The sequence below is a fragment of the Gopherus flavomarginatus genome, chromosome 3, assembly GCF_025201925.1.
Source record: "Gopherus flavomarginatus isolate rGopFla2 chromosome 3, rGopFla2.mat.asm, whole genome shotgun sequence".
NCBI classification, from domain to species: Eukaryota; Metazoa; Chordata; order Testudines; family Testudinidae; genus Gopherus; species Gopherus flavomarginatus.
The window spans coordinates 23865410-24153767 of NC_066619.1; the positions used below are offsets into that span (position 1 = coordinate 23865410).

The following is a 288358-nucleotide window of genomic DNA, read 5'->3' on the forward strand; positions in this document are numbered from 1 at the left end:
ACTTTCCACTGACCCCCTAGGCCAGATAAAGACGTGCACTTTGGGACCTACTGTTATACAGATACAGGACAGATTACTCAGCCCTACTGACGTATTGAGGTACAGCCCCCTAACTCATTAGGCTGCTGTCTCCTTCTTTGGTCATGTTGTTTCAAACAAACAGATCTATCCATCATGCTGTCCTTTTGATCCTGTCTTTAAGATGCACGTGCTTGTTCCTTGTTATCTCTGTGGAGTGTTCTGATGCCATCTTGGCACAAGTTCCTCTTATTAGCACTTATGTGTGGATGCACCTGCTTCTAGCAACCCCCTTTTCACCAACTTCTGTGAATGGGGCCTGCCTCTGGCTCACAGCCCAGCTTTTGCTTAGCAATTCCTGGAAGTACTTTGGTTCAGGCCTCAGACTGGGCCTCTGACAGAAACGTTTATGTTTCAGGGCCTCATCTTGCTACAGGGTTTTTGGGTTTAACCTTGGGGTGTTTCTGCATGCTCATTTTTTATTGAAACACACATGTAAAGTGTTAAATGGAGGAATGTTTTTGCAGATAGGCTTGTGTCATAAACAGATAGCTAAGGGTTAATGTCTCTTTCACCTGAAGCACCTGACCAGAGGACCAATCAGGAAACCGGATTTTTTCAACTTTGGGTGGAGGGATTTGAGTGTCTAAGGTCTTTGTTTTCTGGCTGCCTGCTTTCTCTGAGCTTTGGAGAAGTAGTTCTACTTTCTAGTCTTCTGTTTCCAAGTGTAAGGACAAAGAGATCAGATAGTAAGTTATATGGTTTCTTTTCTTTGGGATTTGCATGAATATAAGTGCTGAAGTGCTTTGATTTGTATTCTTTTGGAATAAGGCTGTTTATTCAATATTCTTTTAAGCAATTAACCCTGTGTTGTATCATCTTAATACAAAGAGAACATTTGTACTTATTTTTCTTTCTTTTTATATAAAGCTTTCTTTTAAGACCTGTTGGAGTTTTTCTTTACTTCAGGGAAATTGAGTCTGTACTCACCAGGGAATTGGTGGGAGGAAGGAATCGGGGAGATTTGTGTGTTGGATTGCTAGCCTGACTTTGCATTCCCTCTGGGGGAATAGGAAAGTACTTTTTGTTTCCAGAATTGGGAACAGAGAGGGAGATTCACTCTGTTTGGATTCACAGAGCTTGTGTCTGTGTATCTCTCCAGGAGCACCTGGAGGGGGGAAGGGAAAAAGGATTATTTCCCTTTGTTGTGAGACTCAAGGGATTTGGGTCTTGGGGTCCCCAGGGAAGGTTTTTCAGGGGGACCAGAGTGCCCCAAAACACTCTAATTTTTTGGGTGGTGGCAGCAGGTACCAGGTCCAAGCTGGTAGCTAAGCTTGGAGGTTTTCATGCTAACCCCCATATTTTGGACGCTAAGGTCCAAATCTGGGACTAAGGTTATTACATGAGTGGCAGCTGGTGGGAGATAGACAGAACCCAGAAGCCAGTAGAAATATTATATTTTTCTTTTCTCTGCTAAGGGCTTTTTAGCAGAGAGAAACAGTTGGTTTTAAAAGGGAACCAGAGAGAATTTTTTTTTCTGCTCTCTCTCGCGGTTTGTGGCTTGCATGTTAAGGGTCTTTTGTCATGCAATAGCCCTCCCATTAGGAGGCAAGTACCGGCACTTATATGCATGCAAATAAAGTGGTTTTTCTGGTTTCCCTTCATTGAACATTAGCTAGAGAGAGAAAAGGAAAATTAACTAAAGGCACTGTTGCTAGGCAGACTTCAGGAGGCAACAGAGCCTGCAGTTCAGAAGATAAACACCAGAGGGCACCCCAACACAAGAAAACAGGAACCATGACTTCTAAGGCGAAAATTGAGGCCGAAGAACAAATCAAAGAAGCTGAACACAGGCGACAACTGGAAATAAAACAAAAAGAGATGGAGATGAAAGAAAGAGAAGAACAGATCAAACAGGCAGCCTACCAAAGAGAACAGGCAGCCAAAGAGGCAGCCAAGGAGGCAGCACACAAAAGAAAACTAGAAGAAGAAGAGGTGGCCTACCGAAGGAAACAAGCAGAAGAAGAGTTGGCCCACAGAAGGAAGCAAGAAGAAGAAGAGGTGGCCCACCACCGAGAAATGGAAAAACAACAAAAAGAGAATGAAGAGAAGGAAAAACAGAGAAAACATGAACTGGAGTTGGCAAAAGCTGGGCTGCATGTGCCAGCCAACCCTAACAACCCGGCGCCAAATATTGCTCCACAGCACAGGAAATTTCCCACCTACAAGGCAGGTGATGACACCGAGGCCTTCTTGGAAAATTTTGAAAGAGCCTGTCTTGGGTACAGCATTCCCGAAGACCAGTACATGGTAGAATTAAGGTCACAGCTCAGTGGACCTTTAGCAGAGGTGGCAGCTGAAATGCCTAAGCACCAAATAAATGACTATAAACTTTTTCTAACCAAGGCCAGATACAGGATGGGGATAACCCCAGATCATGCCCGTCGGCGCTTCAGAACCCAAAAGTGGAAACCAGAGGTGTCATTTCCCAAACACGCCTACTACATTGCAAAAAACTATGAGGCCTGGCTAACAGGAAACAACATTCAAACCTTGGAAGAACTGAACCTCCTCATACAAATGGAGCAGTTCTTGGATGGTGTTCCTGAAGACATCACACGGTACATACAAGATGGAAACCCCAAGAATATCGCTGAGGCGGGGGAGATTGGAGCCAAATGGATGGAACTGGCAGAAAGCAAGAAAGCTACTGTCAAGGGGAACGATTACCCCAGGGGGCACACAGACCATAAACCCTACAACCGAGGACAGCCAAAGACCCCACATACCACCCAAGTAAAGCCACAGATACCCTACCCTTCAACCTCACCAGTCTCCAGTAACTCACCTCGGCCCAGTGACCCATCAGATGGAAGATGCTTTAAGTGTAATGAACTGGGACATATCAAGGCCAAGTGTCCCAAGAACACCATGCGAGTGCAATTCATTACACCACCATCACACCAAAGATCCCCTGGCCCGGATGCCTCTCAAATACCCTTGGAGCGAAGGGAAAATTTGAGAGTGGGCGGAAAGAAGGTTACTGCGTGGAGAGACACGGGGGCACAAGTGTCAGCTATCCACCAATCCTTCGTTGACCCCAAATTCATCAACCCAAAGGCCAAAGTTACAATTTACCCCTTCATGTCACAAGCTGTAGACTTGCCTACAGCTCAACTGCCTGTCCAGTACAAAGGCTGGTCAGGAATGTGGACTTTTGCAGTCTATGACAATTATCCTATCCCCATGCTACTGGGGGAAGACTTGGCCAACCAGGTGAGGCGGGCCAAGAGAGTGGGAATGGTTACACGTAGCCAAACCAGGCAAGCTTCCAGACCCATTCCTGTTCCTGAACCGTCCACAGAGGCCCCGTCTGTGTTACCAGAGACCCAGACAGAGGTAGTGGACCCGGATTCCATGCCTACCACTGAAACAGCCACAGCATCTCCAGTCCCAGGCCCGGAACTGGAACAACAACCAGCACCAGCAAGTGCAACTACATCTTCAAACTCAACGCCAGAGGGCGCCAGCGAGCCACAACTGGCAGAAGCAACAGACAGCCATACCCAAAAGGCTCAGCCAGAGCCTGAAATACCCTCAGGTGCACCAGCGAAGAGCGGTTCACCAGCAACAAAAACAACCCCATCACCTACATCGCTTCCAGAGGGACCAAGCCCAAGTCCACAGTCTGAGGAAGAACTGGTGACCCCAGCCTCAAGGGAACAGTTCCAGACTGAGCAGGAAGCAGATGACAGCCTTCAGAAAGCTTGGGCGGCGGCACGGAGCACCCCACCGCCTCTCAGCTCTTCTAATCGATCCCGGTTTGTTATAGACCAAGGACTTTTGTACAAGGAAATTCTTTCTGGTGGACACCGGGAAGAATGGCAGCCGCAAAAACAGTTGGTGGTTCCAACTAAGTACCGGGGGAAGCTCTTAAGCTTAGCCCATGATCATCCCAGTGGTTTAACCTTGGGGTGTTTCTGCATGCTCATTTTTTATTGAAACACACATGTAAAGTGTTAAATGGAGGAATGTTTTTGCAGATAGGCTTGTCTTTCGAAGTGGTCTTTTCTAATCCACTAATGTAGAAAGGCTGCTTCAAATTGTCCTCACTAAAAATAACCTATGTTAGCAAAAGCATAGGGAGAAACTTTTTCTGTTACTATAAATTACTTTGATAAAGTGGTTGTCTGTGGTTTTAACCCTGGGGTGTTTCTGCATGCTCATTTTTCATTAAAACACCTATAAAGGGCACTTTCTTCAAATAGGCTTGTCTTTTCAAATGATTATAAAACAGAGGTTTATTCCTTTACAAAACTTAATTTTTACTTGCTTTTCTTCAAAAGTTTGAAAAGAAACAAACTGCTTATCTCTATGTTCTGGACATGTAAAGCCTTCTTTATCTCTAATTCACTGGCTAACAAAGCTGCTTTTGCTGCAGCTTCAAATTGTCCTCACTAAAAGCATAGGGAAAGAACTTTTTAAAACTGGTTGTTACTAAGGGCTTATGGTTTTAACCTTTATTAAAGCACCAATGTAAAAGTGCTACATGGTGGGAAAGCTGTTTGGGGTCTCTTTTTTTAGATAGAGTAAGGCAGTTAAAGGGGAAGAGGGTGGTAGTGAGAGAAGGGGAGGGAGATGGCTCTTGTTTAAAAATCTTGGGACTATAGGATTGGTTCAGGAAAATGTATTCTATGATGCAGCTATAGAACAGCATCTGATTGGTCGGACCCAAAGGCAGAGATAACTAGCCTGAGGGGTTGAGAGCCTTGGGAGCTTTTTCCTCAAGAAATCTCACAAGGGAAAGATCTCTCTCTGACTCAACCATGTGCTGCCTACCTTTGCCTTTTGCAAAGGGCTCTCTTTTCCCTTTTTCTGCCAAGTTCTCTCTTTTAACCTATTTTATATTTTTCAATGTTCTTTTCTTAACCTACCTTTATGTTTAACATTTTAAATGTTTCTTTATTAACCTACCTTTATATTTTTTACCATGTGCTTACTAAACTGTCTCCACTTCATAAAATTCCTTTTTTCTGCCATGTGTTCTTTATATTTAATAAATTTTTTACATTTTTCATTTTTTCTTTAATAACATGCCAAACTAGTCCTTTAAAATCATCTCTCCTACTAAACCTAACTAAACATTTTCTGTTTAATAACCTTTCCTTTTGTCCTCTAAACCTAATCAAAGCTTTCTTTTTTTAATCTTTAAGCTGTCTCACTCTATTCTTTCAACCTTTTTTCTCTCTAATCAACCAAATGTATATAAGCACAAGCAAGCAACATCCCCCCTATTCAAACAAAAAATAATTTTAAAAAAATTTCAAAATGGCCAACTGCACCAAACCTCGGCACCAACGGAAACGGAGGATGGGATATAAGCCCTAAACATGGCATGGAACCTGTCCAAAAATACATGTTGATAAATGCTATTGAACTGTATACTACTATTGCGTGTTTAGTATCTGAAAGAGAAAATGTTCAGAACAAAGGTGTTTTTATCAGTTTAAAAATGGAATGTGTATTAACTTTAACAATCAATATCCCTTTCCTACAATGTAGTTACCTTGATGTATAGAACATGTATATGCAGGATTAGTACCTGCTGCCAGACTGTGTTTTGTGGCTATCGTAATTACATTTAAGCCCATTTCAAGAATCCATTATTAGCTGCAGAACTCCAAGGGGCTTATCTATACACAGGGCCTCTGCCCAATACTTGAACATTTAAATGTTTCTCTAACAGTGGATTTAATTTACCTCAATAGTCCCTGATATTCCTGTTTATGGCAGGTGATAGTCAATTGCAAGTTGAGTCACAAGTAAGGTCGCCATCTTAGAAAACACTAAGTTGCTCATAAATCTCTCTCAGAAAGTCAGGGGCTGGAATTAGTCACTCAACAAACCATCCAGATCCCAAGTCTGCTGTTTAATGGCTGTGAATGCCTTTTATAGGTAAATTTTCCCAATGGACTTTAAGTACAAGCAGTTATTGCTGTTTACATTTATTTACAATAAAATTTGAATTAATTTGCACATTAGGTGTGGTGGCCCTTGCGTCTTAGGCCATGGCTACACTAGAGAGTTGCAGCGCTGCTGAGGGGGTTACAGCGCTGCAACTTAGGACGTGGCCACACTTGCAAAGCACGGCCAGCACTGCAACTCCCTGGTTGCAGCGCTGGCTGTACACCCCGTCGAGCCTCGGGTGTAGCGATTCCAGCGCTGGTGATCCAGCGCTGGTCAGCAAGTGTGGACGCCCACCAGCGCTTTTATTGACCTCCGGGGTATAAGGAGGTATCCCAGAATTCCTGTCCACAACAAACCAGAAGAAAGGGAGAGCTTGGAGTTCAGCCAAACTGCTTATTTAAAAAATAAACACAGCTCCTGTTTGCTGAGCGAGCGAAGGCAGGCAGGGGAATTACTTTGGAATGTTCACAGCTGTTTGCTTGAAGAGAGAAACAGCACTCTCACACGGCAGATGGGGAGGGGGAAGTCCGTGTTGAGCAGTTGCTTATCTGGTCTGACGGGTATTTAGAAGTACATAATTTGCATTTAGTGAATGAGAGAGGAGTGGGGGAAGGGAGTTAGAACTTTTAAAATGATTGAAGGTAGGCACTCTGTGTCTTCCAGTCCTTAGAACTTGCAAGGCAGGGAGCTGAGAACAGTGTCAACTCCAAAAATCCATTCTGTCTGTCTCCTCCACGCTCTCTGTCACATTCCACCCCACCCCCCTCTTTTGAAAAGCACGTTGCAGCCACTTGAATGCTGGGATAGCTGCCCACAATGCACCACTCCCAACAGCGCTGCAAGTGCTGCAAATGTGGCCACACTGCAGCGCTGGCCCTACACAGCTGTACGAACACAGCTGTAAGTACCAGTGCTGCAAAACTGTAAGTGTAGACATGGCCTTAGTAAATTCCCAAGGTGGCTCTTGCCATAACCAGAATATGTGGTTCTGATGAGGCAGAATAGATCCTCTCTCACTCTTTTGCATGACAGCTGCAGTTACTCTTCACTACAGAGCAAAAGTACTGAAAGATGTATGGAGAGGATCTGCTGATCATTCTTATCATGACCATATTTTACAGTTACAGCATTTTCCATTCACATCATTGCCAAGTATTTGTTCAGTACAATTTTCTGTTCTTATTTTAAGTATTACAGCACAGAGATCAGAGCTAGGGGGTTCCATTCTGCAGTAAGCAGTGGGAGACTGTACTTTAATCCATTCAGCTGTCTTAGTTACCATAGCCTGACTATCTACAACACGATAGCTATATTCTATTGGGAGGATGGGCCACCTCCTTAGGAAGAAGAGGCAAGGGGGAAATAAACCAGTGAGGATGGAGGATCACCTGGAAAAAATGGTCTTTCAAAGTTAAATAGCTCCCAGAAAAGCATACTAGGAAGGATTCTCCTAGGAGAGCAAACCCACCTGGAAAGTTCAGTGGGGAGCAGGCAAACATAGAGGAAGCAGTCAGTAGCAAAGAGGCTGGATTTTTATATAAAAGGAGCAAAGGATCCAGGTGGCAGACGTGCTCTTTTGTTTTGTGACCCTGGATCATACGCAAACAGATAAATCATCAAAACATAGGGAAATGGATGTAATAAAGATGTACATTTTTGAGCAGCTATTATACTTTGCTTAAAGTATACTACTACTTGCGCATCACATTCCTGCATAAATAAGATAACAGTATGATAATGCCTGCTAGAAACACAAAAACAGAAAAGGAAAATGGCTTGTTTCCAGTAAAGTTAGTTGGAGAGTACAGGAATCACTTTAATGTGTAATGAAGTATTTATTGAACACTTTGTGATTTTATTTTTTTCAAAAATTACAATGAACAAGACTATAGATTACTGCTGACTTTGAGTTCGCTGCATGTTAATTAGAATTTTCATAATGACTTCAGAATCAATAAGTAGAATTCAGATAGGAATTTCCAAGTATTAAAAAAGACAACTCATATTTTTACAAGTCTGAGTGGTTTCCATTAAGTTTGAAAGAAAGTGGCTATGAAAGAATGATGATTTGTGCCGTATAGAGGTAACGAAAAGCACATAGGGAGTGTATGTATATTATAAACCAAAATAAAAGACAATCTTGGTTTTCCCTTTACATTGCAGACATGTTTGGCTGATTCTAAATAGCTTTTTTTTCTGTTCCAAGATAGCAGAAAGATTTTTCAAGAGCACCTATGGGATTTAGGAACACAAATTCCATTTGAAAGCTAAGTGCTTTTGAAAGCTCCCCCCAGCCATCTTCAATAAGAAGAAAGGCTATCTGGAATTAGCCAAACATGTCTGGTTTTCACTTCACATTGCTCTTTAACCTGAAGACCATGAGCAGTAGACACTTGAGTGCAAGCACTGAAGTTGGTACAAATTATTGTAATGCTACTTGGCCGCCTGTTCTTGCAATCCATGTAACTAACTGGGTAAAATGTTATAGAAAATATCTAGTTTATTTTATTGGAAGGATAAAATGTGCATGTTGAGAATTAAAAAAAAAAAAAAAAGTAAAATTTTAGAATCTTTGCTATAGAACTGGATTAGTGCACCTCAACTGAGTGATTGTTCAATGCCAGTATGATGTTACAGCATTTGTACTCATATTCCAGTCACTTTTATGAGCCAATGTGAACTGTGTGAAGTGCACTGTCTATTCATTTTTTGAGCATCTTGGAGGAAGAGTTTCCAAAAGAGCTCAGCTCCCATTTAGACACTAAAGTAAGTGGGTACTGAGCTCTTTTTAAAAACCTAGCTAATATGTTGAGCTATTTTGAAAGTCTGGCTAGAATGGGAAAAGGAGAGTTGCTTGATGCGGAGCACTTCTGAAAATCTGGCTCCGTTCCTTGATATTTTGTACAGGAGCAACTAGTGTTAATGGAAGGGACTGAAGCAATCAATTATTCTACAAATGCCCAGTAATGCTAGAGAATGTGAGTATATACTAGACAAAATATATTTCCAGAGAATAAAAGCAGCAATAAGACAAGACCAAAAGGCAGACGGGCACGTGTTAGGCTGGTGAGGCCCTCAGGCGGAGATGTGTTTTTGTCAAACAGCAAATCAATTGAGGGAAAGGAGTTGTCGTCTCAGATTTTTGCATATGGATTATTTCCCTCCAAGACTCAGCAATATTCAATTTGCTAATGCTTTTGAAAGGTAATATGAGCTGGCAAGAAAGACAAATAATTGTGAACTTTGATAACTTAACATCCTTTTTTCTATAAAAGCTGTTCCAAGACGGGATTCCTCCTCTCTTTATGAAGGTATCAGGGGAGAAGAGAGAACACTGTTCCTTAGTGAAAGGAATGCTGTCTGAGAAACCCTGACTTAAAGCATGGGTTTAAGTAAATCATTTTTATAATCAGCTAAACTGACCTGTGTTATCCATGGTATCTGCTGGGCCTATTGAAGTCTGCTTTCTGTCTTAAGAATAGACCTCAGATCTGGTTTCCGGCAGGAAACAGCTCTCCTGGACCATGCAGCTGTTTTCTTTCAGCAATGTTTCCTGGCTGCAGTGCTGCAGGTTGTGTTTACTCCTCGCCCTCTTCCGCCCACTAAAGAAATAACACTCTCCATGGTCTAGTGTGGGGATCTAGACTGATCTAGCTATACTGGTACTTTTAGTCCAGCACAAAGAAATTTACAACGTTCTTGACAGATGCCTGCAAGTGTCTATTCATGCAGAAAATATTAAATGTGACATGGGAAGCCTCCCGAGCCACACTCAGTCAGCTTGAGTAACTAGAGAAAATTAAAAAAAAAAAAAGTAGATGCCATCATGAGACACCTAATGCTAAAAGCATCTTACTTCTTTCTAAAATACTCAATTTCTTATTACATGCTTGGGTTTTCAATGTGAATGCAAAAAGAGCTTCTAATTCAGGCTTCAGCAGTTTGGCGCTATGTAGAAAGAACTGCCTGCAATCAACGTTACTAAAATCTTTTGATAGCCCTGCGTTTCACCCCCTAAAGAGCACTTACCTTACACAGACTGCTGTTCCTGGTTGTGTTCATGGAATTGTTACAAAGTCATAAATGGACGAAGTTTACTGAACCTTATAACTTGTGGGATGAGGAAGAGGGCACTGCTCTGACTAAGATCTGATGTAGTCATGAAATGCTAAAGCAGTTAACATGCAGCTCTAGTGAAAGCTGACAGTAGACACTGGACTCTCAGAGTCTGATGAGGTTTGGGGCACAAAACTGCATCATATCTAAGAGAAAATACATCCTAGGCAGGTAATTTAAAGGAATACACAGAAGATTTTTTAAATTTGTGGGTTTTTTTTTTTAAAACACTTGTTTATTTTTTGCTTATGAAAAAAATCAATAGTTTCAAGTTTGGTCTTCCAGCTTTCTTGGGTCCCATCTTGAGAGCTCACAATAGATTTGCTTTGCGAGATCTCATGCCTGAGAAATCATGGTATCAATTATTTGAAATAATGTATGTGTTTCATTAAACAGGTGTTCTAAAGCAGCAGCTAAAAATAAAATTTCCCCTCACAATTACTCCACTTTCACACGGACTCTTCAGATCAATTTCACAAGTGATTTAGTCAAAGCCTTCTAGGGTAGACAAGCCCTAAGTTGAGTTTCCAATATAAAAAGCCATCTCTGTACATCATAAAGCAGCACAACACAGGAACCTAATGTTTCCTTTTGCAGAAGGGACGTTTTTCCCTTTTAAGACATACTCCTATGCTATTCTGATGTCACTCATTTTGCAGCTCCTTGTTCCCCCAAAATTTAAATTGACAAATCACGTACACTATGGGCAAAGCAGAAATAAGAATCACAAGCATTGTTCTACACTAGCTTCATTCTTTCATTTTTAGCAAACATACAAAGCATTTAAAAGCACAGGCAGCTTAACCACTACAATCATCTCTCGTGTCAATACAGAAAAACTCGTGTGTGTGCGCTTTAAATAATTTCTTGGTGTGTATTTAGCACAAAAAAGTATATATTTAAACTTTTATTTAAAGAGAAGTCTGTACATTTTATTGACATACAGACTCTCTAAACAGTCTATTTAAGAGAAATAGGAAGATTTAAAAAATACAAACTGTTAAAGTTTTTGTAACTTGCATTCAGTGTAAAAACTCTGAGGTATAAACAGAAAACCAAAAGTCTGTAAAGTTAAGTACATTTCCAATCCCACAGTGCAGAAAACAAAAAACTCATAACAATGGTATTCACTCTACATTTACAACAGAGAAGTGTTCCCATGTCTCATCCTGCACATACATATCTCCTCCATATAAATCCATTTGAGAATTTTTTATACAAAGATATTTGACATCCATTTTCCTACATAAATACATAGTTTTCATGACTGAACACATAACAGTTGAATAATCTGACTGTCAAAAGCACAAATATAATCTTTCTATAAAACAAAAATTAAAGTTTCCAATGGCAGTGTTTTAAAAATCTGAAATCCTAATAATGATAATCTTATATTCTAAGATAACTGCTGCCCATAAAATGCATGGGTTGTACTACTTCGTAGAGGGATTATTGCATACATATTTGAGACTCTTGATTTTCGATTACAGTAATTTAATCCATAGTTTGAAAGACGTGAGTGCAAGACAGCCAGTTCTGGCAAGTGCTAGTTTTAAGAAGGCTCATATGCACTATGAAAATAAGTGTAGTGCTAGTGTATTTAAAAAAAATATTGCAAGCTTGAATTACTTAATAGTCTTCACTATTAAGACTTAAGGCAACCATGACTTGAAAAGCTTCAGTTTGGCATCCAGCTCCATCATCTTTCCCCTGATCAGTGTATTTCATTTTAGCAGACCAATCTTGGTTCATAACAGTTAGAGAAGCAAGAAAAGGGAGAGGATCTGCTGTCCATAAGGAATATAAATCAGTGCAAAAGTTTAAGACTCCTCTTTAGCAATCCAGTTAAACATTCCTGATTACTATGAGCTGATCAATCAGATGCAAGTTTCCTAACACACAGTATTATTAACCCTTTCACCAAAGTAAAGGCTTTTATGACTGACTTCCATCTTGTGGATTATTTTCGGCATTAAAGGGTGCAAAATGATCGTAGATATGATATTTCATAAAGAGTAAAAACTTGGATTTTACTAAGTGCACTTATCTGTATTAAAAAAATGAGAATATACACAATAGAGCAAGAAGTTTATGACAGGCATTTCTTATATGGCTTTTTCACTGAGGTACTGTTATGCCAAAATCCAGCAACTGGATTCTAATACTCAGCTTTCACATGAAGGCCACATTCATAATTAATGTATGCCACAAGTTTATAAAACAAGTCCAGCTTTACTGTAGGGGTATAAAACTATTTTTTCCTATTAGCAGAGAACGTATAAGCTACAAAAAGCCTCGAAAGGCAAATGGCATCAAGCTGGGAGATGAGCATGAAGTCCTACTACATTTGAGAGGAGATTCTTCTGGTAAATTTGAGACTTTCAATCTGACCATTATCTATTATTAGCAGCAAACATCTAGGATTTAATACATCATGGCAGCAGGACTCTATTGCATGATGGGTATGAGAAGTAAGACTAGTGATGTGAAGTGCCCTTGTGACTGACTGGTCTTTAAGCTAAGCACAAGCCATGGCTGAAAACAGCCGAACTGCCCATTACAATACCACATGGAAAATAAAATTCTGTAGGCCAAGAAGGAATAATTGATCAGAACAGAAGCGGATGACCAACTCACAATTCCAACTTATGACGTAATAGGTATAGAGGAATAAGCCCTGGGTACTATGGATGGTCTTTTCTCAGCTTCAAAGAATGAAGGATTAGACTTGTTTGCATATGAGTATTTACAATTCTCCACCTTTCCCCAGTTTACCACTTGTGGAGAAAGATTATGCAAAGTCAGTTTAACTAACTACTTCCAATAAAGTTGTAATCACCTTAGTGGTTATGCAGAAGTTTGTATCAAGGACATAAGTTAGAGAGAAATAGCTTAATTCCTTATGACAGATAGCCATTTTATATTTCATTTTTTTCTTGACATATATTACAGAACAGCCATTTCACAACAAAGCAGTGTCTCTCTCGAACCCATGTAAAATCTTCTGCAGTAAACACTGCTAGATTGAAATGGAAGTATATCGATGTCTTTCCACGGACTATATAAAATATTAATTATGATAGCTGGTTCTTTCTGTGCTAAAGATCTAGGTTAAGATTTTAGCATATTGGCTGAAGTCAGATGCAGACACTTGAAGGGAAGAATTTCATCATTAGGATACAGCATAACATTTAAACCTAAAGTTTAACATGTACAACTCTCACTGAAATTTGTGCCAATACTTTAATTTCTCAGTTTGAGTCATGTCAAATCACTTCACTTAAATCAACGAATTCATCATCTCTCTTGGCCAAGTCATCCTCATCTTCCAAGTCTTTCCAGGTACTGGTGGGCAGAACTGGCTTGAGAGAATGTCTCTGAAGCAAAGCAAATGGAAACAAGGATGACAAACGGGCAGAATTTCTCAGCATTGGAAGAGCTTCCCTGCCTTGAGGGACTGTCAGACTATGTTTTTCATCCATTTTCTTCTGTAAGCTCTGAACTTCCTCTATCATGTCCAAGATTTTAGTTGCAGTGGCTACTGTACCACCGCCAAGCAGCTGTGCTTCGGGAATCCATCGTAAATATCGCTGTGTCCAAACTTTGATTCCTGGCCCATCAATGTGAGGCAGCAGAAGTCCATGAAAGTCAACAGGTTTACAGTGCCAGCTATCGTAGAATTCTGTAAAGTTATTATGAAGCTCATCTGAAGAATTTATCAGTTTGCTAATTCTTTTGCCCAGGATGTTTTTAATAAAGTGATCAGTTTCCTCCCTGAAAAATCCTCTTTTTGGCGAAGATTTTGTTTGTGTCAGTGGCAAAGAAAGCTGTCGTTGATGCTTAAAAAAAAGTAAAGAAATAAATTAATAAATGCACTGAGGTAAACTGCTCTAGAACTATATTCTAAATTGAAGCCAACATCTGAAATGAGCCACGTTATACAAGTTATATTCAAATAATGCTAAATTACTAAGACACCTACTGGCAAACAAAGCCCTGCTGGTTTATTATTTAACTTCTCATTGTTTAACCCATACATTTGTCTGCTGTGTATATGGTCGATGTTATAATATACCAACTACTGAGGCAGCCAATGCACCAAGTCAGAGGAAAAAAAGTCCCTGTTTGTGTCAGCCTGGTTTCATAAGACTTAGTACTATACTAGTTTTGTTGCCTTGTACTGAAATTCAATCTTATTTGATCTCCAATTATAGCAACTCAGTATCACTGGGGCATGGTCTTTTTTTCAGCAAAATAAGAAGCAGATTTTAAAAGCACTTTTAGGGAGCTGCAGAGATTAAAAGTGATAAAACAACTCCAGTAAAGCACTGATTTCAAGCAGCCCATGCACACTAAAGAAAATTTATATTTTCACACTGTTCAGCCTCCAAATTGAAGTTTCTCAGTATAATGATGTAGCTGTCCAGATACACATCATAGTTATTTGTTGAGCAGTCAGTGGTCTTAGTACAGAACAGAACGTTTAGCTTCAGCCCCAGACCGAGGAAATTTACCATGAAAAACTCCTAGCTAGACACCATGCCATGCCATGAGAGAAACCAAGTATATATTATATGAATTTTTACTACCCTATAATAAAAAGAACAACCTGGGTGCCATGACAATCTTTAAAAATACTCTAACAGACCCATTAGTTACCAGATCAAACTCAGATTAAGGTAATCAATCAGATTTAAAATTAGCTATGCATTTAGATTAGATGTTTCATGAACCACAGCAAAGCAAGTCTAACAGTGTCTATTAAATAGACTGGCAATAAATGCTTTGGCACTACAATAAGCAATATATTGAAGTTATCACTACACTTACCCTTTTGCCAATTAATGATCCATACATAGTAGCCCAGGTTAGGTCTTCCATCTAAGTGTTTCTGCATTCATTTGCAGTGGTAGGAGGCAGATCAAATAGAACTGCTTCTTGCTAGTGCAAGAAGAGGTCTCAGAAACCTTAAGATTCTATTGTGGGCTTATAAATCTCACTAAATACAGTGTAAGTTTTGGCTCCAAGTATATTTGTCTCAAATATAAATGACTTGCACAAATGTATTTTTATGGTTTCTGAATGAAGTTGATCAAACATCTTACTTTGAATCGTGTAGTTTTCCGCTGACTTTTGTCTAGTTTTGGCTTCTCCACATAAAGAGGGTTGTTGAGCAAAACCTGCGCTTTAGATTCAAACTGCACAGACCAATCCCAAACTGTGAGAAACCTGAAATGGCTGCTTTGTGCCCTGTGGCCTTCTCCAGACTGCCAAAACAAATAGATCAATTAGTTAGAGGTGGCCAAGAACACAATTCCACAAGACGCTTAAGGTGAAATCAGAATCTTAGACAAAGCTCTATATACTCTGCAGCAAGCTGGACAATTCTGCAGCTAAATCCCTGGATTCTGCAGTAAACGCAGATAAAATTAAAAAAAAAACACAAAGGTTTTTAAATATAGAAATTAATGCAGTCTATATAGTAACCTCTGTTTATTCTGGTATTAACCATTTTATTTTCAACTGTCTCACTATTGAGTTTTTAGCATGCCAGGTTATTGCAGTGAAAATCCTTAATTGCATCCTGAAGGTTGTCAAAAGGGAAACTGGAGGTTTAAAAGCTAAGTAGGAGACTGACAGAGCTTGTGCCACCTGGGAGACAGTTTAGGATTGTGAGACAAGCATATTAAAAGGTGTGTCTGCTAAAATGATAATGTTGCCAACTGAATTATATTTTAAACATCACAGTTAACTCTCCAGATAGATGAATGGGATACTGCATATCAGCTATTTTTTCAGGCTGTTTGTAGACTTAAAGAGACATGCATTGATTCACAGTTGGTTCATGTTTTCAAGGTTTTCTACTATCAAGGGAGCTACACGAAATGTTCAAGAAGTGAAGTGTGCATTCTTGAGCACAATTCTACAGCAAGTAAATTCTGTGGCCGTGGAATACGGAGCAGCCAGTCCACAGCCGTAACAGCCCTAGACATTTTTTAAAGATACTTTAGTTATTCTTAAAATCTTGAACTTCCCATAAATAAATACCTATTTTGATAGAACAGTAGCAACAAAAAGATCTATAGCACTGTGTTTGAAACTTTATAGATATTAATCTTAACACTCCTGCTCAAGTATCTGACTTTTACAGTTTGATGACACCAAAGAGATGAAATGACTTACCCAAAGCCACGAGTCAATGGCAGAATCAGGATCAGAACTCAACACCTCCAAATCCCCCACCCTGTGTTCATTCATCTAGATCACACTGCCCTCAAATTTTTTTTGGAAACATAATTTTGTAGCTAATTCTAATGCCACTCAATTTTTATTAAATATTATCCAAACTGTTGGCAAAAGGGTTGTCTAGCACACCATGTCTCCAAAAGTACACCCTTACCATGTTAGTGTCCTTTTGATGCTGTGAATTGAAGAAGAAGGTGCTAAAAATAGGTATATAGAGACTGTCTGATAAGACAGTTAAGTAAGTCTCAGTGAACTCAAATGCCGGAGGATACTGTTGTACCAACTGCCAAACACAATCTAAGAAGAGCAGAAAAACAGGAGCCTAAATAAAAAGAAATGGTAAATCAATTTCAGGGGAAAAAAATAGACACCACATATTGGCCTATCATGCAGATGGTATACTTCTAAATAATTTGAATGTCTCCAAATACAAACCTATCTAAAAACAGCAATCTGGATTTATAGTGAATTGTGTTGAACTGTTTAACCCACTTATTTTGTCTAAGATAGTGGTCTCCAACCTTTTTACGCACAGCCCTTTTTGAATTTAAGTGAAACCCAGGATCTACTCAGCCCCTTCCCCGATGCCCCCTTCATTCCATTCCCCCCCCCGTCACTTGCTCTCCCCCACCCTCACTCATTTTCACTGGGCTGGGACGGGGGTTGGGATCCGGAAGGGGGTGTGGGCTCTGGGCTGAGGGGTTCAGAGTGTGAGGGGACTCCAGGCTGAGCCTGGGGGGCTGGGGTGCAGGAGCAGGTGACGGGTGCAAACTCTGGGAGGGAGTTTGGGTGTAGGAGGGGGCTCCATGCTGGGGCAGTGTTGGGGTACAGGAAGGGGTGCAGGCTCTGGGAGGGGAGCCAGGGATGGGGGAGGGGCACAGGAGTGGGTACGGTGTGCTGGCTCCAGGAGGGGTCTCAGGGCTGGGGTGTGGGCTCCCTCTGGGCAGCACTTACCTTGGGCGGCTCCTGATCAGCCCACCCTGCTCCCAGGGGTGGGGGTGGGGGGGGGTACGCGGCTCCCCTCTCTGCAGGCACTGCCCCTGCAGCTCCCATTGGCCCCAATGCCCTGTTCCCAACCAATGGGAGCTGAGGGGGTGGTGCTTGCACGTAGGAGCAGTGCACAGAGGGAGACCCCTGCCCTCCCCCAGGGCACTGCTGGCCGCTAATGGGAGTGGTGTGGGGCTGGCCGCCAGGGAGCCTGCCTTAGAGGCTGCCCTGTTACACCACCGGACTTTTAGCGGCCAGAGATTGTGATCGACTGGTTCGTGACCACTGGTCTAAGACAAAGCATAGTTTGCTCTTTGCCGACACATACAGTTTAAAATTTTCTTATGCCAATTGCTAATCTTAGATTAACAATTTGTCTTTTTGCACCAGACATGAAATGCATTAGCTTGTGAAGGAAAATGTAGGTCTGCCAGCACCACTGGATTAGCAGTGAAAGCTAGAGATTAGTTTGGATCAAGAGTCACTGGAAGCTATGCTAAAAAGTTTCAAAAGCTATAGATTCCCTTCTCCTGATAAAAAACAACACCATTAGCTTATTCCTAGAACTCAGACTACATGGGGAAACTAAATGGTAGTCAATTCAGAGATCTAATTAAATCCATATTAAAAGTCAATATTGCATGGAATCCTAAAACTGTGGATGTTTCAAATCACTCCCCTGCTTGATTAGTTAACTCTATGCTCTCTACTATTTCAGAAAAACAACACTGGAGTGTTTTGCTACACCTCCTTCAAAAACAGGAACTCCATTCTAAAGCGTGCAATCAGACAGGCATATTTACGGTGGAATTGTCACCTCTGGAGCATGCTGTACTGCAAGTTTATGAATGATGAAATACTTACCTAAAAAAAAAAAAAAAATCATCACACTAATCTGTTTAAGATGTGTATTGTAACCCAGTGAATAGCGATATTCTAAGATAACACGTCATCAAGGTAAACTTTTTAGAAGTTATTTCCCAGTGGAATAAAGACTAGACAATGAAGGATCTGCAATCCATAAGGCAAGATTTACAATTAAGATATCTTCCAAGCAGACACCATAAGCCCAAACACCCAACATCAACCCTCACAGTGAACAAACTTAGTGAAGCTGCACATAACCAAGAGTCAAAAAACATACCTCCTCTTTGTCGTTTTGACGTAAATGGTTGCAGCGATCCAAAAAACAATGTCCTCCCATTACCCACTCTTTCTGAATAAGGCTCTGAAAGCCAAACTTTGTTCTGTAGTGTGAATCCATCATCACTTGAACTAGACTGGAGATCACACAGCACAGGTCAGAGGCATTCTCCTCTAGAAAATAATATTGAAAAGACAAAAACTGGTCACATTGGTAATGCATATTGCTCCCTTCACCATTCAAATGCTTGTTCACATTAGTTTGGCGTGACTGATGCTTATGGAAATATAATTTTGATGAAAAAATTTGCTAAGATTTGTTTAGACTTGGATGCCTAAGGAAGAGACTTTTTAGAGGTGCTCAATACCCACTGCACTGGTAGTGTCCTTACAAAAAGGGATGTTAATAGGTAACTTTAGGTAAGTACTGTTCTATTTCATGGTCTGATTCCATGGTCTTCTGTTGCACACTGAAAATCATCCTGGTATCTAAGCATCTAAAACTTGCTCTTGCATTTTCTAAGAAAAATTAGCCATGTTTAAATAAATTGGTACTCTCTCTCCTTCAAAAATGGCTCTATTGTATTTAACAATTTGTTAATTCAAGGAAATTTAGTGTGACGCCTAAAAAGCTCATGTCAGGCCAAGCTACAATTGCCCTAGAAAAATACATTTACTAGTCAGCTTATGAAAAAAACCCAATTCATACATTTCGTATTTTACACAGAACTAGACACACTGATGATCCACGCTGGTTCACAGCTCTAGCTCACTTACTGAAGCCTTAATATCAAACATGATCTTCAAAAGAGTATTCAAAGTTTGTATGTATCAATTCTGGCTTCTGCTGCTTTCCAGCAGGGAGAGAGACACTAAACACTAGATGCTTGAGGGACTCTCCCAAGTAGTTACTCTGCTTTGCCCCCACGTGCTTTAACCCCTACACTCAATCCAAACGTTCATGATGTAAAAAGATGACAGAGGCGGTAATGATGGAGGGCTGGATGAGGAGGGGACAGATGGCAAAAGGGAACAACTAAAGGGAAGAGACATGGGAGGAAGGAGAGAGTCATGGAACAAGGTGTATACCAAATTGTGCCTCATTCATTTCACTTTGTAATATCCCCTTGCCTGCCATACTGTCTTGTCTACTAGATTGCAGGCTTTTTGTGGCAAATACCTGTCTATGCCTTTGAGACATGCAGCATGTTTGCTAGCACTCAATACATTTGTATACTTTGAACTGTTGTATTCTCTCTAATACCTTCTCTCAATTATTTAACACAAATAACTCCCTCATTTAATATTTTCAATATAAAAGACAGAGCTCCCAGTCTCAGTTTATGTTATTTTAAGAGTTGACCCACAATTCGAGGAACCTAACATGTCTGGGAAAGTCTACTTTGCCATTAAATACACAGATATTTAATGGACTAAGCTTTAGATTATAGACAGTACAGTTAGGGCTTGATCCTGTACATCATATACTGCTCACTGGTGACTACATGTGCATGTAAATGCAACAACTATTCTCAGAATGGCCATGTACCAGATAAACGTACTCGGTCCTTTCTGCATAGGCCGAATTAAGCCACTATCCCTTGTACAACATTCACAATGACAATAAAATAAACATGTTGTTATTTGAGCAAACTCTGGTACACACACAGTGAATAGATTCGACTTTCCAACTTTTATTCAGAAGTCTGTATAACTATATTAGGGAGTTAAAGTTAAACAAAGTTGTTAGACCAAAAAGCATTAATGAAAAAAAATCTCTTGATTCAAATGTAACAGTCCTTTAATAATTCCTCTTCACCCCCTTCAAGTGATTCCCTCACAGGCTGAGACTACACATGCCAAATCTCAAATAAAGGACACACCAGTTGCAGTACAGATGGAAGTTTTGTATATGAAGTGCCACAACATTAAATATAGCAGATGGGTATGAATTTTAAACTCTGCTTACCATTATTTCCCCTTCCTTATATATATTATATAATATTTAAGGGTGTATCTTAAATTCAGTACATTTCTCAAGGTGGTAGGTGGGTGAGAGGAATAAAGAGAAGATTTATCTGATATGATCATCTCTTGATGAAAGATTCTTACCTACAAGGAGAACGTTTGTGTTCTGTCCTTCCAGATATTCAGCCACCTCTATTGCTTTTTTCAGACATCGCCTAATGTGGTATGGAGAAATAAGACAAAACTAATATTCTCAAATGTGGTTTTTAACTAGCTAAGTTTAAGCAGCATTATGACAGTTCATATATATTTTCAGTGATCTGTTACATTAGTTTCCCCTGAAAAAACTACCATGCCAATCAGAAGCAAGTTTGGGTAGAGCAGATTCCTTAAATCGAGTTTGTGTTTTAGATGGTCTCTCTCAAATTTTATCCAATTACAATTCATGTTTTAAATTTAATCTTTGGGATCAGAAGTTTTCTTGTTTTCTGATTTCACAAAAAACTTTCGATTTCCAATGTGCACATTTTTGAAGAGTAGTTTTATATTTCCAGTTTATAATTATCTTTCTGTTGTAGGCATTCATAGCACATTAATATATCTAGCCTTCAAGTAGAGTTTACTTCCTTCTGGCCTTTTTCTAACTGCGCGTTATAAAGAATTATTATTGTGGAGTACCAGAACTCTATACATGCTTTACATTGAGAGCAATATAGGAATCCTCAACAAGCTTGAAAGGTAGAAAAATATTTTCTGTAAGAGTTTGGGGATGGTGATTAACCAAAGCCTCTGAATACGCAAATAAAAATCAAACTTTTCCACATTAGGGACAGTATTTTCTTCCAAGGAAGAACAAGTGGGATTTTTTAAAAAGGGAAAGGAAATACAAAAACATTTTGGAGACGTTTTGGGTAAGTTCAAACCTATCTTTAAAGTTAGTGACTTATTACACTGGCACACAGAGGTGAGATTCTTGCAAATGAGCCAGCATAAATTAGTACTTTCATCTTCAGTGTCTATTTTGTCATATTGCTTTATTCAAAAGTCTGGATCCCAGAATGAAGAGACTGCTTGCTGAAGTGCCAAGAATCTGCAGAGCAAACTGGGCCAAGTAAGGGAAATTGCTTCTTTTCAAGAGTGAGGATGTGAATTTGGCTAGAAGTTTGCATTTGGTTTGACTGTGTTTATCACTAGAAGTTATGCTCACACATTAATGCATGCAGGTTGAAAAATTTTTGTATAACTCCTCACAGGCAACCCAGAAAGGGGAAATGCAATCCAGCAAAGAGGAGAAGAGAGTGCAAACAATGTATCATACTACTCCTTCGGTTGTGGGGTGAGATCAGGGGGTGGGGAAGGAGGAGGAACAGGATTTTAGTATCCTTAGAGGTAATGTCTCCAACCACTGTCACTGTTTTCCAAGTTTTTGGTCCATCTCCAATAAAGAAAAATGTGTTATATATCTGATCGTACTTACTTCTCAACTTTAGACAAAGGAATTCTATAAACACAGATGGATACTACAGAGGAGATTTCAAGAGATCAGGACAGGTTTTCCATATTCTGGAGTTCAGGATCAGAGATGTTTGGAAACCCAAGAAGTTGGATATTTCAAATTCTCACATGGTTTTCCCCACTGTTTCAGACCTTCCTTTTAATAGAAAATTGCTTTTAAGTTAGAAATGTTGCCAATTTGCGTATTTCGCCAGTTGTTGCTTTGCAGTCTTAACCTCAGTTTCCACAATTTTACTGGTGCTGAGCAGCAGCAACTCATGTCAAAAACTTAAATTTTCTGAGACAGATTCCATTAGCATCTTCTACTGAAGACAGACTTTTGCAGGACACCCAGCTTCACATGCAGTAGAATTTCTTTTGTTTAAGGCCTTGTCTACATATAAAGCTTACAAAAAATTACCTACAGTTTTAATCACTGGTTCAGGTGATCTGGAGTTGATGCTATAGCTACCAGTAGTGCGGATGACCACTTGGGTCAGTTGGGTTTGCTTTGCAACAAGTACTGCTACACCACTGAAAAAAAATGAATTTAGTCACCAGACTCATCTGCACTATGGTTCCTACCAGTTCACCTGAATTAGCATGAGCACAAGTGGGAATTTAAGTGTCCCCATTACACATGCAGTCCACAGTACCACAAGTCTCTTCTCCAGATACCCTGTCTACAGGATGTGATGGCATGCACTCTATTATAGCCCAGAAGTCTGAGGCCTTGAGAAGTCTTTCCTGTTAGGTTTCTGTTTATTCTTCCATTCTTGATGAAGATTATGAAACAGTTGGTGATCTGAAGTCCCTTTCCGCCAATAGAGGAAGTTTAGTGACTAGAGTTTGGGAGGTTTCTGTCCTCCAAACAGCTGTTTTACAGTGCATCTGCTCTGGCTGTCACATGTACATTTTCTATTGATATTGGATCATAAAGAAAAGAAATTTTGATTATCTATGTATTCTATGCATCTCAGACTCCTGAATCAAAGTGTTTTGATAAAGATCCTCAAAAATTCATTTAATATAAAAGCATTATTGATTTAAAACTAGTTTTCCAATAACCATAGCTAGAAAAATCACCAGAGATTCATTTAATAAAGACTGAACTCAAATAACATATATTAACAAACCTAACGATTTCTAGCCAGTTTGTGCTCTCCAGTAATGAAAACCATTTTACATCAGTATCCCAGAAGTCTGTACTGTTATCTGTAAAAACAGAAAATTGGAATGTGAGTGCAAGCATCATGCTAATTAACAGTGGTCAAATAAAAACAACCACCTCGTCAACCAGAGTGAACATCAGGCATCCAACAGACTAAGTTTTCCTTTAAAATTGTGAATAGAATTTTCGGTTAGATTTAATCAAACCTGTTCATTGTTTAAAAGTGAACACCTAGTTTGGGCCAAAAATATAAAGCTATGTAAAAAGCAGTTTTACAATCCTTTATAAAGCTTCATGAAAATATTTTTAAAACCATCTGAAGAAAGTTTGGATTCCAGTACTCCCTACTGTATGTCCATTCCTAGGGAAACCAAATAAGGAAGCTTGTGGAGTGTTATGTGGAGATAAGAGGAGATTAAACTGGAGATGTTAGTTCTCAGCAAACTTCTATATACCAATTTCTGTATTTTTAGAGCACATTTTATGCTGAACAACATAATGAGGGCTACCTGCTTATTTAGAACTCTAAATAAAGTTGTCCCAGCAATGAGGAGAGCAACACTGGAAATAAGAAAATAAGAAAATAGTAAAACCACAGAATTGGCAGTGGGATTCAGGCAAGTGCAGTACATTAAGCTACTTTAAACCTTTTTTGTTTAAACTTTTCTGAAGCTGATTAAGTATCAAATTGACTGCTTCCTTTTACATCAAATAGGTACTAAAATCCCAGGGACCCAACAGATACATAACCAAAGCAGACACTAGTTTGCAGAAGGGTTTAAGATTTTTGTAAATTTCATATAACTAAAAGTGAAACAAAACACCTGATCATCTTCTCTATACACACTGCAAGAGCACTAGACTCCAGGGCCTTGCTCCAGGACTCAAGGCTACCTCATCCCACAAACAAACAAAAAAAAAGCTTCTCCCACACAAGTGTTTCTGCTGCCACTCATTCTGAGTTTGAGATCTGCTGCATATCCCTTGTTTTGTTCTTCCTCAAGAACTCTTCAATCTTCTTTACTTTCCTAACAGTTCTTTTTTTAAAATTGGGAACTTTGCTTCCTTGACACCTTCCCTGCCCTTTCAAGTCTCTCTCTTCATTCACTTCCTAGTTTTCTGTCCCCATGACATCTTACTCGTTCCTGCCCTTACCTCTCTCCCATAGCTCTCATGTATGATACTCAGACCCAGTTCTTTCCTTTTGTGTTCTAGTATCTGTTCCCTGTTCTCTTTTCGGTTCAATCCATACCTTTTAAAAAAAATTTCTCTGGTTGTTTTTCTACTCCCATCCCTCCAATTCTCTTCCTTTTTTCCTACAGCATGCAGAATCCATCAGTTCATCCTCTACTCCAAGCCATTCCTAGTTCACTCTCAAACCTGACTGACCAGGTCTGCCCACACAAGCCACCCTCTCCCCCTTCTCAATGAGCCATCCCTGAAGTCTCTGCTCCCCCAGGGCAAGATGACTGCAGCCTCCCCCACTCCTTGCATCCTGGCGTCTTAGGCCCATTGGCCATACAGGGAGCCCTGTCAGCCCCACTGTCAGCACTGCCCTAACCCTAATCTTAGCCCGCACAACCGTAAAAACAAAATAGAAAAATAAAACTAGAAAAAAAAATCTTAAATGAAATAAGTAATCAAAACTAGAAAAAAAATTGAATTCTGCCAAACCTATATATATTCCCAATATTTCTAAAAGAAGAAGGGGCAGAATGTTTATAAAAATCCAAGCTTTTATATGTCAGAGGGGGGAAAGGCAGACATCACATTTTTCTGAATTTTCTTTATAAGACTCCTTTAAAAGAAATACTTTGCCTGTATGACTGTTATTATCTTAAAACAATTCATTAAGTGGAAGAGCATTTTCAGATCTAGATGTTTTAGTTTGGAGCTGAATTATAAAAGAGTCTTAACTGATTCAACTGTATATTTAAAATAATCTAGATGAACTTTCATACACTGTTTAATAGCCATGAACAAAAAGCCACAATAAGAAGTTAAAAGAATTTTGTTTGAGTATCACTGCTGTGACTCCTTACATTAGTGGTTCAGGAGCCAAATTAGCAATTAACATTACCCAAAAGAACCACACTAGCGTGAATTCATTATTTCATTTAATATGAATATGTATTACTTTTATATACACACACACACACACACACACACACACACACTTCTCACAGCAATATGACTGACCAAGTATTCTACAATTGGTTAATAACATAGCAAAAACATCCTGATTGGTTAATAATGAAATCAGTGTTTTAATATTATGTGATGCAAAGAGCCTGTGGGGAACACATTAAAGAGCCACCTGCAGCTTCTGAGCCTGAGTATCACTGAGTTAGGGAGTCAAACAGGTTCACTGTTTAGGACTATTTTGACACCTCTGCAAGAAATCACTGAACAAGCAGAAACCACAAAATGGTTGTTCAGTGTGATCATGTATTCAGTAAACTACAGCTGACTAAATAAGAAGTTCATTAAAAAGCTGTAATTTTTTTTAACATATACCCCATATTTTAAAATACATTAAATCTTCCTTTTTAAATAGAACTGTAATAGTAACAAGTTACAGTATATGTTTAAATAAAGGGTGGCTAAGCCACTTAAAGATCTTTTTTCAAATTACAAGGGCTTCACTCAAGCTTGGAAGCTACCTTAACTTTTGCCATTTCTCCTGACTATACAGGGGGGAAATTAATGGCAACTGTAGAGGAGAGGAGGTTTCTGAGCAACAGAAGGCAATTGGATTAGGTGCCTAATAGCAGCTGCAAAGGGGAAAAACTGCCAGGAGGCAGACTGATCCTGTGTGGCAGCTGACCATCACATGTTTAGTAGCTACACACTAGCTAGTTGAAGTTAATGGGTAAACTAGAGGGCCTACTGGAAAGAAGGGGCAGTGGGACTAGTGGAAGACTGCAGAACCAACTCACAAGGACATGCTTTCAGTGCATAAAAGGTTACAGAATTTCAGACTTTTATTCAGATACTTTTCCTACCAAGAGGTTTTCACATTTAAAATGTTCATCTAAATTGAAAAAAAAAAAAAAAAAAAGTCTAGGATCTCACTAACATCTTTATTCTGATTACATCACCAACAGCTGATAAATAAATAGTGCATGCTATATTTGTCACCACCACCTTCTGATATACTGAACTTCCCTAAGTCAAGAAAACAAATGGTTATATGCCATCAGGGTTTGCAGTTTTAAGTCAGTAGGACTTGAGCTCCTATCACTTAGGGTTATGTATTCACTGCAGAGTTAGCCCACATGATCTGCACCCAGGTTAACCTAGCCTATACATAGGCAGCCACACTGCAAAGCCTACCCGCATTCCTGTGTCCACACTGGTGCTGTAAGCCCCATGGGCTTCGGGGGCATATCCCATGGTTCTTGGTGTTGCTTTCCCAGTAAATTACAGGACAACTTATCTGTCCTTCGCACATGTGAAGAACTGTGGGAAGGCAATGGAGGACTATCAGCATTGAAGTAATTTATCTTGTGTCTTTTCCTCACTATGAAATGGGCTGGTTACCAGCCTGAGTGAAAGCAGAACCTGGTCTCTAATTCACATCCCCAGTCAGGCCAGCTAATCTGAGTTAAAAATTTAACCCTGGTGAGAGGTGTGTGCGAACAGGAGAGCTGTTAGGGGCAGCACCTGAGTAAGAGTCCAAGGATAACTCTGCAGTAAAGACACACCAAGTGCTTTTGAAAATCTCACCCTTAGGAGTCAAATTTTGGCCTGTGTGTATAAAAGAGTTCACAGTAGCTTAGTCAATGGATTGAAAGCCTAATTTTTTTTTAATTGTTCAAGTAATTTTGTTTTGAAGTGATAAAGATTTTATACCATTTTTAATAAAAATACAGTTTTAGACTCTGATGCTGAAAACATTTACGTGTATGCTTAACGAAAGCCCAAGATGTCCTACAGGCTTCAATGATATTACCTCACAAGTATAGTTACATATCTGCTGAAGTGCTCACAGGATCAGGGCCTAAGTTTCAATATTTTGTTTCTGCCTATGGCTGTCTTATAAAATTCAAATGAGACCCAATCTATCAGTGGCATTTGAAAAATTTATCTCAAAATATTAACCTAAAATTGCAATAGCAAAAAAAATTCATATTAGTTCCATTGATTTAGATCAGATTGCGGATTTGTAGGTTTTGTTAAAAAACAAGTGACTTAAATTAATGATTTAATCCTTCCCCCTAATTGGAGCAAAGTGACTACACAATTTAACAGCTTTTCTCTAGCCTGTTTAAAAACTGTTTTCTCTGCAGTTAACACAAATGTCTCTATCTTTAGGCCTGTCCACACACAAAACCCCTGAATCTGAGTGTCAGGAGGTATAGCTACACCACAACTTATCAGCTGCTCATAAAATCACTCCTGTTATTTTGCAGTGTCACCTCTCTCACCTGAGCTAGGTTAACAAAAGAGTAGTTGACTGGAGTGTAGATAACTCCAGTTAACCCTGCAGTGAAGACAGCCTCAAACAGCACTTCAGAATTTAAAAAGGTGCACCAAAAATGGTGAAAGTTCATTTAGTCGTCGTGTTTGGAATATACATTGTTAATCATGATGAAGTCAAACTAAATTGCCTTTGCAGAGAATGTAGTTTCTTATCACCTCAATTATACTGGTGTTCTCCAATATTCTGAAATCCCGTCAAATACTGCCACTGCTTATTTGCAAGTATTTTAAGGTTAAAAACATTGATTTAACCTCATTTTAATTAGGTATGGGAGGTCTGAGACATCTGCTTAACAGTGTTCTATTTTAACCATTATATTTTAATGAGAGACTTAAGTCAGTTTCCAATTGCTTTGTGTTCTAAGGGCTTGGCTACACTGGCGCTTTACAGCGCTGCAATTTTTGCGCTCAGGGGTGTGAAAAAACACCCCCGAGCGCTGCAAGATACAGCGCTGTAAAGCCTCAGTGTAATCAGTGCCGCAGCGCTGGGAGTGCAGCTCCCAGCGCTGCAAGCTACACCCGTAGAGGATGTGGTTTACGTCCAGTGTTGGGAGAGCTCTCTCCCAGCGCTGGCGCTCCGACCACACTCACACTTCAAAGCGCTGCCACGGCAGCGCTTTGAAATTTCAAGTGTAGCCATACCCTAAGTTTTTGTAACTCATTTTCTAATATCAGAGGTGTAGCCATGTTAGTCTGGATCTGTAAAAGCAGCAAAAAGAGTCCTGTGGCATCCTATAGACTAACAGACATATTGGAGCATGAGCTTTTGTGGTTGAACACCCATGCATTCAACGAAGTGGGTATTCACCCATGAACGCTCATGCTCCAATACGTCTGTTAATCTATAAGGTGACACAGGACTCTTTGCTTCATTTTCTAATGGATACTGTGAGACTTGTTAGTGTGGGCTAACAATTTTGACAACAGCAGGCTTTCAGTTTAATACACCAATCAAACATGCACAAATCTCACTTGATCTGCAAAGACAATCAGCAGATAACTATTCAGAAAGAGCTCCTTTCACTATACAATAAGAAATGGACCACCAATTTCTTAAATCAAGAACTGTATTCAAGATCTGTTAGAGATGTAATTGAGTATCTTGAGGCAAAATTAGCAAGTCTCTAAAGGAATGTGTGTCACACCTTGGTTCTTCCCACCTCATTTGACTCTAATTTTAACTTACCTATCAGAAACAGCTGTTTAAATCTAACGTATGCAGCTTGAATGTCTTGAAGAGATGGAAGGCTGCTTGAAAGGTCATCTGTTTTCAAGACTTCATAAGGAGGTTTGTTAATTGTCTTGTAAATGCTGAATAATCAAAGAGAAAAACCTTTCAGTTTAGAGAAACCTAGACACTAGTAGTGGTCACTGAAGATAGCAATGTTAATGTCCCACCCCATATATACTACACATATAGCAAAAGTAGAGCATTTAGCCACAAAAAGGTGTGCATTAGTGGGGTAATGGACCCATGTGCATTTTAGAATACTCAGCAACAATCTTGCTATGGGTTTGTCTGCACTACAAGAGTTTTGCTGCTTTACATATGCCAGCAATCCTAACCCAGCAAAATTGTCCTGGTGTAGATGTAACTATACGGTATAAATCCTTATACCGTCAGCTAATCTGTAATAATTTATTAATACTGTATCTTGAACAGATAGTGATTACTGTAAGCATACATTAAATTAATTCACTAGCAGGTTTGTCAGGATAGGTACCAGGGAAGGGGCAGGGTGGGATGTGGGGGACTGATAGTCACACCTCCTAGCAAACATTTCAAGTGATAAGAGACAACGCAGAGCCAACTGGCTAAAGAGAGAACAGAGGGCTTAGGCTGGTTTTCAGCATACACTCCCTGAATGGGGGACACAGGTAAGATAGTCATGAATGACTTGTGTTAAAAAGAATTTTCTCTGGTTTTAAAAAGCTATTTTGGATCACTGTATTCATCACTGTCACAGCTCTGGAAGGGAGGACTTGCAGACACTGAAGCCAGTTGGATTAAATAATCATAGTTGCCATACATATGCTGTAGTTTGGGGAGCTGGTTTAAGAGTGGGCGAATCACAAGATTCCACCTGTCAAGAGTGTCTGGAGTGACTCATAGCCAAGAATGCCCAAATTCAAGACAGACTGCTAGAAAACCGGGCTGATACCCCTAAGCTGGTGATCTATTCTAGCATTAGATTCACCAAGCCAGTAATAAAAAGAGTACTCCTGGAATACCATGGAATACAGAATGTTGTCAAGTATCAGGAGGTAGCCGTGTTAGTCTGTAACCACAAAAACAACAAGGAGTCCAGTGGCACCTTAAAGATGAACAGATTTAGGCCATGGCTACACTGGCACTTTACAGCGCAGGAACTTTCACGCTCAGGGGTGTGAAAAAAACATCCCCCCGAGCGCTGCAAGATACAGCGCTGTAAAGCCTCAGTGTAAACAGTGCAGCAGCGCTGGGAGCGTGGCTCCTAGCGCCACAAACTACACCGTAGAGGATGTGGAGTACGTGCAGCACTGGGAGAGCTCTCTCCCAGTGCTGGCGCTGCAACCACACTCGAAACTTCAAAGCGCTGCCGTGGCAGCGCTTTGAAGTGCAAGTATAGCCATACCCTCATTTGGGCATAAGCTTTCGTGGGTAAAAAACTTCACTTCTTCAGATGCATGGAGATGGCCCTGTCAACACTGGTTCTCCACTTGTGAGGTACTCGCTTCTCTTCTTTTTTACCCACGAAAGCTTATGCCCAAACAGATCTGTTCGTCTTTAAGGTGCTACCGAACTCCTTGTTGTTTTTATGGAATACAGACAATCCCCTTGGCATTCCAGCTCCTATTTACTATGCAGGCAAACTGGACTTTATGGTGTAAGGTTATTAAAACCAAAAAACACCACACAATAGGTTCTTCCAACCTCAAGGGTTTGGTCACTCACCACATGTTACTGGATACTTCAGGATCTCACCAAAAACAATACTGTGTTAGCCAATCCTTTGTATACTAACTGAAGATTTTATTAAGAAAAAAGAAATGAGTTATTAAAAAGATTAAAGGCAGATTACATACATTACAGTTGAATCAGAATATGAGTCTAGTTGTTATACCTCTAACATCTTCTAATCCTCCGTAAGTCTCTCAGAGTTCTTCCATGAATCTTTCACAGTGTCCTAAAATGTGTTTTTGTTTTTTTGTATTTTTTTTGGGTGGGGGGGGAGAGAATCTCAGTCCAACAGCTCAAACTCCCCGATTCAGTGTTCAGTGGCTCAGAGATGGCAAGATTATGCCCAAGATCCAGTATTTATAACTGGAAATAACCGGGCAAGTGATTTTAGCACAGCATGTGTGTTCCTCTGACAGAAGAATAGATACTTGAGTCCGTGAAAAGTACTAATGGCACTTGGTCGGAAGATCTAATGCTTCACCTCTAAGGTTTCTGTCTTGTGAACACAATGTGGTAGCCAAACAATTCTTCATTAAGTAAACTCACATCTAAATGTGAAATACAAGCCTTTTGAGAGATATATATTAGTTGCATAATATACCTCTACCCTGCTATAACGCAACCTGATATAACACGGGTTTGAGTATAGCGCGGTAGCAGCGGGGCTCTGGTGGTGCTTTAAAGGGTCCAGGGCTCCAGCTGCTGCGTGGAGCCCCAGGCCCTTTAACTCCTGCCAGAGCCCTGCCGCCACTACCCTGACATAACAGGGTTTCAGCTATACACAGTAGGGAGTTTTGGCTCCCAATGACCAAGTTATAGCAGGGTAGAGGTGTATAAAGTAATTATAAAGGTAATATAAAGTTATAAGACATTAAAAGGATTTAGCAACTACAGGTTATTTTGGTTATGCTGGTATAAGGCTAATAGGGTGAAAGTAAATACAATTATCATCTATTCTTGATTTTTATCAACACAAGTGAATGCGCTTGTCTACTATTTAACATTCCTTTGTTACCCAAATACAGTGAATTAACACCTCTTTGAGGTCATGCCCTGACCTGGCTAGCTGCCAGCACCACATTCCCCACAAAAGGTAAGAGCATGATGCTTAACACCTGAGGAACTGCACTGAGACAAGAAAAGGAGACAGAAGTACAAGTAACCTTGTAACCATGATAAGCTTATTTTTGTTCAGGAATCTAAGGGTATGGCTACATTTGGAATTTCAAAGCGCTGCCGTGGCAGCGCTTTGAAGTGTTAGTGTAGTCAGAGCGGCAGCGCTGGGAGAGAGCTCTCCCAGCGCTGCATGTAAACCACATCCCTTACGGGTGTAGCGTGCAGCGCTGGGAGCCGTGCTCCCAGCGCTGCTGCCCTGATTACACTGACGCTTTACAGCGCTGTATCTTGCAGCGCTCAGGGGTGTGTTTTTTCACACCCCAGTTGCAGCGCTGTAAAGTGTGAGTGTAGCCAAGGCCTCAAATAGTTATACCAGTTTAAGGCACTTCTATACCTTTATAACTGCATTTATATAAAGGCTTTTACCAGCATAAACATCAACAAAGAGTCACACCACTTACCAATGCAACTATGCCAGCAAAATTAAGTGTAGACCAGCTGTATACTTGGAAAAAACCACAATGTTAAGCATATGTCTTAACATTGGAGTGCCACCAGACTCACTGTTGATGTTAAGCATAGTTTTACATTCAGCATACACAATGACAATCATGTTTAAAAACTTGATAGTGGTAGTAGTTAGTCACTAGGCACCTCCTAGTGCAGACAAGGCAGAGTTCTCACGTAGTTGAAGACAATGGTCCAATATAGCAACTCACATCTTGTTGTGGCTATCTGCTATTTGCATATGGTTCTTTCCCTTTTGAAATAAAATGTTTTTCAAACAATTCTGAAAGGTTATTCAACATACCCTCCCATTATGAAATTTGGAAGCATAAGAGAATATAGGGAAACCTTCTCTACTGTTTTAAGCATATTAAGTTAATTTTAGCCCCTCCTAGAAATATTCTTTTGTTTATCTTCTTCACCCAAATTAGGTATCATTCAGCAGCTGTTTGTGGCTCAAAGAGTCTTCTCCTTTATAATGCACAGGGTGGTAACCGTTCATAGAGCCAAGAAACTACTTCTGAAAGGACAGCTGGGCTTATGGAGGATGGCAATTTAAAACTCACTTTCCACTTTTCTTAGTCTAACAACCTTTAGTCCTATTTTAGATGAATTGGGACTGCCAGTTCACCTCAACATCAAATGTTAAATGAATTTAACTGCCTCTGTTGGTGCTGCAGCTCATTTGGATCAGAAATTGGTAACTACTAATGCTTTAAGGCAGTGGTTCTCAAACTTTTTTTACTGGTGGCTCCTTTCACATAGCAAGCTTCTGAGTGCGACCCCCCTTATAAACTAAAAACGTTTTTCTATATTTAATACCATTATAAATGCTGGTGACAAAGCAGGGCTTGGAGTGGAGGCTGACAGCTTGTGACCCCCCCGCCCCTCCATTTAAGAGCCTCATGACGACCCCCAGTTTGAGAAACCCTGCTTTAAGGAAACAGCTGAATCTCCTCCATAGCCTAAATCAATGCTAGAGAAGCAAGGTTTTTAAGATTACATAACCTCTGGAGGCCTGAAACAGCTCTAAGTAGAGCTTTTAAAAGGAAAGGTGTTTGAAGTTCATTTGCCTGCAAAGGATTCAACTAGACTAAATCTGTGGAAATGATAAGCTTTGCTGCACTGCAGCTAAAGCCTGCAGTTAGCTTTTTTGCCTTTTCTTGGGGGGTAACAGAGGAAACCTCTCCCCACCTATCCCCAGTTTCCATAGAGATTTATTCTAGTGAGTATATACACAGTTGTGAGATCACCCCCCCTCCAAAAGTTATTTGACCAATGACATCACTATTACAATGTGCATTTAAAGCTAACCCCCTAATAAAACTGCTTTTCATACACTGGATAGAAAACAAAACTTTATAAAAAAAACAATTGTCTCTTGTTGCTACAGAGACTAAGACACAGAATATAGAAGACATAAGCAAGGTCCATAAGAATCACTTTTTAAAAATGTCATGGACAGAAGAGCTATAACTGACCCATCCAAAAAAATTTTGTGCATTTGTGAAGTGTTGTCCTCTTGTTCTTTGGGAAAAGCAGACATTTTGAGAAGAGAGGCACCATTATGGCAAGACCAACACCAAATCTACAGAAAAAACACATTTACCTGATTAGTTAGTTGTCACGTACATATAGACTCATAGACTCTAGGACTGGAAGGGACCTCGAGAGGTCATCGAGTCCAGTCCCCTGCCCTCATGGCAGGACCAAATACTGTCTAGACCATCCCTAATAGACATTTATCTAACCTACTCTTAAATATCTCCAGAGATGGAGATTCCACAACTTCCCTAGGCAATCTATTCCAGTGTTTAACTACCCTGACAGTTAGGAACTTTTTCCTAATGTCCAACCTAAATCTCCCTTGCTGCAGTTTAAGCCCATTGCTTCTTGTTCTATCATTGGAGGCTAAGGTGAACAAGTTTTCTCCCTCCTCCTGATGACACCCTTTTAGATACCTGAAAACTGCTATCATGTCCCCTCTCAGTCTTCTCTTTTCCAAACTAAACAAACCCAATTCCTTCAGCCTTCCTTCATAGGTCATGTTCTCAAGACCTTTAATCATTCTTGTTGCTCTTCTCTGGACCCTCTCCAATTTCTCCACATCTTTCTTGAAATGCGGTGCCCAGAACTGGACACAATACTCCAGTTGAGGCCTAACCAGCGCAGAGTAAAGCGGAAGAATGACTTCTCGTGTCTTGTTTACAACACACCTGTTAATGCATCCCAGAATCACGTTTGCTTTTTTTGCAACAGTATCACACTGTTGACTCATATTAAGCTTGTGGGGGGTCTACTATGACCCCTAGATCTCTTTCTGCCATACTCCTTCCTAGACAGTCTCTTCCCATTCTGTATGTGTGAAACTGATTGTTCCTTCCTAAGTGGAGCACTTTGCATTTATCTTTATTGAACTTCATCCTGTTTACCTCAGACCATTTCTCCAATTTTTCCAGATCATTTTGAATTTTGACCCTGTCCTCCAAAGCAGTTGCAATCCCTCCCAGTTTGGTATCGTCCGCAAACTTAATAAGCGTACTTTCTATGCCAGCTACATGTTTCTATTTGAGTGAAACTTCGACCATAAGAAATCCTTTCCTGCTGCTTTATCACAAGTAGTTTTGGGGCATCCAATGAATCATTCAGCAGCAATCTTGTACTTTAGAACCAACGGCAAATGCTCCAGACACGACATTTCATAGTATTACCCTCAAGAATTTTAATCATTAGGTACTGGCAATGGACAAGGTAGGTGTAATATGTTTAAGTTACAGTTGAGACTTTGCTCTTCCCTTACGGCTTGCATACATTGACTAGAATTGGCAATAGCTATTCCATGCAGTTTCCTTGCACAGGCAAACCTTAACACTGATTTGTCTTGTCCAACAGATAGTGGCTGGACTACTAACATAGGAGCTGAGAAACTCCTATGGAATGCATGTTCCTAAAACTAGCTCACAAATAGTTCTGTTTTACAGGGCAGTATTATACCATGTCTCATTGGAAGACAGATTTTGATACCCAGGTTTAAATTGTGATCCGAGATTTTCTTCAAGCAAGACTGACAGTAGAACAAACGACAAGCCATAAAGAAAGAATGAATCTACACTGAAATAAAGTAGAAATTGCAGAGAGCTTTACTTTATGAAAACATTCCTTTGTCCCTGCAATGGTCTACAGTTACTTTTGGAGTGCTTACATGGAGGTATATCCAATCACAGTTGTTCCTAAACTGGTCTCTAAACTCACTTTTGACTCTGAAAGCCCAGTTGTTTCTTTTTCTCATACATCAGGAGAAATACGCTGGCCAAATTATGACTCAGTTACTCCTATGCAATACCATTATATGCCAACAATTGCACAAGTGCAACCAAGTCATAATTTGGTCTAGAATATCTGCTAGTGGGGGAGAAGGAAAGCCCCAGCTTGGCTTCCACATCCAACAGAGAATTTGCAGGGCTGGCAGTGTGGAAAACAGCTTTATTTGTAAACTAAAATTTGAACTGGAAGTAATTAAGTCCAAAGGTACCATTTCACAAAGACTAAGAGCTTTACTTTAAGAGGAAAGGGACTGATTGCTTGCATCAAGAAAACAAAGTTTGCTATATTACCCTGTAATCTTAACCAGAACTAATTCGGTCACAAAAGTTATTTTTAAAACTTAGTTTTTCACTTGGTCTTTGTAAACAGAAATTAACTTAAGTGCTTCAAAAATTTCTTGCTTTCACTAGAAGAAGCCATCATGGTAACAGCAGGCTACTGTAAAACAATACCCTTTGCTGTACTCTGTCCTGTGGCATATTTGAAGATCAGAGCACTGAACTAGGTTTAATGAGGGTAATAAAGGCAGCCAACATTTTCTTCTAGACAGTGTCTAGTTTAGAAACTAAAGGTGTGAAAGGACTTGTTTTTCATAGGTGAAGTCAATGGGAGGTCCCTCTCGAGGTCCCTTCCAGTCCTAGAGTCTATGAATCTATGGAGCTGTGGGTGCTCTGCACCTAAGACAGAGGTCTCCAAACAGAAGAATGTTCAGGGGGGTAAGGAGGGAGCAGCACCCAGCCCCACCCTACCACCAGCTCTGCTCAGGTCTGACCTGCAACTGTGTCCCCAACTCCTGGCCCCAGGCCTGACCCCGACCCCATCGCCATCCCCAGCATGGCTCCATTCCTGGCCTCGCCCTCAGCCTTGGCCACTGGCCGCAGCCCCATTCCCGGCCCAGGGCCAAGGCTAGAGGTGGGGCCGGGAGCAGAGCTGCACCTGGCTGCCAGCCCCCACCGCAGCCCTGTTCCTGCCCCCGCCCCCACCCCCACCCCCAGGCCCTGGTCCCACCCCAGACCACCCCCACCCTTGGACCCCCAGGGGGTGACCTTAAAAAGTTTGGGGACCACTGACCTAAAATGATCAGCGATCTCTATATAAAAAGTTGCCTTGCTTTCTCCTCTCCACCATACTTTATCTGTTCTTATGACAGGACCATCACATTCAGTGCCTTAACACTCACTGCTGAAGTACTGTCATTAGCACAGCAACCAGCACAAAGCAGACTCCTACAGATGCCAAGACACAAGTGCCTCTGGAGAACCTCAATCACAAGGAAGAAGGACTAGTCAGAGAATGCCATGAGCATACGTGGGGTCCATTAATACTCACACATCTCTTCCTAGGCTTATTCAGATATGTAAGGAGATATTGCTCTATATGTTCTTAAGGGGAAGCTTTATGTATAACCTCTATTTTCAGCTGCTGCTTCCTCTTTTACAGATGGGTTTGCTGTTACAGAAATGACTAATAGTGCAATATGAACTACACTAAGACTAATGTACTTAAATAATGAATAATTTATTTATAGATGTATTCTGTCTGAAATACAAGTTAAAATTTTCCCATCTACATTTTTTCACGCTTCAGCATCGCATGAATACTCACAGGAATGCCTCTTCCTTGGTACTGCAAGATACTCTCTTCAGAGAGTGACATGGGAACAACAAAATACAATGGCAATCTAAAGAAGAGAGAAACATTTCCTATAGCAAAGAATTCCACAGCAGATTTAATGCCCCTTGTATGATGCGGGGAAGTCCTCACCACAGAATCAGGAAATCTGAATAATTAGTAATTCCCAATTTCCTACATCAGCCTGCAATTATATTCTGGAAGGCACACAACAAATTGTCCAACTTTTAAAGACATTTGATACTTAATGTTCAGTACTTGCAATACGCTATCGAGATCGTTTTAGTGGTATCTTGAGAACTCACACCCCACTGTTCTGAGAGGTATCTGCAGTCAAAAGCACAACCAAAACCTGAATGCTGCTGAATCCTAAAAACTAAAGGATTTCCACTTGAAAATAATAAACTTGAAAGGGTTTGCTGATATAGATACACAACTCTCTCCAGAGGGGAGGACAGTTTATATCAGCAAAAGAGGGCCTGGGGGAGGCGGGGGGGGGGGGTGTTTGGCTTGTTTTTTGCTAACTTAACAGCCTAAATCAGTTTCCCAAATAGAGTAAACTATACTGGCAAAGGACCTTTTTACTGAAATAATGGTGTCTAAACTAGGGCTTTTCCTGACCCAATTATGATAGTGGGGGGAGAGGAATCACACCCCTGAACAAAAAAATTTTGCTTGCATAACTATGAAGCATATACCAGGCCTAAGTGTTTCTTACAGTGCATGAAGCTTTGGAGAAATGAGTTGGAAGACAGATTCCACATGGGAGGGTAGAGATTTACCACTGGTGTTTATCACTAACTTTTGAAACATGAACATTGACTTTAATATTAAATTTGCTATATACATACACACACACCACTTTAGAGTTCAAGCTTACTTTTCAGAGACTCTGTAGGCTTCGTTGGCACTCAATACTTTATATTTCATGTTCCCTTTGGTCCGTTCCAACTCCTCACGCCAATCTTTAATAGCATCAAACATCACAGTTTGGTTTTGTATGTCTGCCAACAGAAATCCAATTAGATACTAGTTTTATAGAGACAGTTGTAATTACTTTGCTATTACAAAAGCCTTTTTCATTGTAAAGCAACCACTTTAAACCAAATGCACATACAGAACCCCTCATGTATGAATGCTTTGAGAGCAAAAAGTTAACGTGCCTTTGTACAGAACATTCTATGCTTCTGTCTGATCTTTACTACTTGGTCTTCAGTCAAATGCTGCTTAAACCGAGACAAGCATCCCTAAAGTGAAGATGCACAAGGGGCAGGATTAACTCCTCTGTGGGCCCAGGGCTATTAAATTTTGTGGGGCCCCTGCATACAAGTCGTTTCTAATTAAAAACAAAAAGGATCACAATTATGGCATCAAGGCTATTAATACTATACTAAACTTGCCTTTTAATTAACAAAGCTGTTCCATGGTTACATTTCAGCCTTAAAACATGGAGAATATAGTTAAGTTAATTCAAAATAGCCTACTTCTTACCTTAGAACAACTGTTACAGTCATTTGTTTCTGGGAAGGAGTTTGGGCGCAGGAGGGGGCTCCAGGCAGGGATAGGTTGTTGTGGGGTATTGGGTCTGAGAGGGAATTTGGGTGCAGGAGGGAATTCTGACCTGGGGCAGGGTGTTGGGGTGCAGAAGGAGGTGTGAGCTGTAGATGCCAGCTGGAGGTGCTTACTACAGGCAGCTCCCAGCCGGCAGCGCAGGAGGGCTCAGGCAGGCTGCCTGCCAGCCAGCCATAGCCCCATGCTGCTCCCAGAAGAGGCCGCTGCTGGCACATCTCTGCACGCCCCTGGAGGGAGGTGGATAGCATGTCTCCTCGCACTGCCCATGCCCGCAAGTGCTGCAACTGCAGCTCCCATTGGCCAGAGCTGTGGGGATGGTACTTAGGGTGGAGGCAGCGTGCGGAGCCGTCTCCCCTTGCTAGGGCTGCAGAACATGCCAGCAGCTGGCTACTTCCAGGAGCAGTGTGGGGCACAGCATGCAGGCAGCCTGCCTAAGCCCTAATGCTCCAGTGCCCCCTCTTAGCCCGAGGCTGCAGCCCCTACGTTAATCTGGCCCTGGATGCACAGTAAGATTTTTTTTAATAGTGCTTCCATATGCTTAAAGGCTAGTTAGCAGTCTACAACCAAGACTTACCGTGTATTCTGCAGCACTTGCAACCATCACTGTTTACTCTGCTTATATGTTGCATCTCCTTCTCCCACTTTGTCTAGTCTATTTGGATCATAAACTCTTAAGGGCAGGGCCTGTCACTACAGTGTTCGGTGCCAAGAAAACTGTGACCTCAGTGCTAGCTGGGACCTTTAGACCCTACTGGAATATTTAAAAAAAATTTAATTTCAAGCTAAACACTTGAGGCAACATCATGGTGCATCAAAACCCCTCTTGATAAAAACAAACAGATGTTTTGGGTGCACCAGGAATGAAGAATCAGCAGGAACATCATTAGAATAGCACAATTACATCAGCTAGGTTTCTATTAAAACTGGTAATTTAAGAAATTAAAAGTTATCTACACAACTGTTTTCCTTGTTCAAAATACAAAAGACGGTTACTCACCTTTGTAACTGTTGTTCTTCGAGATATGTTGCTCATATCCATTTCAATTAGATGTGCGCGCGCCGCGTGCACGTTCGTCGGAAGATTTTTACCCTAGCAACACTCGGTGGGTCGGCTGGGTCGCCTCCTGGAGTGGCGCTGCCATGGAACTGGATATATACCCCTGTCGACCCAATGGCCCTTCAGTTCCTTATTGCCGGCTTTTTCGACAGAGGGGAAGGAGGGCGGGTTTGGAATGGATATGAGTAACACATCTCAAAGAACAACAGTTACAAAGGTGAGTAACTGTCTTTTCTTCTTCGAGTGCTTGCTCATATCGATTCCAATTAGGTGATTCCCAAGCCTTACCTAGGCGGTGGGGTCGGAGTGAGATGTTGCAGAATGCAATACTGCTGAGCCAAAGGCTGCATCATCTCTGGACTGCTGAACCAGAGCATAATGAGAGGCAAAAGTATGGACCAGGTAGCTGCGCGACATATCTCCTGGATGGGTACATGGGCCAGGAAGGCAGCAGATGAAGCCTGAGCCCTGGTAGAATGCGCAGTGAGGTGGCTCAAGGGAAGATGAGCCAAGTTATAACAAGTATGGATGCACGCTGTCACCCAAGAGGAGATCTTCTGAGAGGAGACAGGTAGGCTCTTCATTTGGTCTGCCACCGCAACAAAGAGTTGGGGCGATTTACGAAAGGGCTTGTCCGTTCGATATAAAATGCGAGCGCCCTACGGACATCTAGGGAGTGCAACTGTTGCTCCCGTCGTGATGAGCGTGGCTTCGGGAAGAAGACCGGAAGGAAGATATCCTGGTTGACATGAAAGGCCGAAACCACTTTAGGAAGGAACACCGGGTGTGGTCACAACTGCACCTTGTTCTTGTGAAACACAGTATATGGTGGGTCCACCGTGAGAGTCCGAAGCTCTGAGACTCGTCTGGCCGATGTAATGGCTACGATAAAAGCTGTCTTCCAGGACAGGTATAGTAGCGAGCAGGTTGCTAACGGTTCAAATGGGGCGGACATGAGTCTGGTTAGAACCAGGTTGAGGTCCCAGGTTGGGGTGGGCCTTGTACTTGGGGGTATAGGCACTCCAAGCCCTTGAGGAACCTAGACACCATAGGGTGCGAGAACACGGAGCGGCCACACTCCCCTGGGTGGAAGGTAGAGATGGCCGCCAAGTGTACCCTCAATGATGATACTACTAGGCCCTGAGGTTTGAGACCCCAGAGGTAGTCCAAGATAGTGGGGATCGAGACCTCGGTGGGAGTAACATTCTGCGTTTCGCACCAGCAGGAGAAACGCTTCCATTTGGCCAGATACATTGACCGAGTGGAAGGTTTCTTGCTACCCAGTTGTACTGAGGCAGAGCAACGTAACTCTGACTGGATTAAACACGCAGCAGCCATGCCGTGAGGTGAAGGGACTGCAGGTCTGGGTGGTGAAGTCTGCCGTGGTCCTGAGTTATGAGGTCTGGGTGAAGAGACAGGGTAATTGGGTTGTCTATTGACGGGTTGAGCAACATGGTGTACCAGTGCTGCCTGGGCCACGCTGGAGCGATCATGATCAAGCAAGCTCTGTCCCTGCGGAGCTTTAGCAGGACCCTGTGAACCAGCGGAAACGGTGGAAAGGCGTAAAGCAGTTGGTTCGTCCATGGCATCAGGAAAGCATCTGAGATCGAGCCCGGTGAGAGGCCTTGGAAGGAGCAGAACATCTGGCATTTCCTGTTCTCGTGGGATGTGAAGAGGTCTATGCAGGTAAATCCCCACTTCCGGAAAACAGAATGAATCACGTCCAGATGAATCGACCACTCGTGAGACAGGAAGGATCTGCTGAGTCGATCCGCCACAGTGTTCCGAACCCCTGGGAGAAAGGACGCTACCAGGTCTATCGAGTGAGCTATACAAAAGTCCCAGAGTTGGATGGCCTCCTGACAAAGGGGGGAGGACCGTGCCCCTTCCTGCTTGTTTATGTAATACATGGCCCTTGTGTTGTCTGTGAACACTGAGACACAATGGCCTTGCAAGTGCTGTTGAAACGCCCAGCACACCAGGCGGACTGCTCTCAGCTCTGATATTGACGTGCAAGGCCAGCTCCTGAGATGACCAAAGGCCTTGAGTGCGAAGATGTCCGAGGTGAGCACCCCAGCCGAGAGATGACGCGTCCGTCGTCAGGGACATAAAAGGTTGGGGCGGATGGAACGGCATCCCTCCACACACCAGGGAAGGCGTCAGCCACCAGTCGAGGGAGCCTAGGATGCTCGGGGGAATGGTGACTATCATGTCTATGGCATCTCTGCCCAGGTGGTATACCGAGTTGAGCCAAGATTGGAGGAGATGGAGGCGTAGCCTGGCATGTTTGGTCACGAACATGCAGGCAGCCATGTGACCCATGACAGAGACAAGTGCAAGCCAAAGTCGTTGGGAAGTTCTGTAGGCTTTGGATAATTGTTACCATCGCCTGAAACCGAGTCAGTGGTAAGCAGGCTCTGGCAAGATTGGAGTCCAGGATGGCCCCAATGAAGTCTATCCTCTGTGTGGGAACCAGAGTGGATTTCTCTGTATTGATCACCAGGCCTAGACGTATGAATAGGTCCTTGACGATGCCCACATGATGAGTGATGTGTGTCTCGGAGGTTCCTCGGATGAGCCAATCGTCCAGATACGGAAAGACGTGTATCTGGCGGCGGCGGAGGGAGGTGGCGACTACAGCCATGCACTTTGTGAATACTCTTGGTGCTGTAGAAAGGCCAAAATGGTAGGACCGTAAATTGGAAAAGCTGACGGTTGGCTACAAACTGGAGGTCCCGCTTTGTGGAGGATAAATGGCAATGTGAAAATACGCGTCCTTCATGTCGAGGGCGGCATACCAGTCTCCGGGATCCAAGGATGGGATGATGGTCCCCAGGGATACCATGCAGAACTTCAACTTTATCATGAATTTGTTGAGTTCTCGCAGACCTATCCTAGACCTGAGACCTTCCTTTGCCTTGGGGGATTAGGAAATAGCGGGAGTAGAACCCCTTCCCCCTTTCGTCTTCTGGTACTTCCTCTATGGCTCCCATGGCAAGGAGCGTCCGCACCTCTTGTAAGAGGAATTGCTTGTGAGAAGGGTCCTTGAAGAGGGACGAGGGTGAGGGGATGGAAGGGGGGGGCAAAATAAACTGAAGGTGGTACCCAAGTTCCACCGTGCGTAGGACCCAACGATCTGAAGTTAGCTGGGACCACGCAGGGAGGAAAAAGGAGAGGCGGTTGGAAAGAGGAGGAAAAGGATCCTGGAAAGTAACTGGTATGCCATCCTCGGGTGCACCTTCAAAAGTTTGGCTTTGGCCCCGTAGGTAGTTTGGAGGGACCCTGATTTTGGCCCCCTTGGGGTCCAGACTGCTGTCTACGATTGCCTCGGCCGCGCCTTCTGCCGAAGTCCTGCCTTGGTCTAGGTGAGGGATAAGGGTAGTGAGGCTGGGGACGGAAGGACCTGCGCTGAGTCACCAGGATGTGCATCCCGAGGGAGCACATGATGACCCTGTTGTCCTTAAGGCTCTGCAGCCTGGGGTCAGTCTTTTCAGAGAATAGGCCTTGACCGTCAAAGGGCAGGTCCTGTATGGTGGTCTGAAACTCAGGAGGAAGGCCTGACACCTGAAGCCATGATATTCGCCTCATGGCGATACCTGAAGCCAGGATCCTGGCTGTGGAGTCAGCAACGTTCAGGGAGGCCTACAGAGAAGTTCTCGCTACCTTCTTCCCTTCCTCCAAAAGGGCAGAAAACTCTGGGCGGGAGTCTTGGGGAATCAACTCCTTGAATTTCTCAACAGCCGTCCAGGTGTTATAATTGTACCGGCTAAGCAGGGCCTGCTGGTTTGCCACCCTGAGCTGGAGGCCCCCAGTAGAGTATACCTTGCAGCCCAATAAGTCCATGCGCCTAGCCTCCTTTGATTTTGGAGCAGGAGCTTGCTGGCCATGGCGTTCCCTTTCATTGACGGATTGCACGACAAGGGAGCAGGGAGGAGCTTGCATGTACAGGTACTCATACCCCTTAGAGGGTACCATGTACTTCCGCTCAACTCCCCTGGCCATGGGTATAATAGATGCTTACAGACTGCCAGATGGTATCGGCGTTTGCTTGTATCGTATGGATAAACGGCAAGACCACTCTTGTGGGGGTGTCAGCTGACAGGATATCCACCACCGGGTCCTCTATCTCCGGGACCTCCTCCACCTGAAGATTCATATTCAGGGCCACCCGCCTCAGGAGGTCCTGATGTGCCCGCAGGTCAATTGGAGGAGGGCCCAAGAAGGATGTCCCTGCCACTGCTTCATCTGGAGACGAGGAAAAGGAAAGGCCAGGGACAAGACGGTCCTGTGTGGGCTCCTGTTCTTGAGTAACATCAGGCTCAGGAGGAACTTGAGAGACTGCCCACTGAGTGAGAGCCTCCTCTGTACCCGCGGGAGGGGGGTGGCTGACCGCTGCCTCCGGCACGCGATGTTCCGATGGTGCAGAGCAGGATGGCACTGGAGGCGCACCTTGGGCTTGATGGTATGCCCAGGGTGTCCAGAATGACCACTGATAGGGTCCCTGTTCCTGGGCCTGCGTCTCCTGGAAGACACGGCCGGGCACATCTGAGTCACGGTCCTGTGCACAGGAAGCACTGTCCGCACGAGCTGACACAGATGTGTGACAAGATGGCCAAGGAGGAGCTGAAAAACCCTGGGAAGGGTCTCCATCTCTAAACGACCTGTCCCTGTGTGGCACCGGAGAGCAGTACCAGTTGCCACACCAGTACCGGGAAACAGACCGAGACCTGCGACTGGAGCGGTGCCGGGAGGTCGACCAGGATCTGGAGGCTCAACGTCTGGAGCAGCTGCAAGAGGCGCGGTGTTGGGAACAGTACAGGGAGCTGGATCGGTGTCGAGAGTATCAGGCCGGTGAAAGGGACGCTGAGCAGTGCCGTGAGTGCAACCGGTACTGAGATGGACAGCAGTGCTGTGACTGTGAGCGGCGTCGGGACCGGGATCGGCGACGGGACCGAGAGCGTCAGTGGGACCGTGATCGTGATCAGTGCCTCTTGACGGTGCCAACAGAGGGTGGCATCAGCAGGGCAGGTTTGCCTATTGATTGAATGACCCTCACCGGCGGTGCTGGGGGTTGAGGCAGCGCGGACTCCGTCAGCGCGATCAGGTCCCTCGCCGTAGAAAAGGTCTCCGGCATGGAGGGAATTGTGAGCTCAACCACGGTGTGCGCCGGGGAGCTTTCAGGCACCGGACTCAACGGCCCTTGCAGGACCAGAGTCCACAGTGCTGAAGCTGCCAGTGCCGCGGCAGGTGTCGGTGCCGGGCGGTCCGGTTTAGGCGGGTGCTCCAACTGCAGTGCCAGTGGCACGGAAGCCGCAGGAGTCTTATGCTTCTTAACCCACGGAGAGAGGGAACGGTGCCGGTGACAGTCGGTGCCGAGGGGCCTTAGTGGTATCGGCTCGATTCGGTGTTGAAGAGACGCGTCTGCCTCATGTGGACTGTCCAATGCTCAGTGCCAAGGGCGGAGGAGTAAGAGCTGCCTCCATCAGGAGCTGTTTCAGACGGAAGTCCTGCTCCTTCTTTGTCCTGGGCTTAAAGGTCTTACAGATCTGGCACTTATCCGAGAGGTGGGATTCCCTGAGGCACTTAAGGCAAGAGTCGTGGGGATCTCCCGCTGGCATCGGCCTGTGGCAGGTCAAGCACGGTTTGAAGCCCGGCGAACCGGGCATGGGCCCCAGTACCAGGTGCGGGGAAGGGGCTAATCCCCGAACCCCTCTCAACTATATACATTAACTATAACAAAGAATGAATAAAACTAACTATATACACGAGGATTAATAAAAGAACTACGAGTAGCTACGGAAGTGGAGATCAGCCAAGCCGCGCTACACTGTTCCAATGACCGACACGGGCGGTAAGAAGGAACTGAAGGGCCGTTGGGTCAGCAGGGGTATATATTCTGAGCCATGGCGGCACCTCTCTAGGGGGCGACCCAGCTGACCCACCGAGTGTTGCTAGGGTAAAAATCTTCCAATGAACGTGCACGCGGTGCACACACACCTAATTGGAATCGATATGAGCAAGCACTCGAAGAAGAACAAGCCACTCTGTGTGACTTAACCAGATATGGCTAAATAGGAACTTTCAAATTATTTTGCAGGATGTGTTTCACTGATAAATTATACTAATCCAGCAGGTTTACGTTACCATCTGTGCTAGGCTGATCACTGCATCTTTCCTTGATGATTGGGGTGGGGGGGTAGAACCCATCCTGGAATAAGGGTGGGTACGTTTATATGCAAATTCTCTTTTGAAAGATGCAAGAACAATTTCACTCAGTCCATAAAGTAAGAGCAGGAAGTTATGCTCACCCTTCTGACAGTATTTTAGCCAAAAAAGAAAACAGAAGTGCAAAAGGGAAACCTAAATAACAGTATTTTGTTGGTATCAGGGGAAAAAAATTGTATATGCAAAACATTTGCACAAACTGATCATGAATAAGGCTACAATTTAGTCATGGGTATTTTTAGTAAAAGTCACAGACAGGTCATGGACCATGAATTTTAAAATACCAGTTCTTGACCTGCAAGTTGCAGGCTTCGTGCAACCTCTAGTATTAGCTTAACACTATGAATTGATTCCCCTCATATGCTCACTTAATGAGCCTATGAAGACCACCTTCTCTGGGCTAAAAATTGTATTTAAGTTTCATATTAGATACAAAAAAAACCTGACACCAAAAGTCCATTGGGGGCTAGGAGCATGCATCTGGCATGTTTGGAGATTTTAGCAGCAATCTCTAACAAATTCTACTTAGCATGTACAAATGAAAATGTTCAGAGGCTTATAACTGCCAAATTTTGGGGATATTATCATGGGTCTAGCAAACTTCTGGGCACTAAAAATCACACGCAAATATAGCCTAGGAAGTAGGAATGATAGCAAGTGGTAGTTACAACAAACTAAAAAAATAAAGAGCAAAGTTTACCTGTATTGGTTGGCGCAGCTGTTGCATAAGAGAACAGAAACAAGCGTTTAAGTAGTTTAGGAGTCTGGCTATGATGAACTATGCCACTGACGATCTAAAAAAGGATCAACAAATTAACATATGTATATATCAAACTGTAATAAAAGCCAGCTGATGCGAAGAGCAGCTGAACCTCAAAAGCAAAGCCAAGGCGAGGAAGAGATTACACATGTTAAACGGACATTGTCAATAAGATTCAAATCTAGCAAGACATTAAAGACCTGATTTAAAATTCAAAAAGATGGCTTCGCCTAAGCATCTGTGCAGCTACTATGTCTAGCACTATATTTAAAGGGCAATCCTGAAATCATAAAAACATTACTCCACTTAAATTTTTCTGGAGCCCTTTGGTCAAGGTTTATACTTTTTTTTGAAGGAACGTCTTAAGAGTTTAGAAAGATCATTAGGTGAACTTCACCCTAGACTAGGACTCAACCTTAGTATTAGTGGACCCTTTGACACCAAGGTATCTGATATCATTTCACCTGAGCACACTTCTATGATATTTGTGTGAAACTCCTTTAATACCAGCAGTAGTTGCATGTGTGCATTAAGATAACCATGCTGCCTAGTTACTTCCCTTGTTTGTGTAATGTCACCCTTGGACATTCTTCATATACACCTTTTGGTCAGAGCCTTCTCAGTTGAAGGTTTTGGTTATTTTTCCGTGTTAAAGGTCAGAACTGAAATTCTTACAAAGAGAATGTACTTTGATGTGTATAAAGCAGATGTACTGTTGTCAATCAGCCTGTCTCTCTGAACCAAGAAAATTGGAGTTCTATTCCCAGAAGCTACAGTCTCTCTGTGTCTCAGGAAAAATTACCTACCTTTGAACATACTGCATCTCCCTAGATCAATATAAAAAGGTATGTATACCAAACGTGCTAAAGCTTTTAGAAGTACAATTAGGTCTGGAAGCAAACTAGCTACATCAAACTGTAAAACAACTCAAAAGCCAATTATTAATCAGGGTCTTAAAATTTAAGTTCTAATTCTTACTTCTCCTACTTTCATAATTCAAAGAAAGCCAAATAAATCCTTCAGTGTCAGAAGAAATAATTTGCATGCCAAGTTATCAGAGAATTGTTTATGATGGCTGCTGACATGGCAGCAGGAAGTAAAAAGGTTAGCAAGGCAGTACCACAAGTAAATACAAAGCCAGCTTACATTATATTCTTTAGCTAGACAAGCTCCAGAGCAATTTACGCAGTACTTCCAAACTACTAGAACATTTCCATAGTAAAAGCCAGTGCACCCGAAATTTTAAGTTATTAGATGCACACAAAGCAAGATGGTTAAAGAAACAAGTTTAATCAAATCAAGGAGTGACTTTCCCAATAGTGAATGACTCAAAAGCAAGCTTTGTTGTAAGCGTTTCAGTGAACTGTTCTCAAATCAGTCTCCCTATTCGAGAAATTCTACATCGTTTCCCTGTAATTAAAATATCCTGTTAACATCCCACCCCAGATTTTTAATGGGGGGGCGGGGGAGTTAATCAAATATGTAACTTTGCTATACTTACCCTTTTTACCTCCTCTTCCTTTGTGTACCTCAGACAGAAGTGAAACACTCTAAGATCTTTACAGTAGATGATTAATTTTTCTGGGTATTTTTTCAGTTGTCCAGACAGAGATTTCTTTTTCTCATCGTAAACTACAGAAGTAAAAACCCAAGGAAGAACATATCAATATTAAAAATTCTGGCATCTCTTGTTGGGGTCCCAACTAAACTGAGTCAACATAAGAGTTTTACTAAGTACCCTAGAACACTGACTTGCAGTGCAGACAAACATCTGTACTCATATACTTGTCAACAGTATCTTTACAAGTGATACAGTCTCCAGATTTTGCGCTCTGTCCTAGGTCTCCTCTTTTTCACTCATACAGAGAGAAAAGACAGTTACCTTTTTCATAACTGGTGTTCAAGATGTGTTGCTCATGTCTTTTCCACAATAGGTGTGTGCACTCGCCACGCGCACCGGTGTTGGAAGTTTCTTCCCCTAGCAGTACTTGTAGGGAAGCGCCCCTAGCAACTTCTGGAGTGGCACCTCCATGATGTGCTACACGGGGCACTATGTGTCCCCTCCACCCTCAGTTCCTTCTTGCCAGACAACTCCCGCATTCGTTCCCCTCTGTCGGATGTGGAATAGACACCTTATGTATATTCCACAATAGGTGATTCCAAGCTATACCTGTTGGAGGTGGGTAGGAGTTCACACACTCTCAGGATGGAGCACAGCCCTGCCGAACCCAGTGTCTTCCCTGGTCTGGGAGACTACTGCATAACGCGAGGTGAATGTGTGAACTGAAGACTATGTGGCAGCCCTGCAAATGTCCTGAACGGGGACATGGGCTAAAAAGGCAGCCAATGAGGCTTGCGCACTAGTCGAGTGCGCTCTCACAATTGACAGCGGAGGGATTCCCGGCATGTCATAACAGGTACAGATTCATGAGCTGATCCAGTTAGAGAGTCACTGAGTGGAGATCGGCTTATCTCTCGTGTTCAGCTGAGGCGATGAACAGCTACGAAGACTTCCTGAATGGCTTAGTCTGCTCCAGGTAAAAAGCAAAGCCCATCGTATATCCAGCGTGTGGAGGTGGCACTCCTCACTGGACACTTGGGGCAGAGGACTGGTAGGAAAATAGCCTGACCCATGTGGCAGGCGGAGACCACCTTTGGGAGGAATGAAGATGTGGGTGGAGCTGGACCATATCCTTATGGAACGCCACATATGGGCTCAGAGGTCAGGGCCTGGAGTTCTGAGACCTGCCTAGCCGACATGATCAATCCACCCAGTAAGTGGTAGGCCTGTAGGCTTTACAGAAGTCCCACAGCTTGAGGGCTTCCAGACAGAGGGCAGAAGATCTGGCCCTGCCTTGCCTGTTGATGTAAAACATGGAGGCCATGTTGTCCATGAGAACCGTGACCACCCTGCCTTCCAGGTACAAGCAGAAGGCCACTCATGCCAGCCAGACCGCCCAGAGCTCCTTGATGTTTATGGGGAGGGCCAGGTGGTCCTGTGCATACCACAGACCTTCGGTCTGAACGTCTTGCATACAGGCTCCCCACCCCAGGTCCGATGCATCGGACATCAGTTCCATCGATGGGGGCCTGCTTCTGAATGGGACTCCAAGGAGCATGTTCCCCAGGGAGGACCACCATCGAAAGGAGACTATCACTGGTTTGGGCATAGTGAAGACCCTGTCCATCCTGTCTCTGGCCTGGGAGAATACCGAGGTCAACCAGAGCTGGAGGAGTCTCATCCTGAGTCTGGCATGGCGAACCACATATGCGCATGCTGACATGTGACCCAAAAGCTGGAGACATGCTCTGGCTGTTGTCACTGGAAATCTTGTGCCTGTGTCGATAAGCCCTTTCAGGGTCTCAAACCTGTCCGGTGGGAGGGAGGCCTTGGCCAGTGTGGCATCCAGGACTGCCTGAATAAACTCTATGCATTGTATCGGGACTAATGTGGACTTGGTGTCATTTACCAACAGGCCCAGAGTAGCGCATGTGAACAGAACGAGCGCCACGTGATCCTGCACCGGCAACCGGGAGCTGCCCTTGACCAGCTAGTCGTCCAGATAGGGGAAGATCTGGACCCCCCAGCACCTGAGGAAGGCCGCCACCAAAAACATACGCTTTGTGAATACCCTGGGAGCAGTGAACAGGCCAAACAGGAGGACCATAAATTGGTAGAGTTCCTGTCCAATCGTGAAACTGAGGAAGCATCTATGCTCATCAAATATATGGATGTGGAAGATAGAGGGCGGCTTACCAGTCCCCAGGATCCAGGGAGGGAATGGAGGAGGCCAGGGAGACCATGCAAACTTGAGCTTTACCATGCACTGGTTCAGGCTTCACAAGTCCAGGATAGCCCTGAGCTACTCTTTGGCCTTTGGTATAAGAAAGCAGGAGTAGTACCTCTTGCGTTAGAACTCTGCTGGCACCACTTCCACTGCTCCTAGGCCAAGGAGCCACCCCACCACCTGCTTGAGCAGGGCCTCATGAGAGGGGTCCCTCCAGGAGGGACAGGGGCGGAGCGTAGTTGGGTAAGGTAGAGGTAAACTGGAGGGTGTAGCCCTGGGAGATGGTGCTAAGGACCCATCGGTCTGAGGTCAGCCGCAACCACTCCTGGAGAAAAGCATACAACCAGTTGGAGAAGGGAAGCTTTATTGTGGGTGGATCCCTGATGTGAACTGGTAGGTTGCTCCTAGCATACTGTCAAGACTGCCATTTTCCTCGTCTGTTTGCCCTTGGAGAACCAGGCTGGGGGGCAGACCGAGACTGCCTCTGCGGGCGTTGGGGGCCACGGTGCGCACTGGGACCACTGTGCTGGCTATGAAGCCTGGTGCCACTGCACCTGCTGTGGCACCAAAGTAGTAGGCTGTTTGGCCTGACCCATCAATGGACAACTACGAAGGGAGGCCGGGCTGATGTACAACTTGCCACTGTCCCTGGACTGGGAGGAACGATGGCGCCAGGAGCGGTGTCGACCACCAGACCGTGATCCCGACGTGAAGGAACGGTACCGCCGGTAGCAGGTGCACCACGATCGACTCCGGCGGGCAGATCCACGACGGCACAGCACCAGCAATCGACACTCATGTCTGCAGGAGCAGTGCCATGGTGGGGTCCTGTAGCAAGACGACTAACAGGAATGGCGTTGACATTCGTGTTGTGACTGGCTACGACAGGCCCTCTGAGACGAAGATCTTCGGTGGCATCTGCCTCTCCTGTCGGTGTCCGCTCCTCGAGGCGGAGCAGTGCCTGGAGTCTCTGTCAGTCAGAACCCAAATTACACATCCTGGTAGGAGTTGACAGCAACTTGCGGGGACTACACATGGGACGGTGGCTGAGCAGTGAACGGCATCGGGAACATTCCCTCGACTGTGCCCGGTACCGAGTCAGGGGCAACTGTGGAAATCCCAGCAGCGGCTTGCCTCTGGATTGGAGGGCCAACATTGGCAGTGCTCTTGGTACCGGTATGGACAGAATGTCCTGGGCTGCTTGCAGAGCCTCTGGAGTGGAGGGAATCCGGACATCCAGGAAAGCCTGCTCCAAATGGGCCGGGTTATTCCACTTGACCTGAGTCAGAGGCCTAGAGACTGATAGGGACCGAGGACTGCCCAACATGGATCTAGCCTCTCCCCAGCCTTGCTCCGGTGCCATGGCAGAGATGGTGCCGGAAAGGGGTGGGGAGGGGGAGGGTTTGCCGCCCACCGACACCACGGTACCTGGTGCCTACTTGGAGCGGTGCACTGGAGTTGAGGACAACGCCGACTCCATCAAGATGGCCCGGAGCCTAATCTCTCTCTCTCTCGGTCCGAGGCTTGAGCAACTTGCAAATCTTGCAGCAATCACTGAGATGGGTTTCGCCCAAACAGCGTAAACAGTCCGTGTGCGGATCACTCACTGGCATTCATTGCCTACGACTGTTGCACAACTTAAAACCCAGGATGCAGGACATGCCCCAGCCCGCATGCACTAACTAAACTACTACAGCTATTATACACTGAACAAACAAGAGTTCTGGGGAAAGAGCTGCAGCAAAGCTGGAGCAGAGCAGTTCCGAAGCAACTTCACTGGTGGCAAGAAGGAACTGAGGGTAGGTGGAGCACGTAGCACCCCTTATACTGCGCCATGGAAGTGCCACTTCAGGGATCGCTAGGGGCACTCCCCTATGGGTACTGCTAGGGGAAAAAACTTCCACGATAGGTGTGCATGCTCGCCACGTACCCCAGTGTTGGAATACACATGACCAATCACTTGAAGAACTGAGTTTTTGGCTGCAGTTTTTAATTTTGACTACATGGTACCATTCCTTTGGTATGCTGAACAGGGCAGAGGCTTCTCTTACGCTGTTGACTGCTCTATTGGCTGCTTCCCACAAGCAGTTAACCGCTGTTTCAGCTTGGGCATTAAGTTGTGGAAGAGAGGACAGGGAAAGAAGCCCACCAAGTTGCCATGGGAGCAAAGACAACTTTACTTGTCACTTCAAATAAAACCATGATAGCATATAGGCTTTCCTTGAAGATCATCCAGAAATTGGGTGGTTTTATGGGAAACCTATAGGGCCTAGAGGAAACCTCCACTGGTTCAGATAGAATTTAAAATCATCATAGGGTGCTTATCTGAACTAAACTTCGGTGCCCACACAGCCACCAGCCTACCATTTTTCTTAGTTTGCCACATTTAGCATCAAACATCATCAGCTATGCAACACTGCAAAACCAAACATGTAAGTATTGATACATTGTTCCTCTGATATGAGTTGTAACTGATTGTCCAGCAGAGAGCAGATCTTTAACATGACACTAAACACTGAGATGAGGTTCTGATAATTAAAATATGTTTTAAATTAAGTTCACCAGAGTGGTCACAAAGCCCTCCAGATCCTTCCCTCGCTTGAAGGCATATAAGCAAAGCCAACTATACAGTTGCATCAGTGACCAAAAACACAATCTCTTATGCCACCAGGTTCTGTTCTCTCTCAAGGCTATTCCTTTCTCCTCCCCTTCTATCCTAACCCAAACAACGAGTTCATAGGTCCCCTTTCCTACTGTCCTCCAGACTTCATTCCTTCCACTAATGCTTACATCCTACTGCTTACAAGTTCCAAGACTACCCTTTATAGTAGAGTTAAATAAAAATTGAAAACTAAACTTTTGAGACTTTTTAATTTAAGTAAGCTGAACCCAGTATTTGGTACAAATTTCTTATTTTTCCTTCCTCTCCATCCCTTTTTCTAACATTCAGATAATGCTGAAAGGAATGTTTTTTTATTTTGAGATAGTACTTCTCTAGAAATCCACCACAGAAGCAGGAAGTAATCACTTGGCAACTCAATATTTAAATTGCTCTGATGTGACATTACCCAGAACCAATAAAGTGAAGCACTTCTATATCTCCACGCATCAAATATACTATAGTTGCTTAGTAGGTGTGGGGATTGATGTGGTCCAGTTTTAACCCAATATGTTACTGGGAACACATTGCCAAGAATCATGATATCTCCCACTTAATTTAACTTTCAAACTGGCCTAACCAGATATGTAGACAAAATGTAGATTATTTCCAATTTTATCTACCAGGTTAAAGAAGTGGGTAAACTATCAGGATTAGCCTGAATCAAGGAATTTTTAAAGCTATGCAAGACCTCTATCACACCTTGATTTATGTGGCATTTTGGGCTCAATCTGTTCAATCTAACCTTTACTTGAAAAGACAGGACATATGAACGTAAAACAAATAAATCCATCCATGTTTCACGTCATTATTTAATCCAAGTTAAATGATGAAAGTTACATTGCAATGCTAGTTATCCTAAATAGATAAATTTGTAAACCAAGAGCACCAGTTTAAAAAGTAGAGTGTCCAGGTTTTAAAAAAAGGTATTAAGGCATTGCTATAACACCTAACTAATTTAGGAGCCTAAATCTCATTTTCAGTCCCATTGACTATCAATAGCTAAATACTTTGAAAAATCTGGGCCCATGTCTTTAGAGTTATGTGGAATGTGAGGCAGAATGGGGAAGGCGGAGTGGGGGGAAGATGAGGAAGCTAACCTACCTCCATAAATGTGGTCTATACAATGCAGAGTTATGTCATTTTCTCCTATGATCTTATTCTTAAATTCTGGCTCCTATAAAAGACAAGACAAGACATTTCATGTTATACAAAATTCCTGTCAATAAAGCCCATTATAGTCAAACTAAATAATGGCACCTTCTCATTTGAGAACTATATCCTATTTATTCGGTAAAGATACATTTACTTTAGTGACAAGTAAATATCTATTTACTTACTGGCTTTTCAAAGCAAGAGCAGGAGATTGAACTAGTTTGTATTGCTCCAAATTGTTTGGTAGTTTTCAGTTATGTAACATCTGAAAAGGCAGGCAAAATCTGGTCTGCAGAACTCGTTATTGATAGTGATGTGAGTAAGAAAACCCAAAGTGGTTGTCAAATCTCACACAAGTTTGCAGGGTTTATAGTTAAAGAGTTTTGCTTGTCAACCGAGCATATTTATTACAGAAATCAATTATACAAACTTGAAATTAAATCATGCTAGCTTTGCAGTCACTTTTTAGACTAGAACTTAATTTTCAGAATGGGCTTAATCTTAGTCTGATGTATTGCCATGTATATCATGTGTAATATACTACACTACTACAGGAAACACACACTATACACATGAGATTCGAATCTTGTTTCAACGAGTTTAATTCATAAAGTTAACTGTACATAATTTTGGGGGGAGGGTTTGACTGAGTAACAGATCTAAAATAATCTTGGGTTTCTGTTCTCAGACACCAACTCAGTGCTTCAGTTCCTAGATTAACCTCAGACTATTTGGAAAAAAAGTAAGTCATTTTGTTCCAGTGCCACTGAAAAACACTGCTCTGTGAAACCTGCTTAAGTTCAGTATAATTTTTAAGTCACTTTGATAGACGCATTCTGTTGCTTCTATATATTAAGCATAGCAGTAATTAAGTTGATTTTTTTTGGCATTGACTGTTACAAGTGTGAGTCTTCCAAATAAATGTTTTTAACTGTACTAACTTTAAATTAAAATTTGATTCCCCCCCCCCGAACTCAATTGCCTAATATGTCTAATTTAGAAGAGATACTGAACATATGTCATGCAGCTATTCACATTCTAGAGACGCCTAACATTCCTACCAGATTCCAGGTGACAAAAAGTTAACAGTTGAGATTTTCAAAGCCGATACGGGGATTAATTTATTTGTATTGTTGGAGCACTCAAAGGCTCAAAGACTGCGATCTCATTGTACAAACACAAGGCCATCCCCACTTTGAAGAGCTCACAGTCCAAGTTATAGGGAAGTTGTCAATTCTCTAGACTATTTTGAAGCTCTCCTGGGCTGGAGGGGGAAAAGGAGAATAGGAAGAAGGGTGTAAACAGCCAGAATTACCTAGGCTTCTCCACAGCTATGCAAGACCTTTTCAGACAATACCTTGATTTACACATCTTGCAAAGGATGGTGCAGTGGTTGAGGCACTACATTGGGACTTGGGAGACCTTGGTTCAAGTTCCTTGCTCTGCCGCAGACTTCCCACATGACCATAGGCGAGTCACTTAGACCTTGTCTACACTACAAACTTTGTTCGACGCAAGTTACATTGGCCTACAGGTGCCAAAGCCTCTATATCGCTCATGCATTTGCATATTTAGCTGCTTATGGTGATGCAGCAGGTACTCACCAAGAGCACTTAGGCTGATGTAAAGCACTATGGGTAGGTATCCCAGTATGTCATGTGCTGCCATCTGGCATGATGCCTTTGGGACATTTCATAATGTGTTGAGAGAGAGAGAGAGAGAGGACTTGCGCTGGAAGGTCAGACCTCAACATGCAACTTTCTCTATCCCATAATATTATCCATATGCCATAATTTTCACACTTTATATTAGGGCTGTCAAGCAATTAAAAAAACTTAATCATGATTAATCGCACTGTTAAACAATAATAAAATCCTATTTATTTAAATATTTTTGGATGTTTTATACATTTTCAAATATATTGATTTCAATTACAATACAGAATACAAAGTGTACAGTGCTTACTTGATATTTATTTTTGATTGCAAGTATTTGCATTATAAAAAAAACAAACAGTATTTTTCAATTCACCTAATACAAGTATTGTAGTGCAATCGCTATATCATGAAAGTTGAACATACAAATGTAGAATTATGTAAAAGAATGCATTTAAAAATAAAATGTAAAATTTTAGAGCCTACAAGTCCACACAGTCCTACTTCTTGTTAAGACAATAGCTCAGACAAACAAGTTTGTCTACATTTGCAGGACATAATACTGCTCAGTTCTTGTTTACAATGTCACTTGAAAGTGAGAACAGGCATTCTCGTGGCACTGTTGTAGCTGGAACTGCAAGATATTTACGTGCTAGATGCACTAAACATTCATATGTCCCTTCATGCTTCAACCACCATTCCAGGGGACATGCATCCATGCTGATGATGGGTTCTGCTCAATAAGAATCCAAAGCAGTGTGGACCAACGTGTTCATTTTCATTACGAGTCAGATGCCACCAGCACAAGGTTAATTTTCTTTTTTGGTGGTTCAGGTTCTGTAGTTTCCACATTGGAGTGTTGCTCTTTTGAGACTTCTGAAAGCATGCTCTACACCTCATCCCTCTCAGATTTTGGACAGTACTTCAGATTCTTAAACCTTGGGACAAGTGTTGTAGCGATCTTTAGAAATCTCACATTGGTACCTTCTTTGCGTTTTGTGAAATGTGCAGTGAAAGTCGTTCCATTTAAGAACACATGTACTGGGTCACCATCCAAGACAGCTATAACATGAAATATATGGCAGAATGCAGGTAAAACTGAGCATGGGACATACAATTCTCCCCAAGGAGTTCAGTCACAAATTTAAGGCATTTTTTTTTTTTTTTAAAACAAGCGTCATCAGCATGGAAGCACGTCCTCTGGAATGATGGCCAAAGCATGAAGGGGCATACAAATGTTTATCATACCTGGCACATAAATACCTTGCAAAGCTGGCTACAAAAGTGCCATGACAATGCTTGTTCTCACTTTCTGGTGATACTGTAAATAAGAAGAGGGCAGCATTATCTCCTGTAAATGTAAACAAATTTGTTTGTGTCAGCGATAGGCTGAACAAGAATTAGGACTGAGTGGATTTGTAGGCTCTGAAGTTTCAGTTATGTAACAAAAAAAACAAAAACTCTACCTTTGTAAGTTGCACTTTCAGGACAAAGATTGCACTACTGAGGTGATTTGAAAAATACTATTTCTATTGTTTATTGTTTTTATCGTGCAAATATTTGTAATAAAAAATATTTTAATAAAAAAAATATACACTTGGATTTCAATTACAACAGAGAATACAATACATATAGAAAAAACATCCTAACTGTTTGATACATTTCAATTGGTATTCTGTTTAACAGTGCAATTAAAACTGCAATTAAATGCAATTAATGTTTTTTAGTTAATTGCGTGAGTTAACTGCAATTAATTGACAGTCCTACTTTATATTTAAAATTGCCAGTCTTTGGTCTTTCCCATTACTGACAGAAGCATGGAGCCTGCAGAGCTCTGCACTATTCTCATTCTTACAAATAAAGGAGGCATAATTCTCCCGTATTTGCAGACCCACAGGACATGATGATTTATTGGAGGACAGTTTGCTGAGCCACACAGCAAAAAACAAACAAAAAAAAAGACCAAAAAAATCAAGGTTATTGGTAGCATTCATGCAGCAAGTGCAGATGGCGAAGCACCACTTCTAGGCATGAGACACAAGCAGTGACTGGTGGGATTCATCATAACATAGCCTTGGAATGCTGCGCAGTGGCTGTCAAATTTGAAAATCTGAAAGGCCACATTCCTGGATGTGTGCGCCAAGCTTGTTTCACTCCTCCAGGGCAGACACACCAGAATGAGAGCAGCCTTGACTGTGGAGAAGCAAGTGGCAATCCCACTCTAACAACTGGCAATACCACAGAGTACATGAACAAAAAAGGCTATTTTTCTAGGGTTATGCAAGCACTGGTGGATCACTGGGGGCACTTCCCTAACCCACCCATATTGATATCAGTGAAGGCCCACTACACACCTTTACGAACACATATAGCTCATTATTAAAGAGGCATGTCTGCAGCTCAGCACAGACCTCTCATGCTCCCTTGCCTTGTGGCATGTTGCTGCAGCTCCTTCTCTTTCATCCAGCACTGCAGCTGATGCCTGCTGTACCCCTTTGCCTACAACCCCAGGCAATCTGACTGCAGAAGTCTACATTTCTACCGTTGGTCCATAGCTGTGCTTGCATAGCCACTCTCCTCCCACAGGCCCAGGAGATCCAACACCTCCTGTCTACTCCAGGCAGAAGCACAGCTAAGGTATGGGACCAGCATGATTGGTTGGCCAACTGCCCACAAAGGGGAATAATCATGAAAGGCATTTCAAAAAATATATGCTGGGAGTTGGGGAAATGGTGAGGGGTAAGGCTTCCAGTTTCCATGACCTCTGGCAGTGGAGTTCACAACTGTTGCACTGTGGGACAGCTGCTGAACAACTGTCAGAGTTGACACAGGTCATGCAGTGTTTACCTTCATGCTGCATTGACCTCAGTAGGTTGACCAGGGCTCCATGCTATTCAAGGAAGTGGTTACAACACAGTAAAACAAGGTGCTTACATCAACAGGACACGAATTTGCATGCAGGCACATGCACAAACAGGTTGATGCAAGACAACTTATGTCAAGTTAACTTTGTAGTGTAGACCAGGCCCCTCCAAGCCTCAGTCTGCATCTGTACATTGGGGATAATACAGTGGTCTGAAACATGCAGCCCGCGAGGCTCTTCTGTGCAGGCCCACGCCTCCCCGCCCCTGTCTACCTTCAGGCCAGGGGTGGGCAAACTGCGGCCCGTGCGATTGTCCACCGTGGCGCTGCAAGCCCCACACTGCTCCCTTAAGCCCTACCACCCCGGAGCTGCTCTAGGTAAGTGGTGCTGGGCCAGAGCTTGCACGCCACACCCCTCCTGCACCCAACTCCCTGCCCTGAGCCTCCTGTGTTAAGATAAGTTCCTGTCTGCATCCTAAAAGACTTGCCCATACCGGTATTGCCCTGGCCTCTTCCTTTGTCAGTCAGTGTTAAAGGCATTCTGAACTATATGCATTTCCTCACCTTTTGGGGGCGAAGCCAGATTTTCAGGCAACTGCTCCCCTACTTGGTGTAAACTTTGCTTGTACCAATCAGAAACGAACACACACAGTTTTTGGGCCCCATCCCCTATGATACTTCTATGATGTCATAGTGGGTATTTTAGGCTGGTCTGCCATGTGCAGGCAGAAGAGGAGAAAGAAAAACGAATCCTGTGTACCTTGTGCACACCCGTAACCGAGCCTGATCACCTCGAAGCCTCTCTCAGCTCAGTGTTTTAAGCAGAGTTTCTACGTTTGCCGGTCGTTATGAGTTGGTTTGTATTCGTAAGTATTGGTTATTACTAAATGCTGCATCTGTGTTCATAAATATTGTTTACTGCATCTTTGTTTATAAATATTGTTTAATAGTAAATACTTTAGCCATTGTATGTTTTAAGTTCCATTAACCCTATTAGCTAATCATATGCTGCTCCCTTACCCCTTGTAACTATTCCCAATAAAACTTTTAATTAATTAATTTTAGTTGTGTGCATGCCTGCAGTTTGCATCGTGACCCAGACCCTCCTTGCATCCCTTACCTATACAGTCTATTGCCACGTGCAGCCTGGTAAATAACAGCTCTGCATTTTTCTTTCGCCCCTAAAAGTACGTGGCAATCTACATGGCATCACGAACAGGATGCACGGAGGTTGGGCCATGCCCGTGGCACACTGCAGATCGCGCAGATAATGAAACTGAACAGTTCCAACATTTGCAATTTCACCTTCTTACTAGCCAAAATTCGACTAATCCAAAAATAGAATGGATCTGTTCTCTTGGCTCGGGCAAAACTCTAAAAGGTTATACTGTACCATTAACCCTGGCAGATATGGGATGCCTCCTTCGGTGCCACCCGAGCTTTAGGAGTCAGCCAGCCAATTGTTCCCTGCAGCCTCGGTGCACGGAGACTGTGGAAAACCTCGGTGCTGCAGATCCCTCTCAACTTCGGAGAAAATGTAGCCGCATTGTTAGAAAATCTGGAGGCACCGTTTCCAAATTAATTCCCCCACCTCGGGTAATACCTGCTGATCCGGCACATAAATTATTATGCCAAATGATAAAAGAATTAAATTTGATTAAGAAAACCAAAAAATTGCGACCCGATGAATATAAATCTGAGGATGTTTCCACCATCCTGTTTAGCATGATATGCAAGGCCCTCGATCTGTGTTCTGTCCTCCATGGAGGCACAATGTTTGCAGCTAAACAGGCAGCCCCAGGCTCTCCTAAAGGTAATAATGAGAAGACGACAGAAAAGGTAGAGCCCATCACTACCCCCGCCCCAAGTCCCTCTCGGAAAATTTTGCCACTCCCATATGAAGCTCCTAAAACTCCTCTGTATCCAGCTCTGCCAACAGCCCCAGAATTTTGATTTAAAGGATATGTTTTACCAAATCCCACTCCAGGACACACAAGGAATCTTAAACTTTGCTTTTAAGGGCATCCAATATAAATGGAAAGTTTATGGAAATGGTTCTGTAATTCTCCTGCACTTGCATCGTCCCATCTCAATATCACATTACAAAAGGTAAAACCCCTACAGGATGTGTATGTGCTAACCTATGTAGATGACATTGTCATCTGTGGGCCCAATCCACAAGCAGTTCAAAGTACCACCCAAATGATAATTGATGCATTAGAAGCAGATGGGTGGCAAATTAACAAAACAAAGAGCCACCTGCAGGCCAGCCAGCAATTCTCATTCTTGGGACTCCAATTCACTCCCACCACTCACACCCAAGCCCCAGCCAGTGTATTAGACTCTTGGACAGAAGCCCCTCCACAAAATAAACGAGAGCTTCAGCAGCTATTAGGTCTCCTTAATTATCACCGCCAATATATCCCGGCACAGCTAATTTTTAACCTAGAAATCCTACAAAGCTCTCTCTCTTCTAAACGCTCCCGAGAAGTATGGAACGCATCAGCACAACAAAGCTTAGAGAAACTAGCTGGCTGGTTCGCCTCTAACCCTCACCTCGCCTGTTTTAATTCCCAAGAACCCCTCAACATCAATTTGTTTATTACAAAACACCATGTAGGGTTCACTGTACTGCAACATGGTAATGCTATTTACAACTGGGCCCATCGCCTGTCTGGACCCCAGTACAACTATGGTCTAGTGGGAAAAATGCTACTGGCTGCATCCAGTGCATGTCACTGGTCCCAACTCCCTATCCCAGGCACCCTGTCTGGACCATGTGTTCATTTAATCCCATGGCTTACAAGTACCCCTCCACCCGAGTTTCATGGCACTACTCGCACCTGGCAGCTTCTATGTTTCCAGGTTGAGGTAGCTTGGCAGGCATGGACCCTAACTCCCAGCGATAACATCTTGCCCCCCCCCCTCACCAACCGTTATGCATTGAAGTAAAATATGACCCTGGGTTGTGTCTGACGGGGGCACCTCACCATCCCCTAGGGCAGGAGTTCTTTGTTCCACATATAATCACTTTAAAGTGCAGTTGCTGCCCCCCTCCTGCTCCGCACAAGAATGCGAGGTGCAGGGCGTTCTTTTAGCTGCCCAACATGTTGCTAATGCCCACTCTGCCAACAAGCAAGTTGTTTTAGGTATCGATTCTCAATTTTGTTTAGACATTTTAATTGAGCAAGCCTCTCCCTCAGCTTTTGTTAAATTGTGGGACCAAATTTTTGCCCTAATTCGTAAATTCTCTCACCCTTGGTTCGTTACGCACTGTCCCTCCCATTGACCAGACTCTAACCCCCTGCATTCCAGTCTTGATCAAAGAATGAGAGAGGTCTCCCAAGTTCATACGGCAAATCCCGCCGTACAGGCAGACCCGCTGTTGCGCTGGCTCCACGAAGAATGGGGACACTTACCACCCACAAAATTGTACGGCCTGTTATCTAGCTTTTCTAACCAAAAGCCTGACGTTAGCCGCAGTCAGTGCGAGCTCATTGTTCAGTCCTGCTTGCAGTGTGTGCAGGTAAAAACTATGAATCGTCCCCGATATGAGCGCTCTGCATACGCTGCAGAACACTTTGCCCCAGGTAGTACGTGGCAAGTTGACTTAATAGGACCCTTGCCAAGTGCTCGTCGTTTTCCAAAAGCCTTAGTTACTGTCGATCTGGGGTCTCGACAAACCTTTTGTGTTCCTCTTAATAAAACCAATGCTGCTTCTGTCGCTGTGGCTCTTAAGCAAACAGCAGCTGCCTGGGGCACTCCCACTGAAGTCCAAGCAGATGGTGGACCACCCTTTCCCAGCAAAAGCATTGAACAGCTCATTTTCGGATGGGGGGCTTCCCTTCACATCCATACTAAATATCATCCTCAAAGCAATGGTGTGGTAGAGCGAAAAATCGCAGTCCTTAAAACTATGTTGCGAACAGCAAACCCCAACCCTGATTTTAAAAACTGGAGCTCATTCTTACCCCAGGTACTTATCGCACTCAACAAAAGTTACTCTCGCTGGCCTCACCTTTCACCTACACCTAAGCCGCCTTGGTCCCCCACACCCAACTCCCTGCCCTGAGCCACCTGCAGCACCTCACACCCCTCCTGCACCCAACTCCCTGCCCTGAGCCCCCTGTTGCACTCCTCCTGCGCCCAACTCCCTGCCCTGAGCCCCCTGCCACACCCTGCACCCCTCCTGCACCCCCTAGTGACAGGGAAGGGGCAGCGTTGGGGTGGGAAATTTGGGGAAAGGGGTGGAAAGGAGCAGGGAAGGAGTGGGAAGAAGCGGGGCAAGAGCAGGGACTAATGGAAGGGGCGGGGCCAGAGGCAGTGAGGGTGGGGATGTCAGTGATGTGGCCCTTGGGCCAATTCACTAGACCTCATGTGGCCCTTGTGATCATTTGAGTTTGAGACCCCTGGGCTAATAGCTCCGTACCTCACAAGGGTTTGAGGATAAAAAGACTGTGGGGCATTCAAACACTACTGTAATGGGGCCAGATAAATAACTAAGACTAGACTTTACATTACAAGTTGCATGGGTCTAAATAAAGATGTATTTTGTTTTTAACTAAAGAGGTGTTTAAGATTTAATTAAACCAGTAAAAGCCCCTGTGTGGACATGCCTAGATTTAAACCTGACCTATAAAGATTCTTTACCAACTCACAAGGAATGGATATAAACCAGGTTTAAATTTGTTAAAGAGTGCCCACAGGGGCTTGCACTGATCTATTCAAAAGAACGCTTTTAGTCAAACCCATCCCCACTTGTAATAAAAATAGACTCAATCTTTTCCCTAAAACTTAGGGGTATAATAATATAAAATGCATTATTCTCAGGAACAATTTTCAATAGTGTGGTAGTAGTTCTAAAACAGACCACAAGAACTAGAGACTGAGATTTCACCTAGAAACAGGACAGCATTAGTTTTATCATAGCACTCTGTTCTGACTCTTTGGGACATAACCATTGGTACTTTTGAGGAGAAAATTGTGACCTCTCACAGAAGAGATGGACTCAAGAAATAAAAGTTATCTGTCATGACTGCTGTTGCTACTCATTAAGTGCCTCAGAGGGTCCTCTGGGGACAGTGAGCATACAAACTGGGTTTAGTGAGTTTGTGGTGCTCAAGGCTTGCTACAAAGCTTTCCATTTCATTTCTTTATAACATTTTCTCTACCAGAGAGGAAAAAGAGACTGCATAGAAGCAGTGTATATTACTTGCTACTAAGAAGTACATTCACAAGACTTAGCCAAATGAAGTTTGTCTTCCTACATTATCATCCGAAGCAGATTCATCACCAAGAAAAGCAATCTTGAAGTTTGTGCAAATGAGTTTCCCGCAGGCTCCACGATTTGACCCATCTTCTTGTACACACTTTAATACTGTGTTTGCCTCACAGAGCAGCAATTCACCTGATTGAAATAAACAGTCTTAGCTTGCAGTGTAATGGGACATTCTAGATATTAATACACAAAGTCATCTTTCAAACTCCAACTCAGCATTGACTCTGAGTCCAAACTTCCTATGCATTGGTTGGCTGAGTTTACCATGTCACAAAAGTGCCAGAAAAATCAGAGAAAATGGCTCATGGGACTGATGTCTTCTCACCTAGACATTCTATCTTTAGATTACTGGTTCAAGTTTAAACCCCAAACCTGATCAATAGCCTTTGAAATGAACTGCTGATCTTAATATCTAATGGACAAATGTCCATAATACAATTTGTACCCTTGTGGACAGTTACATCTAAGCAATATATTGAGTTAAATGTGAAGGTGGGTCCAATCTAAGCAGCTGCTCCAGGTTCAAAATTGGAGGCATATTGCTGGAGAAGCTTAAAGGAATGCTGCCTCCCTGTGCTATCGACAGGGATTTCACTGAGTGTCTTGGGAGATTAAAGCCAACTCCTTTCATGAAATCAACTCTCAATTATAAATTTTTCTCAGTGTCAAGTTTTTGTAACTTACAGCATTCTAACGCTTTGCATCAATTTCTACCTACACCCTTAATTATCGTAATGCTGTTTTGTTTGGGAATCATGACATGCATTTGATAGGTTACCAAAAGTATACAGATTCTGCAGGTACAGAGGACATTCCAAGGGCTTAATATCACATTTGTCAGTGTCATTATGGATCTGTGATGGCCAGAATTAAGCTCTATACCCCACATGCAAAGGACTAACCTCCAAGCTTAATGCTGACTCCCAACAGTTTATGTTGGCTTTTTATAGGACACAGGAAAGATTTAAAAGTGGACTAAAATTTTTTAAACAGTTGGGCCTGTGCCCTTGCTAACATCTTTATGAAGAATGCTAAGGCTTGAATTTATTTTATTATTGCTACATTCTCCCATTTTTGTTGGAAAACATTTGGAATCTCAGGGATGTTTATTGTGATTCCTAACATTTTAATCAAAGGGGAAAGGGATTATCTTTACCAAAAGCTTTTTATCTAAAAGGTTAGTTTCTGAAGTTGAATTAAAAAAAAAAAAAAAAAAAAAAAAAAAGAGTAATTTTGAACTGTAACTAAAAGTATTTTCAATAGCTCAACTTGTACTCTTTTCTTGAGGTCATTGCACTAGTTCTCCAAACAGCCTTTCAGCCAAAACACGACCTAAATTTCTAATTATACATATATGAATATGAGAGAGAGAGAGAGAGAGAGTTTCCTAAATTCCTTCTAAGTCTTCTTTATAAAATAAAGAAACATAAAACATGGGCACAATTCTTCCCCATGCAGGACACCTATAAACACAGCACTCAAGGTCCAACAGAAATACCAACTTTGCATTTTAGAACAATCCATGCAGATACAAACAGAACATTCAGCCTGTATGGTTACTTACCTCATATCCACTATTTTACTACTCAAGATACCAATGTGTCTTGAGCGTCTACTGCACCAAACAAACGAGAATATTTTTATATAGCCACATCTTCATGAGAAGACATAATTTTGAATTCTAAATTCAAAATACAATGCAACACAGCAGTTACCTGGTAACAGGTGAAGATTTACTTCCTTTTCTATGGGTTCCTTTTTGTGTATTTCCTAAAACAAAAGAAAAGAAGAGTCATTGTTCCTTTGTAAAGAACTTTGATACATTAGTACCATTTACAGAATGATTTTCTTAAACGTAAACACTAGATTACCTCAGGGATCTGCTCAAGAGGCAGGAAAAAAAAAAGTTTTAAACTTTTCAGTTTGTAAGAGAGAAGAGATAGGGATATTTAAAAGGACACCATCCACTTGAAATAAATGTCAGAACAGAGCTAGAAGCTGAGGCCCCAACACCTCACACAATATTTGTAGTTTTACAGTAGTCTTTGCAATATTAGTAATTTTTCAAATTTAAAAAAAGGTGTTACTCGTCTAGTTTGTGAAAGATCTGAATAAGAATGCTGTCAAACACAAAGTAAAACTGAAGAGATATTTTCCATCTGATATTTCAATTATTAATAACTTTAGGTAAAAAAATATTCTAGGTAGAAGTGTGACTTTTTCCCTTTTTAAAACACACAGAGTTTGGCAGTAGTTCTTAAAGGTTATTTGCCCACCAGCAACTCAGATATTTAAGTTGGTGGCTAGCAAACATAATGTGAAACTACATGTTTTTTTAAAATGAAGATTAAATCTCTGTGCTGGGAACCAAACTAGTATCCAGTTCAGGACTGAGTAAAAAAAGATATTAAATAAAAAGCCAGCATCACCGCCATTGGTACCTTTAGCACAAGTAACAGCACAAGAAGGTAGAAATTTCTTGAGTAAAATTTAGTTTCTGTAACTTCCCCACTCCCAAAGTTACACATCCACTACAGTCTCCATACAAAACAAATCTGTCAGAACTATAGCATTAGCATGGAAGTTATGTAGCATCTTTCAACTACCATGAAGCTTTATATTTAGCAACTATAATGTAACAAGCAAACAAGGGAGTAAAATATGTAAGTTACACCTAAAAAGCACTGTCACTTTAAAGAGATCTCGCAGTAAGTGACTCCAGAAGCTCAGACAGAAATCCTTAACACACACCGAACATGGCATATTTCAATTAAGAGTCACACACACAGCATAACCCAGACGAGCTTGCCAGAGAAGGTCTTAATATTAATTACACTAGCCTTAGTGCTACTCAGCCTGATTAGTGCAACTTTACTGTAGCCTCCCAAGATCAAAGAACACAATCCTTCCTGCTCAGGCAGTTCAGAATGTCCCCTCTTCCCGCTGGAGTCACAATGAACAGCTTTACCTAACATGCATTAGGAGCCCTCGTGGAGAACTATTGGTTATCTGGAAAACCCAAGGAACCACAGCTGTTGCAAACTAAGCTTAGTTTGTGCCCAGTATTCTAACAAGAGATTGTGACAACCAAGAAAGCCAGTTGTGACATTTATTAAAGGTCAAAATAAGGGAAGAGTAAACAGTATGCCTGAGTCTTGTCAAGCTAAGCATGAAGGAAGAGAAATACCTCCTGGCACAAAGACAAAATTAAAAACTTACATACATGCATATAAATACAGATACTAGTTATCCAGACCCAAAAGAACCTACATGCAAAATGGTGAAGTTATTTATCAGCCTCTAACAAGGCAAAGGATATGTTTAAACAGCCAAGAAAAACTGCCAGCCAACTGTGGCTTGCGGGGCTCTGGCTGAGGGGCTGTGCAGATTTTCGAGTTTGGGGCTGGAGTCCAAGCTCTGGAACCCTCCCATGCTACAGGATCCCAGAGTTGCCTGGCATGGCCAGCTGCAGGTTTTCCTTTGCTGTGTAGACATACCAAAACGACTTTTTGCAGGTCAGCAGCAAAAAGTATTGAGTGCTGGGACAGAAGACAGAAAAAGTAGTCATCCTTGTAAAAAAGCAAGGTAAGGCAATCATGGAAAAAAATTTGAGCCAGAAGACGACAGCTAACAGAAGAAGGGGAAAAATAACAGATACTTGTGTGCATTTATTATATAATCATGAAAGAAAGTTTAAAACATTTAAATGAAACTGAAGAGTTCAGACATTCAGAAGTGCTTTTAAACCAACAAAGTTGGTCTACAGGCAGCAACTCCAGTACTTAACTAAACCAGACCACATTGCATCAAACCTCCACACACACATGCACGGACATAAGGAAAAAGGAGGACTATTTCTCCCCACTGTTGAAGCTTCACCAGTTGGCAAGACTATTGCTATCACTGATGAAGAACTACAGTTCCCATTTTTCAGAACACACGTATGCACAGCCAACTCTGCAATTCCTGTTTGCTTAGTTCATGTGCACACACCAGCCAGCTTCTCCTTCTGATGGACAAACATGAGCTTATTTTTAAAAGAAACATCAATGTTTTCCTATTAAACTTGGCTTCAGCAGTCTAATATACATAAGAGTTAAGACTATTTAAAAGAACTCTCTCTGTTTCAAAACTGTATGGCTATGAATGTTAGTTTATTCTGTGAAGATTACTTGCAGCTCACTAGCAGGTAGTTGGCAAAATTAGACCAAAAAAATTATTCACCTAAATCAATGGGAACACCAGTGAGTTTTTGAAAATTTATGTTAATCAGTTAACACAAAGTGAAACACTTACAAGAGACTGCCTTTAAAAGGGATCAGCTAGAATCTCTTAAATGTATAGCTGCAGTCCTGTGAACAGAAGCAGGCAAAACAAGATGGCCTTTTTAGTTGAAGGTGATCTACAAAGAAAAAAAAAAAAGTCCTTTTTGATCTTTTATAAGGCAACCTGAAAGGTTTTCCCCAAAGAATGTTTTCTGTATTAGAAATTCAAGTTGCATCTGCTTGAGAAACCTGGTATGAACTGGTAACACACCTGAGTGTGACAACTATTGTTAACAAGTAGTTTAACAGTCTGGTTGATACCTTGATAATTTCAGCTATAAACAGATATAAAATTTGAGAAATTGTTTAGCTGCTAAAGATTTAATCTTCTCACCCTCTCAATTAAGGAATGAGTTCAAAATATATATCTCAGACATCCAGAACAATATCCTGGAAAATAAGGAAGGACCAGACTTTACATGCCTTACTTTATAAGAAAAAACAAGAAAAGACACTTTCAAACAAGTCAGGCCTTCCTTCTACATCAGGTAGAAAGAGGGCACAAGCTCATTTTTAAGAAACATCTCTGAAGGTCAACTTCAGCAGATATGTTGTATACTCAAGGGGTCACAAGGGTCTTTACTATTAGTATGCAGGAATTTTACATTAAGGTGAACGGCATCCCAAGAAGTGACTGACTGTTTCCTTTTCTTTAGCCTTATTCCCTGGACCAGAACACCTCGAGCTTGACCTTTACATTAGACTTTCTTTTACTGAAAAAGCTGGGATAGGAATAGACGCACATTTTTCAGAGTGCAGGTTATCTTCTTCTGAAAAGCCTGGACAGCATGTGACAATTAAAAATAGATTTATAGTTTTTAATATTAGAATGTTTTAATCTAGTACCTTGTGTACAAATCTATTGCTTCCTTCTCATTTATTTTGGAGCAGATTAGGTAACCTTTTCTCTTTGCCTGATGGCCCTGGGGGGGGGGGGGGAAGACATACTCCAACTGTTCCTAGACAAATGGCAACCTCCAACAAGTCATCTTAAGCCTTTAAACTCATATTTATCAGCTAGAAGTTATCTTGTTTCAGTCATAGTTCATAGGAACTGATTGAGAAACTATGGAATTTTCTGTTGGGGCTCTATGGATTTGCTGTTTCATCTCAAGTTCTGGATAGTTCCCAGTACAGAAAGATTGCTTGCAGTCCCTGAACCAAAGCAACCCAAAATTTCTTGAATGAAGAATAGCTACTATAGCTGTTATACCTGCAAAAAAAAACCCAAAACTCCGGCATTCCATACCAAGCAACCAAAAATCAGCCTGTGCTGCAGGATGATATCAAATAAAGACATCTTCCCCTTCATTCCAGCTTTAATAAGAGTTCTCTGTGAAACAGCCTCGGAAGCCTGAACCTCCAGGAACATCAGTTAGACTGGGAATAGCATTAGGGCATGTCTACATTAGAAACATTTTGGGGTGTTTGTGTATCTGTTATCTGCAATAACTGTGATGTAAGCAGTGCACACACGCTGCACTGTTAAGATGATTAAGGTACTTTTGCCTTGTATCAATGCAGCTACACAGTACAGCAATGTTTCAAAATAAGTATTCTGGTGGGACATCTTGTGGTTTATTGCTCCATCACTGTTATGCATTCTGGGATTTTTTGACTGCAGTGGCTAGAATTCAGATGAGCCTGTACACACTCCACTCTCCAAAGGGCAACGAAGTCCAGGACATACTCCTGATGACTGAGCAGTCATAACAGGTATGTGAATCCACACGAGCTGGAACCACAAAGGACAGCACATGGCTGCACGCCAGCTTTTAAATAGGAAAGTGACATCCGTTCAGGATAACCCCGGAGAAGCTGCAGGTATATAAGTAAACAAAACAACAATCCAGGTAATGGGCAAAGCTCTGTATGATAGAAGTGGAAGGACTTGGCAGATATGCAACAGTTGTTCAGGACAGAGATGTATCCACACCTACTTTGTGGTAGGTACTCTCATCCCACTTCCCTGGAAGTGGGTTTTTTAAGTGGGTTCAATAACATACTTTAAAATGCCAGATGACTCGCACTAGAAGATTCTGTATGTGGACACAAGTCACTAAAGAAAAGTAAGTTAACCCGCAATAAACGTCAAATGTAGACAAGCCCTTGTCTTATAGCATATGTATGAGTGCAGTTTCCTCACCTGGAGTACTATGATGCAGAAAAGCATTTATATTTTCCACAAAAAATGACAAATGTTTTGAAGATAAAGCCCATGAAGATCAGATTACCTTATCCTAATACTATAGATGTTTGCACTACCTAGTTGGTTGATTAACTAGAGTTCAGTCAATAAAGCATATCCAAATCAAGTGCTGCCCATGAGGACCAATTCCTGTGAGCTCCACTAAGGAAGGGATATTATTCATAATGTACAGTTTGTGAAAATTAACTAGTTCTACAAACTGCAAATTAGATATTGTCTTTATTACATAACTGTTCAGAAGTAAAATCTGAGATCTTTTTGCAAAGCCTAGATAAATTTAGCTTTCCAGCAACACTTATCTTAGCCAAAGTCAGCAAGTGGTGGCAGCCAAGCTATAGATAGAATCATAGGACTGGAAGGAACTTCAACAGATCATCTAGTCCAGTTCCCTGCAATCATATCATTAAGTATTATCTAGACCATCCCTGACAGGTGTTTGTCTAATTTGCTCTTAAAAGTCTTCAATGATGGAGTTTCCTAGGCAATTTATTCCAGTGCTTAAGTATCCTGACAGTTAGGAATCAAGACATCTACCAATATCCTAAATCCTTTTAATTGGGTTTCAGATTTTTTTGACACACAGCACAAACTACTACTAACCTGCTTACAGGACATAACTGGGATAGATATTACAGCATTATCATGATTGAAATCATTTCTCTCCAAAAGGAACATAAGAACGGCCATACTGGGTCAGACCAAAGGTCCATCCAGCCCAGTATCCTGTCTCCTGACAGTGGCCAATGCCAGGTGCCCCAGAAGGAGTGAACCTAACAAGTAATGATCAAGGAGCATGAATGTAGTGCTGGGCAACTACTCCTCTTCCCCAAAAAACCTCACTTGGACAATCCCATTAATATCTACCATATCACTGTTTGGAGATGTAGTGAGATGTCAACAATATGACAAACATATTTAGCTGCATTATTTTCCACAGGTATAACTAACACCATCACAGGGATGTCACAATGCCTTCCATGACATCTAACACTAAATCCATGCATAACTGAAGAGATATTTGTAGGAAGAGGGAAAACATTCTGAAGAACTAGTCAAGACACCGACTTCCCTCTCAAAGGTGTCTTCCTCCACTAAAAGCAATATGCAGCCTAGGAGTCTTAGTAACAGGGCTGAATAACCAGGTAGCACCAGTGGCAAAGAGTAACTTCTTTCATCTCCAACTTTCTAGGAAGCATAATTTCCTCCTGGCCAGAGCAATCCAAACAGAAGCATTGCAAAGGCTCTAGCTTGTGCAGCGGGGATCTGCCTGCCTCTTCAATAGGTCAGACCACCACAAGTATTTCACTCATGTGTTCCATTCCATTCAGTAGTTCTTAGCCCACAGCTTCTCCTTCAAAGACATCAATAGGGTCAGAAAAAGAAAAAGCTATCACAACTATCATGAATTGTCAAAACAGCTGCCTCAAAGAAGCACAACGAAGCTTACAAAGTACATGAGTAGAGCCCCGTACGAATACAAAATTTGTATCTGCATCTGAGCTGCAAAAATGGTCTGCAGATAGAAAGCCACATCCGTAAATCAGTCTGAGAGGTGGTAGCTAGGTTGACGGAAAATTCTTCAGTTGACCTAGCTGCAGCTATACCAGGGGCTGGATCGATCTAACTACGGCGCTAAGGGCACAAAATTTTCATAGCTCCAAGCAACACAGCAAAGTCGATCTAATTTTTAAGCACAGACTACAAACTGTAATTTGAGAATTAAGAAAGTTTTAAGTCCTTAGGACTGAAAGTTACATCAGTCTGCATTTGGAAAATTAACATAAATTTAGTTTGATACAGCTGAGACCTGTCCCTAGTCATCTCAATGTGCATGTTAACTATTAAACCCAATAAATAACTTTAAAGGACACAACTGTGTCCTCAAACAAAGTGCACAACTGTGTATCTAGTTTGCATTCAACCAGTACAACAGTGTGAATAAATGGAGTAATTGCATGGGTGGAGACTGGATATGTTGCAGAAGCAATGCATTGGGAGGGAGTTGCCCAGATTTCTGCCTTAGCCCTGTTTCCTCCCTGTGGAGGAATGTAGGACAGGGCTAGTAGTGACACCAGGAGCTCTGTACCCTGCTGGGCAGCTTCCCCAACATGGTCCGCATAAGGGGAGGGCAGGAGAGCTGCTCCTGTTGATTCACTGCACAATCCATGTGGGGAAACTGACTAGCAGGCACAGGTTACCTTCAGTTTCTGCTCTCTCCCCTAGCCAGTCCCCTAGGTAGGCACACAGCAATGTTCAGGGGTGGAGGAGAAGTGACGCCAGCCAGGTGTGCTCTGTGTAAGGGGAGGGCAGGACAGCAGAGACCAAGGAGAGACAGGCAGCTGAGCTGCTTCCCAAGTGTCTGTGCAGTCTACAGCCCAGCTGAGTTACTCCTAGGGGAACTGGAATTCAGCCTGGCTCAACTGCTAAGGGGGTGGGGGAAATGGGACTTCCTCTTCCCCTACAGCAGCTGGGGCCAACCCACAGGAAACTCCCTGGTTGGAGGCAGCTCTACCCACACCCCACCCTGCTTCCTGCCCCCATCACTTCAGCCTCAGGGAGGAGGGGTCACTGTAGGGCATCTGCCCAACCCACCTGCATCCAGATCGTCCCCCCTCCCCACACACACACAGTCCCCTGCACCTGAATCCCCATCTCACCAAGCCTCACCCCCTGTATCTGGACCACCCCCGTAGAGCACCCCCCCTGACCTGAAACCCCCACACAGCTCCCCTGCACCTGAATCCCCAAGACCCACCTCCTGCATCCAGAACTCCCCTGCACCCAGATCCTCCTGCCGAGCCCCACCCCTGCACCCAGACCCCCCTGCCAAGTCCCCTCATACCTGAATCCCCACCCAAAGCCACCACATCAAGTCCCATCCCCCACACTCAGATCCCCCTACCAATCCCCACACACTGTCCCAGCAAATATAGAAGTCAAACTATGCCTATGAGTAATTGTTCACAAACAAAAACTAGATAGAATAGTGGTCCTGAAAGTGTGGAATTCCCCAAACAACTACTTTGCTAAGTTTAACTTTAACAATTAGGGTAAGTCTACACTATGGGATTATTCCAATTTTACATAAACCGGTTTTATAAAACAGATTGTATAAAGTCGAGTGCACGCGGCCACACTAAGCACATTAATTCGGCGGTGTGCGTCCATGGTCCGAGGCTAGCGTCGATTTCCGGAGCGTTGCACTGTGGGTAGCTATTCCGTAGCTATCCCATAGTTCCCAGTCTCCCCCGCCCCTTAGAATTCTGGGTTGAGAGCCTGGTGGCTGATGCAAAAAAATCATTGTCGCGGGTGGTTCTAGGTAAATGTCGTCAGTCATTCCTTCCTCTGGGAAAGCAATGGCAGACAATCATTTCAAGCCCTTTTCCCCTGGATTGCCCTGGCAGATGCCATAGCACGGCAATCATGGAGCCCGTTCAGCTTTTTTTTTTTTTTTTTTTTTTTTTAAAACACAGTCACCGTATGTGTAGTGGATGCCGTGGACAGAGGCGATACTCCAGTGCTACACAGCAGCATTCATTTGCTTTTGCATGATAGCAGAGACGGTTATCAGTTGTTCTGTACCGTCTGCTGCCGGTGTAAGTTGGCAATGAGATGATGGTTATCTGTCCTTCTGTACTGTCTGCTGCTATCATGGATGCCCCTGGCTGAGATCAGCCGGGGAGCAAAGGCAAAACTGGGAATGACTCCCCGAGTCAATCCCTCCTTTATGGTTTCTAAAAAAAGAGTCAGTCCTGCCTAGAATATGGGGCAAGTGTACTAGAGAACCAGTGTATCAGAGAGCACAGCTGCTTCGTGTCAGATCCCGCAGAAATGATGAGCTACATGCCATTCATGAGGGGGGCCCCTGCAACAACCCCACCCGTTGCTTCTCTCCTCCCCCAACCTTCCTGGGTTACTGTGGCAGTGTCCCCCCCATTTGTGTCATGAAGTTATAAAGAATGCAGGAATAACAAACAGTGACTTGTTAGTGAGATAAAATGAGGGGGAGGCAGCCTCCAGCTGCTATGACAGTCCAGGCAGGACAGAATCTTTTCTTTACACATGAAAGGGAGGGGACTGATGGAGCTCAGCCCCCAGTTACTATGATGAGGATGGTTACCAGCCGTTCTGTACCATCTACTGGGAATGACCGAGAATCATTCCTATTTTCACCCAGGCATCCCCAGCCAGCCTCACCTGAAACCAGCCAGGAGCACTCACGGGTTGATAACAAGGACTGCTACCAGTCCTACTGCACCGTCTGCCACAGGGCAGGGGAGAGGAGTGGATACTGCTCTTCACTGCTGCAGCATCGCGTCTACCAGCAGCATTCAGTAGACATAGGGTGACACTGAAAGAAGTCAAGAAACAATTTCTTTCCCTCTTCTTTCACGTGGGGTGGGTGGGGGAGTAAATTGACGAGCTATTCCCTGAACCACACCGGACAATGTGTTTGAACCTACAGGCATTGGGAGCTCAGCCAAGAATGCAAATACTTTTCGGAGACTGCTGTGGACTGTGGGATAGCTGGAGTCCTCAGCCCGTCCCCCTCCTCCATGAGCATTCATTTGAGTCTCTGGCTTCCTGTTACACTTGTCACGCAGCACTGTGTAGCCTGGAGATTTTTTTTTCAAATGCTTTGGCATTTCGTATTCTGTAACGGAGCTTTGATAGAACAGATTTGTTTCCCCATACAGTGATCAGATCTAGTATCTCCTGTACGGTCCATGCTGGAGCTCTTTTTGGATTTGGGACTGCATCGCCACCCGTGCTGATCAGATCTCCACGCTGGGCAAACAGGAAATGAAAATCAAAATTTTGCGGGGCTTTTCCTGTTTACCTGGCCACTGCATCCGAGTTCAGATTGCTGCCCAGAGCAGTCACAGTGGTGCACTGTGGGATACCGCCCGGAGGCCAATACCGTCGATTTGCGGCCACACTAACTCTAATCCAATATGGTAATACCAATTTTAGCGCTACTCCTCTTGTCAGGGAGGAGTACAGAAACTGATTTAAAGAGCCCTTTATATCGATATAAAGGGCCTCGTAGTGTGGACGGGTACAGCGTTAAATCGGTTTAACGCTGCTAAAATCGGTTTAAACGTGTAGTGTAGACCAGGCCTTAGTTAGGAAGATCCTGAGGTATAGAGTAATTTTCTTCAGGAGAAGAAATGTTTATTGGAAAGGATCCATTGAAAATGGGGTCTTATAGAAGGGAGAGAATTATGTTCAGACAGGTGTGAATCAGGAAAACATTAAGATTGTTTTGAGGTTAAAAGAAAATGAAAGACCTAGTAGCATGTGTTTTGTCCAGAAGAGGCCCTAGTCAGGTTATACAGGAGACCTGGTACTGAACTTTAAAATTCAAACCATGCAGAGAAAGTGTCTTTGGTTACACTGAACACTCTGAGGACATGTGATCGCACACTGACCTGCCAGAAAGGTTGCTTTGAACTGCAAGAGAAAGGATTTTACTATGAAAAGTAATCAGACTTTATTTTGGCATTATGTTTACAGATTGTGCATTCTATAAATACAAGATCTGGGCAGGGACTGTCTTCACTGTCTCTTGTACAGCACACAATAATACACTGTCTGTGTTTAGTAGTCTAGACATGTTTGCTTCTATTATGATTTTCTTCATGATCAACAGGCTATTCTTTAGTTTAGGGCAACTTGAATTTTGTTCAGAGAACTTTTTGGCTGAACCCAGAAAAAGCAAAACGGAGACGGACAATGATGTCAGGTCATAAGCACAGAAAAAACAGGATCACAGATAGTCTGGAGAGGGTGTTTGTGTGCCCATGCAGAGATAACCTACAAGATATCAGGCACAGTTCCAGATTCTTCATATATTCAAAATCAAGAATTACATGTAAAGGAAGAAAGGAGAGATGGAAGCAGTAAGAAACAAACCAAAAACTGCCTACATAATATCAGCATCTCCAAAATACAAAAGTCCTAAGAACAAAAAGAGGCTCAAGTGAAGTCATCTAAGACAGGGAAATTGAGTCTGGATAGAGTGAGGAGTGGGGAAAAAGAGAAGTCTCAGCACATCTGATGGCAGATTTTATATTTCATGAAGTTTTAGGCACTTCTCACCTCAAAGAGAAGTGGACAAAGATAACTGATCTAACATATGCTTCAATGACTGAACAAGAAGGTGGAAACCAAGGAGTCTAACTAGGTCACTTCATACCCATTTAGTTCTTAAGCATGTGACTGCTTTGAACATGTATGCTAGATAAAAAAAGAGCTGTCAAAACTCCCACAATTTCTTATTTGTACATAGCAGTGGATATTCCAGACTGCAAAAACTACGAAAATGAGTTGTGTTAGGAGTGAATGAGCATTCATCTGTAATTAATGCTATAGTACATGCAAGATCATTAAAGCAATGTAAAGTGTACAACACTTAAGTCAGAACATTCCAAAGCTAAAGTTATTCTGGAAATGTTAATTGTCATAATGCTCATATATAGTATTTTCAATGCCTTCCCTTGTCAAATGCAAGCCTTAAGTCATAGTATATTACTTATCAAGGTATATGGAATGCACCATGAAGAAAAAAAGAAACAGACTATGCAATGTTGCTAATCAAACATGACAGGATGGAACTCTTGCTATCATCTTATTTCAATGCTTAGTTTTTCAACATTACTGTTTTTGCTTTTAGTTTCCTGTGAGTTTAAAAAAAGAATTTGGCACTAGTCTGCTTGCAAAGCTTTTGAACTCTACAATGCATTCAACTTACAGCACACAGGTGCGTATCTATATATAATTCAAACAGACATCACAAATCAAAGCCAATTTCTCAAACCAAGTAAATTCTTACTGAAGACCAATGGCTCATGTGCATGTCATATTAATTTACTAGTTTAACAAACAAAGATCTATTAAAAATGCTTAGCAACCTTAACCATCATTTAAGCTATCAAATATCTGTTATAGATATAACCTGTTGGATTTTTCACAGATTACTACTATTGGTAAATATATTTCAGTCTGGAAAGTGTTAGGTCTCCTGATTTGAATAAGATAATAAAATATGAATTTCAGCTGTACATGTGCATTTCAGAGTCTTCCTTTGCCTTGCAAGGCCTAACCAAAATCTAGACAAACCAAACTTCAGCTTTTCAAGTCATGCTTTGAGAAAAGCAGGACCTAAAAGGAGGTACTGATAAATTACAGCATGTGTGCACTTAATCTTCAATTGTTTTGTGACACTATTAGGCACAAATCTGGATTAAGGACTTCATGTACAATAGAAGCCCAGAGTTATGAACTGACTGGTCAACCACATACTTCATTTGGAACTGGAAATAAGCAAATAGAGAGACACACACAAACACACACTTCGCCAAAAAAAAAAAAAAAAAAAAAAAAAAAAAAAAAAAAAAAAAAAAAAGCGCGCAAATACAGTACATAACTGTGTTAAATGTAAACTACTAAAAAATAAAGGGAAAGTTTAAAAAAAGATTTGACAAGGTAAGAAAACGCTTTTTGTGCTTGTTTCATTTGAATTAAGACGGTTAAAAGGAGCATTTTTCTTCTGCATAATACAGCTTTGAAACTTTACTAAGTCAATGATCAGTTGTAAACCTCTGAATGAACAACCATAATTTTTTGTTCAGAGTTACGAACATTTCAGAGTTACAAACAACTTCTATTCCTGAGGTGTTTGAAACTATGAGGTTCTACTGTAAGTAAAACTGTTAAACACATTTAAACTATGCCATGTTGTTGTAGCCCAGGTAGAGATAAACAACCTAAAAGATATCAGGTCACCTGAAGAAGAGCTCTATGTAAGCTCGAAAGCTTCTCTCTCTCACCAACAGAAGTTGGTCCAATAAAAGATATTACCTCACCCACCTTGTCTCTCTGAACATATCTGAATTGATGCAATAAAAAAGCATAGATTTTAATGAAACTGGATCAAGCAAGCCTAAAATCTGCATAGCTTAAATTTGAAGAACTATTCTCTCTAGTGCTAAGTTATAAATCTCTATTATTGATTTATATATAGTGACAAATTGAAGTGGGGGAGAGTGTGGTGCTAGAGTCTAATGATAGTCTTCAATGCATGTTTACTAAATGCAAGCTATGAGACTTGAGTATTACCTAATATTTCCATGACTTATTCAGACTGTTGCTGAGCAATATAGGAAGTGCTTTAACAAACAAATTGTAAACTACACACATATTCCAATCCAAGAGTAAAGGTGGCCAGGAGGCTACCACTATCGTGAAAATGCAGAATACTTCAGTGCTGCAAAAACTAGGTCTCTGCTGTAAAAAGATCAGTTTAAAGAGAATTGCACTAATATTAGACTTGCTTTGAATTTCAGATTTTCTTCTATACCTATCAATGTAGGGCTGAACTGATAGCTTTCTTAATCACATCCCTTTCCTTAACAACCATACTTTTCATCCCCAAGTGATATTTACAAAATATTTTTGAATTGCCTAAGAAGATTTGATACTTAAAAAAAAATGATGCTGCAGTTTAAATTTTAATTTGGACTCTTTGGATAGAAAATGGGACTTGGTGACAGTATATTTGCAGTTGCTTTTATTATTCACATTTAACATTTGAAGACCATTTCAAGAACACACTTACCCTTGGCTTGATAGCAGTTGGTAACACTTGCAGTTTAGAGGAACAATTTATGGTATTTAGTTATAACATTTTCATGTATCCTGCCTCTAGTGCTTTTGTCCTACCTCTTTTCCCAGTTCACTCCATTATTCACTATCTTATCAGATCATGGTGTATATTTCCCTGTATGGTTTCCTTGCCTGCTCCTTCTTTTTACGCTTTCCTCTTTTCCTGCATCATTATTTAGCTCTTCTTGCTTCTTCAACTCTTCTCTCCAACCACACTAGCCCACATTTCTAACTGTTTCCTCTGTTTCTAACCCTAACCCATTCTCGACCTCCTGCAACAACCTTCATGCCAGTACATATAGTAAGTGCTCCAGCCCATATTTCTTGCCCTCATCCGATCCTGTAAGAACAATGACAGATGTCTCATGTAAGATCTCTCAAAAGCCATCGCTGTAGACATTTGAACACAAAGAAATGTACCCTGCGTAAGAGGGAGCATCATAACTGACCAGGATTATGGATTTGCTGTAATGGGGCCTGACAAAGGTAAGAAAATCATCTATACAGCAGAGAGTCCCAAAGTGGACTCAGAATTGCAGAAGCCAGGGTCATCGTATCTGGAATAAGCATTCCTGCTATACTTCAACTGCCAACAATATTCCATGAGGGACACAAACCTTTTCCTATGGATGAGAACTAGGATTCCTTTCCTTCCCAATACTGCTCAGCAGGATGGATAAAAATTTTATATCAAAAATAAAATTTGAAATGGACAACCTATATTAAGGCCTAACTGTATTATAATCTATTAAAATCATTAAAAGAAAACCAAAAATTAGAACATTACATGTTTGCTGCTAAGTTTTAAAGAGAGTCAAACCACTGAACTGATGGAAGTCACTAGCTAAACACTTGGAACCAGAGTTTGTTCAAATACTAAAATCAAACTTTGATAGCCATAGCTTCTTCCACAGGTGCAGAGAGAATATTTTCCTTTCAGTTTATTCAATTACTTCACTTCAGTGACTAGTTCATTCAAAGTTAAGAAACCGACTGGGAGTTAAAAAAGCAGGAAAGCTTGTTTATACAAAAAGTAAAACCAAATTTAGTGTAAAGGGTAAAATATGTTGCTTGCAACTAAATATAACAGTTGCCAAATAATACAAATGCAAAACATGATTAAAATTGATTTAAATCAATCCACCCCATTGCAGAGGAATTTTCATGGCTCCCAGTTAGATTAGGGATGACACTTGTGCAAAGTCACCAATGTCCTTGATGCTGTTATAAAGAACAAATTTCACAGAGAGAGGACTAATCTAAAAGACAGAATTTATTGGGTGGCCTAGAGAAAAGGGCTAACTTGTAGTTTTTTCCATTTATCACAACCTAAGTGTCCCAAAAGTGAGTGAGGTTTTTAGGAGTGATACGAAAGAGGATGGTGTTTTGGCAAAAATCAGATTTAGAGGACATTTCATGCACAAGGGATAACATGGCAAAAGCATTTTGACTTATGATGAGACCCTGGAGAAGCAGTTTAAACTCATTTTAAAGACCAATATCTTTGGCTTCGAACTGACAGTGGGTTTGTAACTGAAGTTCCACCTGAAGAAAAACAGGATTCGGGTTGTTTGCCAGTAGCGGTTTAACATCTCAAACGCTTGAAACAATGAGAGAAAAATAGACGTACAGCAGAACCTCAGAGTTACAAACACCTATGGAATGGAGGTGTTCGTAACTCTGAAAAGATCATAACTCTAAACAAAATGTTATGGCTGTCCTTTCAAAAGGTTACAACTGAATATTGACTTAATACAGCTTTGAAACTTTAATAAGCAGAAGAAAAATGCTGCTTTTAACCATCTTAATTTAAATGAAACACACAGAAACAGTTTCCTTACCATGTAAAAAAATTTTAGTAGTTTACTTTTAACTTGTACTGTATTTGCCTTTTTTTGGGGGGTGGGGGTGGGGGGGGGGTCTCTGCTGCCTGATTGCAGACTTCTGGTTCCAAATGAGGTGTGTGGTTGACCAATCAGTTTGTAACTGAGGTTCTGCTGTATAGATGTGAAATATATAACTATGAAGAAAAAAAGCTTCAAATTAATCTACATTTACAATAAGAACATAAACCTAAGAACAGCCATACTGGGCCAGATCAGTGGTCCATCTAGAGCATATCCTGTCTTCTGACAGTGGCCAATCCCAGAAGCTTCAGGGGGAAATGAACAGAACAGACAATCATCTAGTGATCCATCCCTTGTCACCCATTTCCAGCTTCTGGAAAACACAGGCTAGGAATGCTCAGAGTATAGAGTTGTATCCCTGATCATTCTGGCCAATAGTCATTGATGGACTAATCTTTCATTAACTTATCTTTTTTTTTTTTAAACCCTGTTATAGTTTTGGCCTTCACAAAATCCCCTGCCAAAATTTACACAAGTTGACTGTGTGTTTGTGAAGCAATACTTCCCTGTGTTTGTTCCCTGCTGCTTCTTAATTTAATTGAGTGATCCATGGTTCTTGTGTTATGTGAGGGAGTAAATAAACACTTCTTTATTCACTTTCTCCATATCAGTCAAGATTTTATAAAATATCATAACCGCTCTTAGTTGTCTCTTTCATGCTGAAAAGTCTCAGGCTTTTTAATCTCTCTTCACACAGAAGCAGTTTCATACTCCTAATAATTGTATTGCCCCTCTCTGTTCCTTTCTCAATTCTAATTATTTTTATTATTTTAAGATGGGTTGACAAGGACTGCATGCAGTATTCAAGGTGTGGGCATACCATGGATTTATATAGAGGCAATCTGATATTTTTGGTCTTATTATCAATCCCTTACCTAATGGGTTCTAATATTGTTTGTTTTTTGGATTGACACTGTACGTTGAGTGATGTTTTCAGAGAACTATTCAGAATGACTCCAAGATCGCTTTCTTGAGTGGTAACAGCTAAATTAGATCCCATAATTTTGTATGTATAGTTTGGATTATGTTTTTCAATATGGATTACATTGCATTTATCAACAATGAATTTCATCTCCCATTGTGTTGCCCAGTAACTCAGTTTTGTAAGGTTAATTTGTAAGTCTTCACAGTCTGCTTTGTACTTAATTATCTTGAGTAATTTTTTATCATCTGCAAATTCTGCCACCTGTTTACCCCTTTTTCCAGATCACTTACAAATATGTTGAACAGCATTGGTCCAAGTACAGATCCCTGGGGCAAACCACTACTTTCCTTTCTCCATTCTGAAAACCACTTATTCCTATGCTTTGTTTTCTGTCTTTTAACCAGTTACTGATCCCTCTTACCGCATGACTGCTTACTTTGTTTAAGAGCCTTTGATGAGGGATCTTCTCAAAGACTTTTTGAAAGGCTAAGTACATTATATCCACTAGATTATCCTTGTCCACATGTTTGTTGACACCCTTCCCCACAAGAATTCTAACAGATTGGTGAGGCATGACTTCCCTTTACAAAAGCCATGTTTACTCTTCAACAAATCATGTTCATCTGTGTGTCTGATCATTCTGTTCTTTATTATAGTTTCAATAGGCAAATATACCTATTCTAGGATTGGAGGTGTCAAGACATTGAATTTTGCACACTTCTATTCATTCATGCTTCCAGAGTTAGCCAATTCTGTTTGGGGCAGAAGTGTGTCATTAAGGACCAGATCTTAGACTGCTGACATTTGATCAACCTTTGCTCCCATCTAGCAAAGGATGACTGGGCTATATTTAGTCAGACTCAAAGCTCAGCTTTTCCAGAGATTCTGGGAAAAGCAGCAGCAGTTGTTATTCTCATCTATTTTAACAAATGGCAACAGGAATAAAATATGACCATGAAAATCCTCAGTTGAAGGGTAACATGAACAAGATTTTATTTTCCCTCTTGTTTTGATATTCCAAAATAATAAGATAACCCTAAATGGCAGTTTAAACGTAAAACAAACAAAAAAATATTAAGTTAAAAACTGACAGTATTCACCAGATATTAACCCAGATTAGCCCATTTGTGGGTCCAAACAAGCTGGGAGCCTGGCCAAAGTCAGCTTTGTACCATCACTGTGGCTGCCGCATTCTTCATAACATCAGGGCTGCTCTAATCAATACAAAGCGGTGCACAATCTTAAGCAGCCATTCTGGCAGCCAGAGAGAGGACATATGTTTCCTAATCATTTCCCTTTCCTCTGGTTGGAAGCTACAAGAATGGTGGTTGTCAGGCAGCAAAACAACTGTATGACACAGGAGGATTATCTTTATGAAAGGAGAACTCCCAGCTGGCCAAATCCACCTGGTTTCCAGGACCTTCACACTAGTGGAGTGATACAAAGAAATTAGAATGAATGATCTGGCTTTGTTTATAAGCAACTTCTGTAACTTCCTTCACTGCCTATTTTTCCCCTCACTTTAGCTATTTTCACCCGTTTCATCAAACGTCCTTCAATGTTGAAAACTGTGTCATAATGCCTTGTCATGCAAGTGAAACTCCTACCCGCACCTCAATCAAATCCTCAGGGGAGACGCCTTCTCTTCTTGTATATTTGAAAAAGCACCTAGCATACCCTGAATACTACCACAGACAAGTAATTACTAGAACAACATATTCAGGTCAGGAAGTCTAACTTCATGTATGGATTTAGTCTAAATCAGTGTTTCTCAATGACCGGTCCATGGACCAGCTCTGGTCCCGGAGAGCTCCCTGACACAGTTTAGGAAGGCAGCAAGCTAGATTCTGGTATCAAAAAGGTTGAGAAACACTGGTCTAGATGATCCAGGAAGTATATTAATCATCCATACAGGTCTTCAACAGGAAAGACAATAATGAAATATCTATCTTACAGGCAGTGTCAAACAAATTGTAGCAGGTCATTAGGACTAAACAATAGTCATGTAACAAGTAGCTTACAAATGAAGTGATTGAGTTGCTAGCAAAAACAGGTAATTGGTAAGGTCAGCTAGACACTGTGCCTCTTAAAATACCAGAGGAATTACAGACTACTCTGTTTTACTTCCAAATCTGTCAGATTAGCTGACAAAATACAAGAAACACCGTAAAACAGATCAAGATATTATATGCTGAGATTGGCGAGGCTTCTTTAAAAAAATGCGTATCTTCCTATCACTTTGAGTTGACAAGACAGTGGATAAAAGAATTATTTGTCCTTTGAAGAGGATACTAAGGAAACTAGGTATTGATGAAGTGAAAAAAAGAAAAGCCAAAATTCTGTCATGATTTAGACATTGATTAGGCAGACAAAACTTAAAGCAAGGGAGGCTAATTTTAGTAAACCTCTACCTCGATATAACGTTGTCCTCAGGAGCCAAAATATCTTACTGCGTTATAGGTGAAACTGCGTTATATCGAACTTGCTTTGATCCACTGGAGTGCGCAGCCCTGCCTGCCCGCGGAGCGCTACTTTACCACACTATATCCGAATTCATGTTATATCTGGTTGCTTTATATCGGGGTAGAGCTGTATAATAATGAGGTTAAATAGTGGTATAGCCAAGGGTCTGTGCTAGGCCCAGTGATGATATATTTGTTAATTATCCAGAAAAGGAATAAACAGTGAGGTGACAAAATATGATACTGACAATACTATTTAGGTTAATCAAATTCAAAGTGATTTAAAGCTGGACAACTGAGCAAAACAGTAACAGATTAAACTTAGTGTAGATAGGTGAAGGGTAAAGTACATTGGAAGAAACAACTTGAAGCATTTGCACACATACAATTTGTAAAGTAACTAACTGCTCAGGAGAAAAACCCAGGCCTCATTGTGGACAGCTCAAAGAAAACGTTTGTTCAATACAGAAAAGCAATTAAAAGCAGAAGAAAAAATGTCATTTTACAAGTTGATTGTATACTTTTACCTTAAGCATGACATTTGGTTTATATTACCTGATCAATTACACCACAGAAAAGTTTAAAAATGTAGCTTAAAAAGTTTGAATTAACACACTAAAGTATCAGACACTGAAGGCTACACACGTTTGTTGGTCAGGTTATCTTATTTAGCAGCATTAATTTCCGTAAAATGCTTCCCCTTGTTCTGAAAGTAGAACTTATCTTTACGGAACCAGATTTGTACATTAAACCACAATTCTCCAATACTAGTTGGAAGTATTTGGTCTGCTATGACAGTGGATTTTGTTTATACGAGCTATAGTTTTGATCTTCAGAACTCTAACAATTTCTATTTCAAACTTTGTTTTAAACATACGATTAGTATTAGAGCTGAATGAAACTAAAAAACAAGAATAACCAGTACAGTGCTGACCTCAACGGCAAGTTCAAGTATCTATCAACTTTAATTCCTTTCAGAGTAGCAGCCGTGTTAGTCTGTATCAGCAAAAGAAACAGGAGTACATGTGGCACCTTAGAGACTAACAAATTTATTTGAGCATAAGCTTTCGTGGGCTACAACCCACTTCATCGGATGCACAGAATGGAACATACAGTAAGAAGATATGCATGTATAAATATCTTCTTACTGCATGTCTCATTCTATGCAACCGATGAAGTGGGCTGTAGCCCACGAAAGCTCATGCTCAAATAAATTTGTTAGTCTCTAAGGTGCCACATGTACTCCTGTTCTTTTTAATTCCTTTTGCAGTTTGGCTTGAAAAAATAGAACAATATCATCATCCTCTCCAAACAGCCTAGTGGACAAACTAGTTGCCTGTCTTGTTTAGTTTACAGAAGACATGCTGATGTTATAGTACCTAACTGCAGATGTTACAGTATCTAACAACCACTTGAGTGTGCGAGTTGCATGCTGATGACCCTTTACACTCTGGTTTTGGGAGACAGGAATATAGCTCTCTGGCTGTTTTCACATCTGTTGGCAGATGTGGGAGTGCAGTAGTTTGGGCAAAGTTCAGATTGGTCCTGAGACCCTGTGCCTGTGCGTGGGCCAGCTTTGGTATGGCTACAGTGCCTGTCACAATACAGATAAAGGCACATCTCCCAGTACCCGATTCCACTTGGCACAGCTCCACCACCACTAAGCACCTAACCAGGGTGACCAGATGTCCCAATTTTATAGGGACAGTCCCGATTTTTGGGTCTTTTTCTTATATAGGCTCCTATTACCCCCTACCCCGACTTTTCACATTTGCTCTCTGGTCACCCTACACCTCACTGCCCCAAGACTCAGCACCAAAAGGTCCGCCGCGCCTGAGCTAATCACAAGTATGTCTACTCTGCAGCCAGGAGCGAGCCTCCTGCCCGGCTAACACGCTAAAAGCAGCAGCTGCCACCCTCGGACTCTCAAGCCCACCGGCCCTCCTGGGTCTGGGTCTGGGTCTGGGTCTGGGTCGGGTGTCCGGCCTGGGGCGCTGAAGCAGCAACAGCCACATTGGTATTTTTAGCAAGCTAGCTCGAGCCCAGCCAGCCCCACACCCAGCTCCCGGGCCTCTGCTCCGCCCCAGCCCGTGCCCTGCGCTACGCCCGACTCCCCCACCCCACCGACCCCCTCACCTCCGGGCTGACGTAGGACACGAAGGAAGGCTTGGCGGGCTTGGCCCCGCTGCCGCCGGCTCCTTTCCCCAACATGGCTCCGGGCGCTTCCCGCCGGCCCCAGCTCCAAGCGGCGCTGCCTGCCAGCGGGCACGACGGCGGCAGCGGCACCAGCTCTTCCCAAGACTCCTCGTCAGACTCCTCAGGCTGCAGCGCCGCCCGCCTGCGGCTCACGTAGTTAACCCCTCCCATGGCGGCTCCCGCCTCACCCCGACATCACCCCTCGCGCTGTGCACACCGGCCCTTTTTTGGAAACCGCCTCACAGCGTCCCGCTTCTCTGTTGGACCCTGATCGCTGTCAATCAAAGTCAGCCCCGCCTTAACAGCCAAATCCCCTGCTCGAATTGGCTAACATGGGGAGAGATCGGAGCTCACTACTGGGTCCTAGTGCCGGCCATGTTTGAACAGCAAGACGGATACAGCTTCTGCCGACAAATCATTGGAGCTTCCTTGAGCGCTCCACTGATTGGCCGATGGAGCTGCCTGCTCTGGGCTAGTAGCGCAGCTGCTGGAGGTGGAGTTGGGCGTCGCTCCTGGAAGTGGTCGGTCAGTGTGTTGCTGTGACTAATGGTTATTGTTTAGTTTGCACCTCACTGACCCTTCTTTTCTAGTGAGGAGATTCGCCGCAGCCTCCGCCGCTCGCAAGAGACGTGCCAGGCTCGGGACAGTGGAGGTTTGGTGCAGGTTTTGTTTGTATCATGAAATAAAACATCCAAAATGCAAATCTGCTGTAGCCTGGAGGGCAGAGAGTGTTCACCACGGTTGTCTACACGACCAGAAAAGACCGGTTGCGGGGCTGTAAAATTGCAGCATGTTCGGGATTCTGCAGCTCCAACGCAAGCGCTAATGTTCACAATGCAATTTTATAGCCCCACAGCCTGTCAGCTGACCCTGGTCAGCCACAGGTCTTTTACTGCAGTGTAGACGTGAGAGCAGCAAGCCCACAAGAGCTGAGCTCTTCCAGCACTTTGCTAAGCAGCAAGCCAGTTCTTCAACAAATGCCAGGTCTGTCGTTTAGAATAATCCTGCCTGCATCAGACGGCTCAGACCTTGCTTAGGGCACAAATTAGGCTCTGTCATCCCTGTCGATCTTAGGCTGCATTTTGAATGTCCTCTGTTAGCAAATCCCATAAGGTTTCCCTTTCCCTCTCCAAGTATTGTTTGATGGAAGGATTCTTTCAGTCAGCTCCTTTTTCATGTTCCTACCATTGCACCTGGCAGATGCTCTGGCTTCATTCTTAACATATCCCAGATATTTTCATCTTTTCTAGATAACTTTGGAGAGAGGTTAACTCTGACAATCTCAAAATTTGTTGGCCGAACTTGCAAGGCTTGTCAACTCAATGGTGTTTCTCTGTATGTATATATGTTCCATGGTAACCTTTGAACTCTGCATCTGATCAATTCCAACATTTCAGGGAATGTTCTAAGCTTCAGTGAACAGAAGTTTTGGGGACAACTGGAATACCCTAAATAGAAACATGGGGGACACACGGACTCACAGTCATCTGTTGATCACACTCATCTCCTTAACACCTTGCAGCATAACAATAACTCTGCTCATCCTCCCAACGGAGTTTAACATGTTAACGCCCTGAATGACAGAAGAGAAGTAATTGCTTTCTGTGCTGAAAGTCATGAGTCAGATAAGGGAGAGGAGACAGAAGACTTCATTCCTTCCTTCCTAAGGTTCTGTCTCCTCAGAGCCTGCTCCAGTCAGGAAAGAGAGGGCACCATCTGCCTGTCTCTTCCTTCCAATCTAGGGGAAAGGAAGATACAAAGGGGTCAGAGGAGAGATACATAGAGTCCCTGGCATGATGCAGAGAATGGTGACTCTGATGTGGGGTTGTGGGGAATGAAGGAGAGCAAAGCCCCTGGAGGGAATGGGAGATCTGCTGTGGAGAAGAGGAGTTATGACAGGCTGGACTAAGCCCTGAGGCCCCCTGTTGGAGGCCTCCTAACCCTCCTACTTGCTGTCCCAGAAAAGGGCAGCGGAGAGGGTTCTCCAAGCTGCCTAGAGAAGCGGCGTGGGATGCAGTAAGTCAGGGTGCAGCAGGCTCATATAAAAGAAGTGTCAGGGATAGAAGGAGTTCAGTCTGCTGGCAGGAATTGGGGAAGTAAGAGGTGTTTCTGGCTGACAGCAGGGGCTAAAAGGGCTGGACAGATCAGTTACTGGTAGGGATCAGGGGAGTGAAGAAAGAGCTTCTGACTGGCTGCTGGGATTCAATTAAGACAGACTATGGGGAAATGGCCCAAAGAAACATAGAGCAGCAATTAGTAAAGGGATGCAGCAGGAGACTGCTATAGTTAAAGGGTCCCTGGGCTGGGATCCGGAGCACTGGGTGGGACTCGGTCTCCCCCTTACCAGCCACTGGGGGTGAAGCGGCTACACCCTAAGTCAGGGAATTAGAACTGTGGTACCCCAGGGAAGTGGGCTGGACTGGGACTGACTTAGCGGGAAGCTGTGGTCAGCAAAATGAGTCCAGGAGGGGTGGCTCAACAGGAAGGCTGGGGTCATTGAGGACTCGAGTCCCCAAGGAAGAAGCCCTCGCGGTGCTGCTCAATTCCAGAGTAGGAACCTAGCCGAACCAAGCAAGGGTCCTGTTGGATTGGTTAAAGACCGAACCTAGGGAGGGCTGCAGAAAAGGACACACCAACCAAGGATATGGTGGCTGGCCCTGATGGATTGTTGTAGAAGACTGAGCCTAGAAAGGGCTGCAGGACATTGGGGACATTTTGGACTGTGTAACCCAAAAGGGGTTTGTTTGTTTTGCACAGGAACAGAGTGTGACTTGGCTGGAGGGCTGAGTCACCAAAGACCTGCCTGAAACACACAGTGGCAGATGGGGGGGCACTGTGAGCAGAGAAAAAATTAGAGGCATGCAGACACTCGACTGGGGGCACTCACATGAGATGACTGCACTTCCTTACAGAAGCACACAGAACCTCTGGTATGCAACAACTGGAGGACTCTGGTATGGGAGAAAGGGGTTGGTGGATACACAGAAACCCTAATCAGGATCACTGAGGAACCCTGATATGGTGGGGTGAATGGGGGCACACAGAACCCTATGTGGGTGTGTGTGTGTGTGGGCGGGAGATTGGAGGATTCTGAGAAGTGGGGAAGGAGGAGACACAGAGCCCCTGGCACAGGGAAAGGGGTGGCAACCAGAGTTGCTGGTATGGAGGAAAGAAGGGGGAAACGAGAGGGGTCACAGAACCCCTGCCAGTGGGGAGAATGCAGGAAGTCCCTGAAGATGGAAATGGGAGAGTGGTACACAAGGAGCTTGTGGGGGCATTGAAAGGATGCATGAAGCCCCTGGTATTGCAAGCCAAAACCTGCAGAAGCTATGAAGTGTGTATCCCCCATTTATAAATTAATTCTATTTAATGCCTAGAATTTTCCTGAGGCAGCTGCTTTCAAAGACAGTTAGCCATCTGTCTGTACCCTCAGTGGATTTCCAGTTTTCATATCCATATGTTAAGGTCTATCTCTTGTTTGTTTTCTGTGAGGGTTGTATAGCTGGGATGTAGGCCCCTAACTCGGACAGGTGAGAAAGATCTATGTGTTTTGGCGTAGGCCTTGTGACTAAGATTCTTGGGTCTTTCACATGCCAGATGTTTGAAGTCTCTGAGTAGTTAATCTTTCCCTGTTAGTAAGGAGATAGTGCTGGACAGCAGGTCTTGGTATTTGTCATTTTCAAGGCAAACTTCTGAGCAGGCAAACAGTGGAATTTCAGAGGGGAATGTGAGAGCCTTGCTTGCCAGGTACAGTTCTATGCTCAGTACTATGATGGCCAGTGATGGAACAGTGGTTGCGATCTGCAATGGATGTGGGATTTTTTTTTCTTCCTGGGTCTGATGTGTAAATTAATGGCTGTGCTAAAAGAAGATTCTTGGTTTGGAAGGGCAAGTACAGACACTATGGGGCATCACAGAGAGGCTGAGGAGTTCTTGAACCAACCAGAGTTGGGAACCATTACCACCTCAGATTTAAGGAAGAAAGGAACTGTCTGCCAAGGAAACACAGGAAATCAGAGAGGAGGCTTGGCAGTTCTAACCACCAGTGGTAAGAGGACAAGACAGCACTCTATACAGTTGGAGGCACACAAGGGTGGGCAGGCTGTGACTCCTCCTGGTCCTCTTCTCTCTGGTAATTCCACACACCTAGAAATTTCCAATAGTTACCAGGTCCTCAGCACTGAAACAGCTGATTTAATAGAACAAAGAGGACTTTGGGACCCATCTGTGTGGGGCTGCTCAGCTCAACCCAGGAGAAAATCAATTGTGCTCATAAAGAGATCTCCAGTCCTCCAAGACTATCCTTTTTTGGGACTTCTATACTAAGAAAAATGGAAAGAACATTCTGCAATGGACAGGCAGACAACAGGATGGTGTGCTGCCTTCTCAGAGCCAAGACACAAGATGTGTCACTAAGATTGGACAGGCTTCTGAAGTTCAGGATCCACTGGTAATGGTGCATGTCAGCACTAACAACATTGCTTTGCGGGATACCTCACTGATTGTAGATGACTTCAGGAAACTCAGAGTGCAGAAGGACGACATCCAAGTGATCTTGGAGCTCATTCTTCTGTCATGAGCAAAGGAAGACAGAAGGCAGAAGATTCTGGAAGTGAATCACTGGCTAGGTAAGTAGTGTAAGTAGAGTGTGTTTTCATTATGTGGAACATTGTTCCACCTTCAATGGGGAGAGGAGACGCCACAATTTGGATGGCCTCTATCTCAGTAGAAGGGGAACCAATCTTCTTGGAGACAGGGTGGCTAGACTAGCAACAAAAAGAAAGGGTGAAAAGAGGGAACAAATAAGTACTTATTTAGCATAAAATTGAGGTGATGAGAGCAAAATTAATCAAGACACAAAAGGATTTAAAGAGAAGAAATTCTTTAATTGTCTATGTACCAGTGCTAGGAGCCTGGGTAATAAAGAAGAGGAATTGGAATTGCTCATTTCTGAGCATAAGTCTACCCAGTTGGTATTGCTGAACCCTGGTGGGAAGATCTGCATGACTGGAATGTTAAAATCACTGCTTATAACCTATTTAGGAAGGATTGAGTGGGCAAAAAAAAAAAAAAGGAGAGGGTTTTGGCACTCTCTCTCAACAATGGCATTACCTGTTTCCAAATCACTGACACCTTGGAAACAGATGATCTTGAATTCTTATCTATTTAGGACATGGATACATAAAGCACAAGATGGGGTAGATGGTGTTGTGATGGGCTGGATTACAGAAGCCCCCCTGGGAGCTGCCAGCTGATGTGCCAAGGCTACCTCTGCTCCTGTTTTCCCTGCCAGCTCAGGACTCCAGCACCCTGTCTTGCTGAGCCAGACACTCCCATCTGCTCCAACGAAGACCCAGGGTCCAAATTACTTGCCCCAAAACTGCAGGTTTACTTGAAAGCAGCTAACAGAAATCTGCTTGTCTTTAACACCCAGATGCCCAACTCCCAATGAGGTCTAAACCCAAATAAATCTGTTTTACACCGTATAAAGATTACAAAGGGTAAACTCATAAATTATTCGCCCTCTATAACACTGATAGAGAGATATGCACAGTTATTTGCTCCCCCAGGTATTAATACATACTCTGAGTTAATTAATAAGTAAAAAGTGATTTTATTAAATACAAACAGTAGGATTTAAATGGTTTTAAGTAATAACAGAGAGAACAAAGTAAGTCACCAAGCAAAATAAAATAAAATGAGCAAATCTATGCCTAATCAAACTGAATACAGAGATGCTTCAGTAAGTTTTTTCCTCAAACTGGAACATTCTAGGCCTGGACACAATTCTTTCCCCTGGTACAGCTCTTGTTCCATCTCAGGTGGTAGCTAGGGGACTCTTCATGATGGCACCTCTCCTCGCTTTGTTCTGTTCCATCCCTTTCTATATCTTTTGCATAAGGCGGGAATCCTTTTGTCCCGCTCTGGGTACCCGCCCCTTTCTTCTTAATGGAAAGACACCAGGTTAAAAATGGATTCCAGTTCAGGTGACATGATCACATGTCACTGCAAGACTTTAAGCCTTCATTCCTCCCAGCCTGACTCACAGGAAGCCCTGCCTGCAAACAGAGCCATCCAATCAATTGCCCTGGTTAATGGGAGTCATCAAGATTCCAAACCACCATTAATGGCCCACACTTTGCATAATTACAATAGGCCCTCAGAGTTATATTTCATATTTCTAGTTTCAGATACAAGAGTGTTACATTTATACAGTTAGGATGATCACACTCAGAAGATTATAAGCTTTGTAATGATACCTTACAAGAGACCTTTTGCATGAAGCATATTCCAGTTACATTATATTCACTCATTAGCATAGTTTTATAAAATCATATAGGCTGTAACATCACAGGTGTCTGCTACAGACCACCACATCACACTAGAGAGCAGGACGATCAGCTTCTTCAGCACCTTTCTATAATGAGTAGGAAAAGAGCTGTATTATCATGTGGGAGTTCAATCTGAGTGACACATGCCGCAAGGCTCCTGTGGACTACTAATATATCATTGGACTTTCTAATTATTATAGATGACAATTAATGGATTCAAGAAATGTTGCATCAAACTTGGTGTGTGTTCGTAGGGTAGATTTTATATAAGCTTTTCTTGACAGATAAAGAAAAAATCGATCACAGAACTAAAACTTAATGGTAGCTTAGGTACAAGTGATCATGACTTGATCACAAAGCTGAAAACAATTATGAACCAAGTCATTTGGGAGAAAGAATTTCAACATAAAACTGTGAATGATAATTGAGCACTATTTAATAACATTTTACTAGATGCCAAAAAATCCACTATCCCACAAGTGAGAGAGAAAGTCACACTGGTTTATAAAATGGCTTAGAGAGGAAGTGAAAACAGCTTAGAGGGGAAGTGAAATAGAAAGACAGATATGTAAATAAATGGGAAAAAGGTGAAATAGGTAGAAATGAATATAAATCAGAAGCTAGGAATTGTAGAAAATTGATAAGGGAAATCACCAAAGGGCACAAGGAGAAATCTATAGCCAGCAGAGTAAAGGCAATAAAATTTTTTTATATGTGGAACAAAGGAATCTTAATCATGCTATGAGTCCATTACTAGATGGAAATAGTAGAATTATCAATAACACAGAAAAGACAGAAGTGTTCAATAAATATTTTTGTTTATTTGGGGGAAAAAGCCAGATGATGGAGTCATATGATGATTTAATACTTTCCATTCCAACTATTAGAAGGATGTTACTAAACCTAGAGATTTTTAAATCAGCAGATCCATATAACTTGCATCAAAGAGTTTTAAAAGAGATGGCTAAGGAGCTCTCTGGACAGCTAGTGATGATTTTCTATAAGTCTTGGAGCACTGAGGAAGTTCCAAAGGACTGAAAGAAAGCTAATGTTATGCTAATATTTAAAAAGGGCTAACAGGACTACCCATGTAATTACGATTACCTACCTTTTTGTAACTGTTGTTCTTCGAGACGTATTTCTTATGTCCATTCCATTCTAGGTGCGTGTGTGCCCACGTGCACGGTTGTTGGAGATTTTTGCCTTAGCAGTATCTGTAGGGTCGGCAGTAGTGCCCCCTGGAGTGCCACGACTATGTACAATATATCAGTATACTAAGCATCAGTCTATCAGCTGCTGCCAGCCTTATGCCCTCTCAGTTCCTTCTTGCTGGCAACTTCGACAGAGGGGCAGGAGGTCAGGTAATGGAATAGACATGAGTAACACATCTCAAAGAACAACTATGAAAACATAGGTGTGACGTTCCCCTCTTGTGTTGTCTGGACCGGTGATCTGCTAGGTCACGCCAATCCTTGACTCTGGGAGCCAGCCTTACCCTGATCTACTCTGAGAACCCCCACTCCTGGGCTGTTCACGCACAACCTCTAGCATGTAAGCTGCTCCCAGCTACTTGCAGCCGAATGACACTAGCCAATATCTAGCCAACAACCCTAGGAACCTCTGTCTTGCAGTGTCCAGTTAAGCCCACTGGATGCTGCAAGCTTATATGAGTTCATCAGTTTAACAAAGAAATCGATATGTACAAGGCGTGTTATCCCAAGAGGAGTCTCTGACACATTTCAAACCAAACACACTGCTTCAGCTCGAATAAACAAACAGATTTATTAACTATAAAGCTAGATATTAAGTGATTATAAGTCAAAACATAACAAGTCAGATTTGGTCAAATTAAATAAAAGCAAAACACATTCTAAGTTGATCTTAAGACTTTTGGTGTCCTTACAAACTTAGATGCTTCTCACCACTGTCTGGCTGGTTGCTCTTCAGTCAGGCTCCCCCTTTGATCAGCACTTCAGTCACTTGATGTGGTGTCTGTAAATGTAGGTGGAAGAGAAAGGAAGAGCATGGCAAACATCTCTTCCTTTTATCATGTCCTTTACTCCCCTTGGCTTTGCCCCCCCTCACCCCATTCAGAATCAGGTGAGCATTACTGAGTCTTTCTATCTATTCTAACTATACTATTTTTTTAAACTACAGGTACTACCTAACTACGAACTAAACAAAGTCCAAACAGGGAAAGCTATAACAGAGAGCTGGAGCAGAGCATTTCCGAAGCAGTTCACTGGCGGCAAGAGGGAACTGAGGGTTGGGGGAGCGCGCAGCACCGCTTATATGGGTGCTGCTAGGGAGAAAACTTCCAGCATTGGTGCATGTTGTGAGCATGCATACCTATTGTGGAATGCACATGAGCAATCACTCTAAGAACTGTACCTGGCATACTCCAATGGAGGGACTCACCCTAAACTGAATGGCATTCGCTAGGCAGGGGACATGGGTTCCAAAGCCCAATGAATTCAGAGAGGGGGGTGGCAGGTACTTGTACCTGCTGGTGTGGGCCCTGTTTAAGGGCCCTAGACACCATGTGACCCTTCCTCTCTCCATGGTATAATAAAAGAACTAATTTAGATTCAGCTGAGAGTCTTGTTACATGCTGCAGAGCTGAAATCACTGATACCTAGGTCTATGTATTAGACCTACCTTCAGACAGTGTCTCTATTGCAAGAGACCACACAGTGTGCACTAGCAGTGAGGCTCCCCCACTAACAGCTGAAATTACTGAGAGCTGTATTATGTGTGTGTGGGGCGGGGGGGCGGCTGAAGACATCTTGGTGAGTGGCCAGCCGGACAGCTGGTGGAGAGATGTGGCCAGCAGGGTGGCTGATGGAGAGGGCCAAGGCAGAGCCCTGCAGAGGCACGGCAATTGGCCGTTGGGGCAGTGAGCGAGTGCCCAAGCAGTGGAGCGTGTAAGGTGCCTCCTTACCACCCCCTCCACACAGGTTATGAGGTGAACTCTGTGGTTGCCCTGGCCAAGGACAGCAACTATGAGTGGGGTACAGTGAAAGGATGGGCACATCAAATGGACATTTGGGTTGCTAGACTCAAGAACCTGAGGGGAAAAGGACACATGGGGGTGCGTCTTTTGCTCGTGCTATGTCTTTATGAACCATAGTTGCAGTGTTTTCCCGAATTAATGCTGAGTTACTTCCCTCCTTTTATTAAAAGTGTTTGGTACACTCAGACTCTTTGCTTGTGAGAGGGGAAGTATTGCTTCTTGGAGGTGCACAGAAGGTGGTGTGTAATTGTCCCATGTCACTGGGTGGGGGCTCAAGCCGGTTCTTTGTTGTATTGTTGAAAAGGAACCCCTAGATACTGAACCCGGCTCTTGTTGTTGCTGGCTCCACCTGGCAGAAGGGTTACATGTTCAGTGTTCTCACAAATACACTTCTTGTGCACAGTGTTTTTGTAGCTATGTGGGTCCCAGGATATTAGAGACACGGTGGGTGAGGTTATATCTTTCCATTGACCCAACTTCTGTTGGTGAAAAAGACGAGCTTACATAGAGCTCTCTTCAGGTCCGGGAAACCAAACATGCTTAGTATTCAGGGACTCATTCCTGGCCTCACAAAATGTAGAACTAACATTTTTGACTGAGCTACGGGTTCAAGCAATGAAAATGAGTTTTGCATCCAAAAGACATTGTACTAAAAAATGTCAGTGTGGATTATGCAGCGGCAACCCACCCACCCCTTCTTCAACAGCAGCTGACTGAAGAGCCTTCTTGCATATGTGAAGATCTTTGAAACATTTAATAGATGTCCATCAAGTATGACAAGGCTTACTCAGCATGAATGAAATTGAGTGCTGCACTAAATGACTCTGAAAAATGGTGGCTGGTGCTTTTTTTGAAAAACTGGACAATGCTTTCCATTTGACGTGATGAGAAAGCTGTCAGATTTCCAACATCACCAATGAAAAGCCACATGGTATGGGCAGCTCATCCATAACACAAAGTATGGATGCTCATTTATCAACAAAGCCCAAGCAGCTTTTGTACTGGCTGCACTGTTGGTCACAATCAAACTAATCTTCCATAGACCCGATTCATTTATTGTATTTTTAGACTAGTTACCAATACATTGGGTTGTGTGGTGATGCTCAGTTTTGCACTGGAATGAGTAAAATACTGGTTATGGAGTTGTTACCATAAAGTTGATGGCACTCTTTGCACGCCTATTGCTCCATCCATCAGACACTAGAGACATGTGAAGCGTTTGCACAGTAAGAACATCTACACTCATTTTCACATCATCTACTTAGACACCCTGCAAGCCATATCCTACCTGGTACTTTGTAAACTGGATGTAACTAGAGAAAAAAAATTCTAGCATATAAGGATTTTCAATATACAAGATGGTATATATAGTTGGCATAAATACCTGTGGCAAACGTGCTGTCAAATTTGTTTTTCTGGTCATGGGATATTCTATCCAAAAATCTTTTTAATACCAATTTAATGAACGGCTGAAGTAGTTATTCCAGGAGTAGTCATTTTCAATGCTGATGCAGATGGACTAGCAAAATTCTTATTAGAAGCTAATGAAAATGAAGCTAACTCCATTTCTTCATCACCCATATCACTGCCTTAATCAAAAGAGTCTGTGCTTTGTGCTGATCCTGCCAAAGACTAAAAAGGAGAATGCACAGACGAAAACACATTTTGATACAGACCAGCTTTCCCTTTCTTGCTGTTCGACAACCTATCTTTGACAGCAGTTGGACACATATCACGAAAATTCAGTGTGTCACAATGGCAGAAGAACAGAACTTCCACATAGCCATGTTCATGTCTAGTGAAACATTTTCACACAAATGGTTTTGACTTTCCCCGACTCTGCTTAATGCCTTATGTCACTGCTTTTAATGTTTCACTACTTCTGGAATGCTCTCTAGATTGAAATATAAGATATTTCACAATCAAGCAGTAGGTATTCAATTCAATTTCTAACTGCTGCTGTTCCAAAAGATTCCAGCCAATCAACATGTTTTCATACATCCCGCCCAGTCCCTCCCAGGACCCTTACAGACTCTGAGATCATATGGAGGGAGAGGAGTCTGGTGACCTCTCCTCCTTGCCGAAAACACAATGGACTCATAAGTAAGAGCAGAAGGCAGTGCAGGAAAGGAGGGGCTTCTACAGCATTAGCATAGACCTTTTCATAATATCTGCAAGGTTTGGCTGGAGAGATGTGTGCCTACACGAGCATGATGGTGGTGGTGGGTGTTATGAAGGGAATTTTTGTCGAAAGGGCCAAGTGAGGTTCATTTATACGGTCAGTTAATGTGGCTTGCTTGCCTTGTTATGGGCAGAAGAGATGTTGGGGGGTGTGGTTAAGAGCTGTGATACTTTTTTCTTAAAGGAGATGTTTAATCATTGTGCATCTTTTCTCTTTGTGTTGGGAGTTTAATGACTGTGAATCCTCCTCCTCCCTTCTGAGTTAATTGTTGTAGTCATTTTAGATTGTAAACTATTTGTCTTTGGCCTTGTTTAATGTGCTTTGTAAATCACCATGTACATCGATACCCTGGTATACAAATAGTGATATATGTACATATGATGTTTGTTTTAGAAGATTCTAGCCAATCAAAATATTCCACTTTCAATTAGTTCACCTTTTCCCCAACAGGTGCTGTTAGCACATAGTAAAGTGAGTGATTGACATTTAGGTCATGTCTACATTACTACTTATGTCGGCAAAACTATGTTGCTCAGAGTATCCAAGCACGAGGGCTCCATTGCTGCTACCCCCAATGACACAACTTTTATTGTGTCTTTTGACCTTCTGTGGGCACATTTGGTACCCCAGAACCTGCCCCCGATGATATTATCCCCCTAATGAATTCTATACCAGCCAATGAGATTATGAGGTGTTTGACACTTAGCAAATAGTTTATTCATCAACATGAAACAGAAGCTGAATGACATGATTTCCTTGAACAATATAGCAGTTAATAGATCACAAGAATTGCTTTATTCAGGCAAAGCAAAGCATCATCACACAAACCACGCTATACACACCATGGAATTTGATCTTTGGACATAGAATAATTAGAGCTGGTAACTGATGCTTAGTTTTCCCAAGTGTCTAGGTTACCCTGAAATCCTTTAGCCTGCTACTGAAGAAAACAAATATTATAAACCTCCTTGTGTTATACAACTAGCCTACCCAGCAGCCTAAATGTTGTTTGGTGATGAGTTTGACATTTTGCATGTAGTCCTGTCTCTGTGAAATTATTTCTACCACAAAAAAAAGTGCTTTACATACAATACCCCCACAAACAGAATAAAGAACAAGAAAATAAACAGCTCCATCCAATATCTATCATTAGTGATAAGCAATTTTTATGCATTTTCCTCCTCCTTGTATGATACTGCACTTTGTTACCCCAGTCCAACTCCAGCCACAGAAAAGACAAAAGAATATGAGACAGCCAAGTAAACTTATAAAAAGAAGTTACCATGTTTATTCAAATGTATTTTTTTACTGCTGCCTTCCTAAACTGTCAGAGAGATCTCAGGGCACAGTACTGGTCCTTCAGAACTGGTATAGGTTGTTAGAACTTTGGTTTTGAGACAAAAGTGATGTTTATCAGAATAAATTGGCTCTTCACCAGCCACTTAATGATTAACATTTTAATCACCCTATTAAAATGTCAGTTATTAAGCAATTAAAGTTATTTAAGTATTAAGTGTTTAGCTGCAGTCCAGAAGTAGCAAGACTCTGGAGACAGACCTTGGTGCATCACAGAAAGAACTGAAGCCCAGGGTTAATTTGGAGAAGTTGGCAAGCAGGGAGAATAAAGCTCTGAACTTTCATGTGTAAGTATCTTTGGCAGCTTGCAGATCTACCACAGTCCAGTGAAGGGGTGCTGCCCTGCACCTGTAGTAGAGGCAGGAGAACGGGCTTGGGGGCAGGAAGCACAGAAGGAGCCAGAGAGGGTATGTCTATACTGCATAGTCAACACAGGGTCAGACTAAGGTTTAAGCCCAAGCCCCACTACTGTCCACACACAAATCAGTCTGATTTGGGCCAGAAAGCTCAGGATCATGGCTCCAGCATGGTACAAGGCTGAACCCAAGTCCCTGCTATCATGCAGGTCCAAGCCCAGACATTTTGCATTGTGGATGCTCTTGAAGTCCAGGTTGCCAGATGCGGGTCTGGAAAGTCTGCCCATCACCTGCTACAACTCCTGTGTTTCCCAGCCCTCCCATCCCAACATTTCCAGCTCAATTTCCAGGAACCAGAATCAACGTCTCAATTCTACCAGGGGAGGGAGGCACCCTCCAACTCGCTCTCCTCAGGCATACAGTGTCCTTGTCCCCCTCTCCCCCCTCCCGGAAAAGGCAGATCATAGTGGGCTCCTTGTGCAGGGGGCCATGAAAAACAAGCGGTTGAAATGATTGAAAATGGCCATGGGACTAGTCATAAGTGCAGACCTCACCCACCTGACAGTGGCCACCGCTGCCCTCAAACAGACTGCCAAATTGGCTCTTCACATGCAAAATACCTTGCAGGGACTGATTAAAACTATAACTGAGGCCGACAACCGACACTGGATTTGGTGTGCTCCCAGCTCCAACACTATGTAACCCAACAACTCTGTATCATAGGCATGCTATATTTCTGTGTATGTAAAAGGCCAATAGTAGTAACCCTAGCCACCGTGTCAGAGGGAGGGTGTGTCAAGGTTTTTCCCCCACTTTGAACTTTAGCGTCCAAAAAGTGGGGACCTGCATGGACCCTTCTATGCTTAATTCCTAGCTTAGATCTGATAACGCTGCCACCAGCCAAAATATAGTGTTTGGCACACTTTCTGTCCCCCCAAAAACCTTCCCTGGGGAACCCAAGACCCAAACCCCTTGGGTCTTAAAACAAGGAGAAATAAACCATCCCCCCTCCTTTCCCCTCCCTGGGTTACCCTGAGAGGCTACACTGATCCAAACTCCTCGGATCTTAAAACAAAGAGGAATTAACCTTTCCCCCTGTCCTTTTCCCCCACCAATCCCTGGTGAGTTCAGACCCAATCCCCTTGGGTCTTAAAACAAGGAAAAAATCAATCAGGTTCTTAAAAAAGAAAGCTTTTAATTAAAGAAAGAAAAGGTAAAAATTATCTCTGTAAAATCAGGATGGTAAATGCTTACAGGGTATTCAGATTCATATAGACTAGAGGGACTTTCCCACCCTCCCATCAGCCTGAGATTCAAAGTTACAGCAAACAGAGGTAAAAATCCTTCCTGCAAAATACACATTTACAAGTTAAGAAAACAAACATAAGACTAATCCGCCTTTCCTGGCTATACTTACTATTTTGAAACATGAGAGACTGATTCAGAAAGATTGGAGAAAACCTGGGTATACGTCTGGTTCCTCTTAGCCCCAAGAGCGAACAACGAACAAAACAAACAGCACAAACAAAGACTTTCCTCTACCAAGGTTTGAAAATATCTTGTCCCCCGATTGGTCCTCTGGTCAGGTGTCAGCCAGGTTCACTGAGCTTCTTAACCCTTTACAGATAAAAGAGACATTAACCCTTAACCATCTGTTTATGACAGGGTGAAAACCGAAATGGTGACCTCCTCATAACAAAATATTGATTCGGGGTCAAGGGGGAGGACTGTCACAGGCCCAAGGACTCCCTCCCTCAGGGGGGTCCCCTGGGAAGGCAGATCAGCATTATATATTGCTAACGCTGTTGCAAGCATCACAGGGCATTTTGGGAAGGGTCAAAGGTGTGAGTGAGTGTCGAATGGGAGATTCCTTTGCAGGCCGCGAGAAGCCAGAGGGGGAAGAAGGAAGAGAGCAGAGAACAGGTTAACTCAACCTTGCAGCTAGCTAGCTCAGTCTGATAATAAGACGCTATGCTGGCCCTAGTCCAAGGTCATGGAAATCGGCAGCAGTGTTTCTCTCTCACTCAGCCACCAACAGCCATGAAAAAAGAAAAAGTACACAGAAACAGGGTTGCAGAGATGAAAAACACAGGCAAGATGATGGGGGTGGGAGAGGGAAGCAGAGCTATGCATCCCTGGAGCTGGTGTGTTTTGGGGAAAGCTGAGAAGGCCATAGAAAGCCAGTTTGGACTGGTACAAAGAGCACCAGGAACAAAGGGCCCTGAACAAAAACCCTCCCAAGAGTCAAAGCAAGTTGGAGATTACTGCAGACCTCAGATGATCTGGGCCCAGGACAGAACTCCTGTCCACCCTTCCCCCTCTTCTTCTTACATTACCCCAGGCTTGGCCAGCCTCAGGCAGAACATATGGAAGTATGAAAGCGGGTTAGGGCTTGAGGCACTAATGCTTTCTTCCTTCCTCTGACTGATGTGGGGAGCGCCCATCACTCTCCACTGTTATTTTATTAATAAGGCTTTAAAACTTAGACCCTTGGTGTGTTTCGTCATCTCTTCCCCAAAAGATCATGTGGCCTCAGCCTGATCATCTGACACCTCAGGGAGATTGGTAACAGAAATCTGTCACAGGGCAACAAGAGCTTTCAGTGCCACTCCAAAGGACGTCTGTGCTGGCCAGTGTTTTTTGTGTGAATAAAATAAAGCCCACTGATAGAAAGTGTCATCTTTGGACCTTGAATGGAAGCAGCCCCTTTGAAAGAGTAGAAAATGTAATTTTGTATCATGGTCAGACAATCTGCTCTTTCATTTTCCTTTCAAAGCCCTTCCAGTTCTGCCTGGAGGACCTCCAACAACAGTCAAGGAAAAGAGAGTCTGAGATGAGATTCTTGATAAAGTCAATCAGCAGATTGTGCACCAGAAAGATAAAGATTCAAGAAAGGTAATGAGAGTGAGAGAGGCTGCACAGCGTGAGGATAAACGGGCAGCACAGTTTTTGGAGCATGACTACGGGTACAGGGAGGAAGACAGAGTGCAGCAGAAGTAGCTGTTTGAGTGGTTGCTTGCACTCACGGCCACCAGCCTGCAGGCTCCAGTGCCAGCTCCACTGCTGTCTTCAATTCCTGCTCCGGCCTCACAGCTGAGTTCCCTCCACATGACCACATCCTACAGACTGTGCAGTTTGGACAATTCAGGGGGTGCCTGGACCATGTCATAGGCAATAAACACTAGCACATGGAATGGTCAAATGTGCCTTGTGCAACCCTTGACTCCAGTCCAGTTGCAACTCACATGTGCATATCACCCTAGAAAGACCAGAGATAATAGGAATGGGGGACACCTAGCAACAACTGTCCATTTCATTTGCTAACATGCACTGTTCACCGGTTTTGTGCTCTTTGATTATTGTGTCATATGTTTGGATGGTAGCTGGTCCACTACTGTGGTTTTTACATTGCCATTTCGTATTTAAATACATTTAAGTGTTGAATTTGCACCTAGGGCTTCTTTAGTTTTATTTTATGTAATGAAGTTGAACTTCATCACAATAAACTTCATACATTAATTCAGTGAATGTCATCACAGTAATCCATAAGCTGTGGGTCAAAGTACATGGCCAATTTCTATGAACTGCATAAAAAAATCTCTATGCATGTAAGCATAGTGATCAGTACCCTGTGTCTAGAGGTACATTAAATGTATTTACAAAGTTCATAATACATAAATGTCCCAGAGCTGCCTCACACCCAGAAACAGCACAATTACAAATACCATTGCATTCCCTCATGCTTGGGACTGTGCAAAACACCCATGTGGGTGCACAGAGCATCCCTGATTTCTGTTGTGTATGTGGCTCCTGACCCAGTAATGACAGGTGTATTTTCTAGCTGTGTGTAACAGCTCAGCAATGTCTTGAGTCATTCATAGCAAAAGGGTTCTCCAAAACACTGCAAGCCACAATAATGCAGACGACACCGACATTCAAATGATTCTGAAGACAGCACCAATAGGATTTCAATCTGCCAAATGCACATTCCATCATCACCCTACAGCTACTGAGCGTACAGTTGAACCATCTTTTGTCAGGGCCTCTGAAATCAGCATTCAGTTTCTTAAGTCGCGGCACAACGGGGTAAGCAGGGGCTTCTAGAATTACAGTGGAGATAGTAACTACATTTATAACAATATCATTCATTGGGAATAATGTCCCAGCTTGTCCATGAAGGGAAAGTGCCAATCTCTGGCATCAGATACCTTGCCAGTGAATCCCATTAGTACGTATGGACTATGAAAAGAGTGGCAAAGAACCCACCCCCCCCAACTGATCTTTCACCTAAGCTGACAAAGGACATGAGCACTTTGGACATTGCAGAAAATCCTGACCAGAGAGGTTCAAAGATTCATAGACTCTAGGACTGGAAGGGACCTCGAGAGGTCATCGAGTCCAGTCCCCTGCCCTCATGGCAGGACCAAATACTGTCTAGACCATCCCTGATAGACATTTATCTAATCTACTCTTAAATATCTCCAAAAACGGAGATTCCACAATCTCCCTAGGCAATTTATTCCAGTGTTTAACTACCCTGACAGTTATGAACTTTTTCCTAATGTCCAACCTAAATCTCCCTTGCTGCAGTTTAAGCCCATTGCTTTTTGTTCTATCATTAGAGGCTAAGGTGAACAAGTTTTCTCCCTCCTCCTGATGACACCCTTTTAGATACCTGAAAACTGCTATTATGTCCCCTCTCAGTCTTCTCTTTTCCAAACTAAATAAACCCAATTCTTTCAGCCTTCCTTCATAAGTCATGTTCTCAAGACCTTTAATCATTCTTGTTGCTCTTCTCTGGACCCTCTCCAATTTCTCCACATCTTCTGGTCAGGTCTGTTAGTGGGGCAGCAATTTGGCTGTAGTGTGGTACAAATCGCCTGTAATATCCGGCCAAGCCTAAGAAGGATTGGACCTGTTTCTTTGACGTTGGGACAGGCCAATTTTGGATAGCATCCACCTTAGCCTATAGGGGATTTATTGTTCCTTGACCCACCTGGTGTCCAAGGTAAGTCACTCTGTTTTGGCCTATTTGACACTTTTTAGCCTTAACATTTAGTCCGGCCTGCCTGATGCGCTCGAAGACTTCTTCCAGGTGTTAGCCCCCTTCTGTTTCTGGCCTTGGTTTAAAAAAGTTTATAATCGTTCATGCGTTCCTTAGGAATTTCAGCCACCATCTCTGCTAAGGGTCCACTGAGCTGTGGTCTCAGCTCTATCATGTACTGGTCTGTAGAGATGATGTACCCAAGGCAGGCCCTTTTGAAATTTTTCTAAGCAGGCCTCAGTATCATCACCTGCCTTGCAGGTGGGGAATTTTCTGGGATGGGAAGTAGTACCTGGAGAAGGGTTGTTAGGGTTGGCTGGTACATCTTGCTTAGCCCTTGTTAACTCCTGTGCATGCTTCTGGGCCTCCCTCTGGATCTCCAAAGCCCTATGGTGGTCAGCCTCTTTGGTTTTTTTCTTCTTTTTCCCTCTCCATAGCTCTTTTGTGCGCAGCCTCAGCCCTGGCCATCTCTGTGTCATGTTCCTTTTGGCTCTCCTCAGCCTGGAGTTCGGCTAATTCTAGCTGCTGCTGTTTTTTTTTTTCTTTGCCTGACAGTTCCCCACGGTCTACCTTAGCTATCTGAGACGGGAGGGGGAAACAGTTTGGGATCTTTGGTTACTGTAATGTGACTTTTTAGGGGAAAAAAACAAGTAAAACCAGTTTTTGTGACTTGCCTTGGCAATATGTTAATAACCCTCCAGTAATCACAGCTAGAGCTTCCCTTCTAACAAAAAGCCCTCTGTTAGAATCTCTTATCTGTTTGCCTTCAGGGTCTCTCTCCTTCACTGCTTCCCCAGCATCTCAAAGAAGGAAAAAAAAATCTAGTTTTGGTTCCTAAGAAATCCCTCACCGCTGCTCACCATGTCAAGGTTCCTTCCTCACTCTGAACTTTAGGGTACAGATGTGGGGGACCTGCATAAGAAGCTCTAAGCTCAATTACCAGCTTAGATCTGGTCTGGCTGCCACCATTCACAAGCACTCCCTTCCTTGGGTAGCCTTGAGAAACTTCACCAATTTCCTGGTGAACACAGATCCAAACCCCTTGGATCTTAAAACAAGGAAAAAAATCACTCAGGTATTAAGAAAAAAGGCTTTTAATTAAAGAAAAGAAAGGTAAAAGAAAATGCTCTGGGAGAGATTAGCATACCAGCTACTCTCACAGACAACAGATTCAAAACACAGAGGATGTTCCCCTGGGCAAAAACTTAGTACACCAATGAAAATACCCAAATACCCAATTTTATTCTACCTCTAATTGCACAAGACAGGTTACAAAGAAATATACATAAACCTATTTATTCCTTTCTAAAACTTATTACGCTGATAAGAGGCTGGTTCCTTGATCTTTTTCACTCCGGCTGAAATTGAAAACTAACAAAGGAAAAAAAACCTTCCTTCCTTTTGAAACATCTTGTTCCCCCATTGGTTCCTCTGGTCAGGTGTCAGCTAGGCTAGGTGAATTTCTTAACCCGTTACAGGTAAAAGAGGCATTAACCCTTAACTATCTGTTTATGACTAGTGTGTTGCAGGCAGGCTGCTGGGGTCTGAGCATTGAACCAGGGATTAAACACAGACATTCAGCGCATGCCTATATGCGTCTGGAAGCGTCCAGTCGAGAGCTACAGCAGCAGAGGATGTTGAGGCACCCATCAGGGAGTGACAACCCCCCACTGATCTGGATTGAATCCTAGAATGGACGAACCCGCCAAAGAAAGGTCAGCCTTCATCACCCATGCAGGGGTGTACTAATTTAATGTGCTTCCTTTTGGGCTGCGAAATGCACCCGCCACCTTCCAAAGACTTGTAGATGGTCTCCTAGCAGGATTGGGAGAATCTGCAGTTGCCTACCTCGATGATGTGGCCATTTTTTCTGATTCATGGGCAGAACACTTCACAAAGCTTCACCGAAACCCTCCTCCCCCCACCAGTTGACTTGCCAATGCCAAAGTGGTGAGCTACACGGATGTAGGAGCCAGGTATAGCCAGCTTCCGATGGCTATTGGGACCTGCTTCATGATCGGCTTGTGTCCTTGTACTAGAGGGCCAGGGCAAGCTGATCGCTAACTTCTAGAAACATCTGCTGCTTCATGTGAAAATTCTGACACCCCTGCATGTCCACATGAAGATGTGATCCCACCACTTTGTGCTTATGGTTTGCTCCAGAAGAACTGATCTATATCTAGGGATGGGCACTCATGACAAGGCATGAGCAGCATCAGGTGTGGGTGTGGCTGCGGCTGCCATGTCAGTACCCTCCTCCAAAAGGTGCCTTTTGCAAGTTCTAGCCTGATGCTGAAATGTCCACCAGCATGACACAGATGCTCTACTTGATTCCTAAAACAGAAGTCAAAAGTATGAGCTGGAGAAGTTCTGCTTGCAGACTGGGATCCATGTTGACAACTTCAGCTGCTGGGAGTGTTTGGACCCCAAAATATGGCTGGGCTCTAACCAATTCTCATTAAGTCCTGGAGCTAGTTAAGTCCCCCCCAGTATCCTATGAACCAAGCCCTAGAGTGACTACAGAGGGCAACAGCATTAGGAACCCAGGGAAACACCCCCACGCAGGAGGTCTGACTCAGGTCTGTGTAGTGCAGCATGGACATGTCAGCATAGTTGCAAGGCCTGGCTTTGAAATGCAGTGTGGATGTGCAAGTGTAGGCTTGAAAAAACAGGCTACAGGCATGGGTGCCACAGACCCAGGTTTACTATGCAGTGTAGACATAGCCAGAAAAGGGCTAGTTAGAGCCAGCACTAGCTGAGGTCAAAAGCAGGTGCCTAGAAGGCTGACAAGACAAGACTACATCAAAGGAAAAAAACAGGCAATATTTACTATATATAGCCAAAGGAATCAAGGCTGGATATGAGTCTGGAAAACTGGGCTGTGAACAGAGATGGTTAAAATAGTCATACCTATAGTTCAGATTGCTAAGACAAATTCAAGGGAAGCATATCACACATTTGGGGGAAATTCTTAACATTAATCTATGGAAATCACAGGCCAAAATTAACACCAATCATAAACACAGCCAGGTCACCAGCTGATGGAAATCACTCTAGCTGCTTTGAAATTGCTTTACATCAACTGAGGATCTGGCCCCAATTCACAAACAAAAACACACACACACACACACACACACACTTATGTAGCAAAATTCTCAGTGGCCACTCACCAAATTTTAATACTCCTGAACAAATATGGCAACTAGAGCAGGAACATTTAAAAAGCTGATTCCCGCTGTAGTTATTACTGGATACAATGGTATTCTCCATTTTAAGTATAGGAAACAGTCTCTGAACCCTGTAACACACTTCTGAAACTGGAGTGAGCTTTTTGAACGCACTCAATGTATTTTTTCTATAGGATCAAGCTTGATGGTTTGTTATAACATTAACAGTTCTTGTTTTCTTACATAATGACTATTTACACAATCTGATATAAGAGTTGTTTGATCTGTTTGTCAAGTACACCTTTGTTTCTAGTGATTGGGATACAGTAGGGATACATGCAATTATTTTGCTTAGTAAGAGATTACAATTTAGAGATGCTTACACAAGTGGTCTTGAATTGTTAAAGATTTTTGTTTGTGGAGCTTGTACATGGCTTGTGTGGAAGGTCAAACTTTTTACAAGTTTTGGATGATTAATTCAAGTATTAAAATTTGTATAATACACAATTCTGAGAAAAAAGATACGAGTTGGTTCATTTACGATAGGTCTACTCTTATGGGAGCACATGGAGTACATATTCTGCATACTCAGGTATAAATAGCAGTGTAGAGTGAGACCTTCCCTAGGTGCGTAGAGTGCCTAACACACCTGAATCATAGGGTATATACACCTTACATGTCTCTCTATACACTCAAGCAGTGCCTCCCATATCATCTATACTACTATTTTAGTATTTAGCAGTATAGTGGCCTGCTGCCTCCTTGCTGCTAGAACCTTTCCCTGCTGCAATGAAAGACTAGCAGGAAGAGGCTCCAGCAGCTCCCCAGAGACTTTCTCTGCTACCTCCCCATTGCCAGAGCCTTTCACTGCTGTGTACAGCTACACACTGCACCGAGCATAGTAACAGTCTGTCTTTTATGGGAGGGTGTAGCTACACATACCCTACGCATTGCTGCAAGTGTAGGCAAAGGGTGCAGACATCGTAATTAGAGTATTTTGTTACAGAGGCAGAGTTAAGGGTGCTTGAATTCAGCGCAAAATTTAGAAATGTTTAATGGAGTAAGTGCACAAACTGTGTTAAAGTTGAATTGTTTATGTAACCATAGTGTGTGATTTCCAGAGTTTAATGTTTAGGGTTTTTTGGGGGTAGGGTGCGGGGGGGATATAAATGTGTTCAATAGAATATAGTCTCATGTGCTTAAGTGAAATTTACATTTTTTGTTCTGAATTACACTAATTCTATTCAGAGATATGCAGTCCAATTATTTCACTGTTTCAGTTAAATTCCTAATGCATACATGTCCACATCACATCACTGTAAACCACAACTGGCACCTTGGATATCAGTGATGAAACAGATCACAGACTGAATACTAAGTCTTGAGACTTGCTCAGGTATGACTGCCATAATCTTTGAAAATACCCTTGGGGCCAAGGATAGGCTGAAGGTGAGTACCTGCTGCTACTGGTAGTGGTTCATGATTGAACACGAATCAAAGAAACGTTTTATGAGAAGGGTGAACTGCCACATGAAAATATGAGACGAAGGACAAGAGTTGCAAAGCAATCTCTGGAGTCTAGAGAGGGAATTATGGCTGCAAGGGTCACCATCTTGAACTTCTGTTGTTTCGCATATTTGTTCAGATGTCTGAGGACTAGTGTTGGCCTCCACCCTTTCTGGGAACCAGAAAGTACTTGGGAGTAAAATCCCTTTATCCTGTGCTGCACCTAAATGTAGAATAGAGTAAAATCTCATATCAGGAATTGATCATGACATAGGCCCCTGAAGGTGAAAAAAACAGTTACTAATTTTTTTTAACTGTTGCTCTTCGAGATGTGTTGCTCATGTCCATTCCACATTAAGTGTGCCTATGCCGTGTGCACTACTGCCTGAGATTTCCCCCTCATAAGCGTGTGCACTATTGCCTGAGATTTCCCCCTCATTAGTATCAGTTGTGCCAGCTCTAGTGTCTCTGGTGCCATGTGCTTATGCGCCCATACAAGGGGCACTACTGGCTCCACACGCTCAGTTCCTTCTTGCCGTCTAACTCCCAACAGAGGGATAGAAGGTGGCTTGTGAAATGAACATGAGCAATGCTTCTCAAAGAACATGTTACAGAAATATTAGTAACCGTTTTTTCCTTCAAGTGCTTGATCATGGCCATTCCACGATAGGTGACTCACAAGCCGTACCCAAGGAGATGAGTTTGGACTTCATGGACATGTCAGGTTTGGGAGAGCTGCGTTGCAGACCACATCATCTCAAGTCTGTTGGGTGATGGCATAGCGAGAGAAGTATGTACTTATGACCAGGTTGCAGCCCTGCAGATTGGAGCGGGACCTGGGCAAGAAACATTGCCGAAGAAGCCTGGGCTCTTGTGGAATGAGTAGTCAAGATGGCCAGAGGTGGAATGTTCACCTCTTCGTAGGATGCCCAAATGCAGGTGGTTATCCAGGATGAGATTCTCTAGGCTGAAACCAGGAGGCCTTTCATCCTCACTGCTATTGCCATAAAGAGGTGCATGGATCTACGCAACGGTTAAGATTTCTGATGCAGAAGGTGAGGGCGCACTTAACATCCAAACAGTGAAGCCGCTGCTCTTCCAAATTCATGTTTGGCTTCGGAAAGAAAACTATCAGGAAGATGGCTTGGCTGGTATGGAACAGCAAGACCACCTTTGACAGGAAGGCCAGATGGGGGTGTGGCTGAGCCTTGCCGAACACATTGTATGGTGGTTCTGACATATAAGGGTCAGGAGAGAAACAGCACAGGGCACAATGCTAGCAGCTCAAAGGGAGGGCCTGTGAGTTTCAATAGGACAAGGTTTAAATCCCACAGGGGAATTGGTTTGTGGAACCTGAGGGTAAAGCCTCCCTAACCCTTTAAGAAAGTGGACTGTCAGGTCATGAGAGAAAACTGACCTCCTGCCCACAGGTGGGTGGAAGGTCAAAATTGCTGTTAGGTGCACCTTGATAGAAGCAATGAACAAGCCTTGCTGTTTTAGGTGGAGCAGGTAATCCAAAACAGATTGAAGGGAAGACTGACTTGGAGAGACCATATCGAGAAATGCTTCCATTTTGCAAGATAAGTAGCCCTTGTAAATGGCTTCCTACTTCCCAGCAAAATCTGGTGGACTTGTTCCCAAAATAGGTTTGCTCTTCCGGTTCAGCCATGGAGTTTCCATGCAGTTAGGTAAAAGACGAGGTTCAGGTGGAGAAAATGACTGTGGTCCTGTGAGGTCAGGACCAGGCAGAGTGGGAATGGTGGTGGGAGTGCTACTGATAGGTCTAGCAGGGTGCCAAACCAGTGCTGGTGTAGCCACGCTGAGGATATACCTCTCACATTGTCCCGCTAGATTTTCAGAAGGGCCTTGTAAACCAGAGGTACTGAAGGAAATGCACAGAATAGGAGCTTTGTCCATAAAAGCAGGCAAGCGAAAGGGAGCCTGGGCTGTACCTGTGCAGCGAGCAAAACTGATGCCATTTCCTGTTATGACTGGTGGCAAAAAGAGAGAGAACCCTCCCCCAGCAATCTTTGGAAAATGAAATTGGTGACATCTGGGTGAAGGGACCATTTATCGTCAGAGGAGAAAGTTCTGTTGAGGTTATCTGCCAGAGTGTTCTGAGTTCCTGGAAGATGGAAAGCCTTGAGGTGGATAGAGTTCTTCATGCAGAAATCTCAGATTGATGGCCTCCTGACGCAGGATGGAGAAGTGTGCTCCTCCCTGATTTTTGATGCAACACATGGCCGTGGTGTTGTCCATCAGTACTCACACTACTTTGTGTGTAAACTGGGGGAGAAACACTTGACAAACTAAGTGGACCACTTTTGAGCTCCCCGATGTTTATGTGGAGGGAGAGCTCTTCTGGGGACTGCAGGTCCTGTGTTCTGAAGTAATCAAGGTGGATTTCCCAGCCTAAGTCTGAAGCGTCCGACACCAGGAACATTGACTGCTTGGGAGGAACAAAGGGAATGCCTGCCATTGCTGATAGGAAGGTCCTTCCAACCACGAAGAGTTGCAAGGATTGAGGCTGGAACCATAAGCGCTGAATTCAAGTGGTGTCTATTCAGTGAGCGCACTGAAGCTAACCACATCTGTAGGGGCCTGAGGTGCAGTCTTGCATGAGGTACCACAAACACATGAGGCCATGTATCTCAGGGGATTAAGGCAAACCCAGGCTGTTGTGACTGGGTGGACCATGACCCTGGATATCAGGTCCAACATTGTCTGGAATCGAACCTCTGGAAAGCAGATTCTGATGTGGGTCAAGTCTAGTACCTCAGTGATAAAACTATTCTCTGTACTGGAATGAGAGTCTACTTTTGTTTATCAACAGGCCCAGAGCTCTGAAGGTAGTTTGGACCAGGGTGACGCTGTTTCTTTACTTGAGTGTCTGAGTGGCCCTTAATCAGCCAGTTGTCGAGGTATGGGTAGACTTGGACTCCTCGCCTTCTGGAGGAAGACCACTACCACTGCCATGCATTTTGTAAAGAGCCAGGGGCTGCAGATAGGCCAAAATGGGAGGACAGTGACTTAGTAATGGGTCTGGTTTACTATAAACTTGAGGAATCTTCTGTGGCCTTGAAAGACTGAAATGTGAAAATAAGCGTCCTTCAAGTCAAAAGTGGCGTACCAATCCTGTGGATCCAGGGAGGGAACGATGGAGGCCAGGAAAACTGTGAAACTTATTTCTTGAGATAACTGTTGAGGCGGTGCAAGTCCATGATGGGGCAAAGACCCCTCCTCCCCTTGGCCTTTGAGATTAGGAAACAGAGGGACTAAAACCCCTTCGCTCTCAAGCTTTGAGGCACCTCTTCCACAGACCCCACCCATAGGAGAGTTTGTACCTCCTGACTTAGGAGTTGCTCATGAGAACAGTGTCTGAAGATGGATGTGGATAAGGGGTGAATGGGAAGGGGAGGGATGAAAACTGAAGGCCAAAACCTGCACTGTATTTGGTACCCAGCAGTCCAACGTAATGAGAAACCATGATGAGCTGAAGTGGGAAAGTTGGTCCAAAACCAATGGGGATGTGAATCTCAGGATCCGGAACAGGAACTGGTATAGCGCCCTTGGGTGCACCTTCAAAAGGCCTGCTTGGGTCCTCCGGAGTACCTATGCGACCCCAGCAGGAAAACCGAGTCTTGAAATGTCAACAGGGAGTCCCACAAGTTTTAAATATATCTCCCCAGAAAGGATTGCTGGTTTGAGATATGCAGCTGTAGTCCACCCGTTGAATAATTTTTTCTCCCAAACAGATTCAGTTTCTTTGCATTGTTTTGTTTGGTCCTATCTATCCCTCTCATGGGCTGCCACTAGAAGTAGGGACCCAGGAGGGTGCAAGTACATGTACTTGTACCCTTTGGCTGGTACACAGTATTACTTTTCAGCCCTTTTCCAAGTGGGAAGGAGAGAAGATGGAGTCTGCCACAGGGCACTGACTGGACCCCATTATAGCTTCGTTAATGGGCAGAGCCCACCATAGATGGAGCTGCTGCAGCCAGAATGACCGTGAGGCTGTGGGATGATTCCTGGAGCTCCTCAACCTCTAGACCCAGGTTAATCACAATCCTGTTTAGAAGCTCCTGATGGGCTCTAAAGTCATCTTCCAGCACCAAGTCACTTGGTCCCGAGACAGCACCATATGGGAAAAGGAAGAGGCCTGTACTGGAGGATGAGCCTCCTCCTCTTCTTCAGTCTCAATTCTCACTGTTGGGCCCAAGGCCTGTGTATCAGTACTGGGTTTGGTATCAGAATCAGGTTCCGGTGCCTAGCAAAGTGGTGTGGGGGCCCATCTCTTGGAAGTAACCAAGTATGATTGGTGAGATGACAGACCCAGTACCTGGGGAACCCCTCATGGGTTCCAGATCAGCCACTGCATAGGCCACTGACCACTGGGCCAGGTACTGGCAGAGGGGACCTGCACAGGGGTCTGGTGGTATGTAGGATGGATACTGATGGTGGCCCTTGGGATGAGTGTAGGCCTCCACCTCAGGCTCTGACAAAGAGTCCTCCCATGATGACCACATGGGAGCGGTACTCTTCACTTCTGCCGTTTGATGCCAAGAGTATGGGGACTGGTGCCACAGATGACCTTGCAGAAGAAAGTAGGGTTGGCTTGCCCCGGAAGATACCGAGGACCCAGTGCCGGGAAGGAGTTCAGAGCACCATGCTCTCTCCTGCTCAGGCACACCGGAGCCAGCAGTTGTCCAATCAGAGTCGGTGGTACTGGGAGCGGTAAGTCTCTGGACACTGCAAAGGCCTCCAGGATAGAAGGCATCATGATTTCCGCTGGCGCAGCAATGACATCCTGGCATCAGTAGAGGGTCCCACAAAGGACTCAACTACTCTCTGGGTGAAGTCAATGGTGCTGCCAAGGGACCGGAGGGGGAGGGAAAGAGGGGGCTTGGGAGTGGCCCAATGCAGGTCACACTCCCCTGCCTTCCCCTTGATTGCCTTTCTTTGGCATTGTAGAGTGCAAAGCGTTGCTTTTTATAGTTCTTCAGGCACCAAAGATAGAGAACAGTGCAGGGAAACGCACAGGGCCCTGGGAGCTTTGCACTGATGCGGAAGTATCTGGTGCTGAATCCAAGTGGCTTGGATCCGATGTTGGTCTAAGAGCGGCTTCCGTTAGGATAGCCCTCTGTCTAGCCTCTCTCTCTTTCTTCCTATAAGGCTTAAAGTCCCAACAAATCTGACAGCACCCTCTGATGTGACTCTGCCCCAGATACTTCAGACAACTGGGGTGTGGGTCGCTCCAAAGGCACAAGGTTTGAAGCCTAGGGAATGCCTGGCCCCCTCTGTAATGAAGTAGGGGACTAATACTATTTACAATATTTATACCACAGCTATACTTAGACTAAAACTAAGATACAGAGAAGAAAACCACTGAAAAATACCTTGCCAAAACAAGGGGAGATGTTCCAGCAACTGTCATGGGTGGTAAGAAGGAATTGAGAGGGTGCGGAGCTGGCTGTGCTCCTTATACTGGCGCATAAGCATGCAGAACCAGAGGGTGCTAGAGCCGACCCGACATACCACTGTGGGAAAAATCTCCAGCAGCAATGTGCACACATCTAATGTGGAACAGACATGAGCAAGAACTCGAAGAACCACCAGATGTTATGGCTTCCAACATGTATTTGGCCAATGTTATGCTCTCCCATGCGGCTTGAAATTCAGACAGATGGTATCCAAAAGAGGAATGGCAGGTAGGACAGTCTAGCAGTAAGTCCTGGTCGACTGGATAGTTGAGACTCTGACCAAGCCATCAACACTGGTGCTTGGAAGACACTGATGACTGAGGAAAAAGTAGCTGTGACAGAAGCTGGCAGCTCTTTGTTGGTCGGTGGCTTGGGCGGCCTACAGAAATTAGAAAATGGGCTGGACAAAACCTCTGTGCAGTCTGAGACCTGCTAAATCATCTTATGTTCAGAGGTATATAGATCCTGAGGTATTTGAGCATGGTCCTCAAGTCTTTAGAGAATGTGAAGTGAGACACTGGTAGACTGAACAAACAGTTCATCGTCGTCAAAAGGAAGGTCTTCAACAGTACTTTGTAACTCTCTAGGGAAATCAGAAAGCTGCAGCCAAGATGCTTGTGGCATCACAATTATGGTGGATGTGCATTGTGCTGCAGTACCATTAACATTTAAAGAGATCTGTAACATTGTTTTTGCCAAAAGCTGACCTTCCTGTAAGATAGCCTTGAATTGCTCCCATGCTTCTCTGAAGGTGTTCATTACAAGAATTAAATTTCTTGTAGTTTAAATAATATTTTGACATAAGTACCTGGAGATTCTTCACTCAAAACTGTAGTGGGGCTGAGTAGAACTTATGATCAAAAGAGGTCAAGTTTCTTGTGGTCTTTGGAGTAAGGGATAGACTTAAAATTGTGTTGTCTACCACATTCATTGACAGCTTCTATTACCAAAGAGTTCAGTATAGGGTAAGAAAATAAGAACTTGGAATCCCTGCTGGGACCCAGTACTTTTTATCTGCATGCTTGTAAGTTGGAGTCTGTCAGATGGTTTATAGCAGGCTCCTGCAAAGCTTCATTGGCGGGGATGGCTACCTGTATAGAGGCCGAGGTGTGTAAAATGTCCAGGGGCTTATGGTGGGAATCCTGGACTTCCTGTAATGGAATTTGAAGCACATAGGCAATACATTTCATCAGCTCTTGAAACATCCTAAGCTGATCTGCCATGGAAGGAGGTTAACGCATGACAGCTTCATCTGGTGATGAAATATTAATATCACCTCTCTGTCAGCCCTTGCCTCCTGCACCTCAAAAGTCTCCTTCGCTGGTTAGAAGAATGCCTCTGTCGATGCCGACCTAAATTGTTATCAGTAAATGGGCCAAGGATCCCAACAAGGCCACTAGTGCATAGTAGGAGCAGCCTCTGCTGATCATACCAAGGGGGTGGAAGCTGAGGTCTGGTATCCTTCACAGTATCAGTACATGTAGGTTAATTATGCCTTCTGGAATATACAGAAGAACCCTATACTAAAATTTGTGAGTCAGAGGGGCTCTCCTCAACGTATTCCAGGGGAGGTGTTAACTATTTGCCCAGTATGGTTGAAGTCAGTAAGACTGCCTCAATGACAAATGTGGAGCTGATGACCTAGCAGACTGCAGTACCACATGATGATTGGTACCAGTAAGTAACAGATTTTGGCTCAGTGGAGACCAGGAGGTCTTTAGAGTATTAAACTCCTGCAATACCGATGGTATATTGGTGGAAATTTGATGATTTCCTTTGGAGGCCAGTTTCGGTATTGATGGTACAGACAACCCTGATATGAGAAAGATCAGGGTCAAATGCCACTGGTACTGCTGCAATACATGATGGTGGTACAGGTACCGAAGGATAACTGAGTCTGAGAACACAGCTATTAGCCTAGGTTCGGTTATCTATAGTTGAAGAGGTCCTCAGTACTGAATCCTGTTGCAAGGTATTGCTCTTAGAATATGCTTTAGAAACCTTCATGGTAGCAAAGCCATTCAAAGCCTCAGGGACCCTTTGAGACCTGAGGTCTCCAGGACCTTCTTGCAGATGGAGATCAACATTTTATAGTGGAACACAGGTGCTCTTTTTATTGGTGGTCAAAGGCTTCGATAATACAGCTCTCTAACCTGAAGGTACTGTCACAGAAGCTCCCTCTCCCAAGGCTTTTGGTGAGACATTCCCAGAGGTTGAGGATGACACTTGCATACTTGAATCTCCAGAGATGCTCAGTGAGTGTTGTCTTGAGATAGATGAAGCACTAGTGGTACTGGAAGCTCTGTGTACAGGGAGGTCCTTGGTACATGGGTCAGAAGCTGATCTTAATACTTGCTCCACCATTAAAAGTTTAAATTTGACCTTTCTGGTCTTCTGAGATCTGGCCTTGAAAGATGAGCAAATCTTGCACTTACTAGGGCCGTGATTATCTCTCAAACAAAGGAGCACCAAGGATGCCCATCACTTATTGAGACTGGCTCCAGCCAGAAACATACCTCTTAAAACCCAGGGATGCTGCAATACAGCAGAATAATCAATGGTGGAAGGGTGCATGCACCCCTGAAATGGAGCACCTATAGGGACACTACTCAAAGAAGGTAAATATTACTAAGTAGTTATGCAATATATTATCAATATTATTCAGTTTAACAATGATTATTCCACTGAATAGTCAAATGCTGAGTTTAGGTATTATTTGTGAGTTTGCAAACCAGTTTTAGGTGTTTTTTTGTAAATGCATGCATATAAAAAAGGATTTAGTAGATTAAACAGTTTAATGCAAAAGCTTCTACAAGCTTGTTAAAAATAAAAACCTCAAATTGTCTGATTTTTTCCTTCTCTTAATTCTGCACAAGCCAGTAATTTTTGTCAAGTTAAAATAATCCATAGATAATGGATAGGAAAAACAAAACTGCAAATCTACTCTTTACTACAAAAATCAAGGTCACAGTTTCATGTTTAATGGGGAATCACTTCAAGTATACAATATTTCAAACATCCAGAAACTGTTTAAGAGGTATAAGTTAGTGAAACAAAAATGCAGGAAATCCAAAACTTATCTTTGACCTTTTCATCCTAAAGAATAGGGTCACATGACTAAACTGACAGCATCTCTCATTTGGGTAGGAAACTTTCGCAGAGAGTTAAAATGGCCAAATGAACAGCAACTGAAATATAAGACATGAAGCAACTTCCAAAATAATAAATGGCAATGACTGATTGAACACCATGGCAGCAAAACGTCTTCCTTTTTAAAGGTAGAGGATCTTGGGCAACTACATACTGCTGAACGGAGTGCCAAGGTAGCACAAAGGAAGTTAGTGCAAGGGCAATCCTCTTTTGTTAAAAATAATTTTTGAGCACATGCTAGTTACTCTATTTCCCATATGAAACTATTTTTAAGGAATCTTTTTCTGTATTAGGAAAGCTTTCCATTATTTTGTTTGCTGACCATTAATATCATTGTATTAATTTTTTTAAGTTGCAGTGTTTGATGCTCACAGGATATTGTATATTTAAACTTACACAAGATCCCGCTCCATATAAATATTGTATTTACATTCCACAGGTCCATTGTGTTAAAATGTTTTTGGAATTTCTCCAGTATATTTTGAAGGACAAGCAAAATTATTAATCACTTAAAAGGTCAAAGATAAGTTCGACCTGATGAATTGAAACAAAAGGCTTTGAAGGAATTTTCAATCAAGAAAACCAGTGTTCTTTGCAATATCTGACATTTTCCTACAGTCATTTGTAAAATAGTTAAAGGAATGTTATCATAGTCAATATTAAACCCATGTATTTTTTCAGGTCTTCAGCTAAGCATAGTGCACAGCAAACAAAGAGCAGAACTTCAGTTTCCAGTGTATAATGAATGTTAAAGTCATTTAATAAACTTTAGCTTTTATTTGCGTATTTCACTGTTACGTATCCCACTGTAGTGCTGTGACAACAAATCACATCTGTGTACTGGAGCATACATCAACAGTATGATGTAATTTTACTTATACCATTGCTATAATATTTAGCTTTTTGAAGAAGACATAAGCATACACTATGGCCACACCAAATAATTTTCTGGGTTTTTCTCTTTGATAACCTTCACTTTTGTCAGCAATACTTTATCCACTTTAGTTTTAGTTTTCAAGTTACTGAAAAATCACAGAAAAATAGCTATAAAGGAATAGCTACTAGGAGTTACCTCACAGGCACTGATATGGCAAACATCTATTTTAAGGGTTAATGAAATGGCATTAGTATCACATTGACAAAGCTGTTCGAAAACAACTGCCAACTTTGTCCCAATGGGAAAATGCCCTCTTTTACTAGCATCTTAAGAAAAAAAAATTCAGAAAGTTATTTATTTTGGCCCTGCTATGTCACAAAGTCAGTCATACAAAGACCTATGCATTAAACCTAAAATGATAGTTTTAAAAGCCCTTCTATTAAAACAAAAATGTCATGCATTTTTGATCAATTATGTAGCTGTTTTAAAACTGTTGTAAGACCATACTGTATATATTAGCTTTTATACTGCTAATGCACAACTAACAGCAAACTTGATTAGATTAACACAAATCTGTCTTAATTACACCATTATATCACACTAAAGAGACAAAATGCCACAAGATTGGCAGAAACATTTAATTCTGAGCACTCAAACGGCAGGATAATTGTGTGTTGTAACCCTTCACATTTAGGAAAAAAACCAAAATCCTGCAGTCTCACTTTACAAACAAAAGTTCTGCTGTAAAATATTAAGTGGGAGGGAAACTATATACCATCTATAACACAGAGTAACTTATACAACTAGTATAAGGCAAACAAAGGCAAACAAAACTTCTAAATAAAATATCAAAATACTCATAGCTACTGAAGCACAAATGCTGCATTAAATACAGTCAGGATTTAAGACAATGCACTAGTGACTAGTTAATAAAAAGGACAAAAAAAATAGGAAAGTTACTACAGTTAGTAACCTATGTCTAAAAAAAAACACAACGGGGAAAAAAATAAGCTAATTATTTTTTTAAATCAGAGCACAATTTCCATTTGTGGTATCTTTACATCCATAATTTGTCTGATACTGCACATCCATTAAAGTTTAGAACTTCACAGAAGAAGTAAGTTCTCTTTCTGCAAAATTGATCTTCCATCTGTTTTTTGGATGTTTTAAAACAGACATTATTATGAATAAAAGAGAGTCAGGCAACAAATGGACTCCTATTATCACTTTCTGTCTTAACACTGACATCAGACATTTTTAAAAGTTATCGTAATCCTTTTTGTCTTTTTTCCCTTCTGCTTCAAACCCATCGACCCCATCACTGTCTCTTCTCCTTTTACGATTGTTATGAATGTTGAAACGTTGGTTCATCTGTGGCAATGGATCCATTCCTAGAACTTTGTGTATTTGACGGAATGCAAGGAGTCTCAGTGCAAACTGGTAACAGAGGGGAGAGGGGGGAAAACAAAACAAAAACCTTTTATCAGAAACAAATGTTAAACCTAAATATGACAGTGGAGGCAGTTAACATTTTTCATAAACCACATTTTAAAAAATAAATCAAAGTTTATTAAATGTATCTACAGTAATCCTTTTCAATCCAATATAGTTTTAAGTTTAAACAGATACAGTCATTTAGACAGACAAGAGACAGACAAGCGTGAACACCCTTGCAAGTACAAAAGGCTGAAACTGCAGTAATCCTTTTCCTAATCTTGGCAGTAGCAACAGCTAATCTTAAATCCACATCTTAGTTTATGACAAAGTACCCTTTGTGCCATAAAGCTGACTTAAAACTGCACCAAAATGTACAGTTGGAATACTTTCCCCACAAGGGAATCCTTGTCGGGCATAAAGCCATCATAAAGGCTATCCTTATTTAGGAGCTATTTTGATCCCCAGTGCAAGTGCCTTTAGGATTAGGGAACAGCAAGGCATGTTTATTGCCTGTTTCTAATAGGTGCACTGAGCATTATGTGAGAACACCTGAGTACTCAGCCCTTAAACTGAGCATATATCTGTGCATTTACTCAAACTTTTGTTACATTACTCAATCTCCCCTTCCCCCTCCCCCAAGTTTTACTATTGAAGGAGAAAGGTCTTCAATATTTCAGCATACCACCACCACCACACTTGGCTATGTTCATTACCTGTGCACTCGAAGTAATATCCTCTCGTTGCTGGTCTGTCATTAAAGCAAGTGTATCATAAGGATCTTTTTCACAAGGATCCAAAAGGCCAGGACCACCTACAACAATACGGCTAGTTACCATTACTGGAGTCCACATATACCGATTATATGTAGTAACTATAACATACATTTTAGGTGAGCTTATAAATGCCCTTGTCAAAATCTAAAATTTGTATCAAACAAGCGCAACCTGCCTTTAAGGATTATTCCTGAAGATATACACTCAAACACTCTCCTCAATGCATCCCCAGGGCTTTGTGGTCCAGAAGCACTGCTGATCGCTTTCTCTACTAGTAACTCCATAGCCTAAAATCAAGAATAGAAAAAAAGACTTTTACTAGGCTGCTTTAAAAAAAGAAACCGTCACAATTCAACTCAGACCTTCTGGTTTACAAAGCTTAATAAGATATTACACAAAGAATATTGTGTCCAGTTGAAATGTAAGGAAAAGTTAGACTACCAGATTTTTAGACATCTGAATATTGATACAAAATTAGCCTAAGAGTAATAACCCTATATTTAGGTTGTCTAACACTTCCCATTAAAAGATTCTTATGACCTTTTTTGAGATGCTCTAACACCTCCATTGTTTGCAGTTGGCCTTTGAAATTCAGCAGGGAGAACATCCTAGGATTAGAAAAGTACCTTTTCTTTGACCCATGCAATTTTGTTCAGGCTTAGCTGAGATATAAATGAAAAAATAAATAAATAAATCACGATTTCCCTTCTGTCACATCTGTTAGCAGCATGCCAAAACAGACCCCTGAACACAAACATTCTAATCCAAGCCTGGCCCACATCGCTGCCACAGCAGCAACAGTAATACAGACTGCACTGGGAATCTCAGGAGTGGACACACTCTTCAGGGAGATTGGGTAGGCAATGGGATGGGGGTGGAGAGAGCACAATCTGGGCCTGGTTCCCCCTCCCTTTCCTGTATTAAGATAGGAGGGCGAGAGAAGAGAAATGGAGAACAAGCGTGTGCGCACGGGGCCAGACTTCCCTCGATCAACTTCTGTTATCTTGAGGAATAATTTCCTAAACTCGAATAGTCCTGTGGTTCAAGCTGTGTGGAACAACTGAAGGTTTAGCATTCAAACCCTACACCAGGTGATGCAGGATAGTGGGGATGATACAGCTGCACATAAAATAGTTTATCTTTTTCTTTTAAAAGACTAGAAAAACCCCCTCTCCCCCCCAAAAAACCCCCACCCATAAAAAGAAACCCATTAAAAATGATTATTTTACTAAAGAGAGTCCTGTGGCACCTTCTAGACTAGCAGACGTATTGGAGCATAAGCTTTTATGGGCGAATATTCCCCTTTGTATTCACCCACAAAAGCTCATGCTCCAATATGTCTGTTAGTCTATAGGTGCCACAGGACTCTGTTGCTTTTTACAGATCCAGACTAACACAGCTGCCCCTCTGTTATTTTACAGAGTTGAGCATTAGAATATAAGGCATTTGGGTTGTCTGTGCATCCGTAATTCTGAAGCTTTGTTTACATTCATTCTGATAGTATGTGATCAGGTAGTTAAAGCCTGTTTTCTAGAGAATCATGGCTTCATTCAGTGCACAAGATTCCCTGCTTGCTATGCATGAATCACAGTCAAGTAATGAATTAGTCTGTAAGATCTCTGCTTCATTTGGTCTAGCAGTTGGATAGTGTGTAGAAACCAAGGCAGGGGACTGTAAGAAGAGAAAGATGATCTTATGGTTAAGGCTGGTGAATGACATGCAGGAGAATTCAATTCTATCCCAGCTTCTGCCACAGTCTTTCAATATAATGCTGAACAAATTACTTAAACCAACGTTTTGCTGCTAATTGAGAATTCCTCATTCCTGCTCTGTTCAACTTAAGATACCTGGGGCATGATACACAGAGCACTCACAGCTACAACAGAAGTCAATGGGAGCTGTGAATATTCAGCAGCTCTAGCAATAAGACAGTATGGTCTGAAAGAATGAGGACAGGGTTGGGAATCAGGAATGTGTGTTCAAATCCTAGGTTTGCCACTGATTCACTATATGGCCTCAGGCAAATCTTTGTGTCTCAGTTTCCCTATCTGTAAAATGGATGCCTCCCATCTTGCAATATAGAAAAATTCATTAATGTTTGTGAGGCACTCACATACTAAGGTGGTGAGTGTCCTAGAAAAGACCATGAGGAAATAAATAATTCTGAATTCATTGGAGACTTTGGATGGTATCTGGTAAATAAGGGAGGGAGGGCCACTAACTGAATGGGGAGTACAAAATATCAAACAGCTGCCTCATTCTCTGAGCACTGTCCATCCTATGAACCAAATCAGGTAGAGATAACAAGGGAAAAAAACGAACAGTGTAGGATCATTCAATAAATAACGCATCATAATGCAATGGGGTAGAATTTGCAATACATAAGTAACCTAAATTCTGGCATTTCCTAATTATTGAAAAAAGAATGAGGAGTACTTGTGGCACCTTAGAGACTAACAAACTTATTTGGGTATAAGCTTCCATGGGCTAAAACCCACTTCATCGGATGCATGCACTGGAAAATACAGTAGGAAGACACACACACCCACCCCAAGAAAAAATGGGTGTGGCCATACCAATTCTAACGAGACTAATCAGCTGGAGGGAAAAAAAACTTTTGTAGTGATAATCAAGATGGCCCATTTCAAACAGTTGACAAGAAGGTGTGAGTAACAGTAGGGGGAAAATTAGCATGGGGAAATAGTTTTTACTTTGTGTAATGACCCATCCACCCTCTCTGATTTGTGTCCATTTATTCTGGGCTAGTGTGCAGTTGCTGGTGAGTATTTGCTTCAGGTTGGGGGGCTGTCTGTAAGCAATCCCTCGCTCTCACAGATCTTGGGATACAGGCCAGTCCTTGCTTACACACTAGCCCAGAATAAGTGGACACAAATCAGAGGTCAATAATTATAACATTCAAAAACCAGTTGGAGAACACTTCAACCTCCCTGGTCACTCAAATTACAGACCTAAAAGTCGCAATTCTTCAACAAAAAAAACTTCAAAAAAAGAGATTCCAATGAGGAACTACAGAACTGAATTAATTTGCAAACTGGACACCATGAAATTAGGCTTGAACAAAGACTGGGAGTGGATGGGTCATTACAAAGTAAAAACTATTTCCCCATGCTAATTTTCCCCCTACTGTTACTCACGCCTCCTTGTCAACTGTTTGAAATGGGCCATCCTGATTATCACTACAAAAGTGTTTTTTTCTCCTGCTGACAATAGCCCACCTTAATTGATTAGTCTTGTTAGAGTTGGTATGGCAATATCTTGTTTTTTCCAGTGTGTGTGTCTGCGTGTGTGTGTGTGTGTGTGTGTGTGTGTGTGTCCTACTGTATTTTCCAGTGCCTGCATCTGATGAAGTGAGTTTTAGCCCACAAAAGCTTATGCCCAAATAAATTTGGTAGTCTAAGGTGCCACAAGTACTCCTCATTCTTTTTGCTAATACAGACTAACATGGCTACCACTCTGAAACCTAATTTTTGAGCGTCTGATGTTTTGCAACCTAAAATGTTTTGATGTAGTATTTTTTTCCTGTACGTAATGCATTATATAACTTCTTCTGTAGAAAGAGAAGTTATATCTAAATTTCTCGGGGCCACCAGGAAGTGTGTATTAATGAAGAGCGTAGTAGTAAACTTCCTCCTCTCTCTAGCTCCCCACCACATTTTAAATAGTGAAAGCCTCACTTTTATTTTCCTAGAAGAGGGAGTTCGAACCATAAATAATGAAACTCTAAATAACTTTTCTTTCTGCAGAAATTTGTTACTTTATGTTGAGGACTAAAGAAACTATGAAGCTGACTCTATGCCTGCTCCCATATCTCACACACATGCAGCAGGGGGATAGAGCCAACGCAAGTTCCAAAGTAAGAGGTATGTTTCTGGGGCACAGTCATAGTACCCATCACTATGATGACACTTCAACACAGAGGGCAGTCCGAGGAAGAAGTCAGAGCAGCCTCCAAGGCTCTCAACTTCTACTGGGGACTGTATCAGCCTCTCAGCAGTCTGGAATGCTGGTGGTTTACGGAGGGCATCTTTGCCCTCTCTCCCCTTGAGCTATGCTTTGTGTGCTGGCTCTTTCAAGAGATGCAGCACAGAATCTGGTGCTATGTTTAGTCTGCTCAAATATGATTTTAAAGCCAAATACGCCTTAATGATAACATTTAACTCTTATACACTATTTTCAGTTAAGTAGAAGTGACTTGGTAAATTCTTTTACAGCCCTCCTCCTACCTTAGAACTCACTTCTTGTCCAAACAGAAACTAACAATGAAGTGGTTTGGATAACTTCCAACACTCTCCCTGTCAAAGATGGATCATCATATATCACTACGCTGGTACCATATCTGGCAGCAGCAACAGATATTAAGGAGAGTGGTAACAGAAAGGGTCCTTAACAAGTAACTTTTACACAAAGTTTGCTCTGCAATGGTTATCCAGATACATTTGACAAGCCATTTCAAACAAGTCTCAGGAAAGGCCAAGCAATTCAGAGTAAACCGAGATGAAAAATAATCATTCCTAACTTCTATACAAACTCTAAGAAGAAGAGAAAAAAAGTACTGAATTCTTTGGTGGTATTTTTGTTCTGTAGGAGAAAATAAATTATTTGGTAAAGATCTAACTTCAAAAATCACAGGATACCAGAAGTGGGTTCTTTTCAAAGTTTTAAAAGTAATTGTCTGCTGAAGGAAAAAAACAAACCAAAAAACTGATTCTTGATATATGGATTTAAAAAAAAAAAAAAAAAAAAAAAAAAAAAGAGTTGCACCGTCATTTTCTGACACTGAACTTGTAGTAACATGCTGCTGCCTTAAAGTGCATGCAAAAGAGGATTACTCACCCAGCTTGGGAAGTCAGACCAAGTTGGAACTCTCTGACAGAGGTCACGAAGAATACGTATGATAATCACACAGGACTGCAGACCATTAGCTCTAGCCTTGAGAGCAATACAAAATCAAGTTAATTAATCCCAGCACCTACAGAAAACAGGCCACAGGTTGAAAAGCTAAAACACCACTGTTCAATGGAAGCTCAGATATAGAATAGAAACAAGACACCTCTAAAACTGTGTTCATGAGCTGCCATTTACAGCAGTATTTTGTGCCAGGGTTAGTAAACTTAAGGTGGTAGAAGTCAAAGTGCACAGGTTATACAAGAGTAATATTTCTTGATCCCCTGTACACTTTGACCTATATTCATCTGTAACAATACATATAATATCTTTCTATATTAGAAATAAAAAGAATAAAGATCTAAAGTATGTACAGAGACTGAAAGGTCAAGGGAATCTGTTTGGTTTCTGTGTTGTGCCTTTGCCAGAGTGCAAAGTCACTAAACCAAACAGTTATTTCTCACCTTTCATTCCCTACACTTAATGCACTTCAAGAAATAGGAAAAAAAAAGTCTTAAATCTAAACACAAAGCTTTAAACACATATTCCATTATTTAAAGCAAAGTTACTCTGCAGCCTTATGGAATATATTACAAATACACACAGCATATGATCACCCAAAGCGAATCAAGCTTTCAACATCGCCTTCTCAATGATCAGAAAAAGAGTTTATGTCAGATCAGCAATAACTGCATAAAGCAGTTTTTCCATACTGAGCTTTCTATGATAACATTTTTCTGTTCCTTTAATTTAAAGTATTATTACCATGGGCAACCTTGAGTGTTTTCACAGTTAAACATTTATATTGCAACTGAACTAATCTCTCATAAGGCTACAAGAAGAAAGTAAAATGATGTTCCGAACCTGGAACCACTTAGCGTGGCGTAGAGCAGCCAGAGCGTCAAGGCATTTTTGCCTGTCCAAGACGTCCGGTGGGTCTTTCACCATACCCGAGGTTACATCTAAAATGGATTGAATTGGCAAAATGCAGTGAGGAATGGGTGTTTGACCAGGTGAGCAAGACACTTCCTTAAAGTAGCTTCAATGTCACACGTGCCATTTAGAGTTTTAATCCCATCCAATATATCAATAAAATCCCTTTAATTGCGATTAGAATATAACCCAGTATAAAGATCAAGAGCATAATACAATTTAGCCCTCAATCTAATTTTAATGAACTGCAGATAATGCAGTAGTCTGCAGTTATTCATACAAACTAACTCTGTAAAAATATATTTCCCCTAAAATTAAATATTGAAGGAAGGATGGTTGGACACAGTGCACCAGCACAGAGAACACAGACAGAAGGAACACAAAAATCCACTTTAATGGAGTAGAATTTACAACGAACTGAGTTTGCTGACCTTAAATGGTCTCATGTTACTCTGGACCTACTCCTAATAAGAAGGGGCAAGTATAACAAAGCAGCTCTGGAAGAACACAGAATTTGGTGATAACATTAAAATTTAAATTATAGTGCAAATTATTTTGGTTTAATATGACTGAAAGAATGTGAAATACTCTCTAGAATTCCAATCAGTTTAATTACTTTCTACTATAATTTCTCTAATTTCTATAGCTTCTTCATCTCCACGGTGTGCATGTGCACAACATCCAATTTCATCTAAGAAATATTAACGAACAGCTGACAAAGGCATATCTTGGTTAAGTCTAAGCAGGAGAAAGAAGAAGGAAGAGTAGTAGAAGCTGTATCAGAATGTTTGAAACATAAAAAAAATAGATCTTGTACATTTAAGTGTTCAAGAAATGAGGTTTTGACCAAGTCATGTTGAACATGCCTACCTAATAAGTGACCAAAAGATAGAATAAGCTTTTCAAATTGGTTGTCCCAACAAAACAGGCAACACCGAGTGATTACAAAAGGTAGCTTATAACTAGCTAACGGTGTACCAATACTGTAAAGCAAGGATTAGTTTTGTAACATCCTTAGCTTATTATATATCAAAATGGCCTTCACGATGAGTAAGAAAATATGGTGATATGGCAGAGGATGACTAATTAAACAACACTCCATTTGGCTCATTCAGAAGAGTGGCAATATACTAAAAATAGTCTGGTGTTGGAAAATGTGACATGAGCAAGTTAGAGCACCAAACAAAAAAAGCGATATTCACTGTAACACTCATGAAGCATACTGACTTGACAAAGATTTAAGGGACAACTGTAAGGCAGCTGCCAACATATAAATAAAGGAAAAAAGTGAACAGGCTATTAAGATGCACCCACAGTTAAAAAGCATATAAATCAAAATGGATACTTTTACTCTCCAATATAATTACTAAAAATTTCATCTAGAATACTGTTTGGATTTGGTCTCCTTTTCACTGGAAAATGTATTTTGCTCTGTACCAGGTGAAATATAAGACGACACAATGATTCCACATTAAGAATTTTTGTTGGGGAAAATTTAGATACTCAGTTTTGTGTATATTTGTGAGATTGTATTTGATAAGATGAAATGAGGAGCCATTCACACTGAGGAAAGGTTCGAAGAGTTAGTGAAGACATTAAAAGTAAAATTATTTAAGTCAAGAATAGCAAACCTACAGAAAAAAGTTGTCAAGTAAGGCACTCTAAGAAAGGAGCATAACATGAGTATTAAAGACAATGAATTCATTTAGAGAAAAACCCATTTTAAAAACCAAGGGGAAGTTGAGCAATTAACACAAAATTGGGGGTCAAGTGGCCTGTGTGTATCAATTATCTACATTTTTATAACACAAATGTGCAAATAGGTGACACTGTGCAATCTTTCAGCATAATACATTATATAATTTGAAACTGCAATGACTCAGTTTCTAGCACTGAAACACTTTGGAAAATAATTCTATTATGAAATATTTACATTTTAATGCACAGTAGACAATCTTACTTTATGCTGGAAACATGGATCTGAAATACGCCATGTGCCATTAATAATGGAGACTACATGAATAACCTTTGAAACTTAAAGCTATTGTGAAAGTCAGAAGATGCCAAGGCACCTATTGCAACTGAGAATAAATTTTGGCTGAAAATATATTCAAGAAACTCTTGTAAAATGTCATTGTGGATTTTTGCACCTGTTTTACGTTTCAAGTGGATTAACCCCTTAAAGACTATAGTAATTAGACTCCGAGCCTGCCACCCTGTTAACCTAAAACAGAAGCTATGTTAATTTACAAAAACGAGCACAAATTCTTACCCTATGTAACTGTATTCTATAAATAGCCTAAAAATAAGGGGTTAATCTTTGGTTAGAAGACATGCTGTGTCCACACTATTTCCTCATTAAAAGTTAACAGGTATATCAATTTCAGTAAATTCCACTATGTGAAATATGTGTTACCCAGTCAACTATTTCAAAACTAGTGTGAACACTGCTTAATTCTAGGAGAGAGACAAAAGACAAAAAGAAAAAACACAAAGTAACAGTAAATGCTAGGACTATGCAACCAAAGCCTATCCTTTGTGCAGTATGGCAGGTGTGACACTGAGCTTTAGAGAACCTTGGTCAAAAATCCTTCCGATGTCTTGGCAGCAACCCCTGACAGGATTCAACTCCCTCTGCTAGAAGGCTTTGGACCGGGACTGATAAACTAAGGGTTAAAAACAAAAAACAAAAAGCACACCCACACACACACATAATATACTTTGTTTGCTGAGAGAAAGATTCTACAGCCAGGGTTAGAGCATTTTGAACTTATCAGATTCAAAGTCAATTCAGAGAAATGCTGGATAACTGTCAAATGCACAATAATGTATGGCACAATTGCCGTGCAGTTAACAGTTTTCTTTTTAAAATAATTTATGTTATTTTTTATCCTTTTGTCATTTGATGGGATTATTATTACACACTAAATATTATTTTACTTCACATACAAGTCACAGTCTCATCTTTAATCAAACTGTTTCTTCCGGCAAAGCCTTCGTTATCACCTAAACTAGCTCCCACAAAGCCAGCAAAAGACTTTAAACCATTTTAAGACACAGAGCATTAGGAGCTGCAGTAAGAGAAAAAACACACACTGTTATTCTGCAGCAAATAAGCAGCAATATTCATAAGACCTGGTTTACTGCAATAATCTGCAGTTTAATATTCTGCATTTTCTTCTAGTTTCACATGTGAACTTTTCCGCACATCCATTTTACACAGCTCAGTGTCTTGAAGTGAAATCTATTTACTTCTTATTTGATGTTGCTTCTCTAAAGGCAACACCATCAATTCGGCAGGTGACTCAAACTCAGAATGACAATTCTAGCTCAAGTCTGGGTCAGACAAAAATACAGTTTTGTTTCCTTTGGGGCATAAAGTATCACTGAATTTAAAAACACCTGTGATTTTTTTTTTTTTTTTTTAACATTTATTACAGTATAAAATTCTAATGGCCACAAACCAATTTTACTGTAGTTTAGAACTGCAGTGTAACTAATTGTAGTTTTCCACAGTACATTAAGGAATAAAGATAATGATTAAAATTAATCTAATTTCATAGCATCTATCATCAAACCTATCACGGCGACTGCTTTTTTTTAAAATATAAACACACCAATTGTTAACAAGGTGAAATGCTTTGCACGGTTCAGTCCAGGTGAACCAAGTATCACATTTCCGGCATAATTTCAATTGCCAAAAACGAGATGAAAATGACTGGGCTTGATGTAATAGTATTTGTACAAAGCATGTATAGGTGGAGATATACACACAGTTCAATAATTGTGTACAGCACACTACTAAAGATCAAAAATAAAAGTCATTCAATCCAGAGAACACACATTCCAGCTTTGTTTTCTGGAGCAGGAAGCAGCTTTGGCAACAAAGCTTTATTATAATTCTCTAATTTCAAAAGTATCTAACATAACGAGAAGCCTCAAATATTTTAAAAGATAGATAAAACTGCTGAGATGAAATAAAAGAATTCTATGATTTTAATTAAATAACTATATATGTATATACACATGCACACACATACATACATACATACACACACACACACACACACACACACACACTTTCCCCCCCCCTCAACCTGCATCATGAAAAAGCGTTAATACAGACAAATTGCCTGCTTGTAGGTTCATATTCAACAACAGACCCTGGTTTGTTATGATCTCTTTGACTACGAAAACACAGGATGAAAGGAAACAAAGTTAATTTTATCTGACCCATAGAACAATAGAACCAACCTACTGCAGACATTAATCATGCTTGTTGGCTAAAAAGCTTTTGGAGCTTTGAAAATGTTATAGAACAGACCCTAAAGCAACACTGCTGGCACCAGTGGGATTGCACATTCACAAATATAAATCTGTTTTAAGAGCGTCAACCAACATCTACTTTAACTCAGTGACCAAACCATTTCTTCTTATTGTACTACTCTGTGTATGCTATTTGGATAAAATACTTGGATCTTAATACCAGGAGCCTGTATATTTAACAAAAGCACTCCAGTCCAAAGACCAACCTCAGACAGCTGGAAAAATTCACATCTTCTTCCAGACAAAGCTACAAGCACTATGAACATCAACATAACGTGTGTATGTTACACGCAGCAATGCTATGTTAAAGATGTAAGTGGTGGCAAGACAGATCCAGTTTCAAAACCAGAATGTAAAGATATAAAGATTTAGTTTTCTAATATGCTGCAAAATCTCTTAGGGAAGGCTTGTAATCACCTGCTGTAAAACATTTAGTTTTCCAAATAACTGAATTTTGTAAGGAGAGGGAGGAGAAGAGAGACACAATTTAGTAACTTTTCCAAAAAGCTGAGGCTGGACATTAAGTTAGGGGGAAGAAGATTAATTTTTTGAACTAAATAAATGCATCATATAAGACTTGAATTTTAATGTTTTCTAGCAAGACTGGTTGTTGAATATGTAGGGTTTAAATCAAATACGTATATTATGCCAGCATGTTGCCTTCCAGGACTTAATGTCATCTTAAACAGACTACATAAAATGTACAAAAACTCGTAATATCGAGGTAACATCTTTAACAACTTTCCAACCTCCATCCCTCATGTTCTCCTCCCGAATGATTGGTGATGTCAACGTGATAGTAACTTGCATTTTGGGTTCCACACATGAATTCAAAATTATCGCTGCTTCTGGTACTGCACACTTTATGTCATACTTCTCAGGACTTATTACCTAAATAATGAAAAAGAATTGGCAAAAATTGCATGTTTAGCACTTACCAAAAAACAGAGGTGGGTGGGGGACACATTCATTCTCAGAGGGTCACAGAACTACAATGTAATATTATATTATGCTCAATACATAAATTACATGGTTTTAATCATGCGGTTTAAAAAAAATGGACTGCCATGCAGTTTATCAGCGACTGTAACTAAAAACATGTAGCAGTTGCCCCAAAAGCATTTTTAAAAGATGCCACACTGAGGAAATTCATGCACAAAATATATTAAATTAAGAGGTCAGATTCTCAGCAGTTTTTAAGTTAAAAAAACAGCCTTAAACCTGGTTTAACTAATCAATGGAGGATTCCCTGGGTTTGGAGAAACAATACAGCCCACACAGTAACTTAAAGAGTGGCGATGAGGCTATTCTAAGTCATTCCTTATCAGAATTATTGGCTCCTAATGACCCAAGGAAAACCTGTTAACGCTGTCTCCCCTCCTTCACAAGCTGCACAGGCAAATGGCTGGTCTCGAGGACCAGGCTCAAGGTTTGCATATTTTGCTTAAAGCAACAAAAGCACACAAAAAATTCAGTGAAAGCTAGTTTTCGCAATTCATCCATTGTGACAGGACATTATCTTGTAATATTATCCTCTGCCAAGTGACATCAGAACAGAGGACAACATTGCAAACCTATGATTCCATAACATATGTAGGCTTTTGGAGTAGGTGAGAGATAGAGTTATGATCTTAAGTATGAATTTTTCATTATTTGGGGATTTATGGTAGACCTTTTACTTCACATTCAGTGCTATGTATGTGTGTGCAATCTTAAGAGTGAGTAATGAGGTAGGTGTCTTTTTTTTTTTTTTTTTAAAAGGTATTGGAAAAAGATGCACAAGATATGTTAAGCTTTAGTAATTTACCGTATATATTCATTCATAAACTGAATATTTTTGGTTAAAAAAGACACATCAAAGAGCAGCGGTAGGCTTATAATCGGGTCTACATCAAAATTTGATGATTTTAAACTCTATGGAATCATTGAGTTGAATATCTAATACCCTGTCGTTTTGTTTAAAAAGATTAATGAGGCTAGGACTCTTCAGCTTGGAAAAGGGAGACTAAGGGGGGATATGATAGGAGGTATATAAAATCATGAGTGATGTGGAGAAAGTGGGTAAGGAAAAGTTATTTACTTATTCCCATAATACAGGAACTAGGGGTCATCAAATGAAAATAGGTAGCAGGTTTAAAACAAATAAAAGGAAGTTCTTCTTCACACTACGCACAGTCAACTTGTGGAACTCCTCTCCTGAGGAGGTTGTGAAGGCTAGGCCTATAACAGCGTTTAAAAGAGAATTGGATAAATTCATAGTGGTTAAGTCCATACATCGCTATTAGCCAGGATGGGTAAGGAATGGTGTCCTTAGCCTCTGTCTGTCAGAGGATGGAGACGGATGGCAGGAGAGAGATCATTTGATCATTGCCTGTTAGGTTCACTCTCTCTGGGGCACCTGGCATTGGCTACTGTCGGTAGACAGATACTGGGCTAGATGGACCTTTGGTCTGACCCGGTATGGCCGTTCTTACGTCCACCTGGAGCATCTGTAGGCATGGAGCCCTTCCTGCAGCTCCCATTGGTTGGGAATGGCAAACCGTGGCCATTGGGAGCTGAGGGGCTCCGTGCCTGTGAACGCTCCAGGTAAACAAAATGTCCAGGCCTGCTAGCGGCTCACCCTAACAGGCCAGGAGCCAAGGTTTGCCAACCGCTGAAATATAGGATCAGCTTATGAAAGGGTCATACAATTTTTGCTATTTACCTAACCATCTTGGGGGGTCGCTTATTAATGAACGGGCTAATGAACGAGTATATGAGATCATTCTGGAACTGTATATCATTTTCACATACAGATCTTGTTCTGTAACTTCAATATAAAAATCTGTAACAAGTGAGGAGTGCATAGTAACTGATAACTTTATAATCCCCATTCAAGTAAACCAACCTACAACTGTTACCATGTATGTATATTACTTCCGTCTTTGACACTGATGGTTTGGGCAAAAGGGGATTCTTACACCAACCTTTGTCTCCACATATAAAGGGACGGAGAGATTACTACATCTATGAACTAGCACTACTTGTGAGGAGCAGAACAAACATTTCTAAGCTCTTGTGAAATGGATCCCGCTTCTTGCTTACCCATACAATGGGTTAGAAAGACTTTTCATGGGCACAATTCAGACAAATACTGGGAAAATGCTACACAACTTTTTAATGTTCATTGCTGTAAAACTGGGGAATAGTCAGCCCTACAAATTATTTGACTCCAGAAAACGTTCTTTATGGCATCTTCTCAAAAATCCAAATCCAACTTACTGCAAGTTGTTTGGGAAGACTTTCTGCAATACGACTGAGTAATGCCTTTGAAGGCTTCTCAGCACACAGCAAAACAAGGTTGACATTTCGGTCTCCACGGAGAAGTAAGCCTTTAGCCAAAACTCCAACCCGTAAAACTCCTTTCAAAGCTCTGTGGGTAAGTGAAGTTATAGTTACAAGAGGTGCTTCAAATCATATTAATCATTCATAAACAACTTTGAAGATAAAAAAGGATAAAGTAAAACACAGTACTCCACACACTCAGATGCCATTGTGATGCATGCCGTCAGAACCTAGAGAGAACAGAATCTGAGGTAGTACTAACGATGATGTAGGGGGAGAAACATGGGATGACTCTCTCCACCTCAGCACAAAATTTTTTAAAACTTGAAGACAGACATACCTGTCTTTACTGCCATCTTTCTTATCATCTCCCTCTTTGCCCTTTGTTTTTTCATTGTCAGTCATGTTGTCAGACACAAGTTTCAGAGCACGCTCAGTGATGGAAACTATTTTTTGGACTGCCTGAAGTTCCTCCTCAGTTGGATAAATGGCTGCATGTTTGGTCATTACATAACGGTCATCAGATGAGTCTGGACGACGCAGAGGCTACATTGAGAAAAATGTTATGGTAACTTTACCTGAATTTTTAAAATACAAGTTCTAGTAAGAAAATTTAATTAAAAACAAAAACCACTGAGAGTGCTAAGTGACAGCATCATAATCATATATAAAACCTGACAACTGAAAAGTAACAAAAACTAAAAGTTAAGGACACAGTAACTTTAAGACTACAAGTAAACATGCATGCAGATGCTCCCCGACTTACGCAAGTGTTCCATTCTGGAACACCTTCCGGAAGTTGAATTTTGCATAAGTCGGGAACGTATATCCGACAATTACGTCCACACACACATACACACCCCGCTTACGGAACTTTTTCCATAAATGCGGGTTTGCATAATCTGGGAAGCGTCTGTATAACCAAATATAAGAAAGGTTGGAAGAATCAGATTTTTATTGGTAAATGTAGATAAATGCTGAAAACACTCCCCCCCCCCCGCCCCCCAAACACACCCCCAATGATGAAAAAAATAGCTCCATCCATTCTAAATCTGCAGTTAGGCAAAGAAAGAAAAAGTCTGCTTGAGAACTTCGTAGAGTTTTAAGGATATTGACTTTATATATCTGGACATGTGACAATTTGTGGTTTAACCGCTAAAAAGCTTTAACTTTTTGAATTTCAATGCCTACTCTTATTAATTTATTATTGTTTGACTCTAGCCCCATAATTTCCTGCAACAACTAAAATTTAAATTGATAATTAAAAAATGTTTATTTTTAAACATTGATATTATCCTTCAAAATTATAAAAATCCAATTCTGTCAACTCTGCATATAAGGAAATGCATTGATTATCAAAATCTAACTTAACTTTTATTCTTTCTCCTAAATAATGTAATTTTTGTTGTCTTACTGTTAATTGGGAAATAGATATTTATTTATCAACGAAATTATTTTTTGTGAAGTATTTATTTATGTTTCTTGAAAATAATATTGCATATGAATATTAACTCATGGTAAATTTATGCAGGCAGACTTGCACGTGAGACTTTTCAACATGTACCTTATATTGACACTTAATCCAGCAGGACTCTAAGACAGATCCTTAAACCTGTACAAAGTCCCACTGTGTTTTTTTTTTTCACATTTCCAAGCACTTTAGAGAATAACCTTGAAACAGTATTAATGTAGTAATACAGATGGCTAAGATCAAATATACTCAAGAACTATGCCTGACTTAAGAGACTTTAAACTTTTAAATTTTCCAATTTAAGCAACTTACAGCTGGTCCCTGGGGCTGAGGAGGCATTCCTGGTCTGACGCCTAGCAAGCCTAGAGGTCCTGGAGGACCATGAGGATATCCTCCATCAGGTAGTCGGCGACGGTCATCCCAGTGATGCTGCTCTTCCTCCATCCTCCTCCAGTACATGTCCTCCTCATAGCGTCTGAATTGTATGAATCAAAGTATGTTCTTTACATAGCAAAGAGCAGTTTTCAATTCTTCTAAAAAATAATTTGATACTATTCATTAGCTCATCTTTAGTAGTCATGACCTTGGGAGCTCCAAAGGTTAAGTAAAAAGGGAGAGTCGCACTCGAAGCAACGCCTACTCTTAAATACAAACAATTTTAAACAGACCCATATTCCTCAGATGGATCAAATTAAAAAAAAAATGCTCAGAGTTGTACAATGTCCCGATTGAAGACAAAAGGGTTTAGAATCTTCAACGTGAGCATTCATCAGGAGGTAATTAAATAGGATGGAACCAGTGCTCCCTCTAATTTTTCTCACCCATGTGCAGAATGAATTCTGCAATGTGCACCAATATGGAAGTGATGTGTGACACATTACCTCTATCTTGGTGCATATAACAAAATTCATGTGACTTGGTGGGGCAAAGAGTTTCAGAGTGTGGGAAGGGACTCAGGGCTGGGGCAGGGGCTCTGGGGTGGAGCCAGGGATGAGAGGTTTGAGGTGCAGGCTGCCCTAGGGTGGAGTCCTCTCTCCTCCAAGCAGCACCTGGGCTGGGAGGGAGCAGCGCCTCTCCTCACTGTGACAGCTCCAGCAGAGTTGGGCTGGGTGAGGGATGCCTGTCCCCAGCTGCGGCAGCTCCAGCAGGGTCAGGGGAGGGGCACCTGTCCCCAGCCACAGCAGCTCTAGCAAGTGCACATAACAAAATTCATGTGGTGGGGTCGAGGGGTTCAGAGTGCAGAAGGGGACTCAGAGGGTTGGGTTGTGGGGGGAATCAGGGCTTTGGATGGGGGCGGGGAAGAGGGTTGGGGCAAGGGCCTGGGGCAGGCTGGGGCTCTGCTCCCTGACAGCTCCTGAGGGGCTGGGCTGGGCCAGGGGACCTGCGCAGCCCTAAATAGTCTGCTATGCAGCCATGCAGCTTATAGGGAACCTAGGATGGAACCCTCTTCACTGCAGCTTTTGTTCAACTCATCTGATCCTTATAATATTAGACACATTACCTCATTTCCATCCTCCAACGTTCCTCTTCTTCTCGTCTTCTCCAATATTCTTCTTTCTGCATCTGCTTTCTCATCTTCTCTTCTTGAATTTTTCTTGCTCGGATACTGGGCTTTACTTCTACTTGCAAATCTGGATTTACTTTTTTCTAATGTTTCAGAGACAGAATGAAATGTTGGTTTTACTTTTCATTTCACCCTGGCTTTAGAAAATTTACTCTTTATAGTATACTTCTATCATGTCAAACATTAGTACTTTAGAACACAGAGTTTTGGTTAAAACATGCAATTTTAATAAATCATGTTTTCAAGACTGGAATAATTGAGCAATGCCCAGAATTAATAGAAAATTAAGAAAATACTTCCACAAATAGGAAGAGTGAAACTTTCTATCACCCCAAGTAAGTAAATTTAAACAAACGTGTTCTGTAAAATGTAGCCCAATGCTAATCCTGTACTATTGCTAATTCATAGTAAAAAAAACATGCAAGTACCTACCGTAGCTTTAATTACTACATTTTAGTGTTTCCAATCACTCAAATACAGTGTTGCTTAACATTTTCATTAAAAAAACAACCCCATACATATCACTTCCTTAAGCCACCATATATCATCTTAAAATACACAACAAGAAAGATGAATATAATATTTTTCTACCTTTTTATATGCCATTTGGGCATGGTAACGACTAATCTTCAATCTAAGTAACAAGTTACTACAATTAAGGTCTTGTAAACTTTAAATACTGTCAGCAGTATATCAACTAACTTTATACTGAAGCCTGTGCCGCCTTCCTTTTAGATGCATCTCCTTGGCATTAGGATCATTAAAGCTGCACTCACAAAGTTTGCAGTGAAAGCGGATCACCTTCCCTTCATCATTCCGTACCTCGGAAATAAAATAATGTTGTATTAGTTTTTTGGATATTAAAAACCCCATAATTTACTTTTTCTACAAATTAACCTAATTTTACGAGAATCTTAATTGTATCTATTCAAAACATGTTAACATACTTACATACATATATTTTAGTATGCACTTTAAAAAAAGGTATTGTCAAGATAAGAATGGTCAATCATGATCAGATCCCTATTGCGTTAGGTACTGTACGAAGAGGAACACATAATTCATGCCCAGAAGAGCTTATCGTCTTAAAAATATAGTTGGTTTATTTACTCCTTAGATTCAAACAAATACTTTAAAAAATAGTGGAAAACCTTTTTTAGTATATTCAACTTAAATCCTGGATCCTACAAAACTTATATACACATGCTTACCAGAATGCATGGTAAACAGTTCCACTGACTTTAAAGGTTCTGCTCACAAAGTGTGAATTTAAGCACAGTTAAGTCTTTTCAGGATCAGGATCTTGCTTTTTAATTCTGATTAACACATTTTATTTAATCAAACAAATATACTAAGAAAGTTTTCAGATTAATACCTCCTCCACATAGTCATGGCCCACCGGCTGAACATCACTCTGCAAAGCAGCAAGAGTTGTTGGAGTCACTGGTTCTGATGCTGTATCTGGTTTTACTTCCTGGGTCTGTACAACAGCAACCAAAGGAGTACTCTTAACATTTTCTACTGCTTTCATATCTTCCTGTTTACTTCCTGTTGTCTGTAGCTTATTACCACCTAAAATCAAAGAAGCTTAAAATGAATTGTTAATTTTGGTAGAATGATTATATGCTTACAGATTATGTACAGATTAAAGAGATTTCATTTGCAAATGGCAAGATTTTGGCCAGAGTACCTCAATTTTTTCAATTATTTTAAACAAATTTAAACATCAAACACATACAATTAAACAGATAACATTGTAAAAGTTCAGCTATAATCAACATTTAGGGTGGGTTGTTTATTTTTCTTAAATAATTTAATGGTACCCAAACGTTTAAAACTGTTGACCAAAGTTCTCCATTTTTGCAGTAAAGACTGAGGGCTTGGCTACACTGGCGCTTTACAGTGCTGCAACTTTCTTGCTCAGGGGTGTGAAAAAACACACTCCTGAGGGCAGCAAGTTATAGCGTTGTAAAGCGCCAGTGTGAACAGTGCCTCAGCGCTGGGAGCTAATCCCCTCAGGGAGGTGGAGTACGTGCAGTGCTGGGAGAGCTCTCTCCCAGAGTTGGCGCCACAACCACACTCGCACTTCAAAGCGCTGCAGTGGGAGCATTCCCGTCGCAGCGCTGTGCAGCTCTAAGTGTAGCCATACCCCGAGTAGGCTTATGCGATTTAGACTTATATTAAATCCAGCTCAGTGTTCTGCAAGCAGGAGGCAAGACTGAAAGGGAGCAACCAAAGAAACAATGAGGAGAAACCCTTGTTTTTGTGGATACAGACTACAATGGCTACCTCTCTGATACTTGCAACCAAAGAAAGGGAAGGGGAGGGATAGCTCAGTGATTTGAGCATTGGCCTGCCAAACTCAGGGTTGTGAACTCAATCCTTGAGGGGGCCATTTAGGGATCTGGGGCAAAAAGGGATGGTACTTGGTCCTGCTGTGAAGGCAGGAGACTGGACTCAATGACCTTTCAAGGTCCCTTCCAGTTCTATGAGATAGGTATATCTCCATATTAAAAGGTATTCAGATGAGCAATCTTCTTGCTTTCAGAAGTAACCCACTGTAGAACTACTTTTGTAAGATACATTTTTTGCTAACATGATCAAAAAAACGGAAAGCATACCAGAACTGCACATTTATATCAAATAAAACACAAAGCTCTCAATGCTGCCAACACTTATACACTTGACTTCAAGGGGATTACTCTATGTGGACAAAGTTAACATGGATAACTCACGTGCATAAAGTTATGCATATGCAGAAGTGTTTGCAGCATTGAGACTGTAGAGACTAGATACATATAAATTTTAAATCCTTATAATAGGTTAGATTTCAAAATGAAGACTGACTTCTGTACTTGCCAACAAAGTTTATTTTCGGTGTAGATATTTTCTTTACAGGTATATTAGCAGCGACTACGGACACTTTGCTGTTGGATGCTGAGTTAATTGGTGTGCTTGCTGTGGGAGTAAGAATTTTCACTGCAGAAGATGTAACGGAGGAGTTCACAGTGCTGCTGCTAGTTGCAATATTTGAGGCAGAGGCAGTCTGTTTGGAAGCAGATGCAGCTGTTGAGGAAGTAGACTGGGTAACAACGTTTGGTTCAGTTGAAGGAATGGGCTTCCCAAGTTTTGTGTGCAACTTAACCACCTAGAACCAAATATAAATAAATAAATAAATAAATAAATAAATAAAATTAATAGGCTCCTCGTTAAAAAACATGAACCACTTGGTTTACATTTTAAAAAAATAAAGCTAATCTCCTTAGAAACTTGATCTGTATGTGGGGGGGGGGGGAGAATCAACTTGTGCCAATTTTTTGTTTCTTTAATGATTTCTAAATAAAAGTTTCAGTCCTCTGTAAACTTTTCTCTGCTTGCTTTTTACATTAGAAATATTGGCTTTATCTTAGAAAAACTCCACAATGACTGGACAACTAGTGAAAACATGACAGAGTCAAGAGTCCAAAAAAAAAGCCAAGAAACCGAGATGGTGGAGGGATTTTTAGTCAAATTGTTTAAGATTTCATGTGCTCTCTCCCGCCTTACATGCCCCTTGGTGGGGAGCTTACTAAACTACTTTAACTACTATGACTGATGAACACTTTGGAGAACAGAAGTCTTTATTAAAGATTCAATAACTCTGCCCCATCACTTAAAGTGCGAGATTCCACAACACAGAGACTGACATGAGCAACAACAGATCTTTCAGCAAATGACAATCCTGATACTATATACAGTAAAAAACAAGCAGGAAAACAAGTATTCAGGTTTCCTTTATATATCATACACAGTCCTTTGCAGGATACCTTTAAAATACAATTACATTTCAGTTCTCTGACAGATAGGGTTTAAAAGAAATATTGACAGACTCCAGAAAAAGAATAAATTAGTGCTCAACAATAAAAGGTACAATATGGGAAGTGAGGGTAGAAAATGGGATAAAAACAGTGGATTAATCTTTAAAGTTTGACAGCTACAGTAGAACTTCAGAGTTACAAACAGCAGAGAGTTATGAATAAACTAGTCAACCACAAACGTCATTTGGAACGGGAAGTATGCAATCAGTGAACAGCAAAGCCAAAAAAAAAAAAAACGCAAATGCAGTAAAATACTGTGTTAAATGTAAACTAGAAAACGTAAGCTAAAAAAATAGAGGAAAAGTTTTTTAAAAAATTGACTGTTTCTGTGCTTGTTTCATTTAAATTAAGATGGTTAAAAGCTGCATTTTTCTTCTGCATTGTAAAGTTTCAAAGCTGTGTTAAATCAATGTTCAGTTGTAAACTTTTGAAAGAACCATCACAATGGTTTGTTCAGAGTTACGAACAACCTCCATTCCTACCTTCTGATGTTTCGCTCCACGAATATGGGCAGCATATGCATCTGCTCCTGTACAAGAGACATCACAGAGCTCACAGCGCAACTGATTCTGAGTTCCACGAGCAGAAGTACTGCTATTACTAGTGTTCTGAGATGCTTTTAATGCCGCTTCTTTCTTTTTGTGTTTCTGGCCTTCCAAATGTTCTTTATAAGTCTATTTAAAAATGTAGTGAAAAAACATACATCCTCAATAAATTATTTTTACTACATTAATTATGTCAACCATATGATGCTATAAAATATACAATAGGTTATAAGCTAGAAATAATAATAACTACTTAATTTTGCTAGGAAACGTATTTCCTATACAAAGCACTGCCATTTTATTGTTCACGTGCTTTGAGGCATAAGCCAACTGCTGGCAGGGACCAGGAAATAATTTTCTTTTCATGATATACATAACTCCATAGTTGGCAAAAAGCAGTAACGACTTTTTTCACCTTCCTACTTCCCAAATTATCAAGCATTGTCAATGCCAAGTGACAGATATTAACAATCAAGTGATCTTATCCAGTAGGCTGTACCCAAGTCCTGAGTGATTTAGAGCACCCCAAAGAACTCAATAATTCAGAAGGAGAGACTACTTAAATACATCCAGGCACAACGTAAAACGTTTAAGATTGAAAGTGTCCTTGCATGGGAAGGGGCAGTCCAAGTGGGAGAAGTAGTAGAAAACAATGACAGTTTTTTTAAACATGACATGCAGAACAACAAATATTCTAATCAAGTGGGTAAAAAAACTCATGTTCTTTGCTGTCTTAATCTGAACGCCCTGACGAGACAGTACTACATTCAGCCATTTCAAAATTAGACTGGGGTGCTAGAAGGAGAAACAGAATACTACAAAGTAGAATATTTTTCCAAGGAGAAATTTCATAAAAGCTTAAATTCTCAATGGTCTGAGAAGGGAGTTTTCCCCAGGAAGTTTGCTACTGAGTAGAACAGTGCTTCAAATGGAAAATGTGAACTTTTAAGGTAGGAAGTAGAAGTCAGCTGTTCACATAGAGCAAAAACATCAGTATTTCCTTTTCATAGTGGTACATATTTTCAAACTGCTTCTAGAGCAAAGTTATTTAAGTAATTTCCTCAATCCACAAAACTGTTCTTAAATAATGCCTGTTTTTCGCTATATGAATTGATGACTAAGAGGTATAGTGGAATGCCATGTAATACATGTACCTGTGGTCCAGCACAGCTGATTTTACAAACATCACAATAGTGGATCTGTGGTGGTTTGGGAGGTTGTTTTGGCTTCAGTTGCTTATTTTGGAATGGTGCTTTTTTAGTAAAGGTGGTCCCTGTCCAGGCAGCTGTTGCAGCAGCAGCAGCCGCTGCTGCTGCTGCCTGTTTCTGTTGCTGCTGCTGCTGCTGGTAATAGGACGATGCTGCTGAATACACTGCGGCTTCATAGCCAGAATAAGAGGTACCTCAAAGATCAAAATATGATAATGTTACATTATAATACATTGTATATCACAGTTACACACAAGCTAGTTCCAGGTATGCTGGATGACATTTAATTCTTTTCCAGAAAGGTACATTTTGTGATCTAAACATTTTGACAAGATCCTGAGATGCAATGGGTGGGTCAAGTGATCTTATCACTTAATCAGAATTTTACTTGACTTTTTATGATATACAATTTAAATACCATTTCCCACCTATGTCAGGGGGTATGTATTCTCTCAGATGGATCTCTGTAGCTATATAATTTTAAATAAACTGGGGTCCACAATGCTGGCAGCAGTATCAAAGTTGTCGTTCAAGAATGTGTCAATACTCCTGGTACATCTAGGAGGGCTGGGTGTGGCACAGCAAAGATGAGATAAAAGCCACTAGAAACGTATATTTCTTCAAACTCAGGATTATTAATAAGCAACAATTTATGGTGCAAGATTCAAAATGCAAAGAAAAGGACACACATGGGTGTGAAACAAAAACCAAAACTACAACAGTGCTTAGGAGCCTCTTCTCTTTGGCATTTAACCGTCCAGCACCCTCAGAGGCACTTTGGTGCAAACAAACTGTTGGCCTGCTTGGTTCTCTGTAACTTGCCTTATCTATTCACTCCTTAATTTCTAGTACCACAGTTGAATAAATCAAGAAAACTGTGTTTTCATACATTTGAGCCAGTCTTCCCATAAACTCTCCACATGCAGTGGTTCAACTACTCTAATCCACTGATTAGACTTTTTCTGTTTAACGGAACATTTTAAATGTCCCATTTAAAACAGTATATCAAAGGATCCAAGCAGCTGCAATTTTCCAGTTGATCATCATCTGGTTATAAAGCAAAACAGGATTCCTTCCACTTTTAATCAAGCCTTGAATCTCTTACGTTTGGAGCAAAGCTCTTATACCATCCCCTCCTCCCACATGAGATTAAAGTTACCGAAAATCTAAATTATACTCTGGATTGCCCAGTCTACTCTTTACAATTGTCTGATGGTGATACGTTGCCTCCTAAAATTTTATTTTCTTTGGACAATTATCTGTTTTTTTTTCCAATCCACGGTCTCTGCTCCCTTCCCATACTTGACCACCACCAAAAACTATCCAAGCAGTGCTGCAATCTCTTTGATTGTGTATAATCAAACAGGATCACATACAACTATTGTTCTCGTCCAAAAATATGTCCAAATATTCTGCCAATATAATGATCTAACTAGTTGAATATTTCTTGGTGCTTTATGACATAACTGAAAACAAACTTAATTACCAAATTTTTGAGCCTATAAAATATTTTTCCATAACATGACTCACAAACCTCATAGTAATATAACATGCAAAATTCTTACCAGAGTAAGTAACTGCTGTTGTACTGTATGTAGCACTCTGAGTATAGGATGGAACGACAGTTGCTGCAGCTGCTACTGGCTGCACAGTGGAGGATACTGGATATATGGAGAAAGTAGTTGTAGCTGGACTAGGGGTGGCTGGTTTTATGGCTGTCACTTGTCGAGTTTGCTGGGCTTGAGTATACTGAGTTGCTCCTTGGCTATATCCTGCTTTTGGAGCTAATTAAGATAGAAGAGTAAAGTTGTACGAAGATTTAAAAATTTGAGATTAAAATAATTACATTCAATTATATACAAGTAACTAAGCATATAACAAATGAGGATTTTTGTGTTATAAACACATATGCCAGAGAGGATGACCATGTAATAAAATGAATACAAACCAAAGTGCATCTGCATAACTCATTTCACTTTTCTTCTCTAAATACAGCCAGGTATTTTTCTTAAGGGTTTTTCAGTACTATGAAGAGTAGCATGAGCTATGATGATCACTTTTAGTTTGAAGCTCATTAACTGACAAAAATTCAAAGCATATTACACAGATGCTGGTATTATTTGTAGTATTCAAAATACTTTTTGCATATGCTGAAAATGAAAAACCAAGCAACACAAGTATATTATGCCTAATCTCTCATTTGCTAGTAGCTGCTCAGCAATTTATAACCTCTCACGGGGGCCGGGGGGTGGAGGGGGCAGAGGAGGAGGAGGAAGAGAAGAAGCTCTACCATAGAAGAATGGTTTGAAAAAACATAGAAGGATGCTGATATGGAAAAATTAAGATACCAATTATATACCCAGCAAAATAGACAGAGGACAAACAGATACTTAGATACTGGGTTACCTTTTATTCAGTACGCATAAGAATGGCCCTAGTGGGTCAGACCAAAGGTCCATCCAGTCCAGTACCCTGTCTTTTGACAGTGGCCAGTGCCAGGTGTCCCAGAGTGATTGGACAGAACAAGTAATCATCAAGTGATCCAGTCCCTGTCTCCCATTCCCAGCTTCTGTCAAACAGAAGCTAGGGATACCATTCCTGCCCATCCCAGCTAACAGTCATTGATGGACCTCTCCTCCATGAATTTATCTAGTTCTTTTTTTGAACCCTGTTATGGTCTTGGCCTTCACAACATCCTCTGGCAAGGAGTTCCACAGGCTGACTGCGCGCTGTGAGAAGAAATACTTCCTTTTGTTTTAAGTGCTGCAGGTGTCCTTTTCCCCAACTATTAACATTTGATAGACATGCCTGGTCCATTAATTATATATATATAAAAAAAAAATCAGAGATTTCACTCAATTTTATAAAATCACTAGAAATAACGTCATAGGTGTTAACAATGCTCGCTCTTTAATATGGCTAACTCCCTGATGAACAGAGAGAGAGCTGATGACTATATTCATGCATGTCTCTTTAAACAAAAGACTATATTATTGTTTTGTTTCTGATATTTGTATGGCAAGGATTTGTAAACATGTTAATACTTTCTTTAAAAAAAGGATACTATGCCAGGAACATGGTGTTTTCACACAAAGAACACTACTACAGGCTCAGGCCACAAAAAACCCTTCAAGTCCAAACTAGCTACACATAAATATCCTAGAATATTATTTCCTGTAAAATCTCTCTCTTGTCCTCTAGTAACACAGCTGTTCTAGTTGATCCTCTACTGATGTACTTGGTAGAAAATGCCATCGGTTTCACTCACTTCAGGGCAAAAAGGTTACCTTCAAACTAATTAGGAAAAAACTTTCTAACTCACTGGAACAGGTTCCCTAGGGAGGCTGTGGAATCCCAGTCATTGGAGGTTTTAAAAACAGGTTAGACAAACATCTGTCAGGGATAGTCTAGATATACTTAAACCTGCCTCAGCACAGGGGGATAGACTAGACGGCTTCTTGTGGTCCCTCCCGGACCTAAATTTTTATGATTCACTCATTTCTAGCCTGCTGTTCCCATAGCTGTAGGAGTATTTAGTGTCAAGTCCCAGAATTTGTTTCTTGCTTAGACTGCATATCTGCATCTATCTTTACTATTAACTTTAGAATTCTGAAACCAGAGAATACCAATTTTTCCAGAATGGCATGGAAAAAAATCCCCCTTGCTTCTTTTGATCCTTCTCAACCTTCTCAGAAACCCTTCTCTAATATGGTACTAACAATTTAGCAAAGTAATCTACAGATGGTCCAACAAGTCTCACAGAAGACTAATTTCTACTTGTCCCCAATTCTCTTTTTGGCTTCTTATTGCTGCATTTAGGTTTCTATAACCCATACAGCAGCGATCTGGAATTTCCCAGTTGTACTACTTCCCACTGACTGCATATAGGCCTGCCCAGGTCATGGGAGCCTCGCAGAATCTTGAAAGCCTTGGCATGGCATGGCAACAAACATTCAGTTATATCTGAAAGTTTTTCTTTTGTATGTAGATCTCAGGTTACAACTATTTTCTGGACATGAAGACTGAACTGACTCCTTTCAGAGTTCCAGTAAACTAGAGAGATATAGTTAATGCTCTACCAAATTCACACTCCATTTTGGTCAATTTCAGAGCTAGAGGGTTTTTAAATTGGTCAGCTTCACAATTTCAGATGTTTACATCTGAAATTTCTGTGTTGTAACCATGGAGATCCTGACCCAAAAGGGGACTGTGGGGCAGGGGGATCCCAGAGCTGTTATAAGGTGGTCACAGGATTGCCATACTAGCGTCTGTGCTGCCTTCAGAGAAAAGGGGTGGTGGAGAAAGCCTGGATCCTGGGCAGCCCTGAGCCCGGGCAGGAGCCGCAAGGGGTGGCAGACCAAAGCCCTGGCTGGAGCCCAGGCACTCCCAGCCCCTGTAGGAGCTGGGGGAGGGGGAGGAAGGAGGAGAGCAAAAACCTGGAGCCTGGGCACCCCAAACCTCGGCAGGAGCCGAAGGGGGCAGTAGCCCCCTGAATGCCAGCAGGAGCCGCAGGGCAGAAACCCGGAGCCTGGCTCTGGGGCTGCTGCAGCGCAGAAATAAGAGTATTCCACCCTCACTTCTGCACTGCCTGCGACGAAGGTCTGATCCCCCCGCATAACCACTGTACTGGGGAAGGACAAGTCCTGTCCCTCCCCAGGCCTGCTGAACTAGCAGATTTCAGGGAGATCAAGTTTTACAGGGAAGGTCTTCTTTCACTGTCCGTGATATATTTTTCACCACTGTGAAATTGGTTGGGCCCTAGAGTTAATGACACTTAAAAGTTCGCATGTGTATTCCTCTCTTGAGCAGAGAAGAGTGTCTCCCTTGCTGGAGAGTGAGAGGCATTAAGTATGAATGCTGAATTTAGGTCTCAAACTGTGCCACCTCTTTGTTACTAGAGTATAAATCCCCTCCTAATACCATTATTTTTAAACTGCAGCAATATACTGTACAAATGGCATTTTTTAAAAGCCACACACACAGTAACTGGTCTCTCTCCCCACAGACTTGTGCCATGTTCTTAAGCAACTTGCTCACCCTACTGCTTTCTTTAAGCAAACCTTCTCCAACCCTACAGCTAAAGCTTGCCTTTAATTTCCCATTCACACCAACAATATAAAGCTTTAAAACTTGTTTAAACAGGATTTAAACTTTGTGATAGCCAAAATGGGTTAATACTGACTTATACTATTTAATATAACAAAACTGTGTTCAAAAATCCTTTTCTTGTCCAGGTCTCTTCCTGTCTGCACTGGCCAGCCAAAGTGTATTTGAACTTGGCAGGCACAACATATTCTAAAACATACTTAAGTATTGTTAAATTCAATTTACATAGAAAAAGGTGTTTATTTTTAGACAAGAAAGCTAGTTGCGGCAATGTCTTCTTCTTAAGTGTTGGGTAACAGCATGATTTTTGTCCACACATTTATATTTATACGGGTTACCTTATAAAGCTAAGACTAAAAAGCAATTTGTCTGAGGTATCCAAAGAAACATTTTTAAAAAACAAAGCAGCACACTGTTTTGCACTGACCAAAAAGGAATTTCATGCACACCACCCACCTGTCTGGTAGTATGATTCGGCTACAGAAGGCTGAGGCTGGGCAGCAGCCGCCACTGCAGCCGCTGCTGCTGTTGGTTGTTGATAGTACTGCTTGCTGTCATAAGCCACAGCTGGGGCAGTGGATCTAACATACGAGTAGGAGTCCTTAAAATGCATGCAAAACAGAAAGAAAGGACCTGAGTTTCTGCTTAAATATGTCTGGGGCCTGGGATAATCAAAGGCAGCCAAAGGGAGAGAGAGTCTACTGAATTAAGTCAAACACTTCATTTAAAGATGTATATGATTCTAGAGTTAAATAAGCCTTTTATATTTTAAAATCTTTAAAGTTAATTTGAGATTAAGAAAAAGACTAAGAACAGCAATTGCTGAACAGTTTTGATGAACATTAACAGACCTAATAAATAACAGCAATTCAACTCTTGCATTTACAAGTATTTTCACATTTTTTCCTTTAGTTATTTCCATTAAGGAACAGAAAGATACTGCTGTCAGACTGTTCCACTATTAAAATTATATAGAATTTCTGCTCTGATATAAACGTAAGAAAACTCACAAGCCTGCTCAAAATGTGTATTTTCACAAAATCCAAGTTTAAGAAAAGCCCAACACCACTTTCGAGGCATTACAAATTTGATTTAGCATTTTTCCTATTTACATATAAATTAACTGTACCTTTTGTAAGCGTTCTGTTTTATATCTCATCAACTATTCTGCAGTTCAGAGAATTTTCTACTTGGATTTACAGCACTTGATAAGAAGCTTAAAAAGTAACATCTCATTCCCTAGCAATTTTGGCAACCTTGTATTTTCTCTCTCTCTTTGTTTAAGACTCCTTTTTTCTCTGTCTGTGCATCAACATCAGTATATGCACTGCTCCTGTAATTATTAGGATGTGTTAGCTAATTGCTGCTTCAGACCATTGGAAAGAGCTTGCTTGTTTTTCAGGACTCTATAGGTTTGTTTTTTTTTAGTAGCCACTTCTGGTTAGAGGGAAAAATTAAACAATCATTAATATGACCTAGATCTTCTAAAGTACTTTTCATCAAAGCAAAGTAAGTATTTTAAAACTAGAAGGCACCCCAATAGATAATTTTATAACGTGGAAATCCTCTCTCTATCTACAAAGCAGATGTGGTACTGCCATTCTTGGTGTAACTTTCCTCATAGTCCCTTGGTTATATGCCTCAACCCTGACTTGGAGAAGAGGACATGCCACCTCCACAATTTTTGGCCTTTGTAGAAGATACCAACAAGCTTGCTAAACTTGATGGTAGTTTTTAATGATTTGGACATTTGCCCAGTGAGAACTAGACAGATTATCAAACTCATTTCACACAGATCACCAAACATCCATCAGATAAATTTTGATCACTACCAACCCAAGATGGATTCAAAGTGGCACTTACCTGGTAGTTTTGTGTAGTGACCGGAGGAGGTGGTGGTGGGGCTTCCTGTTGTCTTTGGGTATAACCGTAATCTGTCGCCGTGTGTGCCGTAGGATAACCTCCATAGGCAGCAGCTGTGGCAGCAGCTGCAACAGCTACTGGTGCAGGCCTGGCTACAGCAACTGTAGCTGCTGCTGGGGCATACGCAGCAGTAACCGTGTGTGCAGCTACTGGAGCCTGATGGACAGTGTAGCTAGCAACTGTAGTTGGATGGGAATAGGCTACACCCGAAGCTGGCTGCTGGCTATATTGGGAAAGGACAGTAAGTATTACTCATCACGTAACAAGTCCTTTAGTTCAACAGCTAAACATGTTAGACTGATACCCAAATATTTCATTCAATTTCAAAATACCAGAACAGTCTTAAAACTAAGCTTTGAATAATCCCACAGAGGTCTACAGGTTAACATGAAGCACTCATTTATTTTATTTATAGGTTTTTTTATGGAACTCATTATTTAAGTATCACTACACATTGAAGTGCTTATGGCTGAAACATTAAACAAAATGGGGACCCATCTGATAAAGGTAAACCTTTTGGCACTGGCAGACAATCTCTTCATTTGAAACAGTAAAGAGATCTCAAATCACCAGATTTTGCATGATATGGAAGTACTGCAATCGTTCTTTGGGTAGCATATTTGACAACCCTGTGCACTGAAAAAAGAACGACTTCTTCTGTGAAAGCTATTATTGAACTCTTCCATCTTGCATGGCATTTTCCCGGGCAAAGTATAGGATTCTTTTTATGCTACTGGAGTTGTAAGACTAATTACTTCACTAAAAAATATACCACCCCATGTAGGTCTGGTGACTGAACAGCTGAATGGAAGGAGAGTGACTTTTAAAATGTTTTAATTAAAAGTCAGTGCAAAAATCCCTAAACTCAATAGGGAGAGACTTATGAAACTAATGTCTGATGAGGGAGTCCCCCTCCAAATGTTGAGATTAGATAGGCAGGCCACTGTATCTAGAAAAAACTAAGAAAAGATGTACTAACAAAAAGTCTGGCAGCCAAATGAAGTGTACTATAGAAATGAGTGTGCAGAGTCTATCCAGATTCTTCCAGTCTTGTAAGACTCATCTGTTTCCCCAACCTTTGCAGCAGGTGCATGCATGAAGCAGTGTACCAGTAAGTATTAACTAACAAGAGGCAGATATTAACAGTCCAGTGAGAGAAGGATGGTCTCAGAAGTTGCAGTGATTATTTGAAGGGTAGAATCTAATAACTGCTATTGCTCTATTTTGATTTGTAATATATGTACAGTGCATTACACAAAATGCCTAAGACTTTAGGTAGGTTAATTTAAAAATATAAATAAATTAATAAAATAATTATTATTGCCAAGAAGTCAGTACTTATTACAACCCAGAAAAGAAATGGGGGTTACAAAACAAAAGTTAGGAACTTTTATTTGACATAAACAGCCCATGCACCAGCATGATTTGTTTCCTGCACTTTCATCCAGTAACACTATTAATTACTCACACCAGCTACATGAGAATACTATTATCTCTATTTTATAAACTGGGAAATCAAAACAGAGACATTAAATGCTTTGGCTACAACAGCACACTGAGTCAGTGGCCGAGATGATGATTTGCAATTTTGGGTTTGCTTAGATGCCAGAGAGATAACACCTAGCTAAAGTTTCCAATAGTCAATCTGGCACTAACTGCCAAAAATCATATTTCCTCTTGTCTATGGGTATGCTTACTGCTTCTATAAGTTGTCAGTATTTATGCTTGGTCAAAATTTATCAGGAGAAAAATGCTGTATGATTCTGTCATTTTAATGTCAGAACTGCATTTAGTCTACATATCAAAATGGCATTCCAATACCTGGAAAGATGTAGTGAAATATACTGCCAATTTTGGCAAGTCCAAGTAAATACAGCAGTTATATTTAAAAAAGTCAAGCAGAATGTTTAAAACATTGCTTGTTATGATTATTCAGAAACGTAAAGCTGTATTAAGAACTTTAATTTTAATGAAATGCCCTTTAGTTATCCTTTTATAAAAACAGTAGTACACATCTTTAGTTTGCAATGAACATCCAACTGTATGATCAATTGTTCAAAATCACACAAATCAAATTAAACTAAGGTAAAAAAATAAAAAATGCTATCTTTTAAGTGAAGGGGATTCTGAACAGGGAAGTGCAGAGTTAACTATGTGGGATAGGTCTCTACCAGGATAACCTCCTACAGTATTTAGGCACAAGAAAAGTGAGCATTTGGAAAGAACAGAATGAATCTTTTTAGCACAGTGAATAATACCCACGCACACAAAATTTATAGGAGGAAAAGTGATATGATAATATAATAAAGGGTGGAATATCACAAAAATCCTTTGAAACCACCTGGCTTTGTTCTTGCTGAATACAGCACTAGATTTCTAAGAAGAAATCAAGAAATTATGGAAGAAGTAAGCTCCAATTTATCATATTTAATATATTTCTCATTTTGCCAAATGTAATACAGTCCTGAAATTAAAAACACTGAGATAGTATTTTGATGCCAGTAGTTGCACAGGACACAAAGGAAGAATTAAATAATTGGATGAAGATCTTTTTTTGTGTCGTAGAAGTTTAAACTTGATGCTCAAAAAAATTATAATTTTCACTAAAAATCAGATGCTACAGTCCCTTCAGTAACTCCAGCAAATTTATATTTCTGAAAGACAGTCTAGGCTGGTTGGCACTCCCTACTACTCTAAAATCTAATTTAATCACTAAAGAGCCCAATCCTGTTCCATGTAAATCAATGCAGGGATGTGCCACTGACTTAAATGGAAGCATGATCAAGCTCACATTTTCCTTCAAGTCTCCCTCACTGCAATGTTCAGAGTCATGGGGGCAAGAAACAAGTTGGAGATGTTGCTACCACTACTTGAAAATGGTTCCTGCTGCTTCTCAGACAAGTCTACGCTACAAAATGAACTCAATTTAAGTTACGTTGACGTACAGCAACCACAGTAATTACATCGGTTTTGCAAGTCCATGCTAACTCCTTCTGTTGGCAGGGTGTGTCCTCACCAGGAGCACTTGCACTGATTTAACTATCAATGTGGGGCACTGGCAGCCCTGCCGCCTGGAGCTGACAGCCCGAGCCCTATCATGGCTCCAGGCTGTCAGCCCTGGTGTGGCTGGAGTGCAGGCTGTCAGCTGGAACAGTCTGATGTAAGCAACACAGCACCTACCCTGACACTATGTTGACCTAACTACATCGAACTAAGCTCTATGCCTCTTGCGGAGCAGGAGCAGATTAGTCTGGGAGCGGTAGCTTCTGGTGGTAAAAGGTGAGAACTGCTACCCAGAGTCATTAGATCAGGCTACAAACAGCTGCCTGTTTAGCAATACAGAATTGTGCAAGTGGAAATAAGAGAGATTTCCTGAATTTGAGAGAAGTTGTTCATGAGATCAGAAGCAGCTACTAAAAATAAGCTAGATCATGAAATGCTCAAAAATGTTGAGAACGGGCAACTCTTGTAGTAAAGCTTCATTATTGTTTAAGTTATATTACAATACCACTGCTCACATACAAATTGGCGTCATACCTATCAAAATAAGGTTTTTTCCAAAATGGTATCCTTGATTTTTTTTAAATCTCATTTGTAACTAGGAACCAATTTCCGAGTCAATAGTGAGAGTTTAGCAAGGTGGATCCTAATCTGAAAAATATTTAGTGTTTGGCAAAAATAGTTGTCTTGTAATGGTAAAGAATTAACAGCCCTAGTCATGTGATTTCTAAGGCTACTAAGGTTCTATTACCATGCTTACTTTAGCAAACCTGTTCCCCTTGCTTCTGCAACATCATGCAGAGCTAGTGATCGAGTTTGCAAGAATATAGGAAAGTATTCTGGATGAAGTGACAGCTTCTCAGTAAGATTCTAAAAATTGCCTGTCAATCATTACAGTTTTAGCATTCTGAAGAACTCACCACACTTCCCTGTAATCTTCAAGTCTGGCTCAGTACTCACAAAAATCCCACTATGATTCTTTTACTTTATCACAACTGGCCCCTATCTAACAAGTGTCACACTTCACTGATTCTACCTTTCAGAACTCCCTCCCTGTCATAGGTTATTTTGTTGTTCATATGGCTATGACCCACAAGATGAGCATTAACAAGGTATAGTGCACACTGTGGGTATATTGTAATCGACCTCCCCACAAAACCACCAATAACCTAATGCCACACATCCTGGCATGGCTCACTCATCGCTGACATGATTACCCACACTTTCCTGCATGTGAAATACAGATGGACATCTTAAAGTTCTGAGAAAGTAAAAAAAAGGCACAAGGTAAAGCAACTGGGTAGTTCTGCAGAACCTCAAATGGCTTTGATTTTCATCCAGTCAGAGGAATCTACAGAAGCAATTATCAAAGGAGATTTTCAGTTACACTGCAATTTTGAGTCCAACTTCTTTTCAACCCACTCATTCCTATCTTTTAATTTCCACCTCGCAAATCATTTGATTACTTCTGGATTATCTACCTTCTGCTCTCTTGGTCTGCTTAAACCCTAGAGTCCTGATCCACAACAATTTGTCTTTCCAAAGGATACTAGATAAATGGATACATTCTCTCATTTAATTTTAAAAGGATCTCACTATCTGAGGGTACTTTAGATCAGTGGTTTTCAAACCTTTTTTCTGGGGATCCAATTTAAGAAAACTGTTCATGCCCGGAACTCAAGGGAGCTGGGGATGAGGGGCTCCGGGTGTTTGGGGGGGCACTCAGGGCTGGGGATTCAGATGCAGGAGGGGTCAGGGCTCTGGGCTGGGGGGTGGAAGAAGGGGTTCCGGGTTTTGCAGGGCTCAGGGTGCAGACTTATCTCCGGCACCTCCCACTTAGTGGTGCAGCTGGAGTACAGAGGCAGGCTTCCCACCTCTCCTGGCACCGCGGACCGCCTCCAGCGGCCAGCAGCAGGTCCGGCTTCTAGGCACACAGCTCTTGCCCGCAGGCACTGCTCCCCTACCCTCATCTCCCATTGGCAGCAAAGTGGCCGATGGGATTTTGGAGCCAGTGCTCGGGGTGGGGGCACCGTGCAGGACCCCGTGGCCCCCATGCCTAGAAGCCGGACCCACTGCTGACCACTTCCGGAGTGCAGTGCGGTGTTGGAACAGGTAGGCACTAGCCTGCCTTAGCTGGCCAGCACTGCCAACGGGACTTTTAAGGTCCCGGTCGGCGATGCTGACCAGAGACCCAGTGCCTTCAATGCCGCGACCCAAACTTTGAAAAACGCTGCTTTAGATGTTCTTTAGCCATTCCTGTGCCTTGCTCCTATCCCCAGTGGTCATATAGGCAGAGACAAAACCTGGGGACATCTCCTTCCTTATGTATATGAGATATTGCAAAACTTGCCTCCAAAGGCTCTGCAAGCAGTGTTTGCATTTGACAGATTATAATGTTCCTCCAGAAAGTCACCTATGTGTTTTAGACAATTTTCTTAAGGGCAGGATATCAGGGACTCTCAAAAGGGAGACTTTTTTTTTCAGGAACATAGTACTCAGGAGAAAAAGTAGACAGATGGTCAAACAAGAATGAAAAAATCCTTATTTTCAGTGAGCACTTTTTTACATATAAATCAGACTTATTTCCCATTTAAAAACAAATACTAATTAAAAAACAGCACCATGTGGAACCAGATTGGCCCCCGTGTAGGTAATCAGCAGGGCTGCAATCTTTAGACCCACAGCACAGACCTCTACTACTTGAGTTAACAAGGTATTTGGTAACAGTAGTAAGTAGGCTGTTATACTCTGCGTTGGACCAGCCACTAGAGAGAGAGAGAGAGGATGACATGCACACTGTAATTCTGGGTTCTAGTTCAAGTTTAGGAGGGAAACATATTCCAGCCATTACAGACCTTTCTGACCCATCTCCTCCAGCCTCCAGGTTCCCCTAGTATGACTATATCTAGCCTCTCTGCTTCTCTCCAAGTCTCCCCCACAGAGCCTGTCCCCATCTCCCTCTACTTCCATTGTCCTACTCAGCCTGCACCCCTTAGTTTGCTTAAGTCCAACCCAGCCAATTCCTAACCCTTCAGCCTATGCTGCTAGCCCGTGCCTGTCCACCTCTATTATCCTCAGCTTCCTCAATGTCCTTCACACTGCCTGCACAATCACACCTGGAGCACTGAAAGCACAGGAGAGATACAATCTCCTCACTCTCAGCTCTAGTGCCACAGTGACTCCTAGGAGGAACATAAATAGAAAAAGTCATATATAGCAGCGGTTCTCAAACTTTAGCAATCCAAGGACCCCCATTTTGATTTTAAAAAATTTCTGAAACCCCCCCACCCCCAAAGTTCCCTTGCACAGCCCCAGGTCCTGCCCCCATTCCATCCCTTCCCCCAAAGTCTCACCCACCTCTTCCCAACCCACTCTTCCCCACCTCTTTCTGCCTCATCCCTGCTGTTCCCTGGTGCACAGGAGGCGCTGGGAGGGAGGGGGAGGAGTTGATCAGCAGGGCTCCACAGTCAGCACAAAGAATCTGGGTGGGGATGGAGCATACACAATGCAAATGGAATAACACTACCAGCCTCTAAAAACCTCTACAATTAGTGTCAGTATGGGCAGCGCTACCTTGGCGGGTGACAGTCTCCTGCTGACACAGCTACCACCACTCCTTGGGAGTGGTTTAATTATGCCAGCAGGAGCATATAGCAGTGCAGCTGCAAGGTCCATAGTGTAGACATAGCCTAAGTTAAGAATTATTTAGAGAAGTTACATGTCTTCAAGTCAGCAGGGCCTGATGGACTATATTCTAAAATACATAAAGAACTGGCTGAAGAGATCTGAGCCATTAGCAATTATCTCCCGAGAACTCATGGAGGACAGGAGAGATCCCAGAGGATGAATAAGGCAAATATACTACCTATCTATAAAAAGGATAAGGAAACCCAGGGAATTGTAGACTAGAGTACCCAGAAAGATAAAGGAGCAAATGATCAATTTGTAAGCACCAAGAAGATAATAAGGTGACAAGCAGCAGTCAACATGGATTTGTCAAGAACAAATCATGTCAAACCAACCTAATATCCTTCACTGACAGGGTAACAAGCCTTGTGGATAGGGGGGAAGCAGTAGATATGATCTCTCTCAATTTTAGTAAAGCTTTTGATACGGTCACACATGACTGTCTCTCAAATAAACTACAGAAATATAACCTAGAGGAACCTACAATTGAATGGAAAAGCACACTCTAAGTAGTTATCAATGGTTCACAATCAAACTGGAAGGGCATATTGAGTGGGGTCCCAGAGAGATCGGTCCTGGATCCAGTTCTATTCAATATCTTCATAAATGAGTTGGATAACAGCATAAAGAGTAAGCTTATAAATTTTGCAGACAAAACCAAGCTGGGAGGGTTTACGAGCACTTTGGAGGACAGGATTAGAATTCAAAATGATCTTGACAAACTGGAGAAATGGGTCTGAAATAAACAGGATGAAGGTCAACAAGAACAAATACAAAGTACTTCATTTGGAAAGGAATAATCAGTTGCACAAATGGGAATGACTGCCCAGGAAGAAGTACTGCAGAAAAGAATCTGGGGGTTATAGTAGATCACAAACCTAATGAGAGTCAATAGTGTAATAATATTGAAAAAAAAGCAAACATTCTCTGAGATGTATTAGCAGGAGTGTTGTAAGCAAGACACAAATAGTAATTATTCTTCTCTACTCAGGACTGATTAGGCCTCTACTGTAGAACCGTGTCCAACTCTGGCCACTCGACTTTGGGAAAGATGTGGACAAACTGGAGAAAGTCTAAAGAAAAGCAACAAAAAGGATTAGAAGTCTCAAAAACATGACCCATGAGAAAAGATTTTAAAAAAACTGGGTATGTTTAGTCTGGAGAAGAGAAGACCGAGTGGGGCATAACAGTTTTCAAGTATGTAAGAGGTTTTTATAAAGAGGAAGGTGTTAAACTGTTCTCCTTATCCACTGTGGACAGGAAAAGTAGTAATGGGCTTAAATTGCAGCAAGGGAGATTTAGGTTAGACAGTAGGAAAAGCTTCCTAACTGTAAAGTAGTTAAGCACTGGAACTAATTGCCTACAAAGGCCCTGGAATCTTTGTCACTGGAGGAGTTTAAGAACAGGTTGGACAAACATCTGTCAGGGATGGAACAGATAATACTTAATCCTGCCTCAATGAAGGGGACTGGATTAAATGACCTACTGAGGCCCCTTCTAGTCCTATATTTCTATGATCTCTGACCACTTCGCTGGGTTGGAGCATCTGTGATTTTGCTACCTGTGTTAATAAAAATTAGGGCTGTCGATTAGTCGCAGTTAACTCACATGATTAAACACAAAAAAATTAATCGTGGTTAATCACACTGTTAAACAATAGAATATCAATTGAAATTTATTAAATATTTTGGATGTTTTTCTACATTTTTAAATATATCAATTTAAACTACAACACAGACTACAAAGTGTACAGTGCTCACTTTATATCTGTAGTGCTGCAGCGCAATCTCTTTACCATGAAAGTGCAACTTACAAAAGTAGGGGTTTTTGTTACATAACTGCACTCAAAAATAAAACAATGTAAAAGTTTAGAGCCTACAAATCCACTCAGTCCTATTTCTTGTTCAGCCAACCGCTAAAACAAACTAGTTTGTTTACATTTACGGGCGATAATGCTACCCACTTCTTTACACCACCAGAAAGGGAGAACAGGCATTCGTATGGCAATGTTGTAGCTGGCGTTGCAAGATATTTACATGCCATATGTGCTGAAGATTCATACATCTCTTCATGCTTTGGCCATCCTTAAGAGGACATGTTTCCATGCTGATGATGTGTGTAAAAAAAAATGTGTTAATTAAATTTGTGACTGAACTCCTTGGGGGAGAATTGTATGTCTCCTGCTGTTTTGCCCGCATTCTGCCATGTATATGTTATAGCAGTCTCAGATGATGAACCAGCACATGTTGTTCATTTTAAGAACACTTTCACTGCAGATTTGACAAAATGCAAAGAAGATACCAATGTGAAATTTCTAAAGATAGCTATAGCACTCGATCCAAGCTTTAAGAATCTGAAGTGCCTTCCAAAATCTGAGAGGGATGAGGTGTGGTGCATGCTTTCAGAAGTCTTAAAAGATCAGCACTCTGATGCCGAAACTACAGAATCCGAACCATCAAAAAAGAAAATCAACCTTCTGATGGTGACATCTGACTCAGTGATCCGATTTCAGATGATGAAAATGAACATGCATTGGTCTGCACTGCTTTGGATTGTTATCAAGCAGAACCCATCATCAGCATGGATACACATCCTCTGGAATGGTGGTTGAAGCATCAAGGGACATTTGAATCTTTAGCGCATTTGGCAAGTAAATATCTTGTGATGCCAGCTACAACAATGCCATGTAAACACCTGTTCTCACTTTCAAGTGACATTGTAAACAAGAAGCAAGCAGCATTATCTCCTGCTAATGTAAACAAACTTGTTTGCCTGAGCAATAGGCTGAACAAGAAGTAGGACTGAGTGAAGTTGCAGGCTCTAAAGTTTTACATTGTTTTGTGTCTGAATGCAGGTTTGCTTTTTACATAATTCTACATTCGTAAGTTCAACTTTCACGATAAAGAGACTGCACTACATTACTTGTATTAGGTGAATTGAAAAATACTATTTCTTTTGTTTTTTACAGTGCAAATATTTGTAATAAAAATAAATATAAAGTGAGCACTGCACACTTTGTATTCTGTGCTGTAATTGAAATTGATCTATTTGAAAATGTAAAAAACACTCCAAAATATTTAAATACATGGTATTCTATTATTGTTTAACAGTCCAATTAATCGCAATTAATTTTTTTAATCGCTAATAAAAGCCCTAATACAAATGTTATAAAGTCAAGAGACCTTTCCTAACTGACAGTGTCTCTGCTGTTGATATCAGAACCCTCATAGTGACTCCAATACTTCTGGCTTTGATCATGAGGCGGGACCCTGCCAAACCACAGAATGGTAAATTGGGGTTTCTGATTAACAACATATTATCAATAGATCAGTTAACAAAATGGGGCCCACTATAACCTTGCCCCGTTTTCTTCCCTGATATTGGCCTTACCTGAAAGCAAAATGTGGACTTCTTGCAGCACAAAAGCAGGTCTTTTAGGGTTAGAAAGTACTGTGGTTTATTAACTATTGTTAATGACAATGTTAACGCAACATTTATTGTCTTGCAAAGTCTCTGATCTGATTGGTCAGAAAACAACTTTTTGGGAAGCAAGCTTGAGGAGTCTTTGATGCCTACATTTAAGGCATCTATGAACTAACTGGGCAGAATATACATTAGTAAACTTATTTAAATCTGCAGCAATTTCTGGAAAAGCAGCTCACTTTTCAGAAAGAATATGGTCTATATACTATTTCTGTGAGAGGATACAACAGGGGTCAACAACCTTTCAGAAGTGGTGTGCCGAGTCTTCATTTATTCACTCTAATTTAAGGTTTCACGTGCCGGTAATACATTTTAACGTTTTTAGAAGGTGTCTTTCCATAAGTCTATAATATATAACTAAACTACTGTTGTATGTAAAGTACATAAGGTTTTCGAAATGTTTAAGAAGCTTTATTTAAAATTAAATTGAAATGCAGAGTCCCCCGGACCGGTGGCCAGGACCCAGGCAGTGTGAGTGCCGTCTTCGGCACGCGTGCCATAGGTTGCCTACCCCTGAGATACAATGTGCTAAGAGTTAATCTAATGTGTGCTTGCATGCAATAAACTTTAGTGTTGCTGTCACTCCATTTGTCTACAAATCTGAGTGCTGAAAGAGCTCTTATCAAACTAAAGGCAATCAAACGACTGAATTATTTTTACAATTTTAGTCTTATGGAAATATTATTTTGCTTTATAATTAAGGTTGGAACTAAGCAAATTTTGACTCTACCCAAACTCCTTCAGACAACAGGACTTCCAAAATAAGTCTCATAAAGGTGCTCTCCTGCCAGGAGAAAGACGAAATTCCTCTTGGAAACAGTCACTAAATGAGTTATTAATAAACGACTATCAAACGTTAATGTCGATGCATCTTTTTATAAGGATTATAGCAGAAGTGATTGTTTTCTATGCTATAAAAACACCCCCAACATTTGAAAAGGTACTACATTTTGGGAAAAAATGAGAGAGACTTTATTCTACTCTGTGGATGACCAAGTTCAGCTGTATTTCCAAGGGTAAGCCTCAAGAAATATAGGAAGTGTCATACTGGATCAAACACACCATCCAACTAGTCCAGTATCCTGTCTGCCACACTAATCCGAGATGCCTTGGAGGAATGTCCAAGAACTACCTACGTAGATGTGGAATAACCTGTCCCCTCATGAAAATATCATTCTAATCCCCAACATATGAAGTGTTTCTCTCTTCCAAAATGCTGTTATAACTACTTCAGATATTTTTATCATTCATATAAATGCCCGATCCTCCTTTGAATTTTGCTATATTTTTGGTCTCAATGACATTCTATAGCAATGAGTTCCACAGTCTAATTAGGAATTGAATGAAAAGGTGTTTCCTTTCATCAGTTTTCCCACCTTTTAATTGAATACTTCGTTCTTGCAGTATGAGAGAGAAAAAATAGAAGCTCTCACTGTATCTTCTTTACCATTTATTTTGCATAATTTTATCATGTCCCTTCTTAGTGATCACCTTTCACATCTAAGCGTCTCAATTTTTATGAGCTTCTCCATGCTATTATTCTTGTTGCCCTTTTCTGAATCACATTTAATTCTGTAATTCTTTTTAAGATGGAATGACCATTAATGCACGTTGTATGCCAGATGAAGGCAAACCACTGATTTTAGCATATTTTCTCCATCCCATTCTTTATGCATCCTGATAGATTTCCTTTTTGACTGCAGCTGTACACGGAGAACTCAGCGATGATATCTCCTTCCTATACAGTCACTGATTTTATGAAAGAATCTTTTGCCAGTAGTGGTATTTGATACCATACCATAACTGCCCAGGAGAAAGGAAAAACAATGGCTGTGGTACTCTGCCTAGTAGATGCATCACATTTTATTTTACAATTTTTTTTACATTAAGAATTTATATGAGCATAATAAAAACATCAACTCTGAAGATACTTCCTGTTTGGCACTGATACTGAAAAACGTAGGCTTACTGTACAGTGCAAGAGGCTCCATCAACATGAAAAATTCCAGTCAATTTGATAAGACATTCTATATTTCCCGTCCCAAAGTATGGTGTCGTTTTTTTTCTGGGCACCATTAAGTTGTTTCACCCTAGAATTTGTTGCATTTAAATACACCGCTACCTCAATATAACGCCACCTGATATAACACAAATTTGGATATAACGTAGTAAAGCAGTGCTCCAGGGGGGACGGGGCTGCGCACTCCAGTGGATCCAAAGCAAGTTCAACATAACACAGTTTCACCTATAACGCGGTTAAGATTTTTTTGGCTCCCAAGGACAGCGTTATATCGAGGTAGAGGTGTAGCAGGTAAAGTTTTAAACATGGACTACATTGGGGATTGCTGCTGCCAACTCAGAAGTTAAGGCTTAATATGGACTTCTGTACGCAGCTTATTTTGTCCTTGCCACCTCTAAACTCTAACTTTAGTAAGCTGCTTCTAAGGAAACAAATTTATTCTAAAGAAAAAAAGTGTGTGTCCAACCCTCAGAAATAACCGTATTTTTCAAACCTGCAAGTAGTGAGTCATGATTTTTCAATCCCAGTTTGACAAAATGCAAACAAGATACCAATGTGTAATTTCTAAAGATACAGACTATAAACCCACAAAATCACATGCACATAGATGCTTGCAAGCAGTATGGTTTAGAACAAAGCTACATATAAATAAAAGTTATTTGTAATGATCATTATTAACTGGAACATCATCAGCCAAGACACTACAATAGACTACACATAGATTTATGCACTGAAAACTTGATGCACTGAACTACTTTACTGCCATTACTATTATACATAGATGTTCTTGCCCCAGAAAAGTACAGAGTAAGGGTATGTCTACATCTACAATTTTGCAGCGCTGGTTGTTACAGCTGTATAGGGCCAGCGCTGCAGAGTGGCCACACTTACAGCAACCAGCGCTGCAAGTGGTGTTAGATGTGGCCACACTGCAGCGCTGTTGGGCGGCTTCAAGGGGGGTTCGGGGAACGCGAGAGCAAACTGGGGAAGGAGACCAGCTTCACCGCGGTATGCTCTCGCGTTCCCCGAACCCCTCTGTAAACCGCAGGGAAGGAGACCTGCTTGCACGGGGGTTCGGGGAACGCGAGAGCAAACCGGGGAAGGAGACCAGCTTCGCCGCGGTTTGCTCTCGCGTTCCCCGAACCCCCCTGCAAACCGCAGGGAAGGAGACCAGCTTCGCCGCGGTTTGCTCTCGCGTTCCCCGAACCCCCCTGCAAACCGCAGGGAAGGAGACCTGCTTGCTCGGGGTTCGGGGAACACGAGAGCAAACCAGGGAAGGAGACCAGCTTGATTACCAGAGGCTTCCTCAGGTATGCTGGGATACCTGCTTATTCCATGGAGGTCAAGAAAAGCGCTGGTAAGTGTCTACACTTGATTACCAGCGCTGGATCACCAGCGCTGGATCCTCTACACCCGAGACAAAACGGGAGTACGGCCAGCGCTGCAAACAGGGAGTTGCAGCGCTGGTGATGCCCTGCAGATGTGTACACCTCCTAAGTTGCAGCGCTGTAACCCCCTCATCAGCGCTGCAACTTTGTGATGTAGACAAGCCCTAAGAGAGAAGAACTCTTGCACTGAAGTTGCTTGCTCAGCTAAAAATCTAAACTTTGCTAAGCAGGCACCTTCTGTCATGAGACTCCCTCCCTCTAGCTCATTGTCCAGACTCCAACAGAAATCTGACAAGTTCTCAAATCTCTAGCACTTAAAGATATCTGTGCATTGATACATGCACTCATGCAAAACTTTAACAGTTAAAGTGCACAAGAAGATTCCAGTGAGGTATAACGGTGTTTGTGGGTCTGTATGCCAGGGTGATGTAGACTGGAGAGTGGATGACAATGAGCCCCCCAAAAACCCCTTCATCTCCTTTATGTCTTCATTGACAAAAAGTTAAGAAAATTTTTACTTATTCATTTTTAATTAACCCCAAGGTAATTCATGCAAGGTAGCTAACCTCAAGCAAAATCCCAGTAGAGACAATGTACCTGTAATTTTTAATCACAAGGTAGCTAGAGAAGATCAACACTATACTTCCTCTGCCCATGTCAAGCCTTCTCCTAGTTTACCTTGCAGTAAATAACTACAGGTACCTTGTCTCCATAAAGATTTTACGGAAGGACAGCCAATGTGCATTACTTATTCCACCATAAAAAAAACATACTATTTTTCTTTAAAGCAGTGAAGTCAAAGTCTAAGGGCATTTCTTCACTACAGAGCTAACCTGAGTTCTTACTAAAGTGGTGCCCCTAACAATCCCCTCCCGCCTGCCACTTTTGTTCACCCACAAAAACCTCCGACATTTATTGGTACTTTCAACCTCAGCTAGCTGGTCCATTTAGGGCTGTACGTTAGAGCCCTAAGTGCAGCACTTCACAGATTTCTCAATGTCTTGTGGCAGAAGCTGAACCCAGACAAGACAGAGGTAATGCTAGCAAGAAGAGGAAAATATGAAGGCGACTTCTCCAATACAACAACCCAATCCATCCAAGGCATTTGATGTCAGATTGTTCAATTATTCTATAGCCTTAGGGTCTTGTAGATTCTGCTCTGCACTTGAACACTGAAATAGTCACAGTGTTAAAAGAGCTCTCTTTCATCTGTGGCTCACCAGAAGATCTCACCCAATTCTGGCTACAGCTAAGTGCAGCACAGATCAAAACAATTATTTTTTTATCTAAATATGAGAAAGCTCTAAGAAAGATCATCTTACCAGTTCACTACTCTCTGCACTGAGGGAATATAGTCCTGTTCACGGTCACTGAACTAGTTCTAGTTTGAAAAATTGCCTCTCTCTCTGTAGCTATGACCTCTTTTACTGAAACAGTGACACTGTTAACCAACAGTGAAAGATGCAAGATGTTCACAGAAGCCAGACCAAGACTTTGGAACTTAATGCCACATGAAATAAGGAATATCACTAACTTCATCATATTTGGAGCCAAATGAAAACCCTACTTCTTTGCTTAAGCTTTCCTTCAATAGTACCCTCTCTCACACACCAACAGAGACACACTTCTACAGTCAACAGTAATTAAAACAGGAATCTAACATTGCCTCTTGTCAGCAGGGAAGTGATTATGCTATTGTCATTTATACTCAACACATTCAGATACAATGGTGATAGGTGCCGATATAAGAACCTGGGCAAATAGTGCATCAGGGAGCTCAGGGCCACAAATGGGAAGGATTGCTTCACAAGGTACCATATGTACTTATGAACTCCCAACATATCCCATCATAGTTTATGTTAATATTTCTTTAAATGTTGAAAGAGTTTTACATTGCAAATCAAAGTCTGTAAACTGAATTTGTGTGTGACAGTACCATTAACAGAATGTACAAACTATAAAGCTAATGGAGTATCTATAGCAGTTACCTTAAATTGGTCATTTCAATAATGTAATGTTTTTCCAGTGTAAACTGTAATGTTACAACTATAAAGTTTGCATAAATGGTTTTGAATGAAGGCTATATAGAAATGACTAATGGGCAGTAGGAAATTATAAGTAGTGGTATAAGAGTGAAGGAAATAAAAACACTTCTCCATTATTTGTGTGAGAGAAATGTGGGCACTTTGCCCGTTTCCTTGTCTGCCTTCAGTTTACAAATGTACACTTGCAGCTGGTTTACGTATTGTATGTTCAAAATCTTACTTCATCTCCTACTTATCAACATAAGGGACTTCTATGCTTTTTTAATCACCTAATCAGTTCAGGGAGGTACACTGTGTTCCATAGTTTTATGTGTAAGTGATGTTATGAACAGCTGCACAACACAGTAATCTTGAACTACCTGAACTCAGGCCCTCACTCCTAAAAAGACTTTTACTTCACCTTCTACTTTTGTATTATTTAAAAATAAGTATGTATTAATTTCAGATTTTTTAAAATACTTTTGATTCACCTGTCATACAAAGAATATTAATATTTAGTTATGAAATGAAGCTAGATTAGGCAATAAACTAGGTTCACAGCAATACTGATAGCACACAAACAATTTCTATTCCAGTTACATTTTCATCTTCCTCTAACTTTTTGTCATCAATTTTAATAAACTGAGGAATTACCTAGTTTATTTATACTTTGACACAGTAGTTCTTATGTAATATATCCATCATTTTTCTGTTGAAAAACCTGTATATTTAATCAGTGTTGGTACTTGGTCTCATTTTAAAAATCTGTTCTGAATTAAAGGGAAAGACACCCCCCAGCACCTGACAAATGTAGAACTATTTAGTCTCTCTCGGGATGAAAAGTTATTTTGCTTTGGATGTTTTCAGTGAGAGATGTTAAGTTTTAATTTGTATTTTGAGATATTTGAAAATATAATTAAGGCTCAGATTCACGTAAAGAGACCCTTGTAACTTCATCCATGTCCAGTGAAGTCAATGGGACTAAACACAATCATAAAGAATAGCCCATGCGGATCTTTTTCCAGGATCTAGCCTTAATGTTGTCCCAACTGGTCAGAGTTTTGAGTGATTATTTTTAAAGAGTTGGAAAAGTCTGACTTATGTCTGCATGAAAGATTATGTAATTATGTGTTTGATGTATATTTATTAGTGGGATGGGCATTTTGGTACTTATTACAAGAATTAGCTACATTAATGCATTACATTACATTAATATGGGATGGGCCACTTTTTAAATGTCCAAATAGACTAGTATTGATGCAAAGCAGGTAACAAAGCATTTAGTCATAACTGCTACGGGGCAATCAGTTGAAGTCTTAGATTTCAAACATGTGAGTTAGTCTTCAACAATTCATGATTTTGTCCATCTTTATTTAAGACCTGCTGATATGTCCTCTGCCCAGGTATTAAATCCTGTACCTTCCCAGCAACAGATTAACAAATAAGTAGATTTATTCTCTCTGTAATTTCTGTAACCCTAGTTTTTGAAGTCTTATACTCCACTGACGCAAGCTTTATTTTTATTCTTTGTGTCTTTCAGAGATATACTTAAGATAAATTGGAACATTTTGAATGAGGGTAATCAGCCCATGTAGGGTTATTTTTTATTTTAGTGTAAAGAGCATGTTAGTACTTCTGCTGAATTGCCCTTCGCCACCTTGTCTTTCTCAAATATTGCAGAGTGACATGTACAGTTCTATAAATAAATTACTATGGACCTGCTGAGTCTTATTCACTTGGGAAGTAAAGTCCCTTGGAAGATATTCATTTTTAGGCAAGTTTGTTTGGAATCTCTTCCTTTTGTGATGGATTTTTGGTTTTGGCGGTGTCTTTCCAACACAACATTTAAAGTCTTTTAATCTTAATCTGTCTTGTATACAAAGGGTGTGTTGAATACTGCTTACTTTATCTCATTTCACATCCATATTTGTGAAATCTAATTAATTTAGCAGCAAAGAATCCTGTGGCACCTTATAGACTAACAGAGGTTTTGGAGCATGAGCTCATGCTCCAAAACCTCTGTTAGTCTATAAGGTGCCACAGGATTCTTTGCTGCTTTTACAGATCCAGACTAACACGGCTACCCTCTGATACTAATTAATTTAGTGGAAGGAGATTCCTACACTAATATATCTATGAAACAATATCTTGCATTTGCGAGCGGAACACAATCAAATAGGACTGTTCTATCACTAATTCCTATGATTCTATTTAGAATTAATTACAGAATCAATTTTTAAAGTCTCACCCTTTTGCAGTGAAGAAGTTTTACTGTGTGCTTCAATGGGAAATTCCAAACCTAACTCTTTCAAGCTCTCATCTTGTCAACTCTAAGTTCCCCACAACCAATATGAAAAGATTATTATTTTATGTTAGTTTACAGTTCAAAACTGTAGAACTGCAAGTTTGGATTCATTTAAAAAAATTTTTTTGTTTTGTATTAGAACAGTGTTTGTTATTCAGAATTAAGAGAAGTGTTTACACTTTTTCTTCAGGGTGGTGAAGGATTGTTGCAATTCTCTCAGGAAGTCATTTACAAATATGACTGTAATTGTTAAATGCCATGTATGCTTACTGTGCATACATAACTGGCAGACCTACCAAGTCTTACTCATTTAGTGAGGGAGGTTCTTTGCATTAAGAGCTGATATCTCACATTTTATGTTTTAATTCTGTACTTCCAGGGGAGAATGGAAGCAATCATCTCTAATTTCCAATATCCATTATTCTATTTTGAGTTATTTTAAGTGTCTCTGCATGTGATACATTTTGGTAAATAGGCACCACAGATTTTGAATGATCTCAAGGTTTCTTTTAAAAATAAACCTTCCCCAAATCATCAGTTAGGCAAATAGTTATATTATGCATACAGCTAATCTATACGAACACAATTGTATTAGCATCAGATAATCTCAACCCCCCCTCAGCTATTAGTTAGCAACAAGACATAGGTGAATAAAACAGACTCCTAAAGGGAAGGCCTGCACAGCTCTTAGTAAAAATTGGTTTTGTCCCCTGATTAGGTCCAGAGGATGCTGCTGTAATACAAACAAGAACCCCAACCCGTCAGATCACGTTACCAAATTCTGCCACTATCAGTAGACAGTGCTGACAAAGAAGTCTTAGCTAAAAGATCAGTCCACATAATTATAACTATGGACATGTTAATGTTTTATCGAAGTGTTTTCTCCGCCTTATCTGTAAGCGATATGTACAGTTATACTCTAAACTCCACTACAGGAACTTCAAGTCTCATATATTTGAGTAGAGACTTTCAGTGGGAATAGATTTTAAGGGCCTTTCCTCTCTACCCCTTCGAAAAAGGAGGATTTTGTTTCGGAGCATATCTCTGTGGAAAACTAACCCTCCTTCACCGCATGTTCCTGGTGCTTTAAACTCTCCTTCATTCACCCACCTCCCACCACCGGAGGAGGACAAGTGGATTCTGCAGCGTAACAAAGACTCTCCCACCATGTGTGGGGAGGAGGGAAGGGGAAATAAAATCCCCTCTATCGGGGAGGGTGAGAAAGGAGGAGGCAGCTCAGTTTCCCTGGCGTCGCAGACTAAGTGGCCATTTTAATTTAATGGCCTAGAGAGCTGCTACTCCTCCTCCGCACGGAGCCCAGCTCCGCTCCGCCCACCACCGGATCGGGGAGGCCCCGGCCCTGCCGCACGCGGCGGAGGAATCCCAGGCACGTGGGGGCCGCGGGGAGAGGCCCCACATGGGGTGCGGGATTGGCAAGGGGCCCCGGCTGGGCGCACGCACGCGGGGGTCGGGCGCCAGGGGCCAAGCACGGACCCACCCGAGCCGGCAGAGGGAGGCGAAGGGCGGGGCGCTCGGTTACCTATACTGGGCAGCAGCCCCGCTATGGGTGAATCCAAAGTAGTTGCCGGTGGCCATTTTGGCATCTTCCCCCAGCCGGCTGGGCACTGCGGCGGCGAGGCAGCGGCGACGGTCGGGGCCATGGCGGGAGGCCCGGCGGGGAGGGAGGAGAAAGAGAGAGCGAGCGAGATCAGACACGACGCTTCAGGCAGCCCCCGCGCGCGCGGCCCGCAGCCGCTGTCCCCCGCCCCCGCCCCACCCGAGTGGTGTACTCACCATAGGTGAAGGAAACTACCGGGCATATGGGAATCATGAGTCCGGGCTAGCAGCAGTGGCGGCAGCCGCTGAACTCTCAACTCTCACCCCCTCCCTCCTCACCGCCGCGCGCGCTCGCACTCGCTCGCTCTCTCACTCTCCCTTCCCCCCACCCACCTACGGCCTCAACAACGACGGAGTGTTGTGCGAGCAGGCCTGAGTGCTGCGCAGGCGCCGGATGAGCACTCGGGGCTGATGGGAGATGTAGTCCCCGTTCATCCTGCCATCGCGCGCGATGTCGCCGCTGGCTCGCTGGCGTTGGGGAAAGGTGCCGCAATGAGAATGTGCATGCGCGGGATGGGCAGCGGAGGGATGGGAAATGTAGTTTGTCCCCTTCCGCCACTATTCCAGAGCCTGAAGAGGTAAAGAAGCCATTGACGTATTGCCTATAATCCTGCACGTGCACTTTCCGCCCTTTCTTCTGGGCGAAACACGTTCATTTGTTTTGCACCGACAGTATTGTATACGTCATTGTATGTACCAGTAATACCATTACAATTATCTTTGTACAAGTGCACATGATAAGTTATACATTATATACAGTATTAAAATATAGTAAGCGTAGCATGTGACTCGAGGTACAGGTAAAAAGCAACAAAGAGTCCTGTGGCACCTTAAAGATTAACAGATGTATTGGAGCATAAGCCTTCCTGGGTGAATACCCACTTTGTCAGGTAGTCAGTCAGTGGCAGTCAGTAGATTTTCACTCATCTTTCTGTACACACCCTCAGCTTTTGCAGGTCCCTCCCTCTGAACAGATTGTATTTCCACGTGTGAGATCAGTGCAAATGAATAGTCACACCCTGATCTTGCAGTGAGTTTCTTATGGCTGCATAGAGCACCTTTAAAATCAATGGGGTCCTGTTGGGTATATGCAGGGGTCTGCCCATCAGGCCCTGATCCTGCAAAATCTTAAATGGTAGATCCCTTATAATATCCATGTGGGGGCCTACTGCATCTACCAACACAACATGGCATGAAAGTAAGAGTCCACATAGGTGGATCCCTTTGCAAAGCTGAGGCACAAAGTCCACAAACTACCCATTCCACTCACACAAATGGATGAATAGAGGGTTTCCTTGAAAATACAGTCCTTTAGTGTTGACCCAGTATGAACAGTTTAGAGACAGTGAACATGATCACCTTTGTTAGGAAACCTATCATCCTAAGATTCCTCAAAAAAACCCTAAAAGAATCTCAAAATATATGGGACCAAGTTCACCATTTGTGTAACTATAGTCAAAGTTATACTCGGTAGACTAGATGCATTTACATCTCACCTGTTGAGTTCCATTCTGTTCCACCTTTAAGCAATCTCCTTAATTAGGGAACTGATAGTTGCAAATCCCTTGAAATGGAATGACTAAACACAAGTTGATTTTTCCCCCCTTCAGTGGGCCATATTGACCTTAAAACCAATATCTGCAGCAGCTTCAATAAACTAACAAAGGCCTGTCGTGTTGCACTCTTTTTAAATTTAATTTTATATTAATCGTTCAGAAGAATTTCACTCTTTGAAGAAGGATTTTGCTCTGTTTCAAAGTGTTTTTTTTAAAAAGGTGTTTAAGTTATATCCTTTTTAAATTATCACAGCTTGAGAGTATCTATTATCATTAAAAAAAAGTGACTCTCAAAATGTATTAGCAGACTTATTGATAATTTTTACCTTTTATTTCAATATGGACATATTTATAAAATAGGCATAACAAAAGAGAGGCATCTGTGGTTTTGATTATGCATCTGCAATAATCACATAACTTTCCCCACAATTATTAGCATAGCAGTAGTACCAAATCACTCCACCTAGCTTCAAAAGCCAATGGAGTAGCTTCACAAGAGGAAATAAAGATATGTACTCCTCTTGTTATCTTTGTTCCCACTCAGGCAGAGTAAGGAAAGAAGCCTGCACTGGTAAGAGAATGAACAAGGTGAACATAGGTGTTTTAGTTTACATCTCAGACTACCAAAATTACCAATCTCCTGTAACAGATAGTGTGCCATGGGTGAAAGTGCTCACTTGGATCCTCTCTCTGTGAAGAAAGCAGCTAGTAATTAGAGCCATTTAATTGCTTTTGCTTTCATGTCAGCTAAAGATCTTATCCTGGAAGATGTTCTACACAAGCTGACACCTACACAGAAGAATGCACAGAACTGGCAATTAAGTCATTAGAGCCTCAGTTGGAGTCAGGACACTTAAAAAAAAAAGAGTAATTTGGCTCCTAAGAAACTGTTGACTTACTTAATTTTCCATAACTGGACTTCAGGTTTACAGTGTTTGTGATTTTCTTTTTCACTTCATCCTTGAAATTTTTCCTCCTCTGACAAATGACCTCTGAGTATTGAGTTTTGTTTTTAAATGACATTGCTAAACAAGTCATCTGCAGGAGATGTGCAGACCTTGTGATTCCACCTTATCTCCAAGATTCAACAAATACATTTGCAACATTTGTCTCTTCTCAGACTTTTGGAGCTAAAAATCTGGGAGGAACATTCTCTTGTCTTATCTACAGTACTGATTTCTATTTCATATTTTATACTCATTCTGCACAAGCAGCTTCTATGTAGATCACAAGGAGTTTGTTATACAAACTGAGTGCAGAATATTTAAGAGTTCAGCACTATCAAGCTGTACTCACTCCAGATGTAGAGTTGGGTTTTCCACTTTGCTGCCTGATGTAGCTACACAGAAGTTGCTTTTCCACACAGTTTAATTTTGACTGATTCTTCATGCTTATCTTGTTTTAAAGAGACAGTAGTATAATCACTTCATTTAGATATGGAACTATAACAACTTGTTGTAAGAGTATTTTTAAAATATCCCTGTTGTGGTGGGGCGAGGAACTACTTTTAGAAAATTCTCTAGCGTTTTCCTCAAAATATCAGCACTATTTTACTAAACATTCCTCAGCAATTTCCTACTGATTAGAGTGCTCACAGTTCATACAGTCACCAGAAATCATTACATGAACTATACTTCACTACTCACGTGAGTAGTAGCTTGCAGGATCTAGTGCACAGGCTGAACTGCAGCATTAGGCACAAATAATACCTAGAAGGAAAAACATCCCACATCGTAATGATGGGAGTTGTAATCTGAAGCAAATCGGATGCACCATTACTTTTGGATAAACTCTCCCCATGGCAGTTTGAGGTGCAGCTGTTTCTGCATCCTTTAATGGGAGAAAAGGAAAGTGGCAAAAAAAGTGAAGAAATAGGTGGGAAAGGGAGTAGGCAAAGAAAAAAATTATTCAAACAGGTTAACATGTATCTGAAAATATTTCTTAAATAAGGAAAGACTCCTTTCCCATCTCTTCACCCGTTGAGATACCACAAAAATAGTCAAACTATTTTAACAAGTGATGGAAAAATGTTGTTGGGAGGAAAATAATAAGCATGATACATTTTAGCCCAAAGGGTGGGTTCCCTCCTTCACCCAAACTTAGATGCACCTAAAAACAGATAGGAACACAAATGGAAAGTGAATCTTTAATCTTGGTTTCCTCAACTTTGGGAGTAGGAGGAACAGGAGCAAATCTCCACTTCATGGTGAAATAAAAAAGAAGCAGTTTAGCATTTTGCCATCCATTCTGACTGTTTAATTTGAGTATCATGATGCCTATACAGGATGCAAATATCTGCTATTGTATCACAGCATTGCATGATGTAGGTTTCCCTTCATCCCTTCTCTCCCCACAAAACTAGCCTCTTTGGAAGCTCTCAATCATAGACAGAGCCAGCCTTGAGTAGACCTGGACGTTTTTGTACCAAGAGTGGAAAAGGTTTCTTTAAAGGATATTCCTGCAGGCTATTAAAAACCTCAAATTTAAATGGCCCCTGTTTGGCCACCAGAGGGCAGGGCACTATTTTCTACAAAAGAAGATGAATTTACAGTTTTTCACACACGGGATGGAGGACATCCAGACTAAGCCCCTCTTCACTTCCCCAAAATGTGTCCTTTTGCAGAGAGTTAGTTATCATTCTGTAAAATAACCCCGCTCCTCTACACACTCCTTTTTAAGCAGTGAAGGAAAAGCCTAAGATGAGCAGTGCTAATACTCTTGTCTCAGAGACTGGTGATTAAAGAAAATGTGTTACCTCTTGGCAACAGGCCTAGGTGTTGGATGATCCAGGCTAAGATGCAAGTAAATAAAATGAATTAAACCATTCATTAAACCAACGATAATAGGTTACCAGCATTTACAAAGCCTCAGTGCAACAAGTATCAGAGGGTAGCTATGTTAGTCTGTATCTACAAAAACAACAGGGAATCCTAACAGATTTATTTGGGCATAAGCTTTTGTGGGTAAAAAACCCACTTCTTTAGATAGTTTATGCCCTAAGGTGCCACTGGACTCCCTGTTGTTTCAGTGCAACAAGAGTCATGAAAAAAGAAAAAAATCATGCAATTATCTTGAGTTTTATACAATTCATAATAAAATTATAAAGCTAGTTAATTAGAATTCATAATACATGTGCGACACACAGAGAACCAATCATGGCACAAAAGTAACTGCATAGCCTAACTGTATCCTTCACACTTTCTCCCCTCAGCCCAGTTTGTTCTCATCACACATTGTATAGGTCTAGAACCTATTTTGGGGTGTGGTGGGGTAGAAGAGTAAAATTAGAGCATTAATTTGTAACTGACAAGTTTTTTTTCACATCCATTAAAATGTATTGAAGCTCAAAATTACTGAAAAAGATAAGTACTATAGACAAAATAATAATAAAAATATACCTTGTCAAATATTGATTGTACCATTTATAGCTTTAGGAGTCAAGAACCATGCAGTTAATTAGTGCTATACGGCTAAAGCAGATTTATTGGAAAAGTGACAGTGTCATATTTTTCCTCATTCTCATCCAACTACCTAAGCATGTTGGCTAAAATTTCTCTCTCTGAATGAAGAGCAAAGAGGTAGCACTGCAATATTATTTCCAGCCAAACTTGTATGTGAAATTAAATGAAGTTTTCATGCAATTATTGAATTAGGAGAAGGATTTACATCCTTTTAAGGAAATTCATGAGGAAGAGAGTTTAGGAGTTTAGACAGAGAATACACCCAATATGGAAGGTATTTTAAGGGTTCTGAAAGTAGAACTGAACCACCTGGGTCAGCATGTGGAAGAAGGGTTTACCTTGGGAGAGTAAGTCTTCACTTTTTTCCTAAAATGGCCAGAATCCGTTTCTTTCTTTTGAAACAGGCTTAAGTAGCAAAACACTACTCAAAGGAACCCCTCATCACAGGGAAGTTTAACATTAGATCCCTTATTTTAACCAAACATTTCCTTCCTAAGGTTACTCTGCTGCTTAGAACTATGGATATTAGAACAGATTTGGTGCCGTCTTAGGAAAATAGGCCAGGTGGGATGGATTAACTAATTAAGAACCATAAGGGAAAATCCTTGTCTCCTTTATTTATTTTGATTTCTTTTAGAGCCCAAGTCCTTGGTTTAAAATATAAAAATAACTTAGAATGTGTCTGTTATTCTCTATTTTGATTTGTGTTTAACGTCCATAAAAGTTTTTTGTATTAGGTCTAAGGAATAAAAGCTGTTAGCCTTTTAAGAGAGCAAAGTGTGTTGGAATACTTGCAAATTATAAAGGACTGTGCAGGTATTTTTATTCTAGGATGAGGGTTTGTTCATTAGATAAGGGGCCTGAAAAAGAACACCTTCTGTATTTAAGTATTTAGGAATGTTTTTAATATTCCTAAAGAAACTCTCACCTCTTGAAACCCAGGTCTGTTCTATATGTATGGAGTCTTCCTTATTGTAATTTATAATAGTCAAAAAATGCCTGCTGAATGTATTTGTGGCTATGCTAAACATTACCTTCATTTTTCCTCTTCCTCTTAATTTGGAGCTCCTATTTTTTTTTTTTTCCCCCTTCACCATTCTAATTTAGAACCTGACCAGCTGTGTGTGACTCTAATTTCAAGTGTATACTGGCACAGTATTACTAACTTTAAGCATTCAAATATCATGAGTTAGGCCCTTAAAAGTCATGAGACTGGCTCAAAAATTGTGTGTATGTTTGTTTTACAATAATGCTGGGCTATTTTCATTTTTCTTCTAGTATCTGAGCCTTAGGATGGATTCACTTTGTTTTCTCTACAACTACAGTGTGTGTGTGTGTGTGTGTGTGTGTGTGTGTGTGTGTGTTTATATATAATACATATACAACTGATGCTAAAAGTTTTGAGTTAAATTTGAGCATAGGCTATTTACCTAGCTCTAGTGATGATTGAACTAAAATTTTTTATTCTTTCAAATAACGGGTTTCTTTTCCCTGCATGATACAGAACAGTGTAATAACTGTTGAATAAGTATGGAATGGGTTATTTGTAAAAAATGAACTAACTTTTTTCTGGGTGGTGGTCTTTCTATTTGTTCCTTCTACTATAGTTATTCTATGAACATTAAAAAGGTTTTTAAAAGGCTGTGGGAGGGGGCAGGAGGAGTAGAAGAGCGGGATTACCTCATATTTTGTGACTTCCATTTGTATGGAATGTGTTCTTTATATGTGGTGGATTAGGAATGAACAAAGAAATATGACTGACTGCGTTCATGTTAAACAAAATGGAGAAGACTTTTGATGTATTGCTGGCATTTAGTACAGCATGGGTTTATCTACAGAAAATGCTTGTTTCCCTAAGGAAATAGTTTCCTTTTCATCCCTATAAGTAAGTATTTTTTCCCAAGAACACTCTTAGGGGTTTGTTGGTATTTACTCTGACTCTTTTGAGATTATCCTTGCTTTGACATGTAGTTGATAATATATCTTGCTGGCCTACCTAACTGATAAGTTTGTGAAATTTTGGGGAGTGGAGACATTTGTAACCCTGCTTTCTAATACATTATTGTATATGTTTGTCCTTTAGAATAAACTGCTGAGGCTGATGACCTAACATCTCATCAGTTGTATCTTTCCTCAACAAACAACTTTATTTGGATAGTAATATTGAGACTATTCCCACTTCCTCTTCTATACCTTGTCTATGCTGAGTGTATTATGGAAAATCTCCTCTTGTTGGTGTAACACTAGTGCAGCTGTGCTAGTAATAACCATGGTGGGAGAATTAGTATAGAGTGATCCTGGGCATTTTAACTTCTGAGTCACCTAGCCTTGTTTGTGTAAGACTTCCCAGAATAATTCATATGACATATATCTTTTAGAAAAACATCCAATCTTCTTCATGTAAAAATTCTCAGTGATGAGGAATCCACGCTTGGTAAATTGTTCAATGGTTAATTACTCACTGATTTAAAAAAAAAAAAAAAGTTATATCCTGTCTGAATTTAGCTAGCTTCAACTTTGCATTATACCACTGCTTGATTGAAGAGCCCTGTGACACTGCACCCCATATTCTTCATGGAGATATTATGATTATAACATCATTATAATGCATTTTATGCAAAATGGGTCATGTAAGAGGTAATTGGGAAAGTTATAATTTGCTGAATACGATTATCCTATTTATGCATTATCACTTTTGTATCTGAAGTTATGAATATTGACTGTATCTGTACTTCAAATGTAGTTACACCTGGGTGATGCCCACTAGGCAAGATGCTTTCAGTCTAGATTGTGGGTGGGGAAGGGCTTATTCAGATTAATAATCCATTAGGGAAAACAGTAGGCCTTAGGACAAGCCTGGTGAGCCTTCCTGAGAATGCTCCAGACAGCCTGTAAGTAATGGCTTCTATGACAAAGTATGCAAGGGCCTGTGACCAGGCCACGTGACTCTGGACTCCATCTTGCGATGTCAGTGTTTTTCCACAAACTGAATTTGGGACAAAGGGTTTCTACCATATGCTAAAGCTATATGAGGCAGGGAGTGACATCATCAGTGGTTCTTCACTCCGCACACAAGAAGATTGTTCTTCAGGTGTTCCCAGAAAAGACTGAATTGGGGGAAGTGCTGGATCTAGGCTGAAAGGATTTCTAGCCTTTGTATGAAAGACCTGGGGGATTCCAAGCTGCAGAGCAAGTGCAGCTTGTCCCTTAAGAACCTGCAGCTTGCTTGTATCATCAGCCAGGCTGAGAATTTGTTAATTCATATCCTATTTGTTTAGTATCTTAGACTTAGTTTGCATTATTGTTTATTTACTAGGTAATCTGCTTTGATCTGTTTGCTATCACTTAAAATCTATCTTTTAGTAATGAATAAACTTGTTTTATGTTTTCATCTAGACCAACAAGTTGGAATGAAGTGCGTGGAAAATCATAGGTCAAGGGACAAAGACTGTTGCATATTTCTTTCCACATTGCGGGGGGCGGGGCATCTGGATAATAAATTCATAGTAGTTGTGATTTAGAGCAGGGCAGGATGGTACAGCTCTGGGCCATAGGCTGGGAACCTGGTGGTTACATTGGCTGTAGCCTCTCTATTGTTGGTTCATGCAGGGGCTGGTCAGAGAGCCTGTAGGTAACTGCAGCTAGGTGTGTCGCTACCTGTATGAATGCTGGTGGATGTTTAGGACTGGGAGTGGGTCTTCAACCTGTCACAGCGGCTCAGTGAGAGAGGGAGCCTAGAGTGTTGGAACTGGGATACCACTGAGCCATCTGACCCAAGTGGCATTCTGGGGGGAACCCATTACAAGTGTAAGCAGAGTCAGGATGAGCTCTACCCTGACATCTGGCGGTGAATTATGGGGAGTGTGGAAAGGAATTTTAGGTATTTGCATTGGCACACCCACCCCACCTGGCATAGCCCATGGCAGCCTAGGATGGTTATTTTGACAGCTCTGGGATCCCCAATTTCTTTGTTGTTGGAGCAGGAGGAATAAAGTGTTGTCACCATGATTATGTGAATGAGGAACTATGAGACTGCTTTATGACAGATGTCTCAACATCAATTAAGTAACACTTGCTAGACTAGGGACATGGGTGCCAAAACCCATTGAAAGGAGAGAGGTTGGGGAGTGGTGTATGTACCTGATGATATGGGCCCCTTTTGAGGGCCTGGAACACCAATTGCACATCCTCCTCTCTCCACTGTTGAAAAGTAGAGCTAATTTTGATTTCATTAGGAGTCTATCTAGAGGCTGCTGAGCTGAATTCACATTGGGCTAATGGTGCACGAGCACCAAGGCTCCCCTACTACAAGCTGAAATCACTAAAAGAGCTAAGCTTACTGAGCTGAGATCACTGAGTGCTGTGTTAACGATAGATCTTCAGGCTCCCCCACTAGTTAAGTGGCTGGCAGAGCGGGGCAGTTTGCAGCATGTTGGAGTAGCCCATGGAACAGTGAGTGGAGTGAAGCGGTTTGCAGGGACAGCTGGAGGAGCGGCACAGCTGTGTAGTGGAGCTGGTCGTGGTGAAGGCTGCAGCAGAACTCCACGGAGAGACGGAGCAGTTGGCCCTGGCCCACGTAAGGTGCCCCTTAACACCCTGTGTGTGCCCCCTCCCATTTCCACCCAGCCTGGGTGGGTAAAACTCTGCAGATAAACTTTTGAACTCTGGGGTGGCACTGACCAGAGACTTTCAGGTTGTTGGACTTTGGGGTGATTGGACTTAAGACCCTAAGGGGGAAAGGACATTGCCAAATGTATTTGGAGGTGGGTTTTTTGCTTATGGTTTGTGTTATAATCCTGTTTGTGGTGGTTCTCCAGTGTGATGCCACATTGTTTCCCTCCTTTATTAAAAGGATTTTGCTACACTCCGTGCTTGCGAGTGGGGAAGTATTACCTCCTAGAGGTGCCCGGGGGGGGGTGGTATGTAATTATTCCAGGTCACTGGTTGGGGGCTCGAGCCGGTTTTGCCTTGCGTTATTGAAACGGAACCCCTGGATACTGAACCCGACCCTTGTTGCTGCCAACTCAGAGGGGCAGAAGGGTTACGCAAGACCACTGTTCAATATTTGTTCCCTTCATAGGTATTTATAGGTAATCAACTCACTCCTTAACCTTCTTTTTTGTAGAACTAAATCAAGCTCCTTAAATCTGTCACTATAAACACATTTTCTAATCCTTTAATAATTCTCATGGCTTTTCTCTGAACCCTCTCCAATGTACCAACAATCTTCTTGAAGTGAGGACACCAGAACTGGACACAGTATTCCAGCAATGGTTGCTCTACTGCCAAATACAGAGGTAAAACAGTCTCTCTCCCCCTTGCCCTACTCAGGATACTTTTGTTTCTGCACTCAGGATTGCACTTGCCCTTTTGGCCACAGCATTGCAGTGGAAGCTCATGTTCAGATGATTATTCACCAAAATCCTCAGTCTTTTTCAGACTCACAATGCAGGACCATCCTGGGAAGCAGTAAGTATGGCCTACTTGGTGCCTAGATATATACATTTAGCCATAACAAATGCATATTGTTTGCTTGAGCCCCGGTTTCCAAGCGGTCCAGGTCACTCTAGATCAGTTACCTGTCCTTTTCATTATTTATTCCCCCCTCCCCACTTTTTGTGTCATTAGTAAACTTGATCAGAGATGATTTTATACTTTCTTCCAGGTCATTAATAAAAAAATGTTAAATAGTGTAGGGCCAACCCTGCAGGACTCCAGGTACCCATTCCCTGTTTACAACTTTGAATTCATTTGATGCATTCCATGTTAATTTTATATCTTTCTAATTTTTTAATCAAAATGTCATGTGCCAAGTCAAAAGCCTTACAGAAGTTCAGGTTATTACATCAAGACTATTACCTTAATCAATTAAACTTAGAATCTCCTAAAAATATATCAACTTAGTTTGACAGGCTCTACTTTAATGCCCATCAGTATGGGTTTACAGAATTATATTCCTTCTCCTTTTAATTATTAAATAAACTGAGTCCTGAATCAGCTATTCCATTTTCTTGCCTGCAATCCATGTCAGACTGACAGGCTTATAATTATCTGGGTCATCATTTACACTTTTTTTTTTTTTAAATACTGGTGCAACAATAGCTTTCTTCCAATCTTCTGGAATTTTCCTGGTGTTCCAAGACCTTATTGAAAATAAACATTAATGGTCCAGTTAGCCAGCCCTTCTAAAGTCTTGGATGAAAGTTAAAGGGCTATCTGGATCTCCTGACTTAAGAGTGACTACTTTTGGTAGCTGCTGTTTAACATCCTTCTGAGAGGGTGGAATGGAAAGAGTGTAGATGATATACTCATCTCTGATGTTTCTGATTTCACCATGTCTCTTTGTTTCCCTTATCAATTTTCTAGAATTCCTAGCTTCTGATTTAAATAATGACTATCAACTTCCCACTTCTTGCATTTATTATATAATATATTTTATTTTCTATATCTGCCTTACTTCCTTTCTAAACCAGCTTTAAAAAAAACAACAATGCAGCCTTTTTCCTTGATTGTGTCTTTTTGGGCATCTAGTAAAATGTTATTAAACAATTCCCAATTATCATACGTATTTTTCTGAGAAAATTCTTCCTCTGAACTGATTTAGCTCAATTGTTTCCAACTTTGTGAAATTAGCCACTTTAAAGCACCACTTGAAAATGGTAGGCCCCTTCTCCTCTCACAGAAAAGCAAGGACACTGGGGCCCTTTGTCTACTGGGAGAGCTGCTAGGAGCTTTGTTTATCTCAGCAGCTGGAGTGCATCTGCTTGGATAGGTGCTGCATTCTTGCTCTCCTGCTACTGAGAGTTCTCTGCTGGGCTGGTGTTGGCATGGCACTCCAAAGCAGTGAGTCTTGGTGTTAATACCTGATTGAGATAAATGGGGTAGTACATCCATCTTAGAGCTGTCGTCTTAGCCTCTAGACTCTGTAGACCTATTCAGACATTAGTGCATTGGGTACACTCAGGTCATCTTTTCAACCTATTCTTTCCAACTAGAAGGGCTAGAAACTTCTCTTAAAAAAAAAAACCAGATAAAAACAGATTCTTATGTAATAACATGACTTCTAGGGCTCTAGGCATGAGCCTCTAGTGCCTACACCTTTAGTCTGGCCCGAGCTATCAATGAAGATATAGAACCTTCTAGCTAATACAAATGACCAAATGATAAGGTGCATGTATTAAACTCCTTCACGAGAGTTAAGAGAAAAGAACTAGCTCTTTCAGGTACAGTATCTTGTATGGCAGGCATGGGACACCAAATGAAGTGGATTGTCCAGCAGCGTCAAAGACCTTTATGTGTGTAACCCTTCTGCCCCTCTGAGTTGGCAGCAACAAGGGCCGGGTTCACTATCCAGGGGTTCCGTTTCAATAACCTAATGCCAAACCAGCTCGAGCCCCCACCCAGTGACCTGGGAAAATCTTACACACACCCCTAGGCGCCTCAAAGAGGCAATGCTTCCCCTCTCGCAAGCACAGAGCCTCGGTGTAGCAGAAAAGATTTAATACATGAGATAAACAACAAACACTAAATTGGGAAAAACACCTCTACTAGAGTTCATAGACCAAACCGTGAGCGAAGACCCACCCCAGGAAACTGGGCTGTGTCCTCTTTCCTGGGCTCTTGAGTCCAGCAACCCCCAAATCACCCACAGTCCCAAAAGTCTCTGTCCTGGGTCAGTGCAGCCCCAAAGTTCGAGAGTCTATCTGCAGAGGTCTCCCTCCCAGCCTGGTAGAAAGGGGCACCTTACGTGGTCCGGGGCCAACTGCCCTGCCTCTCCATGGGTTCTGCTCCCGCCTTCTCCACGAACTGCTGCGCTTTACCAGCCGCTCCACTCTGCTCCTCCAGCCGTCCTCAGAAACTGCTCCGCTCCGCCAGCTGCTCTGCTCCACCAGCTGTCCTGTGAGCTGCTCCAGTTGTCCCTGCAAACTGCTCGGCTCTGCGGGCCGCTCCACCCGTCTCACAGCTACTCCGCTCTGCCAGCCGCTCCGCTGCCACCAGCCGTCCCCACAAACTGCTCCACTCCGCCAGCAGCTCTGTTCCACAGTATAGCTTTGGGCTCCCCACTAGTTAACACCCTACTCAGTGCTCTCAGCTCAGTGATTTTAGCTTTTTAGTGATTTTCAGCTCCTAGTGATTCCAGCTCATAATAGGGGAGCCCCAGTGCTAGTGCACCATTAGCCCAAAGTGATTTCAGCTCAGTAACCTGTATTTAAATTCTTAAGGGAATAAAAAAAATCAACTCTGACATTCCACAGTGGAGAGAGGAGGAGGTGCAACTGGTGCTTCTGGCTCCACAAGGAGACTGCACCACCAGGCACAGATACCTGTCCCCAGCCTCTCTCAATTCTCTGGGTTTTGGAACCCATGTCCCATGTCTAGCCAGTACCACCCAACTGAGGGTGAGCAATTTGTCACCAAGCAGTCCCACAGCTTGGCAGTCTGGGATAGGGTAGGCGTGCCTATGCAAATACACTCTCTGAAATTCTTTCCACCAGATGTCAGGGTAGAGCTTATCCTGACTCTGCTTACATCCTCCCCCCAGCCAAGAATTTGTCGTCCCGACAAATCACATTCCCTACTATACCAACTTATTGGTCCCCTCCAAAAGGCATTAGATAGCCCACTTTAGCTTTCACAAACCTGTGTGCTAAATGTATAGGCTCCTCACTAATCACCCCAGGTGCATCATAAGTTAACCGTTTCACTGGTCTTATTACCCTGTCTCGCCTATTGAGAATCTCTGTTGCTATGGTAGAGGGGACATCCTCTTGAGTGACGGATGGGGAGGTTTCCTGTGAGTTCCCCTCGGGTACTGGCATAGGCCCCTGCATTTCTAGTTCTAACAGTGGAGGGTCGCAGGTGCTCTGGACATCCTCCATCTGTATGTCACCACTGTCCAATAGTCTGTGTAAGTCATTACACGGGGGTCCCACCAGTGGCTCAGGGATGTCAGGAATGCGCCTAAATACTTCTGCCATAGGATTTAGGGCGGAAGAGGATGTGCTCTCTTCTGATTCAGCGGATCGAGACTGAAATCTTGTCTTCATCCCAGGATACACCATAGTTGTGTCTTCCTCCTCAGACTCACTCTCAGATGTGCTGAGTAGGGGTAGGTTAGCTGCAGGGAGCCGGCTGTCCACGTTGGAAGGCGGCTTTGGCACAGCACCTTTGTTCTGCCCAGTTGCCCGGTTGTGGCCAATCTCATAAGGGCTGCCTACCAATTCCCCCACAGGGAGCAAAAGGTTTCTGTGCACGGTCTTGGTCTGCCCTGTACCCTCTTCAGGTTTGATCTTATAAACCGGCAGGTCTCCTAGCTTTTCCATCACTAGGTAAGGTATTGCCTTCCACCTGTCAGCTATCTTGTGTTTGCCAGCAATACCCAAATTTCGCAGCAGGACTCTGTCCCCTGGCTGGAGCTCTTGCAGACGTACCCTAGCATCATATCGATGTTTGTTGCGGCCTGCATTCTTCTGAGCTGCAGATGTAGCTAAGTGATAAGCATCCCACAGCTTTTCTCGTAGTCGGGATAGATATTGCTGGTGAGTGCCATAGCTATCTCCATCCTTGGATACACCAAAGCACAGGTCTATGGGTAATCTTGGTTCTCGCCCAAACATTAAGAGATATGGGGTGACTCCCGTAGCGTCGTTCTTTGTGGCGTTGTAGGCGTGCACTAGAAATGCGACATGTTGGCTCCAGGTTGCCTTCTGCTCTGGCCGCAAGGTCCCTAACATATCTAACAGGGTTCGGTTGAACCTCTCTGGCTGAGGATCACCCTGTGGGTGATAAGGCGTTGTCCTTGACTTTTTAATTCCTGCTATCCTCAGCACCTCCTTCGGAAGGTGACTCTCAAAGTCTCGTCCCTGATCCGAGTGTATCCGGGCTGGGAATCCATAAACTGAGAAATATTTTTCCCACAGTACTCGAGTGACGGTAGTGGCCTTCTGATCACGTGTGGGGTATGCCTGCGCATATCGCGTATAATGGTCGGTCACTACTAGAATATTCCCAATATTCCTCTTGTCTACTTCTAAGGACAAGAAATCAATGCAAACCAGCTCCAGAGGTTTGTTGCTGGTGATGTTCTTCAGATATGCGGCCCTTGTGGGCAGAGTTTTCCTTTGAACACATCGAGCACAGGTGTCACATTTTTCTGCGAACATCTTCGGCCATCCGAGGCCAATAGAACCTACTACGGATAAGTTCCAGGGTCCTCTCCATCCCTAAATGTCCAAAATCATCATGCAGGGCCCTCATGGCCAGGGCTCTGTACTCTTTTGGCAGCACTAGTTGATTCCGTTGCTTTTGTAGAGGGTCTGTGGTCACGCGGTGTAGCACTCCCTGAATCAGTTTCAGTTTGGTCCATTCTCTCAATAGTAGTTTACCCTCTGGGGTAGGTGGGACAACCTCAACTGGGCCTCGCCCCTCTCTTTTGGCAAGTAGTGTATCACAAATGTCAGTATTTTGCAGCTAGGCTTCCTGCCAGTCAGCCGCATTGAGCATGGGCAAGGGAGATTGGTCCAAAGCAATATAGTTCACTGAAGCAGAAGGCACGCATTCAGGGGGCAGGCCCAAAGCTTCAGCAACACATCCATGAAGGCTCTCAGGGGCCTCTGGCTCTCGGCGACTCACACTGCAGATAGCTCTCACACCATCCGTGGGTATCACAGCAACGTCAGGTGCCTGCGGACGTCTGGACAAGGCATCTGCATCTACATTGCTCCTCCCTGATCGGTATTGAATGCTGAACTCATAGCTAGCCAAGGCAGCCACCCATCTCTGGCCTGTAGCATCCAATTTAGCACTTGTTAACACATAGGTCAGTGGGTTGTTGTCTGTCCACACCTGGAACTGAGCACCGTACAAGTAGTCTCGAAATTTCTCAGTGATGGCCCATTTCAAGGCCAAGAACTCCAGCTTGTGGCTGGGGTAGCGAGTTTCACTGTCAGACAGTCCTCGGCTGGCAAAGGCTACCGGTTTGCGTTTGCCTTCCACTTCCTGATACAGTACTGCTCCCAGACCCTCCAAACTGGCATCGGTATGCAGGATAAACGGTTTGCTTGGGTCAGCAAAGACTAGGATGGGAGCATGAGTTAAGCGAGTAATGATTTCCCGAAAAGCCTTCTCACATCTTTCATCCCACCGCGGCCCAAATGGTTCGAAGGGGCCATAGTGTCTCTGCAAAGGAGGCTTTGGAGGCCTTCGCTTATTCTGGGTCTTAGATTTGTTCTTGTTGGACTGGAATCCCCTGGTAAGATCATTCAGAGGTTTTACAATCGTAGCATAGTTCTTCACAAATCTGCGGTAGTAGCCACTAAATCCAAGAAACGTCTTGAGTTCTCTGTAGTTAATGGGACGTGGCCAGGTAGTGAGTGCTTCCATTTTATCGAGGTCAGTACTCACACCCTCTTGGGACACGATGTGACCTACATACTTCATTGAGCTTTGGCAGAACTGGCATTTATCAATTGAAAGCTTCAAACCGTATGCCTCCAACCTATCGAGCACTTTAAGAAGTCTTTCTTCATGTTCCTCCAGGGTTCTTCCAAACACAATCAGGTCATCCAAGTAAACTAACACCTGCAGTAAATTCATGTCTCCCATGACTTTTTCCATAAGTTGTTGAAATGTGGCAGGGGCCCCAGAAATCCCTTGTGGCATGCGTTCGAACTGGTAGAACCCTAATGGGCAGATGAAGGCTGTCTTCTCCTTATCCTCTTCTCCCAGAGGGATCTGGTAGTACCCACTCCGAAGATCCAACACAGAGAACCACTGACTACCCAGCAAACAGTCCAAGGCATCTTGTACTCGAGGCATGGTGTATTGATCAACTGTAGTGCGCCTGTTTAGGGTGCGATAGTCAATACACATCCGGATTTTTCCACTCTTCTTACGAACGACCACAATGGGTGAGGCATAGGGGCTTCGTGACTCTGTGATGATACCATTCACGATCAGCTCTTGAAGATGATGGCGCACGTCTTCCATCTCAGAGAGGGCAATCCTCCTAGACCTCTCCCTGAAGGGTCGGGGATCTTGTAGCCTGATATGGTGTTCCACTCCCTTTGCACATCCCATGTCCCACTCATGTAGTGAGAACACCTTGGATCTCTCGCAAAGCTTCTTCCTCAGGCGATCCTTCCACTCCTCAGACAGCGGTGAGTCCCCGAAGTCAAACTTCGCAGGATCTATCATTGGAACTTCAGCTTCACACTGGGGTCTCACAACGCTTTCAGGCTCAGAGATGTCTGCAATCTTCTGCCCTGGTTTTACAAACACATCACGGCGTGTTTCATTAGCAACCAGTATCGTCATCTCCTCCTGGGCTTCAGCAGGTAGGGTTATGACTCCACTGAGAACCAGCACTCCTTCTGGGAGCCCTCCCTTGGTTGGCTGCTCTACCACAGCTAATGTTCCCTTACTGCCTTTCAGGCAGGTACTCCTGACAATCACCTCCTTTTCTGACATGGCAGGCACCACTAAAGGGACCGGACCCGCATACCTCAGTGCTCCTACTGGCAAATCAGGCATCACTTTTCTTGTGTCCTCAATTTTTCTGTAAGCCGCGGCACAGTGTGTGTGTATCACCAAGGTGTTCAGATATTGGTCTCCTGCTTGCTGTCTGCAGTAATCGGCCAGTATCCTAAAGAGGCTGGAGTTGGTCCCTATTAGCACAGACACATCAGAGGCTCCTTTGGGGTCAGGGCATATTAAGGCAGCAGTGTCCACCTCCTGTCTTACCCCAGCAATCTCTTCTGGGAATTCCAGGTGTACTATGACATAGCCCTGATAATGGTATTCATCCATGCTGAGGCCACATAGGCCAAGCCCTGTCAGGGGCCGTATAGGCAGATGCCCAAGCATCTGCTGGTAGAAAGACTGGAATACGATAGTCACCTGGGATCCAGTGTCAAGCACTGCTCTACATTCTGTCCCTTCAACCTTTACAGTGACTTCCGCTCGGGGTCCTATCAATCCTGGGGGGATTCGGGCCACATGGCTCCTTCCAGGGGAGCCTCCGCATCCTGCAGGCCTAGGCGGCTCCCTTCCCAGGTCCTGGGGCCGTTTCCCGGCTTTCCCCAGGTGTTCCTCAGCTTTTGATATACCAGCATGGGATTCTCTGCATTCTGACACCTTGCAGCAATGTGCCCACTCTGGCCACACCGGTAGCAGAAGAAGGATTGTCCTTTCCCTTGCTGTCGAGGGGGTGCAGATGTTCTAAACGTAGTCCTCTGGACCATGGTAGCAGAGGGTTCCTTGCACCTTGAAGTCTTTGCTGAATCGAGGGTACTCTCTAGTTCAGTCACTTTCTGTGTTAAGGCCTGCACTCGCTGAGTAAGTTCCTCTTGAGGATTCACCATTAGTGCCTTGGGTGTCCGTGTGGATGTTGTGCCAGATGCTTGGTGTTGCTGCACCTCCCAAACCTGGCCAGCTGCCTGCCTCTCTTCTTCTTCTCGGACCTCTTTTATCAGGCGAGAGTAACTTGGTGGATTATCTTGCCGTTCCCTTAATCGAAGGTGAAGAAGGATTGGGTTCTGATATTGAATTCCTCTCACAATCTGAGCCAATCTAGTCTGGTCCATTTGCTCAACGGCTACTGCTCCCCTCATGATGGCTCTCTGTAATAATTTCTCCAATCTTTGGACATAGGCAGAAACCTTCTCTCCCTTTTGTTGCCTGGCATTGAGGAATTTGCAATAAACATCCTCTGAACCCTCAGTTCTCCCAAAGGCATGGTCCAGGGCCTCTAGGCAGTCCCTCACCTTGACCCTAGGGTTACCGAGCTTCAGGGTGCGAATCACATCTAGAGCTGGCCCCCTGAGACACTCTACTACTTGCCTTCTCTTTTCAGCCTCAGGCACCGCCCACTCCTGCAGCATATCTGGGGTGTGCTCCAGCCAGGGTTCAAATGCTTCCTCCCCAGGTATTGGGGTGGGACCCCCAGAAAACCACCTCAGTTTACGATAGGGGCTTGACTCGGGGTGGGGTGGCATGACCTTCCCTAATGCTTGCCCCAAAGCATTCACCCACTCATCAGGTGAAGGAGCAGTCTCCTGTTGTGGGGCTCTCGGCTTAAGGCCCAACAGACCCGGCATATCAGCCAAAGTTTTTCCCTCTTTCCCCAAAAAGTCTGACATTTTCTTTAAAAACTCTACATCAGCAGTAGGTGCTGGTGAGGGCTGGCTCCCAGTGGTTATTACCTTCCACTCACCATCATCCACTGCTATCGTGCCTGGAACCTGTAGAGGGTCCACAGCCGAGGGCAGCTCACACAATACAGCAAAAGTGCCCTCTTCCCTCTCAAAAATGCGCCCACGCATTTTGCACTTACACAGGTACTCAGTGGATGACCTTAAGATAGGTTCTATTGAGCCCTCATCGACTGCCTCCAGCACCCCCGTTACCAGAAGACAGTTCCTGGGGTCAATATTCATCCCCTTGCACCAATCCTCTAACAAGTGTAGAGCCATTATACAAACTCTAATCTTTTCCCCATACAACAGATCAAAAACAACAAGGTAATTAGGGGTTTTCCCAATTCAATGGATCACTCAAAATGTGCTTGCGAGGGGTACTGACCTAGGATATCCCGGATGAGCCCCCAAAATGTAACCCTTCTGCCCCTCTGAGTTGGCAGCAACAAGGGCCGGGTTCAGTATCCAGGGGTTCCGTTTCAATAACCCAAAGCCAAACCAGCTCGAGCCCCCACCCAGTGACCTGGGAAAATCTTACACTCACCCCTAGGCGCCTCAAAGAGGCAATGCTTCCCCTCTCGCAAGCACAGAGTCTCGGTGTAGCAGAAAAGATTTAATACATGAGATAAACAACAAACACTAAATTGGGAAAAACACCTCTACTAGAGTTCATAGACCAAACCGTGAGCAAAGACCCACCCCAGGAAATTGGGCTGTGTCCTCTTTCCTGGGCTCTTGAGTCCAGCAACCCCCAAATCACCCACAGTCCCAAAAGTCTCTGTCCTGGGTCAGTGCAGCCCCAAAGTTCGAGAGTCTATCTGCAGAGGTCTCCCTCCCAGCCTGGTAGAAAGGGGCACCTTACGTGGTCCAGGGCCAAGTGCCCTGCCTCTCCGTGGGTTCTGCTCCCGCCTTCTCCACGAACTGCTGCGCTTTACCAGCCGCTCCACTCTGCTCCTCCAGCCGTCCTCAGAAACTGCTCCGCTCCGCCAGCTGCTCTGCTCCACCAGCTGTCCTGTGAGCTGCTCCAGTTGTCCCTGCAAACTGCTCAGCTCTGCTCGCTCTGTGGGCCGCTCCACCCGTCTCACAGCTACTCCGCTCTGCCAGCTGCTCCGCTGCCACCAGCTGTCCTGTGATCCGCTCCAGCCGTCCCCACAAACTGCTCCACTCCACCAGCAGCTCTGTTCCACAGTATAGCTTTGGGCTCCCCACTAGTTAGCACCCTACTCAGTGCTCTCAGGTCAGTGATTTTAGCTTTTTAGTGATTTTCAGCTCTTAGTAGGGGAGCCCCAGTGCTAGTGCACCATTAGCCCAAAGTGATTTCAGCTCAATAACCTGTATTTAAATTCTTAAGGGAATAAAAAAAATCAACTCTTACATTCCACAGTGGAGAGAGGAGGTGCAACTGGGGCATCTGGCTCCACAAGGAGACTGCACCACCAGGCACAAATACCTGTCCCCAACCTCTCTCAATTCTCTGGGTTTTGGAACCCATGTCCCATGTCTAGCCAGTACCACCCAACTGAGGGTGAGCAATTTGTCACCAAGCAGTCCCACAGCTCGGCAGTCTGGGATAGGGTAGGCGTGCCTATGCAAATACACTCTCTGAAATTCTTTCCACCAGATGTCAGTGTAGAGCTTATCCTGACTCTGCTTACATGTGCAACATGTATTATAAACTTGGGAGGCAGGTCAGTGGAAGAACTCAGAATGAGATTCTTCAGGTTTCTGGAAAATGCTTTCTTCATACTGAGCATTCTCTGACATTTAACAAATACATAGCAAAGTCACTGCTGTACTAGCATTACATCATCTCATTTGCATGGTTACCATCTATTAGCAGGGAGTATGTCTACACTGCAGCTGGAAATGAATGTCCCAGGCCCAGCTGGATAAGCCTGCTCTCACTAACTTGGCATGAGCTAGCATGCTAAAAACAGTAGTGTGGATGTTACCACTTCCGAGGAGATTCAGACCCTTGAGAACCTGAACTGCAATGACCACACCATGTTGCTGTTTTCAGTGTACTAGTTTAAGTGGAGCTCGCATGAGTCTGTCTGCTTAGGCTGGGTACCTTGCTCCTGTCTGCAATGTAGACATTCCCATAATGATGTGCATGCTGTATTATTGTACAGAGGAGATTCTAAGTTAGTGGTTCTCAATGGGGGTCTGAGGTCATCTGGGGGGCTGCCAAGCAGGGCCAGCAATAAGACTTGCTGGGGCCCATGGCAGAAAGCCAAAGCCCTGCCACATGGGGTTGAAGCCTGAACCCTGCCACCCAAGACTAGGGTGACCAGATTTCCTGATTTTATAGGAACAGTCCTGATTCTGAGGGGCTTTTACTTATATAGGCACCTGTTACCCCTCACTCCCATCCCAATTTTTTCACACTTGCTATCTGATCACCCTACCCAAGACTGATGCCAAAGCTTCATAAAGAAATAGTGTGAAATAGTAATAGTGTGAATTTAGTGCTTGTGGAAGGTGACAGCCTTGGAACATTGTCTTCTATCTGTAGGGCAGTTGGTACAACTCTGCAACTGATGATACTATATGTTTCCCTGAAACTCAGCACAGCTCTATTTCATCACTAAACAGCACTTAATTCTGAATGCTAGTGACAACTTAACACCCACTGGATGAATGAGGCAATCTCTTAGAGCTACTGTATGTTTAGATGTTGACTGCAGGATGGCACTGCATCTGTTCACCTTTGGAAGGTTCTATTTGCAAGTCTAAAACCTAGAGACTTCTTAGACAAGGACAAAGTCTCAAGGGTAAATGATAAGGCCCCAAGAGCCATGCAGCTGCAAGCTACTGCTCTGTGATAGCTGTGATACAGGTTGGAAAGGCCACTGCTGAAGGCTGTGAAACTAATCTGTGCTGAGATTATCAGTAGGGTGCCCTGGTGTAAGTAATCCTCCAGCTGCCATGGGGGCTGAGATCCACCTTCTGTGCAAGGGGATCAGGCCCCAGAGTCCCTGCTCTTGACGTGTCTGGTCTCCCTTCAATTTAGGGTGCAAGGGAGACCAAGACACAGGCCATGCACAAAGGGGCTATTAACCTTCGCCTCCCGCCGAAGGGAGTAAATAGGGCTCAGCTTCCTGCCCAGCCCATGGGTGGGGGGCGAGGAGAGGGGGACGATGCCCGTTTTCTGGGCTTGTTCCCTTCTAGGCTGCGGAGGGAAGCATGGGACCGCCCACCGCGCCTCGTGGCTTAGAATAAAGAGACGCTTCTTTCCTCTTTAAACACCACCGCCTCTGGAGCACCCTAAGGGACGCGCTGCGGGACGTAATGACGCGGGCAGGCGGGTGGGGCTTGCGGGTTGCGACATTTCCGTTTCTCTTAGTGGTGGTGTGCTTCGGAGAAGAGAGCAGCACGCAGAGCCAGCGGGACGTGAGTATCGCATCGCTCTCGCGCCCCCTCTTCTCCCCCTCCCCCGGGGGGCTGCGCGCCTGGCACCCGCCGCCATCTTATATCTCCCTCCCCGCTCAGGGCCTGCCGGAGCCAGGGGAGGAGTGGTCGGGTAGCTCTGCGCTCGGACCAGGCGGGAGGATGAGCCGCCGCGTCTCGAACGCTGGGGAAGGCTCGGCCCGCGGGATTCCCGCCGCGCTCCTGTTCTGCCCAGTGCCGTGGGGTAGGAAGACTTTCTCCCGTTCACCGTTTGGGGGCGGGGGAGCGCTGCGTCAGGAGATGCTGCCATGTTTCGGGGGCAAGGAAAGCTCATCCGAATGAGGGAGAAAATGGCGGCGGGGAACCGCCTACCCCCATCCCCCACTGCGCGACCCACTCCCTTTCTCCATGACATAACGGTCGCCCCCCTTCCCCCCCGCCCCGCCGTGGGCCCTTAGTGATTCTGAGTCGTGTCTCCCTTTCTTAACCCGTCCGGGCTTTGCCCCATTCTCTCTTCATTAGGGGGAGGGGAGCGTCTGAACGAGGGAGAAAATGGCGGCTGGGAACCGCCTCCCCCCTTTCTCTCCTGTGTTTGTAGGCTGTCCCCCATTCTCTACTCAGTGACCTGTCAGTTTCATCTTCCTCCATTCCCCTTTCAGTGACTCCTCTCCACCTCATTTTCCTCTGGGCGCCCCATATCCCTCTGCGTGGTGCAGTGTCTTCCCAACCCTATATACTAGATAACCTTGCCTCTGAGAGACCCATTCGATCCCCATTGCCATGTTCCTCCATGATGTCTTTCCCTAATTTTCCCTATATTGTTCCCCATTGGTTATCAATCCCCTCATCCTATTCTCATTTTTGGTGCCCATTTTTCCTTATTCCCTTCATGCACTTCTTGCTGCCCCCCCTTCTCTTTCTTTCTTTTACTCTTTTTAAAAATTCTGTACTGTTGCCTGTGGGCTGTATCAGACTCGCTGGCCTACCTTATTTCATTCTGTTCCCCACCCACGTAGTGGGTCCTGCCCCTCTTCAGCACATTAACAATCTTGTAACATGGCAGACTGTTTGTTTGTTTTTTCCTTTCTCATCCCTTTTGTAACCCCCAGCACATTCCAATTTCCTATTCTCCCTCTTCCTCTCCTGTGTTCCATTTCCCCTCATGTTGGCTGCTTTTTCACCTGACACTGTTCTTTTCCCCACATATATTCATTCCATATGTCAGGGGTGGCCAAACTTATTGACCTTCAGAGCCACAGAAGACAATCTTCAGAAGTTCGAAAGCCAGGACAGCCCTGCCCCCTGGGGTTGATGCCCTGAGGCCACCTCCCCATTGGATAGAAGCCCCTACCCTATAGAGGTCCTGAGCCTCCTTGCTCCCCACCAAGTCTGGTAGGTGGTGAGTGGGGGGCTCCATGAGCCATTTTTTAACTGTAAAAGAGCCACATGCAGCTCATGCGTCAGTTTGGCTACCCATGCCATATATTATTGTGCCTTTCATCCTAACACACTACCTTGCACTATGTTATTGCCCTGATACTTGACATAAACCAGTAGTCCACATACTCCCCAATCTCCTACTATAGTTCCTTCCTTACAAACTGTTCCCTTTTATAACCTGCTTTTCTGCTTTGTTCTTTCAAAAGCTGGAAAGGTATTAAAAGCAATTAATTAAAATCCTTCCTGTGCCTTTTCTCTACATGGAATACTAGATGTTTATATACTATATCAATAGGTTTGCAGAGTAGACACATCTGGCAGTATGCCTTCAAAAGATATGGATTTCCATGCATGCCTAACTAATGAAAATAGTGGTTTGCCTGAGATCACCTAGGACAGGGGTTCTCAGACTTTTGAACTGGTGACCCCTTTCACATAGCAAGCCTCTGAGTGCGACCCCCTCCCTTATACACTAAAAAGACTTTTGTATATATTTAACACCATTATAAATGCTGAAGGGAAAGCGGGGTTTGGAGTGCAGGCTGACAGCTCATGACCCCCCATGTAACAACTTCATGACCCCTTGAGGGGTCCCAACCCCCAGTTTGAGAACCCCCTGACCTAGGAAATATGTGGCAGAACTGAGAATACAATTTTAGATAGTCTCACCTCAGTGTGGCTTAACCACACACCATATTTTCTTTTAATGTCTTGAAACAGGTAGAAAAGTTTATGGTGATGGGTTTATATCTCTTAACCAGTACTTGTCATTCTGTCACCTGGAAATCAAAATAGACAATAACAATACATAAGAGTGAAGGGAGCCAATTGCCTGATAATATACCCGTATATTTTGTGACATTCATTGAAAACTTCTATTGAAATGTATGTAGAAATGTTTAATTAGTTTGTTTGGATAATAAATTAAATCCATAGTAACTTAGACTGAGCTGTTTATTACTATTTTGTGTACCCCAAAATGTATCACAAATTAAGTAAAAACGAAGGCCAGGTCTACACTATAAACATACATCAGTATAACTACGTGTCTCAAGGGTCTGAACAATCCACACCCCTGAGCAACGTAGTTATACTGACCTAATCTCTGGTGTAGACAGCACTATGTCAATGGGAGGGCTTCTTCCATTGTCGTAGCTACTGCCTCTTGCTGAATTGGATTAACTACACTGACAGGAGAAGCTCTCCCTTCAGTGTAGTAGTGTTTTCACTGAAGTGCTACAGTGGTGCAGCTGCTACTTATGCAGCGGTTTAAGTGTACACCTACCCTGAGTCCTTGTCCTGAAGAAGTTTCAAAATAAGTGAGACAGTACACAGATGAAGGGAATGGATCAAAAGAAAAGAAGATAGAGGACTAAGATGATAATGAGATCACACATGTCTCAGATAGACATATATTGAAGTTTCCTGCCGCTTCATGTTGACTTCAAATATGAGATATTTGAATAAGATGAGAGAAGAGGCTTAGCAAAGCGGTTTGGGGAGTGCATTCCAGTCATAAAGGGCAATGTTTCCTGTATGGTATTTTCACTATCATTCTTCTCTCCAGAATGCCTAAATCAAAGGAACTTGTGTCTTCAAGCTCATCTGCCAGTGATTCAGATAGTGAAGTTGACAAAAAGGTGAATATTGGACAATTGTTTACTGCATTTTAGTCTGGTAATTAAAAAACAAAACACCAAACTAACTTCTTCTGGATTGAATTAGGAGGCAATTCAATTCTGATGGAATGTGTACGCCATGCTATTTGTGTTACCTAGCCTTTTGTTAAAACTGGGATCAGTGGTTGGTAGGTGAGATCCTTCTAAAAATGGAATGCAACTTTTTTTTAAAGATTGATTGGTTTTGTATCATTTGTTGTTTCACTTGTGGCATCTAATCACAAGGTTCTTGGAGTTCTATGGATCTCTGTGATGAGAGCAAAAATACTAAACCATTTTAGTTCCCTTGCTCTGTTAACATTTCTTTTCCTCCTAAACAGCTGTGAAAGCTGATGTTGAGAAACATGATTTGATGGGCTTGAGAAGCTAAACAGAGTTGATATACAGGTCTGTGGCATCTTAGGTGGGGTTCCGTTCCGCGGTTATTGCGTAAAGCGAAAACCACGTATAGTCAAAACCCCAATCCCTTTAAATCCTGCTTGCAGCTCTGGAAGCAGGGGGAGGGCATTTAAAGGGCTGATGGAGCCCTTTAAATGCCCCCCCCTGCCCAGCCGCCGGAGCTGCCGGCGGAATTTAAAGGGCTCCACCAGGCTTCCCGCTGTGGTGGAGATCCCAGTGGAGCCCTTTAAATGCCTCCCAGTCCCGCGGCTGGAGCTGTGGGTGGGATTTAAAGGGCTTCCCCCCCCACCCCTCGTCCAGCTGCCAAAGCTGCAGGCGGGATTTAAAGGGCTCCACCAGGCTTCCCGCTGTGGTGGGGAGCCCGGAGGAGCCCTTTAAATCCTACCCGCAGCTTTGGCAGCTGGGCTGGGGCTGGCATTTAAAGGGCCCGAAGCTTCACCGTGGCTGGAGCCTTGGGCCCTTTAGTTTGCCCCAGGGGTTACCAGCCACCTCTGCAGATGGGAGTCCCCTGGGTGATTTAAAGACCCTGGGACTCCCAGCCACAGATGGTGTGCTAGGATCTTTAAATCTTGAGGCCCCACCTCTTCTACTTGAGGCCATGCCCCCTCCCAGACTCCAGGCCTTTCAGTGTAAAGCTGAAATCGTGCATGTTAAATGCATGTAAGTTGCGAGAGAGCTGTACATGCTGGGCTACAATGATTGTAGTGAGCATTCTGCATTTGAAGTGCTGGCTGAGTTTTCTGTGGATAGGACAAAACAATATTATTTTTTATGTATATTCTGTAGTTCACTGCAGATAAGTTGTGGAAGCATGAAGATCTTGGAGTGCTGTATGTAAATTAGTAACAAAATGGTAAAGTCAGAATAAAAGAGAGAGGAACATTCTTTCTCTCCTTCTGTCTCCCTTGAATTGGGGAGATGTAAAAAGTGCAAGGTGAGTGTGTATAAAAAGAAAATTTAATGTCCACCTCAATTTTATTTAGATCTTCTTTGGGTTACAAAAATGCTTATTCTCCTAAATCTGTTCCTCTTGAAGTCCAATGAGAGTTTTACCATTGACTTCAGTAGGAGCAGAATTAGGATATCTTAGCACACTTTTGAAAATCCCATGCAAAATTTACTGTATTAATAGTTCTTTGCAGCCTATAATAAAATGGGATGTGCTTTGTATTTTTGTTTATATTTTTTACACTTTTGGTTAAAGGCAAAGAGGAAAAAGCAAGTAGCTCCAGAAAAGCCTGTAAAGAAACAAAAGACTGGTGAAAGTTCTAAAGGTGCAGCTTCCTCTAAGCAAAGCAGCAACAGAGATGAGAATATGTTCCAGGTAATATTGATAATGCTACTTCTAGAGGCTGTTGGTTGAAGGGTTCCTGAGGAAGCATGTTATAGTTTAAAGTTTTCATAAAGATTACAGAATACAAACGCTTTGGTTTTTTTATCCAGCTACAGCATAGCATTCAATCTTTTGGCTAAATATGGTTACAGTGTTAGAGTGAAAGTGAGATTGCCAAATCTCATCACTGTTTTTTCTGAGTGAGTAAAATAATCCATGCTATGCCATTCAATTCTAACTTTGTTTCATTGATTGTATCACTTGTTCCCAGTATTTTATCTTGGTTTATAGTATCATTTTGAAAGTTCTAATGGTGCTGTCAGGTGCAGTTAATCTGAGAAAACCAGACAGTTGCTTGCCATATATAGATGTGAAATCTGCTTTCTTGTGCCACCTAGGATTTAATTTGGTTGTGATATCCAATTCTCTAATTCTGTGAGGATTTAGCCTTGAGCTAAGCATCAGACAATCTGTGTGTTTGGAGCTTGTGGCCTCCACCACAGATTTTTCCAGTAAATTCAGAACTTCAAGGATTTTTGTTTGTTTAACCTATGCAGATCTCTTTTTTGTTTCTGGAAACATTGAAATGAACTCCAGTTTAGAGCAGGAGGAGGTGATGGTTCTTCTATCATCTTCATTAGTCTCAGAGCTTGAAAACAAATTTGAATGGATTGTTCTCTTAGCATTTTCTAGTTTCATTAACAAATTTTGCACAAGGAAGCAGGAGTTTTTTTCTGAAATAATCAGCAATTTAAGTTGTCAGTATTTATTAGGAATTCAACTTTTAGGTACACGAATTTTCTTTTGAGGACACCCATTTTTCCAGGAAATAATGCTGAATTCTCCTAATGTGTTAAGTCCTTCATCTGTTAATGCTGTCACCACTTATTAGTCCTGATATGCTTTTTCAGGAAAATACTTAATCCAATCATTTCTACTTAAATCTAAAATAAGCTGTAGCAGTATGCAGTGCCTCATGTCAAAGTATTTAATACTGATTAGAAACATGAATAATCTTGTACTGTGTAAAATGTATTAAATTCTGATTTGTTTTTGTTGGCAGATTGGCAAAATGAGGTATGTCAGTGTTCGTGACTTTAAAGGGAAAGTCCTAATTGATATTAGAGAATACTGGATGGATCAAGAAGGTGAAATGAAACCTGGCAGAAAAGGTGAACTTCTATTTTGTGTCATTGGTTGCATAGCATTAAAGTATATTTAGCTTAGCTTTGTTGAGGAAAGTGGAAAATCGTCTAACTTGAAGAATTCTGTAAGTACTTGATTCATATGGTTCACAGCTAAATAATGAAGCCATTCTTGATTCTAATGCAAAATTTTAATGTGCCTTGATACTTACTCAATAAAATATTTTAGTTACTTAGAAGATGTTGTAATGGGAAAGCATTAATATTGGGGGGCGGGAGGGGGGAAATCTAGGCACATGCTGGAGTTCTGGTCCTTTTCCTTCTCTTCTCCTACTCCTAAAAGTATTTTGGTTCCTTGGCAATGAGGATATGGTCCACAGTTCGAGAACAGGGTATAAAACCCCATAACTTAAAAATAAAAACACCATTATTAAACAAAGCAAATTTAAACCGGAATTTACAACTATCTGCCTGAAAGTTTTATGCTTTAAATTTTGATCATTTAAAATGAAAAAGGTTTGTGTTGCAGTGGATTGAAGTTAGGCACTATATCTCTAAATAGGATTCATCAAAACAAGTCTGGATTTGATCTCTTTAGAAACTATAGTTGGGAAAGGTATTAAATTCTGTAACCTGGACTACTGAATAACTGTTGTGTTTTCTCTAATATCTTAGCACTTCTTATTTCCCCCCAGATAGTTTTAAGTTACCATTGCATGAGATGATAAACTGCATGATAACCTATTACTAGTTTTGAAGCTGAACAGGGTTCAGTTGAGAACACTAAAGTGGAAACACAACTGCTTTAATACAAATTTTGCAGAAAAATTTTGTTTAATTTTTACAGTGTTATACCAGTAAGTTATAGTACTAAACATTTTTTGGGGAAACCTACCGTGTCTCCAAGATGCAAAAGTCCCATATGGGAATATTTTTGAAGAGATTCCTGTATCATTTGGAAGTATTAAGAAAGGATCACATGCTGTATAAGCGTAACAAAGACAATGCAGGGCTTGGTAGCAGGAATGAAACAACATTTTGAAAAGTGTGCTACCCATGCCAAGGATGACATTGAAGATACTGTTTCTCTGTCAGTCTGAATATTCTGGATCTCTTGGTGAGTAATGTTAGTGTTTTTATTACATTTTAGAAAAATATTTAAAAACAAAGTTAAATATTGCTGGGTTATTTTCCTGTGGGGGTTATAACAAGAAGCAGAGAAATTTAGTTTCATCTGAATGAGAATTTTAAGTGTTTGAAGGTTAGTTTGTCATTAAACGCTCCATTCAGTGCCTGTTCATGTTTAGGGAAAGGCTCCCATTGACTACAGTGGGCATGGGACTGGACCATGAAAGAATATCAAAGGTGGCAGTGCAGTGGGGCATCATAATGTAATGGAGATGTCCAGGTGTCCCTATTGATTTGACAGCCTTGTACTGCTGAGTTTTGAACTTGACCCAGACATTCTGTATGAACTAGTTTAGGCAATGGATTAAAAACTAACCACAAGCAGGTTGAACTACTATACTGCTGGTATAAACATAATGTGAGCAAAACACCATACGTAAGTTTTCAGTTTTTTGAACTAAATTTCTTCATGTCCAATTATTAATCCTCAATTCAGACTAAATCAATTGAAAGTTGGAAGTTTTAAAAGCTAACTTTTGAATTATCTGAGTACAGATAAACTATCAATGTCTGTTAACCCTCTTAGGTTGGGAGTGTCTAGGCATGAGAAATTTTAATTCCAAAATTTTAGTTGAGGTGAAAATAGGAGTTTGGAATGCAATGGCTATTCCAATTTATATTTTATAGTGGTGGTGCAATTCAGATCTGGACACAACACAAACAATGGCACTTTCTCATAGTCCTTCCTCGTGTTGTCTTATGGCACCATTTTTCCTAGTGTCTGTTGCCAGCTGGAGAGGGACAGAGTTAAGGTATACACCATCCCTGCAACACAACCTTAACTTTGTATTTCCTGGTTTTCAGAGATTTAAGTTTAGCCACTCTCCACATTCTGGAAGGGCACGAGGCAGAGCTGGGCAACTTTATCTGTGTGTCAACGAAGTTTTTCAGGCAGTTAATTTTAGAATTATACAGGTGAGATGAATGACCACTTTCTGCATTGTTGTTAGCTTCATCATTACCACTATCTGATGCATCCAGCAGAAGCAGTACAACTAAACTTGTTAGAATGCTTGTTTGGTGCACAGTCAAAGAAATATCCATTTTCATCATCCAAAACAACCATGGACTACTTTGTAGTCAGTATTGGTGTTCTCAGTGTTGAGTTCATAGTTGAAGATTGCTTGGTTCATATAAGAAAAATTAGCTGCTTATAACTTTTTTTCTGAAGAGTTTGAGATGGTTCAGGCTTTAACAAGGATCAAGAAAAATGTCAACGGTACCCAAAATTAAATTGTAGATATATAAAGCACTTCCTTGATTCAACCTTTTTTCCTGCATTCTCAATCTAAAGAACCAGTACAGATGTTAAAAGTAAACATGAAATTAATGCTGCTATGACATGTACATTATAATACATTTTCAGAGCTGGAAGAGAACCACCCAAAAATGTGTTTGCTGCTGAACTCAGTGAAGTTAAACCCGTGGACTGGTGCAAATGTCTGGCCAGTCTCTCAGATGTAGAGCTCAGTAAATAAGTGTGGTTTTTTTTTTTTGTTTGTTTTTTCCCTCCCTTCTCTTCCGGGGTTGAAGCTACTGCAGGTGTACAAATGACATTATCTAAATCTTTACTAGTTTGTTCTAATTTCAGAAACTGATAGTGTGTAAAGGAAGCAGGTAACCATCTTGAACAATTAATCCAGGTGGCAATTGAAGACACTGTATTCTAGAAAATGTCTCAGTGCAGTTTCTCTCAATTATTTAGTCACAGTTTACTAAAACTGAAAAAAGAAACTTGTTTTGCCATTACCTACTGTTGATTTAGTACATATCACACTAGAGCTTGGTTTCCATTGAAGTTTTGTTACTTCAGCAATTGGGAAAGCAGAGCCCAAGCAGTAACATTCTAACATGTTGGTTCTGGTGTAATCCCAACAAAATTTACTTGTACTGTCGTTTCAGGCTAGGATTTTCAGTGGAGCCTAATGACTTAAACATGCAAATCCCATTTAAATTCTGTGGGAATTAAGTGTCTAACTCCATAAGCCCTTTTGTAAATCCAGCATGACTAAACAAATGTTGACTAAATCAGAAATGTTACGTCACTAAATTTGACTATCTCAAACTCTCTGAAGAAGTTTGTTTGGTAAAGTAAGTTGATGCCGGAACAAGCCGTGCATGTTACTAAGGCCATGTCTATATGTGCTGCAGCAACGGAGCTGTATCAATACAGCTGCCATGCCTCCGATGAAGATGCTCTTTGCCAAAGGGAGAGAGCTTTCCTGTCACCATAAAAAACCCACCTCCCTAAGTGGCATAAGCTGTGTTGGCAGGAGAAGCTCTTCTGCTGACATAGTGCTGTCCACATGAATGCTTATGTTGGTGTAACTTGCGTTGCTCAGGGGTGGAATATTCATACCCCTGGGTGGCATAAGTTTTGCTAGTATAGGATATAGTGTAGACATAGCCTAAATCACTTAATTTTTTTAGTTATGTAGCTAACACTAATATTACATCAATAGATGACAGTTTTCTCTGTTATAAACTGTGTGATGCTTCCTTTTGGAAACGAAACTAAAATCTAATCTTAAAATCAGTATTGCTTTGACTGAAATCAGCACACTTTGAAAACCTATGCTAGATTAGAATCTTGATATTTTGTTGGTCTGTTCATCTAGAAATGAAGTTGGTTACTATGGTAAGAATTTTGAGATTGTTTGTTTGTTTGTTTGTTTGTTTGTTTTTATTTTCTGACTGAAAGGGCTTAATGCTGTTTGATATTTTCCAGTGCAAAATTAAATAGTCAGTTTCAGTCAAGTGTTAAAGATTTCTTAAACAAACCTGTCTTCTCTGAAAACTTGATAAAACTGTGTGACAGCATGTTCAGACTAGCTGGTGTCCAAAACATGGGAGAATGTAGGAAAAGTTTTTTTGGTTTTTTTTTCTCTAGATTAAAGTTCACAGGTGGCTGACATCAGCAGTACTTATGTTTAATATTCTCAAATAAAAAAAATACTTTTTACCAAAAAAGTCCTGATCCTGTTTCCCTTGGGTCCTGTCACAGGTTTTCCCAGAGTGCGTCTAGACTGCTCCTTGAATGAATGGAGACAAAATTGAATAAATCCTTAAATAAACAATGGGTTAAAAGTATAAGAAACGTGCGTAGAGGCATGAGTAAGATTGGTGCATGAGAAGATATAGATAGATGTCATACTATTCTGTGTGGTGGGAGCGAAGAACGGGGTGCAGCACAGTGCTGCTTCAAAAATGTTTACATGCTTAATGTACAGAGTTTAGTTTGGGTGACTTTGAGGAGCCAATTATTAAATACTTGTTCCCCATTCCTTAGTCTAGCCGAGAAGGGTGTAACACAATCCAATGGCTAGAAGTTGAAGCTAGCCAAATTCAGACTGGAAATAAGTCTTAAATTTTTTAACAGCAGAGGTAATTAACCATTGAAACAGTTTATCAATGGTCATAGTGGATTCTCCATCACTGACCATTTTGAAATCAAGATTATCTTTTTAGAAAACATCTATGCTCTAGGAATTTTGCAAAAGTTCATTGGGTCAAGTTGGACAGGAGGTCAGGCTAGTTGAGCATTATAGTCCTGTCTGGCCATGGAATCTATGAATCTAAGAACATGTGTGTGCAAACTCAATCCACAAATATGGCTTTTATCACACCAAAGAGAGAAGCCTGGGCCTCTCCAGCTCATCCAGAGTTTTAGTGCAGCCTGCCATTTGTAGCTTCTTGTGATTCACATAACACCTGTGGATGGGTTTCTACAAAGATGCTGCACTACAGTTTGTATCTTCTCATATCCAAACAGAATCCATAAACAGACTAACTTCTTGTTTAGCCTGAAGTTAAATGTAAATATTCCGGTGTATAGTCATAGATATTTTAGTTAATGTAATCATTCATTTAACACTCACTACAGCTAACGTTAGTTAGGAAAATATTGATGACATAATAAGATTGTTAAAGTTGTACAAAATCTTGATCTTGCTGCACTAAGGATTTGTTTTTAATGCATTTCAGGTATTTCTTTAAATCCAGAACAGTGGAATCAGCTGAAGGAACAGATTTCCGATATTGATGATGCAGTAAGAAAACTGTAAAGACAGCCATACAGAAACTTACTGTTTTAGTTGTTTTAAGCAGTCTTTTTACACATTGGCTTTTGTTTTCTAAAATACTTGTTTTCCAAGCTATTGTATATTTGGATTGCAAAACAATTTGTAAGATGAATACTTTTTTTTATGTGCATTAAAAGTGTATTCTAAGTGAGGCTATTTGTGTATACTTTATTAAAAAGGAATGATTTGCTTTCAACACAGTGTAAAGTAATAATCAATCCAGTAATACTATATAACGCATAGCTGTGGCCTTCCAGCCAACAGTTTTTAGTCTCCTCCTTTTAATTTTGGTTTCAGTTCAATTAAAACTTGTTCATATTAATTGTTAATCAGGAGACATTAAAAAAACCTTGACCTTATTGCAAATGTTCGTAACTTTTATATTTGTGATTTCAACTCAGTCCAAATAATGAATAATTAAAATATTTTTTGTAGATAATCTTAAATACTGTCTTTGAAAATTCACCACATTATTCTGATGTAGATAAGTACATAGGTATTTGGCATTGCTTGCATGAAGTATTACACTAAACAAGCGTATGTGATTATCACACAATAACACTTGGACACAAGCCACATTCTTACTTTTCATTCTTCTGCAGATCATTTGACTTAAAAAAGATAATTAGCCTTTATTCTTAGACACTAGATTTTTAGTATGGTATACATATATATTATGGTAAGATTTTTACCTCAGAATAGGACTTATTAAGATCCTATTTCAAAGGTCCCAGCTTAAACAGATGAACTAATAACCTTGCTTATCTACTGTTCTCAAGCTTTGCGTTAGATTAAAATAGTCTTTTGAACATGCTATCTGATTCTAATGGGCAAGAGCCCTTACCTTGCCTTGATAGAGCTTTTAGTCATGCTCAACAATCCTGTTTAAGCATGGCTAAAACTACCAGTAGGCTATAATACAGTTGGTGTAGATTGAACCAAGCAGGATTAAAACTAGCCTAGCCAAAGTTTCAGTGTGGGCTAAAACAGTTCTGCTCTGTCCATATTGCTTGATCAGGACACACATTTGTGTGGCTTACATGTGCACAGTTTAGCCTTTTAGGAAGGGCATGTTTGGTGCCGGCATACAGCAGATCATGATTTTAGTGAACTTCACTTGGCTATCTGCATCCTGATCTGTAGCAGAGTGATGCTTCCTTTTCAGTAGGAGGTAATGTAGTGTACATGCAACATAACTGAAGAGAATTTTGATAGATGACTTAAGATACGCTTATGTTTTCCCTTTCAATATTCTTATTACAGTTGGGTGTGAGCTTATAAAGGGCACTCCTATGTTAAAAGTTAACAAAAATAAAGTGTGAGATCAGTTAGTGAGTAAATTAACACTATATTGAGGAATTGTATGTTGGGGGGGGTGTGTATCTGATTTTCAAATTGCTTTAATCCAAGGAAGAAGATAGTAACTTCATGAAAATTGCAGTTTTGGGACTGTATATCACTGAATGTACAAGTACTGAATCTACTGTATTTTTCCCATTTAATGTTAAACTATTGTATTTTTCAACTTTTTTAGATAACTGGTTTTTGCTATTCATTTAATTTCAGAATATCTTAATATTGTTTGCTGTCTAGGGCATGAGGAATTTATTGATATTGCAGATGTGCAGAGGCCTTGTTTTGTTAAGTGTCATACACTGACTGTCTCTGCCCTGAAGAATTTACATGATAAATGATACATGAAGCCTGAGGAAAAAGGATCTAATTAAACATACTGTTTAACTTACATATGCAGTATCATATTTTCCTCATTTTCCCCTTAACCCAGTCAGCAATGAATGATTTCAAATGCGACTAATCAAAGAGGTGATTTAGTCCTTGTTACTTTGAGGAACGTTGAGTTCTTAAAGTGCTGTTTGTGGAGTGAAGGGGAGGATGAGGCATGTCTGAGGGCAGCAATCTCATCTTTAGCTCCGCTGTCCTTTTTGAATAATTTCCTGTTGCTTGCAATATATCTGCACCAGAAAGAATAGTAAATAAGTAGCTGCCAAAATTCCACAGAGAAATGAAGGAAAATAATTAATTACTTACAGACCTTTATTGTTCTTGTTAACATAACGTATTCTCTCTTTGGAAGAGGCTTTTGCAATATTTATATCATAGATTTTATAGTATGCAAAACCTAACTAGAAATCTCACCATTAAATCAGAAACTTTGTAACTTCAGACTTCACCTGCCTTACCTGAGTTGTTTCATCTGATTGTTTTGAAGAACATAATTGTAACAACGGAGGGAGCAATGTAATTTCTCAGACGGATTAGTGGTTGTCACAGCACTGGGCCTTGACGTTCTTTCATGGTAACTGTGGGAATTAGGTAACTGTGTGGGTTAAGGGGAGATCGGAAGTTGAGTTCTTGGGGGTTGGGAATGAATGAGAAGGCTTAATATGGTTAGTGTTAGTTTTATTGTGGAAACCAATACTGGCAGATTTATAGAAACAGCTATTTTAAACTAAGGAGTATTGGCTCTTTTTACAGACAAATTACAGTTTTAGCAGGGATAATTTGAATTCACTGAAGCTGCTTGATTTTACTTAATCATTGGTTTTGTTGGCATTTTTTACTTTTACATTAAAAGTTTGGTACAGATTCATTTTACTTAAAACTTACTACATTACAAAAGAATTTTTAACCTGCCAGCCATATTTCCTTATGAAATATTTTCATAAAGCTTTGTATATTTTACTTCAGAGCCTTCCATTCCCCAACCCATCTACAGCAATAAAATGCTCCTCCAAAAATAAGTAGTAGTTCTCTCATCAGCCAGTTAATTTCATGATTTAACTCAACATGGTCTGCAAAATAGAATGCTTCAGAACATGAAGAAAGTTGGAGTGCTGAATGGCTGATGTGGAGGTATTTATTTAACAGTGGTGAATAAGTGTTCCATTTTAAGAATTCTGCATCAAGAATTACAAAAGTATTTAAACTGCATCAATTTACATCATATGACTGTTACCCAATGCTGTATCATTCTGGTTTTAAAAACAAATGTTTGGAAGGATTGTATGTCACATCTAAAATTTGGATAATTGACTTGCGAATTAAATAAAAATTGGTGGTTTATAAGTGTACTTGTGAAATTAAAGTGCACAAGAGAGAAAGCTGTTACATAGTATTGACTTCATATCATACAGTTAAATATGAACCAGTAAGAAGAGATGTACAAAGGTTTGTACAAGTTTGATCAGTACTTATATAGTGCATAACTGCTAAATATTAAATCTGTTCCAATTCATAAGATCTCTGCATTGAAAGTTTTGCCAAAATATAGTCTCAGTGCTAAATGAATACCTTGTAATGTACATTATCCTTATGTACAGGTATTCATTTTATTCCTATTAAAATTAAACAGATGTAGTAGTAATCTGATATTGACTGTTAACAGAAATACCCCAGCAACAATACTTTGTGTTATCTGTAAGCAAAAAAAGTGTACAAAACAATAGTTGTTGTTCTAGTAACTAAAATGTCATTTTGTTAACTGTGTGGAATGTATGTATGTTTTGGTGGTATCTACCATGGAGATACCACTGGAAATATGAACCATCCAATTGTAATTATCGTAAATGTTCAAATAAAAATGAAAAATTATATGCATGATATCAGTTTCAAGATCTGAAAATGAATGAATGTGATTCAAAAGATAGGAAATTAATGACAGTTTAAATCTTTAGATTTTGATTTGCACCATTATTGAGGTGGCTATTCTCTCATGGCGCTCATGGAAGTCAAGGATTCTGTGACTTCCACAGTGGCTGGTGCAGCTGACCCTGGGGCTGGCTGCCCGTGCAGCTGGTCCGACCACCTGGGTAATGGTCCTGGGGTCTGCCCCAGCAGCAGCAGGGGTCCTGGGGCACCCAGAGGCCATCCAGAGAGTGGTGGCCTGGGGCAGGCAAACACCCCGCCTTCCCCCCCCCCCCAAAAAAAAGCAGGGACCACCCAGAGTAGCAGGGCCCCAGAAGTAGAGATTTAGTCGGGTATTTTTGGTAAAAGTCAGGCCTGTGAATATTTACCCAGTAATATCTGTGACTCAGTCTTAGCCTTAACCATTATGAATGGAACAGTTGATATCTCTTACAACTTTTGGTTTAGTTTGCAGTCTCAGGCAGAGAATGCTGCATTCTTTTACCCTTGGTTCATGTTTGGAAGGTTTTCCTCACAACCAAATTTATAAGACTATAATGTGAAATACAATTTTGCAGCAAGATGTGGATGCAGAATCACAAGATATGCAGGTCCCTGCCTTCAAGTACTTTGAGTGTTGCTTCCAGATTTGAAAAATCCACTTATGCTTGGTGAATAGAAAACTTCCCTATAAATTATTTTGTTTGACAAAATCTAAACTTTTTTCTTAAGTGTCTATTCTTGAGGTGATTGCTTTTTTAATTACCTTATTCTTTCCCCATGACTCTTCCTCCCCTGAAAAAGCACCAAAAAATCCCAATCCCCACTCTTCTAACCTTTTTTTTATGATCAGGAGTAGTTAGTGCAGTATAGGATTCCTTAGAAAGAAGACTCCTGTTTTTCTCATGGTTGCTGGAGTGGTCTGTAGAGAATGGATTTTCTGGTTGCGTTGTCCTTCCTTGAATTAGCTTTCTTGCAGAGCAATCCTTGCTGTGTCTCTTGTTTCAATGCAAGCAGCACTAAAAGGGCAGAGATGTACTTTGGTCTCATACCAGGGGATCTCTGTTTCTCTCAATCAATGGAGAATATTTTCTGCAGTAAATTGTCCTTTGTGGAAGGAGTCTCTTCTACAAAAAAGTAAGAACTACCCATGCTTGTTCCTTGAGTGAGCAGAGGGTCGTAGCACTGTTCTAGGTGACTTTTGTAGACTTAGACGACTTGGTGGCTCTTCCTCTGTATAGTGAGATGCTTTGAACAAGAATTTTGTAGCTGTTATACAAATCCCTGTTCTCTCCCCCTCTTCCCCACCCAAATATTTTGATTAAATGGAAACTCAGGACTTGACTTTGTCCCGAAAAGTTCCTAGGGCACTGGGAAACTGTGGAAAAACTGGTAAACCAAGAACATGTGGTCGGTTTAGCTATCACAGTACCCTTCTATAAGCTTTCATATGAAAGCTTAAGTTTTATTCGGTACACTTAGAAGGGTTGCCATGCTTGTATTTGAAAAGACAAATGCTGAGTCACTAGTTAAATGTCTCTCCACATCCCCATTACCGTAGCAACACTTGGTGGGTCGTCCCCTGGAGTGGCGCCATTATGGTGCCGAATATATACGCTTGCTGACCCAAAGGCCCTTCAGTTCATTCTTACCGCCTGTGTCGTTTGTTGGAACAGTGGAGTGCGGCTTAGCTGATCTCCACCTCCCTAGCTACTCGTAGTTTTCTCATTATTGTGTATATAGTTCAAATTTCTATACTTGCAGGTAGTTTATTTTCTTTAATGTAGTTAGTGTATATAGTTAAGAGGGGTGCGGGGATTAGTTCCTTCCCCTCACCCGGTGCCGAGGCCCATGCCCAGTTCACCAGATTTCAAACGGTGCTCGGCCTGTCACAAGCCGATGCCTACAGGAGATCCTCACGACTCCTGCCTTAAGTGCCTCGGGGAATCCCACCTCGCAGATAAGTGCTGCATTTGCAAGGCCTTCAAGCTGCGGACCAAAAAGGAGCGGGACTTCTGTCTCAAACAGCTCCTGATGGAGGCAGCTCTTACTCCTCCACCCTCGGCACTGAGCGCCGGACAGTCCGCACGGGGGAGAAGCGCATCTTCGGCACCGGAGCGCACCCGATACCGCTAAAGCCCTTTGGCACCAACTGTCGCCGGCCCAGATGTCTGCTCAGCACCGCTCCCTCTCCCCGTGGGTCAAAAAAAATAAGACTCTTGCGGCTTCTGTGTCCACGTTGCAGTCAGAGCATCTGCCTAAGTCGGACCGCCTGGCACCGACAACTTCAGTATCGTCGAGTCCGGCGCCTGACAGCTCCCCGGCACGCGCCGTGGTTGTGGTTACTATTCCCTCCACGCTGGAGACATTCTCTACGGCAAGGGAGCTGATTGCACTGACGGAGTCTGCGCTACCTCAACCCCCAGCACCGCCGGTGCGGGTTATACAGTCCATAGGCAAGCCTGCCCTACTGAGACCATCCTCCGTCGGCACTGCTGAGAGGCACCGATCACGATCACGACGCTGCTCGCAGTCCCGGCACTGTTCTCTATCTTGTTACCGGTTGCACTCGTGGCACCATTCAGGGCCCCGTTCGCCGGCCCGGTACTCTCATACCGATCACGCTCCCGGCACCGCTCACGGAACCGAACCTCTCGCAGCCGCTCCTGGTGTCAGGCTTCGAGGTGCCGGTCGCAGGTCCCATTCTTGTTCCCGGTACTGCTCTCCAGTGCAGCTTACAGACTACCCAGGGATGGAGACCGTTCTCAGGGGTTTTCAGCTCCTTGGCCGTCTCGCCATGCATCTATGTCATTCCATGCGGACAGTGCTTCCTATGCACAGGACTGTGACTTAGATGTATCCAGCCGTTTCTTCCAAGAGATCCAGGCTCAAGACCAAGGACCTCATCAATGGTCCTTCTGGACGCCTTGGGCATATCACCAAGCCCAAGGTGGACCTCCAGTGCTATCACGCTCCGTACCGTCGGAGCACTGGGTGCTGGAGGCTACTGTTAGCCGCCCCCCTCCTGCGGGTACAGAGGACGCTCCCATTCAGGCACCAGACCCTTAGGTCCCACCGGAGCTGGACGATGCTCAAGTCCACGAGACAACGGAGGACCCGATTGTCCCTGGCCTTTACTCTTCCTCTTCTCCAGATGAAGCGGTGGCAGGGACATACTCCTCAGGCCTTCCTCCAATTGACCTAAGGTCACATCAAGACCTCCTGAGACGAGTGGCCCTGAATATGAACCTCCAGGTGGAGGAAGTTCCGGAGATAGAGGACCCAGTGGTAGATATTTTGTCGGCTGACACTCCCACGAGGGTGGCCTTACTGTTTATTCGGACAATCCAAGCGAAGGCTGATACCATCTGGCAGTCTCCAGCACCTATCCCGCCCACGGCTAGGGGAGTTGAGAGGAAGTACATGGTGCCCTCTAAGGGGTACGAGTACCTGTACGTACACCCTGCTCCCTTGTCGTCCAATCGGTTAACGAAAGGGAGTGCCATGGCCAGCAAGCCCCTGTCCCAAAAGCAAAGCGGGCTAGGCGCATGGATTTATTGGGATGTAAAATCTACTCTGTGGGGGGGGGGGGGGCTCCAACTCAGGGTGGCAAACCAACAAGCCCTGCTTAGCCGCTATAACTAAACACCTGGGCGGCGGTTGAGAAATTCAGAGCTAGTCCCCCAAGACTCACGTCAAGAGTTTGCGGCCCTTTTGGAGGAAGGAAAGAAGGTGGCGAACAACTCTCCAGGCCTCATTATACGCAGCCGACTCTGCAGCCAGAACTCTGGCTTCAGGAATTGCCATGATGTGAATATCATGGCTTCAGGTGTCAGGCCTTCCACCTGAATTGCAGCATACGATACAGGACTTGCCCTTCGAAGGTCAGGGCCTATTTTCGGAAAAGACTGACCCTAGGCTGCAGAGTCTGAAGGACAATAGGGTGATCATGTGCTCGCTCAGGATGCACACACCGCAGACTCAGCACAGACCCTTCCGGTCCCAGCCTCAGCGCCCTTACCCCCTGCCTAGACAGCGGCAGGACTTCAGCAGGAGGTGTGGCCAAGGCAATCGTAGATGGCAGTCCGGACCCCAAGGGGATCAGAATCACGGCCCCGCCAAACCACCCGCGGGACCTAAACCAAACTTTTGAAGGTGCGCCCGAGGGCGATGTACCAGTTGTTCAACAGGATCCTTTCCCTCCCTTTTGCAACCGCTTGTCCTCTTTCCTCCCTGCGTGGACCCAACTAACTTCAGATTGTTGGGTCTTACGCACGGTAGAATTTGGATATCACCTTCAGTTTATTTCGCGCCCCCCCCCCTCCATCCTCGTCCCTCTTCAGGGACCCCTCTCACGAGCAAATCCTCTTGCAGGCGGTACGGTCCCTCTTTGCCATGGGAGCTAGAGAGGAAGTACCGGAGGACTTAGCGGGAGTAGAACCCCTTGCCCCTCATTTCCTAATCTCAATTGGTCTCAGACCAATTCTAGACCTGCGGGGACTCAACAAGTTCTTGATAAAGTTGAAGTTCCGCATGATATCCCTGGGGACCATCATCCCATCCTTGGATCGTGGAGACTGATATGCTGCCCTCGATATGAAGGACGCGTATTTTCACATTTGCCACTTATCCTCCGCACAGACGGTACCTCAGGTTTATGGTCAACTGTCAACATTTCCAATTTACGGTCCTTCCATTTGGCCTCTCCACAGCCCCAAGAGTGTTCACAAAGTGTATGGCGGTAGTCGCCGCCTCCCTCCGTCGTCGACGCATACATGTCTTCCCGTATCTCGACGATTGGCTCATTCACGGGGCCTCTGAGACCCAAGTAACGCGGCACGTGGGCATCGTCAAGGATCTATTCATCTAACTAGGCCTGATGATCAACCTAGAGAAATCTACTCTGGTTCCCACACAAAGAATAGAGTTCACTGGGGGCCATTCTGGACTCCAATCTCGCCAGGGCCTGCTTACCACAGCCGCCGCGGTTTCACACAATGACATCTGTTATACAAGGCCTACAAAATTTCCCAACCACTTCAGCTCAACTTGTCTCGGCCTCCTGGGTCACATGGCTGCCTGCATGTTCGTGACCAAGCACGCCAGGCTACGCCTACGTCCCCTTCAAACTTGGCTCTCCTCAGTATACCACCCAGGGAGACGCAATACAGACAGGATCCTCACGGTTCCCCCAAGACTCCTAGGCTCCCTCGACTGGTGGCTGACACCCTCTCTGGTGTGTGCAGGGATGCCGTTCCATCCGCCCCAGCCTTCTATGGCCCTGACGACGGACGCATCTTCTCTTGGCTGGGGTATTCACCTCGGATATCTTCGCACTCAAGGCCTTTGGTCATCTCAGGAGCTGGCCTTGCACGTCAATGTCCGAGAGTTAAGAGCATTCCGCCTTGTGTGCCAGGCGTTTCAGCAGCATCTGCAAGGCCGTTGTGTCTCAGTGATCACAGACAATACAACGGCCATGTATTACATAAACAGACAGGGAGGGACATGGTCCTCCTCCCTTTGTCAGGAAGCCATTCAACTCTGGGACTTTTGTATAGCCCACTCGATAGACCTGGTAGTGTCCTTTCTCCCAGGGGTTCGGAACACTGTGGAGGATCGACTCAGCAGATCCTTCCGCTCTCACGAGTGGTCAGTCCGTCCGGACATTATTCATTCTGTTTTGTGGAAGTAGCGATTTACCCACATAGACGTCTTCACTTCCCGCGAGAACAGGAAATGCCAGATGTTCTGCTCCTTCAAAGGTCTCTCCCCGGGCTCGATCTTGGCTCGTCCACGGTATCAGGAAAGCGTCCAACTGCTTTACGCCTTTCCACCGTTTCCGCTGGTTCACAGGGTCCTGCTAAAGCTCCACAGGGACGGAGCTCGCTTGATCATGATCGCCCCAGCGTGGCCCAGGCAGCACTGGTACACCATGTTGCTCGACCTGTCTAGCCAGCCCAATTACCCTGCCTCTTCACTCAGACCTCATAACTCAGGACCACGGCAGACTTCACCACCCAGACCTGCAGTCCCTTCACCTCACGGCATGGCTGCTGCATGGTTAAGCCAGTCAGAGTTACACTGCTCTCCCTCAGTACAACAAATACTCCTGGATAGCAGGAAACCTTCCACTCGGTCTACGTATCTGGCCAAGTGGAAGCATTTCTCCTGCTGGTGTGAAACGCAAAATGTTACTCCCACCAAGGTCTCGATCCTCACCATCCTGGACTACCTCTGGTCTCTCAAACAGCAGGGCCTAGTGGTATCATCATTGAGGGTACACTTGGCGGCCATTTCTACCTTCCACCCAGGGGAGAGTGGCCGATCTGTGTTTTCACACCCTATAGTTTCCAGGTTCCTCAAGGGCTTGGAGCACCTATACCCACAAGTACGCCGCCCTGCCCCACCTGGGACCTCAACCTGGTCTTAACCAGACTTATGTCTCCCCCATTCGAGCCATTAGCAACTTGCTCGCTGCTATACCTGTCCTGGAAGACAGTTTTCCTCGTAGCCATTACATCGGCCAGACGAGTCTCCGAGCTTCGGGCGCTCACGGTGGACTCACCGTATACTGTGTTTCACAAGGACAAGGTGCAATTGCGACCACACCCAACGTTCCTCCCTAAAGTGGTATTGGCCTTCCATATCAATCAGGACATCTTCCTTCCGGTCTTCTTCCCGAAGCAGCACTCATTACGATGGGAGCAACAATTGCACTCCCTAGATGTCCATAGGGCGCTTGCATTTTATATTGAACGGACAAGCCCTTTCGTAAATCACCCCAACTCTTCGTCGCAGTGGCAGACCGAATGAAGGGCCTACCTGTCTCCTCCCAGAGGATCTCCTCTTGGGTGACGGTGTGCATCCGCACTTATGACTTGGGTCATGTTCCCTTGAGCCATCTCACTGCACGTTCTACCAGGGCTCAGGCTTCATCTGCTGCCTTCCTGGCTCATGTACCAATCCAGGAAATATGTCGCGCAGCTACCTGGTCCTCGGTCCACACTTTTCCCTCACATTATGCTCTGGCTCGAGATGATGCAGCCTTTGGCTTAGCAGTTTTGCATTCTGCAACATCTCACTCCAACCCCACCGCCTAGGTAAGGCTTGGGAATCACCTAATTGGAATCGATATGAGCAAGCACTCGAAGAAGAAAAGACAGTTACTCACCTTTGTAACTGTTGTTCTTCGAGATGTGTTGCTCATATCCATTCCAAACCCCCCCTTCTTCCCCTCTGTCAGAGTAGCCGGCAAGAAGGAACTGAAGGGCCATTGGGTCAGCAGGGGTATATATCCGGCGCCACTCCAGGGAGCGACCCAGCTGACCCACCAAATGTTGCTAGGGTAAAAATCTTCTGACAAACGTGCATGCGGCGCGCGCACACCTAATTTGGAATGGATATGAGCAACACATCTCGAAGAACAACAGTTACAAAGGTGAGTAACAGTGTTTTGTTTTTTTTCTGGGATCACTAGAGGGCATCATTTTGCAAATTTTATACCAAACTTATGTAGTGTACTTAAGTGTGCAATTAGAGTGGCAATAGACACTAGTCAGAAATATATGCAGCCTAAATTCATGCACTTATTTCATAAGAAATGTTAGGTTCCTAGTCTTTAAGTCCAGAAGGGACCATTATGATCAATATAGTCGGAACTGCGTAACAGGCTATTGAACCTTGTAGTTCTTGCATGAAGCCCATCAAATGGACAGTTTGGTAAACCTTTGTTTTTTAAAAAATGTAGCTGCAAATAAGATGACTTTTGCTTCTGTGTGTGAAACGTCTCCCAAAAATATTGCTTCTCTTACATTTTGAACCCAAACTCTGATGATGCTTAGATAAAATTCTAATTTGGAACAAATTTTTAGTTAAATAATTTCCTGTTAAACATACACGACAGAAAAATCTGATCATTTTACAAATTTAATTTGCACTATATTACAATATCTGAGTAGCTTTTTTAATAGGTGAAAATTGTTGCTATATTTTATCTTTAGATACACTGTAAGTGTTTCTGCTAGTTGATTTCTATAAATATTCATTTAAAGTTTTTTTCTTTTGATGTGCTATATTACTATTTGTACTGTTTGGAGCACTGAATATGTCATCTTGTTAAAAGGTGTATTACATGAGGTGATATTTCCTGAAGCTCTCTGATCTTGTCTGAGCAGGTAAGACTAGACAGTCATTTGTGGTGAAGTTTTTGTGTCTACCACAGCCAGACAACTTTGATCAATGAAGCAGGGTCAGGCTGGTAACAACTTGAATGAAAGGTTTTAGGCAAAAGCTTGTGCTGCATGGCATGATGTTGGTGTTCTGTTTGAGTCAGTGTTGCATCAATGCCCCACAGTTGTCATCGGGGAACTGTCACTGGAGGTGGTGCTGTTCAAGTGAGAGACACAATCAAGGTTCTGACCATTTGTAATTAAAGATTCCATGACACTTTTAAATGTGAATGTAGGGCATTTTTCACAAGGTAAGGGGTGTTACTATGTCTATTTGGAGTCAAATTGAGGGACAATTTAGATTACATCCATAATTTTTAATTGTGTACACTATTTTCCTATCCTAAAGGAAATAAAGACCCATCATATGCAATTAACAACTGTGTATTTGTACAGTTTTCTGTTGGATATGCTGCTTAGGCAGCTTCCTAATTCTACCTTAGTACTGGTTGTATTTCAGTGATTGGCAAAGCGTTTCCTATAGGTGTGCATATATATGTATGGTTTGTACAGCATTTGGGGCTGAAGTTACTATGTAATGTAAGGTAATATTACTTAGTAAAACAAATCTTATTTCATGTGATAAAACATTCATATGTAAGATGAAACAGCCCTATGAATTTTGCTGGCTTTGGGATAGTCTGACGCTGAATAAAGCAAGATTTGAAATTGTATTCTCGCATGTGAAAAATGTTTTCCTTTTCTGAATTGAAAGGCAGAAAAAGCTCATTTTGGATCAAACATTTTGACTGCTTAGTCAAAGTGGGTAAAACTTCAGTAGGAAATCTCTGAACACTTTTGAAAGATTAAATGTTTTTCTGGATACATCAGTTAATTACTTTTGAGTTATTTTTGGCATGTGATGGCAGTTTTCTCAGATAATAACCATTTAAAATGATTTCTCTGCGGATTAGACTACATCGGAGTTTCCTACTCTGTGGGTAGTGACTTCCAATAGAATTGGACACAATTTTGCAGATGGAGGAGAGGTCTTGTAAAAAATATTGCATAAAAATAACTATAAATAAGAGAAAATGGATCTGCAATGTAAGCCCTGTAATGGTGGTATAACTAGAAACCTAGGTAGTGCTGCAACCAATAGTGTCCTCGACTAAAGCAGTACTAAACCAGAATCTCTGTGCACTTGGATTTACTTGACGCTAAACTGTGTGTTTATATATAAAATTAAAAAAACAAAACAACCCCCCCATTACAAACATTTATTATAGATGACATAAAATGAAAGTATCCATGAATACAGGCCACGACAACTTTGAGTCACTGAACTGGAATGCTGGATATGCCAGCTATAATTGATAGGGCCTGAAGGTACTTATAAGCATCATGACAACATTGTATATCTTGTTAGGTCTTTGCTGAAGCTTACTTTGGCTAAGGCAAGATTCAGAAAGATATGTCATGAAAAGGAGGGTGGCAAGTTGTTCCACAGACAGCTGAGAAAGGGAAAAAAAAATTAGAACTATCGAGGCAAATATTTGATAGATGGGCTTATATTAACTAATTTGAAGCCACAATGTTTTCTGAGATGCTGGTTGCCAAGAGTGGAGCCTCTGAAGCAGTTGCAAGATTTAGAAACTATCCTTGTGACAGATGTTCAATCTGGAGGATTATTCTTAGCAAAACTTGATCCATCAAATCAATATCTTGATTACCCAAATTGATGCCCTCTAGGATTTTGTATGCTATTTCTATAAATCACAGCAGCGTAAGGCATTTCCCACTGTAGAAAACCTTTTCCTTCTCTTTATAGCGACTTGTTTTGAAATCCAGATTGAAGTCAATGGCAAAACTTCTGTTGATTTGAATGGGTTCAGGATTTGACCCATGATTTCAAAAGTTACAGGACCTGACACAGCAATTTCATCAGATAACACTGTCCTGCTGTGTTAGTGACATGACTGGGGATGACAAAGAGCAATTGCTTTCAAATCTCAGGAAAAGTGATCATGTAGCAATTCTGTTTTAATGAGTCAGACGTCTCTCTGGTGCTGCACATATACATTTTGTGAAATATCTTTGGGTCTGTTGTAAAATATGCTCTGTTGTAAAACTGTGCCAGAATGCGCAACAGAAGAACGCTTATTCAAGAAATTTTGGAAAGCAGGCAAGGATTTGTACAGTCATTAAAAACAATTGCGTACAATCTGCATGGATGATTCCAAGGCAGTGATAGGTAAGAAAAATGATTTGATCACACAGATCCAAAATAGAGCTGTCAAGCAGTTAAAAAAGAATAATCACGGTTAATGGTGCTGTTAATAGAATGCAATTTTTTCATATTTTTGGATGTTTTCTACATTTTCAAATGTTTATTTCAATTACAACATAGAATACTAAGTTTTTACAGTGCTTACTTATATTTATTTTTTATTACAAGTATTTGCACTGTGGAAAAAACCTACAAAAGAAATAGATGAACTGAAAAATACTAATACAAGTACTGTAGTGCAGTCTCTTTAACGTGAAAGTTGAACTTACAAATGTAGAATTATCTAAAAAACACCCTGAATTCAAAAATAAAACAATGTAAAATTTTAAAGCCTACAATCTACTCAGTCCTACTTCTTGTTCAGCCAGTTGCTGAGACAAACATGTTTGTTTAGATTTGCAGGAGATAACGCTGCCTGCTTCTTGTTTACAATATCACCTGAAAGTGAGAACAGGCATTTATGTGCTAGATGCGCTAAAGATTCATATGTCCCTTCATGCTTCAACCACCATTTCAGGGGATATGCTTCCATGCTGACGGGTTCTACTCAATAACAATCCAAAGCAGTGTGGACCAACGCGTGTTCATTTTCATCATCTGAGTCAGATGCTACCAGCAGAAGATTGATTTTCTTTTTTGGTGGTTCAGGTTCTGTAGTTTCCACATCAGAGTGTCGCTCTTTTAAGACTTCTGAAAGCATGCTCCACACCTCATCCATCTCAGATTTTGGAAGGCACTTCAGATTCTTAAACCTTGGGTTGAGTGCTTTATCTATCTTTAGAAATCTCACATTGGTACCTTCTTTGTGATTTTGTCAAATCTGCAGTGAAAGTGTGTTCTTAAAATGAACAACGTGCTGGGTCATCGTCTGAAATTGCTATAACATGGAATATATGGCAGAATGCGGGTACAAATGAGTCAGAGACCTAGATTAGGGTTGGAAGAGACCTCAGGAGGTCATCTAGTCCAACCCCTTGCTCAAAGCAGGACCAACCCCAAATAAACTATTCCGGCGAGGGCTTTGCAAGCCGGGCCTTAAAACCCACTTAGGATGGAGATTCCACCACCTCCCTAGGAAACCCATTGCAGTGGTTCACCTATTTCCTAGTAAAATAGTTTTCCCTAATATCCAGCCTAGACCTCCCACACTGCAACTTGAGACCATTACTCCTTGTTCTCTCATTTGCCACCACTGCGAACAGCCAAGGTCCATTCTCATTGGAACCCTCCTTCAGGTAATTAAAGGCTGCTATCAAATCTGTCTTCACTCTTTTCTTCTACAGACTAAATAAGCCCAGTTCCGTCAGCCTCTCCTCATAAGTCATGTGCCACTACTGAAAATAGCCTACCTCCATCCTCTTTGGAACCACTCTTCAGGTAGTTGAAGGCTGCTATCAAATTCCCCCTTACTCTTTTCTCTTCTGTGACTAAATAAGCCCAGTTCCTTTAGCTTCTCCTCCTAAGTCATGTGCCCGAGCTCCCTAATCATTTTCATTGCCCTCCACTGGACACTCTCTCTCCAATTTGTCTACATCCTTTCTGTACTGGGGGCCCAAAACTGGACGCAGTACTCCAGACGTGGCCTCACCAGTGCTGAACAGAGGGGAATAATCACTTCCCTCAATCTGCTGGCAATGCTCCTACATTTGCAGCCCAATATGCCGTTGTCCTTCTTGGCAAAAAGGACACACTCCTATCCAGCTTCTCGTCCACTGTAATCCCCAGGTCCTTTTTCTGCAGAACTGCTGCTTAGCCAGTCCGTCTCCAGTCTGTAGCAGTGCATGGGATTCTTCCGACCTAAGTGCAGGACTCTGCACTTGTCCTTGTTGAACCTATCAGATTTCTTTTGGCCCAATCCTCCAGTTTGTCTAGGTCACTCTGGACCCTATCTCTACCCTCCAGCATATCTATCTGGCACCAACCTCTGAGGCATTCCGCTTCATACTGGCTGCCAACTAGACATCGAGCTGTTAAGCCCGACAATCTAGCCAGCTTTCTATCCATTCATCCAATCCATACTACTTTAACTTGCTGTCAAGAATACTGTGGGAGGCTGTATGAAAAGCTTTGCTGAAGTCAGGTATACAATTCTCCCCCAAAGGGTTCAGTCACAAATTTAAGTAATGCATTTTTTTAATGAGTCGTCAGCATGGAAGCATGTTCCCTGGAATGGTGGCCAAAGCACGAAGGGGCATATGAATATTTTAGCATATTTGGCACATAAATGCAGTGCAGTCTACAAAAGTCGCACGCGAATGCCTGTTCTCACTTTCTGGTGACCTTTTAAATAAGTGGGCAACATCATCTCCCATAAATGTAAACAAACTTGTCTAAGGGTATGTCTTCATTAGCTGCTGGATTGGCAGGCAGCAATTGATCCAGTGGTGATTTATTTATCGCGTCTAGTCTAGATGCGATAAATTGACCCCCGAGTGCTCTCCTGTCGACTCATGTACTCCAGCTTGACAAGAGGCACAGGCAGAGTTGATAGGGGAGCGGCAGCAGTCGACTCACTGCGGTGAAGACACCATGGTAAGGCGATCTAAGTATGCCGGCTTCAGCTATGTTGTTCACGTAGCTGAAGTTGCGTAACTTAGATCCATATCTCTCCTCCTCTTCCCCCCTCCCACCACCATGTAGACCAGGGCTTAGTGTTGGCCAAACAAGAAGTAGGACTGAGTGGACTTGTAGGCGCTAAAGTTTTTTGCATTGTTTTGTTTTTGAGAGCAGTTAAGCAAGAAAAATCTACGTTTGTAAGTTGCACTTTCGCAATAAAGAGATTGCTTTGATACTTGTATGAAGTGAATTGAAAAACACTTTTGTTTACCATTTTTACAGTGCACATATTTGCAGTATACACTTTGATTTCAATTACAACACAGAATACAATATATATGAGAATGTAGAAAAATATCCAAAATATTTTATAAATTTCAATTGGTATTCTGTTTAATTGTGATTAATTTTTAATTGCGATTAATTTTTTGTTAATTGCATGAGTTTATTGCAATTAGTTGACAGCCTAATCAAAGATATTGCATATAATGCCTCCTATCTTCACTGTTTCATAAACCACCAAGCACTTGTTGCTAAGATCACACTTGAAAAATCTGAAACAAGTCTTTCATGAAGCTGTGGAAGTAGGGAGCTGCTTCAGATGACTTTTTGCATTGTGCTTTGATTACATGAGTTCTCATCACCAGCAACTTTTTGCACTGAAATGAGGTGGCTTTCTGGGATAAAGTGCTCATCAGCTCTATGAACCAAAAGTACAGGTTTTCCTGAATGATCAGCAGTCTCCTCTTGAAGGTGTCTTCCATAATTCATCTTGAGTAGCACACTAAGTCTACATCAAGTGTATCACTTGCATCAAGCGGACCACTTTCCTCTCCAGCAAGGAATTTGTTCATGCACAACAGGATAGAAGCTTTCATCAGAATACTTGGTATTGGTCTTCCTGCAGTGAAGAGGAAACTTTGTCATTCTCTTGTTTTCAGATTGTCTGGAGGGAACTGAGGAGATGGTCAGGGCCCAACATGAACTCAAAGCACCAGGTAAGGAATGTTTGGATATAGCTGCAGGGCGGTTTTCTGCACAGAGGGGAACAAGGTGGACTACCAACTCTGTCATTCAGGATACTGTTGATTTGGCAGCACTGATTGGGCTGTTGCAAGCAGAACTGACAGATCTCTTACGTGATGAGACCATGCAACTGACTTCCTTTAGAACTCAGCAGATCTTGGCTACTTCGAAAGGAGCACCACTCTGCTTGATTAGCAGAACCCGTGACAGCTCCATTCCCATATCGCTAAGTCAGATTTCTCAACGATTTTTGGCATGTAGAAATCAAGTATGGTAATCGCCTGTTGATCACAAGTGGCTTATGATTGTTCAATCTTGTGTGGAACATATTTTGTCACCATGACAGGCTCTTCCACCAGATTGGGTTGTGATTATTTAAAATGTTGTATCTTTTAATGGAGTTCAATTTTTGAAGTTTCATGCTTAGCTTTTACAGTTACAAAACATTTTGCCTGCTCAGAGTAAGGCTTACAGAGATTGAAGGAGGGAACAAAACATTTCTTACAATGGAAAGCGATTACTGGCTCTGAATTTTTTTGAAAACCCTGGACTAGACTATGCTTTTACCAGTTTCCCAACAGAAGGTCCATTGCTCACAGTGAAAGTGTGAGAACTACGGTCCTTAAACTAATCTCAACAGTAGACGGCAATTAAAGAACATAGATAGCAAACAGACATGCATCTTAGGGGAAACACCTGGGATGTAGTTTTGGTTTCTAAAAGTCAAAGGTACCGTGGACGCAAACTGATTAACAAAAGTCTATCTGTATTACAGGTTTTCTTGTCTTCAGTAGCAGGACTGTTGATTTTAATTTCTTTTTGGTATTTTTTTATAATGGAAGTGGTTATATTTGCATGCTTTTCGTTTGGATAGGAAGGATAGTCTTGTGATTAAGGCACTGGCTTGGGACAAAGGAGACCTGTATTCAATTTCCAACTTTGCCACAGAATTCCTGTGTGATTTTTTTTGACCAGGTTTTGATCTCTCTGCTTCAGTTCCCCATTTGTAAAATGGGGGTGACAATACTGCCTTTCTCCCTTATCTATCTTGCTTAATCATAAATGCTACTGGAGAAGACAGTCTCCAAGTTTGTACAGTATCTAGCAGAGTGGGTTCTCAGTCTTAGTTGGGGCTGTTAGGCATTATTACAATAGAAATTCAGAATAGTAAGTGATAAATATGCATTTTTATAGTTTTAGGGACTACATAGCTGTAAGTAACAGTCAGCCAGTAGATGTCAGCATTATCCTAAATATTCTCAACTCAAGGAGCACTGGTACAATAGTTCTTGGAAAGAATAGTTTGATGTGAAATTGACATTTTGCCTGTGGAGGTATTGGGAGAGTCACTGCATTTCTAAGCTAAAAGTACCTTTGGTAAAATATAAGTGTGGTGTTTGTGGGTAATCATCATGTTATAGTACCAGACACAAGTCTTCAGAGACTCACTTCAGTACTAAAATTATAATTATAATAAAATCAACCATATTAAGGACTTTTGTGTTAAAGAAATATGCAGTGAAGCCAAGATAACCATGGTGAATTCTCCTAATGACCAGTGAAATCTCAGTTCCTATGCAAGTTAAGCAGCCACCTGTTAAAATGGCCCGAAACAAATTAGTCTTCAGTAATGTGACTTTTGACAAGTTTTGCTTGATGTAATATTTGTATTCATTTGTAAATAATTCCAACAGTCAAATGTCACATTTCTTGTAGTTGACCTTCATGCCTCTTGAGAATTCTCTGATCCTGTTGTTTTTCACTTTCACTTCTGCCTCATCAGTAATGCCATCCTTACTGCCCTCTTTGTATTTTCTCTCTCTCCCCTCTCTGTACCATTTTTTTCATGCCATCATTAGGCATGGAATGCCCTCCCTATCCTGATTCACTAAATCATCTCTCCACGTTCATGTCTCTCTTCTAAAAGCTCACTTTTCTACAGTGCCTGCAAGGAGTGATTTTTAAACAAATGTTCAAAATTAACCCTTTCACCGGGCTTCCCATTGCCTCACACCTTGGTTAGAACTTCTAGATCTTGCAATTGGATGCATGTTGGCAGAGTTTTGCATCCATTGGGAGGTCCATTAACAACAAAATAACTTTGAGTTGGCATAAGGATTGGCCTGTGCAAATCTGATTGCAGGATTAAGGCCTGTGATTTATAAATTTTCTGGGGCAGGGGCCATCTTTATTTTGTTTCTCCTACAGGGCCGAACACACAGTGCTTACAACTAATAAAGAATGAAGTGATAGCTGATATGAGATCATCCTTGATGTCCATATTGAGTATATGAAACAATCCCTGTTAACTTCAGGGTTATATAGTCTTTCTTTCTTTGTCTATTAAAATGTTTTATCACTTTTTGTGTGGGTCTTCTATCATTTGCCTCCACTTATCGGTCCTTTTGTTGAACTCATTTTACCTGTTGTGATGGACTCACGCCACTTAGGAACAGCAGAGTAGTAGAAGGGAGATATACTGGCCACTGGATAAGCAGTTTTCTGTTCCCTGAGTGACCAGAGCAGGGGCTGCTCCAGGCTAATGAGAACACCTGACTCCAATTAACCTTCTAAGAGTCAGGGGAGGCTGTTAAGCACCTGACTCTAATTAAGGCCCCTTTGGTGCTATAAAAGGGCTCACTGCAGTCAGGCCAAAGGGAGCCAGGGGTGAGGAAGTGCATGTGAGGAACTGGGAGCAAGAGGCATGCAAGAAGCTGAGAGCGAGTAGGCATACTGCTGGAGGACTGAGAAGTACAAGCGTTATCAGACATCAGGAGGAAGGTCTGGGGGTGAAGACAAAGAAAGTGTTAGGAGGCCATTGGGAAGTAGCCCAGGGAGTTATAGCTGTTGCGCAACTGTACCAGGAGGCTGCAGTCCACAGGGCCCTGGGCTGGAACCCGGAGTGGAAGGTGGGCCCGGGTTCCCCCTAAACCGCCCAACTCATGATCAAACATAGGAGGAATTGATCTGGACTGTGGCTTCTACCAGAGGGGAAGGTCTCTGGGCTGTTTCCTGACCTACAGGGTGAATCTGTGAGGTGAGCAAATCTGCCAATAAGCGCAGGACCCACCAAGGTAGAGGAGGAACTTTGTCACACTGTCAATGTTTTCTCATTTCAGAATGATTCCTCTTTGGCTTTAAGGAAGAAGAGAAGTTGGCTATCACGGATTGTGAATCTTTGTCTCCAATGTGATGAAGAGTGGTGTGTGTTCAATAATGATTGAATTCTATATTCCCTCAAGCCCCCTTTCATGTTTTGAAAAATTGTTTGGTAAAATCCAGTAAATACCAGCAAATAGCCTTTATTTTGAGTTGGGAATTTCTTATTCTCTTGTCCATTACTGGAACAAAATACTTTTTCCCACATGTTTTGACTACATTATAGTAGCGCCTTTCACATTGCTATAGTTAAGGTTGTGTCAGCATTCTCATTATAAACTTGTTTTTCAGGCATTTGTAACTTGGCTGTAAAAATTTACTTCAACTTGGAAACTTGGTCTCAGCCCAGGAGCAATTAAGAAAAACAAATATGGATCTTATATAAAATTCATGTGGCCAATTTGGAGGGTGGAAGAAATTTAAAACTTGAGACACTGAATACTTTAAAGTGGAAACTGTGCATATGCAGTAGCTACTTTTAATTAGTGATGGGAAACTCAAAAACATGTCAGTTAATCCTTAAAACTTTATTTGGGTTCTCATATTTAATATCAGGCAGAGAGAAAGATAATGTTTTAACCTTACAGATCCAGATTTTTGTTCATTTACTATTTGTTAGGTGCTGGTAGTGTGTCTGTCACAGCGTGAAACAGAGGAGGAGGTATGTGCTGTCCCTTCCTCACGGAGATTGCAAGAGAAATAAATCTTTAAGAGTTTTCAAAAAGTTCCAGAGGTTTATAAAACTCCCACATCCCAGTGCCAGCCAACCAAGGAGACCATGTATCTATCTATCTATCAAAGTTACAGATGTGTCCCCTGTTACCATAGTATCTGTGACTGTGTCACAATCTTCAATGTATTTCTCCTCACACCACCCTGTGGGCTAGGGCTGCACTATTATTCTCATTTTACAGAGGTAGAACTGAGGGACAAAGTACTTAAATGACTTGCCCAAGGTCCACAAAGGAAGCCTGTGGCTGAGCAGACACTTGAAACCAGCTATCTCAAGTCCATGAGTAGACTTAAGCACTAGACCAGTGCCTTTCAAACTTTTTTTCCTAGGGTCTCAGTTAGAGAAAATTGCAGATGCCCATGACACAACAGAGCTGGGGATGAGGGACTTGGGGGGTGGGAGGGGCTTGGTTTGGGTGTGGGGATGAGGGCTGCATGTTGGGGCCAGGAATGAGGGGTTCAGGGTGTAGGCGGGGGGATGGGATTGTGGATAAGGGGCTCTGGATTGGAGGGGTGGCTCAGAGCTCAGGAAGGGGATGGGGTGAGGGCTTACGTTGGGTAGCTCCCGGTCAGTGGTGCAGTGGGGGAGCTAAGGTAGGCTTTCTGCCTCTCTTGGCACTGGACTGTGCTGAGCCTGAAGTGAGCAGCAGCAGGTCCGACTCCTAGGTGGAGGGGTGTGTGCGGCTTTGCAGGCACTGCCAGCCCCAGCTCTCATTGACCAGTTCCCAGCCAATGAGTGTGGAGTTGGTGCTAGGGCCACCACGTGTGGATCCCCATGGTCCTGCTGCTTAAAAGCCAGAGCGGCTGCTGGCTGCTTCCGGGGCCCAGCACAGTGTCGGAACAGGTAGGCACTAGCCTGACTTAGCTGGGCAGCACTGCTAATGGAATTTTTAGTGTCCTGGTCAATGACACTGATCAGAGCGACCCAGTGCCTTACATGCCGCAACCACATACTGCAGTGTGACCTGAACTTTGAAAAACGCTGCACTAGACTATCTCTCAGCTTGTATGATTGGTATTATACTCTTTTGCCAGGAGTGCATCCCATGAAAGTTTAGCAGCCCATGGGCTGGACTTTCCGTCTTGAGCAGCAGGGAGGGGATGGAACAGTTTACCACCAAACTTCCTTCCACCTGCCAGCAGGACTGGGGAAGAGGGGACTTGGGCTGATTTCCCCATGTTCAGCCCCCTCTCAGGTAACTAGGGTCACTCTCTTATAGTCTCATATCAGCACTTATGACCCTATCCAGATCAAGTGCTCTCCTTCACTGCAGAGCCTGCAGGTGATTTGTAATTCTCCTGGGCTCTGCAGCTTTGGGGAGTTACATGGTGTTTAGTGGGATCCTTCTCCTGTCATGCATCAGTTTAAACCTTCATACAGCTACAAAAAATGTTCCTAGCTCGTGTTTGAGAAAGTGCTTTCCCATGCATCCCAAGCAGACAGGGAACACTTGATGTGGCTCAGAGACTGTTGACTGGCAGATCCTTTATGGGGCTCTAGTTCTCAGGCAGAAAAAGAAGAGAGAGGGTCTGTCTCATGCATAGTCCACAGAAAATCAGGGTTGGAAGAGACCTCAGGAGGTCATCTAGTCCAACCCCTTGCTCAAGTTGTGATGCTTTGTATCAATCTTTGGGTGCCACTCTGGTACAATAACTTGGCTTTGGTAATACATGTCCCAGCTGGATTATAGCTACAGTCTATATGGGAATGAAACTGTCTGCCATAGAAAACTACAAAATGTACAAGAGTACACAATGCAGCAGAGCACCTTCTCAGCAAGCAATTCAGAACAGTTCTCCACTCACTACATTGGCAACCTGTAGAATAAGAACTGCTCTACATCATCATCCCAATGGTCCATCTAGCCCAGTATCCTGTTTCTGACAGTAGACATGGTGTGTGTGTGTGTTTTCTCAGAATGAGGCAGCTGGAGTGATCCCTTCCTGGCTTCTGGTAGCCAGAGCTTTAGGGTCACCCCAAACATAGAGTTGCATTCCCCTTGACCATCTTGGCTAATAGCCATTGATAGACCTATCCCTCATGAACTTATCTAGTTCTTCGAGTGATTGCTCATGTGTATTCCACAATCGGTGTGCATGCTCGCCACATGCACCAGTGCAGGAAGTTTTTCCCCCAGCAGTACACATAGGGGACTGGCCCTAGCAATCCCTGGAGTGGCGCCTCTGTGGCATGGTATAAGGGGTGCTCTGCGCTCCCCCCACTCTCAGTTCCTTTTTACCGCCAGTGAAAGTGCATCGGAACTACTCTGCTCCAGTTTGTCTGCAGCTTTCCTCTTGAACTCTTGTTCATTCATAGTTAGAACCTGTAGTTGAAGTAGTTTAGATTAGTGTTAGTTTAGTCTAGTGTGCCCTGGTTGGGGCATGCTCTGTGCCTCTGGCTTTAAATCATGCGACGCAGGCAGCTGATGCCACTGAGTAACCTGCACATGGACTGTTTATGCTGTCTGGGGGAAACCCATCTCGGCGATCGCTGCAAGATTTGCACATCTTTCAAGGCTCAGACCAAGAAGGAAAGGGACATAAGGCTCCGAGCCATTTTGATGGAGTTGGTGTTGACCCCGACTCCGGTATAACCAAGTTGGCACTGGGTACAGCAGTGTTGGTGTGCGGTGACCCTTCGGTGCCTTCCACCACTTGGCACCGCTCCCCATCATCAGGGCACACCAAGAAGGCTAAGAAGAGGTCTTCGCTGAGGCACTGGAGCAAGATGGGAGATACTAGATCCTCCAGGCTTCCAACTCAGGTTGAGCAGAGTAGCCCGGCCCATTCAGCGCAGGCTTCCCCAGATGTTCGGCTGCCCTCCACACTGGAGGCCCTGCAAATGTCCTGGGAAGTTATGTTTCTGCTGGTACAAGGGGCACCAACACCATTGGCTCCCCGATCCAGAGGCAAGCCACTTCTTGGATCTTCTCAGTCACCTCCTGATTGGTACTGTTCATGATTGAGGGAAGGTTCCCGATGCCGTTCGCCGCTCAGCGACTGTCCCATGCGTAGTCCATAGAATCATAGAATATCAGGGTTGGAAGAGACCTCAGCAGGTCATCTAGTCCAACTCTCTGCTCAAAGCAGGACCAATCCCCAACTAAATCATCCCAGCCAGGGCTTTGTCAAGCCTGAACTTAACCTCTAAGGAAGGAGATTCCACCATCTCCCTAGGTAACCCATTCCAGTGCTTCACCACCCTCCTAGGAAAAACCTTTTCACTAATATCTAACCTAAACCTCCCCCACTGCAACTTGAGACCATTACTCCTTGTTCTGTCATCTAATACCACTGAGAACAGTCTAGATCCATTCTTTTTGGAACCCCCTTTCAGGTAGTTGAAAGCAGCTATCAAATCCCGCCCCATTCTTCTCTTCTGCAGACTAAACAATCCCAGTTCCCACAGCCTCTCCTCATAGATCATGTGCTCCAGTCTCCTAATCATTTTTGTTGCCCTCCGCTGGACTCTTTCCAATTTTTCCACATCCTTCCTGTAGTGTGGGGCCCAAAACTGGACACAGTACTCCAGATGAGGCCTCACCAATGTCGAATAGAGGGGAATGATCACGTCCCTTGATCTGCTGGAAATGCCCCTACTTATACAACCCAAAATGCCGTTAGCCTTCTCGGCAACAAGGGCACACTGTCAACTCATATCCAGCTTCTCATCCACTGTAACCCCTAGGTCCTTTTCTGCAGCAGTGCTGCCTAGCCATTCGGTCCCTAGTCTGTAGCAGTGCATGGGATTCTTCCGTCCTAAGTACAGGACTCTGCACTTGTCCTTGTTGAACCTCATCAGGTTTCTTTTGGCCCAGTCCTCTATGCTGATCACCATTGACCCCCCCACCAGGTTGTCTGGCTGGGTTCCGACTCACAGGGCTTCCAGGCACTCCTTCGCCTCGAAGGACTGTATACCTCACGACGGGAGTGGGCCCCAGCAAGACCGAGACGGATGGCACCGGAGTTCCTCATCTCCGAGAGGCTATGGGTGTCTCTGCTGTTTCCATTCATCGTCTCGCTCCAAGACCCTACCACAACACCGCTCCCGCAGTGCTGGGTGTTGATTGCTGACACCTCACCGTCACAGATCCACCCGCCAGAACCAATCGCAGAGCAGCTGCTGCCAGCAGTATCGTTCCCCTCCACGTCAGGTTCACGGTCTTGTGGTCAGCACCGTTCCTGACTCTACGGCTCCTTCTGGTCCAGGGACAGCAGCAGGTTGTACACCAGCCCAGCCTCCCTTCATAGTTGTCAGTCGATGGGACAGGCTAGTCAGGCTGAACAGCCTGCTCTGCCAGTGCCACAGCAGGTGCAGTGGCACTGGGCTTCTTGCCCGGCACCGTGGTACCAGTGGGTCCTGTGGCCCCCGATTCAGCCCCCTATGGGGGCTTGCTTGGTGGCCGGAGCCTCGGAAAGACAGTCAGCCTCCCTTTCGGTGGGGCGTGCATCTTTGGTTCTGCGCCTGGAAGGCAACCAAGTGTGGGACCTCCAGTACCAGTGGGTACTCAGAGTACCATGCCCACATTCTCATCCTCCCCTGATGAGGACTCTACAGCCCACCAGGAACTATTGAAAAGGATGGCCTCAACCTTTAGGCCGAGGAGGTGGAGGAACCCTCCAACTCCCACTTCAATGTCCTATCGGCCTCGATACCGGGCAGGGTGGCCCTTCCACTCCACAAAGGGATGGCAAAAATTTCAAATGCCTTGTGGTAAGCCTCAGCTTCCTTACCCCGCATCTCTAAGAGGGCAGAATGGAAGTACTTTGTACCCGCCCAGGGGCATGAATATCTACACCCACCCAGCCCCCAACTCCCTGGTGGTCGAGTCGCTCAACTACAGGGAGAGGCAGGGCCAGCCAGCCCCTACTCTGAAATATAAAGACTCAAGAAGGCTGGACTTATTTAGGAGGAAGGTTTATTTGTCCTCTAGTTTCCAGTTAAAGGTGGCGAACCATCAGGCTCTCCTAGGTCGTATGAGTTCAATTTGTGGGGCTCGCTACCCACATTTGAGGAATCCCTCCAGGAGTGTGACAAGAAGGACAAGCTCTAGTGGAGGAGGGTACAGCGGCTGCCAGGGCAACTCTTCAGGCAGCGTCGGCTGCTGTAGATACAGCTGCAAGGTCCAGGGCCTCCATGAGGAGGGTGTCGTGGCTCCTGCTGTCTGAGCTGTCCAGTTAGGTGCAGAGCTCCTTGCAGGACCTCCCATTCGATGGCAAGGCTCTGTTTGCGGAACAGATGGATGTTACATTGCATGGCCTGAAAGATTCCCGCACTACACTTAAGACATTTGGCCTCTATGTCCCGGCTTTGGCCAGGACCAAGTTTAAGCCTCAGCAGGCTCCCACTCAGGCCACCCACTCTAAATATGAGCCCCTTTATAAAAAGTCACAGGACTATAATGCCTGCAGAGGCAGTCTTGGTCTGCCCCCCCATCCTGGGTCCTCCAAGGGTAAACAGGCAGGTAAATGTCAGTTTTGATGGGCTGCCCAGAGGCAACCTACCAGTTCAAACAAGGGATCCACCCGTAATAAAGCTTCCCTTCTCCAACTGGTTTTGTGCTTTTCTCCCAGAGTGGTTGCTAGTGACTTCAGACCGTTGGGTCCTCAGCACCATCTCCCGGGGCTGCACCCTCCAGTTTACCTCTACCCCTCCAAACCACCCTCTGGCCCTGTCGCTCCTGGGGGACCCCTGTCATGAGGCCCTGCTCGAGCAGGAGGTGGGGTGGCTCCTTGGCCTAGGAGGAGTGGAAGTGGTGCCAGCAGAGTTCAACCGCAGGGGATACTGCTCCTGCTATTTTCTCATCCCAATAGCCAAGGGGGACTCAGGCCCATCCTCAACTTTCGAGGTCTGAACCAGTACATGGTAAAGCTCAAGTTTCACATGGTCTCTCTGGCATCCATCAACCCCTCCCTGGATCCCGGGGTCTGGTATGCCACCCTCAATCTGCAGGACGCGTACTTCCGCATTCATATATTCGAGGGGCACAGGCGCTTCCTCCATTTCATGGTTGAGCAGGAGCACCACCAGTTTACGGGCTTCCCGTTTGGCCTGTCCACTGCTCCCAGGGTATTCACAAAGTGCCTGTCTGTGGTGGTGGCCTACCTCAGTTGTCATGGGGTTCGGATCTTCCTCTATTGGGAAAACTGGCTGGTGAAGGGCAGCTCCCGGTCACAGGTGCAGGATCACGTGGTGCTATTCCTGTCCATGTTCGCCACCCTGGGCCTGTTGGTGAACAACACCAAGTCCATGTTAGTCCCGATACAGCACATAGAGTTTATTGGGGCAGTCCTGGATACGACATCAGCCAGGCCCTCCCTCCCACTGGACAGATTCGAGACCCTGAAAGGGCTCAATGACACAGTCACAAAGTTCCCTGTGACGACAGCCAGAGCGTGTCTCCAGCTCCTGGGTCACATGTTGGCGTGCACATATGTGATTCACCATGCCAGACTCAGGATAAGGCCCCTCCAGCTCTGGTTGGCTTTGGAGTTCTCCCAGGCCAGAGATAGGATGGACAAAGTCCTCACTGTGCCCAAGCCAGTGATCACCTCCCTACAATGGTGGTCCTCCCTGAGAAACATGCTCGGGGGTCCCGTTCAGGGGCAGGACCCCGTTGATGGAGCAGGTGTACTATGCATCAGACCTGGAGTGGGGAGTCCATGTGGGGGACATTCAGACCCAATATCTGTGGTCCATTCAGGACCTTGCCCTATATAGAAATGTCAAGGAACTCAGGCTGGTGGCCTTCCACTTTCATCTGGAAGGCAGGGTGGTCAGGGTTCTCATGGATAACATGACCTTGATGTTTTACATCAACAGGCAAGGCAGGGACTGCTTCTCTGCTAGGAAGCTCTCAGGCTGTGGGACTTCTGTATAGCCCACAACATTTGCCTACAGGGCTACCACCTACTGCGTGCCCAGAACTCGCGGATGGATTTCCTGAGCCGAGATCTCTCAGCATGAGTGGTCTCTACACCCAGAGGTGGTGCTCAGACTTTTCCAAGAATGGGGAACTCCACAGGTGGACCTGTTCACTACTCGGCAGAACCACCGGTGTCCGTGGTTCTGCTCCAGGGGGGTTGGGAGGGGTTGCTATCTCCCGATTCCTTCTTCCTATCCTGGACAGGCCAGCTTCTCTATGCCTTCCCCCCGATCCCACTGATCAGCAAGGTCTTGGAAAAGATAAATACAGACAGAGCCCAGGTCCTCCTGATTGCCCTGGTGTGGCCAGGCAACATTGGTACGGGACCCTCATGAGCCTGACAGTCGCCCCGCCATGGCCATTGCCATCCCGCCTGGACCTTCTCTCCCTCCACCCCAACCTAGCGGCACTCCACCTCACGGCGTGGCTGCTCAATGGTTAGGCTGGGAAGAAAGGACGTGCTCGGAAGGGGTTCAGTGTATCCTCTTGGAAAGCAGGTGGCCTTCCACGTGTGGAGCCTACTTGGCAAAGTGGTCTCGGTTTTCCCAGTGGGTGGCTGAATGGGGCATTTCCCCCATGGCTGCCCTGATCCCGCTCATTTTAGACTACCTCCTTCACCATAGAGCCCATGGCCTGGTGCCCTCGTCTGTCAAGGTGCACTTGGCGGCTATATCGGCCTTCCACCCGCCGGTGCAGGGGCACACAGTATTCTCCCATGGTATGGCTGGCCAATTCCTTAAGGGATTGGATCGTTTCTTCCCATACATTAGGCCCCCAGTGGGACCTGAACTTGGTGCTGGCCTGGTTGATGGGTCCCACCTTTGAGCTGCTAGTACATGCTCGTGGTTGCACCACTTGTGAAAGGTAGCCTTCTTGGTAGCAATCACATCAGCTAGACAGGTCTCAGAACTCAGGGCCTTGACTTCCGAGCCCTTGTAGATGGTTTTCCATGAGGATAAGGTCCAGCTCCGTCCACATCCTTCATTCCTCCCGAAGGTGGTCTCTGCCTACCACATGGGTCAGGACATTTTCCTGCCTGTCCTCTGCCTCAAGCCCTATGTGTCCAGCGAGGAGTGCCACCTCCACACGCTGGATGTGAGTCTTTGCAGCTGCTGTTTGCCTCAGCCGAACGCATAAAGGGTCGGCCAGTTTCCACTCAGAGGCTCTCCAACTGGATCACCTTGTGACTTGGTGGGAATCCCGCCGCCGTCAACTGTGAGGGCGCACTCGACTAGGGCACAAGCCTCATTGGCTGCCTTTTTAGCCCATGTCCCCATTCAGGACATTTGCAGGGCTGCCACATGGTCTTCAGTTCACACGTTCACCTCGCATTATGCGATCGTCTCCCAGACCAGAGAAGACGCTGGGTTCGTCAGGGCTGTGCTCTGTCCTGAGAGTTTGTGAACTCCAACAGATGTAGCTTGGAATCACCTATTGTGGAATACACATGAGGAATCACTTGAAGAAGAAAAGACAGTTACCTTTTCCATAACTGGTGTTCTTCGAGATACGTTGCTCATGTCTATTCCACATCCCACCCTCCTTCCCCTCTGTCAGAGTTGTCTGGCAAGAAGGAACTGAGGGTGCGGGGAGCATGCAGTGCCCCTTATACCGCGCCATAGAGGCACCACTCCAGGGATCACTAGGGGTGCTCCCCTATGGGTACTGCTGGGAGTTCCACTATATCTTTTTTGAGATGGGTTGACAAGAACTGGACACAGTATTCAAGGTGTGGGTGCACCATGGATTTATAGAATGGCATTATGATATTTTTTGTTATTTTCTGTCCTTTTCCTAATAGTTTCTAACATTCCATAGGCCTTTTTGACCACTGCTGCTTATTGAGGTGAAGTTTTCAGGGAGCAATCCACAGTGACTCCAGGATCTCTTTCCTGTGTGGTAACAGGTAATTCATATCCCATAATTTTGTATATATAGTTGGGATTATGTTTTCCAATGTATATTACTTTGCATTTATCAGCACTAAATTTCATCTGCCATTTTGTTGCCCTGTCACCCAGTTTTGTGAGATCCCTCTAGAACTCTTCACTGTCAGCTTTGAATTTACCTCTCTTGAATAATTTTGTATCATCAGCAAACTTAGTCACTTCCAGATCATTAATGAATATATTGAACAGCACAGTTCACAGTGCAGATCCTTAGGGGATCCTGCTTTCCATTATGAAAACTGACCATTTATTCCTACCCTTTGTTTCCTATTTTTTAATTACATTAAGTTCAAGGTCTCAGTCTTTATCTTCAAGATGCTTAATCATCAGGAACCAGAATGCCTAAAGCATCATCTGACCTTTGAGACAAGGACCGCAGCTGACAACGCTGCTCCTCTGGCATGATAGAACTGTTAACAGCAAGTGTAAAGCTCATCTGGCCAGGAGACAGCTTTCTTGAGGGCTGGTCCAAGTTTGCAAACCCAGTTTCCACAGGTTCTAAGAACTACCAGAAACCTCACCACCTTCCATTCTAAATGCAAACCACATTTCTTTAACCTGCCTTCACCAATAAAAACAGCGCACAGTAGCCAGAAATAAAACCATCCTCTTTACTGCAAGCAGTGACTGGGAAAGGACAATAAAGAGCTTTCCCCATCCCATCACCAGCTCCCAGTTTCTCCTGTAGATAGGGGAGGGTCTGTACCCCAAAACAGTATTTTTGTGGGCCTTCTAAGTGTGATTTTGAGTACAAAAAGCACAAAGACATCAGCCTTGGTTCCCTTGTCTTCTTTCCCCTGCATACAATAGAGGGTTATTGTAGCTCTAGTGACTTGTGGGCTCAGTGGGATGAAAGACAGGATCTGAGAGAGAACAAAAATTATTTTTTTTTAAAAACTCCACCAAAATAATCAAAACAGAGCAAAACTGTATTATAGGTTGAACATACTCTAAATTATACGTACCTGAGTTGAGCCTCATAATAAACATAACAGGAGGTTTCCGACTGGCTATCAAAGTATTATGGTAAAAGCTCTATGGGTCTTTATGCTATAAAGAAACCACTAAATAGGTATAAGCTCCCAGTGAGTATACTGCTAAAACTATTCAATAGCACAATCCAATCCTTTCTACTATCTGGGAGTGAAATCTGTGGTCATCTATTTACAATTGTGCTAACTGGAATCAAACCCCAATAGAAACCCTACATTTCAGAAAACCTACACCTGCAATTCTGCAAACAACTATAATACTCTGTGTGCACAGAAACTGCACCATCTGTTGCCAAACAGAACTGGCCCAGTTCCTCATGCTAAACATCAACTTTTGCTACCACTTCTTCCAAAACAATGGCTCCCTTCATAACATTCAAAACCAATCTACTCTTATCAGACTTAACAATTCTAACCCCCTGACCAGTGGAGCAAACAGCCAAACATGAAAGATGATTAATAAGTGCTTTAGAAAATCCTCGACCAGCATCTAAATACCAATACATATATCCTGGGAGGAACAAATCAAAACCAGCAACAAACTGGAATGCCGTCAACCCCTGCACAGAACTATCACATTAGCAGGTTTGCTCACCACAGTAAAATTAAGGCAGATTCTCACCAAATACAGAATCAGTGGGTCACAAACTAGAAATGGAAATTGGGAGGCACAAATCAGTTTAAACCTAGAGGGGGCAGGTCTACACCCAATGTAACAGAGGAGAGGCTGAGACAGAGGGCATATCTACACGACGCAGTAATGTACCCTACTTGGGTATGTTTTCTAAAGTGCACTAACTGGTCCAGGTAGTCCTTGCTGGTGTACACTAAAAGTTCCCTAGTATGCTTTAATGTGATGATGTAGTACTATGTTAAGTGCATTAGGGAACTTCTAGTGCATGCCAGCCAGGTCTACATGGACTAGTTAGTGCACAATCACCCCCTCCATACCCCGTGGTATGCATTACCAGTGTGTAGACAAGCCCAGAGTCACTTTCTATTCCAATGTCCCAAATATGAGAATATTTCTTAAAATTATCAAGAACCATGGAAGAGGTCTCATCAAGTAGTGTCAAGGATAAATTGTTCCTGATCTGGGGAAGAGGAAAGAGATGGCTACATAGCAACCAGCTAACTACTCAGGAATGGAAACTAATGGTAAATAGGCACAGGAACCAAACACAAGGTGTAACACTATCATGAGCAGATCGTACCGGATAGTCCATTTAGTAAGGATTTTACAAGTCTCAGTCTAAATACCTACTAAATATTTACCCTGGTTCCAACAACAGCTTCAAGAAGGAAAATAAAAAAGCAATCAGAGCCCTACCATTAAAACAACAAAGGAAGTAGAAAGCTATGCTCGTTGATGGCAAGTTCTTTGTAGTGCAAACAGATGTAGCTCCCTGACTTCAGTGGAGTTTCACCTATTTACACCAGCAGAATATTGGGCCCTGAGACAAGATGTTCAAAATGAAGGTTGAAATGGCAGAATAAAGGGAAAACGGTCAAATTGTTTGACCCAAACTTTAGAGTTTCTTTAAAACTCTGTTTTACAAAACTTAATATGAAGAGATATGTTTTCACTTAAAAAATAAATCCATGCAAGCAGGTTTATTTTTAATGTAAACATTACCCTGTTGTTTTGAAAACAGATCTGTACTTGTGTATGAAAACCAGAGTTATAATCCAGTCCCGGCTCCTTTGTCAGGCTGAGATCAAGTGGCTATCCAGGAGCCACAAGAATCCAGACAGAGCCCCTTGTGAGTGCTGTAACTCATGCTGTTACCTAGGGGGAGAAGGGCAGGGTGGATGAGGCTTCCTGCCTGCTGAGTAGAAAAAGATGATGTGCTGGTGTTTGAAACTCAGCATAGAGTGTATTGGGTGTGAGGGCTTTGGCTGCTTGAATGGAGGCAGAGGTAGCCAAGGACAGCTGCAGGGAGAGGGGAAGAGGAGAGAATTGAGAATGTACTTAATTTTGGTCTCTGAGACTAAAACTGATCCTGAAAACTGATCTGCTCAGGCAAACTCTATCACCCATACAAAGCCCTGTTGATGATAATTGGACTGTGCAGCAGCCCACACAAATCAGCTTCCAGGATTAAGGCCTTGGAATCCTAGGAAGAGTATACACTTAGTATGAGGATCTAAGTCATGTTTAGGAAATGCAACGTATCAGCACATCCTGACTGAAATAAGAAGCAAACTAGTAATCAGGAAAAAATTTATGTTCCAGATACAACAGAAACTAAGACAGAGTTGTGTTTATAATGCTATAATTACAGTCTTGTCAGAATTTCCATTATAAACTTCAACAGTATTTACATTTGGTGTAACTTGTCCCCAAGAAATTACTTTCAGACTGAAATTTGGCATGCAGGTTCTCCACCTGGGAGGAAAATGTTTTCTGAAATGTTAATACAATTGGTTTAGGCACTTGGCTTTATGGAGAACCTCAGAAAGAAAGATATTTACTGGTTTCTCCTTGTTTTGCAAAATAACATTTTACATCTGAAAACAACATTTTGGATCTAGAGCAACTTTGAGTTTCATAGTTAAGCTAGTTTTTAACTAGACTTCTTAATTCTCATGGACACAGCCAAGACATTAATGATGAGTGCTTTAGAAATTCTGATCAGATCCTTAAAAATGGCTATGTAATCACAATAGTTTATTTTGTGATATTAGATCAAACTGAGAAGTTCTAGTTAGTAATTTCAGTAAGTAACTGTGATGGGGTGTACCAGACACTGAGGTCCCCTGCTGAAGGACTTGTGGTCCTACCACACCCCATCCTAGGGAAGTGCAGGAGAGGTGAGTCCGCCAGGCTGCCTAGAGTAGTCTATCGGAGAGGCTGTAGGGAGCAGCCACTCTGGGCCCAGCAAGCTAGTGTAAAAGGAGCTGCAGGGCTAGAAAGGTTCAGTTGCTGGCTGGAGCCATGGGAGCAAGGACAGTGCTCTTCTTTGCTAACTGCCAGGTTGGACAGGGCAGTTGCTGGCAGGGATTGGGGAGTAAGGAAGGAGCTCCTGGCTAGCTGCTGGGATTTAGTACAAGATCTTCAGCCCTGAGGTAAGGGTGAAGGGGCTGTGTGGAAATTGGCCCATGGAAATGCAGTAGATTAGTACATGGGATGCAGCAGGAGGCTACTATTTGTAGGGTTCTTGGGTTGGGACCCAATGTAGTGGTTGGGCCCAGGTGTTCCTCCCCTTCCCCCCTGGCCAAAGGCAGTGTGGCTAAAGCCCTGAGAAGGGACTGCATTCATGGAACATTGATACCCTGGAAGGGGAATGAACTGAGCTAAAGGACTGTCCCAGCTGGAGAGCTGGGGCAGTAATCAAAGGGTTTCCAGGGAGGAAGCCCTGGGAGCACTGCTCCATTCTAGAGCAGGGACAACAGCAATGCTAGCTCAGAGAAGAGGGCTGAGAATTGAGCCCAGGGAGGCTACAGAAGAGGATACCAAAGAGGATACTGGGATAGGCTCTGTTGGATGGACTGACTGAGGACTGAGCCCAGGGACAGTACTGAAGACTGAGACATTGAGAGCACTGTGCTAGATCCTGTTGGACTTGTACTCCAGAAGGGTCTGTTTGTTGCACATATGGACTCTGTGTGACTTGGCTGGAGGGCCAAGTCACTAAAAACCTACTACAATCTGAGAAAAGTGCAGGCACATGCAAACTCAATTGAGGGAATCAAAAGAGGTGAGTGGCACCCATCACAGGAACTTTTCTGCATAGTCTTCTCTTGTGATTGGATTGCCTGGGGGAGTCTGTGCATTCTGAATGCCTGTTTAGGTTCCTCCACAATGAAGTAAGATCAAATATCAAGATTTCTCATTGATTTTTTGTTTGAATAGGGTATTTCCTGGAGAATCAATATAACTGAAGGAATTGTAGCATATTGGGCTACCTCACAGGTCTCCCTGGAGACGATATTGATTTGCTTCTGGGAGGCAATCTTAGCTCAAGGAAAGACATGTAGCAGATCAAGGAGTCCTTCTGGCTTTTTAGATTACAACAGCCTTTTCAAAGTTAATGCAGATTCAGTTGAAGACCCTCAAATGTGTCCTCTTAACTACAAGATGTCTAGTCAAACCACACTCAAAGACAACTATGTCTCTTTCCAAAATCAGTAAATTCACACACAGACCCATGATTAAGAGAAAAGATGTTTTGTGGCTGTTGAGAATATTCAGAAAAGAATATTGCAAAGTGAGATGTTCTGGATATATAGACTCAACCACTGAGGTGCTGAGATACTACAGTAATGGGTATGGTGCAGCTACATGGGTCTGATACCCATTTTATCCTAAGGCCACTTTGGGAATGATTTTCACCTGCTTTCAGACCCCTTTACACTGCCAGCGTGGCTTAGGGTAAATGAGAATCAGGCCCACTGGTGCTGAAGAGTTCAGTTTCAATACTGGAAAACTAAGGCTATGTCTATACTAGAGAGCTTACAGCAGCACAGCTCTAACACTGTAAGATCTCTTGTGTAGCCACTCTATGTTGACAGGAGAGAGCTCTCCCATCGACATAATTAATCTACCCCAATGAGTGGCGGTAGCATTGTCAGCTGGAGAAGTTCTCCTGCAGACACAGAGCTGTGCTTACTAACAATTATGCTGGCATAAATGATGTCACTCGGAGTGGAATAGTCACACAAGTTTTGCTGACATAAGTGGTAGTGTAAACATACCCTAAAGAATGCTTCTTTTGGAAAAGACTGGATAGCTCCAGGGGATGAATAATAAGATACAAAAGCCCCTTCTTTAGGTCCTCTGTTCATATCCATCCACACTACAATCTGATAGCTGGTTGTAGGCCTGTGCACAGCTGTCGGCTTACTCCTTTCTCTGGGGTTGCTCAACTCTGCTCAGGTCCCTGCCCCCACTCCACCCCTTCCCTCACAGCTGCACCCCTGCCCCACCTCTTCCTTGCCAGTTCTGCCCCCTCTTCTGAGTGCGTTCCATTCCCGCTCCCACCCACTGTCTCCTGCACACTGTGGAACAGTTAATGGTGGTAGGGTGACCAGATGAGAGGAAGAAAATATCAGGACACATGGCGGGGGTGGGGGGTCTTCCGGCAGAGCAAAAAAACCCCCAAAACTCAGTGCTGCCAATGGAGCGAAATATGGGGATGAATTGCGTCCCGACCAAAGATCGGTCAGGATGTGGGACAAACACTTAAATATTGGGACGTCCCGATTTTGTCAGGACATCTGGTCACCCTAAATGGTGATGGGTGCGAGGCGCTGGGAGGGAAAGGTAGGAGTTGATTGGCAGGGCCACTGGTGGCTGGGAGGCACTCTGGGAGTGGGGGGGGGCGGGAACGAGCTGGCTGCCGGTGAGTGCTAAGCACCCACTAATTTTTTTTTCCATGGGTACTCTATCCCTGGAGCACCCACACAGTCAGCAACTATGGGCCTGTGTGAAATGAGCTGACAATCTCAGTCTAAAATTAGATTTTTGAAAGGAGCCTAAAATACAGTAACTCCTCACTTAAAGTTATCCCGGTTAATGTTGTTTCATTGTTACGTTGCTGATCAATTAGGGAACATGCTCGTTTAAAGTTGTGCGATGCTCCCTTCTAATGTTGTTTGGCAGCTGCCTGCTTTGTCCACTGCTTGCAGGAAGAGCAGCCCATTGCAGCTAGTTAGTAGGGTCTTGGAACCACGGTGGACCGGCAGCCCCTCTATGAGCTCCCTCTATCAGCTCCCCACTCCCCTAAGTTCTCTGTGCAGCAGCTGCCCAGCAGGCTAGCAATTGCAGCTTTTCCCCCCACCCCTGCCATGTGCTGCTCCTGCCCTCTGCCTGGAGCTGCTCCCCGAACTCCTGCTTGCTGTGCAGGTGGGGAGAGGGAAGAAAGAGGGGGGCTGTCAGGGTGTCCCCCTCTGCCCTGCTCCTGCACCCCACTTATCCCATCTTCCATAGAGCAGGGGGGACACACAACAGGGCTCAAGATGGAGGGAGCTTGCTGGCAGCAGCTACGGTCTCAGCAAGCTGATCTAATTAACAAGGCAGTGTACTTAAAGGGGAAATGCGCCTCTCTCTCTCACACACACCCTGTGTGTCTCTGTCTTTGTCTGCGATGCTGTCTCCCCTCCCTCCATTCCTGCTGCCATGTAGAGTGTGAGAGTTAACCCTTGAGGGCTCAGCCAATTGCTAGTTTATCATTTAGCAGTAAGGCATTCCCTAGGAAATATCCCACCCTCTGACTTCACCACCTCAAGCAAGCTTCACAATCATCATCACTATGTACCAGTATTAAATTGTTTGTTTAAAACGTATACTGTGTGTGTGTATATCTATCTATTGTGATACAGCATGGCCAGAGGGCAGCAGGAGAGGGTTAGAAGGGAGCCTTATTCTCTGTAGAGGGAATAAGGCTTGCTATTGATTAATTAGAGCGCCTGAAGCCAATTAGAGCACCTGCAGTCAGTCACCTGATAAAAACCCCTGCTTCAATCAGAGAGGATTGGTGTTGGAGCAGAGAACAGTTTTGAAGGGAAGCAGAGGAAAGTTTGGAGAAGTGCTGCGGTGGGCAAAGAAGTCCAAGACCCTAGGTAAAGGGGCACCTGGCTTGTGCAGAGGGAGGGCAGGAAGCCCCCCCACAAGCTGAAGGGCAGGGGAGGGAAGTAGCCCAGGGGAAGGAAGTGTCAGTTCAAGTGGTTTACCACTGTCCTCAGGGCCCCTGGGCTGGGACCTGGAGTAGAGGGCTGGCCCAGGTCCCTCCCTTTCCACTCCCCTCCTCTAGGACACTAGTGAGGCAGTTAATATTCCAATTCAGGGGCAAGAAATGGCACCCTGAACCCCACCCCCAAAGAAGAGAAAGCGCGAGACCCATCATAATAGAGCCGGCAATTTGCCACACGATCTATATATATAAATGATCTTTTGTCTGGTGAAAAAAATTTCCCTGGAACCTAATGCCTCCTATTTACATTAATTCTTATGGGGAAATTGGATTTGCTTAATATCTTTTCACTTAAAGTCGCAATTTTCAGGAACAAAAGAACTACAGCATTAAGCAAGGAGTTACTGTACTTGGAACAGGATATTGTGCCAAACCGCAATTGAAACCAGAAATTTAAAGTCAGTGATCTGGTTTGCCAGTCTTTGGTCCTCATGCCAGATTCCAGTCTTGACTTTACTCGACTGCACCAGTTCCATCAGTGCATTATAAACCTCAGAAACTTGGTACTTCACTGGCCTTATGCTATCAATGCAGATCTTCCGGCAAGTGTCAGCTTCACTGTCAGATTTTTAACACTGTCCATGAGGATCTAACATCTGATAGTTGATGCTGAAAAGAGGACCTATATCCTTTACAGTAATCCGAAGAGAGATACTGAATCTAAAGAAGATGACACTGTATCTGACACAAACAAGTTGAGGGAATGGCAGCATAAGGCACAAAGGAAGCTGTTGGATTCAGTGTAAGGATCCTTGCCTGGGTGCCACTGTTTCTTCCCTTCATGTTCATGCCATTGTCGTTGCCTTGGCTGCAGAAGTCCTGAAGCTTTATTTTAGTCTCATTCAAAATGTTCATAAACAGTTCTGTTAGGCCTTTTCTAGTAGAGGTGTCCACAGACCGGAAACAGATAGTGTTCCTTTACTTAGATACAGCCATCCTTGTTGTCAACAAATCTTACTGTAAATGACATCTTTTCACTGTGACTAATGTTGGGAGTGAAATCCATTATTACGGCATAGTACTTCGCATTGCCGAGCCACATCAATATATTATCAAGAAACTTCCTTGCCATAAGGTCAGTCAATTCACTTTGAATTACTTTAGTGCAGTAATGCTCCATAGCTTCTTTACAAACTGCTCAACATAAGTACTCATGCATGTCATCATCATATTTCCCACGGAGATCTACCAAACTGAGAAAATTACCATTATGGTCAGTGAACATCTTATCCAACAACTCCCAGAAAACCTCTTCCTTGCAAAGAATAATTTGTCTAACTGAGATCAGATGCTCGAGCATGTTCTTCCAATGCTGAGTTTCTACATTAATAATGCACTGGTTTTCTGCATCTATGCATTTATTCAGCTTGAGCCTGGACTCAATCTTCGTCCATTTGGAGTAGGCCGTAAAATGGCCAGGTGACTTTTCATGTTGCTTCACAGGATCGGCTAAGTTATGCCAGTAGTTGTACCCAGAAAGTGCAAGCACCAATTTGGCATTCTTGTCAAATATTCTGCAACAAAACAAGAACATTCATCAATTGATTTCAAGTAAACTAGCCAATGCTGTTTCAGTTTCTCACTGTTCTTGAGCACTCTTTTTTGCAGTGTGATTTTTTTTTTTTTTTTTGAGAAATGTTGCTGCTGCTTTTTTACTGGAAATGTCATATCCTCAGTTTTACCCAGCCTGTTAAAAATTGTACGATCAATATCAGCAGAGTTTAAGACCACAGGCCATAAAGCAGGATCTGATATATCGATTTGTGGTATGCAATTTTTCTCACTGCTGTTTGTCATCATGTGAGGCTGATTCTTCTTTATCATTTTCTCCGTTTCATGTAAACCAGATTTTTCTGTCATTACTCTCCTTTCCATGTGAGCTACATTCTTTTTTATCATCACTCTTCTTTAGCCCTCCTGGAAAACTGGATGAGTCTCTATCATTTTCCTCACAGTTCCATTCCTTAGGTTCAGGTAAATCTGCTAATTCCTTAGTAATCAGACTTCCATCATTTATGCTTTGGTCCTCAATTTCTTCTGTACTGGGATGATCACTGCTGCCTAGAGCCCCAGCCTATGTTGTTCTGTTTCAGATATTTTCCCATCAAATTTCCCCTTGCTGTGAACTAGATTGCAACTGAGCATTTTGCTTCCTATACTGAGCTTCTGAAGGCTTCTTCAGGGGCATCTTTTATTTTCTATGGGGGAAAACAGACAGTATTAGAGAGAGCAAAAGTCTGTTCTGCAGTCTTAGAAAGTCATCAAACATTATATGTTAAGCACGGCAAAAGAAGTAACATTTCTTTTATATTGTTGTGTAGATGGGGTTTGATAGATATCTCTGGCATCTTGTTTAATACGTCCTTCATTAATCACTACTTACACTCTTCAAGTCTTAAAACACAAATACAGCAATTACACAATAAACCAAGGTTCACAATTTTGTAGCTGGGCTATCACTTCATTCTTGTATCTTAGGCCTGGGCTACACTAGCAGGGGGATTCAAACTAAGATACACAACTTCAGCTACGCGAATAGTGTAGCTGAAGTTGAAGTATCTTAGTTTGACTTACCTGACCATCCGCAGGGTGGCAAGTTGACCACTGCAGCTCCCCCGTTGACTCCGCTTACTACTGCTGAGGAGGAGTATGGGCGTCGATTAGCGGATCAATTTATCGCATTCAGATGAGACGCAATAAATCGATCCCCAATACATCAAACACTACCCGCCGATCTGGTGGGTAGTATAGATGTACCCTCACTAACTGACCGGCAATGCTCCACCGCTTTATATACCCGTGAGGCCATGGCTGACATTCTAGGAGGTTCAAGGAAAATGTAGTTCTCAAAGTCTGGAAGGTTCCATGAGATTCTACAAAGGTCTAGAACATTCTCGGAGGTTAGTGGAAAAAAATCCACATATGGAATACCTGAAACATTTTACTGCAAACATTCTATTTTCTCTTCTGTCGTTAACAACAAAAACAGCACCCTGAGCCTGGCAAACTTCAAGCCCAGCATTCCACATGATTGCCTGGATCATGTGCCCCTAAATGCAGTCCTGCTTGCACCTTCCTCTAAAGTGGCTGGTGTTGGCCAGTGTTTGATGCATGCTGTTGAATTATATGAGCCACTGAGCTGATCCAGTCCAGCAATTCCTATGTTCCTATAACCAGAAATTGACATTAACTACAAGCATAACAAGAAATTGACGCATCTGTTTTTACTGTCCAAACTGAATGAAATGCAAAGATTAATAGGTGGCTGAAATGATCAGAAGAAAGTTAGAGATTTAATAGTACTTCATTTGCAATGAAAAAGTCTTATTAATAAAAGAGGTAAGGAGAATTTTAAAAATAGTACTTAACTGCATAGGCATCAACTTCTCCTGGTGCCGGTGGCTGCTTGATTTTCCTCACCCGCCCCCATTCCGACCCTTCCCCAAAGCCCCTACCCCAACTCTGCCCCCTCCCTGCCCCATTGGACTCCTTCCCTAAATCCCCACTCCAGCACTGCCTCTTCCACGCCTCCTCCCCTGAGCACACCACATTCCCCCTCCTCTCCCCTCCCTCCCTCAGCTTGTTACACCATGAAACAGCTGTTTTGCGGCGGCAAGCACTGGGAGGAGAAGCAGGGACGTGGCGTGCTCCGGGGAGGAGGCGGAGGTGAAGTGAGCTGGGGCGGGGAGCTGGCTGCTGGTGGGTGCAGAGCACCCCAGCCCCAGAGCACCCACAGAGTCAGCGCCTATGCCTGACTGTGTCTTTTAAAGATAATTGTCTGTCTTTCTTGGGAATGCAAAATTAATACCACTATGGTATATTTAACTCTGCCAGCTCATGTAGGGTTTCCACCTTTGAAATGCAAATAAACTGGCACCTCCACAAGGCAAGCCCGCCCCAACCACAAAGCAACTCCGCAATCTCCTGCTTTCAACAGCCACTTATCTACATGTGTGTTCCCTCTAGATAATTATAAGATTGAGGAGACATGCAGTATTTTCACTGTCTTGCACGACTCAAACCCTCTCCCACACAAGCACAGTGTGCTTGTGTGTTGGTGGACAGACAGCTGCTGTATTTTCAACAGTTTTGATCTATTATCCCTTAAACTGTGGAAGTGGGATGCTACAGCATCTTTAGCTGGACACAAAAACTTTTAACATGAGCTATTCCAGTGTATTGTGGTGATAATGCAAATCTTTGGACCCATGTAAAAAAAACCCAACAGATTAAATTATTTTTCTGGCAACTGGAAAACCCTAGTCTCATGTATTTACTATGAAGCATATAGTATGTAAGCAGGGTCTGAATGAGTTCTTCCCTGACAGCTAGCTGGGAGGGGGAGAGACTTCAGGAGCAAACTGTATTTACATGAACACACCTACTCTACCAAGATATCCAGCAAATAGAATTGTTGCTCAAAGTGATCAACTTTGGCTGGTGGGTTACAAATCACTTCACTACTGAATGCAGGGGTAGTAAAATGTTATCAGTGTTGTTGTCTCTATTGTATGAATAAAGGGGAGCAGAACTGTGCTTAATCTGTCCCAAATGAGGGGGTCACCCTCGGCTGAAAAGACCTTGTTAAGCCAGGGGCTCAAATGCCAGATGCCTGTGAAACTAAAAGGGTTGGGAACAGATGTCCCAGTTAGGAAGTGTGGATCTTTGATAAGAGTTCCAATCTGGTTAAGCCTGTTCTTTCCACTGTTTAAAGATAGAGCTAAACAGGCTCTGTTTAGAACCTTTGTTATTTCAAGTGCTTAAATAAGAACTGAAATCACTTGTGGTGGGACAGCATTTCTGCCCAGCCTACTAAAAACTGAAAGTCACTAAGAGACTGATCTGCAGAGGTCACAGCAGAGAGGCTGGTGGCAGGAGAAGGTAATTGACAGTCAGCCTGCAGGAGCAGCCACCAATTAGCTGGTAGGAGTGGCCAGCAGGAGCGGTGAGCAGGTGGCTGGGGGGGTGGCCAGAGAAGCGGAACTACTGCTGGTGGGGTGGCTAGCTTGAACAAGTGCTCAAATGGCAGAGCAACAAGATGCCTTCTGACCAGGTGGGAGGTGAACTCACATAGATACATCTCTGAACCCTGGGTCCTCACTGACCAAGGACAATCACTGTGAGTGGGGTATGGTGAGGGATCAGAGGGGGGCACAGAAAAGGAACTTTTGATTGCAGAACTCAAGAACATGAGGCAAAAGGCACTGCCTCTGGCGTGGGTGTCCTGGTCACGGTTTTATGATTATGAATCCTGTTTGTGGCATTTTCCCTAATTAATGTCGGGTGACTTTCCTCTTTTCATTAAAAGTTTCTTTGGTACACTCAGACTCTGTGATTGCGAGTGGGGAAGTATTTTCTCTCAGAGGCGCCTGTGGTGATGTGTAATTTTACTGAGTGGGGGCTAGAGTTGGTTCTGTGTTGTATTGTTGAAAAGGAACCCATCCCTAGATATTGAACCTGGCCCTGGTTGCTGCTGGCTCCACCTGGCAGAGAGGTTATAAGTATATGGCTTTTCACTGCAGTATCACATAACACTAGAAAATTGAACATGCCTGAGAGAGTCCAGATGAGGCTGCACAGGACACACAGGAACTAGATTATTTTATAAACTTTTCTTCCAAGTCACATTCAGGGTTTCTTCTTGAGCTTTTGATCCCTTCTAACAACCATTCTGCTGCCTCTGCTTCCCACAGGAGGTACATTTTGCCAGCATGCTTTGTTCGCAGTTTTGCTGGGAAAAGAACAGCTTTTTCTGGTAATGGAGTTATAATTGGGTGCTTTGCCTGAATGCTAAAGTTCAAGTGAGGAAGGAAAGGGAAATTATTGGGTTTAAACAATAATATTCTACCTACCCCTCACCAGCTTGCAGGGATTTTTTTCTTTAAAATCAGATAATCTGAAGGCAACAGTACTTCTCACATCGTTATTCATTCCTCTAATTAATACACTGATAACCATCCTTCTTTAAATGCAAATGATCAAATCCTGGACCAGTGTATTTAAAGAGCAAATGCCTGTTGATTTCAGTAGGACCAAGATTTGGTCAGACCATGGTCTTTAACAGCTAGTAATATATGAGGAATGACATCTTCACTTCTTCGGACAAACCTGAAATCTAAGGGCTAAATTCTGCCTTTGAGTATGCATGGTCATCACCCCTTGCACAAATTTATGGTACAGGGTAAGGAAGCCAATGTTAAAGCAGAGTGCTACCTATATATATATGAACAGTTAATAGAAAAGGTACCAGTAGCTCATGTTGAGAATATGAAGCATCGTTCCTGGGCTTTGTAGGAACAAAACAATTTGGGCTCTGCATATAGTTTCCTCTGGCTGCTTTCTTTATATCAGCTCTTAAAAGTCTCCTTAGTTGATTTCTGTGTGTTTTGTGTGTGTGTGTGTATATATATAGTATATTAAATAAACTGCAACTCTGGATTATGTTTACTTTCTGTATTTCCTGAGTCTCCCTTCTTCTGGATGATTTTCCCACTTCCATCAAGTTCTTCTCCTGTTCCCCCTGTTTCTCCATTACTCTCTTATTTTCTTTTTTTAATCTTGATCTCTAATCTTCCACTCCTGACTCATTACACTGAGTCTGATTACTTCCCCTCCTACTCCCATCCTTTCCTGGTTTACTTCCCCTTTCTTTCCCACCCCCTTTCTAATTCTCTGCTCCTGCTCCTGCCTTGCTCTTCAGAAGTGCTGCTCCCATAGCACTGTCTGCCTATCAGAGACTGTGAAACAATCTTCTTCTCCAAAGGTCAATCAGATTTCCTAGGAGTGGGACACGAAACTCTGTGAGTAGCTGCTTGGAGGACAGAAGAGAAGGATACTTTGGAGTAAGGAAGCTTCCATATAGGGTTGCCAACTGTCTAATTGCACAAACCCGAATACTCTTGCCCTGTCCTCTTCCCCACCCACCCTTTCTCCGAGGCCCTTCCCCGCCCCCCGCTCACTCCAGCCCCTTTCCCTCCATCACTCGCTCTTCCCCACCCTCATTAACTTTCACCAGGCTGGGACAGGGGGTTAAGGTGCAGGAGGGGGTGTGCGCTCTGGCCTGGGGGGCGGGGCTGAGGGGTTCGATGTGTAGGAGGTGGCTTGGCTGAACCTGGTACAGGGGGTTGGGGTGCAGGAGGGGGTATTGGAGGGGGTGTGGGCTCTGGGAGGGAGTTTGGGTGCAGGAGAGGCTCTGGGCTGAGCTTGGGGCTGAGGGTTGGGGTGCAGGAGAGGGTGTAGGCTTGGAGGGAGCTTGGATGAAGGAGAGGGTAATGGGTGCAGGCCCTGGGAGGGAATTTGGGTGCAGGCTCTGGGCTGGGGCAGGGGGTTGCAGTATGGGAGGGGGTGAGAAGGGCCCTGCTTACCTCGGGTGGCTCCCGAAAGCAATGGCACATCCCTCTGGCAGCGACTACTGGGCAGGCAGGGGGCAGGAGGTCTCAATGCGCTGCCCCTGCTCACAGGCACCACCTCAATGGGAGCTGCAGACTCGGTGCTTGGGGCGCGGGCAGTGCACGGAAACCCTCTGGTCTCCCCCACCCCCCAGGGATTTCAGGGTTGTGGCAGCCACTTCTGGGAGGGGTGCAGAGCCAGGGCAGGCAGGAGCCTATCTTAGCCCTGCTGCGCTACCAGACTTTTAGTGTCTAAAATCTCCTGGTTTGGCTGCAGTAGCCTCTGGGAGATAGATCTTGATTCTGGGAGACTCCTGGTGAAACTGGGAGGGTTGGCAACCTTACTTCCATACCTTGTTGTTATAGGTCTGATGCAATAGTCCATTTTGGGGTTTTGCTGCCTGAGGTTTCTGGTGATGTAAGACTAGGTGTTATCAACAGCACACCTTGAACAGCCTGAGGGAGGAAAGCCTTGAGGAGGAGCACAGTGATCTGAAAGATTGGGTCTTTTTCCTAATTCTATCTATCCAAAGTACTTTTATCATTTCACTACTACAGTATCTGAGTGCTCATATTCTTTACTGTATTTTTGCTCACAACATCCCTGTGAGGTAGAGTATTATCCCCATTTTATCCCCTGTTCCACAGAGTAATTCACTCTCCTTGCTTGCACACAGAAAACAGCAGCCTCAGAAGTATGGGAACACTGCTGCTGTCCTATTTACTGCTGGTGGATTAGATCAGGATTGAAAAAGAAAACTGTTCTTCTAGTTGAAAACTGTAGTGCAATATAATACTTGCCACACTTCATCATGTACCCTTTTTTAGGATGGACTTAGGTCAGTGAAAATGGTTGGCAAAAGGCTGAAATGTCAGCTAAGGAGCTATAATTTACAGCTGGGATTTTCAAATGGGCCTAAACATTTAGGTGCCTGAATCCAATGAAATTCAGTGAAAATTGGGTACCTAACTCCCTGGGGCTTCTCTGGAAATCCCAGCCTGTGTGTCAGTTGTAGTGTTTGGAAAACGAATTGATCCATTCAAGTACAATATGGGTTTCAAGCATGCTAAACTTTAACATTTTAAGTCTGGTTTCAGTGCAAATGTCAGGAGTAATTCTCGGCAGCTTTTTGGTAGAGAATATTTCTTATATCCTAATTAAAGGGGTTATCCCTTCACTGATTGCTCTGTTGAGAAATGTAATGATTTTCTCAAGTTTTTCCAGAATAAAAATTGATGGTATCAGAGCTGCTTTTCCCATCACCCAGGATGAGTCTCCAACTGCCTGGTTTCCTGCTGTTGCTATTACTGTTTAAAAAAAAAGAACCCAAACCCTAATCCCCCTTCCCCCAGCAATGAGCTCAGCATTCAGGATTGCTGTGATGATTTCAAAATTAAATCCCACTACTCACACGCTTGATTCTTCTCCAACTAAATTACTCAAAGAATGTATTCCTGAGACAATTCCTCTGGTGGCCAAAATTGTTTTGTTCATCCTCTGGCAATGGGTATTATGTTGCTTGCTTTGAAAATGGCTACAATTACAGGCTTTGCTTAAAATAAATAAATAGAATAAAATCTGCACCGGTTCCAGAAGCATAGGTCTAGGTCTGATTAGCCATTTTTGTCAAACATTCTTGAACAAGAACTTGTTTTCTCAGTTGCATAGCATTTAATTACATATAATCTCTGAGGAATTTCTGAGGGCTTCATGAGTCTTCAGAGGGCTAAGACAACATTAGTGAAGGCTTTCAATCATTGACTAATGATGTCTCACTTGAATTGTTAGTATTAATTCCTCTGAACTTAAGTGCTACTTGGGCACAGTAAATCATGCCCTTCTGAAATATCTTAGCAATTGTGCTGGGTTCTCTGACGCTCTGTGCCAATAGCTTTATGTTTATATTGCCCAAGGTCATATTGAGTTTGAATTGTACCAGGATTATGTTAGTCTGATTCCCAATTATAGAACTGTTTTATTACAGATTCTGATTCAATCAGTGGTTAAATTGAATCTAAAACTTTTTGTGTTAATATTTGCACAATTAGCACTTTTACTGATTTTTTTTGTAATGACAACAATATCCTTATACCATCTGTGCCCTGAAGTCCCCCTGATTACAGATCTCTTTGGAAAATCTGTACACACACCATCTTACTCATTGCTTCACTGTTCACAGAATGCTAGCCCTAGCAAATATATTGTAGGGAAAAATTCTTCACTGGTAGAGGACAGAGCAAATGGCCTGAAAGCTCCTTTCCCAAGGTAGACATGCCTTTATCAAGCTACTTGATATCACTGAAGTGTCTATGTATTTTACTTGCAATTGACCTGATTTTTAGGGTCAAGATGAACTACAATTTTGTACTTGCAATGAAATGCATGTACAGTTGTTCCCATTTAGAGCCTAACTCTAGTAAGAAACCTGAGTCAGATTCTGGTCTCCATTATGCTTGTGTAAATCCAAAGCAATTCCACTGACTTGGCAGAACAATATAGTCACTAAAGTTACTCCAGATTTGCACTAGTACTAGTGTAACTGAGAACAGCTGCTTAGTCTCCCATATACTGCATTGTCTTGTAGGTTATAACAGAAACAACATAGTGGAATTGCATTGCTTTGCCATTCAAGAGACCCAGCCAGCTTTCATTCCTAGACCTAGTCTTTTCAATCTTGGGTTCAGCAGAGGCTAGAAGAGCTGTAGAGACAAAATACATTGTCATCTGCTACACTACTGCTGACAAAAAGAGTCCTGGCCAGTCCTCTCTATGTGATACAGAACATATATGCAAAACCCAAATAAGCAGCATTCTCTGGCCCCAGGAGTCTTATCCGAGTCTCCTGCACTGGAAGGCTGGACTGACACTAGGCTGCTGAGTTGGCCTGAAAAAACAATTAATTTTAATTATCCAAAGAAGATCAATGATAAGAAGATACCATAGATTATTGTCAGTCATTTTTACATCATGTAACATCAGAAAGGTTTGCACAGCAAATAATATAACTGTTGCCATGCTAATTAGGGAAAAAGGTAGTGTACTGTAAATCAGTACCAAAAATTTGCAGACGCATTTACAAGTGCGCACACACCACTCACTGAGACTTGCCAGACTTCCAGAAACAGATGGGTGGCAGTTGCTGAGAACCAAATAAAGATTCTTTATCTCTGCATGTCAGATTAATAGAATAGACATAGTTAATAAGAAAGCAGCAATAGGGCACTTTGCCACATGTCATAAGTTATTTATTCCCTATGGTAGCCAGAACATTAACAATATCCTACAATGTTGGAGCTGAATGTTCCTTAATATACAGAAGCTGCTTAGCATTGAAAGATTATTGTACCTTTTCAGCATATAATGGTATCCACTGTAAAACTGGAGTTTCTTATGAGGCTTCGGTATCTTCTTCCTGTGCATGTCCCTTTGTAGGTTTTCTATGATGTTCCTGGTGAACATGCTGTGCCTCATATTGTCCTCTCTTGGTATCTGAAATCAGTGGTTAAAATCGATCCTGATAGTCGTGGGGAGCTTGACTGTTTTGGTGACTGTTTTCACAGTCTTGACATCATGTGGTGATGTACTGTTGCATTATCTTGTAATGTAGGTATCTATCTAGAAAAGAATAGGGATGAGAGGAAAAAAGCATTCAGGTCCCAGATCGGTTAATAGTCAGACGGACAAAGTATATGTGCATGCAGTGTGTGGAGCTGCATAGGGGAACAGCCCTAGCACTTCTAACCCCCATTTCTATCAGGATTAGGAACATTCCCAGGATGCAGAATATGTGTCAATGTAAAAGCAAATGAAAATGTGATGCCCGGTGGGCTTTTCTTCCTCAGAAAGCTTTGGAATCCCCCATATGATTTCTGGCATTTTTAGAAAACAAAGATATTTCAAAAGCAATTTTACACATATACTACGGATGATGTGATATCCCCTACCAGAGTGGGGGGGGCTGTCATAACCTGTTCCCAGATTTGGACCTTAGCGTCCAAAATATGGGGGTTAGCACGAAACTCTCCAAGCTTAGTTACCAGCTTGGACCTGGTAAAGCTGCCACCACCCAAAAAATTAGAGTGTTTTGGGGCACTCTGGTCCCCCCAGAAACCTTCCCTGGGGACCCCAAGACCCAAATTCCTTGAGTCTCACAACAAAGGGGAATAAACCATTTCCCTTCCCTTCTCCCTTCCAGGTGTTCCCTCCCTGGGTTCCTGGAGAGGTACACAGAAGTAAGCTCCGTGAATCTAAACAGAGGGATTCCACCCTCTCTATTTCCAATCCTGGAAACAGAAGTACTTCCCTCTTCACCCAGAGGGTATGCAAAGTCAGGCTAGTAAATCTAACACACCCAGATTTCCCCCTGACTTCTTCCTCCCACCAATTCCCTGGTGAGCACAGACTCAATTCCCTGGAGTTCCCCACTAAAGAAAAACTCCAACAGGTTTTAAAAAGAAAGAAAAAGTACATAAAAATGGTCTCTCTGTATTAAGGTGACAAATACAGGGTCAATTGCTTAAAAGAAATATGAATAAACAGCCTTATTCAAAAAGAATACAATTCAAACACTCCAGCAACTATACCCATGTAAATACAAAAGAAAACAATATAAACCTTACTGCCTTACTATATTTGTACTTACAACTTGGAAACAGAAGATTAGAAAGCAGGAAATAGAAAAATCCTTCCCATAGCCGAGAGGGACAGATACAAGACAAAGGACTCAGACACAAACTTCCCTCCACCCAGATTTGAAAAAGTCTTGTTTCCTGATTGGTCCTCTGGTCAGGTGTTTCAGGTTACTTCTTTCCAGGTGAAAGAGACATTAACCCTTAGCTATCTGTTTATGACAGGGGCAGAGCAGGGTGTACCTGCACCTCTCCTCCTGTAGGAAAGGGGAAACAGCCGGGGACAGCAGTATTTCTACTTTCTCTCTTTTCCCCAGGAAGGGAGGGGAAGACTGTGGGACTGGCCAGATCTTCCTTTAGAGGAGGTGAGTAGGAGACTCCCAAACAGGATAACTGTTGTCCCCCTATACATTGCTGCTGCTGCTCCTGCCTTCTGATAGGAAAGGCAGAGACCTCCAGCAATTCCTTATCTGGACATCAACTCCTACTGCTCCACTTCCAATGCCCCTAACTGGCAGGTGGGAGTGGGGAATAGAAAGGGAGGAACTCTGAAGAACCAGAGAAGGGGATGGAATTGGGGTTTGAGGGAGAAAGTGAGAAATGAATTTAGAAGCACAAGAAGGACTATTTGACAGTATATTTTTTCTCTTCCTTACCTTGTGTCTGAGTACAGCAGCTTGAATCTACTTTGTTCCTCATCAGTAGAAAAATCAAAGGTTCTGTTAACATAATAGGAAGAGACATCCCAGTTTGAGAGAAATGAGGGAAAGTCAGAATGGGGTGAAGAGGGGAAACATCTACTTTTCCTGTGATATACTGTTCTTGTTGTGGCTGCAATGGAAACTCTTGTCATCTCCCACTCCGCACCTGTGTGTCTAACCCTTTCTCTGTTGTTGTTTCCAAGGGCCGAGTGATTCCATCTGTCTCCTAATATGATATACAGGCAGGGATTCTCCAGGTGCACTCACAGGCTCAGAAGATGTCTACTGGCCAAGAAGGAGCTCTGCTTGAAGACCTGGATGTGACTGATACAGGAGGGCTTGCCAAAAATTCTATTGTACAACTCTTTGCTTCCATCTTTGGAAAGAGGTCCCTGTCAAGGCTGAAATGACCAAGTAGAAAGTATATGCAATGTGTTTATTACTGGAATATGAAGAGGGCCAAACAGATGTAGAGCTGAATCCTGAACTCTGGCTACTGCTGGAGGCTGTGGATGGGGAAAAGATTTCTGAGCTACAACTAGAACTGGGGGCTTTTGTGAATGCTTCCAACTTTCACTTGTGTTGGCCTCTTTGTCAGGCTGCTGAGCAAAGCTCCAGAAACTCCCTATGCTGATATAGAAAGTTGATACTGTGTAGAAACTGTTTGAGATAGATTTATTCTGATGGGCCAGCCCTGGAGGTGGAAAGTCCATTCAGGGTCTTATGTAGAGGTTGTGGAGGGCGCCTCCAATTTCTCTTTCACCAAGGAGCCTGCAGGTGCCAACACAGCTCCCCAAAATGGGTGATGCTGACCAGGGAGAAGACATGGCCAGGGAAGTTCTGGGGGCGGAGGAGAGGGGATATGTTGATTCAGTGTGTCCTCTAGGCAAACTCCTCTGGTAGCTTTCTTTTCCACTGTAAGATCCTATCTTCCTTCGGCAGACCCTCTCAGGAGGGCGTTGTTAACTCTGTTGGTGAAAGGCCCTGAGTGAAATGGCCCTTTTTGGCTTAAGGCAGTGCAATCTGCATCTCTTGGCATCAGCAGCAGTAGATTAAGTCACTAATACATGATTTGTAGAAAGTTTCCCCCTCTCCCCTGACAGAACTCCAAGATGTTTCAGGTCTGGGTGACCTTTGGACCTTAGTGGCAGAATTTTCAAAAATGCTGAGCACCCAGCAGCTCCCATTGATTTCTCTAGTTCCATACCTATTATTCCTCTCATCACAACACTTCCCAGGTTAATAGTAGCTACAAATTTCATTTATGTGGTGTTTACCCCCATACTCTTCCCTGTGTTCTCCCTACTAAGGCCTTGTCTATATACAGTTTTTGGATAAGTAGGTCAGTTAGGGTGTTATTTATTTGTTCATTTGTTCACTGAAATAGTTATACAGGTACAAACCCTAGTGTGGAGAGAGTTATGTGGTAATAAACTATTCTGCTATAAAGCATCTTTATATTGATATAATTGCATTCACATTATGGGGGTTGTATTACTAACTATGCTAATATGGCTAACGTGGTATAATTTTCTAGTGTAGATAGGGCTTAAGAAACCAAGTCTGTGTAGAGTCCCTTCTGCTGTTCACTCAGCAGAAGAATGCTCTCCCTCATTTGCCTAGTTATCATTTTAGAGAGAGAGAGAGTCACCCATTATTTTTTGAGAGGCCAGTTCCATAAACACTTCAAGTTTGATTCTCTTCTCTCACTGATTTACCAGTCACAGTATAACTCAGCTGAGCTCATCTCGTGATTTACACATCTCAAGTCAACATTGCAACTTACACCTTACTCATTTCATGGTTACACTTCCTTTTGATTTGTAAATCTCAGCCTTTTACTCTGCCCCCCCCCCCTTTTTTTGTGTGTGCCTTTTCTGCTCCTTTTCCCTCCTTACATGCAGTCCAGGAAAACCGCAGGTGCAGAATGTAATCAAGTTAAACAAGCTACTAAATCACTTAACTATGTGTAGCTCAACCATTCAGCAAAGAACAAACAAAAGAAGTGAATACTAGAATGCCACAGTGTTCACTTAAATGCTAAAACTTTACTAACATAAAATAGAAATACATTGTGTAAGTGAACCCCTTCTCAGTATAACCGCTCTCCTCCTCTTGTTGTATTTCTACAAGGTCAAATAGCTAACATATAAACACAAAATGGCAGATTAGAGATTATGGGACTGATTCTCCACTGTCTTGCATCTTGTGTAGACATTCAGATCTGCAAAGTGAGTGTAACATGGATGTAAAATGGTAGAATGGTTGTGTTTCACCCCACTCTCCTTTCACTGGGAGAGGAAGTGACCTAATAACATAATCTTATAGGATTTATCTCAGGGGTCTCAAACACGTGGCCCGCTAGGTTATTTTCTGCAGCCCGTGAGCTTCTCACGCTGCCCCCTCCAGCGTTTACCTAGAGTGGCTCCGACCTGGCACGCATGGGGGGCAGGGCAGGCTTTTTACTTTTGAAGAGCTGGGCAATAGAGACTGATTTTTTCAGAGGACTGAGCACCCTGCACCTCCTATTGATTTCAACTGGTGGTGGTACTTCTGGAAGTCAGGCCCAAAATGTGCTAGCAAAGAGCTCCTAGGCACTACTATGATATAATTGTCTTTAGAAGTTCTCTCTCTTGTAGGAAGTACACTAAAGTTGCCATATCTGTTGTCCAGTCTCCTGGAGATCTAATGTAGATGCAAACAAAGAAATAATTCTTTACAAATGTTCATAAATTTGTCTGCTGTTTGGCCTGCTGAATGCAGGCTGTCTTCCCATGCATCTGTGGGATTGGGAAGTCATGGAGACAGCAGACTTTGTTAAATTCCTCATGCTGGTTGGCATATTCTACTCACCTTTTCATAACAGTTCTAGAGGCGATACTCAGGCAGCATGCAAGATACTATGCCTGCACCTCCACTCACGCATCCCGTCCCATTTGTTTCCAACTGAAAAAAGGGGCACTGTCATATTAAAAATCATGAGTTCAATTCTAACCCCCTCCCTGACCCTTACGTGCCACTCAGGCAGTGTAGAGGGACCTTACAGCAGCAGCAAATGCTGGATAAGAATTCCTTCAGTGCAGGGGCAGTACAGAATGAATATAAACAGCCCTACACTGCCCCTGACATGGGTTGTTTGCTGGGGTCAGGGCTGGGGATGGAAGAGGAAGTGCCCATAACTAAGGCTGCGTGTCTGTCACGAAGGTCACAGATTCTGTGACTTTCCGTGACTTCTGCAACGGCTGGTGTGGCTGGCTCAGGGGCTGCCCAAGCCAGGCAGCCCCTGGACCAGCAGCATCAGCAGTTTGGGTGTAGAAGGGTGTTATACCAATTATATTAGACCAGTAAAAACCAGCAGGATCTTATTAAAGGGGACAAGGCAAAGATGCCACATTTATTATGATAACAATTTGATTTATGACTAATAACTAATATCTTAATTCTTATACACACACATTATACCTAATACCTATACACACACACATTCACACACACACACACACATCCATCAGATGTTCTGCAGCTGCTGCATAGTTACCAGTCCTGAAGATAGCTTAAGTTCATAGATTGATTTTGTAGCTTGGGTTCGTAGCTTGTGGCGGCTAACTGGCCAGGAAAGCCAGGCACAAGGACAAGCTGGATCTCTGTTGGGCAGGCACTGATGTCCTTCCATGTTGGCAGCAGAATGTTACCCAGAGTCTCTCATCTCACCCTTCTTTTTTATAGGCTTTTAGTTTGGATTCAAAGTCTATAGGTCTTGCTGTGACATGCTGCCTCTGGGTTTAGATTGATCACCCATCAATTGTAGGCGTGACTTTCAGCCTTGAACCTGGCTTTGATCTTCCTTCTGTTGTTCTGTTGTCCTTTTCTTTTTAGGGTGGATGCTTCTTACTTTGTTTAGGGCTGTTGTCTAGGTCTTCAGCTGTTGGTATTTGAACTTTATCTCATCAGGACAGGCTGGGGCTGGACGTTGATTCCGTCATTCATACATACCTCATTCACACATCTAAACTAAACTAATAAGATTACAGCAGGGTTTGCAAAAATGAAGGTTGGAGGAAGCTTTTACAAAATAGAGTGAGTGTTTTAAAATGGGGTTTGAATTACAATATGGAACAGAAGTTACAGTGTAGGCAAGTGTAGTGAATGGTGAACAGAAGTTACATTAATAAAGTGAACAATTAAAAACAATTTCATTTATCAGTTCTACAAGGGGACTCAGGACTGGGGCATGTGGAGTATGGAGCAGGGCTTACCTCAGTGGGACTCCCACTGACATGTCCCTGCAGCTCCTAGGCAGAGGGGCTAGGGGGCTCCTCATGCTGCCCCCGCCCGCAGGTGCTGCCCCCGCAGCTCCCATTGGCCGGCTGCAGTTCCCGGCCAATGGGAGCTGTGAAGCTGGCACCTGTGGCAGGAGTAGTGTGTGAAGCCCCCCTGGCTGCCCCTCCCTTATGAGCTGCAGGGACATGGCAGTGGGAACTGGGTAGGGATTCTGCTAGCCCCACCAACCCTTCCCCCAGCAAGGGTCCCGGTCTGCGCACTGCTAACCGATGCCCCCTCCCCGTGCCAGCAGGGGTCCCAGTCCATGTGCTGCTGCCCACCCAAGCACTAGCAGAGGTCCTGGGTCACATGCTGCCACCCACTCCCTCCCCACCAGTAGCAGCAGGGGTCCCTGGCTGCACATCGTTGCCTGGCACCCCCCAGCGCCAGCGGGGACCTGGGACTTGCTTTGCTGCCCCCCCCAGCACCAGTGTGGGTCTCAGGTTGTGTGCTGCTGGCTCCCCACAGCGCTAGTGGGGGTCCCAGGTTGTGTGCTGCTTCCCGCCCCCCTAGCACTAGTGAGGGTCCCAGGTTGTGTGCTGCTGCCTGCCCACCCCAGTGCCAGTGGGGGTCTCGGGTCACGCACCGCTGCTCACCCCACCCTAGCTCCAGTGGGCATCCTAGGTCGTGCACTATTGCCCGCCCGCTGCTGCCACCTCCCCCCCCCCCAACCAATGGGGGTCCTGGGCCATGCGCTGCTGCCCACCTCCCTCCCAGCACCAGTGGCACCCCTGGAGTGCCCCCTCAGCACCTGCGGCCCCCCAGCCCAAGTTTTAGTTAAGGGTGTATAGGAGGGCTGTTGATTAATCACAGTTAACTCATGCGTTTAACTCAAAAAAAAGTAATCGCGATTAAAAATTTTTAATTGCGATTTGTCGTAGTTTTAATCTCACTGTTAAACAACAGAATCCCAATTGAAACATATTAAATATTTTTGGATGTTTTTCTACATTTTCAAATATATTGACTTCAGTGACAACACAGAATATGAAGTGTACATTGCTCACTTTATATTATTATTTTTTATTACAAATATTTGCATTGTGAAAATGATACAAGAAATAGTATTTTTCAATTTATCTCATACAAGTACTGTCATGCAATATCTTTATCATTAAAATTGAACTTACAAATGTACAATCATGTACAAAAAAACCTGCATTCAAAAATAAAACCGTGTAAAACTTTAGCGCCTACAAGTCCACTCAGCCCTACTTCTTATTCAGCCAATTGCTCAGATAAACAACTAGGCTTACATTTGCAGGAGATAATGCTGCCCACTTCTTGTTTACAATGTCATCTGAAAGTGACAACAGGCATTCTCATGGCACTGTTGTAGCCAACATCGCAAGATATTTAAGTGCCAGATGTGCTAAAGATTCATATGCCCCTTCATGCTTCGGCCACCATTCCCAAGGACATGCTTCCATGCTGATGACACTCGTTAAAAAAATAATGTGTTAAATATATTTGTGACTGAATTCCTTGGGGGGGAATTGTATGCCTCCTGCTCTGTTTTACCCGCCTTCTGCCATATATTTCATGTTATAGCAGTCTCGGATGATGACCCAGCATATGTTGTTCATTTTAAGAACACTTTCACTGCAGATTTGACTAAATGCAAAGAAGGTACAAATGTCAGATTTCTAAAGATAGTACAGCACTCGACTCAAGGTTTAAGAATCTGAAGTGCCTTCAAAAATCTGAGAGGGACGAGGTGTGAAGCATGCTTTCAGATGTCTCAAAAGAGCAGCACTCTGATGTGGAAACTACAGAACCCGAACCACCAAAAAAAACCACCAATCTTCTGCTGGTGGCAACTGACTGAGATGATGAGAATGAATATGCATCCATGCGCACTGTTTTGGATCGTTATTGAGCAGAACACATCATCAGAATGGACTCTTGTCCTCTGGAATGGTGGCTGCAGCATGAAGGGACATACGAATCTTTAGCACATCTGGCACGTAAATATCTTGCGATGTTGGCTACAACAGTGCCATGAGAACGCCTGTTTTCACTTTCAGGTGACATTGTAAACAAGAAGCGGGCAGCATTATCTCCTGAAAATGTAAACAAACTTGTTTATCTGAGCAATTAGCTGAATAAGAAGTAGGGCTGAGTGGACTTGTAGGCTCTAAAGTTTTACACGATTTTATTTTTGAATGCAGGTTTTTTTGTATGATTGTATATTTGTAAGTTCAATTTTAACGATAGAGATTGCATGACAGTACTTGTAGTTGGGGAATTGAAAAATATTATTTCTTTTGTTTTTTACAGTGCAAATATTTGTAATAAAAATAAGTATAAAGTGAGTACTGTACATTTTGTATTCTGTGTTGTAATAGAAATCAATATATTTGCAAATGTAGAAAAACACCCAAAATATTTAAACAAATGGTATTCTGTTGTTTTTAACAGTGCTATTAATTGTGATTAATTTTTTTTAATGGCTTGACAGCCCTATATAGTAAAAGTCATCGATAAATCACGGGGTGTGAATTTTTGTTTACTGCCTGTAACCTGTCCATGACTTTTACTAAAAATACCTGTGACTAAAACGTAGCCTTACCCATAACATTGTGTACAATGGAAATTGTGAGTTGTGATCCAGCCCATAAGCAACCCTTAAGAGTTGTCATAAATTAGAGCTACTTCATCTCATACTGGGATGGAAGCATTTTAGCTCTGTGATGAGATGTACTTGCCCCACACTGGACACGAATGGGTTAACTACACAACTCTGGGCAGAGGAAGTCATGCCCCCTTGTCCCTGTTGCAACTCCAACAGTTGCAGCAGAATAAAAGGGAGCAGCCCAGTTCATTCTAGGGTGATTGTTGGAGAGGAAGGATGACCTTGCAGTCCAGAATCCAGGTGACATAATGCCACTTTCGTACTCCCTAACCAGTCACAGCACAGAATTGGTCTCCATATATGAATAAAATAGCCTAATCATGTGGCAACAACTTACGATGAATATTTAAACAAAAACCTAAATGTACTCGTCACCATTTGTTTGCTTACTCATTTTTCTCTATTCACGCAATGAAGTAGACTAGTCAGTTACCCATTTGTTTATAGTGAATTTCTAATCATTTTTACTCTTGAGATGTCAGACAGGGCAAAATACTCCAGTTGTTGGTTTGAAAACACTTCAGAGGAATGTTTATATCCCAACCAATCAATCTTTTCATTTTTGGAATTTTTAAAAAAATTGAAATTTTTAATTTTAGGATTAGCTGGATAATGAGAACATCCACCATTAGATTAGAAAAGGAAAACTATATATAAGGGATATCATCCCTCACGCTGAAGGACATAAGTCAACATCTAAGGCCCTTTCTAGACTGGGGTTTAAAGATATGTTGTTAAAATATGCTAGTGAACACACTCCAACTAACCTTTGACGAGTGTAGTGTAGACATGGCAGCATATTCTTTAACAAATGCTAGGCTGTAACACGATCCGCTTAACATGTGTTAAAGACAGCATGGCTTGTCTACACTAGACTTTTCAAATGTGTTCGGATGTTTAGCTGAGATTTTAACAACACATTTTTTATTCTAGGTGAGATAAGTGATGGGGGTTAGGAGAAGGAATTTCCCATTTGGCTGGCTATTCCCTAATTGTCCATTATGGGGGTCTCCTGTACCTTCCTCTGAAATATCCGGTGCTGGCCGTTGTCAGAAGCCCCAACTCAGGAAAGCACTTAAGCACATGCCTGATTTTAAGCATGTGCTTAAGTCCCAGTGAATTAAATAGGAGTTAAGCATGTACTTATGTGTTGACATGCCTATGGATGTTTTCCTGTATCAGGGCCAGAGACAGGATACTGGGCTGCTGGTTTGATTTGGTATGACAGTTCCTGTTCCTAAAAACTTGTCTCACAATCTGTACTTTGGGCTTAAGTCAACTTGATGGTGTGTCCTTTTATTAGTAATGATTATAAATTAATGCATAATAAATATACTATTTAAATAGGAAAAAGTGATGGTGTCATATTGTGAGAATCAGCTGTAAGGCTCCAAAATTCCTCACATTTACCCTAATTATCTTTCATTTGGGACAGGGTGGAGGGTGGTGCATGTATGCATATTTGTTGATTAGATCTTGAAACCTGAACACACAGTTCACACTGATAATTCAGGTGTTTTTTGTTTTGTTTGCTTGTTTTTGTTTTAATAAATTATCTGTCTTCTTTACCAATATAACTCTACCACCTATGCCTGAATTTTGGAGCATAGGTTTTTATGTTAGCAGCAAATTGCGACTAAGAAAAAGGCTGGTTTATTTCCTTTCTTTTACCAGTAATAGAGGATATTTCAGAGGAAATTACTATGTATAGCACACGACAAAATATTTTGTTCCCATTGTGCTGGAATGTGTCTAGAACAGAGAAACTATACTTAAGATTACAAAAAAAGAAAAAGAAAAAAGGGAAATAACAACATAGGGTTGTCTGCAGTGCAATAAGGAAAACAGAAAAACACCGGAAGAGGCATCCTGAAAATATGCTTTCTACATGTGTTAAATATTTTAACACTTGAAGGCTTTCATTTCAGAAACAGCAGACCCACTGTTTTTACAATTCCTTATTTTTCTGAGGAGAATGTGGCATTACAATATTTGTAGGACACTCCATGCCAGTTATAAAGATAGTTGATTGTGGTTACTTTGACAGATACGGAGGAATCAGCATGTGAATTGCCTGGATGAATATACAATTTATTTTTTTGTAAGTAAATATTTATAAAAGCAAGTCAGAGATGCAGCCTTGCCATCTATTGTCTGGTTATTGGTCCATGGTACTGCAAGTACACAATACACACAAAAATTATATTTAATTTTTTAAAAAATACATTGCATTGTACTTTGCAATTTTATAGGATATTATTTTATATGATATTATTACAGCTTGTGTTTTTTTCTAATGATAAAACTTATTGTATTGATTGTTCAGTTTTGTAGCTAGCATTGTAATAGTGAAAAAATGTTTTTATGCTTAACAAAGATGAAGGGAGAAAGATATCTGATTAATAGCACTTATTGCCATATCTTGGAGTTCCAAGATAAGAAATATACGTAATTCCCAGAACATAGTTAGAGTAGGCAGTCCTTCTCCACAGCAGCCCGGAGTCCCTGGACTTGGACTTCCAAGAGCTAAGCAGATCAAAGCAAGCATATCTATCACACTGAGGAAAAATGGAAAGGAAGGTGGATATTTTTTGCTGTTTTAAAAATTAAATAGGCAGCTGTATTGCTTTTAAAATTATTATGAAGAACAAGTTTAAGCTTTGTTGTAACGTGCGTTGTTTGCCTGGACTGCTCAAGACCTGAACGCTTGTGTAGGAGGAACTCTTTGAGTTGGCTTCTTAAATGTCTTCATGCTGTTTTACATCTGATATTCCTTGATGAAACATAAGAGCCTTGTTTTATAACAGGCTTATTCAAAGTGATACAAGCTACGAAACTGAGCTCTTGGAAGAGTGTTACCTTCATAATGTAATAACAATACTGTAATTAATAATAAATAGTGTGTAACAAGCATGTCATAAAAACAAATTTTATATTTCCAAGATCACTGTTTTTATAATTTATACTCAGGTAAAGGAGAAAATACCTGGAAATATTCATTTTTAGGAGGGGGTTCATGAGACTTGACATTTTAGTGAAAGGGGTTCACAGGTTGTTAAAGTTTGGGAACCACTGTAACAGAGCGTGCTCATCTTTGCCGGTTCTTGTGAATAATGTGACTTTTAGCCCTGGTGGTGGTCAGTTTGTGAAAAGCTGCAGCATTCACCTGATTTTGGAGTGACAGTATCTGCTTTTTGAAAGTGGTTATAGTCTAGTGGAAGGTGTGCTAAACTGCAAGCACACAAGTTCTGGTCTTGATTGTTCCACTGACTGCTGATAATATTTCTGTGCCCTTCACAGCCACTTTTATGAACCAAATTTTTAATACTTTAGGGAGTTAGCTACTATTCACCAGTTTCACAGATAAGATAACTGAAAGCTTACAGAAAGGCATGCTGGCAAAGTAGAAAATAGAACCCAGCTCTCTAATATAACAAAGCAAGTCACATCCACCTTGACAAACCAGTCTTTCAGAAAAGATATGCCAAAATAGTGTACATGCTTCTGTAACCCACTTGTATGTAGTATGGCTCTGTGTCACTCTAGTATCTAGGTCATCTGTAGACATTTGAGCTTGCTACCAGCTTAGAAAACTGGTTCTTTAGCTTAAGTGGTGGAGGTTCATGCTTTTTACATCCAAAGGTCCTGGGTTCAGTCTTCCAGGATGACTCAAACAGAGGCAGTGTTACATTTGATTATGCTGCCTGGAACTCCTAAACCATAATTTACACTAGAGCCACAAATAGAAATCAAGAATCTCAATGCACAGCGTTCCACTGCTTGCTCACAAATACTTATGAAATCCATTGACAGTGTATGTACTGTGTTTCCTAGCATAGGTTGGCCTACAGAGAAGAAAACCATTGCTTCTGTAGTTGAAGAGACTGCTGCTATGGGTTCAAACCTTGCTAATAATTGTAGGGATCAAAAATATAGATATATAAAAATTAGTGTAAGGACTAGGGAGTAATACTTGGAATGATTTTATATTGCAGAATATAATACTTAGAAGCGATTTTGGATGTTATGCTAATATTGTATTGTTGCATTTTTACTATTTGTATTTGGTTAATGGAAGCTGTATTTTTGAGATGGGGTATGGCAGATTTAGAGTTTGTTTGCAACGGAGAGCAAAGAGTGGGAGAGTTTGTCTGTATGTGCATCTAAAGAGTGTAAAACCCTTCCTGTTGAGCTCCAGTAAGTCTGAATTTGATTTTAATGAACTTAGCAAAGTTCATTCTCAAAGATGTAACATTGGTTTATATATAGGGCATTGTTAGTGTGCTATAGAGCCTTTCACCTGGTGGTCACTAGTATGTAAAGCTGCCCAGCTCAGCAGGTAGTAAAAAATGGTTACTATCTTATGGGTAGCCCAGATCAGTAGTCTGAGTCCCACATCACATACTCACTACCATGCATTGTATTAGATTGTAAGCCAGTGATTCTCAAACTTTTGTACTGGTGGCCCATTTCACATAGCAAGCCTCTGAGTGTGACCCTCCATTATAAATTAAAAACACTTTAAAATATATATTTAACACCATTATAAAAGCGGGAGGTAAAAGCGGGGTTTGGAGTGGAGGTTGACAGCTTGTGACCCCCCATGTAATAGCCTCTTGACCCACTGAGGGGTCCTGACCCCCAGTTTGGGAACCCCTGTTGTAAGCTCTTCAAAGAAGGGACTATGACCCAGATCCTCAAAGGTATTTCGGCTCCTAATGTCCAGTGATTTCAATGTGAATAGTATTTAATAATTTCATTGGACGTTAGGAGCCTACCTACCTTTGAGGACCTGGACCTATGTGTTTAAACAGTGCCTAGTTATTACAGGGCCCCAATATCATTTGCGTCTTCCAGTGAGAGCTCCTGTAACAGGGGCCAAAATCACATTAAATCTGTGGAAGTTAGAAATTTCCACACACATTGGGAGTGTGTAGGTGGAGGGTGGGAGAGGATTTCAAAAATCAGAAGACAGATAAAAACATGTAATTTCATTTTTGTGGGGGCCTGACACATGATTTTTGCAATGTTATATGCTGGCCCTTTAAAGACAGATGTGCCCCAAAACATCTATTTGGGGTCTCAGCCCCTTTAAGAACAAAGTTCGGGGAGCTGTAATTTCCAGAGGGTATCATGTGACTGATTGTGTGACTAGGTTGAGAGCAAGGCATGTTGGGAAGAAAGAAGCAGGATAAAAGGCAGGTCTTGGGTTTCCGGAGTTGCATTTTGGTGCAAGGCATGTCAGGGATGGATATAAGGAAGGACTGCTGGTGGTCCTCTAGAGGGAGCTGAAAATGAAGCCTATGAGTTACTGAGCTGAGGCAGCCTGAGAATAGCCTGGGAGGAAGTGGCTCTTGGAAATGTGAATCAGGGAAGTTCACTGTCCACAACTTAGGGTTCTCAAAGAAGAGGGAGTGCCTGGACTCCCTTGGGATAACCTAGTGGCTGTGCAAAAGCCTAGCATGTAATTGAAAAAACTTGGAGGCAGGTAGTGGCTTGGAGAAGTGAAGAATGGCTTGACCTACTGATAAAGGGAGATGGAACCCTGTGACCCTGAGGGGGGTGACGGAACAGGTTGGCTGTGTCAAGAGGTAAAAGTTGTGGCCTGGGGATGGTTGAAGGACTGCCAGGCAATCTTGAATCAATTGGGGTGATGGACAATTGAGCCTGGGGAGGACTGAATGATTGTTTTGTGTGTTGGAACTTTTTATTTGCCCTAGAAAGGAATGACTTTCTGGTTTGGATGGAGGGCCAGCCTATTCTACTAGAAGGGAAACTGAAGAACTAAATTACCACAATTAAATTGCCTACCACAAGAGGGAGAGTAGATAATCTGCAGAGTGGAAACTGAGGCCTGACCACACCTACTTCAGAGAAGTTAAGAATGCATTAAATCAGTTATAAATATGCTTGTAAGATACTGGGCACATGAATAAAGTGGGGAGTCCACAGTACAGCTAGTCTTCAAAGAGTCAAAAAAACCCTTATGCTCCCTAAATACTAAAACTGCACAACTGTGTAGCTGACTTGTTTTGAAATCATTAAATGTGCTCCATGGGTGTGCAGTTGCAATTCCAGCACTGATTCTGTATACCTCAGCGGGAGGGCAAGAGGGTGAGTTTTTATCTTGTACTCTTTAATGATATCCTTCTGGAATATGCTGTGTCCAGACTGATTTAAAATGCAATGAGGTTAATTATCAACAGAGGAAGAGCGTATGATTCCAATTATTCTGCTCCTTAACAGTAGGGTAACCTTTTCTAGACAATTTATGCCTAAGTAGCTTTTTGTACATCTTCTATGGAATCTGCTTTGAGCCCTTTAATGATGAATCAGGAGGTCTGGTGTTCAGCAGAGGCTGTCAGTTACTATTTGATTATAGAAACTTTGTGCAGTTGTTTCCTTGAGCAATTAAGGATAAACAACAGTCCAAAATAATAAACTAAATTCAACAGTAAGGAAGCAGGGAGACATTGTTTTGTTCACAAACCCTTTGTGGATGGCCTGATTTGATAACTTGCGATGAAAATACTTCAATGGGGAGTGTTTCACAGAGATTTACATAGTGGCTTGATATGTTGTGAATCCGATCAGCAGCAGATAACTGTTCAGAAGTGGTATAAGCAAGGAGACATTTGCACTGTATGTCCTACTGTAAACTAGAGTAGAGAAAAAGATTAGGCACTCTGCTCTTCTCACATTTTGGGCCTGATACTGGTCTCAATGAAGCCAGTGGCAAAACTTCCACTAATACAATGGGAATCATTCCCATAATGAATAAAAGTAGACTTGATCAATGTATTGGGTGGTAGAGCCATCTGTTTATGGAAGGAAGTGCAGTTATAATAGAAAAGTTTAGTGGCTGGACATGAGAAATAGGGTATAATTCAGTGTTTTCTTTTTGTATTCAGCTTGGAAGCACAAGCTCCATCCTAAAGCTTGCCTAATCCAGGCGTTCAAAGTACTGCCAAGGCACACTGCACGAAATCGTTACTGCTGCTCAGAAATGGGTGTGTCTCTGGCAGACCTGCATGATGGAGTAGTATCCTTTCTAGCTGACATAGTTCTGTGCTTCTTGTGCCAGGCAAACTATGAGCACACCTTATGCCCTCAATGGCCAGAGCAGTTCCATTCTCTCAAAGCCAGCTATTTCAGGCACATCAGCTATGCCCACTGCCTTCGGGTGAACCACATCAGTAATCTCCTCACAAACCTGTACTGCCAGTTGACTGGCTAACACCAGACGGGTTAGCCACCAACCTGTAGCAGTCTGGGGTAGCCAGCTTCCAGATGACAATAGAAATCCACTTCCAGACTGGTATAGCCTTCTTTGTATGTGTACCCTGGTGCTGGGGGGTCTGTGCAAGCTCTTCTCACAACTCCATGAAGGTCTAATTCCTCATGTGGAATTTCTTGAGCCACTTCTGGTCACCCCAGCTCTCTGGGATGTGATTCCACCAGTCTGTACTAGTTGTCCTGCACCACAAGTGCCAGTCTGCATGTGGGGAATCTATAGTGACTGTAGCATGCATTAGTGGTTTCTGTTCTAACATGCCAGCATTCATACCTCATGACTTTCTCTCTGAGACCTGCTTCCATGTGCTAAGGGTCACAAGCTGCTGCTGAAATATCCTCCTGTGCCCCATGCCCTCTGTCTGCATCCTGCTGCAATAGTAGAGCAGACAAAAGCAGAAACAGTTCACTAACCTCTGCTGGTTCCATATCTTGGTGTGGGTTGGAATGGAGGTAATGGACAGAAGTGAGGCATGTGCAGAGCTGGAAGTGCTTTAATTTACTATATTGGTGGGCTAAGAACATGGCCACATGGGTGTGGGCAGGACAGACAAGTTCTCCCACAATACACATGCCACAATTCCTAGAGTAGCTCAAGTTAGTGAAGCACTAAAAACCCGGGGACACCCAGAAATCCTAGACCCTAACTTGGCTAACTGCCATGCCAGTGTGGATGCGATACACGTGTATGAGTTGATTGTGGCTCTGCAAACCTGGGTATCTGTGCCCGAATACCCAGACCTGAGTACACTCTGCAGTGAAGATTTACCGCTAGTTACAACCCCGCCAACTTCATGCTGGCAGATGCAGCCAGTAGGCCATAGACCTTCCCCTCACCCCACCCTCCATGCCTATGGTCCCAGACAGTGCTAATATGGAGCACTAACTGTGCTGTCCACCTGTACTGTAGTTTGTCTTTCTGCAAGTATTAAGAGGAGCGCAGAGGCCTTTTGTGCAATTTCCCCCTATTGCTCACTTCACAATTTTACTCCCCTGTGAGCTCTTGATTGTCAATCCCAGATCCCTTTCAGCATTACTGCTTTCCAAATACCTCCTACCTATTAGACAGCTGTGTTTCAGATTACTTGCCCACAAAGGTATTAGCTCGCATTGATTAAAGCTTAATTTCATATCCATTTATCTAGTCTAACCTCTCTGGATCCTGTTACATTATTTCTGTCTTTACTAATGGTTGACACACATTTCAACTTAATTTAGAATCATAGGACTAGAAGGGACCTTGAGAGGTCATCTGGTCCAGTCCCCTGCATTCATGGCAGGACTATGTATTATCTAGACCATCCCTGACAGGTGTTTGCCTAACCTGCCATTAAAAATTTCCAGTGATCGTTTAGATGATATCAACATGCTCTTTACTCCTACTTTCAGACCGCTAATAAGAATACTAAGTGGACAGGGACTAACACTGACCATAGTAGGCTTCACTGCACACCTTACACTCCTATTTTTCATTACCAGCATGTTGTGTTTCCAGTCTGCACATGGCCAAGGCTGTGGTGAATCGTCTTTCAGATAACATCTTTCTTGACAGCTACTTCTAGCTTCTCCATAGGGAAAGGTGGCAATCTTATCTTTACAACTTTATGTGATACAGGGCTGCTTCTCAATATACTTTGGCACATTTCTTTTTGTGTCTTCTGTACTTTATGCAGCACAGCTCCCCCTGTCTTTCTTTTGAGGAACAATTGTGCTTTCCTCATGCAAAAGTGTTTCCGCTGTGCATAAACAGTTTGAGAAACAGAACAGTACAAGCACTGTACAGGCTTGTTTATTGGGCACCTTTATCCAATAAGACTTAAATATTTATTTTATTCTAAAATAGAAACATGATGCAGAAGTAGATGCTAATGAGAGGATGATTTATTTTCTCTCCTTCTAAAAGAGAAAGTATAACAAAAGCAGTTGGCATCTTCTCTCCATCTGAGCCCATCCTGCTTTGAATACACTGGGATGCATGCACATCATTTTGTTTTTCATCAATAGTCTGCAATGTACACAAGTCAAGTTGGGCACTTGGGACTCTTAGTGTCTTATGCATGCTCTGAGTGTTTAGTTATGTGAATGTTTTTCCTTTGCTTTGCATTTGGAACATGTCTTGTTAGAGCCAAGAAAACTGTCACTGTTTATACATAAGAATAATACCCTCTTTTAAAAAAAGATCCACATGGATCTTAAAAAACCTGAACGCAAGCATTTGCTGCTCTGCAATCAATTGCATTCTCAGCATGCACAATTTGTATTGTCTCAGTGAGGTGTACACTGTAACAAATAGGATGATTGCAGTACGACAGGAGAACCATCACTCTCAGCTGTTTTTTGTTTGTACCAATCATATAGTTTTCTGTCTTACTGTTCATTTTGAAGAGTTAAGCAAATGAGCATCCACCAACAGATCCTAAAAGAGGGAAACATACTGTGAGCTGTGCATAGACTTAAAAACATGAACACTGTTGATTAAGGATGGGGTGAATCAACTCTTTTTAGGTTTTGACTACACCCTGAGCTAGGGGTCTGATGCCCAGCTCACGAACTCATGCTAATTCCATAAGAGCTAAACAGTAACATATAAAGAGTAATGTAGCACAGGCAGCAGTGGCCTGGCTTACCCTTGCAAGAGTATGTACCCTGGCATTCAGGTGGATTTGTACCCAGCATGGCTAAGCCATGCCACCGCTGCCTGTGTTACTGTGGCTACAGTACTATTTATATTAGTGCTAGCTCTTATCGACTAGTTTGAGCATGTGTATGTGAGCTGGGAATCACAACCATAGCTCCTAGTGTAGATGTAGCCCTAGAGTCATCTGATATCAAACACCACTCCTAAACAGATACTAGCTACAGGTCTGACCTAACTCTGAGTCCAGTTAATGGCAGACTTTCCATTAATTCAAATGGGAGCTGAATTGGGCCCTATGAATTTAGAACACAATCCTAAAATACATGGCTTAGTTTTTATTTCATGTCCATTCATTTCAGCACGCGTTTAGTGGGTTCTGTTAGTTTTGGAAAGTAATCTGAATGGAAACTAAGGGCTAAGTACCCCTTCCTTCAATTCTTAACTGTTGATTAATTATTTGTAGCTGTTTGTACAAATAGATGCTATTTAAGATGGTTGTTTGAAGTAACCAATTTCTGAAGGATAATTGCCACAAGGTAGATATAAGTTCTATCTTGTTCTTGCTCTTTTTTTATTAACTGTTAAAGTTATTCTACTGTCTGTCCTCTGCCAGAATCCTGCACAGTATCCAACACTAACAAGTGGTTTTAAAGGCTTATGAGTAGGGTCATAAACATGATTTCTGCTTGTAGAATTAGTGCTTGTACTAAAACTCCTCAAGTCCAATGCACATTTGGCACTAGACATGTAACTAACTGTACTTTCCCAATCCTTGCCCATATGTTGGTAAATTCTCTGTAAATCTTTATTTTCCTAATGAAATCACTGAATGGGTCTGCACTCTGGTTTCTGCCTCTATCCAAAAATAGCATGAACCTTACCTGACCTCATGATGTAAATAACTTTCTACATTTGAGTTGATCATGATAAACCAGGGGTTGTGTGCAGTCACCAAGAAAACTAAACCACCTTAATCCGGGCTAGTTGAAGTAGAAAGCAAACTTTACTGTTTAAACTCTCTCAAATCCACAATAGTCATATAATCTGTTTCACAATCAGGACAAGTTCTGAATGCAGCATTTATTATGTACCATCTCTTACTCTGACAGTTTCTCATTAGTTTCCTGTTGTGATGGGGAATCTCTTTTTTATGAAGGACAAAACAGGGTAATGTTATGTGGTGCCATAAGACTGTGAGGGGAGTGAAAAGATGAGTGAGCAATGTAGTTATTTTTCAATACTGGTTTTAAAATTAACCCTCATCCTGTAAGTTCCATGAGTTCCATGACAGTCTGTTGCTTTTGTTCTTTTGTCCTGTGTCCTTTTCCTATGAGTGCCTGTTGCTCAGATGACTTCCCCAAACACTCAGCAAGAAATAGCACTCCTGAATACAATTCCAGCTCTGTGAGAACTGAAGATGAGTTCTATCCCTTTCAATTATCTCATGCTGTCTGGCTCTTGGGTAGAAAAAATTCACTGCGAAAAGAATGTGATCATCCACACTACCAGTATTTATCTGAATATGGAATAATTGGTCTTGAAATTCAGCAAATGCTAATTGTGAACACAGTTGTGCTGTGAAGTATGTACGTGTGACGTGGGGCAGTGAACCCACCCAATTCTCTTCCCACCTCTCCTAGTGCAAGCAGACCAGGCCAGGCGAAGGAGAATTTGGAGAAGAGGAGAAGTGGCCAGCAGAAGGATGTTGGGATGTAGCTGAGTGGCTGGCTGGGTGGGAGTGGAGTCTCTAGCATGAGGGAACAGTGGCAGAAGAGTCTAGGGGTCCTCAGTCCTGAAAATCTTAGGTTCTTTCTCCAGACTAAGAATCTTTCTGCCAAATTTGAAGAAAATTGGCATACCCGTGGATGAGTTGGAGATCTTTTAAAAAAGAACACCTCACTCCATTTCTGGGTGTGCTTCTTAGTGATTGGCTGCATTGCTCATGGCTACTGTCATTGGTTATTTTTTTAAATTAGCATTTGATGCCTTTTAAAAGATATACAGTGTGGCTACTCATCCCTGTCATGTGACAGAGATACTAGCCTTTTTGTAAGACTGACTCATCTATTATTGGAGCCAAGAAAAAAAGGTCAGTCTGTGCTTGCACTCCTTATTACAGTAGGCTGTGGTCTCTTGACCCTGGTGGGCCACTGAAATGTGAAAGGTCAAGTTACTAGTTTTGTGTGCAGGGTAAAAGCCTAGATGTTGCTGATGCAAGCTAACAAATAATGGTGATCTGGGGGGATGGTCTGTAGATCATATGTGGTGGCTGGGGGACTGTTTTGAAGGTATTTGTAGTACGTAGATGGTGGGTAAGAAGATTCCTGGTGTACAAACTGCACCGTCTTTCACCCTTTCTGATGCTCCTCATTGTTATGTGGAGATCTATTTCTTTTCCCATAGCATTCAGTCCCCCACTTGCTGTGCAGAATAGGATGCAAACTGCCATGGAAGTTCTCTCTCTTGTTGTCCAGTATGTCCTACAGGAAGAGGAATAACCTTGAGCTTCCCAAAAAGGAAACCAGCGTGAAACTGAGCAATGCCATAACCCCTCTTACTTGCATTGAACCCTAACTCCCCTCACATTCTGAAGGCACTTTGTTTTTATCCCAAGTCTATGAGGTCACATAATATGAATATTTCTTTTTCTCACACCATCCTCTGGGGTAAACAGTTGGATGATTGTTATTCCCTTTGGTGCCCTGTACGTCTAGGAGATGTCTACAAAACAGCACGCAAACAGTCCTTAGAATGGATGAGAGTCAGTTTTGGTCCAATTAACAACGGAAGCCCATCACACACCTAAATAAACAAGCATGCATGCCAATGAACACATTCATTTACAGGGCGATGTTACTGGTAGAAGTAGTGTTCTGCTCCCTGGATTCTCAGGCTGAATGCTTTTTGACAAGCAAATTAAAGGAACAGCTCTGCTAGGTTCAGCCACTGGACTCCTATTTTGCCCATAATAACACTAAAAGTAATAGCTTACATTTATCTAGCACGTTTTATCTAACCATCTCAAAGCACTTGACAAACTTCACTAGGTCCCCTCACCCCTGTGAGAAGTTGATGTTTTCCCATTTTACACATAGGTAAACAGTGGTATGAAGTGGTTAAGTTGTCTGTTTTATTTTCAAAGACCTGATGTGATTGCTGGTTGTAAAGCATGCTGTAAGAAAGAATGGCAGTGAAATGTCTAGAGTGGGGGGTACTGGGAGTCAGGACTCCTGAGTTCTATTTCAAACTTTGTGTCTCATTATAGAATCATAGAAATGTAGGGCTGGAAGGGACCTCAAAGTCATCGAGTGCAGCCCACTGTGCTGAGGCAGGACCAAGTAAACCTTGACTATCTCTGGCAGGTGTTTGTCCAGCCTGTTCTTAAAAACCTCCAGTGATGGAGTCCACAAACTCCCTTGAAAGCCTATTCCAGAACTTAACTACCCTTATAATTGTTTCCCTAATGTCTAAACTGAATCTCCCTCAATGTAAATTAAACCCACTACTTCTCATCCCGCCTTCAGTGAACATGGAGAACAGTTGATCACTGTCCTCTTAATAATAGCCCTTAACATATTTGAAGACTGTTATCAAATCCTCCACTCAGTTTTCTTTTCTCAAGACTAAGCATGCCCAGTTTTTTCCCCCTTTCCGTACAAGTCAGGTTTTCTAAACCTTTTAACATTTCTGTTGATTTCTTCTGGACTTTCTCTGATTTGTCCAAATCTTATCTAAAATGATGGACACAGTACTCCAGTTGAGGCCTCAGCAGTGACATGCAGATCAGGACAATTACCTCCCATGTTATACATATGACACTCCTGTTAATATGTCCCAGAATGATATTAGTTTTTTTCACATCTGCATCACATCTTCAGCAGTACTACCATCTAGCCAGTTATTTCCTATTTTTGTAGTTGTGCATTTGATTATTTCCTTTCTACGTGTCATACTTTGCACTTGTCTTTACTGAATTTCATCTTGTTGAAATAAGACCAATTCTCCAATTTGTCAAGGCCATTTTGAATTCTAATGCTGTCCTTCAAAGTGCTAGCAATCCCCTCCCAGCTTGGTGTCATCTACAGATTTTATAAACATACTTTCCACTCCATCATCCAAGTCATTAATGAAAATATTGACTAGTACGGGACCCAGGACTGACCAGTGTGGGACCCTGCTAGATATGCCCTCCCATTTTGACAGTGAACCATAGATAAATACTTTTTGAGTATGGTCTTTTAACCAGTTGTGTGCCCACTTTACAGTAATTTCATCTAGACCACATTTTCCTAGTTTGCTTGAAATAATGTCATGTGGGACTTGTTAATAATGTCATAAACCTTGTTAATATTAAGAGAGATGACGTCTACTGCTTCCCCCACCACTAGGCCAGTAACCCTGTCGAAGGAAATTACATTGGTTTGGCATAACTTGTTTTTGATAAATCCATGTTGGCTATTCCTTATAACCCTTTTATTCTCTTGGTGCTTACAAACGGATTGTTTAGTAAATTGTTCTGGTATTTTTCTGGGTATCAAAGTCAAGCTGACTGGTCTATAATTCCCCATGTCCTCTTTGTTCTACTTTTAAAATATCTGTATTTGGGCAAGTCATATAGACCCACCTTTGTGAACGTGTCCAGTAACTTTGGGTACCTCATCTTTTGGGCCCCCAAAATACCGTGCAGCCTAGAAAATGTAGGCCTAGGTAACTTGCCCAAGGTATTATTATTATTAGACCATTTGCACTGTTTACTCCCCTGTGGGGGCTATCTACATTGCAAGAGCCTGCATGAGAAGGGGGAGAGCAGCCAGTGTGAGATGGAGTGGACAGGCAGAAGTGGGAGGACTCAGCCTCCCCCCAATGCACTAATCAGCCCAGTTGAGTTTGCATAAAGGGGGAGATAAGTGATGCTAGTATAATGGTTGCTACAGTCACTGGGAGGTCGGTAAAACGGTCCAACAGCTCACTGACAACAATGGTATGTTGGTGGATTTGCACAAAACACAGAGCACAAAAAGCACCAGCACTTAAGGGAAGCACCACATGAAGGTTGTTGTCTTGCAGGCAGGGTTCCAACGTAAGTTGAAGACAGGAATTGCCCCTTTTGATCTGTCCTTGGCATACAACACGGTTTGGAGACAGGGCCTCCTCCTTAAGGTCTCCTATGTCATTCACTGCAGAGAACGATCTGCCTGTTGGCAGCAATGACTGGGGACTGCTGCTTTAAGGCACACCTTAATGGTCAGCTCAGTAGACCAAGAACTCTTAGCTCGGGCATCCCACAGGACTCTGTCCTGGCCCCAATACTTTTTAATCTATACACCGTGGATATACCATCAGCTGCACCCTAACCTGAGATCTTTGCACAATGGCTGATTATTTCCAATGTTGGAAATTTAGGCCAAATCCAAAAAAACCCATGGTAACTGCTTTCCATCTGAACAATAAAATGGCTAACGCCAAACTCGATGTGCAGTTCTGTGGTGAGAGTGTCAGCCATGAAGCTAATCCAAAGTATTTTGGTGTTACACTGGACTGGAGTTTGACCTTTCAACTACACCTTGAGAACACCTGCGATAAGGTCAGGTCTTGTGTCACCCTTATCAGAAAACTGGGCAGAACATCATGGGGCTCCAGTCCATGGACCTTCCAAACCACAATAATTGCCTTGGTATATTCTGCAGCTGAATATTGTGCACCACTGTGTTCTCATAGCACTCATGCTCAACTCCTTGACACTGAACTCAATAATGCTATGCACATAGTGTTGATGACACTCAAATCTACTCCAGTTGACTGGCTCCTGGTCCTATCGCACATACAACCTCCACGGATTAGAAGAGCTGCTCAGACATTTCACTTTCTTAATTATGTCAATGCAAAATACCAGGATCCCACTGCACCATGACCTGCAGAACCCACCAAAGTCGAGATTAAAATCCTGCAACGCTCTATGGAACCGTATCAAGATCCTTACACTCAACTTTGATGCTGAGGCTCAGTGGAGCGTCACGTAGAAAACTTTGACCACTCAAACCAGAAAGGTCGTCGTTGATCTTGTTGAGGACCCATTAGGTTTTGATTTATATCGGAAAGACTGGTACAGATTGAATCGCATCAGGACATCTCATGGGAGATGTGGACAAACCCTCTTTAAATGGAAAATGAGGCAAACACCTGTATGCAACTGTGCTCACCAGGCACAAATAAAAGAGCACATCATATCTGAATAAGAACATAAGAATATAAGAACGGCCGTTCCGGGTCAGACCAAAGGTCCATTTAGCCCAGTATCTGTCTACTGACAGTGGCCAATGCCAGGTGCCCCAGAAGGAGTGAACCTAACAGGCGATGATCAAGTGATCACTCTTCTGCCATCCATCTCCATCCTCTGACAAACAGAGGCTAGGGGCACCATTCCTTACCCATCCTGGCTAATAGCCATTAATGGACTTAACCACCATGAATTTATCCAGTTCTCTTTTAAATGCTGTTATAGTCCTAGCCTTCACAACCTCCTCAGGTAAGGAGTTCCATAAGTTGACTGTGCACTGTGTGAAGAAGAACTTCCTTTTATTTGTTTTAAACCTGCTGCCTATTAATTTCAAATGATGACCCCTAGTACTTGTATTATGGGAATAAGTAAATAACTTTTCCTTATCCACTTTGTCCACATCACTCATGATTTTATATACCTCTATCATATCCCCCCTTTGTCTCCTCTTTTCCAAGCTGAAGAGTCCTAGAATGTCCCCTTTGTTCTTTTGCCAGGGGTCTGAAGGACATTCACCAGCTCACTGCTGTGGTAATGTGTTGGCTATCAAATTTAGATATACATTTGTAGTTGTTGCTACATACTCAAATCATATGAAAGATGAAGAAGTCATGCTAGCCCTTCTCCTTGTACACTATCTTCACCATGCAGCAATGGGTAAGCAGGGCAAGACTTATAACTCAGTGTAACAATCCAATTCTTGTCTTGCTCCTGGGGCAAGCACCTTTGTGCTTCAGCAACCTGTTAGACATTGTATGGCTACGTCTCCCTCTCCGTGATGAATCCCCAGAGGGTGAGAGTCTGTTACAGTTCTCTGCATCAGAACTTGGCTCTTTAATTCAAGCTGTAGAGACCTGGCTCAGTCCTCAATGTGTGGGCCCCTCAGTATAATGGCTGTCATGTTACCTCTTACTAGGGCAGAACTGCAAGGTGCCAGTCCAGAGGGTGAGTCTGAAACAGAACCCAGGAACCCAGTCCTCTCCTTTGTCAACTTTCCTATAGGAAGGAAGTATGCTTGATAATTAGCAATTTCCTGTAGGTCTACGACAGGCCTGCACAACTCGTAAAGCGGTGAGGGCCACATTACTCCAAAGAAAACAGCTGAGGGCCGGAACCCCGCCCCCCCGCACCACCCGGCCCTGCAGAAACACACCCTCCTTCCCCAGAGCTGCCCCACCAAAACAGCTGTGGGCCAAAAAGGAAGTTTGGGGGTGGAGAGGTGATACTTGATTTTAAATCAACCAGGGGCTCCCTGCTGAAGAAGTGGCTGGAAGCCCTCAGGGGCAAATTAAAGGACCTGGGGCTCTGGTGGCCAGGGGAACCCGGAGCTTTGCGGGGCTGGGACAGGGATTTAAAGGGCCCAAAGCTACTGCCACTGAGGGGAGCCCGAGCACTTTAAATCCCAGCCCCAGTCCATCCGCTGGAGCCGCAGCCGGGATTCAAAGGGCTCTGGGCTGCCCGTGGCGGCCGGGGGCCCTGAGCACTTTAAATCTCAGCCGCAGCCGGGAATCTCTGTGGGTAGCCCAGAGCCCTTTGAATCCTGGCCGCGGCTGAAATGTAAAGGGCTCTGGGCTCCCTGCAGCTGCGCAGCCCAGAGCCTTTGAATCCCGGCCGCGGCCCGCTGGGATTTAAAGGGCTCTGGGCTCCCCACTGGAGTGGACAGTCCAGAGCCTTTTGAATCTGGGGCACGGCTGGGATTTAAAGGGCTCTGGGCTCCCCGCCGCTGCAGGCATCTCAGAGCTCTATGAATCCCGGCCGTGGCTGAGATTTAAAGGGCTCTGGGTTCCCCGCCACTGCGGGCAGCTCAGAGCCTTTTGAATCCTGGCTGCAACTGGGATTTAAAGGGCTCTGGGCTCCCGGGCAGCCCAGAGCCCTTTGATTCCTGCCGCGGGCCACACAGTGAGCCTCCACAGGCCGCATGTTGTGCAGGCCTGGTCTATGATAATAACACAGTCATTTCAAATGACAGATGAGTGAGAGCCATAATGTGGGAGTCAAGGAGTTAAAATCCTTTTGAAAAATTTTTAAAATCAAATTAAAACCTATACCTCTAAATGGTTTTGTGTCACCTCAAGAGCATCCCTCTTCTGCAGCTGTCCACTGAGTTAAGGGCTCTTGGAATACTAACTCAATTTACGTCCCTGGTCAATGAGATACAGAACCTGCACTTTAAATATATATTTCCTTTTGCGGCTCTTTGCTTTCAGATTTATTGTCACAGTTATCTGTTCTGAACTATACTGGTAAGCTATTTAGTCTAGATATTTATAGGCTCTAAATCCTGTTATATCTGACTACAGATTTGCTGGAAACTTGTTTAGTCTAAATTGCAAAATTGGAAACCTTATTTTGTAAGTCTGCCATTTCATTACACAGATCAAAAGCTGGGGTCATAGTGATTTTTTTTATGTTATTTACCTACAATCTCATTCCAGCTTGAACTTTCCTCTCCTTTAACCTATATTTTCCAACCAACGCGGAATTTAACCTTCAATACTGAATTCTGTCAGACATTCTCTTGTATGCTAAGTAGACATATGTAATATCGAAGGCAAATTTTCCAAATTATTGTATCCAAAATATACAAATGTAATGTTTTAGCCAAATTATCTGGCATGATAATAATGTCCTTAACTTTCAACAAGTTAGTTCCTGAAATCATGCTGGCTACACTGAATCAAACTGTGTTTTTTATGATATCCCCATTCATATTACTAATTCCTTAACAGACTTTTTAAGTGCCCCCTTACCAAATTAAATCAAATGGAACCTAGTATTTTTCACCTCCCCTTTAAAAGATGTTTCCTTAGCTAGCCCTCAAGAATCTCTGACTCACATCAAATCTGTAATAATATTTTGTACTCTACTTTCCATTCCAGGACCACAAAGTGCTTCACAACTGAATTAATGAAATAGGCCTGCTGTTGTGTATTATCCCTCTTTCGTTAAATTACTTGGTCTCAGTGCGCAATGGGGAAGGGAACCCAGGTTGTCTGACTCTTAATACTGTGCTCTCACCACCAGATATGCTGCTGCTTCATTTAGCAAATCTGTGTATGCTGAACTTTCCTGTCTGTGCAATGTGAGCTCTAAAAAAAGTTATGGGTCATGTCAGATCTGAGGTGCTTAATGCAACACCACAGAATTCACTAACTCGCCAACCCTAAGTGTAACACCAACAGACCTCGCTCGTGAGCAGGATCGAACCTGGGACCTCTGGAGCTTAGTCCAGGAGCCTCTACTGCATGAGCTAAAAGCTAACTGCCTGTTACCTAAGACTGTAGAGCAGATTCATTTGATCTCTCTCTTTAAGTGGTCTCAGTGCTACTAGATGGGACAGAACACCACACCCAGATGGTGTGTGGGTTACATACTTCTCCTAGCTGAGGAAGCACCTCCCAAGCTTCAGAGACTTCCCTTTTGAAATCCCGGACAAATCCCCACTTGTAATGCTGACAGACTCTGGTCATCACCGGGCGGGATCAAACCTGGGACCTTTGGAGCTTAGTGCAAAAGTCTACTGCATCAGCTAAAAGCCAACTGCCTGTTAGCGAAGGCTGTAGAGCAGACTCATTTAACTCTCACTAAGTGGTTCAGAACACCATACCCAGAAGGGGTGTGGGTTACATAAGCACCTAGAAACATTATTTTACAATCCTTTGCTGATTTGTCTGCCCCATCTTCTGAACTCATGAACTCTCACTTTCCTTTCTCTGTAAGGAAAGCTCCAAAGTAGTAATTTGGTGCTCACTGTCTTGTCTGACCCCCTTGTGATCATCCTTTACAGGATCTTTTCTATCCCCATGAGATTCCTTTGTATGTTTTATTCCCTGGTGAGCTGCTGTCTACTTATTATTCTGATTGATGCTAATTATTCCATTGAGCATTAGGCCCTGAGAGTCAGGATTTCCTGATGTTGGCTGCAGAAGCAGACTCCTGACGCTATTGCACGTGGTGTGAGAATTGGGGAAATCGGTGACTTCTGAAGGATAAATTATTTTTTTGTTTACTTTAGCTTTTGTTTATAATCTACACAATACTTTACTGCCCCCCCCCACCCCACATCATAGGATTTCTGGGTAACAATAATTGCATTCAGCTGTCCTGGACTATTTTTCAATTGCTCCTTATTTGTTGCTTATTTAAAGCCATTTTATAGCTGCAGGGGGGTTTCGTGCCTTCCTCACTGTCCTTTCAGCTCTCTTGACTGTATATGATCATTAAGCTCTGCCTACATAGATACATGGGTCCTTGATTGGAATACCTGTCTTGTGTCCAAAGTAGGAGTATGGCTCAGAACCTCAAAGGTATTTATGGGATTTAGGCAGGGCCATCCTTAGGATTTATGGGGCCCTATGCAGTATTATTAAACTGGTGCCCCTATGCCCGACTTGGGGCACAGCCACCACCCCATCTGCAGACCCCCAGAAGAACCCACGCCCCATTGTTGACACACAGCGAGCTTCATATGCACCAGACGCTATGGCAGCCTGGGTTTGCAGCCCGAGGCCAAGGGAGGAATGAAGCAGCAAAGGATACTGAGCCGCCCGCCTCACGGTGGCGGAGAATTACAGTTCCCCGCAGAGACCCCTGTACCCTCTCCCTCACACAGAATGTGCCGCGCTGGCGCATTCGACTCCGTAAATACAGCCCCTGCCTAAGGAGACTGCAGTGTGCGCTGAGAGTGTGGGCGCCAACTCACTTTTACCTGCTGTCTCAGTGGTGTCCCAAATATTTGGGCGCCCTACACAGCCGCATAAGCTGCGTATGCCTAAGGACGGCTCTGGACTTAGGCACCTAAATGCCTTTGTGGATCTGGGCCTCAGTCACTAGTAGAGTCCAGGGTCAAACAGTACTATGCTACATGCACTCTTCTTGACAGCATGCACTTCTTATCCCACTCAGCATAAGAATAACTGAAATCCCACATGAATCATGAGCTTTTTTTTTTTTCTTTCTCTGAAAATCTCTTATCTGAATAAACATTTCCTGGTCTGCTTGAGTTCTCATACTGCTCAGGAGGTTTAACACAATTCAGCCTGAACAGGGTACAGAGTATGGGTGATTTATGATTTTGTGGACAAGGCCGCAGATCAATTTAGTTTCAATTAAACAATAGAAATATGGAAAAACAAAGGGCACAATTCAGAATAATCATGGGATTCCATCAATGCGAAAGAGTGATATGAAGTTCACTACAATTCATATATATGTATAAAAACATACATGTGCATCTATATAGAGGTGACATCCATGTGATTAAATGGCAGAATTTAAATGATTGAATTATCAAGTACCTAGGAATGCATCACCTGCCCAGTACTTACTCTGAACTTCTAAATCACCAAGCAGCTTCAAACAGCTGTCAGTATTTTGTTTTGTTTGGTTTTTTTTAAACTTTTTAAAATAATTACCCTGCCAGAGTTGGTTTTTGGTGTTTTCTTCCCCTGAAATCACCCTGCCTGAGTACATTTAAAGGTGTTTTAAATTGATTAGTTTTTTTCTTTTCCTTATGAGGCTTATTCAGTTGGGCTCAGGATAACGGAGGAACCCGGCTTTACTGAGAGAGAGCTAGAAGATGTCATCCCTAATAAAATCTTGTAAAATTCTCTAAAATATTTTTAAAATAATTCTTTTGTGGAATATACAAAATGTGATAAGGTGTCATGGTTTGTTGCCACGTGTTGGGGATAACTTGCATAAACCACTTATAGCTTTGTTTGCAATGTTGTAGCCATGTTGGTGCCAGGGTATTAGAAGGACAAGGTGGGAGAGGTAATATCTTTTATTGAACCAACTTCTGTTGGTGAAGGAGACAAGCTTTTGAGCTTTCATTGAACTCTTCTTCAGATCTGGGAAAAGTACTCAGTGTTAGAGCTAAATATAAGGTGGAACAGATTGGAGCGATCTCTTTGTGAAAAGTGTTTGCCCAAGGATGATATGGTGTTTGTGTCTTGTATCATTTTTCATACGAGTTCATCTAAGAGCATAGTTATTGTATGGTTTCACCTATATAGTTATTGTTGGACATTTATTGCACTGGATGAGATACACCATGTGATGTGATAGGTATGTACAGGACCCATGGACCTTGAAAGGTGTGGTGTGGGGTGTTCTGATCATTGTAACAATGGAGGTATGTCTGTAGGTTCTGCATCTGTTGTTTTGGCAAGGTCTGGTGCAGCTCTGACTTGCTGTGTCCTGGTCTGTAGGGAGCTTGCTTCCAATGATGAGCTTGATGAGGCTGGAAAGGTGTTTGAAGGCCAAAAGAGGGGTTCAGGGAAGATTTCTTTCAGGATGTTGTTCCCATTGAGTATGGCTTGTAATTATTTAATGATACCCCATTTGGTGACAACTAGGGGTGTGTGGTCAGATCAGTGTGTTTTGTTTTTTTTCTGTATTGAAGAAGATTCTCTCAGGGTATTTGGGTGACCCTTTCTGTGATGCAATCTATTTTCTTGGTGGTGTCCTGAAAGGTGATTTTAAATGTGGCAAGGTGTTTATCCTGGACTTCCTCTTTGGAGCATATTCTGTGGTATCTGCATGCCTGGCTGTAGATAACAGATTTCTTGGTGTGTTTCTTGGGTCCAGCTTGTATTTAGCTGTGACATGCTGAGTATCTTTCCCAGATCTGAAAAAGACCTCTGTGGAAGCTCAAAAGCTTGTTTCTTTCACCAACAGAAATTGGTCCAATAAAAGATATTACCTCACCCACCTTGTCACTCATAACTTTGCCACTTGTGAGGAATAGTATGATTCTTCTTCGAGTGATTGCTCACATCCATTCCAGTTAGGTGTGCGCGCCACGCGTGCACGTTCGTCGGAAACTTTTTACCCTAGCAACTCCAGTGGGCCGGCAGGTCGCCCCCTGGAGTGGCGCCGCCATGGCGCCCAATATATATCCCTGCCGGCCTGCCCGCTCCTCAGTTCCTTCTTACCGCCGTGTCGGTCGTTGGAACTGTGGAGCGCGGCATAGCTGTCCTCCACGTCCCTAGCTCTCCTCGTTATCTCTCGATTATCTCTAGTACTATTATAGTTGTTAATTAGATTGTTAAGTGTAGATAATAGTAGTTAAGTTAAGTAAGTTGTAAATAGTTCTTCGCCGGGGGCTTAGCCCTTCCCGGCACCCGGCACCGGGCTCATGCCTGGTTCGCCGGGCTTCAAGCAGTGTGCAGCCTGCAAGAAGCCTATGCCCACCAGCGACCCCCACGACGCGTGCCTGAAGTGCCTGGGGGAATCGCACAGATCGGACAAGTGCCGCATCTGCAAGGCTTTTAAGCCAAGAACAAAGAAGGAGAGGGATCAAAGACTCCGAACTCTCCTTATGGAGGCGGCACTTGACCCGGCGGCTTCGCAGGCCGTGATCTCGGCGCCGGCACCGGATCGCGCCGGCACCGAAAAGACTCCCCGGCACCGACCTTCTCCAGCACCGGGGACAGAGCCGAGGCCGTCGAAATCTGCTACTCCGGCCAGGCAGACCCGACTGGAGCGCCCGGCCTCAATATCGGCCGCGGCGCCGCCGGCACCGTCGACTCCGGGCCTGGCGGGTCCGTCGAGTCCGGTGCCGCCAAGCTCCCCCATAAGATTGAGATAGTTGTCCCATCCACACCGGACACCTTCGCCTCGTCTCGGGACCTCATAGCTCTGACTGAGCCCACTCAGCTGCCTCCCCCGGTACCTCCGGTGCGGGTCGTGTCCAGAGGCAAGCCCATGATGTCGGCACCGTCTCGGGACTCACGCTCACGATCCAGGTCCCGACGCCACGGTCGCTCCAGATCCCGCCGCCGCTCGCAGTCCCGGCACCGCTCCCCTCGGCGGTACCGGTCGCACTCGCGGCGCCGGTCGACATCAAGACGATTGCGGTCGGACTCCAGCCGCCGATACCGGCACCGCGACTCCAGGAGCCAGTCCCGGCGTTACTCGCCGCACCGGTCGACCTCCCGGCACCAAGCTGGTGGCAGGTCCCGGTCCCGGTCGACCTCCCGGCACCGAGCTGGTGGCAGGTCCCGATCCCGGCACCGAAGCGGCGCCCGGTACCAGTCCAGATCCCGGCACCGTGACAGAACCCGGTCCTGGTCCCGATCCCGGCACCGATATGACTCCCGGCACCGGTCCCCGGCACCGAGAAGTTCGTCCGTGCCGACCCGCGCAGACACTTACCATCCAGGGTCAGCCCCGCCATGGCCCTCTAGACAGCCGTCCGTATCTTCCCAAACGGACAGTGGGTATGCGCTGGGCACCGACCGGCAGGTGGCGCTGTTTAGCGATCCGCCACAACAAGACCAAGGCCCGCAGCAATGGGGATTCTGGACACCCTGGGCATACCATCAGGCCCAGGGACCCCAACAGCTCCCTGCTAGGCCGGCGACGGCGGAGCACAGAGCACCAGAAGCCTCATTATCTCACCCCCCTCCCTCCCCGGATGGGGAGGAAGGGTCCAAGCAACAAGACTCCGCTTTGGCTCCTGAGGCAGAAGCGAGGGCCGAAGGAGACCCGCCGTTAGACACTCTCTTGCCGGGGGTCTCCTCATCCTCCTCCCCGGATGAAGCGGTGGCTGGTACCTCCTCCAACAGCCCCCCCCCGCTGGATCTCAGGGCGCACCAAGACCTCCTCAGGCGAGTAGCTCAAAATCTGAGTCTGCAAGCCGAGGAGGTCTCAGAAATAGAGGATCCAATCGTCACCATCCTCTCAGCAGATGCTCCCACCAGGGTCGCCCTACCCTTCATAAGAACCATCCAGGCCAACGCCAACACCATCTGGCAGTCTCCGGCCTCCATCCCTCCTACTGCGAAGGGCGTCGAGAGGAAGTACATGGCCCCTTCCAAAGGCTATGAGTACCTCCATGTGCACCCGACACCGTGTTCCCTGGTGGTTCAATCAGTGAACGATAAAGAGCGTCATGGGCAGGAGGCTCCAGCCCCCAAATCCAGAGAGGCCCGGCGAATGGACCTCCTCGGCCGTAAGGTGTACTCGGCTGGGGCGCTGCAGCTCAGGGTCTCCAACCAGCAAGCCCTGCTGAGCAGATACACCTTCAACTCCTGGGTGGCAGCAGACAAATTCAAGGAGCTGCTGCCACAAGACGCTCGCCAAGAGTTTGCAGCCATCTTGGATGAAGGCAAGAAGGTTGCACGCACGTCCTTGCAAGCCTCCTTGGACGCTGCAGACTCGGCTGCCCGTACCCTCGCGTCGGGAGTAACAATGCGTCGCATCTCCTGGCTGCAGGTTTCTGGCCTTCCGCCGGAGCTCCAGCATACCATATAGGACCTCCCTTTCGAAGGCCAGGGCCTGTTCTCTGAAAAGACAGACCCCAGACTCAAGAGTCTGAAAGATAACCGAGTCATTATGCGGTCCCTCGGGATGCACACACCGGGGACGCAACGCAGACCCTTCCGGCCACAGCAACAACAACAGCGCAGGCCGTATTCCCAATTCCGCCAGCGGCAGGACCTTAACAGGCGCCGCGGCAGGAATGGAAGGCGCAGGCATTCGGGGAACCAAGGGGGGCAGAACCAAGGCTCCTCTAAGCCCCCGCCTGGACCTAAGCCTTCATTTTGAAGGTGCGCCTGAGGGCGCAGTAACAGTTTCCCCCATGGATCCTTCCCCCCCGTTTTCCAACCGCCTTTCGTTTTTCCTCCCGGCGTGGTCCCAAATAACATCGGACCGCTGGGTCTTAAGCACGGTGCAGACGGGATACCGCCTGCAGTTTGTTTCATTTCCTCCTTCCCGCCCCCCTTCCTCGTCCCTCTTCAGGGACCCCTCTCACGAGCGATTCCTTCGACAGGAGGTGCAGACGCTCCTCAGCAAAGGAGCTATAGAGGCGGTTCCGGAAAACGAGAAAGGCAAGGGGTTTTATTCCCGCTACTTTCTGATCCCCAAGGCCAAGGGGGGCCTCAGGCCTATCCTCGACCTGCGAGAGCTCAACAAATACCTGGTGAAGTTGAAGTTCCGCATGGTATCCCTGGGGACCATTATCCCATCCCTGGATCCGGGAGACTGGTACGCCGCCCTCGACATGCAGGACGCGTATTTTCACATTGCCATTTGGCCACACCACAGACGTTTCCTCCGCTTCGTGGTGGGCCCCCTTCATTATCAATTTGCAGTCCTCCCATTTGGCCTGTCCACGGCCCCGAGGGTGTTTACAAAATGCATGGCAGTTGTTGTGGCGCATCTTCGGCGCAATCGTATCCACGTGTTTCCTTATCTGGACGATTGGTTGATTCGGGGCACGTCGGAACAACAAGTCTGCAGCCATGTCCGCGTGATCACCGGCATGTTCGCCACTCTGGGCCTCT

At 42.8% G+C, this 288358-nt stretch overlaps 3 protein-coding genes, 1 long non-coding RNA gene and 1 other non-coding gene across 10 annotated transcripts; 1 reads left to right on the top strand and 4 right to left on the bottom strand.

Annotated features, from left to right (window-relative positions):
• Positions 1 to 10995: 10995 nt before the first annotated feature.
• Positions 10996 to 87018, bottom strand: MTMR12 (myotubularin related protein 12). Its single transcript, XM_050944672.1, has 16 exons — positions 86758 to 87018; positions 65842 to 65896; positions 64116 to 64255; positions 54281 to 54353; positions 48231 to 48361; positions 46670 to 46763; positions 37996 to 38119; positions 37089 to 37164; positions 33641 to 33747; positions 28782 to 28906; positions 23076 to 23154; positions 20590 to 20660; positions 18479 to 18651; positions 16502 to 16669; positions 15207 to 15368; positions 10996 to 13940 (listed from the first exon to the last, which is right to left on the bottom strand). The coding sequence occupies exons 1-16, from the start codon at positions 86986 to 86988 to the stop codon at positions 13368 to 13370; spliced, it is 2382 nt and encodes a 793-aa protein (XP_050800629.1). The 5' UTR covers positions 86989 to 87018; the 3' UTR covers positions 10996 to 13367.
• Positions 87019 to 99036: 12018 nt separating this feature from the next.
• LOC127047015 (uncharacterized) lies at positions 99037 to 110174 on the bottom strand. Its single transcript, XR_007773267.1, has 2 exons — positions 107353 to 110174; positions 99037 to 103315 (listed from the first exon to the last, which is right to left on the bottom strand). It is a non-coding gene; the product is annotated as an uncharacterized LOC127047015 (long non-coding RNA).
• An 8038-nt stretch (positions 110175 to 118212) lies between these two features.
• ZFR (zinc finger RNA binding protein) lies at positions 118213 to 170599 on the bottom strand. Of its 3 annotated transcripts, none has more exons than XM_050944664.1 (20): positions 170354 to 170594; positions 170100 to 170184; positions 150593 to 150875; positions 149186 to 149330; positions 145189 to 145407; positions 143570 to 143817; positions 142353 to 142544; positions 140873 to 141161; positions 139389 to 139585; positions 138716 to 138835; positions 137951 to 138096; positions 136762 to 136924; positions 135319 to 135524; positions 134916 to 135066; positions 132404 to 132545; positions 127260 to 127357; positions 126345 to 126440; positions 121666 to 121777; positions 121431 to 121528; positions 118213 to 120717 (listed from the first exon to the last, which is right to left on the bottom strand). In XM_050944664.1, exons 1-20 carry the CDS (start codon positions 170388 to 170390, stop codon positions 120538 to 120540), a joined length of 3207 nt encoding a protein of 1068 aa, XP_050800621.1. In that variant the 5' UTR covers positions 170391 to 170594; the 3' UTR covers positions 118213 to 120537. The 3 variants fall into 3 exon arrangements, with proteins under 3 accessions (XP_050800621.1, XP_050800620.1, XP_050800622.1); XM_050944663.1 differs by having other exon boundaries at positions 140861 to 141161; XM_050944665.1 differs by lacking the exons at positions 118213 to 120717; positions 121431 to 121528; positions 121666 to 121777; positions 127260 to 127357 and having other exon boundaries at positions 126353 to 126440; positions 140861 to 141161; positions 170354 to 170599.
• LOC127048563 (small nucleolar RNA SNORA66) lies at positions 154338 to 154474 on the bottom strand. The gene has a single exon (XR_007773738.1). It is a non-coding gene; the product is annotated as a small nucleolar RNA SNORA66 (small nucleolar RNA).
• A 22091-nt stretch (positions 170600 to 192690) lies between the features above and the next one.
• SUB1 (SUB1 regulator of transcription) lies at positions 192691 to 207665 on the top strand. Of its 4 annotated transcripts, XR_007773131.1 has the most exons (7): positions 192691 to 192781; positions 195786 to 195858; positions 197501 to 197620; positions 198693 to 198801; positions 199622 to 199891; positions 200767 to 200877; positions 203947 to 204035. XR_007773131.1 is itself a non-coding variant. In XM_050943849.1 (6 exons), exons 3-6 carry the CDS (start codon positions 195787 to 195789, stop codon positions 204024 to 204026), a joined length of 381 nt encoding a protein of 126 aa, XP_050799806.1. In that variant the 5' UTR covers positions 192727 to 192781; positions 192881 to 193022; position 195786; the 3' UTR covers positions 204027 to 207665. The 4 variants fall into 4 exon arrangements, 2 of the variants coding, with proteins under 2 accessions (XP_050799804.1, XP_050799806.1); XR_007773132.1 differs by lacking the exon at positions 200767 to 200877 and having other exon boundaries at positions 203947 to 204040; XM_050943849.1 differs by lacking the exons at positions 199622 to 199891; positions 200767 to 200877 and adding an exon at positions 192881 to 193022 and having other exon boundaries at positions 192727 to 192781; positions 203947 to 207665.
• The last annotated feature ends 80693 nt before the right edge of the window (positions 207666 to 288358 follow it).

What these genes read in the sequence shown, in the direction of transcription:
- SUB1 (XM_050943847.1), top strand. Translation starts at nt 195,787, where the DNA reads ATGCCTAAATCAAAGGAACTTGTGTCTTCAAGCTCATCTGCCAGTGAT. An exon ending in ATAGTGAAGTTGACAAAAAG is followed by an intron (nt 195,859 to 197,500) that starts GTGAATATTGGA and finishes TTTTGGTTAAAG; the next exon opens with GCAAAGAGGAAAAAGCAAGT. An exon ending in AATGAAACCTGGCAGAAAAG is followed by an intron (nt 198,802 to 203,946) that starts GTGAACTTCTAT and finishes AATGCATTTCAG; the next exon opens with GTATTTCTTTAAATCCAGAA.
- MTMR12 (XM_050944672.1), bottom strand. Translation starts at nt 86,988, where the DNA reads ATGGGAGGGGTTAACTACGTGAGCCGCAGGCGGGCGGCGCTGCAGCCT. An exon ending in CACAAAATTTTTTTGGATGG is followed by an intron (nt 28,907 to 33,640) that starts GTCAGTTATAGC and finishes TTGATTATTCAG; the next exon opens with CATTTACAAGACAATTAACA. An exon ending in GTCAAAACGACAAAGAGGAG is followed by an intron (nt 16,670 to 18,478) that starts GTATGTTTTTTG and finishes CTTTTTATTTAG; the next exon opens with GCTCCTGTTTTTCTGCTCTT.
- ZFR (XM_050944663.1), bottom strand. Translation starts at nt 170,390, where the DNA reads ATGATTCCCATATGCCCGGTAGTTTCCTTCACCTATG. An exon ending in GGCACAGGCTTCAGTATAAA is followed by an intron (nt 138,097 to 138,715) that starts GTTAGTTGATAT and finishes CTGAAACATTAG; the next exon opens with AAAAAAGTAAATCCAGATTT. An exon ending in ATATTACTTCGAGTGCACAG is followed by an intron (nt 120,718 to 121,430) that starts GTAATGAACATA and finishes CTCTGTTACCAG; the next exon opens with TTTGCACTGAGACTCCTTGC.